This window comes from Ursus americanus, chromosome 1, assembly GCF_024610735.1.
Source record: "Ursus americanus isolate L20-20 chromosome 1, mUrsAme1.1.p, whole genome shotgun sequence".
Taxonomy (NCBI): domain Eukaryota; kingdom Metazoa; phylum Chordata; class Mammalia; order Carnivora; family Ursidae; genus Ursus; species Ursus americanus.
The window spans coordinates 99,355,302-99,641,642 of record NC_142127.1 but is presented as its reverse complement, the minus strand read 5'-3'; the positions used below and the strand labels follow the sequence as shown (position 1 = coordinate 99,641,642).

The 286,341-nt window shown below is 47.8% G+C and overlaps 4 protein-coding genes, 1 long non-coding RNA gene, 3 other non-coding genes and 3 pseudogenes across 12 annotated transcripts; 7 read left to right on the top strand and 4 right to left on the bottom strand.

Moving 5' to 3' along the window:
- Window positions 1–119: 119 nt before the first annotated feature.
- On the bottom strand, window positions 120–2,028 carry LOC123790069 (stromal membrane-associated protein 1-like; annotated as a pseudogene).
- An 11,547-nt stretch (window positions 2,029–13,575) lies between these two features.
- On the top strand, window positions 13,576–22,972 carry NMUR1 (neuromedin U receptor 1). Of its 2 annotated transcripts, none has more exons than XM_087864337.1 (3): window positions 13,576–13,698; window positions 15,929–16,793; window positions 21,949–22,972. In XM_087864337.1, the coding sequence occupies exons 1-3, from the start codon at window positions 13,675–13,677 to the stop codon at window positions 22,047–22,049; spliced, it is 990 nt and encodes a 329-aa protein (XP_087720463.1). In that variant the 5' UTR covers window positions 13,576–13,674; the 3' UTR covers window positions 22,050–22,972. The 2 variants fall into 2 exon arrangements, with proteins under 2 accessions (XP_087720463.1, XP_045650086.2); XM_045794130.2 differs by lacking the exon at window positions 21,949–22,972 and adding an exon at window positions 19,207–20,241.
- A 7,036-nt stretch (window positions 22,973–30,008) lies between these two features.
- LOC123790075 (uncharacterized) lies at window positions 30,009–47,384 on the top strand. Its single transcript, XR_015725601.1, has 4 exons — window positions 30,009–30,305; window positions 30,758–30,862; window positions 36,379–36,460; window positions 46,333–47,384. It is a non-coding gene; the product is annotated as an uncharacterized LOC123790075 (long non-coding RNA).
- On the top strand, window positions 36,539–46,335 carry LOC148110822 (uncharacterized; annotated as a pseudogene).
- A 20,829-nt stretch (window positions 47,385–68,213) lies between the features above and the next one.
- NUCLEOLIN (nucleolin multifunctional protein) lies at window positions 68,214–78,005 on the top strand. The gene is made up of 14 exons (XM_045794132.2): window positions 68,214–68,397; window positions 69,538–69,654; window positions 70,901–71,384; window positions 71,768–71,974; window positions 72,423–72,509; window positions 72,705–72,846; window positions 73,562–73,686; window positions 74,292–74,415; window positions 74,920–75,077; window positions 75,525–75,648; window positions 75,895–76,028; window positions 76,636–76,762; window positions 77,134–77,357; window positions 77,529–78,005. Exons 1-14 carry the CDS (start codon window positions 68,380–68,382, stop codon window positions 77,603–77,605), a joined length of 2,148 nt encoding a protein of 715 aa, XP_045650088.2. The 5' UTR covers window positions 68,214–68,379; the 3' UTR covers window positions 77,606–78,005.
- On the top strand, window positions 72,553–72,621 carry LOC123790135 (small nucleolar RNA SNORD82). Its single transcript, XR_006779019.1, has one exon. It is a non-coding gene; the product is annotated as a small nucleolar RNA SNORD82 (small nucleolar RNA).
- Window positions 76,157–76,237, top strand: LOC123790128 (small nucleolar RNA SNORD20). Its single transcript, XR_006779013.1, has one exon. It is a non-coding gene; the product is annotated as a small nucleolar RNA SNORD20 (small nucleolar RNA).
- On the top strand, window positions 76,819–76,953 carry LOC123790133 (small nucleolar RNA SNORA75). Its single transcript, XR_006779017.1, has one exon. It is a non-coding gene; the product is annotated as a small nucleolar RNA SNORA75 (small nucleolar RNA).
- An 8,085-nt stretch (window positions 78,006–86,090) lies between the features above and the next one.
- On the bottom strand, window positions 86,091–87,200 carry LOC123790102 (protein SET-like; annotated as a pseudogene).
- Window positions 87,201–102,778: 15,578 nt separating this feature from the next.
- On the bottom strand, window positions 102,779–106,163 carry B3GNT7 (UDP-GlcNAc:betaGal beta-1,3-N-acetylglucosaminyltransferase 7). Its single transcript, XM_045794134.2, has 2 exons — window positions 106,068–106,163; window positions 102,779–104,053 (listed from the first exon to the last, which is right to left on the bottom strand). The coding sequence occupies exons 1-2, from the start codon at window positions 106,076–106,078 to the stop codon at window positions 102,868–102,870; spliced, it is 1,197 nt and encodes a 398-aa protein (XP_045650090.2). The 5' UTR covers window positions 106,079–106,163; the 3' UTR covers window positions 102,779–102,867.
- Window positions 106,164–123,188: 17,025 nt separating this feature from the next.
- ARMC9 (armadillo repeat containing 9) lies at window positions 123,189–270,326 on the bottom strand. 4 transcript variants are annotated; one of them, XM_045794135.2, is made up of 26 exons: window positions 270,249–270,326; window positions 261,544–261,631; window positions 259,490–259,615; window positions 255,366–255,536; window positions 253,638–253,793; window positions 247,866–247,958; window positions 246,152–246,176; window positions 243,988–244,149; window positions 239,305–239,462; window positions 234,755–234,853; window positions 224,843–224,877; window positions 221,445–221,556; window positions 218,271–218,363; window positions 213,889–213,979; window positions 212,124–212,247; window positions 208,811–208,950; window positions 207,501–207,577; window positions 204,333–204,407; window positions 200,147–200,237; window positions 194,211–194,266; window positions 155,288–155,392; window positions 144,863–144,978; window positions 139,862–140,007; window positions 135,652–135,763; window positions 128,762–128,934; window positions 123,189–127,162 (listed from the first exon to the last, which is right to left on the bottom strand). In XM_045794135.2, exons 2-26 carry the CDS (start codon window positions 261,592–261,594, stop codon window positions 127,140–127,142), a joined length of 2,610 nt encoding a protein of 869 aa, XP_045650091.1. In that variant the 5' UTR covers window positions 261,595–261,631; window positions 270,249–270,326; the 3' UTR covers window positions 123,189–127,139. The 4 variants fall into 4 exon arrangements, with proteins under 4 accessions (XP_045650091.1, XP_045650092.1, XP_045650093.1 ...); XM_045794136.2 differs by having other exon boundaries at window positions 123,190–127,162; window positions 139,871–140,007; XM_045794137.2 differs by lacking the exon at window positions 243,988–244,149 and having other exon boundaries at window positions 123,191–127,162.
- Between the last annotated feature and the right edge of the window lie 16,015 nt (window positions 270,327–286,341).

Below are 286,341 nucleotides of genomic sequence, written 5' to 3'. Positions count from 1 at the left end.
TTCTTACTATGAACAAATGGGGAAAAAGAAAAAATATATACACGGATAAATGGGGAATTAGACGCATTTTAGCAAGGCGTGTCAGGCGGTAGTTCTGGATGAAACTTGCATTGTGGTTTTCATTTCCACAGCTGTGTGCTGAGAGCCTGACTGGATGAGCTTCCAGACCATCCTGCTGTTGTGTTGGGGGCTGTCCAAAACCCACTGGAGGGTTTGTACTGCTGGTACTCATGTCAGCCATTTGCTGAGACATCTGCAAGAGGTTCTGCTGGGGCTGTGGAGCTTGCGGCAGGCCACCTTACTCTGGGGTGCACCCATCTGCCTTGTCATTACTTGTTGGGGGCCAACCACCTTTGGGCGAAGTAGCATCATACATAAGCGCTCTGGGCATGCGCATGCCCACCATCATGCTTGCCCTCTGTCCCACTGCATCTCCCAGGAGGCCGGGAGCTGCAGGTGTAGGCACGGGCACGCGCACTGTTGGAAAGCCATGAAGCTCAGTCAGTGGTTGTGAGGTAGATGGTGTATTTGTGGGTCCCATAAACACACCAGGAGTCCTCTGCTGCTGGGTGGTTCCTGGGCCATATGGAGATAAGATGGAGTCTTTGGAGAGTTTGTTTCTTCGCCACCTCTTCTGATTTTGTAGCTTGTTCAGTGAACAGATCCAGGGGCACCTGAGTGGCTCGGTCTGTTAGACGTCGGACTCGAGATTTCGGCTCAGGTCATGATCTCAGGGTTGTGGGATCGAGCCCCGTGTCAGGCTCTGCGCTCAGCGGGGAGTCTGCTTGAGATTCTCTCTCTCCCCCTCCACCCCTCCCTCCCCAAAATAAATGAATAAATCTTTTAAAAAAATCATTGGTCCAAAGATGTTCAGATCATCATTCAGGGCTTGCCCCGTGGTTGTGCTCCCATTGGTCACTGGTGCCTCAGCAGGGCCATCAAGTCCTGAAAGATCAACGGTGGGCTCTGCAGCTTTTTTAGGGCTGGTACTTTTTTTAAGCTCCAGCTGCTGATCTTCTGTCTTCTGCAGCTTTTCAGTTGTAAGAGGTTTTGCAGGCTTTTCTGGTTCCTTTTCTTTTTCTCTTCCTCTCTCCCCACTTTATTTGTAATAGCTATTGAATTTTTATCATAGTACTTCTTCTTTTCATATTTGTGTCTTTTTAAAAAGATTTTATTTATTCATTTGAGAGAGAGAGACAGAGAGAGCACAAGCAGGGGGAGAGGCAGAGGGAGAAGCAGATTCCCTGCTGAGCTGGGAACCCAACACAGGGCTCAATCCCAGGACCTGGAGATCATGACCTGAACCAAAGGCAGATGCTAAACTATCTGAGCCACCCAGGTGCCTCCATATTTATGTCTTCTTTTAAGATTTTATTTTTAAAGATTTTATGTATTTATTTTAGAGAGAGAGAGAAAGAGAGAGAGCGTGCGAGCAGGGGAAGGGGCAGAGGGAGAGAGGGAATCTCAAGCATACTCCACGCTCCTGACCCTGAGATCATGACCTGAGCCGAAATCAAGAGTCAGATGCTTAACCAACCGAGCCACCCACACGTGTCTAAAGATTTTATTTTTAAGTAATCTCTACACCCAATGTGGGGCTCAAACTCACAACCCCAAGATCAAGAGTTGCACGGTCCACCCACTGAGCCAGATAGGTGCTCCTCATGTTTACCTCTGATGAAAAATTCCACTGCTTGATCTGTCTGTGGTTTTCAAAAGTTCTCTGGAAGATTGGCTTCATAGAGTACCTTGCTTTAGTATTTCCTATATCTTGCATGCACCGTATCTCTTTTGGTGTCCATTGGTCTAGGTTGACCAACTTGACCCTGCGTATACGAACCCCAAGTTTCTATGGATTCCAGCACATGGAATGCAAGTAAACACACCAATATTCCAGGAAGCCCATCGTGGACCTTTGGCCTCACAAGTTGAATAATACCTGTCCTCCTCCCTCAGCCTCTGGGACAGGACGAGCTGCTGCTGCTCCTTTAGCTTCTGAGCCTTCTCCTGGCAGGAGCACATCACCATCTTGGTAGTGGGACGGGGAGCCCCGGGCAGCTGTGGGGGCAGCGGAGGCAGGCAGGAGCTGGGCAGGGTGAACGCATCTGGAGCCACCAGGCCTGTGGGCAGACTCTGAGCCACTATTCTTTTCCATAAATTTTTAGAGGTAGAGTTGCAGGGCCAAAAGGATACACTTCTATATTTTGGTACCTGCTGCCAAATTTGTCTCCAGGAAAGCTGTAATTCTCATCCGTGGTGAAGGAGTCTGTTCCCCTCCATCTGAGAGGTTGGGTGCAGTGAGGAGGGTGTCCTGCATGCCTCCTGGATAAAGCTCGGGAGAAGCAGGGACCACTAAGTCCTTAGAGAGGACAACCCTTAGAGAGGGTGAGGAGGGGTCTGCAAAGGGGGGTGGTGGCAGCCTGGAAGACGGGTTACACACTCAGGGGGGTCTACTCTACAAATAAATATGCTAAAAATAGCAAAAGGCATGTTTCTCACTCTCAGGAAGGGATAAACGGAAAGGGATGAATGCTGTGGTGTTTGGGTTGGAATTGGAGGTACTGATGTCAGTTTGTGTTTTTCAGTTTTTATAGTTAGATAGACATAAAAATTAATATCATTGTGTGCATGTGGGTGTGTATGTTTATATACATGTATATTTATGTTTATACGTGTATTCCCTGGTTCTGCTCACTGAGAGCGCCTGGGGACAGCAACACCCCAGGTGGAATGAGCACCGTCAGTACCCAGATCTTGGTTTCTACATACCATTCTCCACTAAAAGGAGACAGAGCTCCTTGGAAAATGGCTGATTCCAGGCTGGCCCAGGGAATCACGTGATAAGCCTGGAATATCTTATTGTGCCAGAAGATAACAGAAATATTTAGGATGAAGACATGTGAGGAGGATATAGGAGGCAGCTTGAAGGAGTTCCCACAGGCCAAATCTCAGACAATTTCAACATCATACGTAATGATAATGGAATATTATCCATTGAATAAAATAAGAAACCCCAAGTCCACACAGATATAAATATATCGTGAGAGGAGAAAATGTTTCCTTACAGTACAATGCCAGGTAATCGATGAAAGAATGATAGAATTAGAATCACTCTTTGGCAATCATTATAGCAATAAGTAATTCATCCAAGAATCATAAATGGATGCTAAAATTAGTAAGAGTTTGATAAGAAATGGGATATTTACATAACCTCAAAATGCCTCCTCATAAAATACATATTAATCCCAAAAGGAAAGATAGTAATCACTAAATTCTACTCCTGAAACCAATATTAACTAGGGTTTAAATAAAAATATGGGGGGGGGGAGGAAAGATAGTAACTTTTCAGAAGAGGAACCTGGCAGGTACCACCTTCATCGAGGGAATAAAGTTGCCATCTTCAGTAACGGGGCAAATGGACACTGCATGCTGCCCCTGAGGACACAATGAAGAGAAAACATCCCCGTTTCTATGGTATTCCTGCAAAAACGTGTAACCCAAATCTATCACAAAGAAACATTAGATAGAAACGCCTGGGTGGGACAATTGGTTAAGCATCCAACTCTTTTTTTTTTATTATTATTATTATTATTTTTTATTAATAATGATTTTTTATTATATTATGTTAGTCACCATACAGTACATCCCCGGTTTTCGATGTAAGGCTCGATGATTCATTAGTTGTGTATAACACCCAGTGCACCATGCAATATGTGCCCTCCTTACTACCCATCACCGGTCTATCCCATTCCCCCACCCCCCTCCCCTCTGTAGCCCTCAGTTTGTTTCTCATAGTCCATAGTCTTTCATGTTTCATTCCCCCTTCTGATTACCCCCCCTTTCTTTATCCCTTTCTTCCCCTACTGATCATTCTAGTTCTTATGTTCCATAGATGAGAGAAATCATATGATAGTTGTCTTTCTCTGCTTGACTTATTTCACTAAGCATTATCTCCTCCAGTGCCGTCCATGTTGTAGCAAATGTTGAGAACTCATTCTTTCTGATTGCTGAGTAATATTCCATTGTATATATGGACCACAACTTCTTAATCCAGTCATCTGTTGCAGGGCATCTCGGCTCCTTCCACGATTTAGCTATTGTGGACATTGCTGCTATGAACATTGGGGTGCATATGGCCCTTCTCTTCACTACGTCTGTATCTTTGGGGTAAACACCCAGTAGTGCAATGGCTGGATCATAGGGTAGCTCAATTTTTAACTTTTTAAGGGACCTCCACACGGTTTTCCAGAGTGGCTGTACCAACTTGCATTCCCACCAACAATGTAGGAGGGATCCCCTTTCTCCACATCCTCTCCAACAATTGTTGTTTCTTGCCTTGTCTATTTTTGCCATTCTAACTGGCGTAAGGTGGTATCTCAGTGTGGTTTTGATTTGAATTTCCTTGATGGCTAATGATTTTGAACATTTTTTCATGTGTCTGTTAGCCATTTGTATGTCTTCATTGGAAAAGTATCTGTTCATATCTTCTGCCCATTTTTTGATTTGTTTATTTGTTTCTCGTGTATTGAGTTTGAGAAGTTCTTTGTAGATCTTGGATACCAGTCCTTCATCTGTAGTGTCATTTGCAAATATATTCTCCCATTCCGTGGGCTGCCTCTTAGTTTTTCTGACTGTTTCCTTGGATGTGCAGAAACTTTTAATCTTGATGAAGTCCCATAAATTCATTTTATCTTTTGTTTCTCTTGCCTTTGGGGATGTGTCATGAAAAAGGTTGCTTTGGCTGATGTCGTAGAGGTTGCTGCCTATGTTCTTCTCTAGAATTTTGATGGATTCCTGTCTCACATCGAGGTCTTTCATCCATTTGGAGTTTATTTTTGTGTATGGTGTGAGATAGTGGTCAAGTTTCATTCTTTTGCATAAGCATCCAACTCTTGATCTTGGCTCAGGTCATGATCTCAGGGTCCATGAGATTGAACGCTGTGGGGGGCTCTGCGCTCACCGGGGAGTCTGCTTGTCCCTCCCCCTCCCCCTTTGCCCCTCCCCCTGCTTGCATGTACTCTCTCTCTCAAATGAATAAATAAAATCTTAAAAAAATAAAAAAAGGAAAGAAACATTAGATAAATCCTAATTGAGAGAATCCCACAAAATAACTGGCATGTAACCTTAAAAAAAAAAGTCAAGATCATAAAAGGCAAGAGGAGATTGGGGAACCGTTCAGGACTGAGGATTAGAGGCAGTCACGCCTCAGTCCGCAGTCCCAAGGCGGCTGGCTGTGTTGTGTGTGTAACGGAGGTCTCTGTTCGCAGGAAATGCGCACTAACCGGTTTAGGGAAGCCTGAGCCTTCGGTCAGCAACTCACTGGCAAATGGTCAGGACAAAAAGTTCTTTGCACTATTGTTGCAAAATTTTTCTGGAATATGTTTTGTCATTAAAAATGCCACATGTGGGGGGCACCCGGGGTGGCCCAGTCAGTTGAGTGACCAACTCTTGGTTTTGGCTCCGGTCATGATCTCGAAGTCCTGGGATCGAGCCCCGCATCCCCCACACTCAGCATGCAGTCTGTTGTCCCTCTCCCTCTGCTCCTCCTGGGCCCAGCAGGGGCACACAGGGGCCTGTTCAGTCAGGGCTGTGCTGTCCTTTGAGGTCATTCAAGAGCAGTGCTTTGCATGGAGAGTAAGTGTGAGCTGAAGCAATACTGAAGCCTGCAAGTGCCCCCAGACCCAGGCTGCCAGGGAGGGAGGTCCTCCTTTCACACAGGGACCACAGGGGGGTGTGATCGGGCCTGGCCAGAGGCCCCTGTGTGCCCCTGCTGGGCCCAGACCCCTGTACCAGCACCGGGAGGGGGCACCGTGGGGCTGAAGGCCCAGTGCCTGGCAGTGAGGAGTGGGGTGGAGGGCCGAATGTGTGTGGCCCCTCGCTCCTCACTCTGGGCCTGGCAGAGGGGACATGGTGGAGGGTGTGACAGTCGGGGTGACAAAATGGCAGTGATGTGAAGGTGACCTCAGGTACACAAGGGGGTGTGACTGGCTGGAGGTAATAGCGAGCACATCTGTGTCCAAGTTTTCCCAAGCCTAACTGGGAGGAGGCTCTGACCAGACTGGGCCTGATCCTAATGATGGTCTGAAGAAAGGCCTGCCTGAGACAAGATGCCGGGGGAAAAGCAAGGTACTGCGTTTTGACATGAAAAAAACCCTGCATATATATTGTAATAGGAGGAACCAATGTTGACTTTAAAAAACATTTTAAACTGAAAATAAAAAGAATGACCTCCCCTTCTCCTACCCTAATCTACCCCCCAGAGATAACCAGTTAACTTCCAAACTGGAGGCAGGAGGAGACACAGCCACCCTCCCGCAAACCCTGCTCCGCTCCCCAGCCTGTAAGTCACACGCTGGCTGCCACAGGTGGCCCCTGGATAACCTCAGCTGGTTCCCCTGTCATCAACTCCATGAGGGGGATATGTGTCCCCATTCTGCAGACAAGGAAGCTGAGGTCAGAGGAGGGAAGGGACTTGTCCAAGGTCACACATCCGAGTCCTTGCTCTTGCTGCAGCAGCCCTCTTGCAGAGTGACCTCTGCTCAGGGAAGAGCCGGCCTGGAGCCAGGTGGGGGCTGGGGTCCTCCTGGGTCCCTTTCCTGTGGTAGGGGCTCAGCCTGACCGAACTCGTTCTGCCCTAATAAAGGTCTGCTTGTAGCGGCCTGCTCATTCCATCTCTGTTTACAGTGCCTCCGCACAAACACACTTGAGAACTTCGTGGGAACGTCAGGGGCCGGGGACATGAGGGGCCGGAAGGCAGGATGCTAGCCCGAGGGCAGACGAGGCCTGCCCCTCCACCTACAAGGGGATGGGGCCTGTCTCCCTTCCCTAACTCCTCTGGCCTTCAGTTTCTCTCTCCACACCCCTCCTCACGGGGGATAGAGAAACCTCTATATTATTGTCTCTTGCTGCCTTGGAAGAAAAATATTAAAAATCAGTTCATTTTGGGGGCACCTGGGTGGCTCAGTCCATTGAGCAGTCAACTCTGGGTTTCGGCTCAGGTCATGGTTTCAGGGTCATGGGATTGAGCCCTGCATTGGGCTCCACGCTCCGTGGGGAGTCTGTTTGAGATTCTCTCTCTCCCTCTGCATCTCCTCTGCTCCCACGCACATGCACGCTCTCTCAAATAAATAAATAAGTCTTTAAAAAAACATTTCATTTTTGTTCCGAAAATGTACCAAGCTCCTGAGACATACACCTACTTTCTTTTATTTGAAAAATAGTTATCCAGTGCCCGCTAAGTGCTTTCTGGGCACCCTGTATCCTTTATTTCATTTAATCCTCTCGTGACTTTATGAGTAGGTCTGTTGTCATCTCCACTTTGCAGATAAAGAAACTGAGGCATAGAAAGTCTAAGCAACAAGCCTCCCACCCCAGACCTTGAGAACAGAGATGATCAAACACCATCCTTGCGATCTCACAGCCTCTGAGCTGCAACCACACATTCTGGCCCCTTGAAATGCACTGAGCCCTAACTAGGAAACTCTTGAATTTTTTTCCAAAACTTCCAGAGCCAACTGGGTACCCACATCGCTTCCAGGAAAAGGCACTCAGAAGCTGCACAAGGGCCGGGAGCAGGGAGGGAGCAGGCTAGCCCATGGAAGGCACTGCCCACAACCAGTTCAGGGCCATTAAGAGCAGCAGCTAGGTAGGGCAGTTCTTAGAGAAAACTCATAACCCAGTGAGGGAAGGCAACGGGGGCTTGAGAAGGGGAACCAGGAGAGGCGCGTCTATAAAAATCCAGTCTTTGAAGGGGAAATACACATGTGGACTATTGAAATTTGATTGTCTTTGGAATGGGGGACCCCTAGGGTCAGAACTGTAGAGTAAAAGATGGAAATGTTTTGTTCAGATAAACTTGGTTTCAAACCCCAGCCCCAGCCCTCATTAGCTGTGAGTGACCTTGGACAAGTCACTTGACATCTCAGACTCACTGCTTCCTGGTTTAAGGCTAGTTTGACATAACCTCCGTCTCAAGGCAGATGGCAGGAGTAACGGACATTTTCTACCTGAGAACAGGATGTTTATAAGGCTGCTGTTTTTTTTTTTTTTAAGATTTTATTTATTTATTTGACAGAGAGAGACAGCCAGCGAGAGAGGGAACACAAGCAGGGGGAGTGGGAGAGGAAGAAGCAGGCTCCCAGCCGAGGATCCTGATGTGGTGCTTGATCCCAGGACTCTGGGATCACGCCCTGAGCTGAAGGCAGACGCTTAACGACTGCGCCACCCAGGCGCCCCTAAGTCTGCTGTTTTTTGAGGGCAAATAGATCGGGAAAGGTTTAAACTTCCAGTTCCTGGATGTGGTTCCCCCAAGTACGAGTGTGAGCTGGTCTCTCCGAATTTTTTTTTTTTTTTAAGATTTTTATTTTTTTATTTGACAGAGATAGAGACAGCCAGCGAGAGAGGGAACACAAGCAGGGGGAGTGGGAGAGGAAGAGGCAGGCTTCCAGCGGAGGAGCCTGATGTGGGGCTCGAACCCAGAATGCCGGGATCGCGCCCTGAGCCAAAGGCAGATGCTTAACGACTGAGCCACCCAGGCGCCCCTGGTCTCTCCGAATTTTAAAATCTGGAATCTCGTATCTTCCGTGCATACGTGATCTCCTGGGCGTCTTTTTCCAAAAAGGTTTTGTCAACTTGGTGAGCCTCTTGGGACAAGCCCCGTGTCCCAAACCCCAAAGCCAGGCCCCGCTGTGCCCACATGAGCGGCTGGTCCCGTTCTCCGGTGCTGGTGCATTCGAAGAGGCCTTGAATCCCTGAGTGACAGGGACACGTGTGCTTTGTTCCGGCTGCTTGGCACTCGGTCTGTCTTCCAGGGGCTGCCGATGAGCCTCCGAGTGGGAATCTGCCTTCCTCCACTCCAGAAGGCCTGAAGGCTCACCTGTCCGCAGCAGTGAGAAGGCCAGGGTAGGGTCCAACTTCCTGGCCTCCTGGGCCTCACTCACCCAGGACAGGGAGTCCAGGCAAGTGCTTTTAAGAAGTTGGGACGTGGTCCCAGCCGGGGGCCCTCACCTAGCAGGTGCAGGCCTCACCACCAGGCCTTTTGGCTGCATGTCTGGGGTGGTGGGTCCAGCCACGCAGCCTCCCCAGTCCTCCAGCTACCTGCCAGTCTTCAGGAAGTTCTGCCTAAATCAGCCAGAGCCGGTTTTGATATTTGCAAACCAAGATCCTTACCGGCACATGAGCCCACAATCGCTCGCAACAAGAATTTCGGCAGTGGCATCTCTTGACTCTCTGCCTTCAAGAGCTCAGATTCCTGCCTTTGACTTTGGGCCAGCTGTGCCCACACTGACGCCCAGCCCACCAGCACACGCTCTCAGTGTCCCCGGGTTCCATCCCTTTCCCCACGTCTCATAGTTGCCGGTTGATACGCCCAACATTTTCCACCTACCTCATGATGACCTTAGAAAGACTCATTCCATATACACGAGCAACTGTCCTTTTCCCACTACCTGCAGGTTTTGTCATTTATTTTCTCCAATTTAATGTTATTTCCTTGGGAATCCTGAGCCTCTGTTTACTAGCACTTCAAATATTTACTGCTTTTGTGTCGTTGGCTGTGGAAACAGACTGCCTTGGGAATGGCAATAACCTTGACAAAATGTAAAAGAGTAATCAGACCAAATAACGTCTGCTTTCTATGATCAGAGGTGCCAAGTGAGAAGTTATTACTCTTTCCAGGCTGGCTGCTCCCTCTCCAGTCTACAGCTGACTCTCCAATTATGCTGATACAAAAAACTCAGAGGAAAAACAGAAACGCTAAGATAGACACAGCAAAGCACTGTGGACCGACAAGTCCCCAAGCCCTCTGACACCGGTCACTGGCAGGAGGACAGGGACTTTGGTTCTGAGTGAACCGTGAGCGTTCATAAAGGGGAAGATCCCAAGAGGGGCCTCTCTGATGCATCCGAATGTGGTTTGTTAACCGGGAATGCTGTGTGGACGAACAGGTACCAGGAGCACCAGTAAATGTAGCCCCCCCCCCCCCGGGTGGCATGAAGGACGCACAGACTCAGGACAAGAGAGACCCAGGCATTTTCTGCTCTCTCGATGTGTGACCTGAGCCTGTCCTCCCTTTGGCCACAAGTGGAGTTTGGGTTCTGGGGCACCAGCAAGCCGCTGGGGGAGGAGGCGGCTGACTCTGTTCCCAGGCCCCGCCCGAGAGACTGGGCTGGTTCAGAGCCAGGCTGCATGGCCCTCAGACAGCACGGGGCCAGACAATTGGCCCCAAGAGGTCCTCTCCACGGGCAGGAGAGGCAGAGGTGAGGATCACTGGAGGTCTCCCCGGCCGCTGGTCCCCAAGGTCCAGCCACAGGGCCTGGGTCTCCTACGCTGTGGCCAGGCTCCCCCAAGTTTGTGTTTTCCTTCTTTTCACAGGGGTGTAGCTCTCTTGCCCCGGGTTGTTGGGGGCCGTTGCCCTTCCAAGCCCTGCGGAGCAAGCTCTTCTGAGTCTTCCAGCTTCCACCCCAGCCCTGACCCTGGCAGTTTTCTAGTATCTTCCAGAGAATTCCAAGCATAGATACGGCCACCATTTCTTAAGTGTGTCAAGCCTAGGTGTTTTAACCCACATTATCTCACTTAATTCTCACAGTACCCTGAGGGACAGGTGCTGTCCTTGCTGTTTTACAGACCAGGAAGCTGGGGTCTGGAGTGCAAAGTGACTTGTCTAAGGCCACATGGCCAGCTCGTGGCAGGACAAGCAAGGATTCTCATCCAGGCCTCACTCTCCCTTGCCTTCCTTTGCCTTCTCTCTCCTTGGGAGTGTGCTGGTCTCTGTGAGCAGATCCAGGCCTGGGGGCTCGGGGAGTGTGGATGGCCACACACAAGCTGCATGATTTACTGGGTGGGGTGCAATCCCAGCCCCTGCACTGGGGACCTCTCCCCTTCCAACTCCGAAGGGGCTCAGACCTTTCTTCTCTCTCCTGGCTCTGGTCTGGCCCAGGTCCAGCCAAGCAGAGCCAGGTGAGAGGTGTCTGACCTGGGGAAGTTCTTAGGTAAGCGTGGCAACTCTTTCCCCTCCAGATGTTTGCTGTACCCAGCTCTCCATGTTTGCTGAGCCTGACCACTGGTGGGTCCTGGGCCGTCTCCACTGCCTAGGCTGCAGAGCAGTCCCTCTCTCCCATCCAATGCCTCGGTGTCCCCAGACTGATCTCATCCTCCTTCTTTGGTCTCTGTAGGCAGTAGAGCAGGGGGAGGGGTTGGGGTGGGGACTTCCAGTGAAACGTGAATGTTCCAGGAGCTGCTCAGGCGGTGCTGGTGAAGACCTGGCTCGGGGCAGCTGCCCTTCTGTGGCTCTCAGGAGTCAGCAGGTGAGGAAGGGCTATGGCGCTAATCATATACTTCAGGCCCTGTGAGCCCTGCACAGACTCCAGGACGTGAGATGTCTCCCAACTGGCCCCCGTGGGCCCCAGAGGCACTCCCTTGGCAGATTTGCTGTTGTGCAGAGGTGGGCCCGTAATACCCTGGTCTGGGCAGATGCCTACCAGCCAGGGTCAGGAGACTGAAGTATATACCTAGAAAACCTAGGATGCATTTACTCCAGGCCTCAGCCCTGCAGGTATCCTCAGTGAACATGACTGTCTCAGGATGGAGCAGGGAGGGAGCAGGATGTCCTCAGGTTCTGATGGGACCTGGGACATGCTGCCATGGCAGTCTTAAGCTCAGGCCTGAGGCTGGGGCACCCCGAGCCCTCTGAACAGTGCAGGGGGTGGCCACAGCCATGATAGCCACTGTGCCTCTCCTTTTGGGGGGCTACCCTTTTATTTAGCCTGCCGCGGTCTTTGATTGCTGTTAACGCTGTGAATGATGCAGCCAGCTATAAGAGTTCCTGATTGGCAGGAGCCATTCGGCCTCTTTAAGGCAGAAATGGGTCTTTCCCCTTTCTTTCCTGGGCTCTGAGCACCTCCAAAGGGTCCCCCGTGGGTTTCAGGATGCTCAGAGTGTGTGCATAGGGGTGTGTGTGAGTGGGATGCAGGGATGGGGGCCGGTGTCGGCAATGCTCATCATATGCTAAATGCTGCCTGTGACCCCATGGTGGGCTCTTTCCCAGCGATGCTGCTTACGCCTCACTGTGCCTCTGATACTCGCTATGATAGCAGCCTGGACCTTGAAGGTTCTGGGTGGGGTCGCTCATCTGGAGTTGAGTAGTTAATTCTCCAGGAAACCCCAGAATTCTTTTCCCCAAGGACATGGGGGCCATCTGCCCCTGCACTGCCTGGGCCTGTGTTTACATGTGGAGTTCCTGGGAAGGCAGGCCTGGTGGAGGCTCTGAGAGGGTATGACTCCCAGTCCCCAAGGCCAGACCGTGACTCATGGCAGGGGGTGGGGGCTGGGGAAACTCGGGGGGAAGAAAGTCGCACCTCCAGTTGTCATTACATAGACTTTATTGAGTGCTGGTTGCGTGCCAACCCGGTGCTAAATCTTTGCACTGATGTCTCAAGGCACGTGTGGTTACAGGTGCTACAGGAAGGAGAACCAAGGCACGGAGGGGCCAATCTCTTCCCATTCCTACTGCTGACCAGCAGCCTTCCTGGGTCCTGGGGCTTTGTATTTAACGCCTTCCAGTGCTTCTCAAAGTGTGATTCTGGGGCTTGGGGCTCCCTCCCTATTTGTAAAAAATGAGGGTTGCTGGACCTTGCCCAGACTAAATGAATCAGACTCTGGGAAGAGGCCCAGGAGCCAGCATTTTGGCCTGTAAGATCCATGTGTCTAGGCTCCCTAGAAAGTTCCTGATGAAGTAACTTCCAGCTAAGGAGCTGGTTGGAGGAGGGGTCAGAGCAGGGAAGGGGGTCTCTGCTTGGGTTTACATGTGTACAGCTTGGGGGAGCTGCAGGAGGCTGGGATCCCAGCACTCCAGACTCTTCCCTAAAGTTCCCTCCTTCCCTGTGGAGCACCCTGTGGTGGAGTGGGAGGGATGGAGGAACATTTGAATGGATGAGAGGGAGGGTATTTGGGGGTGAGGAATATAGTGAGGGGACCACGAAGGCACATGGGGCATGGAGGTCCGACACCAGGCTAGACTTTGGTGTGTTCTTTTTCAGAAGGAAGTGGGGAGTCCCTGGGAAGGTATTCCAGGAGAGGAAGGACGTTGCTGGGGGTTCAGGAAGACTGGGCTGTGGGACGACAGACTAGAGGAAGAATGGAGTTTCTTCAGCAGTCCTCAGAGGGGAGGACGACCTGCCCAGGAAACCCTAAGGAGAGGGAGTGGAGAGTGCTGCTCTGGGACTTGGGCGCGGGGGAGGGAGAGGAAACCCCACGTGAAGCCGAAGAGGGGGATGAGACCATTTGGGGCACGTAAACTTTGAGGTGCGTCTGAAATGTGGGGCAGGAGGGGGTGAGGGGCTCTCTGAGGCTCAGTTTTCTCATTTGTAGACGGGTTGTTGTGAGGGTTCCACGAGGACTCCGTATGGCGCTCCTGGGAACGTCGCATCAAACGCTTGGAAACAACAGCCCCCGTTTGGGGGGGGTGGTGTGGGGACCCCGGATGAGGGTGTCTGGGTCCACCGCCACGGCAAAAGCACCGCCCCCTGGTGGCGGTCCCTTTGGGGGCCGCGGGGCCACCGGCAGGCGGGGCGACGGGGAGAGCTACTTGTGGGCCGGCTGCCGTTCGTCCTCCAGCCAGTCTGCTGACTCCTGGCGCCGCGTCTGTTCGTCGGTCTCGGCCACCCGCCCCGCGCCTCGATGTCGCCAGCCGCAGACGGCATGGTAGGGGAACGCGATGCTGCCGTGCGGAGCGCGCGGCCGCTGGACAGGGCCCGTGGCGAGTCTGGGGCTTGGGCGCGGGACTGGGAAGAGCGCACAGAGGGTCTCTCCGGGGCGGTAGGGATCGGAGGGCCCCGTCAAGGCTCCCCACTTCTCGGGGGATTCGCAGCCTCCAAGTTAGTTCTGTCTTTTTGCGGGACGCGGGCGCTGTAACCCTTGCCGGTGGCGCAGGGATTCCTCCTCGAACCCTGGTCCGCGCCTGCGCGGTGCCCGCTCATCCCCCCCCTCATCCCCGCCCCAGGATTCCCGCTGGGCTCCAGCCCCAGCCTTGCAGGAGGGCAGGTGAACCGCCTGGGAGAGTGGAAATGCCCCTCCATCCCAGAATCCGGGGATCAGGTGTGGGATTCGCAAGGAGGTTGGGGGAGACTTCTGGGTGGAGGTTTGGTGAGGAGGAAGATATTCAGAATTAAGAATTCTTGGGATCTGGGAGAGAAAAGGACCTAGAAAGAAAGTTGGATGGTGACTGCGCCGGTACATGGGCACCAAACACCTATTGATAAGAGGAAATGGAGCTGAAGGACTAGGAAGACGGTCCAGGAAGACGGTCCAGGAACGGAGCCTGAAAGTCCGCGGTTGTTCTGAGGGGAGGGATGGTGTTGGCGGTGGGCTTGGCAAAAGGGGTCAGGAGGACAGTCCCCAGCTCCTGGCCTGTCCCACCAAACCACCTGCCCAGCCGAATCCTGTTTCAGCCCTGCCCCACCTTCCTTGGACTGTTCCCTTCCTTCCTTCCTTCCTTCCTTCCTTCCTTCCTTCCTTCCTCCCTCCCTCCCTCCCTCCCTCCCTCCCTCCCTCTCTCTCTCTCTCTCTCTCTCTCTCTCTTTCTTTCTTTCTTTCTTTCTTTCTTTCTGTAAAGATTTTATTTTATTTTAAAGAATTATTTATTTATTTGGGGGGGCAGAGGGAGAGAGAGAGAGAATGCCAAACAGACTCCCTGCTGAGCACGGCGCCTGACATAGGGCTTGATCTCAAGACACTGAGATCATGACCAAAGCCAAAATCAAGAGTCGGTAGATTAACAACCGAGCCACCCAGGTGGCCCTAAGATTTTATTTTTAAGTAATCCCCACACCCAACGTCCGGCTCCAACTCACAACCCCAAGATCAAAAGTCGACCGACTGAGCCAGCCAGGTGCCCCTCCCTCAGACTGTTCTTCCCTTTCCAGGTGGGAAGTAAGGGTAATGTTACTGTGCATTGATATTGCGTACCTGAAATGTACCAGGCACACCCTGAGAACTTTATATGTGTTTTCTCATTTAATCTTCACAGAAATTATGAGGTAAGTTTTGTGGACACTCCCATTTTACAGATGTGAAGACTGAGGCACAGTGAGGCGCCATCACAGCTAGAGTGGAGCAGAGCTGGCATTTGACCCCAGGCTAGTGTGTTTAACTCCATAGCCTGGGTCCTTAACCACTATATCCTATGGACTGGCAGAGACTGCGACCTGACAAAGGAGAGGGAACCCCAGAATTGGCAGAGTCAAGGTTGTCAAATATTTCACCTTTTAACAGTGCGGGTGACAGGAAACAGAAACAAGAGCCAACTTTTGGGTTAGCATTCTGGTTTTTAGCCCTTTTCCCCCTCACTTGATCCCCACAGTGACTTAGTCTTCAATGCCAAGTGGCTGATAACCAGGCCCTCTGTGTGGCAGGCAGGTCCCACTTTAGTACCTTTTATAGATTAAACTGCCTGGATCCTTGCAATAAGGAAACAGAGAAGTCCCCATGCAAGTGGTCACACAGCCCAGAATTGGGGAGGCTGGGTTTGAATCTAGGCAGTTGCTTCCAGAGCCCTTGTTCTTGAAAACCATACTGATAAGATCAGGTAGTGCATGTTGTGCCCATTTTACAGATGCTCAAACTGAGTCCCTCTCCCAAAGTCCAGGGCTGGAAAGGGAACAGACCCAAGGGAAGACTGCTGGCTGCAACACTTATTGTTCCAGAGGATTCATCCTTTATTCAAAGACTCCAGTGGATCATGAAATTTATAACGGAGTCCTGCTTTGTATCGTTTTTAAGATGTACATTTTTACATCTCTGAGATTGTTATACATCTTATTTCTCAGCGGTACCTAAAATAACGTTCCTTTTGGTGTTGCTGGCACTTTGGTTTAACGAGCTACCAGGGATCTTCGCGTGACATTTCTGGGTGTCTCTCTGTTCTGTTCCACAGGCTCCTCTCTGCTTCAATTGCTCTACCCTCCCTGGAGACGTGCCCCCTACGGATGCCAGGAGCCTGGTGCCCTGCAATGGCAGTAGGGACCTGAACCTCACTGATGAGGAACTGAGACTCAAGTACCTGGGGCCCCAGCAGACAGAGCTGTTTGTGCCCATCTGCACCTTGTACCTGCTGATCTTCGTGGTGGGCGCCGTGGGCAACGGGCTGACCTGCACGGTCATCTTGCGCCACAAGGCCATGCGCACCCCCACCAACTACTACCTCTTCAGCCTAGCGGTGTCCGACCTGCTGGTGCTGCTTGTGGGCCTGCCGCTGGAGCTCTATGAGATGTGGTGCAACTACCCCTTCCTGCTGGGCGCCGGGGGCTGCTACTTCCGCACACTGCTCTTCGAGACAGTCTGCCTGGCCTCCGTGCTCAATGTCACCGCCCTGAGTGTGGAGCGCTACGTGGCCGTGGTGCACCCACTGCAGGCCAGGTCCATGATGACTCGGGTGCACGTGCGCCGCGTCCTCGGGGCCATCTGGGGCCTCGCTGTGCTTTGTTCTCTGCCTAACACCAGCCTGCACGGCATCCAGCAGCTGGAAGTGCCCTGCCGGGGCACGGTGCCCCACTCGGCTATGTGCACTTTGGTCCACCCGCGGGCCCTCTACAACCTGGTCGTGCAGATCACCACTCTGTTCTTCTTCTGCCTGCCCATGGCCACCATCAGCGTGCTCTACCTGCTCATCGGGCTCCGGCTGCGGCGTGAGAGACTGCTGCTGCTCAGGCAGGAGGCCAGGGGCGGGGCCAGGTCCAGGGACAGCTGCCGGTTTCAGCGGTCGCAGGATCGGGGCCGGACCCAGGTGACCAAGATGCTGTGTAAGTGTTGCTCCTGGGAAGAGTGGCTGAGCCAGGCCCTGGGTGTGAGGCTTCCAGGACCCGGGGAGTGGGGGGGCTGAGTGTCTGGGTTTATGATGGAGGCTGAGTGTGAGGTTTGGGGTTGCCACCACTGCCCCCCACCCCGCCCCGTGTGTGTGTGTGTGTGTGCACGTGTGCGCGCATGTGCGTGGGCGATTACTCAGTGGGAAACTCATAGCAAAGAGAAATGCAGGATGGGGCACATGATTTGTGAGGCCCAATGCAAAATGCAAATTTGGGGTCCCTTGTTCAAAAATCATTGTGACTGTCCTGACAGCAATAGTCCAGCATTAAATGAAGCCCAGGGTCCTTCTCAGCTTGGAGGCCCGTGCAGCCGCACTGGCAAGGCACCCATGCAGCTGGCGCTGACTCGTGGAATCCAACCACAGACCGGGCAGGGGCACGTGGCTGGGTTCCGGAATGGCAGAGCCGTTTATGGGAGCTGGGCCCTCCAGGTCTCTCATCTTTGCTCCTAAACATGTCTTGGCTCTGTCCTTCCCTAGAGCAACCTGGGAGGCAAGGCCATAGGCACAGAGAGTTCCTCTTTCTAAAGAAACTGCCCTCTTCCCTTAGTGGCTGTTGAAAAGTCCCAGGATTCTGATTGGTAGGCTTAGGTCATAGCCTGCTCCCAGGCCAGAGTGGCAGGATGCTGCTGTTTGCAGCCCCCACAGACTCACATGCTGGGATGGGGGTTTGAGGAACAAGGGGTTGGATGGGCAAGATGATATGTATCCTCCATGTTATATCTGTGGTTCCTAGGGACCCCGGGAATGACCACTGTCTAAAAGAGGCTCGTCAGGAGGTGGGTTTGTGAGGGTCAGCGTGCAGAGCACAGGAGAGTCAGGGCAGATGTGTGGATTGGGTTGGGCTGAGTTGAGGCTCTGGGTCTTACTGTGGTCTCGATCTGGCTCCTTTTTTTTTTTTTTTTTTTTAAGATTTTATTTATTTATTTGGGGCGCCTGGGTAGCGCAGTCGTTAAGCGTCTGCCTTCGGCTCAGGGCGTGATCCCGGCATTCCGGGATCGAGTCCTACATCGGGCTCCTCCGCTGGGAGCCTGCTTCTCCCTCTCCCACTCCCCCTGCTTGTGTTCCCTCTCTCGCTGGCTGTCTCTTTCTCTCTTTATCAAGATTTTATTTATTTATGTGACAGAGAGACAGCCAGTGAGAGAGGGAACACAGCAGGGGAGTGAGAGAGGTAGAAGCAGGCTCCCAGGAGAGGAGCCTGATGTGGGGCTCGATCCCAGGACTCCGGGATCACGCCCTGAGCTGAAGGCAGACACTTAACAACTGAGCCACCCAGGCGCCCCTAGATCTGGCTTTTTTTTCAAAAACAGACAAAATGGGGAAGCCAGACAAAATGATACTAAGCCAATCCTTGATTTCCTCCCCATCCTGCCCCACCCTAGCGGGGCCTGAATTAGGTCGATGGAGTGAGCCAGGGCAAGACAGAGGTAGTGAGACCTTGGTCAGAGCCATGGGATGATAGCCGGCTAACTGGGGGCTGCCCCATTCCCAGAGAGAGACCCATTCCTCTTGTCACCCAGGAACGGTGTCCCAGAGCCCAAGGCCACTTGAGCAGCTCCCTAAAATGGGACTGACCCCAGAGATCCTGGCTTGCCTCTCAGCTGTGCCCTGTGAAGCCTGCACTACAGACCGACCACCCCCTGCCCACTCTGCCTCTGCCCCCTACTCCTTTGCCCTGCAGGGACCAAGTCTGCTCAGCTGGGATGGCTCTTGCCCTGGGAAGCTGGGGTCTTTCCTTAAGGCTGCCTTGCTTGCTGGCCTGGGGCTCTGGCTTTCTTCTCTCCCTGCCTCCCTCCCTCCTTCCCCCAGCTTCACTTTCTGAGGGCCTGGTGTACACCAGGCTGCAGGCTGTAAGCAACATCCTGGTCGAGATCCCAGATGATGAGGGAAAACCGTGCTGGGGTGTGGTGGGGAAGGCACTGCAGGGGAAGATAGGCAGTCAGAGAAGCAGACAGAAGCAATAAGAAACAAAAATCAAGACAACCGATGACAGAGACCCGAGGAAGGGCATGGCTGGTTGATGCCACAGCTGGAGGGAAGCTCTGGGAAGCTAAATGACCTCTTAGCTAAGAGCCACCTAGTTCCAAACTCTGTGATGGGAGAGCCAGACTGGGCCAGCTTGGCTCAGGTGTCCACACCTGGTCCAGTTGACTGTGGCTGGGTGGGCCCAGGCAGTGACCATGGTGGGACCAGCCTCTCCGAAGGGGGTGCTGACGCTAGGGCAGGCAACCTTCCAGAACCTTCCAGATGGATAATGGGCGTGGGTGGCACGGTGAGATTGAGCAGACTACCCCGAAGCCCAGGGAAGGCAGCCTGGCAGGCACCCAAGTCTCCCCTCTGTGCCCCTGCAGTTGTGCTGGTCGTGGTGTTTGGGATCTGCTGGGCCCCTTTCCACGTTGACCGCCTCATGTGGAGCTTTGTGTCCCAGTGGACCGAGGGCCTGGACCTGGCCTTCCAGTACGTGCATGTTATCTCCGGCGTCCTCTTCTACCTCAGCTCGGCCGTTAACCCTGTGCTCTACAACGTCATGTCGAGCCGCTTCAGGGAGACTTTCCAGGAAGCCCTGTGCTTGGGGCCTCAGTGCCGCTACCACAGACCCCACCACAACTCCCACAGCCTCAGCAGGGTGACCATGGGCAGCACCCTGTGTGACCTGGGCTCCCTGGGCATCAGGACCCACCCGCTGACTGAGAATGGTGGCCGAGAGGGGCTGCAAGAGACTGACCCCTTCTGAGTGGAGCCTGGGAGCAGCTTCACCCAGAGAGGCCAGAGCGCCACTCGCAGTTTCGGGAGCCCATACGTGCCCTCCTTATGACCTCTCCCCCTTTGTGTCCCATCCCCACTTCAGCCGATAAACTCTGACTGGCACCTCTGCGTCTCCTACCCCCACCCAAGCTTTTGGAAGGGAGATAAGGTTGCTGTCTGCCCTCCAGAGCCCCAGGCCCACAGGTGAAGTCCTCCCTCTACAGAAACAAGGCAGCTGGTGAACTGGCAGAGCAAGCCTCCCCCTGGGGTCTCCCCCACCCCCACCCCCAGTTTCTGAAATGTGTTCATGGGGCCCTTTGACCCATGACCTTTCCTTCCCATTTCTCGTTGAGATTTTGCAGGTTCTGGCCTGTTCTGGCCCTTTCTAGCTCTTGGCCTGTACCTGGCACCCCTGCCATCCTGACCCTCCGTGGCCCCCACCCAGTCAGCTCATTCTGCTCTGCTCTCCACCTGGTCGAGTGGCTGGGCGGCGGGGGTGCCAGGGATCCAGGGGACCTGGGTCCGATCTCGGCCCTGCTGCCACCGCTTTGCAGCGTGCTGTCACCTTTCCCAGCCTTGGTCCCTTGTTCGTAAAATAAAAGGGGCCCTGACACTTCATAGTGTCACCCTTTGGCACTTTATCTGTGGTTTTCTGTGCGTGTGCATAAATCACTGCTCGTCACAAAACTGCTGGAAAACCTCGACAACAAGGCAGAACTTACTCTCTACTTCCTCACCACCCCCAACTCCTGCTCCCTCCCTGACCTTCATGTCCCCCCCCCAGCCCTGAGAGCCACTCCGGCGTGTTCTTTGCTTGGCACCGACTGAAGCCACGAGGGAGCAGAGCCCCTGCCTGCCTCTGTCCTTGCCTCCATGTGAGCTGGTCTGGGGGCCTGAGGTGAGCAGAACCCTGGGCCTGGCTGACCAGAGGATTCTGGAAGCAAGAGACATGGGCCAACCAAAGGCAAGGAGTGACCCTGTGAGGACAGTTTTGCTTGGGGGCTCAGTGAGGTGAGAAGAGAGACAGGGACAGGTAGGTTGAGTCCTGAAATGAAGCCCCATCCGAAATGCACAGGGGCTGGCGCAGGGCTCGGTCAGGACCCACTCAGTGGAGGAGACAGCGCACTGTGGGTCAGTTGTCCGGGTTCCCCGTACAGACAGACCCTCCTTAGCTCAGGCTTCGGGGCCCCCTGCCCAAGAAGTGGAGAGATTGCACAGGGTGGCATAGAGTGGTCTGGAGTTTCGAAATTCAGTTGTAAAAATATCAAATGCTCTTTGTAGAAAACTTGGGAAGTACAAATAAGCAAAAATGAAAACAATTTAAAATAATTAAAAACCACCCTTGCTGGGGCTGGCGGGAGGGGGAAATGGGGACAGAGTTTGTTTTGCAAGATGCAAAAATTCTGGAGATCGGTTGCACAACTTAATGCTGAACTGGGCATTTCAATGGTTATGATGGTAAGTTTTATATTATATGGATTTTACCATTATTTTTTAAAAGAAAGGATTAAGTCTGAAGGAAAAGAAAAAAGTTGAAAACCACCCATAGATAGCTTCCCTCTCCTGAGACCACCACTGTTTGGAAGACGGACGGAGACGGAGACTCGTGGAAAGCAGGGCAGCAGGTGGTCTCTGCAGTGAGCTCCGGGCGCCCTGGGGTGGTGGTGGGGGGGGGGACAGCCAGACCCCTGACTCCAGGCTGGAGCCTGCAGCTGTCCCCAGAGACTAACAGTGGGCTCCCAGGGGCCTCTCTTAAGTGACTGTGGGAGATGATGTATGGGGCTGAGGAGCTTGGGTCAGTGTGCGCCTATGAGGGGCCTGCTCCGTGCCGGGGAGTGCCGGGCTGAGCGGGGAAGGTGGGGACGTGAGCTGTCAGAAGGCGTGGCTCCCTTAGTGTCCACTGGATGCCCGTCTCCCAAGTGTCTCCCCAGCATGTCAGTGGATGGGTCCCATTTGTCATGGGTCACCAGTTACCAGGGAAGATTGAAACAGTGGCTCTGGGCTCAGCCCTGGGACAAAAGGGATGGAGGTGGAAAGGCCCCCCCCAGCAGGATCCTGCTCTCCCGGAAGCCAAGGCCCCTGCAGCATGTCCTTCAGCACTGGACGGGGGGGGGGGGGGGCAGCTTGCCCCCAGGCGCCCAGTGCTCCTCCCAGGCCAGGGGCATCTGGGGCTCGAGTCACTCCCCCTCCTGGCTGCGGTCACCCACATCCCTCTTCCTCACGGGTTCAAGAGCTGGGGCTTTCTCTGTCTCCCGTCTGTTTTACTCTTGCCGTTCTCCTGGGCGGCATCAGAATTCACACGAGTGTCCCACTGCTGCCCTGGTTTCTGCCCCTGGTCTTTCCTGCAGCGCCGGAGGCCTCTCCTCCACCTGGCCTCTGGGCCCCCTGGTTACATCCTCACTCCCAGGACCTCCAGGAGTTTTTCCATTTCTGGAAGGTGGACTCTTGACCATGACTGCCTCCTTCCTGCTCTGCTGCTCCTACGAGAGATTAATTCTTCAACCTCATCCAGCCTTCCTCATTCTCATCTGCTCGGCTGTCCCCCCACCCAGGCTCACCTCCTTTCTGATGGGTCCTCCATCGCACAGTCCATCACACACTGCCTTCTCGGCCAGTATCTCTGAGGGCCAGGGTGAACATACTGGAATCATCCTTCTCAGAAAAAAAAGATTTATTTTCTCTGGGAATCCAGAGTCCCAAGATTAGTCTCAGCAAACAGAGCTGCATTTGTCCACCCTTCTGTTAAGTGTGTGCTCAGAACACGTAAAGGACACACACAGCACTTCACATCTATTCCGACGTCGTCAGATGGTATTTCTCAACCCGTCCTGACGTCTGGGAGCCTGCCTCAGTTTGGACACTTCCTGGAGTCTTCCTCCCTTCCCCATGCTGCCTTCTCATGGACCCACCAAGTTTTTTTGTCCCAGGTTTTCCTTGTGGAGAGAAGTTGCCTTTGGGCGCCCCCTGGCATTTGCACCCCATTCCGGGTGTGTGCGTGTGGGGGGGGGGGCAGGAATCCCTCAGTGTGGGACTCTCATTGGAGACCAAGCCCAGGCTCCCACTACAGAAGCTGAAAGGCTTCCAGACACTCCACCGCTGACGTCACCATGTGGCCCATGACTTGCACTCAGGCAGCTGGCTGATCTGACGTGGGACTCCTATCCGGAGCGAGTGATCCTGAGACCTATGATGACAGGGACAGATGTGCCCAGGACCACAGCGCTAACGGCAGTGTCCCGTCAGGGCTGTCCCTGGACCTCCTGCCACCCAGCCTCCCTTGGTTTCTGCCCATTTTCTCTGCCAGGTTTTCCAACCTTCCTGTTGATGTTCTGAGCTGCTGAGAGCTTTTCAGTAAATTCCTTTTCTGCTTGAGTTGGCCAGAGTCGTTTGCTGTTGTTTGCAACTGAGAACCTTAATAGACTCATCTGTTCACTGGTTTAAAGGTTATGCATCTGTTTGTTCTACTAGTGGTTATCGTTACACATTTCTAAGATGAGCAGATATTATCACTGATTTGTTGAAACCCCAAATGGCAGTCTGTAGTACTTCATAATCCTTGTCATTCTATCTTGCTGTTTTTAAAACTTATCTTTTGTGGGTTTTTTATTTTTGTTTTTTAAAGATTTTATTTATTTATTTTGGGGAGAGCGCCCATGCAAGAGAGAGAGAGAGTGTGTGAGTAAGAGAGCACAAGCAGGGGGGAGGGGCAGAGGGAGAGGGACAAGCAGACTCCCCACCGAGTGCGGCGCCTGACACGGGGCTCAATCTCACGACCCTGATATCATGCCCGGAGCCGACATCAAGAATCAGATGCTCAACTGACTGAGCCACCCAGACGCCCCTATATATATATTTTTTTTTAAGGCAAGAAAGATGAGGACAGATTGAAGGAACTTGATCCTAGAAACATATTTACATGTTTCTAACAGTCTAAACCGCGTCAGCACAAGAAGAGAATCGGAATGTGCTTCTCCTGACAGAGCAGTAGGGCACAGAGCTGGTGAGCAAGGACTGCAGTCAGGCTGGCCAGGTTTGAATCCGGGCTCAGCTATTAATTACGCTTAATAGTCCGAACGGCCTTGGGCCAAAGTCAGACTGGCCTGAAAGGTACTGACATTTCTAGACAGAGAATGTGCCAGCTGCTTGCACCCAAATAAAACTCCCAGGCCCACACTGACAACAGCATCCTTCCAAACAGTGTCCAGGTTCCTAAATCTACCAGGTTTAGTGTGAGGAAGGTAGCTACTCTCTAACGTAATTGTCCCTTTGTATGGCCTCTTGAAATGCAGTACCCCAACCCATCCTCTTTCAAGCTTCTGCACAGGGCCGGGAAGGACAACAGGGGTGCTGTTTAGGAACAGAGGCCCAAGGCCCAGGTGAGGGATTCATGGAAGGCTGTACTTGGCTGGGTAAGAGTACCCTGATTCAGGAGAAGCGGTCATAGGCTGGGGCGAGACTGGAAGGCCTAGAAACTGCTACCACATTCTCTGGAACATCTACAAGAGTACCTGAGATCTTTCCATCTAATATTCAGGTACCTTCATCAGCATTAAAGCAATGTGGGCATCACGCATTCAGCTAACATCTATTGAGCACCGGGCACCAGGCATCGTCCAGAGGGGGGCAGGGGCACACAAGCGTACTGGCGTGTAAGTGCTCTGACAGCTGAACTCTGGGGGCCCAGAAGACGGGCACCTGCCCCAGTGGAGGGAGGCGTCCAGGAGGAAGTGATGCTGCCCAAGCCTCGAAGTGCTGGGAGAAGGGGTCTGACTGGTCTCTGAGCTTCGGCCAGGGGAGGGTGGAGCACCTCTGAGGGCAATTCTACCAAAACTGAATCCAGAGGAGGAGGGAAGAGACCCTAAAGGGAATGAAGGCTGTCGGGAGGAGGAAGGGACATCGGACAGGCAAAAACAACGCAGAGCAGACTGCGTTCCACATTCGTTGCTGGCATTCTCTATACTTCCCTGGCTGCCCTTTCCGGAAATTGAAATCTTCCCACCAACCTTTTTCCCTGTCTGATTTGCCTTTGTTAGACACGCATAGGCAGGATTTCTTTTGTTTTTATTTTAGTAAATTAAAAAAAAAAAAAGTAATACTTAAAAAAATTTTTTTTAATTTATTTAAGTAATCACTACACCCTTGAACTCGCAACCGTGAGATCAAGAGTTGCATGCTTTTCCGACTGAGCCAGTCAGATATCCCGAAAGTAGTACTTCTATCCCCAACACCTAAATTAACCACTGTTAAGATTTTGGCAATTTGATTTCTATCATTTCCCCACACATATCCCCTGCCCCCATAATGAATAATAGATTGTTTTCAGTCATTTGCTTTACAAAACAAACTGCGTAGAACCACCAGGTAGAAAATCAGTGGTTATAATGGATGATGAAGCCCAGAACACTCCAACTGATCAGTTTTAACATCCCTGAAGTGAGACAACCAGACGTGAAGTGCCTCCTAGAGGGAGGGAAGAGAAGTACCTGCCACCAACCATGACCTCTTCCTGCCAAAAAAACCTGAGCTTTAGTCTAGTGAAGCCTCCAGATCTAACTACCAGTTTACAAGAACACTGAGAATGGACGAATATGTTCACGATACCTTAAAGGTGTCAACCAAATCCAGAATAAGGACAAGTTCTATAGGACAAATTACTCGTTTTTTTTCAGTAAATAGATAGCATTTAAAAGAGGTTCTCTTCTTTGACCTCGGCCGCAGCAACTTCTTGCTAGACACGGCCCCAAAGGCAAGGGAACCAGAAGCAAAAATGAACTATTGGGACTTCATCAAGATAAAAAGCTTTTGCACAGCAAAGGAAACAGTTGACAAAACCAAAAGACAACTGACAGAATGGGAGAAGATATTTGCAAATGTCTTATCAGATAAAGGGCTAGTAGCCAAAATCTATAAAAAGCTCATCAAACTCAACACCTAAAAAACAAATAACCCAATCAAGAAATGGGCAGAACATATGAACAGACACTTCTCCAAAGAAAACATACAAATGGTCAAGAGACGCATGAAAAAATGCTCAACATCACTTGGCATCAGGGAAATACAAATCAAAAACCACACTGAGACACTACCTCACACTGGTCAGAATGGTTAAAATTAACAAGTCAGGAAACAAATGGCAAGAATGCAGAGAAAGGGGAACCCTCTTATGCTGCTGGTGGGAATGCAAGCTGGTACAGCCACTCTGGAAAACAGTATGGTGATTCCTCAAAAAGTTGAAAATAGAGCTACCCTATGACCCAGAAATTGTACTACTACATATTTACCCAAAGGATACAAACATAGTGATCTGAAGGGGCACCTGCACCCCAATATTTATAGCAGCAATGTCCACAATAGCCAAACTATGAAAAGAGCCCAGATGTCCATCAGCAGATGAATGGATAAAGAAAATGTAGTATGTGGATATATATATATATATATATATATATATATATATATATATATATATATATATATATATAGTGGAATATTACTCAGCCATCAAAAAATGAAATCTTACCCTTTACAATGACGTGGATGGAACTAGAGGGCATTATGTTACGTGAGATAAGTCTAAGGAAGACAAATATATGATTTCACTCGTATGTGGAATTTAAGAAACTAAACAGAGGATCATAGGGGAAAGGAGGGAAAAATAAAATAAGACGAAATCAGAGAAGGAGACAAACCATAAGAGACTCTTAACTACGGGAAACAAACTGAGGGTTGCTGGAGGGGAGGTGGGTAGGGGAATGGGGTAACTGGGTGTTGGGCATTAAGAAGGGCATGTGATATAATGAGCACTGGGTGTTATATGCAACTGATGAATCACTGAACTCTACCTTGAAGCTAATAATACATTATAGGTTAATTAATTGAATTTAAATAAAAATTTAATAAAAGAGGTTCTCTATTATATATATGTTTAAAGATTTTATTTATTTATTAGAGAAAGAGGAGAGGGAAAGGGAGAGAAGCAGACTCCCTGCTGAGTGCAGAGCCAGCCATGGGGCTTGATGTGGGGCTGGACAAGGGGCTCAACCCGGGGCTCAACCTCACGACCCTAAGATCATGACCTGAGTCTAAATCAAGAATTGGACACTTAACTGACTGAACCACCCAGGTGTCCCCTATCATATATATTTTAAAGTTTATTTATAATCTCTACACCCAACGTGGGGTTTGAACTCATGACCATGAGATCAAGAGTTGCATGCTCTTCTAACTGAGCCAGCCAGGTGCCCTGAAGTTCTCTATTACAGATTAAAAATGGTTTAAGACATATCAACCAAATGTAGTGTGTGGAAATTTTTGAAAAATTTTTTTGAAATTTCGAATCCTAATGCAAGCAAATCAACAGTAAAAAGACATTATTGAGGGGCGCCTGGGTGGCACAGCGGTTAAGCGTCTGCCTTCGGCTCAGGGCGTGATCCCAGCGTTATGGGATTGAGCCCCACATCAGGCTCCTCTGCTGTGAGCCTGCTTCCTCCTCTCCCACTCCCCCTGCTTGTGTTCCCTCTCTCGCTGGCTGTCTCTATCTCTGTCAAATAAATAAATAAATAAAATCTTTAAATAAATAAATAAATAAATAAATAAATAAATAAATAAATAAATAAAATCTTTAAAAAAATATTGAAGTTTTGAAGCTGGGTGATGGGTGAAAGTGGATTCATTTTTTATTCTGTCTACTTAATGTATGTTTGGAAATGTCCATAATAAAATTCTTTTTAAGTTTGCAATAAAAATTCACATATTTGCCTATCAGCATGACTGCTTCTCCAGGTTAGATACCTATACATGGAATTCCTAAATATAAGGAATGAGAATTTTTACCTTGACTGGAAATTGCCAAATTTCTCTCTGGGTGTTCGTAACAAGGGGGCTCAGGACAAACTACCCCCAAATATGGCACCTCGGCATACTGAATATTTTAAACTAAAGGAATTTGACACAAATCAGGTGCAGGAAGGGCTCTGATTTTCCCTGAGGCAGGTCATAGGTTCTCATGTGAGAGGTGCCCTCCATATAACCAGAGGAAAGGAGCACCGTTTTCTCCAAGACACCAAGAGGAATCTGAACCGACAGGCCTTGCTGTTTCCCCTAGTTTGCTACACTGAGCTCATATTCCTTTGTCCCACCCCATGTTCCATAAGTCTCTACTCTTCATCAAACTCAGGCCTACCTGCTTCTCAGGTCTCCATTTCCTTTTAAAGGCTCCCATGTTACATAAAACTTACAATAAAGAAATTTATATGCTTTTCTCTTGTTAATCTCTTTTGTTACAGGGCCCCAGCCCAGAATTTAGAAGGGTAGAGCAAAAAAATATATATTTCCTCCCCTATAGTAACAATTTGCCAGTTTCCCACAATCTCCACACACTTGTTTGATGTTTTAATTTCTGTTAATCTGATGGATACAAATAGTCTCTTATTATTTTATTTATTTTTTGAAAAAGATCATTTGGGAGAGAGTAGCAGGATAGGGGAAGGCGCAGAGGAAGAGGGGAAGAAAATCTCAAGCAAACTCCCCACCCAGCTGGAGGCCCCAAGTGGGTTCCATCTTCCAACCTGGAGATCATGACCTGAGCGGAAATTGGGAGTCAGATGCTTAACCAACTGGCCACCCAAGCGTCCTGTTATCTTATCATTTTAAAGTGTATTTTCTTGATGGTTATATTTTGAGCATTTTTCAAACCTTTATGTGTTACTTAAATTTCTTTTGAAAATTGCTTTTCGTATTCTTTGCCCATTTTTGTCCTTTTCTTACTGATTTATAGTTCTTTCATATTCTGACACTAAGTTTTTGTTATATATGTTACAAATATTTCTTTCCAATTTATTCCTTATATTTTAAGTTTGTTTGCAGACACTCTAGCATCCAGAAGTTTTAAATTGTAATGTCAAATATGTCTTAATTTCATTTACAGATTTTGCTCTTTGTTTCTTAGGAATGAAATTAAAATCCCAAGCTCTTATTACTGATTTTAAAAAAATTATTTTTTTATTTTAAGTAAACTCTAGGCCACACATGGGGCTGGAACTCACTACCCAGAGACCAAGAACCTCATGCTCTAGGGACTGAGCCAGCCAGGCACCCCTCTTATTACTGATTTTAATAAGAATGCTTCATAATCTGTCATCAAATGTTTCATTTTCACAAATAGGCTTTTTCAAATGACAGGGTTTTTCTTCCTTTAGTCTGTTTGATCTATTTGATCATCCTTGCACTCCAGAGTTAAATCCTGTCAATATATTTTTTTTTTACTACACTGCTTGATTCAATTTGCTCAAATTGCTAATTTTTTATTTGAACCATGCATCTTTATTCATAAGTGAAACGGGCTTCTGCTTTGAGTTGTCATTGATCGGTTTAGTTCGGTAAGTCTTTAGTGAGATACCAAATCTAAAATATGTAAGCCAATTGTTTATCCCACTCTCCTTCCTTCCAGTTTAGGACTTTCTGAAGCTAGGACCAGCCCTCCGCACTCCCAACACACACAAACCCCAAAGCACTCTTTTTCCAATCCCAGTATGGGGATAATTCCTAGGATTTTGATCCTGCTACCGGGTTTACCCGTACTAAGGGTGATTGAAAGAGCACATTAATGACGGTTTTAACTCAAAGAAATATTTAGTAATTGAGGATGCAAGTCAATAGCTGTGGAGTTCCCTGTGTGTGAGCCTCAATTTCCTTACATGTAAAATGAAACTATTAAAACTAAGTCACAAGTTTGTTTAGAGAAGTCCATGATAAAATGTGTGAAAAGCAACAATGCCCAGGACAAAACAGGTACTCATGACTTTGGCTATCACCATCACCGCTGTCGCTGCTTTCCACGGCGGCAGCGCAGACGCAGGCAGGCAGCCAGGGCGCGGTGCCCGGGGTCAACAGGCCGACCCCCAAGCCCTACTGCCGGGTCCCGGTCTCCGCGGGGCCCCACATGAGAAGGCCAGCGCATCTCTCCTGGCGGAAAATGAGGACCCCATTGCGCAGGTGGCATCCTAACCGGGTTAACGGCCGCGAGCGCCTGGAACCTAGCTAGCGTCGCTCACGAGCTCGCGATGAGTGGCTGCTTTTATGACTGTTATTCACTTTCTCCGGCCCCATCAACAAAGGTGTGCCGAGACTTGTGGCCGCCCGCCAAGTTCCCGAATTTAGCGGAGATTGCAACTTCTCGCCCACCAACCTGCGCTAACTGCTGACGTCGCGCGAGAACCGAGACAAACCGACTAAAATGCCCACCCTGTGCGCAGGCGTACACTGGTGCCCCTGGCTCTAGACCCCGCCCCCAGGCTCGCGCTTGGCCACCGCCTCCTTGGGGTCGCGGCTCGGGATTGGCCCAGGGGCGGCGCGGGCTCTGACTGGCCGAGGCGGAGTCACGAGGGCTCAGTCCCTTTCCCGTGTGCGTGTGGCGCCCAGGCCTCAATCCCCGGTCGCCGCTGGGAGGGCGCTCCAGTCCCGTCGGCGCCTGCGGGCTGCGGCGGGCACTTTTGGGGGCTTCGCGCCCGGCTGTGCAGTGGGCGGCGGCTTTGGGTGGGAGGGGCCGTACACCCGCGATCGCCTCTCCAGGAGGGACGAGACAGTGCGGGTTACCTTGAGAGGTGGGGGTTCTGGGTTCTGGTGTGAGACTCCTTATTTGTGCAATACATTTGCTTGGGGGTAGCGATGGACGCTGCTCCACGTGACACTGAGTTCTCAGTCTGGAAAGGTAAAGACATTTGAATTGTAGGTACTGATTTTTTACCCGCGAGGGGGCGTTATTTTGGCCCTGTGTGCTTTCAGTCGAAAGCAGTGGTAGTGGAAATCAATTTTTAAAAACATCGAAATTTGAAAATGCGTGTTGAAGGGAACAGAATGAGAGGGAAGGGAGGAATTCTTGGAAGCTTGCCTGATACCTCGAGGAGTAAACCGTTTCTAGGTTGTGGCAAAAGACAAGGTATGGGACATCTGACTTAAAAATAGATGCCAAAAATTATCTTTTTCTATGTATTTTGATATTCACTACTGTGAATAAGAGATTCAAAATGAAAGTAACTTTAGGATGAGGGCTGACATGTGTTTATTACAAATAGGAACTTATTACAGATAGTAGAGGAAAAGTGTGCATAGCATGGAACGTTGAAGGCCCTGTGATGAGCCTAATGTGTCCATTTTAAGCAGGAAAAAAATCCAGGTGAACTGAAGAAAATGAGTCTTTTTCTGAAGGAGATAGAAGATGGGGAAGATGAGACGTCGGAAGAGAAGGACAGTGAAAGTAGAGATGAGGTAACTGTATATACAGCACAGAGCAGAATGACTTAGTAATGTCAACAACCCAAATCCAGAGGAAAACAGTTGAACTGCCTTGTTTAATCTCAAAAGTGGTATTGTGAACACACTCTGACCACTTTCACAAGCCCACCCTAGACTCAATACCAAAATCTGACCCAGTCATTTTTAGGGGGAAAAAAAAATTGCAGACCACTCCCATGAACATAGATGCGAAGTGAGGTTTGTTTTGGGGGAATGCAGAAGTGTTTTTTGTTTGAAAAGTGATATTGGTTGCCCGGAAATACTGGTTTGAAAGAAAATCTCTTGATTCTTCAGATTGCTTCATTAAATTCCATTAGTTTGTGTGCCTGCCAAACATCTGTGTTTCCATATTTATTTTGACAAATATTTAGGTCCTTACTATGTTCTCTGCTTCTGGCTGGGAGCCTCTGTGTTAGTATTGGAATATGGATAGGTTTAAGTTGAGTCCTAAAAGAATTGAGGTGGATGAGTGGTACACAGCCCATGAACGGTGAATGCTTCATGTGTATGGCCACTGTGCTAGGCTTTATTTATTTATTTTTATTTTTAAAAGATTTTATTTATTTATTTGACAGAGAGGCAGCGAGAGAGAAACACAGCCAAGGGGAGTGGGAGAGAGAGAAGCAGGTTTCCCACTGAGCAGGGAGCCCGATGCGGGGCTCGATCCCAGAACGCTGGGATCATGACCTGAGCCAAAGGCAGATGCTTGACGACTGAGCCACCCAGGCGCCCCCTGTGCTAGACTTTAATGCATCATCTCATTTCATTCTCAAAGCAACCGTATTAGGCAGGCATCATCAGCTCCATTTTATACATGGCGAAACAGATGTAGCCATTAACGTACTTGCTCATGGTTTTGTAATTAATAAGTGACAAAGCAGGGATTATACAGGGTTCTGCTGAATCCAAAGCCCCTACCCCTTCCTGGTTCATTTTTTTGTTCTCCCAAGCAACTCGTTTTGAGAGGCAGCCAACATGTATTTATTGTCCGCTTTGAGCAGCCAGTTGCATAATAAAAACTTTATTCAACCCTATTTTGTGTAGTAGTTTTAATCAATCAAAAGTGAATTATCCATACATACCTTTTGATTTTAATTTAAAACATGTTAAATGTGGGGGCGCCTGGGTGGCTCAGTTGGTTAAGTGTCTGCCTTCAGCTCAGGTCATGATCCTGGGGTCTTGGGAGCCAGCCCCGAGTGGGGCTCCCTGCTCAGCAGAGAATCTGCTCTCTCTCTCTTTGTCAGATAAATAAATAAAAATCTTAAAAAAAAAACAAGCACCAAAAAACCCATGTTAAATGTGTATTCGTTTAGGAATATTTTGATGTGGGAGTAAGGCCTTGTTTTTGACTTCGGGTTCAGTGTGGGAGTAGTTTGTTTTCCCAGTACAAAGTACACCCATAAGTGCAGCTTCTGTAACTCGAAGTTTCTTTTTTTCTTTTTTAAGTTTTTATTTAAGTAGTCTCTGTGTCCAAAGTGGGGCTGAACTCAACAGCCTGAGATCAAGAGGCCTGTGCTCTTCCGACTGAGCCAGGTAGGCATCCCAAATTTGTTTCTTTAAAGTAAAGCAAAGCCTTAAAAAATCCTAGTAAAGCAATTTGAATACTCCTACATTTTTACCATTTTTTCCATCTTTTTATGGTTGCTCACCCATACCTGATTTGACTACAGTTTTTTAAGCTTTATCAAATATGTCCATAGCATTCAACGTGGTTTTCACAGATCCAGTAACTTACTTTTTGCATTGGTTTATATGATTTTATTATGCAATTGAAACCGCAAATATAACGGTCATATGCAAGTTTAGAACAAACACAATTGATGCTTATTAAGGATATACTTTTGCCCATATGGCAATAGAAATCGCCAGGTGTTCTGTAAGTACCACAGAGGAACCTGCTAGCCACACGTGCTTGGCATTTCATGGACATCAAGTTAGTAAGTCCTGTTTGGAGTGGAGACTGTCGTTATTCTAGCCATAGGTATAGGTTAGTATGATGTGGTTAAGTAGACATAGTTAGACACAGTTAAGTGTACATCTGCTGTATGGTGATGTTCACTATACGTTGCATTAGCTTTTGTAGCAATCAGCCAGAAAATTCTTGGTGAATGCAACTTTTTTTTTTTTTTTAAAGATTTTATTTATTTATTTGACAGAGAGAGACAGCCAGCAAGAGAGCAAACACAGGCAGGGGGAGTGGGAGAGGAAGAAGCAGGCTCCCAGCAGAGAAGCCTGATGCGGGGCTCAATCCCAGGACTCCGGGACCACGCCCTGAGGTGAAGGCAGACGCTTAACGACTGAGCCACCCAGGCGCCCCCTAAAGTGTGATTTCTATAATGGTTTCCTCTGATCAGTGCAGCATACAGAAGTATGCTCACAGATAAACTTTTAGGGTAACCAGACCCTAAAGTTGGCTCATCTCTTAGGGCACCTGGCTGGCTCAGTTGGAAGAGCATGCTTACTCTTGATCTAGGGGTTGTGAAGAGATTACTAAAAAAATAAATAATATAAATAAAACCCTCATCTCTTTCACATAACTTCCCTGATCCCACATCATTCCCATGCCAGATGAACGGGTCCCTCATCTGCTTGCCTATAAATTGTGTTCATAACCAGTAATGCTATCACATTGTAGTTACTGATCTCTTCCTGTGATGTGGATTGAGAGCTATATATACCAGTTGTATTCATTTGCTAGGTTCGCCTTTTTTTTTTAAAAGATTTTATTTATTTATTTGAGAGAGAGAGAGCATGAGCGGTGGTGGAGGGGCAGAGGGAGAGGGAGAAGCAGGCTCCCCGCTGAGTAGGGAGCCCTATGTGGGGGCTCAATCCCAGGACCTGAGATCGTGACCTGAGCTGAAGGCAGATGCCTAACCCACTGAGCCACCCAGGCGCCCCTCAGGTTACCTTAATAAAATATCACATACTGGGTGACCGAAACAACAGAAATTTATTTTCTCATAATTCTAAAGGCTAGAAGTTGAAAATCAAGTTGTTGACAGGTTTGGTTTCTTCTGAGGCCTCTCTTCTTGGCTTGTAAATGTCTGCCTTCTCACTATGTCTTCCCATGGTCGTTTGTCTATCTTCTGTAGCCTAATCTCTTACAAGGACAGCAGTCATATTGGATTAGGGCTTACTCAAATGACCCATTTTAACTTAATTTCTTCTTTAAAGACCTGTCTCCAAATACAGTAACATTCTTAGATACTGTGGATTAGGACTTTGACATATGGATTTTCGTGGGATATAGTTCAGCTCCTAACACCAGTCACGCCTTCCCTCCGTTATGACATTGTTCCTAGTTAACACTGGCAAGATGAAGACACTTGTTTTATTTATTGCTCATAGTTCTTCACATTGTCCTTTTGTGTATGGTGAGACTTCATTCAATGTTTTGCTTAAATTTTAATCTATTTTTTTTAAAGATTTTTAAATTTATTTGAGAGAGAGAAAGCGCATGTGCTTGCACGAGAGTGCAGGGAAGGGCAGAGGGAGAGAGAGAGAATCTCAAGCAGATTCCGTGCTGAGCATGGGACCTGATGTGGGGTTCGATCTCACGACCCTGAGATCATGACCTCAGCTGAAACCAAGAGTCGGGTGCTTAACTGACGGTGGCACCCAGGCGCCCCTAACATTTTTGTCTTTAGTTATTTAGTTTTATAGTACCATGCCCAGTTATCAGTGGCTGTGGGATGGAATTGATGGTACAATTAGGAAGCACGAGGCCCAATCTTTGGGGCTTGGCTCTCATTCCTCTGTATGTTCCAGGTGCCTGTTGTGGCCCTTTGTGTTTATTTGTATGTAAAGAGTTGGCACTCTAGGGGTGCCTGGCTGGCTCAGTTGGTGCATGCAGTGTGTGACTCTTGAACTCTGGGTTGTGAATTCAAGCCCCACGGTGGGTGTAGAGATTACTTTAAAATAAAATCTTGAAAAAAAGAAAAAAACACGAAAGAGTTGGCATTCTGATGACATGTGGAGCCACCTAAACAGTAGTTCACTTGGTATATTTTCCTAGGGCAGTAGCTTGGAAACTTCTGGAAACTTAGTTTCTCCCGTGTAAAGGATTTGATAGCTCTAAGTGAAGTCTAGGATTTTTTTTTTTTTTTCTTTCCCTGTTTCTTTAGACAAGCATGCCAGGTGGTGCTGGGAGCTCTCTTACTACACATTGAAAATTTCGTCTTAGAGAGCTCAGCATAGACATTGACACACGTGCCTGACCGAATCTTGTACTTGCTGACCGTACAGTGTGGTTATAGCCTCGTGGGCGCAGGGAAGATGTGCTTTCAGTGTTGCCACTTCTCCTCTCCAGTTTGTCACCCCTCAGAAGAGTGGTAGGAAGATGACTACCGCTCCAGAAAATAAAGGAGAGGAAAAAAAGCCTCTAGCTCCTGTGTTTGCTGAGAAACTAATATCACCACACAGGAAGGCAGCCACATGGGCCCTGTTGCCAAAAGACAGGAGTGCCAAGTTCAATGACCATGAGAGGAGACATGGGAGCTGTGAGGAGGAAGAAGATAAGAACGCTGAGTTGGGCCAGGATAAGGAAGGTGATGAATCCTCTTCTGGGGGCAGCCCTGCCTGCCATTCCACATGGATGCTAGACGGGTTCTGTGAAGATCCCACCCTGCAGAAAGTTGCCTTGGCAATCCCTGGCTGACTTTTCAGGCATGGCCTCGTGCATGAGGAATCTCAGTGGACCTTTGACCTCTGCTGTCCACATGACCAGAATCAGAGTTTTCTGTGAATATTATCCATTAATTGTTTCTGTCATGGTGCATATGAGCCATGCAGGTTAATGGTCCCCCAAACTTAATTGTCAGTGATTTTCTTTTTGTCTTGACGGAGTCTGTGTAACGCTGCAAATGATACTGCTTCCAAAGAAGGAATTATTAATATTTTTATTTAAATACAATGGTAGTACATTTAAAATTATTTCAAAATAAGAGGTTAAAGTGGCATTGAATTTTTTCCTTAGTTTGGTGTATTATAGTCTGATTTACGAGCAGTTTCTCTGAAAGAACCATGTGTTATTCTCATTCTTAACAAGTCTGTGTGGCAGTAATTGACGACGTGGGTTTTCATTTAGATTCTGAAGAAGCCGGGTGTCCTCCATGGGCCAGAGGGAGAACAGTCCTTCCTGTGGGGTTGGGGGGAGATGAGCAGGACCACAACTGTGATGACAAAGGCTGTGAGGAAGAGGAGGAGGAAGGCCAGAATGACCTAAATCAGCTCAGTTGAGGGCTGGCCCATAGCAAGGCATTGGATTTGGAAGGGAAGGGCAAGGCCGTTGGATTTCTTTTGGAACTTGAAGAACGTTCTGATTAATTTATAAATGCTTTTGAAAGTACTCTGTCCAGACCTAAGCCATACGTCTTGTGAAGAGTCGACATTACTGCAGGTGTGACATTTGTGGATAGAGTAAAAGCTCCTAGTTTACTCATGAGTGGTACAGATCATTAAAACTAGAATACTCTGGCTTTTCCCCACAGAGCCTGTCAAAAAAACACCTGATAAATGGAAGAAGGAGATGGCAGAAGACTTCCCCGGAAACCAAAAGATAGAAATTGGAAGGTAACTTCTTCACTGTGTTTTAAAGCACAAGCCAAAGCATGGAGAATTTCATATTAACAGAATAGGTGTCGTGTAGGTATGAGATTTGTGGACACAGTAAAAGCCCAAGCGGTAAGGGGATTTTTACTGTCGTTTGGTGTTACAGTGCGCCAGAATCTTTAGTGGAATTTTCTTCTAGCGTCATTGTTTCTGAACTGTTTATTTGAGTTTCCTCTCCTTCCCTTTCCTTTCCTTTCCTTTCCTTTCCTTTCCTTTCCTTTCCTTTCCTTTCCTTTCCTTCCTCTCCCTCTCTCTCTCTTTCTTTCTTTCTTAAACTTTTGTGTGGCAGTCGAACCACCTGTAACTTTCAAACTGTTGGAAACTTGAATTTCAACAAAACTGCTGCTGAGCAAAAAACGGGTCTCAGTGAATTTTTTGCTAAAAATGATCTCACAGTTGTTGGTGTCAGAGTTGGCTTGTTCAAGTAAATACTGATAATGTATTTAGAGCATTAAGCATTAAGTATTAATAGAGCATTAAGCAATAATGTATTAAATAAAAGCATGAAGATTACCAGCCCAGCATTATTATCCCTGCAGAAATTAGGAGTTCCAGTAGCTTTCTGTTTCATTGTGGGTTCTGCCTTGTCACATCCTTTTGTTACTTGCTCTTCACTCCACGGTGGGGTTTTACCTCAGCCTCTTGCAGTTGACGTTAAGTACAGTAGTCTCATAGCCACAGGGCTACTGGGATACGGGAATAGGTTCTAAGACCCCCATGGATGCCTGAAGCCACAGAACGTACTGAGCCCTGCTTAAGCTACATTGTTTCTTTTACATACATATCAATGATAAAGTTGAATTTATAAATTAGCCACCTCAAGAGATTAACAATAATATAAAATAGGACAATTGTAACAATATCCTGGAATGAAAGTTATATGAATGTGGTTTCTCTCTCTCAAAATATCTTACTGTACTGTACTCGCCCTCCTTGTGATGATGTGAGATGATAAAATGCCTCCAGGATGAGCTCGAGTGAGGCGCCTGCCGTAGGCATTGCCACCTAGCTTGGGAGTACTGTTGGCTTCTTGATGCTAGGTCGGAAGGAGGATCCTCTGCTTCCAGACCACACAGTTGACTGTGGGTAACTGAAGCCATGGATAAGAGGGACTCCTGTATTTAAAAATCCCTCAGTGGCTCTTAGATAATCCATTAGGTTGAAACTCTACTATCCCATTTTTCCAGTTGAAATGTTAAAATAATCCCGAGATTTTCCTTATCGTTACAGAAACATATTTCCATGATTTTCCACTGTGAGCAATGTTATTTGCCTGGAATTATTTTAAACTAAGTCACACCTTTAATCACAACCCCCTAGCAATGGTGGCAAATATAGGTCCTGTATCACTTCTGCTTTTTTGCCAAATTGCATTTTATCTTTCTCACTTCTTTTGCATCAGAAGCGTATTTCCTGGGTGTGAGCGTATTTTATAGTGCTCAGACTGTCTTAGGTAAAAACAAAAAGATAATAATAAGAGTAAACATTCTTTGAGCACTCACTGTTCCAGGCATTGTTCTTCGTTCCTTACTTATATGAACTCGTGGAATCCTTTAGGACAGCCCTCAGTGGTAATTATTGACATCATCCTCATTTCACAAAGGAGAAGATTTAGGCACAGAGAAGTTGAGTAATGTGCCCAATATCACACAGTGAGAAAACAGCAGAGCTGGTATTTGAGGCCACAGAGCCTCTGCCACAGCTTTAGTCAGATTGTGCTGACGGGTTTTGTTAACTGTATTTTGTAACATTGTTGCATTTGTAGTAAACAAGAATTCCTTTTGCATTAAAAACCCTTTTTGTTGGGGCGCCTGGGTGGCACAGTCGTTAAGCGTCCGCCTTCGGCTCAGGGCGTGATCCCAGCGTTCTGGGATTGAGCCCGCATCAGGCTCCTCTGCTAGGAGCCTGCTTCTTCCTCTCCCACTCTCCCTACTTGTGTTCCCTCTCTCGCCGGCTGTCTTTCTCTCTCAAATAAATAAATAAATAAATAAATAAATAAATAAATAAATCTTTAAAAAAAAATCTTTTTGTAAGGGCCCCTGGGTTTGCTAACACGTTCCTCATTAGGAGCGATGTTTTTGTTCCAATTCACAAATGCAGATGGCTTTCTTAAAACGAAAATTCAAAACCTTATAATTTCAAGCTTTATTTTCTATAGTTTTTAGTTAAATTCAGTCAGTTGCTAAACAGAAAAGTAATAAAGATTTCAGTAGGTGAATTTGCACTGACTCCTCTTAGTCCTTGCTCTAGAACAGGGTTTCTCGATTTTGGCACTTTGACATTTTCGGCCAGATAATTCTTTGTTGTGGGGGACTGGCTAGTGGATTGTAGACTGTGTAACAGCAGGCCAGGATTCTACCGACTCATTCTAGAAGCACTCTCTGGTTTTTCTCAAACTTGCCCGGGGTGAGAGCCACTCCTCTCTGGTTACTTGATAGCATTTGTATTGCTAGTTGGTGGAGCCTTGGTTTTAAAATTGTAAATGACTCACTGCTGATTTCCACTTTCACATCCAGTCTGACTAGCCCACCCTAAGTCACGTGCCTTTTGATCTTACCTAGGGGTTTTTTTCTCTTTTCTTTTACATCTCTGTAGGAAATTTGGTTATGTGAATTTTAAGTCTGCTGATGACTAGGGAAAAGCCTTGAAACTTAGTGAGACAAAGGTCCTTGGGTATGAAATTAAATTGAGAAAACCAAAAGGAAAGGAAGTAAAGAAAGGCAGGCAAACAAGGTAATGTGTTTCTAGACACCTGTGTGTCTAGATGACTCTGGGTCAGGAATGGGTCTTGGATTCTTTTTTTTTTTTTTTTAAAGATTTTATTTATTTAGTTGACAGAGACAGCAAGCGAGAGAGGGAACACAAGCAGGGGGAGTGGGAGAGGAAGAAGCAGGCTCCTAGCAGAGGAGCCTGATGTGGGGCTCGATCCCATAATGCTGGGATCAAGCCCTGAGCCGAAGGCAGACGCTCAACGACTGCACCACCCAGGCGCCCCGAGTCTCGGATTCTTAATTCTGTGCAAGTAGTCAGTTACAACCAGGTCACCTCCTTGTGCAGCACAAACTTTGTCTGCATTGCTCGAGCTGCATGGCTCACCTTCCCTGTCATAATGTTCTTTGTCTACCATACTCTCTGTCTTAGGTACCTTACCTTCTCTGCCATAATGTTCTGTCCAGGACTCATTCCCTGGCTACCTGCAACCCATCCACAGAATCTCAGCTTAAAGATCACTTCTTCGGGGGCGCCTGAGTGGCACAGCGGTTAAGCGTCTGCCTTCGGCTCAGGGCGTGATCCCAGCGTTATGGGATCGAGCCCCACATCAGGCTCTTCTGCTATGAGCTTGCTTCTTCCTCTCCCACTCCCCCTGCTTGTGTTCCCTCTCTCGCTGGCTGTCTCTATCTCTGTCAAATAAATAAATAAATAAAATCTTTAAAAAAAAAAATAAATAAAGATCACTTCTTCGGGCACTGGGTGGCTCAGTCATTAAGCATCTGCCTTCGGCTCAGGGCATGATCCCAGAACCCTGGGATGGAGCCCTGCATCAGGCTTCTCCGCTGGGAGCCTGCTTCTTCCTCTCCCACTCCCCCTGCTTGTGTTCCCTCTCTCGCTGGCTGTATCTCTCCCTGTCAAATAAATAAATAAAAATCTTAAAAAAAAAAAAAAAAAAAAGATCACTTGCTCAAGTCAGAAAAAGTTTCCCTTACTTCCACACTAGGTTAAGTCTTTTCGGGGGTGTGGGGGGGTGATTTTCTAAGGGGGGACTTTTTCTTTTTCTTTTCCTTTTTTTTTTTTTGAGAGAGAGAGTGAGAGAGCATGTGTGAGTATGGGGGGCAGAGGCAGAAGGAAAGAGAATCTTTAAGTAGGCTCCACACTGAGCATGGAGCCCAACTTGGAGCTCAGTCCTACAATCCTGAGATCGTGACCTGAGCTAAAATCAACAGTCGGGTACTTAATCAACTGAGCCACCCACATGCCCCTCTTTTTTTTTTTTTTTTAACTTTATTTATTTATTTTGAGTAATCTCTCCATCCAATGTGGGGCTCAAACTCACAACCCGGAGATCAGGAATCATATGCTCCTCTGTCTGAGCCAGCCCAGTACCCCTAGGCTAAGTCTTTACTGGATGTTCTCATTTTCCTTATTACTTTTCCTTCTTGGCACTTACCAGAGTTTGTAATTATGTGACTATTTGCTTACTAGCCTTTTCCCCCAACAAGACCACATTCCTGAGAGTAGAGGCTAAGTCTGTATTTTCACGTAGCATGTAGCATAGGCCCTTGCGCAGATATGTGTCCAAAGCTTTGTTAAATGAAGGAATATGTATTGCTATTAACACTCTCCAACTTCTGGAGAAGTATTTTTTCTCCTTTAGAGAACTTTGGATGCTTATTAGATCTAAACTCGGACTAAAAATACTCGTGTGTTATGTAGATCGGAATGCCAAAACACTTTTGATCAAGAACCTGCCTGACAAAGTGAGTTAAAAGAAGTGTTTAAGGATGCCTTTCAAATCAGATTGGCCATCGAGGATGGGACAAGTAAAGGTGTGTTTTGTACCTATATTGGAAAAGAAAGAATTTCTCCTGGATTCAGACATTAACAGAATTTCATTACTTTCTCCTAAATCACTTACGCCTGATTTTAGAGAAGGGAAAAGTAGTTATCCAACCTTTCTACCAGCTGGCATAAAAAACTGAAGGGGGCATCCATCATAAATGGACAGCCAGAAGCTTCTAGAAAACTGTAGTGGTGTGACTGAGAAATGAAGACTTACTCTGTGAAGTTCAGGATTGAAGATTAGAAGAATTCAGTCATAGGTTATTTCCATTCTTCCCTCCCCAGGGTTGCCTCTAGTAAAGCAACATGCCTGCTGACTTGCCTGGACAGGTACCAAAACAGAGCATTGAATTGGTCCATTAGAACTCTGTTGTGATAATTAATGAAACACTAGCACTATGTAACTAGGCTTTGGTAGAATAAGAGGGAGAATGTGGTAAAATTAGGAAGTATGGAGTGGGATGTATTTTTGAGGAATTTTCTTTTTTTAAAATATTTTATTTTTAGGTAATATCTGCACCCAACGTGGGGCTCAAACTCACAACCCTGAGATCAAGAGTTGCATGCTCCACTGACTGAGCCAGCCAGGTGCCCCTATTTTGAGGGAATTCGTAGTGAGGTGCAGCTTGCATATCAGGATTACAGGTACATTTGAGTGAAAATAGTTGGTGTAGGTGAACTCTAAAATAGTCTCTACCTGTGTATTCTGAGTAACGTAGTCTCTGGAAAAGAATCCTGCCAATTCAGAAAACAAGTCTGAAAGGATAAATCCCATATTGTTAGCAATTTGCTATTGTCAGTGTTTCCTGTGAGGAGATTTGGGGGCTCTCTGTTATGCTTGTAGTCAGCACTGCTGGAAAACGACAAAACAAAAAATTGCTGCCCAAAGACATTGAATTTCTGTAATGTTAATTAAGTTTTGATTACATATACTTAAGACTTTAGAATCATTCCTTTACATGAGAAATTATTACAGAGGGGAGTTAGGAGATGCCAGGGAATCCATGACCATGTTAAATAAAGCATAATACCTATGTCAGAAGTGAGTGTGGTGCGTTCTTCAAGAATATTCTTACTCAGGGGCACCTGGGTGGCTCAGCCGTTAAGCGTCTGCCTTTGGCTCAGGTCATGATCCCAGGGTCCTGGGATCAAGCCCCACATCGGGCTCCCTGCTCGGCAGGAAGCCTGCTTCTCCCTCTCACACTCCCCCTGGTGTGTTCCCCCTCTCGCTGTCTCTCTCTGTCAAATAAATAAATAAAATATTTAAAAAAAAAAAAGAAAAGAAAAAGAATATTCTTACTCAGAAGATCCTTACTTTGTATCTTTCACCAAAGTAAGTTACAGGTTCATGAAGGATTGCAATGAAAATATGAAATCATAAAGTACTGGAGGGAGACATAGAGATTGCTTTGTTTTGTTTGTTTATTTTTAACAATCTGCAAGAGAGGGAGGCCTGTTAAGTATGACACAAATACTGGAAGATAAATTTGACTACATAAGTATAAAACACTTCTACGTGGGGAAAAAAAATCCCATAAACAAAGTCAAAAAGCAAGTGACAAACCAGGAAAAAGAAATTCATAATTTCTATCAAACTGAGGGCTAATTTGCTGATAAATAAAGTGCATTTCACGAATCAGTAAGAAAAAAACCAACAGGGGCGCCTGGGTGGTGCAGTTAGTTGAACGTCTAACTCTTGGTTTTGGCTCAGGTTGTGATCTCGGGGCTGTGGAATTGAGCCCTATGTCTGGCTCCGAGCTCAGCATGGAGTCTGCTAGAGATTCTCTCTCTCTCTCCCTCTGCCGCTCATGTTCTCTCCGTGTCTCTCTCTAAAATACATAAATCTTAAAAAAAAAAAAAGAAAAAGAAAAAGACCAAGAACCTAGTAAAAATATTGGCAAATTATGAACAGGAAGGTCACAGAAAAGAAATTTTCTTTTGGGGCGCCTGGGTGGCACAGCGGTTAAGCGCCTGCCTTCGGCTCAGGGTGTGATCCCGGCGTTATGGGATCGAGCCCCACATCAGGCTCCTCTGCTGTGAGCCTGCTTCTTCCTCTCCCACTCCCCCTGCTTGTGTTCCCTCTCTCGCTGGCTATCTCTGTTAAATAGATAAATAAAATCTTTAAAAAAAAAAAAAAGAAATTTTCTTTTGAACATAAGAAAAGATACTTATCCTCCCTCATACTAAAAGAATTGTAAATTAAAATGCAATTTTAATTAATTTATTTAGATGCAACATTTTACCTATTAGATGTTAACAGATCAAAAAGTGTATTCCACAGTATTGAAGAGGGTTGGAGAAACTGGCATGCTCAGACGTTGTTGGTAGAAGGGAAATTGGTGAAGTCTCTGTGGAGATGAGTTAGTATCTATCAGTTATAGTTGCATGTACCATTTTATCCTGCAGTTCCACTCCTAAGAATGTATCCCACAGATAGACTCAGACAAGTGTGACATAATGTATTACAAAGTTGGTTGGTGCAAAATTAGAATTAATGTGAATAACTATCAATAGAAAACTGCTAAAATTTTCTGGTAGGTTTAAAGGATATTATACCATGCAGTTGTAAAACGAAGTGAAACAGCACTTTGTGTACCCATGGAAAACAATCTCCAATATAAAGGCAAAATATAGAACAGTGTGTATATAATATTCTTTTTATGTAGAAACATGACGGAGGACATACATACACAAAAATTAACTCAAAATACATCAAAGACCTAAATATAAGAGCTGAAACAAAACTATGGTAAAAACACAGGAGTAAATCCTTGTGATCTTAGGTTAGGGTGTTGTGCAGGCGATAAAAGAGAAGATTGACAAGTTGGGCTTTCTCAAAAACGTTTATACTTCAAAGGACACTATACAAAAAGTCAAGAAAACTCTACAGACTGGGAAAAAATACAGCAAATCATGTATCTAATAAGGGCCTTGGATTCGGAATATGTGAACAACTCTCACAACTCAGTAATTAAGACTACCCAATTAAAAAATGGGCAAAGAGCTTGAATGGACATTGCTCCAAACAAAGCATATGAATGGCCAATAAGAACACGAAAAGATGCTCCATATGAGTTGTTAAGGAAATGCAAATCAAACCATGGTGTGATCCCACGTCCCACCCATCAGAGCGGCTGCAATAAGAAAGGCAGGCAATAGCAAGTGTTGGCAAGGCACTGGGGAAATTGGAACCCTCATTCATTGCCGGCGGGAATGTAAGATAAAATAGTGCAGCTGCTTGGGAAAACGGTTTGGCAGTTTCTCAAAATGTTAAACAGAGAGGTGCCATATGGTGCAGCAATTCTGCTACTAGGTGCAAGCGTAATGAAAACGTATAGCCACGCACTTCTACACGTGTTCAGATCACCGTCATTCATAATAGACAAAAAGTGGAAACAACCCCAAATGTCCACCAGCTGATGAATGGATAAACAAAATGTGGTATTTCCATACAAGGTGATATAATCCTGCCGTAAAAAGGAAAGACGTACTGACACATGCTACAACTTGGATGAATCTGGAAAACATTAGGCTAAGTGAAAGAAGCCAGACACAAAGATTGCATATTCATATGATCCCATTTATACAAAATGTCCAGAATAGGCAAGTAGCATGGAAGTTGGGCCAAGGGATGGATTGAGCTGGAGGGATTGAGGAGTGACTGCTGATGGATATTTTGGGAGATGATAAAAATGTTCTAAAATGAGATCATGATGATTCTATAGAATTCTGTAAATATACTAGAAACCATTATACACTTTGTTTTTATTTTTTTTAAAGATTTTATTTTTAAGTAATCTCTAACCCAGTCTGGGACTTGAACTCACAACCCTGAGATCAAGAGTTGTATGCTCCACCGACTGAGCCAGCCAGGCACCCCTCATTGTACACTTTATTTTTTTATTTTTTTAAAAAGATTTTATTTATTTATTTGACAGAGAGACAGCCAGCAAGAGAGGGAACACAAGCAGGGGGAGTGGGAGAGGAAGAAGCAGGTGCCCAGCAGAGCAGGGAGCCCAATGCAGGGCTCGATCCCAGGTCCCTGGGATCATGCCCTGAGCAGAATAAAGACGCTTAACGACTGAGCCACCCAGGCGCCCCTCGTTGTACACTTTAAATAGATGAATTTTAAGATATGTAAATTATATCTCAGTCAAGCTTTGAAAAATAGAGTGTGTATATGTGTACGTTTGCTTTTATATGTATGGCGTGTTGCCTGTAAGGATAGAAATTGGGCAGAAGGCACACTTCACCATATCCTTTTCTACCTTTGCATTTTGAATCCTCTATGTGCATTACTAATTCAGAAGACAAATAAAAGTACTAAATGTTGACTATTCCTCATTCTCTCCCCCACACGATCCCCACAATTGCAGGATTGCGTATGTTGACTGCAAGTCACAGGCTGATGCAGAGAGAGCCTTGGACAAGAAACAAGGAACAAAAGATCAGTGGGCTTGCCACAGTTCTGGACCATGTTAGAGAGAAAAGCCAAGGCCAAGAAGGGAGAGGCGGGAAGCACAGCACATGGAGAAGTAAGGGATGCTAACCAGAGAGGGGCTAGCAGGAGGATAGGGACACTTAATGGGGCGCCTGGGTGGCGCAGTCGTTTAAGCGTCTGCCTTCGGCTCAGGGCGTGATCCCGGCGTTCTGGGATCGAGCCCCACATCAGGCTCCTCCGCTGGGAGCCTGCTTCTTCCTCTCCCACTCCCCCTGCTTGTGTTCCCTCTCTCTCTGGCTATCTCTATCTCTGTCGAATAAATAAAAAAAATCTTTAATAAAAAAAATTTAATGTAGACTGGTCACAATTAGTAAGTGTTAGCACCGATGGCAATACAGCACTGGTTGGGGTTGAATAACTTGTTACAAAACTTCAATCTAAAGTGTCAGGGCTTTGCAAAGACAGAACTGAAGTCTGTCCGTGGCCTCATTCTCCGGGAATCACTTTGTACTAAAAAGTTAAAAATGGATTATGTCATGAACATAGTGATTCATGCCATAACCTGGATCTGTACCCGTGGCTCAGACCGCAGAAAGGTCAGTGCTTTGTTCAGCGAGTTAGATGAATGGTATGGAAGCCTGTTCTGCTTCATGGGATGTAAGTGGCTGAGTTGTGGCGCTCGGGCAGTTTTTCGAACTGTTGGAAGAAATTGATTTTTTCATGTCTTCTAAAGGAAAATTGATTCTTCGGCTTACTAGCAAAGATTGGGTCAAAGACTTAGCCTTTTTGGTTGACGTTATGACTTACTAAACATGTTGGATATTTCTCTGCAAAGGCGCTCACAGGTGGTTACACAGGATGTACGATTCAATTTGCTCCTTCCTAACGACACTGAGTCTTTGGGAAACTTGTTTGGCAAGGAACAATCTGGCCCACTTCCCTACGCTGAAATTAGTTTCTGAAGATGAAAGAGATGGCCTGAACTATATTTCCCGAATTAAAGACTTGAAGACTGAATTCCAAAAATGGTTCTCTGATTTCAAACTTTATGAAACTGAACTGACATTGTTCAGTTCACCTTTCTCGATCAACATTAATAATGTGAGCAAAGAGCTACAAATGGAAGTTCTTGAATTGCAGGGCAACACGCTCCTGAAACTGAAATATGATGGTATTGGGATCCCAGAATTCTACAAGTATCTTGGGAATGGTTACTCTAAATCTAAAAACCACTGTGCAAAGATTCTGTCCATGTTTGGAAGTACCTACGTTTGTGAGCAGCTCTTTTCTGTCATGAAACAACATGAAACTAAATATTGCTCCCGGTTAAAGGACTCAGAGATGAATTCTCTGCAGCGCGTTTCTGCACAAGGTTCCCGGCCTGACCTTGATTGACACCTGGGGGCTTAAGAAGGGAAAGTCTGATGTCGGATTTCAAATCTAAGGAGAAAGAAACTATGAGACTTTAGATAATTATTTCTCCTTCCAAATTATATTTGTTCACCATCAAATTTAAAGTACAGTCTCTAGCATCATATGTTTGTATTTATCACATATGAAATAAAGTTCGATTATACCTTGGCAGTTGTATTTTCCTGTACATGGCTTTTCTGGCTCTTAGAGTGATTCAAGTTGATAAACCTCTGCCCTAAAAGGAGCCACATTTTTCCTAAAGGCACTCGTGAGCCAGGGATGTGAACCAGGAGTCAGCTGGATGAATGGGATGTTTATATGCCTAGCGCAGCTCTGTCCCCAAGGACGACAGACCTGCTACCCTGATCTTGGGACTCAGGCCAGAATAACCCCCCTCCCTGGACAGAGCTTGGACAGCATAGCCAGTACTCGCCTCTGGGCTTCTTTTTTGGTGTTTCCATTTTGGATTTACACATTTCTTTGCAATTTCAACATTGTTGGTTAGCATTAGAATAAGTTGTGGCTGGCCCCAAAGCCGTTCTGCCTCCTACAGGCAGGGGTGGGCATCTTCTTGGCATCAGGGCCACCCCAAGGGGATGCAGAATGAGGCGGCTGTGTGTTTAAGAGTTTATGAGCATTCTTCCAGGGAGAAGGTCCATAGCTACCAACAGCGTCTTAAAGAGTTCTGTGACCCAAAAGGTGCTTCTCCACTGTGAAATTGGGACATGACTCTCACTGTTACAGAAACTGTATCTTTAAAAGTCAGTCCAATTATAAAAGTGATATATACTTATTGTAGAACATTTGGAAACTACAAAGAACTAGAGCAAAAAACCTATACTCTAAACAACGAGAGTTTACCCCTGTAAATATTTAGGTATGTTTATTTCTTTCAATTTTCTGTGTATTATTTTATATGGTTGAGTGCATTAAGTCTGAATCATTTTGTATTCTGCTCCCCTCCCCCCTTCCTCCCCCACTTAACAGTGAAATCCTGGGGCGCCTGGCTGGTACAGCCGGTGGAGCGTGCAACTCTTGATCTCAGGGTTGTAAATTCGAGCCCCACGTTGGTCGTAGAGAGTACTTAAAAATAAAAAATAAAGTCTTAAAAACAAAACAGCAGAATCCTAAATATCTGTCAGTCCGCCAAGCTCAAGTTGAGTTTATTTGATTGCTTCAGGTGTGTACTGATGGGCCTTTGCCAGCCAGGGTGAGTTCTCTTGGCATCATATAAGCCATAGGCTTGACTTCCAGCTGTGGGATTCCTTTTCTGTTCTGCCAGGTTCTGAGAAGACCGGAGAAAAACCCTGCTGTCCAGGGAAGGACAGGCAGAGTGCATCTGACGACACTCAGGACAGTTTTTTTGGGTAGAGGTTCTGGGACCATTAATGAGTGTGAAGAAGCTCCACTTTTTAGATCTGACCTTAATCTCTGCAGCATTTGACAGCACTGCCCACCCCTACCCTGCCCTTGAAATCTCATTCCCATTTTTCTCCTTCCTGTCTGGATGCTTCTCAGGCCCTCTCCTTCCTCTTTCTCTTAATGTTGATTTTCCTCCAATTGACTTTTTCTCCCTATAACTTACCTGCTCAGTGGGGAGCCCTGTCCCAGGACCCTGAGATCAGGACCTGAGCCAAAGGCAGACGCTTAACTGGCTGAGCCACCCAGACGCCCCTACCAGTGACTTTTAAAACCTTTTTGAGGGGAAGAGGACAAGAGAGGTCAGTCAAGGCTCTCTTAAAGCAGCAGTTAAAAGATATCAAACCTCTCCCAAGAATTATGCACATGTGTACCTACACCTGTGTTTGTTTGTTTTCTTAAGATTTTATTTATTTATTTGACAGAGAGACAGCGAGAGAGGGAACACAGGCAGGGGGAGTGGGAGAGGAAGAAGCAGGCTCCTAGCGGAGAAGCCTGATGTGGGGCTCGACCCAGAACGCTGAGATCACACCCTGAGCTGAAGGCAGACGCTTAATGACTGCGCCACCCAGGCATCCCTACACCTGTGTTTTTATTCCACTTTCAGGAAGTCCCCAGACCCTAAAAGCCCATCTTGGGACCATGGTTTCAGTTATGCACAAAGCTTCCATCGTGGAATCTCTAGCCCTGCACTTCCTTCTTCTTCTTTTTTTTAAAGTTTGTTTATTTGAGAGAGAGAGTGAGCATGCAGGAGAGGCAGAGGGAGGAGAGAGAATCTCAAGCAGACTCCATGCTGAGTGCACAACCTGACACGGGGCTCAATCTCACAACCCCAAGATCATGACCTGAGGTGAAACCAAGAGACGCTCAACCGACTGACCCACCCAGGTGTCACAGCACTTCTTCTAAATGCCAGCCTGGAAGCAGCTGGACTTCTCCTTTGGGATGTCCCACAGGGCTTTTCAATGTATGCTGTTGATAATTGAATTCATCATTTCCCTCCTCAACTCCTAAACCAATTCTCCCCTGGTTTTTCTTTATTTTAGTGAATGGTACCATCACCCACCCAGTTCTGGCTCAAGCCGGGACCCTGGCAGGCATCTTAGACTCCTACTTACTCACTTCCCGTTTCTATTTAGTTGCAAAATCTTGTCGATTATACTACTTAACTAAGGTTTCCAGTCTTCCCACTTCTCTACAATCCCATTAGTAGTGAACACCCCTCTAGCTGGGCCACCATCATCCCTTGCTTGAACTTCTGCAAAAGCCCTGGAATGGTCTCCCTGCTTCTAGTGTCTCTGTCTACAACTCTTGGCCTTCAAAGCATTCTCCACCCAACAGAGTGACCAAAAAATAGGGCAAAACAAAAAACTCAAATGAAGTCACATGACTCCCTTGCTTCACATTCTCTGATACTTCCCTTCATCATTTACAATAAAACCCAAACTCCTCCAACTCAACAACAAAAAGCCAAACAACCCAATTTAAAAATGGGCAAAGGACTTAGACATTTCTCCGAAGAGGTACAAAGGGCCAATACGCACGTGGGAAGATGCTCGGCAGCACTGATCAATAGGAATATGCAAATGAGATACCACCTCACACCCATTAGGTGGCTGCTATCTCACAACAACAAACGGAAGACAACTGTCGGAGAGGCTGCAGAGAAATTGGAACCGCTGTGCCCTGTTGCTGGGACTATAAAACATAGCCACTGTGGAGAACAGTATGGTGATTCCTCAAAACTTAAAAATAGAATTAGCGTGCGATCCAGCAATTCCGCTTCTGGGTGTATACGCAGGAGAATTGAACGTAGGGTCTTGAAGAGATATTTGTATACGCTTGTTCACAATAGCTAAGACATGGACACAACCCAAGGGTCTCTCAGCAGATGAATGGATAAGCAATATGTGGTAAATACATACAATGGAGTATTATTCAGCTTTAAAAAAGAAAATTCTGGCACATGCTGAAACATGGATGAACCTTGAGGACGTTATGCTAAGTGAAATAAGCCAGTCACAAAACAAACAAATACAGGATGATTCCACTTATATGAGATACTTAGCGTAGCCAGAATCCTAGAAACAGAAAGTAGAATGGTGGTTGCCACGTCTGTGGGAGGGAGAATGGGAACTTTGTGTTTAATGAGTATAGAGTTTTCGCTTTACAAGATGAAAAGAGTTCTGGAGATGGATGGTGGTAGTAGTTACACAACATTATGAATATATTTCATACCCTTAACTACACACTTAAAAACAATTAAGATGGTCAATGTTGTTATGTGTAGTTTACCCAGTTTAAAAAACAAAACCCAAACTCCTCACCTACCATGGGACTACAAAGCTGTATGTAATAGGGGGTCTCCGGTCTCCCTGATCTCTTATCCACTTTGCTCTTCACTATATACTTGATACTTGCCTTCTTTCTATGTCTTGAGTCCTTGGAGAGCTGTTTCTGGAATATTCCTCTCCAAGCTTTCTGACCACCCAGGTCAGAGCTTCAGTGTTGCCTCCTCAGAGAAGCCTCTCTTGACCCACCTTAGAATGACCACCTCCCCAGTCAGCCCCTCTCTCTCCTCTTTTGTTTCCACTTATGTGATATCGTTACCCCAAAATGTTGTATCCATCTCAGTGTCATATCAGGAGGCATGTGATGTCCATTTGCCCCATTCCTGGTGATGTTAATTTTGATCATTTGCTTAAGATGGTTTCTGTCAGGTTCCTTCACTGTAATGTTACTTGTTTATAAGTTCTTTCATGGAGAGATACTAAGAGACTCTCTAAATATCCTGTTCCTTATCTTACTTTTCCCTAGTAATTTTAGCATCTATTGCTGATTCTTGCCTGAAACAATTATTACTGGGGTATCTGCCAAATGGCAGTTTTCAATTTTCCTTATTCTCCATTGATTGGTTGGAATTTTGTGGGGAAGACTTTTCCTTTCACCCTCATTTATTATTTTTTTTCTTCATTCATGCCTTCAAGTATTTATATCAGTGTGGACTCACAGATTCTTATTTTATTCTATAGCTGCTTCTTCTGTGGGCTATAATCCATTATGATCATTATTTATTTTGTCTGTCAGACTGTCTCACATTTGGCATGGGAGCCCATTCAAGTTGCCTCCCGTGTCCACTGACATGGGTCCACATGTCCCCATTAGTATTTGAACCCTTCCTTACCTTCTAGCACCAGAAGATGTGGGAGGGTCATCTTGTAACTTCCTTGCCACAGCCCTGAAGATATGGCTATTCCCCAGGAAGCCTTGATGCCTTTCACTGCAGAATGGTATGAGACACCAAGACCTGGGTGCTGGGTGAGGTCATTGGTGTTGGGCATTAGGACTTTCAGGCCCTCTCAGTGGGTGGTCAGGAAATGTACGTACATATGCGTGGATACCTACCAAAAGCTATTTGGACACATTTTGTCTGTATTTCAGAAACTGTGAGTTCACAATGATGCCTCTACTTCCAGCCCAACACCACAGCGTTTGTTCTAGCTAACCCCTTTCTGTATTTATAACTGATTTTTCGGATAGTGAGAAATCTGGCTTTCATCACAGTATATTTACTTTAATGCTAGGATACACGCATTTTCTGAATTAATTTTTTAAGATTTTATTTTGTTTTTTAAAGATTTTATTTTATTTTTAAAAGATTTTATTTATCTACGAGAGCAAGAGCGGGGAGGAGCTGAGACAGAGGGAGAGGGAGAAGCAGAGCGTGGAGTGCAGAGCCCGAGGGGGCTCAATCCCAGGACCCTGAGATCATGACCTGAGCCAAAATCAAGAGTCAGACACTTAACCGACCGAGCCACCCAGGTGCCCCTAAACCTTTTATTTTCAAGTAATCTCTACACCCACATGGGGCTTGAATTTATAGCTCCAAGATCAAGAGTTGCATGCTCTCCTGACTGAGCCAGCCAGGCTCCCCCAGTATTTTTTGAATTTCTAACACACACTTCTCAGAAAAATAAGCCTGTTACTTAGAGTACAATATTGTATAGCTTTTCTCCTTTAGTCTTAGAGCGCATGGTCAAAATACTCTTGGCTAAAGTCGCTTAGGTGAGTGAGTGCTCCCGGTGTCCTCGGGGCTAGTATTCACTTGTACACCTGGGTCGTTTGTTCCTGTTTATAGTCCAGGTCATCTCTCCTCCCCCTCTTCCCCAATTCCTTGTTGATTAAAATATGTGTTCAGAAGTATGAAGCATAGTCATGATTGTAAAAGTCAGAGCAATACAGCTGTGTCCGGAGAAGTGTGGCTTCCCCATGCCTTCCACCCTCCTCCCATTCTCTGCTCTTCATACCCCGGTCCCACGAGTAACCCATCTCAGCGTCTGCTTTATCCCTACTGTATTTCTTTTTCCACGTGTATATTTTCTGGCTCCCCTTCTTTGCACTAGAGGGAGCCTATTATAGATCCCTTTTGCACTTTGCTTTTACACCTACCAGTTTCTTGGAAATCACCAGTAGACATTTTGAGCTATTATATTGTGGTGCCGCTTACTCACCAAGGGTGTCATTTCATCAAGTTCACCGTCAGTGTCTGCGAAGTTGTTGAATGGTCTTGCCTCTGGTGCAGGAAAAACAGCCCTGACTGTTTGGGGGAAGTGCAAGGCTCCGAGGAGGGGAGGCAGAGGAAGGTGAGGCCTGGAGAGACAGGCAGAGGCCAGACTGGCCAACTGACCGCCTCCCCCAGCGGCCTGCAATATCGGGGGGTCGGTACCGGCAGATTGGACTGGGGCAGGGCCAAGGCGGGAAAGCAGGAAGACCAGCCCAGAGATTCCTGCAGGGGTGTGGTGGGGAGGGCCTGAATCAAGGCAGTGTCGGAGGGGACGGAGGAGGGTGACATCTGGATATGGACGGATGCCAGACAAAGTCAAGGATGCCTCCCAGACTTCTAGCTTGGTGACCAATGGAGAGAGTGAGGGCAGAGGAGCTGGTTTGAGGGATCCCGAGGGGCCTCAGCGGTAAGCAGTGGGTGTCATCAGCAGAGACTGGTGCTTTCAACTGTGACTGTGCCTGGACCACCAAAAAATAAGATTCAGTAGTGAGAGTGGCCTGATGGTAAGTGAAAGAAGCCAGGCCCCAGAGGCTACCTGCTGTATGGTTCCATTTCTATGACGTTCTGGAAAAGGCAAAACCATAGAGACAGAGTGGATCAGGGGTTGGGAGGGCTGGGAGTAAGGGGGGATGGACTACAAAAGGGCATGAGGGAAACTTTGGGGGGCTGACAGTATTCTGTCTGGATTATACCATGACTGTACTTGTTGACGAAAGCTCATGGAACTTTACACCCAAAAAGATTGAGTTTTACTGTGTGTAAATTATACCTCAGTTGGTGACTTTTTAAAAAAAATGGAAGGAAGCCCAGGGGACACCGATGGCTGTGAAGCAGTGAGGAGGGAGTCAAGAGGAGAATGAGGTTAGTCCTGAGACTCTGTGGAATAGAGGGATTGAGTGTGAGATTCCAAAGGGTCAAGTAAGATAAGACCCAGAAGGTTTCCAGCAGATGTAACAACCAGGAGGCCACTGATGACCTCCCTAGAGACATTTATTTTTTCCCCCATGTAGGGTTCCCATCTCCCCATGTAGAGTCCCTGTCCTCCCCTTGTAGGGTTCTCGTCTAGGCTTCTAGGCTTCCCAATAGACAGTTGCTGGAGACAAGCATGATCAGGAGCCCCAGGAAGGCTGAGGAAAGGCCCAGCAAAGGGAAGGGCCTAGCATGTTTCTAAGAAATAGCAGTGATGGGGATCCCCGAGGCAGTATGAGTTCTGCCACCCAGCACCATAATTTTGGGGCCAAGTGCAAAATGAAAATGCCAGGCTCCTGTTCAACAGTTGTTAAGGTTTCAAGACAGCAACAGCAGAGCATTGAACCAATCCCAGGACCCTTCGAAGTATGGGTCACACACCCATGGAGCTGGCCCTGCTGCCATCCGAAAGTCGGGGTTCCCAAGAAAGCACAGGAGCTATAGGATCCGCCTGGAGAAGCCCGCCGCTGCGTCTTCTGAGAACAGGCTCGCAGGCTTGGCCAGGACCAGGCTGTGCCTTGGCGCTGCCACCTGCTGGCCACATCAGGCCACTGCGCCTCCCTTCCGAGAGTGGGAAGAGCGGCTCTGTGATGAACAGGTGACCTAGCCCTTCCTTTCACTGAAGAGAAGACAGCCAGCCCCAGGGGGCATTCTGCCCTAGGTCACACCAGCCACAGCACCCCAGTGATGATGGTGACATTTAACTCTTATATTTAAACTTCTTGGTTCTTTACAAGATCCCTCAAAGTAGAGATGATAACCCATATAGATTAGCAAACGAAAATACGAATATATGAGTTTTCTGCTACTGTGGTTGCCTCCCATGACCCTTCTCTGTTATCTTAGTTCCATGATCATTTCTGGGGGTACCCACTGGCTCAAGTCCCTGGAAGCCACTAATCTCCTTTCTGTCTTTAAGGATTTTCTGAGGGACGCCTGGGGGGCTCAGTTGGGTAAGCGTCTGCGTTGGCTCAGGTCAGGATCCCAGGCTGCTGGGAGCGAGCCTCGCATCAAAGGGCTCCTAGCTTGGTGGGGAGTCTGCTTCTCTCTCTGCCTGCCGCTTCCCCTGCTTGTGCTGTCTCTCTCTCTGACAAATGAATAAAATCTTAAAAAAAAAATAATAAAGATTTCCTGATTGTGGGGGAACCTGGCTGACTTAGTTGGGGGATTATGCACCTCTTGATCTGAGGGTTGTGAGTTTGAGCCCCATGTTGGGTGTGGAGATTACTTAAATAAATACATGTTTAAAAAAAGATTTGCTGATTTTGGATATTTCATATAAATGGAGTCATAAAATATGTGGTATTTTACATCTGACTTCTTCCCTTAGCATAGTGTTTTCAGAGTTCATCCATGTTGTAGCATAGGTAAATAACTCATTTTTTTTTAAAGTAATCTCTACACCCAACGTGGGACTTGAACTCATGACCCTGAGATCAAGAATCACATGCTCTTCTGACTGAGCCAGCCAGGCGCCCTACTTTTCTTTTTATTGCTGAAAAAATTCCATTGTATGGATGCACCACATTTTGTTTATCCCTTCTTTCGTTGTTAGACATTTAGGTGGTTTTACTTTTGATTATAAATAATGCTACTATGAACATTCGTATACAAGTTTTTACATGGACACAAATTTTCATTTCTCTTGGCTATAAACCTAAAAGTGGATTTGCTGTATTATATGGTAACTCTATGTTTAACCAGATTATTTTCCAAAGCAGCTGCACCATTTCACATTCCCCCCAGTAGTGCCCGAGGGCTCCAGTTTCTCCACATCCTCACCAACACCTGTTCTGATCTGACTTTTTTTTTTTTTTAAAGATTTTATTTACTCATTTGACAGAGGGAGACAGCTAGCGAGAGAGGGAACACGAGCAGGGGGAGTGGAAGAGGAAGAAGCAGGCTCCCAGCGGAGGAGCCTGATGCGGGGCTCGATCCCAGAACGCCGGGATCACGCCCTGAGCCGAAGGCAGACGCTTAACGACTGAGCCACCCAGGCGCCCCACTGATCTGACTTTTTGATGGTAGCTGTCCTAGTGGGTGTGAAATTGTATCTCATTGTGGTTTCAATTTGTGTCTCCCTGGTGGTTAATGATGTGGAGGAACTTTTCACATGCTTATTTGCTATTTGTGTATCTTTGGGGAAATGTCTATTCAGACCCCTTGACATTTTTTAATTGAGTATTTTGTTTTTGTTGCTCTTGTTAAGTTGCAGAAATTCTTTTTATATTCTGGATATTAACCCAGATCAGATACAAGATTAGCAAATATTTTCTCCCATTGTGTGGGTTGTCTTTCAACTTTCTTGATAACATCCTTTGTAACATAAAAGTTTTTTGTTTTTTTTTAATTTTGCTGAAGTCTGGTGTATCTATTTCTTCTTTTGTTGCTTATGCCTTTGGTGTTATATCTAGGAAATCATTGCCTCCTCTAAGATCAGAACGACTTATGCCTGTGCTTTCTTATAAGAGTTTGATGGTTTTAGCTCTTATTTAGGTCATGGATCCATTTTAACTTAATCTTTGTAAATGGTGTGAAATAGGGTCCAGTCTTACTCTTTTTCACGTGGTGTCCGGTTGTCCCCACACCATTGTTGAAGAGAGTGTTTCCCCACCGAGTTGTCATGGCACCTTTGTCAAGATCAATTTGACCATAAATGCATGGGTTGATTTCTGGACTTTCCGATCTGTTCCATTGATCTATATTGTCTGTTGATGCCAGCACCACACAATCTTCATTACCACAGCTTTGGGGTCAGTTCTGAGGTAAGAAAGTGTGTCCTCCAACTTTGTTCTTTTCCCAGACTGTGGCGGCTCTTCTGGGTCTTGCATGGTCACAAGAATTTGGGGATCAGCTTGTCAATTTCTGCAAAAATGGCTAGAATTTTTGTTTTAATAGCTGGAATTTTGATAGGGATCGTGTTGAATCTGTGTATCAATTTGAGAAGTACTGCCATTTAATAAAATTAAGTCTTCCAATTGACAAACCCAGGATTTCTTTTAATGTTGCTTTGTAGTTTTCAGTGTACAATCTTACACTACTTTGGTTAAACTTATTCCTAAGTGTTTTACTTTTGTCAATGCTAGTGTAAAAGAATTGTTTTCTTAACTCCATTTTTGATTGGGGTGCTTGGGTGGCTCAGGCAGTTAAGCATCTAACTCTGGATTTTGGCTTAGGTCATGAGATCTAGCCCTGTGTGGGAATCCTCGCTTAGCACAGAGCCTGCTTAAGATTCTCTCCCTTTCGCTCTGCCCCTCCACCCTGTCTGCCCACGTGCTCTCTCTCTCAAAAAATGGTTAATTCCATTTTTGATTGTTCATTGCTATTTTACAGAAATAAAATTGATTTTTGCACACTTATATCCTACAATTTTGCTGAACTTTTCATTAGCTCTAATAGTTTTGGGGGAATCCTGTTGAATTTCCTATATATCAGATAATCTCATCTGCAAGTGGAGATAGTTTTACCTCTTTCTTTTCAAACCAGATGCCTTCACCACCCCCATTATCCTGGTTAGAACCTCCAATACAATGTTGAATAGAAGTGGTGAGAGTAGATATCCTTGTCTTGTTTATCTTAAGGGGAAAAGCTTTCAGTCTTCCACCATTGAGTGTGATGTTAGCTGTGGAAATTTTGTAGTTGCCCTTTATCAGATTGAGGAACTAACCTTCTATTTCTTTGTTGAGTGTTTTTATCACAAAAGGGTGTTGGATTTTGTAAAATGCTTTTTCTGCGTCTGTTGAGACGAGTATATGGTTTTCGTCCTTTATGGCCGACCCATTTTAAAAAGCGGTTACCTGTGCAGGTAGAGGAATAGGAACCAGGAAATGGGAGACAGGAGTGCAAGAGACGCTTTTTACTGTCTATCCTTTCATATTTTTTGGTTTCTTGAACGTATTTCTTATTTGAAAAATTAAATTATCTTCTTAAAAATGGTGGTAAAATAAACATGAAATAGAATTTACCATCTTAAACTTGAAGTATACTGTTCAGTAGTGTTACGTATATTCACACTGTTGTGCAACCAAGTTCTGGAACTTTTTCATCCTGCAAAACTGAAACTCTATACTCATTAAACAATAACTCTTCATTCCCATCCACCTCCCCAGCGACTGGCAGCTGCCGTCTTGTTTTCTGTTTCTGTGAGTTTACTCTGGATAACTCATGTAGGTGAAAGCATACAGTATTTGTCTTTTTGTGACTTTCCTATTTCACTTAACATAATGTCTCCGACGCTCATCATGTTGTAGCGTGTGTTAGAATTTCCTTTCTTTTTTCCTCAATAACGTTCCATTGTGTGTATATGTGTGTGTGTGTGTGTGTGTTTATACCATATTTTGTTTATCCGTTCACTTAAAACATTTTTTTAACATTTATTTATTTGAGACTGAGAGAGCATGAGCAGGGGGAGGGGCAGAGGGAGAGGGACAGATAGACTCCCCGCTAAGGGGGAACCCGCCCCCCCACCAACTCAAGGCTTGATCCCAGGACCCTGAGATCATGACCTGAGCTGAAATCAGACACTTAACCCATCAGACACTTAACCGACTAAGCCACCCAGGAGCCCCTATCCATTCACTTGTTGATGGACATTTGGCACTTTTGGCTGTTGTGAATAATAGTCAGACACGGCTATTGAACATGAATGTGCAAATGTCTTTGAGACCCTGCTTTCAATTCTTTTGGATATATGCCCAGAAGTGGTATTGCTGGATCATATGGTAATTCTATTTTAATTTTTTAAAAAGATTTTATTTATTTGACAGAGCACGCACCTGCACAAATGGGGAGCAGCAGGCAGAGGAAGAGGGAGAAGCAGGCTCTCCGATGAGCAGGAGCCCAACGTGGGGCTTGATCCCAGGACTCTGGGAGCCTGACCTGAGCCAAAGACAGACGCTTAACCGACTGAGCCACCCAGGTGTCCCTCTATTCTAATTTTTTGAGGAATCATCACACTGTTTTCTCTAGCAGCTGCATCATTTTACATTTCCACCAACAGTGCACAAGGGTTCCAGTTTCTCCATATCCTCACCAACACTTTTTTATTTTTAAGTGTAAGGTATAAATTATCTCTTTAAAGTTCAGGTTTCTGAATCTGCAAAGCTGAGGTCTAGACCCTCATCTACTTTCAACCTCTTTCTCTCTCTCTTTTTAAAAGATTTTATTTATTTATTTATTTATTTATTTATTTATTTATTTATTTAGATATTTATTTATTTATTTGACAGAGAGAGACAGCCAGCGAGAGAGGGAACACAGCAGGGGGAGTGGGAGAGGAAGAAGCAGGCTCCCAGCAGAAGAGTCTGACGTGGGGCTCGATCCCAGGATCCTGGGATCATGACCTGAGCTGAAGGCAGACGCTTAACCAGCTGAGCCACCCAGGCACCCCATCAACCTTACCTTTTAATCCTTTGACAGAGAAGGGCCCTAAAGCCAGGAGGACAACCAGAGGACTGGATGGAGACAGAGGCTGAGGCCAAGTGGGGGACCGTGGAGATTCAGGAGAGAGAGTACCTGGCTGGGAAGGGTGCCCTTGGTCTGACAAGGTGGCCATGGGCTGGGGTTAGACTGTAGGACCTGGAGGCAGCTGCCTGGTTCTCTGGAATATCTGGGATCTTCACAGTCTCTGGAATACTGGTCAGAGTTCTGGGGATCTCCATAGCTAGTCATGAAGTTCCTCCGGTGGCTCTTAAGGCATGTGGGCATCATTCATGGAATCAGTATTTATTGAGCAGCAATAAAAGGGTGAATCTTTTTAGGATAAATTCTGCAAAACCTCAAGAAGCTCACTGCTGAGTAGGGAGACAGACTTGTAAGCATACTCACCCATATGTGTTGTGATCGGTGTTTTAGGGACAAAGAAGAGCCCTCAACCCAGTCTAGGAATAACAGGAGGACTCCTGGAAGAGATGGTTGAGTACTGAGGGTTGACCAGGAGGCCAGGGTTGGGGCCAAGGTTATCTTTGGCAGGGGGCCTACTGGGAAAAGGCCAGTAGTTCAGTTGGCTGAATCCTGGCGGTCATAGCAGGGCACAGGACCGTGAGTTGGATGAGAGCAAATGAGGCAGTTGCGTGCAAAATCTAAGGCCCAAACCTCGGTAGTCAACATGATATTATAATGCAAGATTTAAAAACCAAAATTAATACAAGAAAATACATGAATGGGGCGCCTGGGTGGCTCAGTCCGTTAAACATCTGGCCTTCAGCTCAGATCATGATCCCAGGGACCTGGGATCGAGCCCCACATCGGGCTCCCCACTCAGCGGGAAGCCTGCTTCTCTGTCTTCCACTCCCCCTGCTTGTGTTCCCTCTCTCCCTGTCTCTCTCTCTGACAAGTAAATAAATAAAATCTTTTAAAAATATATTTAAAAAATAGAATAAAAAACCCAGGTGACTACTGTATGGGGAGGGGAGATCAAGATACGGGGCAAGACTGGTGTTGATCCAGGCAGGAAGTGACAGGGTTTGAAGAGAGAGAGAAGCCGTGGGAAGAGTGTGGACTGATTCCAAAGACTCCTGAAGGCCACGTCTTGGGAGGCATCAGCTGCTGGAGCCGAGGGAGAGGGTCTGGTCGGCCACATGTCTGGCTCTTGGCTGGGAAGGTTGGGCAGGCTGCTGGCTGTGTCTCATTTACCGAGATATGAAAGACTGCAGTTCAGCATGAAGAAGCTGAGTTCAGTTGGTGGCTCTCTACATTTGAAGATTTATAGGACACCAAAGGGAGATGTCTGGCAGGCCAAAGGGTTAAGGAGTCTGGAGCCCAGGAGGAAGTTGCTCCTGGAGAGATTCTGCTTTGGGCACCATCCGGTGGCCATCATCCACTGGGAGGTGGAACTGTGATGGCAGAGCTGCCACCAGACAAGGTGCCCCAAGCAGAGAGGCCAGAGGCAGGGCTATCCACAGAAGGGAGTGGAGGCCATGGGGACACGGAGGTGATCCCAGGAGAGGATGGAAGGAGGGGGAAGGAGGCAGGGGAGAAGATGTGGTCAAGGGAAAGAAGCCACTGAGAGGTCCGGAAAAGATCTAAAGTGTCCTTTGGGCTAGCAACCAAGGGGAGAGGGCTGTGGGGTCCCCCCAGAGCAAGGGGTGGGAGCCTCCTGTAGGGCCTGAGGGTCTTTTCTCATGGATTCCAGAAGCTTGCTCCAGTGAAGGGTAATAGAAGAAAGGAGATATTGAAATGGTAGGTGTGCCTGAGGGAGGTCATTCCCGTGGGCCCCCAGGAGGGCAGGGAGGGCTCGGGAGAAAGGGTGTTGTTTTAGAAATGATTCCAGCTTCCCTGGAGCCTTGAAGGGGAGCTAGGGACTTGGCTGGATGTGAATAAGGCTGGGGGAGTGCCCTGGGGAGGTCTGTTTTCCTCTGTGAAGTAGAGGGTAGGGTAACAGTCCACAGGGAGGGGAGGGGGAACAGGAGGAGCCCCTGGAGAGAAGAGGGAGGTCGGTGCTGGGGAGGTGGGAATGAGAGCCCACAACCCCTGAGAGCTCAGGGAAGACCTGTGGGGATCATGGTGGTTGTCACACAGGTTTTCTCTCCTGGGGGGCAGGTCTGGCCACTGGAGCAGCAGGGAGCTGAGGGCTGGCTCCGGGCTGAGAGAAGACAAAGTCTAGGTGGCTTCCACGCTCAGGTTGCTTCACCCATGGGAACACTGGCCTAGACACCAAGCAAGGCCTGGTGGGGGAGCAAGAGTTCTGGACAGCATCTGAAGGCCCCACGGAAGAGAAAAAGACAGAAGCAGGGTTTGGGTTGGTAAAGGGAAGTTGGCTCTGCCCATCTTCACTGCCTCACAGCAGACACCCCAGGCCTTTGGGCACAGGTGAGCTGGGTGCTCTGGAGTTGAGGCTGTGAATTCCTCTCAGTGCCAGTGGGGTGCCCACTGCTGCCTTGCATCCTTCCTTCCAAAGCGCTGACCCCCTGCTTTGGGCAGCTGCCCTGGAAGCAGTCCCCGGTCCCTCGACCTCCACTGTGGCCTTTCAGTGGACTAGCCCTCCACGGAACCCCGGTCTGAGGGTGGCAGCAGCTTTCTACCTGTGCCTTATGCCCCATTTGGCTTCTCAGCAATTCTGTCAACCAACTCCCTGCTTTAAACTCCCTCTGTGTTAAATATCTGAGGTGATTTTTCATTGCTGGTTGGAGCCTTAATTGAGGCATTGGGATCTTGGGGGCCTGGCTCTGGGAATTGGAGTTTACCCTTCTGAGGATGCATAGACTCCCTCCAGTGGGCTGTGGGACCCCCTCAGGCTGTGAGTCCCACTGTGCCCGATGGGTCTAGGGGGTGCAGAGGTTTCCCTGAATGCCCAGAGTGGACCCCCTAGTGCAGACAGGTACTGTCAGTAGTGGGGGCTGGGAACAGGGCTGTGCCGGGCAGCAGGGCGAATTGGTGGCCGGTGGCTGTTCAAGGCACTACCCGAGGCTGTGGGCTGGTGTCAGAGGCTGGTCAGACTCCCAGTATGAAAATTCGAGGAAAAGAATTAGAGCGATACCCCAGTGGATGTGGTGACGTCACACCTCTCCCCCATCTTCCTCCTCTGCCAAAATGTGCATTGCTGTCTCAGCCCTGGAGCTCTGGGGGCAGCAGATAGCCCGGGCCGGCCAGGGCAGGTGTGATCACCCTTGGCTGGAGCTGCCACCAAAAGCCCCAACCAAAGGCCACACTTGGGAGAGCATCTGTGGAAATGTGAGAGACCATACCCTTTGACCCCACTGTTGTACATTTAAGCATTCTACAGGAATAATGGAATATATGCAGAATAAAGTATGTGAAAAGTTTATTTACGATGGCGGTTTGTAGAAGCAACACACAGCAAACAAACCCAAACGTCCAGAAGTAAGGACAAATAGTTACATAAAGGATCCTTCTGCATGAGGCACACTCTGTAGCTATTAAAAGAGCGAGGCAGCTCTGCATGCCCTGATGCAGAGTTCCGGGATAAATCTAGTCAATAAAATAGCAGGGCGCGTTCAGGTGAGTGTATAGCATTTGTGTTCAATGTAAGAAATACACACGGGTCTATTCAGCAGTGGCTGAATCTGGAAGGATACTCAAGAGACTGCTGCTGGTGCTGTCCTGGGACACGGTGGCCAGGGGACAGGGAGGAAGGACACCATTTACTGTGTACCTTTTTGAACTTTTTGAACTTTATACCCTGTGCGTGCTTTGCAATACAACAAATAAGTCATTTTTAGAAAATGTTTAAAAAAAAGGCAGCACTTGGAAACAAAACTCCTATGCTCCTGTCACTCTACCCTGTGTAGACCCTGCCGTCCTAGTTACAGACCCTGCGGTCCTGGTTATCCCTCTACAGGGATAGAGGAGAGCACTGGAATCCTGGCTGTAAGAGAACCACGCTGGAGGGAGCCATACTTAAGTTTCTGGGCATTCGGGTAAGTCACCTATGGTTTCCTTTCCAGAATCTCAGATTTAGAACCCCTGAGGATGCAGATCTGAGCCATCTTTCCTTTACTCTTAATACTTAGCGATATCCTTGGCAAAGGGAAAAATAATTCCTGTCTCCATGTGATAGAGGAAAAACACAGAGGCAGAAGGGCACAGAGTGGAGAGGCAATATCTCCTGTTTGCCACCCCGTTATATGCCAGGGCAGGCTCACACTACACTTTCCCCTCCTCCAAGGTCTAGTGCATTAGGACCTTGCGAGGGATGTCCACCCTGAAGGGCCTCATTCTGTTCAAAGCCATCATCTGCTCTTCCCTGTTCTGGCTATAAGCAATTTATTTCATCTGGTGTTTACTCACCTCTTATTTATTTTTATTTTTATTTATTTATTTTTAAAGATTTTTAAAATTTATTTCTTTGACAGAGACAGCGAGAGAGGGAACACAAGCAAGCGGAGTGTGAGAGGGAGAAGCAGGCTTCCTGCCGAGCAGGGAGCCTGACGTGGGGCTCGATCCCAGGATCCTGGGATCATGACCTGAGCTGAAGGCAGACGTTTAATGACTGAGCCACCCAGGCGCCCCTATTTTTTAATTTTTTGAGAAACCTCTATATCATTTTCCATAGCAGCCGCACCCATTTACATTCCCTTACATACCTTTTATTTTTTTAAAAGATTTTGTTTTTAAGCAGTCTCTACACCCAGCATGGGATTCAAACTCACAACCTTGGGATCAGGAGTTTCATGCTCCACCAACTGAGCCAGCCAGACGCCCCAACCTTTGCATGCCTTTAATTCAATCCTTGGGCATTTAAGAGAGTGTCCCCTTCTTTTCTCCCACCACTCTGTACTCAGTAAACTCTCTGCTCCCTCCCTTTCCTTTCAGAAGACAACCTCCCATTCTCCCAACAGACGGGAGCTACTGTGATTCCGAGGCTCACACTCTGTTCAATGAGTGGATGTTTACTAAGCACCTTTCATGCACCAGGTACCGGCTGGGCACTTAGGAGGCACTTCCTGAGCCGGACTAACAGGTCAGCCTTGCTGCTGCCGCCCCCCAGCCCACATTCTGGCATACTAACTGGTAGCTACACGGTACCACACGGCTACACAGCTACTCCTACCTTCAGTCTCATTGGTCTGGACTCAGGGGTGTCCCCTTTATTCAAGAATCCTTCCTCAATCTTGTCCTCTCGTTTTCTTTCTGACCTTCCAACTCTCTCCCTGCTGGCTGCTTCTCCACAGGCTATCCCAAAGATCATCTTCCTCCTTGAACAGCATCAGTAGAGGGAACATTCCCTCTCCCAAGGGTGCTTCCTATAAGGGCACCTTGCACTTAGCACCACCAGCTCTCCATCCACTGCCAGTGTGGCTTCTGCCCCCACACAATGAAACAGTCTTGCCAAAATCTCCATCATTTCTCAATACCAAGCCTAGCAGACCCTCTCCGACCTCACCTCATTTGACCTTCTTGTGGCAGTGAATACTGTTCTTTCTTCCCTTTTTCTTGAAACCCTCTCTTTCCTTGGCTTCTAAAACTACCCTCTCCGGGGCGCCTGGGTGGCTCAGTCAATTGTCTGACTTTGGCTCAGCTCATGTTCTCAGGGTCCTGGGATCAAACCCTGTGTGGAGCCCTGCCTTAGCTTGGAGTCCGCTTATCCTTCTCCCTCTGCCCCTCCCCCCAGTCTTGTGCTCTCTCAAGTAAATAAATAAAATCTTAAAAAATAAATAAAAAAATAAAACTCCCCTCTCTGGCTCTGCTTCTGCCTCTGGGCCTCCTTCCACTTCCAGATGTCTCCCACCAGGCCTGGGCTGCCTCCTCTCCTCATTCTGGCTGCTGTTCTGGGCAGGTTCCTCATACAACCTGTGCCTGTGGCTATGAGACCATCTCTGCAGGATCAACTGCCTGAAGCAATGGGTATCCCTCATGCACTCAAGATGTCCAACGCTGAGCTCATCAGCTCCCCCCAAAACCTACAGCCCTGCTTGTGTCATTCCACTTACACACTCAACAGATAATGGAAGTAAATTATCCTTTCTCCCTCTCTATCCAAGTCACCAGGTCTGTCAATAGTTACAATGGCTAAAAATTAATTGAGGGGCACCTGGGTGGCTCAGTTGTTAAGCATCTGCCTTCAGCTCCGGGTGTGAGATCCCAGGGTCCTGGGCTCGAGCCCCACATCGGGCTCCCTGCTCTGCTGGGAAGCCTGCTTCTTCCTCTCCCACTCCCCTGCTTGTGTTCCCTCTCTCGCTGGCTGTCTCTCTCTCTCTGTCAAATAAACAAATAAAATCTTAAAAAAAAATTAATTGAGGGCTGGGGCGCCTGGGTGGCTCAGTGGGTTGATCATCCAACTCTTGATTTTGGCTCAGGTCATAATCTCAGGGTCATGGCATCCATCCCCAGGTTGGACTCCCTACTCAGCAGGAAGTCTCTTTGAGGATTCTCTCTCCCGCCCCTCCCCCCATTCGCTTGCCTGCTCTCTCTCTAAAAAATAAATCTTTAAAAAAAATTGAGGGCTTAGGGCTTATTACATGCCCTCAAAAAATACATGAGGCATCTCACTTAATACCCATAATGACCCAAAAGGCTGGTACTATTATGATCCCCCATTTTATAGATGAAGAACCTGGGATGACAGAGTAGGGTCCTAGTTCCTCTACTTACTAGCTATGTGACCCTGGACAAGTTGATTTACCTTTTTATGCCCTAGTTCTGTAAAACAGAGGTAACTTTCTTATAAATGAATCAATATGTAAAGAACTGGAATACTGCTTGGAACATTATATAAATATTAAGCATTACTGTTTTTCTATCCCAGACTGACTCCAAAGCAAGGGACTTGAACACTAAACAATACTGGATTTCCCCACTACTTCTTTTACCTAAATCATTCATTCATTCATTCCCTTAACAAATAATTTTCACCTCTACTTGTGTCTGCCAATGCTTTAGGTGCCAGGAATATAGCAGACAACAAAATCTATGTTCTCATGGGTGGGGAGGGAGGAAACACAATAAACAGTCAAGAAAAATGCCAGGTAGTAATATGTGCCTGTAGATGACTCAATTAGGGTGATGTGATAGGGAGGCCCTGGGTGGCACTTTTCATTAGAGGGTCAAGGAAAACCTCTTAGGAGGTGTTATAAACAGATCTGAACAAGGAGCCAGCCATGCCAATATTTCTAGAACATTTTCACTTGATCATGCCTGCTGCTCATCTCTCCAGCCTCTTCCTATGACTGCCCTAATCTTGCTCTGTGCCAAACTGCTTGAAAATACCAGGGTTTTCGGGCACCTGGGTGGCTTAGTCAGTTAAGCATCTGCTTTCAGCTCAGATCATGATCTAGGGGTCCTGGGATCGAGTCCCTCATCGGGTTCCCTACTTAGCGGGGAGCCAGCTTCTCCCTCTCCCCTTGCTCCTCTCCTCCTGCTCGTGCTCTCGCTGTCAAATAAATAAAATCTTTAAAAACAAAACAAAAACAAAAAAACACCAGGGTCTTATTCCACCATGCCTTGGCCCATGCCATTCTTTCTGTCCCCCATAACCCAGGAAGTGTCCCCTGGTTCCCATCTCTGAGTTCAGAAAATGAATTTCCTCAGGGGATCTCCACAGGTCAGAAAGCAGGGTGCTGACCCCAGGACTGGCTCTGGCCTCCTCTCTGATCAGAGCCCCCATGAGAAGCTGTGGATTTCCTACATACTCAGTCCCAGGAGTATGCTAGCTAAGAATTGCAAAATAACTTGATTGCTCACCAGAAACCCCATGGGCCCTTGTTAAAATACAAAATCCTGGTCCCCAACCCAAACCTCTTTAATTAGAATCTCCAGCGGTGACTCTGAACAGTTCAGTTGTAGAAATATCGTCATAGCTAAAGGTATCAGGCATGGTTTTGCAGAAACATTTAAGGTACCAGATGCCCAGGGTATGTCCTAGGCAGGCTCTCTACTGCAGGAAGTGCTCTGGGTTAAGTTTGGCACCAATGAAACACAATGCAAAGAATCTTCTGTGCCTCCGCCATTGAGGGAACTTTTCCTTTGGCTCTTTTGACCAACTCCTGGACCATTTGGTGGTGCTGAATTCGCAGTCACATTTTAATGTATGCTTTGGTCCCAAATGAACAAAAAGGGAACTTGTGAGTGGTCAAAGGGTTGGCCCTGTGCTTGGTCAGGTTCCTCTCCCCACCCCAGTTACGACACCTGGTGATCACCAGAAAGTTTCTCTCCGGGCCTGTTCCTCATCGGGGGAAAGACCTAGTGCGTGAGGTTACTTGACATTAAATGTGGTATTTGTGCACTGCTCACAGACATACGAGACTGTCTTTATTAACAGCTCTCAGGAGTCAGCTTCGGACACGTGGCCCGAGAACCACCTGCAGACGGGGATTTTCTGGCCCTGGTTCGTTGGCGGGCGGGGCTGAGGTGGGCCTCCAACCAGGGCGCTGTGAACCTTGCGGTCTCTGAGTTTCCGGAGGTCTCCTGCTCATCAGCGAGGAAACGAGTGGGCAAACCACTCTCTGCACGGCCGCCGGGGGGGCTCAGTGTGCAGAGAGGGCCGGAGCCGCGCAACATCTCCAAGGCCTCTCGAATCGACAGGACGTCGACACAATCGGGAACCCGAGACCACCCCTATCCAAACGCCCGCTGCTCGGGAACAAGCGGCGCGAAAAACGTCCGTCCCACGGCGCAGGCGCCCCGAGAGCTGATCACGGAGGGGCACTTCAGGAACCGCGCTCCCACTACCCAATCAGCGCCGGCCTTGCACAAAGCGAGTCCCGCCCCCAGGGCGCCGCCAACGAATCCCCTCCCCCCCTCCCCTGCCCGCCTCGGCCCGCCCACTCCCGCCTTCGCCCCGCCCCGCGCCGTTCTTGGGTAGAGGATCGCGATTGGTCCAGGGGATAGGCGCAACCTCTGATTGGTTGAGACGGAGTCACGAGGGCGCCGTCGTCGTCTTTCCAGAGGCGATTACTGGGCAGGCTCAGTCTTTCGCCTCAGTCTCGAGCTCTAGCTAGCAGCCAAGCGTACGCGCTCCGGGTTCTTCTGTACCAGCGGCCGCCATCGACGTCGCTTGGGTTCCTCTGGGTCGTCTGCGCCACTCGCTCGCCACACACTCCGCCGGCATAAGCCGCCATCATGGTGAAGCTCGCAAAGGTAAGAAGACGGCTTGCGCAAGCAAGGACGTCGAGGCCTGCTTTCTGAGGAGCGCGCGCGCGGCGCCGCGAGGAGGAGGGCCTGCGCGCCGTCCCGGGCGCGTTCGAGGGCGCCATGCTGCGGGAAATCTCGCGCGATTTTTGGGACGGTCTCGCGGCATTTGGCTATTTGGTGGCGAGGTGAAGAGCTTCGGCAGGTTCCGCGGGTGGTTGATGCGGCGCGGAAAGACTTCGAGACTGAGTGGGGAGGGGGCGCTGGGCCCCAGGGTGGAGGGATGATGCCAAACTCCTGCGACGGGCCCAAGCGGGGCCCCGCCTCCTGACGCACGTGCCCCAGCGCGCGGCCCGCCACGTGGGCCGCGCCGCGTGTGTCCCGGCGTCTACGGAGGGGACCTGGCGCTGAGGCGGGGAGCGGCGGGATTGCTTTAGATGGAGGCCCTGCGGCCTACGGGGTGTCTGCTTCGGCCAGACGGGCGGACACGGGTTGGGTTCCGGGAGGCGGCCCTGCCTCGTGCTCTCTCTGCCGTGCTGCGAGCACATGGTGACCTGCGGGGTAACCCCACGTGGCCCCGCCGGGTCTGGAAGGGGCGGGGTTGTTACCACGGGAAAGAACTTAGTGGGAAGACCAGAGGTGGTAAGATGGTCTTATTTTTTTCTTTTTAAGTTGTTTTAAAGATCCTCCCCCGAATTTGGATTCAGGCGACAGTGTAGCATGTGGTGTCAGAATTTACCAAAGGTTTTTTTCCAGTTGTAGTTCCCCGCCCCCGGTGAAGGGCTATGGATTGTTGGCCGTTAAAATTGGCCAGTTGTAGTCTATTAAATTCATGCGTGAGGTAATGGTTGATTTGCAAGTATAGCTTTAAAAGCGGATGTGCTTAACGAAGGCAAGAGGAGGGAGATAATTTCGTTGTAGCTGCCTTTTCATCCTTGGGTTTCTGTAAAACCTGACAGGAATAATGGGGTGGGGGTTGGCACTTTCTCTTTTAACGTTGACCTCAATAATAGTTTTCATGTTAATTTGTATATCTAGCAGTAGGAAAGGATTTTAAGAAAGGGAGATAACTTTTTCACTCTGAAGAATGATGGCAGAATTGAATGGTCTGAGATGTTGTAGATGTAATGTGCTAAATGTCTGTTTTAGGCTGGTAAAAATCAAAGCGACCCCAAGAAAATGGCTCCTCCCCCAAAGGAGGTAGAAGAAGACAGTGAAGATGAGGAAATGTCAGAAGATGAAGATGATGAGAGCAGTGGAGAAGAGGTAATTATATACGTCTTAATGCAGAGATTTAATGCAGACGTGTATTCAGCTATGAAATGGGAGTTAAAACAGGTGGTACTGGATGTTTGAAAGTACTGACAAAAATAAGATTATAATCATTCATCCATGGCCTGCTGAAGTGATTGTTTTCCAAGCTCTTCATTGACATGATGATATAGGTAAGTATTTGAATTTGAGAGAAAAGATTGGGAGTCTCCTTTTCAGGAGCACTGTGTGGGCTTTGTGTTACACGTTGTGTTAAATCATGACATTTTTCTAATTTGAGTATGTTAACATGCTAGATGAATAAACAGTTTGGACTGTTAACTGTTAAGTAAGTGGCATTGCTGCACATTGTATTCAGGTTTGAGGTTAGCTTCACCACAGTAGTAATAATAGTCATTATTGTAATTATTTTCCCAGCCTCCAAGCAGGATTTAGTCTCTATTCCATGGTATACAAGCTTTGTGATACTGGTTACTGTTGGCTCACTGTAAAGACAACTGCTATATTTGTGCTTAGATTTCTTGTGTAGAATTTAATCAGGGTTTTACTGACAGTACGTTACCCAATAAAACTAGCAGTGAGCAAAAAGTAACTTAAATGTAGATAAATGATTTTTATCAAGCTTAAGATGCTCACTCTTTGTATTAATTTTGTAAGGGCTAACCGGTGTATTTGATATTCATTTTATTTTCTGGTTTTAAGAATGAGCCTTCGGTGAATTTTACCACCCTCACTGTAGGACCTCCAAATGATTTAGTAGCACTTAACACATCCAGCCTTTTACATGCAAGACTTCTAATTGCATACCTCAACTCATAATCTCTTACAGTATGTGAGGTTGGTGCTATTATCCTTTACAGAGGAGGAAAAAAGTTGAGGCTTAAAATTTTTTAAAGCCTTGAGTAAGGCTGTCACACAGTGGCAGGTGGGGTCCAAACAGTCCGTTATCAGAGTCCATGTTAAGCTGTGTTGCTTTAAAGATGGGGTTATAATGTATGAGGTATTTTAACTGTTAAGAAGGGTCCTTATGCTTGAGTGTTGTACTTGAAGATGAAGGCTGTGATTTCAGGCACATGGAAGGACCCAAGTCATGGCCCTGTAGTTTAACGTGCTAACATACATGCAGTACATGTGGTCTGGAGCCAGAACCGGTTTCCAGAATTTAGTACTCATTCATGAGACCAAGGCTGTCTTTTTGGGTTTGGAAACAGCCTTATGTTTGGTTTTATTTATTCTTCAGGTTATTATTCCTCAGAAAAAAGGCAAGAAGGCTACCACAACTCCAGCAAAGAAGGTGATGGTTTCCCCAACAAAAAAAGTCACAGTTGCCACACCGGCCAAGAAAGCAGTTGTCACCCCTGGCAAAAAGGCAGCGGCTACACCAGCCAAAAAGACCGTTGCAGCAGCCAAAGCAGTAGCAACACCTGGCAAGAAGGGAGCCACACCAGGCAAGGCATTGGTAGCAACACCTGGTAAGAAAGGAGCAGCCACCCCAGCCAAGGGAGCAAAGAACGGTAAGAATGCTAAGAAGGAAGACAGTGACGAGGAAGAAGATGATGACAGTGAAGAGGAGGACGAGGAGGATGAGGATGAAGATGAGGATGAATTCGAACCAGCAGTGATGAAAGCAGCTGCTGCTGCCCCTGCCTCAGATGATGACGATGATGAGGAGGAGGAGGATGATGAAGATGACGACGAGGAGGATGAAGATGAGGATGAAGATGGTAAGGAGTTCTTGCATAGTTCTTGGGCTACTTTGTAAGATACATTAGGGATGAGGTTTTGGCAGTAATGCTACATATTCCGTCCGTGACAACCTGGGAGTTAAATGAAAACCATTTCAGGCATTTTCTGGGGGTGTTTGTGGCACACTAGACTTAAGTTACCCAAAATGATTGCCTTACCCTGATAAAATGCTTACAATGGCACATTTTGTGAGTATTTTTCATAATGGCGGATTTTGCTTCCAACTGATCTGTTTCTCCCTTCCATAATTTGCTATGCATGATGGTATTGATAGGATTATGTTTCCTTTAGATTTTCCTGGAACTAATAATGGTTTTGGTAGAATCCTCTTGAGTTTTTGACTAAGTCGCATCACTTTCAGACTCTGAAGAAGAAGCTATGGAGACTACGCCAGCCAAAGGGAAGAAAGCCCCTGCAAAAGCTGTTGCTGTGAAGCCCAAGAGCACAGCTGAGGACGAGGATGACGAGGATGATGATGAGGATGAGGATGATGAGGAGGACGAGGAGGAAGATGAGGAGGACGAGGAGGATGATGAGGAGGAGGAGGAGGAGGAGGAAGAAGAGGAAGGTAATCAAGTTAGATTCTGAAATACACTGCCAGAAATTTTATTTAAAGGAGACATTTCAAGGGGCGTTTGGTGGGCTCATTTGGTAGAGCATGCAACTCTTTTTTTTTTTTTTTTAAGGTTTTCTTTATTTATTTATTCGACAGAGATAGAGACAGCCAGCGAGAGAGGGAACACAGGCAGGGGGAGTGGGAGAGGAAGAAGCAGGCTCATAGCGGAGGAGCCTGACGTGGGGCTCGATCCCATAACGCCAGGATCACGCCCTGAGCCGAAGGCAGACGCTTAACCGCTGCGCCACCCAGGCGCCCCGAGCATGCAACTCTTGATCATGGGATCATGAGTTTAAGCCACACGTTGGGCACAGAGGTTACTTTAAAAAAAAGGGGGGGGGAGGCACTTTATTATGTGTGGCTACTCACTGGTAACCAGATTGTTTGACCTCTTGTCCAGAGCCTGTTAAGGAAGCACCTGGAAAACGAAAGAAGGAAATGGCCAAACAGAAGGCAGCGCCTGAAGCCAAGAAACAGAAAGTAGAAGGTGACTTGAGGAATGGGGGATTGGGGAGGGTTAGGAGCCTAATAGCACAAGTGATGAACAACAAAGGGACTTAATACTGAAACCTGATGTGATACTGTGATGTCTGATGTGCTCTGTGTAGAAACGGCATAGGGGAAGTTTAAAGTTCAGGCCATACTTTACAAATAGACTAATTTGCATTTATATTTTGCACAGCTACGGAGCCAACTACATCATTCAATCTTTTTGTTGGAAACCTGAACTTCAGCAAATCTGCTCCTGAATTAAAAACAGGCATCAGTGACCTTTTTGCTAAAAATGATCTCGCTGTTGTGGATGTCAGAATTGGTGTGTCTAGGTGAGTATGAGGAAGTTCTGCACATTCCTTCTGGGTTTGCAAGTCTTCAAATATTAGACATTAATGAATTAAGTTATTATCAAAATATAAAATCCCAAATTGAGGTTTCCAAAATCTCCTTTAGATTTTGTTAATAGTACTAGATTTTTAATAAGTTATGAGATTTGATGCTTATGATTCTAGAAAGATCTAAAAATACTGGATTTGGCTGAGTGGCTCAGTCGGTTAAGCCTCTGCCTTTGGCTCAGGTCATGATCCCAGGGTCCTGGGATCAAGCCCCGCATCAGGCTCCCTCGTCAGTGGGGAGTCTGCTTCTCTCTCTGCCCCTCCCCCCCATGCTTGCTCTCAAATAAATAAAATCTTTTAAAAAATAAAAGTTGGATTTGAGGAGCTGTAATAGTTAATGCATTTAGAGAGGATTTTCTTAGTGCCTACCACAGGTTATTTTGTCAGTTAATATTGTCATGAGCAGTGTGGCTAATAAGACCTCAGAGGTAAACTTGCATCATTTCCCTGTGTTTCCACCTTGCTATGTAGCAGCAGTTTACAGAGCCTTGACTTCGGTAAATACTGTAGGTGCTTTTTTACCTAATCCTTGTTCGCATCCTCACATTAGTGTTATTGCTTGCGCAGTATGTGTTCTGTAGCTCATGCTTTTGTGGGATTTCCCCCCGCTCGTTATTTAACCACCTTTTTCATCTTAATCGCCTTAAAGGAAGTTTGGCTATGTGGATTTTGAATCTGCTGAAGACCTGGAAAAAGCTTTGGAACTCACTGGTTTAAAAGTCTTTGGCAATGAAATTAAACTAGAAAAACCAAAGGGAAAAGACAGTAAGAAAGGTATGTAAGCCTTCAGGTAATTGTGATACTACTCCTTAACTTGTTAATGGATATGTATCTAGTTGGGAGCTAAGTGGCCAGACCTAATAGTTTAGCTTTTTTTCCTTTGGTTTCCTTATAATGTGAGGATTAAATGAGTTTAACTGTTAAATCCACTGCTTGCTGGTGTTACAGATTCCCAAGTCAGGTAAGCAAGAATAGATAGACTTTGTTAAAAAAAGAATTGGTTAATATTAGAGGGGTCTTTTCCTCACTGGAACTAGATTAGATCCCACCTACTCTTTTTCTGTCCTTTACCTTCTCTCTATTCACTTTTCAAAAAGTGAATGTTTCAAAATGTTCGTTCATAATTTTTTAATTCAAAAAATATTGAGCATTTTAATTGCAGTTTGAGCTCTGTTCTAAGTATTTAGCACATAGTTTGATTTCAGTTACGACAGTATCTTGTGTTTTTGCCACTGCTGCCTCTCCATACTAGCAGAGTGCCTTGTATATTGCAGGATCTCAAATTATTTGTTGAACAGAATTTTTCCATTAGTTGATCTTGGTGGGTGAGGGAAGTGTCTTTTAGGCCATACGTTTCCAGTTTTATCTTTTTTATCTAGATCGAGATGCAAGAACACTTTTGGCTAAAAATCTGCCTTACAAAGTTACTCAGGATGAATTAAAAGAAGTATTTGAAGATGCTGTGGAGATCAGATTAGTCAGCAAGGATGGAAAGAGTAAAGGGTATGTTTTGTGTCTGTGGAATGTTGAGTTTTATTAAAATTAATGCATTCCCCTGATTTTGTAAAAGAAATTTTGATCTCACTTTCCAAGGTGTGTGATTTTGGGCAAATTAACCTTTAATCAGTGCCTCTATTTCTTGTTTGTACAGTGGGGATAATATACTTAACCCATAGCATGATTTTAAAAGGCAAGCTAATATGTATAAAGTACTGTGAAATGTGCCTAGCTTTGTAAATAATAGTAGTTATGCAGTGAGGTTGGGGTTACCGTGAGCAGATTTTCTAGGTGTACTTGGCAGTCTTGTGTAGAATGGGAGGAAAGTTTTAATTGAAACGTGGAACATGGCAGAAAACCAGAACATTTCAGCTTGTTTGAAACAGAGAACATTTTTATTGTACTCAGTTTGAAACAAGGTTCTGTTGCTGAGATTAAAACATTTGTGTTAAAAGAATATGATTTTTAAAAACCAGTTTTTCATGTTTTTCCCCCCACTGTTTGTTGCAGGATTGCTTATATTGAATTTAAGACAGAAGCTGATGCAGAAAAAACCTTGGAAGAAAAGCAGGGAACAGAGATAGATGGGCGGTCTATTTCCCTGTACTATACCGGAGAGAAGGGCCAAAGTCAAGACTATAGAGGTGGAAAGAATAGCACTTGGAGTGGTAAGAATTTATAGAATTCCAGGATTGATGGGTTGAAATCTTTGCATCTTTGTACTTTAAGTTAACTAATAAATTACATCACACAAGTTATACTTCTATTTGTAATAACAACTCAGTGTCTTGAGTGAGAGCTATACAAAGTCATTTTGCATTAGAACATAGACAAATTAGCTTCCTTTGTGTGTATGGTTTTTAATTGGTGTGCATTTTTTAATTAGACTGTTTTAGGAAGATGTAGATGGGTAGCTCTTACATCTCTAGGTAACAGGAATGAAACAGTGCATGACAAATAGTGACAGGTAGGAGTCCTCCTGCATCAACGTTGGCATATTAACTTTTCCTGGGTGTTGAAGTTCTTGAGTAAGGTAGCTGTGACTAAACTTGAGGACCATTGCTTCAGAGTCTTCATTTGGCTTTTTCTTCTTCTTCTTTTTTTTTTTTTTGTAGGTGAATCAAAAACACTGGTTTTAAGCAACCTCTCTTACAATGCAACAGAAGAAACCCTTCAGGAAGTATTTGAGAAGGCAACTTTTATTAAAGTGCCCCAGAACCAAAATGGCAAATCGAAAGGGTAAAATAACTAGTATCTTTAGGTTATCAGTTATGGGCTCTAAGAATGTCTTGCATAGATCTAAAAGGGGGGGTAAAATTATTTTTTCCTGATGTTACAGGACGCTGAATCATTGTAGTTCCACAAATGTGTATAAAGAGCATCATTTAAGTATCTCCTTGAGGTAAAAGGCCTGGTGGCATTAGATAACAGCATAGGAACAATGTGCTTGGTAACTTACTTTAAGTATTGGTTGTTCGTCCTCAGGTATGCATTTATAGAATTTGCTTCATTTGAAGATGCTAAGGAAGCTTTAAATTCCTGTAATAAAAGGGAAATTGAGGGCAGAGCAATCAGACTGGAGTTGCAGGGACCCAGAGGATCACCTAATGCAAGAAGCCGTGAGTTACATTAATAGGGTGTGGTGGTGTGGGTCAGCACTCCTCAGTGCATTGCTGCATCAGGGTTTTTTTTATCCAGTTTGGAGATGAACATTTTTGTTTACCTCTTGTTGCTGAGTGAAGGATACTGGATATGATGACTGATTATCTGAGAAAATAATTGATGAAATCGCAAGAAAATTCCTCTAGATAGTCAAGTTCTGATCCAGTTATGTCTTCTCCAAGCAGCACTTCTGCCCCCGGTTACTGCCTGTGCAGTTTTGTGAAAGCTGTGTGCTTAGGGATTGCTGTCTGTCTTGTTTGCCTTGCTTCTGCTTTCCATAAAGGATCTGAGACAGGATCTCAGCTACTCTGGTACAATCAGTGTAAGCTTAAAATGGTGGTTGATCTAAAATGGTGGTTGATCTATACCTTTTGTTTTAATTCAGCACTAGTTTGCTAAGTTGCTTTTACCTGGTTTTTTTCAAACAGCTTTTATGTGACAGGCTAAGCGTCTGCTAAGATGAGCATTTTTGGCCAGTGGTCTAATACTGGACATTATTGAAAGCCAGCATCTGGTTATTATGAATTGTGGCTTTAGGTAAAATGTACAATTTTTCTTTCGTAGAGCCATCCAAAACTTTGTTCGTCAAAGGTCTGTCTGAGGATACCACAGAAGAGACATTAAAGGAGTCGTTCGACGGGTCCGTTCGGGCAAGGATAGTCACTGACCGGGAGACTGGGTCCTCCAAAGGGTAAGATGATCAGGGAATGTTCAGTTTCTGCTGAGTGGAGACCTCCCATCTAGCAAATCTTCTCATTGAGCTCCTTTCTGTCGATTGGTGGCAGTTTATGGATTCGCACGAGAAGAAGAGACAATTCACAGTTAGCATTATTTTACCTTCTGTCTTCACAGAGGTGTATTTTGCTGTTTTGTGAGACATTTCCTGGGCTCATGCAGTCAATAAAACCAGTTTCAACCTTCTATAGGTAGCTACTCGATTACTTGGGTCTTTCTTAGTTGAGCAAGTCTACTTCCTATGGGATCAGTGTCCAGCATGAGAGGTTAATCTGGGCACCTGTTCAGTATGTGTTCTATAATGGGCAATTTCATTTGGCATTTTAGGTTTGGTTTTGTAGACTTCAACAGTGAGGAAGATGCCAAAGCTGCCAAGGAGGCCATGGAAGATGGTGAAATTGATGGAAACAAAGTTACTTTGGACTGGGCCAAGCCTAAGGGTGAAGGTGGCTTTGGAGGCCGTGGTGGAGGCCGAGGTGGCTTTGGAGGTCGAGGTGGTGGCAGAGGAGGCCGAGGCGGATTTGGTGGCAGAGGCCGGGGAGGCTTTGGAGGTAAGGAAGCTGGGGGGCTTCCTTTTGTATGCACTGGACACTGGCACATGCACTCAGAATGTGCCCAGGGTTCCCTGTATCAATCTCTTAAGTCTCACTGATCACTTTGGGGAGGGGAGGATTCCCGGCAGCTTTGCATTCATTATTTAACTGTGTCTTGACTTCCTGTAGGGCGAGGAGGCTTCCGAGGAGGCAGAGGAGGAGGGGGAGACCACAAGCCACAAGGAAAGAAGACGAAGTTTGAATAGTTTCTTCCATCCCTCTGTCTTTCCCTCTTCTGTTTGAAAGAAAAGGACTCTGAGGTTTTTACTCTGTTACCTGATCAATGACAGAGCCTTCTGAGGACATTCCAAGACAGTAAAGTCCTGTGGTCTACTTGGAAATTCGTATAGATAACATTTCAAGGGCGATACCCTGTTGGTTTTGACTGGATATTCATATAAACTTTTTAAAGAGATGAGTGATAGAGCTAATCCTTATCTGTAAGTTTTGAATTTATATTGTTTCTTCCCATGTACAAAACCATTTTTTTCCTACAAATAGTTTTTGTTTTTGTTTTTTGCGTTGGGGGGTGTAAAGGAAAGCAGAATGTTTTATCATGATTTTTGCTTCAGCAACTTTGGGACAAATTAAAAGTCCTAAACTCTGGTGCCAGACTTGTACTTCCTAGAGTGTTTCTCCTGGACTATCATTGAAGGTGGAGCATGGCAAAGCTGGCTCTGCCACTCCAGATCCACCCCGCCACCCCTCCTGGAAATGCTTGATAAATCGGTTTCAGGTATCCTGGCTCCAAGTTTTGATGAAATGGCGGGTAAGGTGACATGAAAGGCTTGTTGGAAATCTGCTGTGTCTTATCCTGCTTGTAGCAGGCCTGAGGATATCAGGTATCCTGAAGAAGTTCTGGAGAGGGGCCAGAAGCACATTGGTCAGGCCTCTTGAGGCATGCAGCTAAGAGCGTGGACCCTGGAATTGGCAATGACTCAGTAGTATTAATTTTTGCCAGATGACTGGACCGGTGGGGGCTTTGGGACTGTGAGCCTGGGGAGGAAACTACCAGTCCAGTAGGTGGACCTCGTATTTTTTGTAAGTTCTCCAATAACCTTAGGTTAAACCAATGAGAAAAGGCTTTGGTATTAGACTATGTTCAGTGCTCCCTCATTTAAGTATTCCTTGTTCCCTCTGCCTCTAATAAAAGTTAAGGACCATATGAAAGGTCTATGCTAAGGGATTAACAAAGATTACCAAACAGTTCACTAGATGATACAGAGTAGTTTTTAAACCTAGCCATCCAAAGCCAAACACCCATGGACTCTAACCACCTGTTTTTTTTTGTTTTTTTTTTTTTAAGATTTTTATTTATTTGACAGAGACAGCCAGCGAGAGAGGGAACACAAGCAGGGGGAGTGGGAGAGGAAGAAGCAGGCTCCTAGCGGAGGAGCCTGATGGGCTCGATCCCAGAACGCCAGGATCACGCCCTGAGCCAAAGGCAGACGCTTAACAACTGCGCCACCCAGGCGCCCTTCTAACCACCTGTTCTAATATGACTAGTCAAAATGTAAAAGGGGCACTTGGCTAGTTAGAGTATGCAACTCTTGGTCTTGGGGTTGTGAGTTTGAGCCCCACATTGGGTGTAGAAATTGCTTAAAAAATCTTAAATACACGTGCGCGCGCACACACACACTGGTAGAATTCATTAGGCTTAGAGGGCAGTATAAAGGAAATGGACAGTTTAGTTTGTCTCTAAGCTCCGTGTCTTATCTGTGACTTAAACCAGTCCTGTTGAAAGTACTGTGTGGAGACAGATGGCGTCCTTGGAGGGTGAGCGTGTCAGTGGGAGTTTGGTGCTGCTGTGGAGAGAGCTCAAGCCAGCAGGGGACTGTTCTTTGACCAGTCGAACCTAAAAAACCTTTTCATCCTGTTCTCTAGATTAAAAAGTTTGAATTGGAGCATATCGGGAATACCGTGGGTTAAGTCCGTTAGCTCTTAAATTACAGCAAAGGTGAATGGTGTTCAAAATTCGTATCAGTGGCAGATGAATGCCCCACCACTGAACATGGAAGAAGGCCTGCGAGGTTCGTGTTAGGATCTCTTGAGACCCAGCAAAGGATGAGTAGGGCTTTCGTGACCCTCCAGCCTTTTTCTTATATAGGTACCTGCCCTCGTTGCCTACTCTATCTGGCAAGCTTGCAGGTTTAAGGAAACCTGATAATAAGGTCTTTGGCCATTAGGAACGTGAATTAGGGTTGCTGTTGGCCCAGCACAGCCAGTGCTCAAGTACTCCTCAAATGATGTTCAATAGGATTTGACCACTCCAGATGTGGGGTGTTTGTGGGTTCCTTGCTGGAGGGAAGGGAAACCTACTTCATTAGAATTGCTCTTAAACGTATACTTCTTAATTTGAGAGAATGCAGCAGAGGGAGAGGGGGAAGCTGACTCCCTGCTGAGCAGAGAGCCCATCTGGGGCTTGATCCCAGGACCCCGAGATCACGACCTGAGCCGAAGTCAGACACTTAACCCACTGAGCCACCTATATATACTCGTAATAAAGGCAAATGCTCCTGGTACTGTGCCTGGGGTGTGCCAGGCATTTACCTCAGCCCCTCTAAACCTGTGGGCAGAAAATTGAGGTTCTTGCTCACTTTCTGCTATGTGGCACATCACCATTAAGGAAGAGTGACCGTCCAGCCCTGTTTTACTGGTTGTTCCAGAGGTGGTGGTCTGACTTGGGTGGAATGGAGAGGAGGTTGCAGGGTTGTTGGTAGCCCTGGAAGGCCAAAGAGGAGCATTCAGGTTTCTATTTAGGGACTGGACTCCTGCAAATAAATGTCTTAATGCTACGCCTTCCTGAAGGCTGTCTGGTTTTGAATTCGGTGGATTGAGTGAAGATTTTGCAGCCATTTTAGAAAAGTGGTTCCCTTTAGCAAATGGTCGTCGCCCTTTCTGCCATTCTTCCAGCAGGTGGCAGCACATTCACAAGGATGTGGAAACCTGAGGCTTCGTTTCAGGCCAATGTGTTTTTAACTTCAAACTTACCCCCTGGGTTAAGTGCTAGGGCTTGAGAATCTGCAAAAAGTCCACTCAGCACACTTTGAGAAATGCTGCAGAATCCACAGACAACTCCATTTTATTGAATGCTTGCCTTGTGCCCTCTCTGAGTTATCCCATTTTTCTGTGCTTGGTTACTAATGATCTCTTTTGTAGCTGTATCTCTGTCTCCCCTCAGCCTAAAAAAGTGCCAAAACTTCTCATTTAAAAAAAAATTGTCCCCTGGGGCGCCTGGGTAGTTTAGTCCATTAAGTGTCTGCCTTTGGCTCAGGTCATGATCTCAGGGTCCTGGGATTGAGTCCCACATAGGGCTCTCTGCTCGGCAGGGAGCCTGCTTCTCCTCCCTCTGTCTACTGCTCCCCCTGCTTGTGCTCTCTCTGTCAAATAAATTTAAAAAGATTGTCCCTTGACCTGACCTCCCCACCCATTTACTCCCACTTCCCTTCATTGTCAGACTGTGAGAAGGACCACACTCGAGCCTCCTGCTCCTTTTCCCCAGGCATTGTGGCTTCTGTCCACCTGCTTCCCTGCAGCCATCTGATAGATGATCCCTCCTTCCATCCTGAAAGTTCCTTCTCCACCCTTAGAAAATGGGCAGACATAGTAGAGAGGTGGCTTTGTGATACTGGGCTGAGGTGGAGAGGGAAAGAAAAGAACAAACAGCCCTGGGATTAGATCCTTTCAACAGACTCATTCTCTCCAATTAATAGATGTGAGTCAGTGGCTGTCCCCCTCAGGTCAGGTAACCCAGCAACTGAGGGTAAAGGCCTGGAGAGTTCCTCTATTACTGGTCCCTCCACATGGAAATGTGAAAAGAATACATATGTCCCTGCCAACCTCTGAGTAGAGGGGCTTGGTTTTGTTCATTGTTCTGTCTTGTGGGTCTAGGGCAGTGCCTGACATATAGTAGGTACTCAGTAAGTGATGAATGAAGGAACTTTGGAGAAACTCCTTCCCCCAACTGCACGGAAACTGTGATAGCAGGAGAGAATATAGGCCAGGAGTTCTTGATATACATTTTTAAAGTTCTTAACGTTTGTGTATAGTGGATTCTGGTAAAGCCTTTGAACCTCTCAGAATAATACTCTCAAGATTATTTAAAAGGTGTACAGGGGCACCAGGCTGGCTCAGTCAGGAGCATGTGACTCAATCTCAGGGTTATGAGTTTGAGCCCCATGTTGGGTGTAGAGATTACTTAATAAAATGTTTTTAAAAATATGGATTACAAGGGAAACCAATTACATTGAGGTAAAATTACTAAAATTTTTAAGCACAACTTTCATGATAGAATTATATGTGTTCACTAATGCATTAGATAGGATGTATTTGCATTTAAAATTCAGTTAAGTCAGGGAGTTTGGTCCTGGTAATGATGGAGTGGCTTAAAACAGACTAACCCTCTTGTTGATAACAGTTATAAACTGTACAAAATATAAATCAACTTTTAAAGATGTTGGACAAATACCAGATAGAAACTGGAGCAGATGTCTGTCATCCTTGAAAGAAGACAGGAGTACTGATCCATCTTAAATCAGCTTTCTTTTCCCCTTGATGGTATCCCCCAGTTAGGGTCAAATCCTCAGAGTTTAAGCAGAAAGGGGTCTTACTGCCCTGAGGAGCCAGTTTGGAGTTTGAGTCTGGAAATTTTCCTGAAAAATACAGGAGACACAACCACTAAATCTGCACACTTAATAGCCTTCGAAGTCTTGGCCAAGTACTTTTTTTTTTTTTTTTTTAAGATTTTATTCATTTATTGGACACAGCCAGCCAGCGAGAGAGGGAACACAAGCAGGGGGAGTAGGAGAGGAAGAAGCAGGCTCCCAGTGGAGCAGGGAGCAGGACTCTGGGATCACACCCTGAGCCGAAGGCAGACGCTTAATGACTGAGCCACTGAGGCGCCCCTGGCCAAGTCCTAAATTGTGTTTGCATGGGGCAAGTATCTCATGAGCCCAGGGGAAAACAACAGTGGAAAGGTGAAAGAGCTGGCTACAGATGCTGGCAGCTGCCTGGTGCTAGGGAGAGAGAGTTTGGAGTTCAAGTTCTGCCCAGTTAAAGGGTTTTGATAAGCCCTTCAAGCTTTTCTTTGAAACTTGGAAGGGCCATACTGTAGAAGTAACAGCCACGTTCCAGGCATAAGGACCGAGCCTAGGACTAAGGGCAAAATGTAAAACCAAAATAGACCCACCGTAACAAAGCCTAAAGCTTGAAACTAAGCTCCCACATTATCAAGGTGATCTGTTAGGAATTTAGTTGCCTAGAACAAAACAGTGTTCAGAGGAGGATAATAGAATTCAGACTCTACAGGACAACATGCTGTGTCCAGTAAGAAAAAAATTACTAGGGGTGCCTGGCTGGCTCTGTAGAGCACATGACTTTTCATCTCAGGGTTACGAGTTTGAGTCCCATGTTGGGCAGAGTTTACTTTAAAAAAAAAATTAGGCATGCAATGAAGTATGAAAATGTAGTCCACCATCAAGACAGTCAATAAACACATAACTCGTGTGTTGATATTTGTAGGTAAGAACTTTAATCATTACAAATAAATGTTAAATAGGAACACCTGGGTGGCTCAGTCAGTTAAGCATCTGCCTTCGGCTCAGGTCATGATCCCAGGTCCTGGGATTGAGTCCAGCATTGGGACTCCCTGCTCAGCAGGGAGTCTGCTTCTCCCTCTTCCTCTGCCCCTCCCCCCTGCTTGTGTGCACGCTTTCTCTCTCAAATAAATGAATAAAATCTTTTAAAAATATGTTAAATAATTTTCAGGAAAAGATGAATATATTTAATAAAGAAATGGGGAAATTCTGGAGAGAGATGGAAACTCCAAGAACAGAACCAAATGGAAAGCCTAGAACTGAAAAACAAAATATCTTAAAAAATTCACTAGAAGGGCTTAAGAGCCAAAGAAAGGATCAGTTAACTAGAAGACAGATCAATAGAAAATATTGATAGAGTTCAGGACATGCTATCCAAAACATAGCATTTTGGCATATTGAATATTTCAAGCTGAAGGAATCTGAGAAACAGCAGATATAGGAAGGACTCTCTGACCTTCCCTGAAGCAGGTCATAGACCCCCAAGTGCAACATGCCCTCCCTATACCCAGAGGAAAGGAGAACCCTTATCTCTGAAGACAGGAACACCGAGAGAAATTTGAAGAACAGGCCTCGCTGTCTCCCCCAGTTTAATGAACTTAGCTCATACCTTCTTAGCTCATACATCCTATCACATGTTCCTACAACTCTCCACTCTTCATCAAAGACACTCAGGTGACACTTTTTTCCCCTATGTTATCCAAACTGAAGCTCAAAGAGAAAAAAGATGGAAGAAAAAATGAAGAGAGCCTCAGTGACAATATCAAATTGCCTAACATATATGTAATTGAGTCCATGAAGGAGAGGAGAGAATGGATGGGGCTGAAAAATATCTTTTTGAAAAATAATCCTTGAAAATTTCTAAATTTGATGAGAAACAACCCACAGAGTCAAGAAGGAAGCCACCTCTCTGCCCATCATAACTGAATTGTTGAAAAACAAAGATAAAGGAAAACTTTAATACAGCCAAACAAAAAAGACCTATTACCTGCAAAGGAACATCTGTAAGAATGATGGCTAAGTTTTCATCAGGAAAAATATAAGCCAATGGATGATATCTTTTTTTTTTTTTTTAAGATTTAGACATTTATTTTAGAAAGTGTGAGTGGGGGGAGGGGCAGAGGGAAAGAATCTTTAGGCAGACTCCCTGCTGAGCATGGAGCCCAGAACCCAACAAGGTCCTTGATCCCTTGACCCATGAGATCATCACCTGAGCCAAAAACAAGCGCTGGAAGCTTAACTGACTGAGCTTCCCAGGCACCCCAACAATGAACAATATCTTTAAAGTGCTAAATGAGATATCAATCTAGAATTCTATATCTACAAAGTATTCTTCAAAAGTGAAGGAGAAATAAGTCACTTTCAAATAAATGGAGGTGAGAGAATTCATTAGCACACTTGCAGTCCAAACCACAGGTGGCTCAGTCAGTTAAGTGTCTACATTCAGCTGAGGTCATGATCCCAGGGTCCTGGGATTGAGTCCTGCATTGGGCTCCTTGTTCGGCGGAGAGTCTGCTTCTCCCTCTGCCTGCTGCTCCCCCTGCTTGTGCTCTCTCTCTCTCTGACAAATAAATAAAATCTAAAAAAAAAAAAAAAAAAAAGAAACCACAGGTGAAATTAGGTAATATTACAAAATGAATGATAAAACATTTTGGGATGCAGCTAAAGCAGTGTTTAGATGGAAATTTATAACTTTAAATGCTCTATAAAAGAATGGGAAAAATGTTTAAAATTAATGATCTAAGTTTTTAGCTTAAGGTAAAAAAGGAAGAGAAAATTATGCTCAAAATATGCAGAAGGAAATAGTAAAATAATGAAAATTGATAACAGAACAATCAAGGTAAACAGTAATCCACAGGAAGAATTAAAAGCATTAGTACAATTGATAGCAAAACTGGTAAGAAAAAATAACTGAAAACACAAATAGCCAATATCAGGAATGAAAGAGGACATATCACTACAGATTTTACAAATATTAAATATAATGTGGGAATATTATGGACAGCTGTATTCCAGTAAGTTTAACAATGTAGCCAAAATGAGCAAATTCTTTGAAAACACAACTTTGCAAAACTGACACGAGAAGAAATGGAAAATCTGAACAGCTAGCCCTGTATCTATGAAGACATTGAACTTATCATTTAAAACACTCCCACAAAGAAAACTCTAGGCTCAGACAGCTTTATAGTTCAATTCTATCAAATGTTTAAGGAAGAAATACCACCAATCTTACACAAACTATTTCAGAAAATAGAGGAGGAGGGAACACTTTCCAATCTGTTTCATGAGCACTGATACCAAAATATGACAAGGACATTACAAGAAAAAAAAAGGCTAATATCCCTAACTAACATAAATAAAAATTGTTTAAAAATATTAGCAAACTAAATCTATCAATGTACAAAAATGATAATATATCATGACTAAGTGGGGTATATCCTCAATTCAAATTTGATTAATATTTGAAAATTGGTGTAATTCACATTACACATTCTAGAATAAAGGAGAAAATACAAATGTTCAAATAAAAGTAGAAAAAGCATCTGTCAACATTCAACAATCAATATTAAAAAAAACTCAACAAACTTAAACAAACTGATGAAGAACATCTATGAAAAACCTACAGTTAGCATCATATTTCATAGTGAAATGTTGAACATTTTTCTTCTGAGATAATGAACACAACAAGGATGTCTGCTCTCACTATTTCTACTTAACACTGTATTAAAAGTCCAGTGCAATAAGCCGAGGAAAAGAAATTAAAAAGCATAAAGATGGGGAAGGAAGAGCTAAAACTTTATTCACACATGGTATGATTTGTCTATGTAGCAAAATCCTAAGGAATCTACCAAAATAACTATGATCACTAATAAGCAGAAAGTGGACAGATACATGTTGGTCAATGTCAAGCATCCATATTCACATGGGGACAGTGTAATCTCTCAGCCCATAGACAGAGATGGGAGGGAAAACGCTAGAATTCTATGCACTACTACATAGAGGCCTAGAACCCTCCAGCTTCCGGCGAGCTAAGGGAGCAGAAGGTGGTTTTGTTTTATTTCTCCTCCTACAGACAACGGTAGTGTTCATTCCATAAAGTTTTTGTTGAGACAGGAAGGGATGAAAATGAATTTGGAACAGAAAGGGTAGAGATTTTTTTCCCAATGTGTTCGGCTCAAGGTTTTTTCCTCCCAAGATAGTTGAGAACCTTTACTGGTGTAAAAGGGTGAAAAGAGACCTCAAAAAACAGGGTGATAGAGCACAAAGGGGGGTGGAGAGAAGGACTGCAACTTGTTCCCAGCAATTAGAGAAAATGTAAAAAGGAAGGCTGGAATCTATGTGGTCCATTACTCAGCTTCTCCTTCAGGCTCCTCTCCTTCCTCCCCCTCCACATCGTCTTCATCTTCTTCACCTTCATCCTCATCCCCTTCTTCATCAGTATCTGCCATTCTTTTTCAACATGGTCACCTTCTCCTCCTTCCTCCTCTTCCTCATCCACGACGGGAGCCATGGAGTGCTGTCATGGATTGGCCAGTTACCATCTCTGCCAGCCTCTCCTCACTCACTTGCGCCTGCCCCTGAGCAGTCCGGAAACCAGGACAAGACGCTCTCTGGCTCCCCACGCTGTCTCCTCCTGCTGGCTTTATTCTGCTCCTGACTTGAACGTTTTGTCAAATCCTTTCCAGATTTCCACTTGACTTCGGGGGGCTTTGAGGGTGGAGCAACACTCAGATGAAATCCTTTGGAAAGAACTTTGTTTTCAAAGTAAGGGTTTTCACCAAAATAAAAATCTATGCTGTAACCAGATTTAATATCTTCAAATTCTGTCAATTCAGTTCTTGGCAACGCAGCGCCTCGTCATCATCCTCCCCAAGCAGTGCAGACACTTGCTGATGGCCGTCAAATGTTGTTACCCCCCAAAATGTGGGATCCGGGCCATCATTTCCGACCTCTGTGGAGAAAATGGTTAGGAGAGTTTGTTATTTTTCTGTTCTCCTTTCAAAATCTCCTCACTGGCTTGTGCATTAAGTCTGTCTATTGCATTTTGTGCTTTATTGATATGTTCAATTGCTTCTTGCTGTTCTTTTTCTGAGGGCTCCTGCGCCCCATCGTGATTGGTATTGGGCAGCCTTTTACTGCTCTGGTTTGGGGCTTGAGGATGGGAAGAGGACAGGCAGAAGGGCACCAACCCAGATCGCTGGCCCATCTCCCGGCCGCCCCACTCTCTGGCGCTGCCCTGGTGGCCACTACTCACTGCTCCCTTTCTGACTGCGCCCGCCAGCTGCTCTCCTCTCCCTCACTGCAAAATAAATTCAGCAAAAATGAGGAAGACATTGTGAGAAGAAATGAAATAACTAAATAACTGGAAAGACACACCAGGTTTGTGGATGAAATGACAAAATATTGTTAAGATGTCATTCTCTTCAAACTTACAGATTCAATTCAATCATCATAATCTCAGCAAACATTTTAGTAGAAATTGACAAGATGGTTTAAAAACTTATACGGAAATGCAAAAGAGTAGAATAGTCAAAACAATCTTGAAAAATAAAAGAAACAAAACCGGAGGACTTACACTAAATGATTTCAAGATTTATCACAACAGTAAGCAAGGCCATGGGCTATTGTTGTAAGGGTAAATACATAGATCAATGAAACAGAAGAGGCATTCCAGAAGTAATTCCTCATATACATAGTTAATTGATTGTCTTATAATGGTACTAAGGCATTTGGTGGGGAAAAGACAGTCTTCTCAAACACAAACAGTGTTTAGAAAACTAGGTATTCATATATTTTTTTAAAGATTCTATTTATTTATTCGACAGAGAGATAGCTAGCGAGAGAGGGAATACAAGCAGGGAAAGTGGGAGAGGAAGAAGCAGGCTCCTAGCGGAGGAGCCTGATGTGGGGCTCGATCCCATAACGCCGGGATCACGCCCTGAGCCGAAGGCAGACGCTTAACCGCTGTGCCACCCAGGCGCCCCTAGGTATTCATATTTTAAAACATGAACCTTAGGGCACCTGGGCAGCTCAGTCGGTGAAGCAAAGTGGTGGACTCTTGGTTTCAGCTCAGGTCATGATCTCAGGGTGATGAGATCCAGCCACTTGGAGGACTCCGTGCTGGGCGTGGAGCCTGCTTAATATTCTCTCTCTCTCCCTCTGCCCCTCCCCTTCCCCTCAAGCATGTTCGCACGCTCTCTCTCTCTCTCAAAAAAATGAACCTCAACTTTTACTTCACACTATATACAAAAATTAATTCAAGATGGATCAGAGACATAAATACAAAATGTAAAACTATAAAGCTTCTAGAAGAAAACAAAGGAGAATGTCTTTATAACTAAAGGGTAGGGAAAGATTTCTTAGGATATAAAAGGCATTAACTATAAATGGGGAAAAAAAAGCTAAATCGGACTTCATCAAAATTAAAATGTCTGGTCATCAGAAGATACTGAAAAGAAAATGAAAAGACAAGCCACAAGTTGGGAGAAAATATTCACAAATGTATTTCTGATAAAGGATTTGCACCCATAAAATATAAAGGATAACAAATTCATAAGAAAAAGACAACCCAATAAAAGGACTAGTCTTAAACAGACACTCTATAAAAGAAGACACCTGGATTCAGAAGAAAAGCACATGAAAAAGTGCTCAACATCATTAGTCATCAGAGAAATACAAATCAAAACCACAAGGAGACACCATTACATACCCACCAGCATGGCTCAAATTAACACGACTGACAGTTGCGAATGTTGTCGAGACTGTAGAGCTAGACCTCTCACTTATTGCCGGTAGAATGTAACATGGTGCAGCCATTTTGGAAAGTGGCTGTTTGTTATAAAGTTCAACATAGAGCTATACCAACTGTTTATAATAGTATATACTCTATCTGTTTATAATAATGTAAAGTCAAACATATACCTACCCTATGACTCCAATTCCACGCCTAAGTATTTACTCAGGAGAAATAATATGAAATAAAACCTAGTATGTCCACACACACACACAAAATTGTATGAAAATGTTTGTAGCAGCTTTCTTTTTTCTGGCATAAGTCCTAAAAAGCTTGATTTGCATAGATATTTATCTAAGCATCCAGGGCTTGCTTTACTAAGTGAAGACATGGCTTTCTCAAAGAATACTAGAATTCTTCAAGGCTCCTTTAGTTAAATTCTACTTGCGAAAACTATTTTTGTCCTAAGAACAATAAGTTCATCCTTCGCTGGGTCACAGCTCAGAAACACATTATCTCAGAGAGGAAAGAATTGTGAATTTATGGTTCAATTTTGATTGAATACTAAAGATTGAAATAACTTTGGAAAGAGATGAAGTATTTACAGGAGTTGGCAAATGGCTCTCTGCAAGGAAATTGCTAGAGGATCTTGTGTCTGTACTCTGTCCTGGTAAAACTTTTCCCCGATCATTTGCAAGGAGATTGTTGGCTCCATTTTCTTCTTCTTGTCCTGGCAGCTCAACCAAGAAAAGTTCTAAATTTTCTAGGAACATCACAAATAGTCATTTCAGGACCTTGGATAGAAAGACATCTCCTTCATATGGTTAAAAATAGTCGCCAAGTAAGATAACCCAAGGATGACATCTTTTCCTTCAAAGGGTTTCCAGAAGTGGGCTTGCTTTCTCATTCAGAAATAGTTAGACTTCTGCGGTTAGTTTGAACAAATGCTTTAGGACTTGTCCTTTGAAAGCCAATGAGAAGCATTTCATATACTGCTTTCCCATTTCCTGGTAAGCTTTTTCAAATGCAGTGATTGAGAGACCTGCTTCTGATAAAGTTGATGACTTTTCTGAATGTTGATAAACATCTTGCAGAGATATGGGGAGCGTGTTTATTGTCTGTGCCTGTCTGTATAAAAAGCATTGAATGATGATGACCATGGAGAGCTTTCTTTATCACTTAAGTTTGCAAAATCAAACAAGAGGTCCATTTGGGCAGAGAATGAAGCGTTTCTTTCCGGGCAAATTTTTTTGTTTTTGTTTTTGTTTTGGCAAAAGCCTTTTTTACCACTTCCAGAATGTGGACAACCTTTGTAGTTTGCACTGGCGACTCACAAAGCGAGAAAGCGTCAGCACGCCCATAGTGACCCCAAGCAACTCCCTGGAGAGGTGTTTTTGGTTTCATCCAGAATGAAAGTCTGCTGTTTCCTCAACGACCTGCTTCCAGTGTTAAAAGAAATGTCATCTACTTTAGAATATATCACACCATTTGACAAGGGAACCGCAACCACTGTTTTCCTCTGATCCAATCCAGAAAGTTGCTGGGTAATTTCTGTGATAATTTCTGTACATCTGCCCTTGCCTCCTAAGGGTCTCTCTAACAGTGTGGGAGAGTCTTCTTTGGCTGAGCAATTTCAGAGTGTGCTTCAATAAAAGCTTATTGTGAAATAGCCAATCCGAGTGTTGGGAGAGTTCCAGCTTTTTTGAATTGAGCTTTCCTTAAACAAAACCCCCTGCATCTTCAAATGCATTTGCAGGAGGGACAGGTGTGCCACGCCCTTTCAGTTTTGCTGGTTTCATTGTTCCATTCACTCGCAAGAATTTTCCTGCACAAAAACGCTGGCTCTTGTGTTGTCATGTTCATTATTAAAAGTGAAACTGGATAATACAGGGATCCCTGGGTGGCTCGGTCGGTTGAGCGTCTGCCTTCAGCTCAGGTCATGATTCTGGGGTCCTGGGATCGAGCCCCCTGTCATACTTCTCTGTCTTCAATATTCCATTGGTAGTGTGATTTTGTCCAGTGACTTTTAATGTGTCAACCTGGCTGAGCGACAGCCCCCCGTTCCTCAAACACTAACCTAGATGTTGCTGGGAAGGTGTTTTGTGAGGCGATGCAAACTCATAGACAATTGATTTTAAGTGAAGGGGCTTATCGTAGATAATCTGAGTGGGCCTAATTCAAACAGTTGAAAGACTTTCAAGAGCAGCCTGGAGGATTCCCAAAAGAAGAGATTCTGCCTGTGTACTTCAGCTCCTGTCAGTAGAGAGTTCCAGCTCGCCCTTCCTGACCGTCCGCCCTTGTGGATTCTGGGCTTGTCAGCTCCCCCCCACAATCAAGAAAGTCATTTACAATACATCTCAATATATTATAGCAATACTCATTATTCTTGGATTTTGTATTTGCAAATTCAGCTACTTGCTAAAATTTAGTCTATCTGTACAATGAATAGGAAATGAAAAGGAGCTATTGAGTGCACCTGGCTGGCTGGGTGGATAGAGCGCGTGACTCTTGATATCCAGGTTGTGAGTTCAAGCCCCACGTTCAGTGGAGAGCTTATTTAGGGGGAAAAAAAAAAAGGATTGAAAAGGAGCTACCGATGATACGAAGCAGATCAGTGGCTGCCTGAAGAGCAGGGAAGGGGAAGAGGGAGGCAGAGAAAGAAGGAAGGAAAGGAGAGATTGGATGGGGTAGGAATGATGGATAAGTCCACTCTCTTGATTGTGGTCATGGTTTGACAGGAGTGTGCATGTCACAGTTACTACATTATACACTTTCAATATGTGAAATTGATCGTATGCCAATATACTTAAAAAAGACCCCCCGCATCTTGGTCGGAATTGTATCAAGGGGTGCCTGGCTGGCCTAGTCGGGGAAGTGTGTGACTCTTGATCAGGGTAGTGGGTTCGAGCTCCACATTGGGTGTGAAGATTACTTAAAAATAAAATCTTAAAAAAAATAAATTGTATTAAAACCTGAACATTAACTTGGAAAGACAGACATGGTTACAATACAGTGCTCCACCCTGGAACACGTGTTTCACACCACTAAGAAAAACATTCACATTTCTTCACACTTCTCTTGCATTCATTATTAAGGCTACTCCCAATAATTTTTTTGTTTTAGTGTTTTTTTCCCTCAAATTTTTATTTAAATTCTAGTTAGTTAGGGGCACCTGGGTGGCTCAGATGGTTGAGCACCCGACCCTTGGTTTTGGCACAGGTCATGATCTCAGGGTTGTGGGATCAAGCCCTGCATCAGGCTCCGCGCTCAGCAGGGAGTCTGCTGGAGATCTCTCTCTCCCTACGTCTCTCTCTCTCGCAAATAAATATATAAATCTTAAAAAAAATAAATTCTAGTTAGTTAACATTTTTTTTTACTCGTAATAATTTTTTTCTGGTTATTTTCATAGGGTCCTTCTCACCATTATATAATCTAATCGATTGTTATTAACATATAAGAAAACATGTCTGTTCTTCCTGTGAGTTCTGGTCTTGCATTCAAGCCCCTTTGCTCCACTGTCATGAATCTGAAATATTGCAGTTGGTTTGGGTTTTTTGGAGTAGCCAACTGTACGATCTGCAAATCATATAACCTCCTTTTCACTAGTCATATTTCTCGTGTCTGTTTTACTGTTTCATGTCTTTTTGCATCTGACCTTCTCGCCCTAGCTAGCTCACGATTGTGGGTGTGCATGTATGTTTTGCCCTTGATCACAGTGGGAACCATCCTAGTGTTTTACCATTACACACGATGCCAACTTTTAAGTTGAAATTGATGTTCCAAAAAAAATCTGGTATTAGGGACATTGTCAAGCATATATTAAAGCAGAAAGACCAGAATAATGAACCTTCTAACCCACGTCCCCCAGCTTTGTCCACCTTTGTTCCATTTGTCCCTCCTCCTTCTCCCAACCTGCAGAAAATTTTGAAACATATTCCCAATATTATATTATTTTGCCCATATCCCCAATTTCCCTAATATTTTGTCCATATATTTCCAACATTATGTTAATTTGTCTGAGATATTTCAATATGTATCTCTGAAAGTTAATAGTTCTTCAGAAAGAAAAGGTAATGCTGTTATCACAAATTAAACATGAATCCCTCGATATCATCAAATATTCAGTGTTCAGATTTCCTTGATTATGACATCTTTTTTTTCCACTTGGCTTATCAAATCTGCATTCAAAGGAGCCACACATGGCTCGGGAGTCTCTTTCAATCTGTGAATTTTCCTTCCCTCTTTTCATTTTTCTTGCTCTTTGTTCATTGAAGACCTCAAGTAATTTGCCCTGCAGAACGAACATCTTCCCTGTTTTGCCGATAACAGCCCAGTGGTGGTGTTTACCATGTCCCTCTGCCCTCTCGTATTTCTAGAGAATAGACCAGATTGAAGTTCAGATTTGGGGGCAAGTGTAGGTGGTGTCATAGGGCAGGTTGCAGGGACCCAGACTCTGAGAGGGAGATTTGAGGAAGGAGGTTTACTGGGCAGGGTTCTCAGGCTCAGAGCCTCTACGGGATGGGGGACGCGGGAGGGGACCGAGGAGCAGCTGGGCAGGGATGCAGCTGAGACAGAGTTCTCAGCGCCCATGGGAGCTCTGGAGCTGGGACAACCCCCAGATTGTTCCGGAGGGAGGCGAAAGGGGGGCTTTTGTACCCTCTCATTGTCCTGTCTCTGGGGCGGGAGTACAAACCCGCGGACACCCCCAGGGAGCGACCCAGGTGTCAGCAGCGGGCCGGGCCACACTGAGCCGCGCTTGGATGGATGCTTCCCAGCGCATCACGCGGGAGACACCCTGTCCGGTTGCCTCTCCTACGACGTTGAGATTGTCAGTGGGGTCCGCTGTTGCTAGCCTGCCGGGTCTCGCCATTGTAGGCTGCCCCATCGGCTTTTCCTTCGTAGTTTAGATAGCCTCTGATGATCATATTAGATCCATTTTTTCATGAGTCACAAAATAATGATATTCTAATTCTACTCTTTGTCCCTTATTTATTATATAAATAATAAATTTAGTCTACTAAATTTATGTCCCTTATTTATTAGCTATAGTCTATAAACTCAACTCTGGTTATCCTGAGGTACAGTTCATACAGAAAAGGCAGAATAAATGCTTGATTCCCTCCCTCGATTTTCCAATTAAACCCTATCTAGCGACTCGGGGGCGCCTGGGTGGCTCAGCCGCCAAAGCGTCTGCCTTCTGCTGAAGTCATGATCCCAGCGTCCTAGGATCGATTCCTGGGGGGCGGGCTCCCTGCTCAGCGGGGAGCCTGCCTCTCCCTCTCCCTCTGCCCCCCCCCCCCCCCCCGCCTCAGTGATGTCCTGCTGAGCTGGCTGCATTCTCCTCTCCATAAACCCTGCTTCTGGCTTAGACCGGTGACACAGACACATGCCAGCCTCGTGAGAATCTCTCCTTGCGTTTTTGCCGGAAATATCAGAAAGACACTCATTCTGTAACTGAACTACTGTGAATTGGCTCCTCGGTGAGTCCAGACGGGCTACACCGGGTGGAGCTGTCACACAGAGAGGAACCTCTATTTGCGGCAAATAGGGAGATGAGGGGGAATACCTTCCCAAGCCAGGACTCCCAGAGCAGGGGTTAGCGCGTTTCTTGTATTTAAGGTTAGGATGTACATCTAGAAAGGGGAGCTTTGTCGTGCGTGGAGGCGGGCACCAGGTCGCGCATGCGTCTTCAGGAAACACCCCTTTACGTTGTATGTTATGTGAACGAGGTTTGTGGGCCTTGTTGGGTGGAGATTTTACATTATAAGGAGGCAGAGATAAGAACAGTCGGACAAGGAGAAGGACCTATGGGCATGATCCGAGAGCCTAGAGCTGGAATAAACTGGACAGGGTCTTGGGGTCCTTATCTTGGGTCAGGAATGCAGGGCCTCGCATACCTTTGAAACAGCACTGGGAGTTTTACCGCTGATTTATTGTCTCTGGTATCTTTAGGCTATTTCCAGGCCTGGTAGAGACTGTTAGTTTTGCATTCCTTTTAAATCCTTCTACTGAGGTTTTTGCCACCACCCCCCTTTTTAAAGGTTTTTGCATTTCTTGCAATTCTAACACCACCTAGGAAGTTCTGCGAGCAGCGTGCTTGGGTGAGGAGAGAATAAATGGAGGAAAATAGCTGCGGGTCTAAAATGACTTCTCTTGCGTCAGGAAAGCTATATCTCCTCTTTCTTTTTCTGGGGACCCTAACTCATTCCGCTTACTTTTTTTTTTTTTTCTCTTTCTTTTGTTAGTGTTATCTGGAGAGACCACCTAAGCCTGAAGCTGCCTGCTAGAGAATCAAATCAACTCAAAGAAAAGAAAAGCTAACAGGTAAAAAAACCCAATCATTTAAGCACGTGGACCCACCCATGCCTGAAGCCCTAGAGATTTGTTACAACCCTGAAAGGTTCTTTTTTTCTTGACCTAGTTTGCAATTGGGTTTCTATCAGTTACCAGTGACTGCAGGACTAGGGGAAATCTTTGGGGCAAAACTGAAAGAACCATATTCTTCCAGGGACTTGAGCAATCTTACTGTGGGACTCACTCCCCCGGTAAGAGAACAAGATATGTGAAGGGGCAATACAGAGGTGCTGGTGGGACAGCTGCGGGGTGGATAGAGAGGTGGTGGTGGGAGAAGCGACAATCTCCGTGAGGGGAAGGATGGACACGGGCTAGTCCGCTCTCTCTAGAAGAGACCTAACAGAGGCAACCCTAGCTTGCAAAGGGTCCCCATGGGGGCCTTCTGGTGTGCAGCTGGTCAGCAATGCCCATGGCTTGCTAGAGAGTCAGAGGCACTCAGTGGGCAGTGTGGGCACAGGGTGGTGGGTGAATAGGTTAACCGTGTCTAAGTCAATAAGAGTGATGAGGAAGACAGCAAGAAAACCCAGCTTTGGTGAGAATGATCCAGAACACAAGCCCCTTGGTGGTCCCAGAAATAAGGTGAAGGCTGGGTCTGCCCTGGACAAGGGGGACTACTGATGAATCGGATTTAGGGACAAATGGGAAAGCAAGTGCCTGGTTGCCCCCTGGATGGGGGTTCTGACCGTCTGCAGCCTGCAGGAGTCCTGGGCCACGCAGGCGTGCTCTCTCTGCTGGGTATGGCACCCAGCTTATACTAGCCTCATACAAGGGGTTGGAGAGTTTGTCCTTCTTCACATCAGCAATGGCTTACATAGGCTGGAGCGAGTGTTTCCTTTGGAGTCTGAAAGAACTTACTGCCCAAGGGATCTCCAGAGACTCTGGGAAGATGATTCTTTGGTAATGCTTTCAAATTCTTCCTCACTTAGGGGAACATAAGGATTTCCATTTTTTGAATCTGTTTCTTTTATTAATTTGAACCATACTTTTCAATAAGATTTTAACATCTATTCACATATTCATATGGGGATTGTAATTCTTATAATGTTACATTATAATCTGCATTAATTACTTCAACTTGCTAATTATATTGGACTTTTCTCTCCTTTTATTACGTTTGGCATAGATCTCATGCTTTCTTTTTTTGTTTAAGAATCTACTTTTGGGGGTGCCTGGCTGGCTCAGTTGGTGAGCGTGCAACTCTTGATCTCGGGGTTATGAGTTCAAGCCCCATGTTGGGTGTAGAGATTACCTAAAAAAAAAAATCTTAAATCTACTTTTGGATTTCTTTATGAATTCTACTGCTTTCACACTCACCAAATTTAACTTTCATCTTTATTATGCCTTTATGATTTCTTTCTTCTGGCTTTGCTTTTGTCTGTTTTACAGTTCTCTCCCTGAAATTTTGAGTTGAAATGTTAGATCAGTTTTTATATTATTTTTTTCTTACAAAAATGAATGCATCTAAAGTTGTTAAATTTTAGTGTTCAACAGTCACCTCTTTAGGGCTAAGGCCTGACACTTAACACTTTGAAGTCATAATGACTAAGTTGGCATTATCCCATGATGATATGGTATTCTTAATTCAAAACAATCAGACATTATAGTTTCTATTTTTTCTTTTTAAAGATTTTATTGATTTATTTGAGAGAGAGCTGAGAGAGAGAGGGAGAGAGAAAGAGAGAGAGAGAGCATGAGCCTGGGGAGGGGTAGAGGGAGAAGCAGACTCCCCACTGAGCAGGGAGCCCGATGCAGGACTCCAGCCCCGCACCCTGGGATCGTGACCAGAGAGGAAGGCAGACGCTTCACCGACTGAGCCACCCAGGCACCGGGCTGGTGATTTCTGTCCACAGGGAGGGGCTGCACTCATCTCCGTGGGTAAAGCAAGAACAAGTCCTCCCTGCCCTGAAAGAGCCTCTGTAAGGTGGCCCAGAAGACTCGAAGCCATCTCGCTCCCTCCGAGGCCACCACGTCCGTCCGGATGTTGGCACACTTCTGCCTCCGAAACTGTGCCTCTCAGCTCCGGGAGTGTGACACGCTCACGGCAGAGAGCCTTACACGGGCGCCTGGGGGCTCGGTGGCTTAAGTCTGATTCTGGATCCCCGCTCGGCGCGGAGTCGGCTGGTCTCCCTCCCCCTCCGCCCCTCGCCCGCTCGCCCGCGCCGCGCTTCCTCTCACTAGAATAAATCAATACGTTTAAAAAAGAGAAAAAAGAAAGCCTGATACAGATAAGCCAAAAGGAAAGAATCACACCCGGGGAATCCCACTACCCGGAAACAATTCCTGGTCAGCAGTTTGGTGTGGAGCTTTCCATACCCTGCGGTAGCGCGGGGGGATGCGGGGTCCAAGTACCGCAAGTTACAGATTTCCACCAAACCCGCTCGAATCCTCCCTCCCCTCCCAGTGTCACGCTCTCCCGCGTGGTCAGTAGGGGGCGCTCCCCGCCTTCTCCCGGGATGGCCCGCGAGCGGGGACTCCTCCCGCCCTCCCGCCGCTGCCCAGCCGGCTCCTAGGGGTCCCCCGCGGGGCCCCGCTCCCGGCCCGCCGCTACCCAGCCGGCTCCGAGGGGTCCGCGCGCCACCCCCCGGGGCCCGCAGGTGCGCCCCGCCAGACCTTCGGGATTCCGCGGATTCCTCCACCACTCACCGCCCCGCCCGACGGCAAATCGCGACTGTCCCCACGAAAGCCCCGGGCGGTTCAGGGATGGCCTCTGGGTCGCAGGGTGGGCCGACCGCCCTCCGACGCCCGCGCCCTCCAGCACCTCCTTTCCGCACCGCGATGACAGCCCCGGGGGGGCAGGTGCCCAGCCTACGGGCGGGGGCAAGAATTCCGGGCATTCCCGTTCGATTGGGCCGCGCCGGATTAAAACAAAGCGCGAGGAGATTCCTAATAGGTCACCTGCTGCACGGCAGGGTCAGTAAGTCCCCGCCCGGGCCGCCGCTTCCCCGCTGGGCGGCTCGTCCGAGTCGCCGGGGGCAGCTGTTGAAAACACCTGGACTCGCGCCCACTCCCCAGGGTCGCAGGTAACCCGCCTGGGCTGGGGCCTGGACGCGAGCATTTTCCGAAGCGCCCTGGGGGGCTTTTCAGACAAGCTGCGGGGCTTCTGGCGTGTCGGAGAGGATTGAGGTCTGTGCCTGGCCTCGACCGGAAGGTGTAAAATTTGTTCCAAGATGCCAGTTTTGTGTTAGAAATACATGCAAAAATTGCATTCCACTCCATTATATGTCTGTTCGTTTTAATATAAAAACAATTGTTAGAGGAATTTTCAGAAGGATTTAAATTTATAATTCGTACGGATATAAAAATGACGAGGTAAAAATTAAATTTTATTCACCTGAGGGCAAGCAGATGCGACAGCTGGTTCACAGGAGACATTAAAAAGCACAAATTTATATGGAGTGAAGGAATTGAATTCCAAACGGAGGCAAAACTGGTTTTTCCACGGGGGTGGGGGGGAGAGAAGCCAGAGCAGCCCTGGGGACACGTGTTTCCCTAGCCATCGGAACCTACAGTTTAAAAAAAGTGCAAAATAGCTCAAGGACAATGAACTGGGCTGGGAGCGGACAGCTCGGGGTTGTGCTTTAAAGCTTAGTGTATTTTTGAAACAAGTTTTTCTTCACAATATTTTAAGTAACTATCTGGGGAAAATTTTTTTTTCTTACAGTGCTAATGCTGCTGGGCTCCCCCGAACACCAAAATATCAGATTTCAAATCACTCATTGGATATAACATTTTTCTACTCTTTGGGCTTTGGGGCAAAATTCACATATGCACCCGGCAGTTACTGAGGGAAAAGGGAGCAGTTGAAGCTCTTGAGAGACAGTAGGTTGAGGGGTTAAGGCGCACAGACGTAAGTTCAAGTCCTGCCCTGTCACACAGTAGCTGTGGGACCCTTCTCCTGGGAGCCTCTGTTTCTTCACTTGACTGTGGTGTATAATGAGGTTCCAGAAGCTTCTGTTCCTGCTCCTTCTCAGCCTGAGTGGACAGAGTAAGTCACCAGGGAACAGGCTTTCTTTGTTCAGGCTAGGTTCTTTGAGTGGTCTCCTATGGATATGTAAACGTGGCCCAGTGGGCCCCCATGGCTACCCCTTCTCAAGCCCCCTTGGAATGCAGAGCGCGTGGCTGGGTATGAGGGGAAGCATGTAGTATTCAAAGCCCAGGGCCTTTGGGGAGGAAAGGGTTTGAGACTCATCTCCCTGTCAGCCTGCTCCCCAGGATCAGGTTGAGGAGGGACTAACATGGTTAAGAGAAGGATTTCTTTGTGTGAATTGTGGGCCCCCCTACAGCGTGTGCCCGGAACGCAGCATCTGAGAACGCGCCGGACGGTGCAGGCCCACGTTCCACAGCGCCACCGTGTGGAGGAGCAGGCAACCGCTGAAGAGGGCGGCTCAGGCTTTCCAGACAGTCGCTAGACTTGTGGACTTGGGACTGCGGAAGCCCTTGAAGTTCTGTACAATTTGGGAGTGAGTGGGCTCCAAGAGGGAGGAAAAACATAATTTTTCTGAGACTTCCCTGGGATAAAAGACAGATAAACAAACAGAAGCTTAGCGACATGCGTACCTCCTGTATGCATGGGAGATACCTAGGAAAACCAAGTCAAACTCTACAAAATGGCCAAAGCCACCACCCTAAATCCCATCTTCAGCTAAAGATTAAAGATGTTGGGGCAGATTGTGTGTGTGTGCGTGTGTGTTGGGTAGGGGTAGTCACTTATGGGAGGTTACCAGGAAAAGGACAGCAAACCCACGTAAAGTTGTTAGGCAGATTTCAGACATGATGATTCTGATACAGAGCCGTCCTCCTCTTCCCGGTGTGGAGAGGGAGACCCAAATGGAGATTTCTTTTACAAGTTTAAATGCCCCCTACAAAAGGGTCACATCTAACCCAGTTTTCAAAGCTTCTCCTGTGTCTGCTGTTTCTTAAAAATAACCAGCTCAAGATAATTCTCATGCCAAGAGGCATATTTTGGAATGACATATTCTACTTCAATTTTCTGCCAATAAGCGTACAGGAGGGACTCGAACTCCCATCAGTCCACAACAAACATTCAAATGTATCTGTGTTTGTACCCTCAGTGAAGGTCATACCCATTATACATGTGAAATGCCAGGCAAATTGAATAAGCTCCATAAAATGGCCTTTGCCATCATTGTTACTGGGAAGCAAGACTCTAAGACCTGAAAGCCATTGGGTCTGTTTCCCAAAATGATCAGCAACAGACTTGGGAAAGGCCAAGCTCATACTCCTTGGAGGCAGCCAGGTTACACTCCCAGGCAGATGGAGGAAACGAGGGCCAGGTGGGTGGAAGGGCCAGAGCCAGGCCAGGAGCTGGCTGAGGGCTGGTCAGCTGGGGTGCCCTCTGGGCTGGGCCATTCTTCTAGACAGCTGGCTTAGGGTGGGCAGGGTCTCAGCAGTTCCCGGTCACCAGCCTCTTCTTTTGTGAAGCCCTGTTCCTGCTGAGGGGACAGAGGAGCCAGGGACAGTGGTGGGGAGGCCTTGGGGCCATGTTCCATGTTCCCAGACTGATGTTCCTGGGTCCTGGGACTGGCTGCCTCCCCTTGCCAAAGGGACAAGGGGGACTGGGGTCAAGGGCATGTTTCTAGGGTTCCCATCTTAATCTTGTTTGTTCTTGGATCTGGAAGCTGTGATGAGTCCTCAGTGCCAGCAGAAAGCATCCTAACTCTTAGCCAGGCGAGGCTTTTTACCAGGACGCCCCACCCCATCCCTCCCAACTCCACACTGTCCACACCAGGCAGCCGGCTGCTCCTCCTGATGTCCCCCTGTTTTGCACTTCTGGGCTGTTGCACATGTCCCCAGCCTGGGAGCCGTCCTTCCCCTTCTACCACAGGAATGCCACTCCTCCTTCGAGACAAAGGTGCAGTGTCACGCCCAGGGCTGAAGCCTGTTCCCCACCCTGTGCTGGGGTGCCTGTTACACTGGTCCCCTTTGGTGGGCTTCCGACCTTCCTCCCTTCCTTCTGCTGTGCTAATGCCGGCGCCCCACTCGTCTGCCAGCTCTGTCAGCCCAGGCCTGGGCCCCTGAGGTCTGAAATGGGATCAGGAGCAAGGCTGCCCATGGGGCCCACGGCCGAGAAGTTCCCATGCTGGGAATGCACAGTCTCCACTGAGAGCTCCCTTTCCCGGGGCCCAGCTGGAGACACCAGTGAGCCCTGAGGAAGGGGGTGCACACCCAGGGCCCCTGCTCCTTGCCTCTTTGCTCTCTTAGGATTAAGTCTGAACACCTTCTTGAAACCCAGAAGGCCTCACAGGCCCTGCCTCCCTCACGGGCTCCTGACTCTTCTCATACTGGGCCTGACCAGCCCCCACCCCCCTCCGTTAGCTGCCATATTTCTCCCCCACACCGCCTCCTCTAGAGGCCAGCTCTCTAGACTCTGGCCCTTGTGCTCTCTGCTTTAATCCTGGCACATGCATCCCTCTAAAGCCCTTCAAGGGGTCCTTGTGCACCCAGCAGCCAAGAGCAAGAACAAGCTGTGTCTTCAGAAATTTCTGGCAACCCCAGCCCCAGATCTTTCTGATGGAAATGGTGACGGAAGTCACACACCAGAAAAAACCAGCCCCCTTTTATTGAGAAAACAGAGTTGATCCCTCAATCTTTTCCCAGGTGTCCCCACCCTGTTATGAGGTGGCACCCTTCTGCGCCCATCCCCAAGGACGCCTGAGGGTTCACTCCATCCCTTCACAGGGGCCCATGCTGCTCTGCTCAGGCCCTGGAGAAGTAGGCAGGCAGGGAGGGCAGGGTTCCGGAGGGGGACTGTAACAGGCATGGGGGTGCCCTGGGTGAGTGGCCGAGGGAGGTGGTATCTTGCTGGAATGAGGGAAGGGAAAGGAAGAACACCACATCTCCCGAGGCCTGGCACTCTCTCCCTCCAAATTCTTCATAAATAAAACTTCACAGTAATAGAGGAATGTCCACCTCCAGGGCCAAACCGGCTGGTTTCCGGCTGGGGAGCCAGGCCTCGGTGGGACCGCACGAGGGCCCTCGGCAGGTTGGGCAGCACCGTGACTGCGGGGGCTGGAGCACTGCTCTCTGGCCCTGTGTCGGGGGTGGGGTGGGGCTGCAGCCCATCCGGAGGTTCTGAGCATTGCTGAGGTAGTCAGGGCGGCCAGCCGCACTTCCAGACAGGGGCGGATGGAGTGTCACAGGACACAGCCAGGAGTGAAGCCACCTGCGAGCAGAGACTGAGCAGCGACTCCAGGCAGGTCTGGGGGCGGGGGTGGTGCTGAGGGCCTTCCGAGCTTCCATCTCCTGGAGACCCATGGGCTGCGGGGTCGGAGGGGAGGGCCTGTGAGCCTGCACAGGGCTGAGCTTCTCCTGAAAGGGCAACTTGGGCCCGCGGGGGAGACCGAGGCATTTCATGGGAGAAGGAGAATCTTCTCTGTGAAGACAAGAGGCTGCCACTGACCCATCCAGGGCCAGGCCTAACCCGGGTACCTGAGCACGGGGTTCCTTCAGAGACCACCAGGTCACAGGGAGCCAGGCAGGGAACCCAGGTCAGGAGGGCTACCAGCGGCCCACGGCCTCGCTCCCAAGACGACCTTCCGCTGGCGGGACAGCTGCAAAGGTTCCCGGGCCTCAGCTCCACTTTATGGGTAACGTCCAGGCAGGGAGGCCCCCTCTGGCTAACTGCGCCCCATCACACCCAGGGGCACACGAAGCCCCAGCCCCCCCACCTACCCGCGGGGCCCCCCCCCCCCCGTCTCTGTCCCGGCATCGCGGCTCTGGGGCTCGGGAACACGCGGCCCCGCCTGTCCCCGCGGTGCGGCCGGGGTCAGAGCACCTGCAGCCTGCGGGCGCACGTCAGGTTGCCGTGCACCAGCCCCCACATGGCCAGCAGCTCGGCGGGCAGCAGCTTGTGCACCACAAGCATGGAGCGGAAGAAGCAGGGCTCCTTGTTCATGCGGCTGTTGCGGTTCCGGGAGATGCCAAATGTCTTGAAGCCCTCGTGGGCGGTGGGCTGCACGCTCAGCACCTCCAGACACATGCCCAGGAAGACGTCGTCGATGGGGTAGAGCTCCAGGGTGTCGCAGGCGCGGTGCAGGCGCCGGGCCAGGCCGCCGGCCATGAGGAAGCCGCCCCCGCCCGCGTACGGCGGGTAGCTGGCCTTGCTGTACAGGACGCCCGGGATGTAGTACTTGTTGTCCTTCCTGCGGATGGGCCGCGCGTGCTGCAGGACGTCGCCCACGAACAGGTCCTCCTGGGGCTGCCGGTCAGCCAGGAACTCGAGCAGGTTGGTGGGGTTGACGAAGACGTCGTCGTCGCCCTTGAAGATGAACTGGACGCGGGGGCAGTAGATGTCGAACCACTTGAGGAAGTGGATCTCCTTGAGGGTCAGGTTGAAGAAGCTGTCCAGGAAGTCCCACTGCAGGATGTCGCCGTAGAGCCGGTCCTCGTAGGCCAGCAGCTGCTGGTAGTGCGCGCGCTCCTCCTGCTTGGAGGCCGTGCCCAGCAGGAAGAGCGTGCGCACGGCGCCGCGGCCCGACTCCTGCTCCCGGCCCCAGGTCTGGCGGATGGCCTCGCGGCGGTCGTGCTGCGTGATGACCGACTTGACCACCACCAGCAGGTAGACGGCGCCGCCGCACTTCTCCGGGTGGTTCAGCAGCATGGGGAAGTAGCGGCAGTGGCGGTAGGTCAGGAACTGCCGGAAGTGGGGCTCCAGGCCCTGGAACCAGGGCTGGTGGGTCAGGTTGATATTGGCTGAGCAGTTAGTGGTGCTGATGTCCCAAGTCTGGGGCCCTGGCGGGGCCGTGGGCGTGGGGGCAGCCGCATCCTTGCTGTTCTTCCAGAAGCTGTTGGGGTTCACCAGGTGTCCGCTTGGGTTCTGGGCCTTTTGTAGCTCTAGGGTGGGTGGCGGGGGCTCTTGCAGAAACTGGTGGGGGGTCAGACTGCGCTGGAATACCGTGACGGCCACAAGCAGGGCCAGGGACAGGCACACACTCTTGTAGACGGTTTTCTTCCTGGGGGGTGGGGATGGAGGGTGGTACAGAGGAGAGAGAGGAAAGGATGAGTCCTCTGTGACTTGTCTGGAGCTGCAGTGGGCTTGGACTCCAGTCCCGAGGCCCCTGAGTGGTCAGAGGAGGGTCCTGCTTCCTCTCCGGCCCTGCCCTGCCTCTGCCGGGACCAGGGGACCCACGCGAGCCATGCAGAGTTGGGTTGCCTGGGTTTACATTTTGACTCTGTCACGTACAAGCAAAATGACTTTGAGTGGGTCACCCTTAACGTCTCCAAACCGTGATTTCTTTTTCCCTCAATGAGGATAACAAGGAACTGGAGCACCATCTGAGGGGCCAGGCTCGCAGTGGGTATGCAGTCAGGGGATGTGCTGAGTCTATAAGGACGACCTCTGGTGGAGGTTTCTGCCTGTTCCCCAACCCCGGCAAGCGGCCCTGTTGGCTTTCATTTCCCCGTGCAAACCTGGTGAACCATTGGGGTGAACCAGGGGGAGGGGCAGGCACAGCGCTTGCTCTACAGCCTGGGAGCTCAATAACCTGTGGGGGACTTGGGGGAGAGGCTCTAACGTGGGAGCTGAAGTCTGTCCCTTCCCCTTCCACCCCATCCATCTGACCTGATGCAAAACTGCCCGCATGGCTGATGGAGGCCTGAGAACGGGGCGGCGTCTCCTAGTATGACCGCCGCCCTCTTACCACTGCCCTCAGTCTGGGCCCCAGTCTCTTAACATCCCGTTAGGAGCTCTACCACCCTGGGAAGGGAACACATTTGGACCCCCACTCTCCAGGGACCCTCCTTGCCCAGAGAGCCCCTACCACACCCATTTCAGAAGCAGAAATTAAAGCCTTTTGCAGGAGGTCCTGGCAGACCCAGGGCAGAGGCCGCGGGGATGTCCCCAGGACCCTGTCTCCTCGGCTTACACTCTGGAGGTGGCCAGGCCTCCTGCCCGGGTCTCTCTTGCGGAGACACAGGGGTTGAGGGCTCTTGGGAAACAGGCAGGCTAGAAGTGTGGCCTCACAGGGCCAGGCCAAGAGGAGGCAGCCCTGACCTCCAGGGGGAAGCTGCAGGGCCAGGGCGAATGGAAGAAACAGACTACAGTGTCCGTCACAGGGACTCTGGAGAAGCCTGGGGTGGCCCTCAGGACTGGCCGGTTGAAGATGCAGGCACGCAGGGCAAGTGACTGTTGAGCCCCCTGGAGCCACATTTTCCCATGGGGTCCCAGGGTTTCCTGTGTATGCGGCAGGAGGAAGACTGGGTCACCCCAAGTGCTGGAGTGGGGGGTGTGAACCCAGACTCAACCCTCCCAAAACGGACAGCAGAATGTTCCAGGTCAGGGTCTCCTGCCCTGGTGGTTTCAGCGAAGCACCCCTTCCCCCCAGTTGGGGAGGTCCCGCGGGGGTCACCCCAGGGGAGGGGGATGCGGCAGGGTTACCCCTCCGCTCCAGGCGGGTCCACCTGCACCGCCCCACTCCATTTGTAGGACAAAAGTCCCGGAGGGGAGGAAGGAGAAGAGGACCGGGGAGAGGTGCGGGACCGGAGGCTCTAGCTCCCCGGAGGAAGGAGAGCCCCTCGGGGGTGGGGGGTAGAGGACGCGGGGGCGGGGTTGCCAAGGACGCAGGAGGCCCTAGGAATGGGGGACAACTTCCAGTTGCCCGGAGAGTCCTTGGGTCCCCAAAGCCCGGGGTCCCCGAGGGGGATCAGGGTGCCTCGGGGCCCGGGCCCAGGGAAGCCGAGGGGCCGCCGGCGAGGGCAGCGCGCACGGGCCCGGATGGTCCCGGCCCCGTCCGGTTGGTTCGGGCGCCGCGCACCGCCGGGCATTCCGAGCGCCGCCGCCGAGCCCGTCCGTTCCGGGAAACTGAGGCCAGCCCCAGGGCACCCAGCGCAGCATTATCCTCCCGTCCCCGGGAGCGGCCCGGCGCCCCCCACGCCCGTGCGTCCCCCGACCTCGGGGGAGGGAGCCGGGGGTCCCCGCGCCCCCCGCCCCGGCCCCCCGCCCGACGGCCCTGCCGGGCTCCCACTCACCAGAGAGACATGGCGGCCCGGGCCGGGGCGGCGGCGGAGCGGGGCGCGCGGGTCGCAGCTCTGGGCGCCGCGGCTCGGGGACGGCGGGCGGGGACGGGGACGAGGCGGGCGGGAGCAAAGGCCCGGCCGCGCCCCCGCCGCGACTTTCCTCTTCCCCGCGGCCGGAGGAGGGGCCGGGAGGGGCCGCGGCCGCCCAGGTGCATTAACCCCTTCGGCGCCCCCGGCCCTCCCGCCCCTCGGCCGCACCGCCAGCGCTCTGCACCGCGGCCAGCGCCAGTGGCCCATTTCGCGGAGGCGGAACCCGAGGCCCGACCCGGAGTGGCCCAGTCGGGACTTCGGAGCCCACGAGGGTCACTCTCGTCCCCGAATACTCGATTCCCCCCCGCGGAGCTTCCCTGGGGTCGTCGGTCCCTCTGGACGCGTGTGAACCGGGACACCACCCACCGCCCACCTTCCATGCGCCCCCAGGTTCCCGCCATCTCCCTCTGGCCCCCATTCGGGACTTTTCGGTGGTAGCGGAGGCAGAGGAGGACAGGGATTCCCTTTCCTTCCTCTGCCTTCTTCCCTTTTCCCCTCCCCAGGCAGACCTCCCTGCACCCTGCTGTTGGGGCCCCTGGGCCAGCTGTCTAGGGCTGGTCTGCAGGGAAGAGGGACTTGGGGGAGCAATGTCCCTGGGGAAAGAGGCCCCGAGGAGGCTGGGCTGCCTGTGTCAGGGGCCAGAGCTCTGGAAGCCTTCTCTGTGCCCCCAAGTGGAGGCCCTCCTCACTACCAAGGGAAGGCCTGCTTGCCTGGCCAGGACCTCCTATCTTCATCCATCAACAAGTATTTCACTCAAACCCTTTTAGTCCCCAGCCTTTATTAACCTGTATGTGTGTGTGCCGGACCCAGCCGTTCCAGGGCAGTGGCCTCAAGCAGACACACCACACAGAGGGCCATTCTTGGCCCAGCAGGCTCTGGGGTGATCCTCTAGCTGGTAAAAACCTCCCCGGGTCTGGCTGTTGTCAGGTCTGGCTGTTGTCACCTATCTGTTGTAGTTTTGTTCCATGTCAAGGTCCCATCGCTGAGCTGACAGTAGGACCTCCAAAATGCCCAGAGAATTGAAGTGGAAGCATTTCACGGTCCAGTAAGTAACAGCTAACATTCATGAAGCAGTTACACTCTGTGAAGCACGATTCTAGGCTCACACATGAATCACTTACTCCTAGGGGCACGTACTATTATTATTTCCACCTTACAGTGGAGGAAATAGAGGTGCCCTGGGGCGGGGGGAAGCCCAGTGGGAGTGGGAGAAGTCTCATAGTAAACAAAGCCGGGAGGCCTGCCTGGCTCCAGAGGCAGGCCCTGAGCCCCTGGAGGACAGCCGTGACAGGGAGGTATTTCCCTGCCAAGGGGTCCCTAGGGAGGTCAGGAGGTCCCTGAGTGCAGAGGCTGGTGGTAGGAAGCCTAACGAGGCTGTTCCTACTGAGCTGGGCCCCAGGACCCTGAGCCTGGGCTGAGGAGCTTCTTCAACTCTTTCTTTAAAGCTCAGGGGCCCCTTGGAAGGGGAGGAAAAACCCAAGATGGACTAAGCGGAATTTGCAGGGATGTTGTAAGCTCTAATCAGGGAAAGTGAAAGTTCTTCCAGGCAGAATTCCAGAGAAGAACCCTGGGGCCAGTCCCCTTTCTTTCTTTCTTTCTTTCTTTCTTTCTTTCTTTCTTTCTTTCTTTCTTTCTTTCTTCTTTCTTTCTTTCTCTTTCTTTCTTTCTTTCTTCCTTTCTTTCTTTCTTTCTTTCTTTCTTTCTTTCTTTCTTTCTTTCTTTCTTTCTTTCTTTCTTTCTTCTTCTTTCTTTTTTAAGATTTTATTTATTTATTTGACAGAGAGACAGCCAGTGAGAGAGGGAACACAGGCTGGGGGAGTGGGAGAGGAAGAAGCAGGCTCCCAGCGGAGGAGCCTGATGCGGGGCTTGATCCCAGAACACTGGGATCACACCCCGAGCCGAAGGTAGACACCTAACGACTGAGCCACCCAGGCGCCCCCAGTGCTCTTTCTACTGGCCCTTCCCAAGTACCAGAACTGGAGGAAGGTCTGACCAGCAGACCAAAGTCCCCCTTGGCTTGGCTGCCTGCCCTTGAGGGTCACCCGCAGCCCCACTGGCCACCTGTCCCACAGGGCATCAACGCTTCACTCCACTGCCCAGGCTTCTGGGTTCTCCCCCTTCACACTGCAAGTGTGGCCTGGAGAGAGGGCCAGGCCCCGCCTGGCTGAGGACATCCCCCTGGGCCTCAGCACTGACTCCTCACCGGGAAGCTGTGGGGTTCCCTCCGGTGCCTGGCAGGGGCAGACACAGCTGCACCCGGGAAAGGGTTGGGAGCCCCGGTTGGAGACTCTAGAGGGCTGGGGGTTGGGTCAGGACTCTGCACTTCCGGGCCGTCAGTAGGGGCGGGTGGCTTATCCCCTTGAGACCTCAATTTCCTGCCAGCACAGGGTGACATGGGATGACGCATGTGAAGCACGTAGTGTCTCCTACGCGGTGGCATTATGACAGGTTGGCTGCTGTTGATATTATGATTGTTAATATTTGACCCAACCCAAAGGTCTCAGAACCCAGCAGGGCTCAAGGAGGGGAAGCTGCTAAAGGTCAACTGAATGTTTGCCAGTGGAAGCGGCTCCATTGAGAGGAACAGTTTGTCATCGTGGATGCATTTGATCCGTGCCTTGGTGGAGCTGGGCCTGGGGAAATGGATGAAAATTAAGTACTCAGTCCCTGGCTGTGGCGTGGGGGTGGGGGACGTGGGCGCCAGGCCGGACCCCGGTCAGGGTTCACTGTCACTCTGACAGGTTCCCCTGCAGGGTGCTTGGGCCCAGTCCCTATCAGGAGCACTCAGGCTCACCCAGTCTGGCTCACTCCACCTATCCCAGCGCCTGCGGGCAGAGCCCCAGCGGATTCCTGCTCATTATCTCCACCGCAGCTGGGGTGGCTGAGCAAGGCCCCTGAGGAGGGGGAGGTCAGTCTGCCGATGGCACCCTGTAGCACCTCAGATCCCAGGAAGTGGGGGTTTGGGGTGGGGCTGGCGGTGGGGAGTGGTCTGTCTGGGGCCTGGAGGGAGGGTGGAGGAATGGGAAGAGTAGTCGGGTAGGCAGCGGGAGTCCCAAGCGGTGGTGGCTTAGAGGTCCCAGTCACTGGTTATCCCCTCTTCCTCTCGGGCTGTCGTGCTGCCCTGGAAGGGGGAGCTCAGCGAGCCCTGAAGTGGGAGACCCACAGAAGCTCCCCTTCCCTCAGTCTCCCCACCTTCCCCACACCTCCTTTGCACCTTCCCTCCCCTTTCCGCCCCTGCTCCCTTGTTCCTCTGCCATGTCCTTCTCTCCATCCCTATTCCCATTGTCTCTTATAGTTGCCCCACCAACCCTCTAGAGTTGGTTGGAATCCAGATCCTGCTGGTTTGATGTTAGCGCAGTGTGGGCTTTCACGAGGAAGGGGTGGGGTGGGGGTGGCTGTGGGGAGACATCTGGAAGGCCAGAGGTTGCCCTGGGTCACCCTTTGACTGGACAAAACGGGACTGACTTGGGCCGCAGAGCACCTGAATGCCGGGTGTGAGAGGGCCGTGGCCACGGGGTGGAGAGTTGCCCTGGCTATTGTCACCTGGCTATTGTCACATAGCACAGCAGCGCCATGCTGGTGAGTGTAGGATGGAATTCTTTTTAGTGTTTAAAGACCCTGAGGAGACGCCTACACTCCAGGGCTGCTACAACCCCGTCCCCCTTCAAGTGTGGCCGTCTACACTCGCAGAGGGCCTGTTCATTGGCAGTGGAGCGTCAGAAGTCCCTCTTTAGTGAAAAGAGTGTCCCTGAAGGCATGTGCTTGGCAAGAAACACTGCACAGTCCCCTCTCCCTGAGCCGGAACAAGTCCAGGAACCCAGGAGAACAGTGCGTTGGGTCCAGAACTTTCTCTAATTGGTCCTGGATGCCCCACGCCATGACGTGCCTGGAGGGTTAGCGAGTCTTTGGCCATCACGTTTCTGAATCCAACCAGAGAGCAGCTTTCCTGCACGGGGTGGAGAGTGGGGCTCCCCAGGCTCCTGGGCAGTGGTGGGGAAGCTGTTTTGTGTTGCTTGGTAGTGGATGCTGTAAGTGGGGTAGCACTGGTCTCATTGTAACAGACCATCTGGTGAGGAGCTGTGGGGGGAGGCCTGCCATCGCCACTTACCTCTGGTCCTTGGTGGCCACCCACATCCCCTGCAGAGAATGACCTACCCTGCAGGGCACGCTGGGAAGAGCTGCTCGGTCAGGAGGCCACAGCACCAAGAAGGAAGGAAAGAGACCAAGAAGACGCTGGCAAGAGGTGGGGAGATGGAGGAAGGGAGAAGGAGTTCGGACGGCAGGGAGGACAAGGGTTTCAAAGCATGGGTGGTCTGATCTGGAGTCCGGGAAGTCCCCTCACCCAAGGGAAGATTGAGCCAAAGAGAAGCTCAGATCACAAGGGGTTCAGAGAAGATGGTGGGAAGTTAAAAGGGACTTCTTGCAGGGTCTCCACATGAGCAATGCAATGAACCACATCCTGTTGTGGGGAACCCCAAATGTCCTTCTGTGGCCAAATGCTGATCAAGCCAAGACTGACCCAACCAAGGTCACCTTGCCGTAACCTGTGAAGATGTTTTTAAATGATAATTTCAGGGTCTGCCTGTAGAGAATCTGATGGAACCTGGGAAATCGTATGTTTCCAGTTTTCCCGATGATTCTGATGTACAGGCAGGTCTGGGGTCCACTGGCGCTGAGCCCTCCAGTTCCAGCTCTCTTGGTCAGCTGCGGGCAAGGGGCAGAGGAGGGACACGGAGGGAAGAAAGGACGGGGAGGCAGCTGTGGAGGAAAGTGGGGGCAGAGTGCGGGGGAGCTGACGAGTTCACTTCTCCCAGCCAAGCAGGTGGCAGTTGAAGAAGCACAAGTGGGTTTGTGAGCTTGACAAGAGTAGGAAAGGGTGGCGCAGCCTCTGTGTGGGGTCTGACGGAGAGACAGTGAGGAGTGTTTAGCGTCAGGCAAGGGTGTTCCTGTGCACCCAGGATACCCAGGCCCATGGCTGAGGCAAGGATTATCCAGGGCTCTTCTGGGTGTGAGTGACAGAAGCCCGACTCACAGCAGCTCAAGCAAAAGGAATGTATGTACTCCTATGACAGGAAATCCCTCTCTCTTACTCTCTCTTGTTCTCTCCCCACAACCCATGTCCCTGGATAGTCTCCCTATCTCTTGGCTCTTTTATATCCACGGGGTTCTTCCATAAGAGGGAGGAGAAGAGCAGGCGTGCAGGTGGCCTCGGGCGTTAATCACTCTATCTTAAGGGTCCCAGAGGAAAGTTTTTTCCTCTGAACCTCTCAAATCCCAGAGAAAGGATTCTCAATGGTCTTGCCTCAGTCACATGGCTGAACCTGGGCCGGTGATCGTGTCTGGGGGCCTGGGTACGATGACTGGCTAGGCCCGGGTGTCCCCTGGGATGGTTGGGGCAGGGCCCTGAGGCCAGCAGCCCCAACGAAACACCCTGGAGGGGGCAGATCCCTCAAAGGAAGCTGCTATTATCGAAAGCAGAGAGGGGATGCCGGGCCAGTCCCCCCACTCATGCCAAATCCCCTTGGCCCTTTAAATCACCCTCCAGAACCAACCCCTAAGACTGAGAGCCCCAGAAGGAAGAAGAAAGAGGGGGGTGGCTGTGTGGGAAATGTTCCCACATGTTTTCCTGACACATCCTTCTCTGCTGGATGGGAGGAGGCCCCAGGCTGGCCAGTGGAGGGGGCATGCAGTTCCTCGGAGGGCTGACCACTCTCTGGCCCTTTTCCTTTGCTTGGGCCCCCGCTGGCCGGTCTGGGGGCAGCCAAGGCCACCCACAGCCTCGGGGGTGTGGGAGCCGGTCAGGAGAGGGCGGAGCTGGGCAGCTGGAAAGAGAAGCCAGAGTTCAAAAAGGCCCAGGAACAGGGATCTGGGCGGGCTTGGGAGAAGTGGGGGTGGGGGGAGGCTAGGCAGGACTGGCAGAAGCGCTCCCCAGGGGCTGCCATGGCTCCGGACCAGCTGGGCCGCACCACAGCAGGGCGTGTGGGGCACAGGTGCACAGACACACACTCTCTCTCACAGACACACACAGAGAGAGAGTGCACGCTCACAGGGGAGCAACACGGGCATACAGATGACACAGGCCCAGACACATACACACACACGACACTCACACACACAGGCCAAACATACACACAGAGACATTCCCTCAGAAGCGTGCACATTCAGAGACACGCACACATCACACTCCCGCCCATACACACACGGGATGTATGTACACCCAGAAAGGATAATAGACACCGCCCCCCAGAGACTCACATTTCTAGAGAGATGCACACACACACACACACACACACTCCCCTAGACACACACACGGTCACACATACACAGATACTCAGCACACACAGAGACACACCTAGAGAGACACACACCTTCACACACCTTCACACACAGGCCCAAGGTTTTCCCCAGGCAGGGGGGCCTCCCCTGACCCCCTCATGTGCTACCAGAGAAGCCCTGGCTGGCAGGCCCCTGGGAACGGGCTCAGGACCAGGCAGGCCCCTACTGCATCCACGAATGGCCTCCCTTGATCTGCCCCCAGGTCCTCAAGTCTGCGCCCATCCCTACCTCCGGGAGCCTCTGGGCACAGCCCACAGGCCCTTAATACCACCTGCGACTACCCCCAACCCCTGTTCCAGCCACCCTGGCCTTCTCCTGTTTACCCAGATCCCAGCCCTCTTCTGCTCAAATGCATCCCCCTCTTCTGAATCGAGTGAATTCCTGTTCATCTTTCAAAACCCAGCTCAAATGTCCCCTCCCTTGGTCCCCCCTCCCTCGGCTGGCATTACATCTGTCTGTCCCACCAAACTGGACACAACTAAGAGCAGGGCACAGGCCTGTTTTCCCGGCAGCTCAGGGGAGGGGAGGGGAGGCACTGACGCCTGTCCTGTCAGTTGAATAGTCCGGGGAAAGAATTGCCAGCATTGGCCACCTGGAGGAAAGCCTGGCCTGGACGTGCCTGGGTCATATTCGGAGGGTGACTGGCTGGGTGTGGCTCCCCCAGCGAGGCTCGGGCGTCCAGACCGCCTTGCAAAGCCCCAGCCCCGCCCCCCCCACGTTCAAACTCACACTGACACACATTCACACGCGGGTGGGCATTGTGCCCCCTTGTCCTGGGCAGCTGGGCTGCCCCTCCCCCCGGCCACCAGTGACTCACATCCCCACCCGCCCGCGGTCCGCTTGGGCACACACAGCCTCCTTTCAGCCCCTGGGCCCCAAACACTAGCTCAGTCTTCCCGCCCCGGCGCCTCCCCTTCCCCAGAGCCGGCCTGGCCTCCCAGCCTGGCAGCTCGGCCCCACGGGGCGGCCACGCAGAGGCCTCCTTCCTCTCCGGAGCACAGGGCTCCCTGTCTCTCGTCACCCGGCTCCTGTCCAAGCCAGCCTTGAATGGCTGCCCTTTCATGGCCCAGAGCCGGGCCAGGTGCGTTCTGGGCGCGCCTGCGGGAAGCTGTAGGGCCCAGCGCCGCTGCCACTGAGGCGCGAGAGCCGGAGGGGCCGCGAGGTGCAGCCTCAGAACTCCCTCCCAGGCTCTGGTCAAAGGCCTCCTCCCAGACGCCTCTTCACCTGCGCTAAATAGCTGGCCGTGTCCAGATTGTTCCATTCCCACTTCACTGAGGGAAGAGCTGAGGCCCAGAGGAAGGGCAGCCTGCTGTGAACGGTGGGGCTGGACCCCAGTCTTGGTGGAAGAGGGGTTAATAACACAATGTACCTGATGGCATGGCACTGGGTGATGGGGTGGCCGAGCCAGGCACCCCGAAGGGTTCCTCAAATCGGCACCACGCGATGCTGGTCGCAAAGTGGTTCTGGGTTTTATACCCAGCACCCTTTCCTTCTTTTGGTAACAGGCGCCCCGCTTAGTTTTGGGGCCGGCTCGCAACCAGGCTGGGCCAGTTACAGTCCCTGATGCCTCCTCCTGCCCCAAGAGTGCGCTCAGTCCCAGGGATGGGCCTGTGACCTGCGCGGGCCAATGAGGGTCCCCCCCCACCCCGGGGAGTTTCACAGTGGAACTAGGAGAGGGCCATCTCTCCTCTGACCTTGGGGATTTTGAGAGTGCGACTCAACATATTGGGCAAATGTGTCACATGCGCCCCATGCCCCTTCGCTCTGCAGTGGGAGAGACAAAACAACCCACAGAGCAAAACAGAAACAGAGTCTGAATGGGGCCAGAGTCATGGTTCTAGAGGCCGGGTAGTCAGCAAAATAGAGTCCCTCCCTCAAAGATATCCACACCCTAATCCCTAGAACCCGCGACTCTGGCGGGTTACAGGCAAAAAGGATGCAGATGTAACTAAGGTTACAGACCTTGAAATAGGGTGGCTAGCCTGGATTACCAGGTGGGCCCAATCTAATCACAAGAGCCCATGGAAGTAGAGAACCTTCTCTGGCAGAAAGCAGAAGGGATGCAGCAGAAAGGAAAGTCGGGGAGATTCCAGGCTTGACAGGAATTTGGCATGCCTTCATTGGCTCTGAAATCTAGGGAGAGCCACTTGGAGCCCAGAGACCAGAACTGGGTCTCTCCCGCTATCCCCAGCTGACAGCCAGGAAGGATATGAGGACCTTGGTCCCGCAACCACAAGGAACTGCGTTCTCCCAGGCTGAGTGAGCTTGGAAGCAGATTTTCCCCAGAGCCTCCCTATAAGAGCCCAGCTGGCCCGACACCTTGATTTCGACCTTGTAAGATTCTGAGCAGAGAAACGAGCTGGGCAGACCCAGGCTTCTGAGCTCCAGAGTGTCAGAGAATAAATCTGAGTTGTTTCAGGACATGGAGTTTGTGGTCATTTTGCTACACAAGCGTTCGGAAGATGATACAGGCCCTAAGAACTAATGCGACACTACCTCCCTTGATGGGGTTACAGGTGCCAACAATTTTCTGTTGGTGTTTTTTGTCACCCACAACTAAAGACTCCTGACTAATGCCATTGCTGTCCTCCCATTCCTTCACTGTTTCCCCCAACAGCCTCCTGCCCTCACAGGCAGGTAGGAGACAGGGCCCTGAGAACTCGAGACAGCTACCACAGCTGTCACACCGGATCCCTTCCTTCCCCACAGCAGGGCTGAGGTCAACGGAGAGAAAGCCAGTGCGTAGGAGCCAGGGAGGAGTGACTTGTCTGAAAACTTTCTAGGTGGCTTGGGCAAAGCTTGTAAAGGCTGACAGGGTCAAAAGCCTTGGGGGATGGGGTTCTGGTCCAAGATGGCGACATAGGAGTCCTGAACTCACCTTCTCCCACAGACACACTGACTCTCCAGCTACATGTGAACAGTTCCCAAGTTCAGAAACCAGCTGAGCAGTAACGACACATCAGGGGACCAACAAAATATCTAGAGTGAAAAGATAGGAAGGTCTGAGACACACTCTCATTATATACCTGACTCCTGGCACGGGGACGATTGAGAAGGAACTCACGACTCCAACTTCTCCCTGAGGAGACAAGTGGTTTGACCCAACATCTAGTACCCCAACTGGTAAGACTTGCACCTGAAGGATGGGCCCCCAAAACACCTAGCTCTGAAAGCCTGCAGGGCTTGTGTCCCTGAGACCCACGAGACTATAGCAAACAAAGAAAGAGTTTTTTTTTTTTTAAAGATTTTATTTATTTATTTGACAGAGAGAGACAGCCAGCGAGAGAGGGAACACAAGCAGGGGGAGTGGGAGAGGAAGAAGCAGGCTCCCAGCGGAGCAGGGAGCCCGATGCAGGGCTCATCCCAGGACTCGAGGATCACGCCCTGAGCTGAAGGCAGACACTTAACGACTGAGCCACCCAGGCACCCCCAAAGAAAGAGTTCTTAACTGGCTTCCCCCCAGGGCTCTACTATCAAAATTCCAATGGCATTTTCCCTAGAAATAGGAAAAACAACACCAAAATTTGTATGGAACTATAAAAGACCCCGAAATGCCAAAACAATCTTGAGAAAGATGAACAAGCTGGAGGCATCACCCTTTCTGATTTCAAACTATACTACAAAGTGATAGGAATCAAAACAGTATGGTTCTGGCATAAAAACAGACACGTAGCTCAATGGAACAGAATAGAGAGCCCAGAAATAAACCCACATACGTATGGTCAATTAATTTACAATAAAAGAACCAAGAATGTACAATGGAGAAAGGATAATCTCTTCAATAAATGGTGTTGGGGAAACTGAATATTCACATGCAAAAGAATAAAACTGGACCCTCATCTTACACTATTACCCAAAGTCAACTCAAAATGGATTAAAGACTTGAATGAATTACAACCTGAAACCACAAAACTTCCAGAAGAAAACATAGGGAGTAAGCTTCTCGACATTAGTCTTGGCAATTTTTTGGATTTTTTTGGATTTAACACCAAAGGAAAGGCAACAAGAGAAAATTAAACAAAGCTGGACTATGTTACCACGAAACGCAACCACACAACAAAGGAAACCATCAAACATTGAAAAGGCAATGTACAGAGTAGGAGAAAATATTTGCAAATTATATATCTGATAAGAAGTTAATATCCAAAATATATGAAGAACTCATACAACTCAATAACAAAAAAATCTGATTAAAAAATGGGCAAAGAAACTGAATAGACATTTCCCCAATGAAGACATCCAGATGTCCAGCAGGTACATGGAAAGGTGGTCATCATCACTAATCATCAGGGAAGGGAAAATCAAAACCACAATGAGATAGCACCTCATACCTGTTAGCATGGCTCTCATCAAAAGACAAGAGATAACAAGTACTGGTGAAGATTTGGAGAAAAGGGAACCCTGTGCAGTTGGGTGGGAATGTAAATTGGCATAGCTACTATAAAAATAACATGGCGGCACCTGGCTGGCTCAGTAGGTGGAGCTTGCGACTCATGATCTTGGGATTGAGAGTTTGAGCCCCATGTTGGGCACAGAGATTACCTAAAAAAAAGGGGGGCGCCTGGGTGGCTCAGTTGGTTAGGCATCTGCCTTTGACTCTGGTCATGATCCCAGGGTCCTGGGTTCGAGCTCCATGTCAGGCTCTCTGTTCAGTGGGGAGCCTGATTCTCCCTCTCCCTCTGCCCCCTCTCCTACTTGTGCTCACTCTCTCTGTCTCTCTCAAATGGATAAATAAAATCTTTTAAAAAAATTAAAAAAAAAAGAAAAGAAAGAAGGAAAGAAAGAAAGAAAAGAAGGAAGGAATTAAGAAAAGGAAAAGGATATGGAGGTTTTAAAAAAATAAAACATGGAACTACCATATGGTTCAGCAGTCCCACTTATGGTCATTTATTCAAAGGAAATGAAAACAGGATATCATAGAGACAGGTGCAGGCCCACGTTCATTACAGCATTTCTCACAATAGCCAAGACATGGAAACAACCTAAGTGTCCATCAACGGATAAGTGGATAAGGAAGAACTTGTATATGTACACAACTGGAATATTATTCAGCCACGAGAAAGAAGGACATCCTGCCATTTGTGACAACATGGATGGCCCTTGAGGGCATTACTTTAGGTGAAATAAGCCAGGCAGAGAAAGACAAACACTGCATGGTATCACTTCATATGTGAATTCTTAAAAAAAAGGTCAAACTCAGAAACAGATAGAAAAGTGGTTGCCAGGGCCTGGGGAGTGGAGGAAACAGGCCGAGGTTGGTAAAGGGGTATCAACTTCCAGCTGTAAGATGAATAGGGTCTGAGAGTCTGATGTGTAACATGGTGATGATAGTAGATAACACTGTATTGTATAATTAAAATTTGCTGAGACAGTAGAAATTAAACGTTCTCACCAAAAAAAGATAAACATGTGAGCTGATGAATGTGTTAATTCACTAGATGGGGGTAAGCCCTTCACAATGTCTACCTATATGAAATCACCATGGTGTACGCGTAATTTTATTTATTTATTTATAAATATTTAATTTATTTATTTTGAGAGAGAGGGAGAGCGCACAAGCAGGGAGGAGGGGCAGAGGGAGAAGCAGGCTCCCTGCTGAGCAGAGAGCCCGACGCGGGGCTTGATCCCAGGACCCCGGATCATGACCTGAGCCAACGGCAGCCGCTTAACTGACTGAGCCACCCAGGCGCCCCTATTTTTTATTTGAAGAGTGTGAGCCAGGGTGGGGCCGGAGGGTCATAGGTAGAGACAGAATCTTAAGCAGGCTCTACGCTCCTCGCAGAGCCCAACGTGGGACTCGATCTCAGGGCCCTGAGATCATGACCTGAGCCGGAACCAAGAGTTGGACGCTTAACCGACTGAGCCACCCAGGTGCCCCAATGATGTACGCTTTAAATATCTTGTAATTTCACATAGTCGATTATACCTCAATAAAGCTGGGGAAAAAAAGACATAGGAAATCATGATTCAGAGGAAGATTTGTAGCAACAGGACAGGAAAGGCTGGTGTTTTACTGCATGCAGACATCACTCAGATAGAAAAACCAGGAAGGCCCAGGGAAAGGAATGAGGCGAAGGCAGTGAGCAAGGAGTTCTGGACGGAGATGTGACGCTAACTCACAGACAAATGCAGAAGACATAAAGAGGGGGTAGAAGGAAAGTAGGAAGGAGCGAGGAAAGGGAGGGAGGGAGAGAAGGAAAGGAAGGAGGGAAGGGGGAAATGCCAGCTTTCGCTGAATGGCGGGAGACCGTGGTGTCTGAGCCCGAAGTTGCCCGCTTCCCTGCCCCAGGCTGCCCTCCTGCAGCTGCAACCTGCTCCCCTTCAGTTCCTTCTGGAAAATCTCAAGGCACCATCAGCATTTTTTGTTGTTGTTTCCAGTGGGTCTTTAGCAGCTCTCTGGAGCCATGTTTTCTGGAATCTACTTCTAGGGCCAAAGCTCCTCAGCCTGCTGTCCTCCCCCTCCCCGGCTCTGCTTTTCACAAGCACTGATTGAGCAACGAGGGCATACAGGCTGACTGCCAGGCGCTGGGATGGGAATGAACGTTTCTTAGCTACGACACCAAAAGCAGGATCCATAAAAGGAAAAATTTGATAAGTTGGACTTCATCAAACGTAACTTCTGCTCTTTGAGAGACATTTGGAGAAGAATGAACAGACCAGCCATAGGCTGGGAGAAACTCTTTGCAAAGCAGGCTTCTGATAAAGACCTTGCATGTCGAGAACAGAAAGAACTCTCAAATGTAATAGAAAACAAAGAACTCAAAATTAAAAAATGAGCAAAAGACTAGAATGGATTTCTCACCAGAGAAGGTCTGCTGATGGCAAGTAATCACATGAAAGGTGTTTAACACCATCAGTCACTGGGAACTATGAATGGAGACCACGGAGAGACACATCTAACAAAACGTCTGAATCAGCAAGACTCCCCATGTCAGGTGTCGTGGAGGACGGGAGCTCCTGGAACTCTCATACAACGGCGGCGGGAGTGGACATGGGTGCGTCCGCTTTGGACAACAGTTGGACAGTTTCTTTTCTTTTCTTTTCCTTTGTTTTGTTTTGTTTTCTTTTTTTTTCTTCTTTTTTTAAATAGGCTCTATGCCCAGTGTAGAGCCCAACGTGGAGCACGATCTGATCCCAATGTGGATCTTTTTAAAAAATTTTTTTTAAATTATTTTTTTAAAGATTTTATTTATTTATTTGACAGAGATAGAGACAGCCAGCGAGAGAGGGAACACAAGCAGGGGGAGTGGGAGAGGAAGAAGCAGGCTCCTAGCAGAGGAGCCCGATGTGGGGCTCGATCCCAGAACGCCGGGATCACGCCCTGAGCCGAAGGCAGACGCTTAACGACTGAACCACCCAGGCGCCCCCCAATGTGGATCTTGAACTCACGACCCTGCGATCGAGACTCGAGCTGAGATCAAGAGTTGGATGCTTAGCCGACTGAGCCACCCAGGTGCCCCCAGTTGGACGGTTTCTTAATAAGTTAAACGTATACCTACACACGACCCAGCCATTCCACTCCTGAGTATTTCCCAAAGAGATCCGTCCATACGAGGACTTACACGTGAGTGCTCACAGCAACTTTATTTGTAGGAGACAAATACACCAATGGTGGTCTATCTGTACAGTGCAGGCCTCCTCAGGAATGAAAAGGGCTGAGTTACTGATAGATGCCACACAGGGATAATCGCACAGTGAAAGAAGTGAAAGAAGTGAAAGAAGCCTGAGAAAAAAGGAACACAAACTGCAGGATTACATTATATATGTAAGATTCTAGAAAATGCAAACACATGTATAATGACAGAAAAGTAAGTTGCCTCACGATGGCAGAGAAGGGGGAGGGGAGGGGGCGATTACATAAGGGGCCACGGAGGTTATCGGGGGTGATGGGTTGCTCACTCCGTTGCTGGTGGTGATGGTTTCATGGGTGCTCCCATCTATCAAAGTTTGTCACGTTGTACCCTTCAGCGGTACCTCAGTCAACAGTGGTACCTCAGGAAAGCTGCTGTTTAGGCTCCGTGCCCAACCTGGGGCTTGAACTCATGACCCTGAGATCCGGAGTCGCATGCTCTACCGGTGAGCCAGCCCGGAGCCCGGAGGGATACCTCAGTAAAGCTGTTAAAGGGAACAAGAAATCAGTTGTGCACAGGCTCCCTGAGGGAATTTGTGGTTTGCGGGGAAGGCCGTGGACGCCCAGCAGCGGCCACAGCCGGGAGTCCGTCCAGAGCGTGGGGCGCTCAGGACGGAGGCCTGAATTGAGACCTAAGGCTCTGGTACCCAGGTGACTCCCACCCCAGGCCCAGACAGGACACTGCCGGGAGCAGCCCTGGCCCCCCTACCCTCTCGGAGCTCACAGGCAAGGACCCCACAGTGTGCCTGCGCTGTGACTGGATGGTGAAGGGTCTTGGGAAGCAGAGACAGAGGGGACAGGAAAATCCTCCGGGGAGTTAATGTCCCAGCAGAGGTCCCAGGAGGAATGGGGATGGGGGTGGGGAAGAGCAGGCAGGGGCCTAGTCAGGGAAGGGCCACTGGGGAGATGGAGGCAGGAGCTGGAGCCAGGAGGAGCCTGACCGTGTGTCTCCCGGGGGCCAACCCCTCCCCAGGGGCCTGCAGTGACACCCAACTTCAAGAGTCATTAGATAAAAAAGGCAGGGATCTATTGGCCCAGATAAGCGGAAAAGGTCAGGGTGTGGGCTAGGGACAGCTGCCACCAGGGGCCCTGCGCCGCCAGCCAGCGCCCCCTGGGCCTCTTCCTGGGTGGCGCCTCATTCTGTCCCCCGCGGAGGGCATGAAGCCACCGGCACCAACATTTCAGCAACCCCAGCGAGAAGGAAAGGGGCCCCCAGCTCGGACTGGAGGCTCGAGTCCACCCCGTGCCCTATAAGCCCCTGGCAACCCGGCGAGGCGGGCGCAGGGAGAGGACCCGGGTTCCTTTACGCACCACGTGGCCAGAGGCTGACTGCCTCCCGCTTGGAGGGAGGTCAGCTCCGGCCTCCCAGGGCAGCACCCATGTCTGACTGCCGTGGAGTTCCAGGCACAGCCCACACGGTCCCCACGGATGGGCCCGCAGGGTGCCATGGCACCTTCAAGCCATCTCCGGGTGTCCGGGGGGGGGTGGTGGTGGTCAGGCATCCTAGGATGCAGCCTCTGCAGCCTCAGGGTCTGGGCCTCGGACCTTTCTTAGTGGTAGATTCTCCCTGAAGTCATTGTGTTGAAAGTGCCACTCTGGCCATCCCCCCCTCCCCCCCAGCCACCAGAACAACGGAAAAACATCCACATCCGGTCATCATCCCGGGTGCTGCTCAGAGGAGGGGCTGGTCCAGCCTGGCTCAGCCTCCTTTGCTGTGATGGGGTACTTGGTTTCCTTGGGGTTCTAGGACAGGCCAGTGATAACCGGGTCCCTGCCTCCCTCACTCTTTCCCTGTGTTCCCTTGGGGGTCCCACAAAAGCTCAGAAATCCTCTCCTCTTCGGCCTGGTTTTTGTGTTTTCCCACCTCCTGGCCACTCCATGCCTTCAGCGGAAGGAGGGCTCTGGCCACGGATTCCCTGCCTAGGGTTTGCACCCCACTGTCCCCTGAGCCCGTTGCTAGTACTCCCCCAGCCTCGGGCCCCTCTGCCTTGGGCCACCTGGCATCCTGTCGGTGATGCCCTGGGCACAGAAATTGTCTTCCCCCAAAGTGACCCACCAGGAGACTCCCAGTGCCGGCTCCAGCTGGGACCCCGTGCTGGGCCATTACTGGATCCTCAAGCCTCAGTGCCCCGGAGCTCCCCTGAGGCTCTGTAAGCCCTAAGATCACATCGCTCCCAAGTGGGCCCCTGAGGACTGGTGCTAGTGTCGCTCACCTCACACCCCAGACACTTCTGCCTCCACTCCTCCTGCCTTTGACTCAGGCATTGGATCCAGGCTCTCTGCCCTGCCTTCTGCCCGCAAGCCCAGTGTCCCCTGCAAACCCAAGGTCTCGCCCTTCTGCACCTATTAAGTCACTGGGGCTGTCCGCCTGGCTTTTCCCTAGAAGATGCTGCTGCCTGAGTTCAAGGCTGACCGAGGGACCCCCTTATCTCTTAGCCCTCTCGGTGCCCCCGCCCTGGGCAGAACACAAAGTCCAGAAGGCTGGCAGGCTACCCGGGGAGCTCTCATTCCCGGGGAGCGGTGACTGCCCCCCATGACTGGCAGGCAGAGCAGCATTGTGTCTTTAAGAAGGTGGGGCCGTTGCATTTCTGGGCAGGATCCCAAGAGGCAAGATCCAAGGCACACTCAGGGTACCCAGATGTCATCCTCACTGATCATCTAATAATCTAGGAGCAAAGGTGCTGGCTGCATCCGGTAGGGCGAGGCCTGCAAGCGAAGTGATGCTGCACTCTGGGCCATGCGAAACAGGTGTGGACCGAGGCTTCTGGAGCGGCTGCCACGGTGGGGGCACACACTACCCCGTTGCTTCTGACCCGCCTGCACAGTCCCAGGTCCACCCAACATTCTGCCTCGGGCCGCACGTGTCTGCACTCTCGGGCCAGTGCTGTGCCGGCAAATGTAACAACCAGCTCTCGGGGGGGGGGGGGGGGGACAGCGCTGCGGGGTAGTGTTTCCCAGTTTCTGGGGTGTACGTATGCCCAGCGCGGCCAATTCCAAGCTATCAACATGAGGTCACCGAAGACAGAGTTGGGAAGATACGCCCGTTTCCCCCGCAAAGACACAACTGATGGAGACAACCTGCGGGACACAGATAATAGTTCGGAAGGGAGGAGTTTTCAGTATTTATTACCTTTGTAAAATAGAATTTATTTAATTGTAAGTTTATATAATTTCACTTTTGTGGATGGTTATGTTTAACAGCAGCTCACGGAACTCAGGAAAATTTGGTGATCAGCTTTTACGAGCGGGCACCAGCTGGGAATTCTCCTTAGTAGATGGGTAGCAACTCGGGGTCAGGGGCATCCGTTTGGTGTGGCTAAGCGGCCTGCAGGGGCCTGGAACGGGCACTGGGCCCTCCTCGAGTGCACGCCGAAGATGACAGCCAGCAGAGGCACAAGCTTATAAGATATGACGTCCCCAAGGCCCCCAGTGACGAACTTCGTCTCCTGCCTCTCAGCTCCTCCCCTGGTGTGGCCCTTAGATAAGACCCCGGCAGAGCTTACCTAACCCTCCCCCCTGCCCCTCGCTCTTTTTGGCCTTAACCCAGGAACCCTAGACACACTCCACCCGCCGGCCCATCAAAGGCAGACGCCCCGGGTGCTGCGGCTCCCACTCCGCCTGCGCCCTGCCACGACCCCCTGGGGTGGCCTCTCGAGGTGTGAGGACCTGTGAGAGACAACCTTCCGTACTTCAGCTGCTCCTGCTGTCGGAGGCCCCACTGAGCAAATGCGAATCTAACAAAATGACCACATCCACATCCCAGCACAGAGCAGCCCCCGGATGTTTGCGGAACGGAATCGAAATGTCAGGCCACGGTGGAAAGACCACCTGGAGCTCTGGTTCTGAGGAGCGAGGGAAGTTCTGAATGCCTTCGACGTGGCGCGTTGTTCGGGTCAGGCCCCGGGTTTGTTCACTGTCCCTGTAGCCCCATCTCTTGCACGGACCGTCGGCCTCGGTTGTGTGACCTGCTTTGGCCAACGGGAGAAGAGCAAATACGATGCAGGTAGAAACCCGAGCAGCCCTGGGGCCTCCTCTCTCTCTCGCTGCAGTTGGAGCCCTGAGACCACCGGGGAGGGGGCCCAGGCTGCAGGGCGAGAGGCCTCACGGAGGAGGACTCAGACCCGAGTGAGGCCCTTGACGGCCCTCTGACCACAGACACACACCCGGGTCCAGCCAAACCCATCAGAGCTGCCCATCTGAGCCCAGCCCCGTCGCGGAGCCACATAACTGTAAAGCTAGTAAGTTGTTGTTTGAAGCCGAGACGTTTTGGGCGTAGTTTGTTACGTGCGAAGCCGAGCCAACCACTCCTCAGCACGATGCGCCACAAGTGGTTTCTGGAGAGATGCAGATGGTCAGGCAGGCGGAAAGGCACACTGGGGGGGCCCAGGAGGATCCCCTAGACCCTGGGCCATGGGAAGGGTAAGGCGAGTGAGGCATTCACCTTGCACACAAAATGGAAGGCGGTATCCCCAAACTGAGGAATCGAGATCAATAATACTGTAGTGCAATATTAATCAAACCAGCAAACTGTAGCTCATGAGCTGGCTGCCCATTTCTGTAAAATAAGTTTTATTGGAATTGGGGCTGGGATTAGGATTTAGCAAGCAAGGTAAGATCATACACGCACAGGGTCAGCTCTTGTTTTTATTAAAATCTTGATTTTTTGCCGTGGCATTTTTGCAGTAATCTTATTTGTGCCTTTGTTTCTTGTTTATCTCTTTTGATTTGGGCTAAATCCTTCCCAAGTGAGTGACTGACCCCTGGTATCTGATTGGAACTCAAACCTCTACCTGTCTATTATATTCCCATAGGAATATGACAAGGGTCATCATTTAAGCTGTTGTCAGGCATTTACACCTTGCTGGGAATGAAGCAAAATGAGATCCAGTTCTACTCAGAAGAAATTAGGGGGCCAGGTAACCAGAGAGCTGGGGTCAGCTTCCAGGGGAAGAAGTCGTCTTCCTGAAGGCCCACCATTCTCAAAATTTCCACAGGCTCTCCAGTGCGGCTCCCTGGGTGGGTTTCACGGGCAAGTCCTAGTAGCCAGCTGTATGACCACATGTCCAGATGACCTTGGAAACCATCTGGGTTTATGCGTGTGCTTGATTCTTGCCCCCGTAGGTCGTGTTCGTGTCCGACCCCAGCCAGCTCAGAGAGGCCGGCAGACAGCTGGGATATTTATGGAGAAGCTCTTGGTGTTTTACCAAAGGCTCGTGCTGGCCATCGGCCTCGGGATGTGGACGTGTGTGTGGGTGAGGGGAGTCTCCCAGGGTGTGGTGCGGAGGCTGGATGGTGTTTACTTACCCCAGAGAAACACCCGCTGTGCCTGGTGACTTCGGTGTAGTCTGACACAGAGTTGGCTACGTCCCAAATCTCTAAAAGACTTCTTCTTTTCCCGAAGTGGCCAGACGTTTACAAATCAGGCTTTAGCCCATCTGTAGGTCTGAGGGAGAAACAGCAGTTGCCTTTATACCATGGAGAAGAGGGGGGAACCCATGACTCTCGCAGTCCCTCTGGATTTCTGCAGACAGGGCTGCTCCCACACCAAGACGGGGGAAAGGCCGTGCCAGTCAGCGGCATCTGAGGAATCCGAAGGGGAGTGGATTTACTGGGGGGAACAGGAGAGATTTTTCCATGACTTTCCCCTGCTGTTCATCTGCAACCACTTTTCAGAGTTTCACTGCGGAGCGGTCCCGTTTCAGGGACCCAGTCTCTGCTTTTCCTGTCTGTCCGTATCAACAGGTGCTTGTGACAAGCCTTGGTGTTTTCTCTTCATGTCTCAAGTCAGGAGGGAGAGAGTGCCTGGAGGTGGGCATTCCCAAGAAGAAGGTAGGGCCTTGTTCTCCACAGCTTTCTTCCCCCGGGACACGGAGGGGCCCACACATTTCCGGAGAATCTGGATGTGGCCTCTCGGCCAGTCACACAACCACAGAGTCCAACGCACCCGGCCTCGTGGCACTGCCGAGATCTCACGAGATTAACCCCGGATCCTAGCTGGTGACGGGTTGACGGACGTCTCGGGGGAACCTGGTGACTTGCCTGCTCTGATGTTCTTCTGTTTACCTCCTCGGCTGGCTCGCTTGAGGAGCGAGGAGGCCCTTGAAAAGTGCAACGCTTATCTGCTAGTCACGTCCAGTTGGACCACGAAGATGTCTTCGCTAAGGGCACAGCCAGGGCAGGCGGAGTGCCAAGGGCATAAGACACGATTTCCTTCCCACACACACACAGAGCCCATACCACACACTAGTACCATCTAAGTGTTGATTATTTTTATTTCAATACTCCTGTTTTAGGAGAGGGCAGATCCTGCTCCTGGCTTGGGTGACATCGCTGGCTCTGCCAGCAAACGTCTTTGCTTTGTCCTCAGACATGGGCTCCGATGTCACCGTCCGCAAGGGGCCAGCACCGTCCTCCCCAGCGGGGACCAGTCGTTTTGCCATTGGAGCTGTTCGTGTTTGCAGTGTTGAAGGAGGAGGGCGGGGGCACGGGGCTACACTGGTCAGCCCCACGTGGCCTGCAAAACACGCGTGTGGAGGATCGGAGCGGCCGTGTCTTCCACGCTGTGCGTGGGGCTAGATGACGCTCCTCCCAGGGACAGCAGACCTGCTGCTCAGGAGGGCGGCTCGAGCACGGGTTTCCCTTCTTCTAACTCCCTTCCGTTTTCTCCTAGCTGGCCGGAGAGAGGAGCGCTGGTGTCCACTGAGGCCGAGGCCCCCGTCCCCGGCTGGGTTTTCAGGCCCCGCTCCTCTGCACGGGCTCCCGAGACGAACAGCTCGCTGGCCGGGCTCGCGCTGCCTACCCAGCCACGTTCCCCCGCGTGTGAGGGGACAACCAGAGAAGGGCAGTGACCGGAGCCCGTGTCGTGGGGCTGCCCGGAGAGCCAGCCTCGCCTCAGCTCCTGAAGCCACCTGGCAGCTCGCAGACAACCGTCTCTCCACATCTGTCACCTGCAGCCGCTGGCTGGCCGAGAAGGGGAAGCTGGCAGGTCCTCGGGCCACGGGCTGGTGACGCCGGGGAAGGAGCCGTCCTCACTTCCTGTAACACTGGCTGCCTGGAGAAGAAAAGCCAGAGCCAGCTGCCAGCATGAGGCAGCATCCTCACAGAGCGCCCTCTGTCCCCTACAAGCCCTTCTTTCAACGGGCTCTGAGCACAGGGAATACAGAGAACCTTCCCTTCCCCCAGGTCACCTGCTCTGTGGCCGGGGCACGACTCACGTGGCCGTGCTCTTTCCTCACAGGAAGCAGGCTGCTTGGTGTGGGGCACTCAGTGAGTTTTGCTGGCAATGGCTGTGCTGTGTGTCGAGGCCACAGGACGTGAATCTGCAGCTAGCGGAGCTATCTAGGCGCAGGCAGGGCCCCGTGGAGCCGGCGGGTGCTGCCTGTTGCTAGTGTGGCTTTTCCTCGCCTGGGCTCTGGCCTGAGGCCAGCAGGGCGAGGGCGGGCCTGTCTACCTCTCTCGGGCCACGCTGTCCCGGCCTCTGCTGGGGCTTCCCTCGGGCCTGTGTGAAGAAGCACCTTGAGCTGCACGGCTGGTGGGGACAGGGACCTGGGGCGTGGCTGTGTTTCCCAGCAGATTCGTGCCGAGAAGAGGGAGGGCCGGGCTGCCCTCCAGCCACGGCCCGTTAACCACACAGCCAGCCCAGCGGGTCTCGGGTTGACCAGAGCGCCCGCGGCTCCGGCAGGAAATGAGTGGGGCAGGGCGGGTGGGGGGCAGCACAGCGGCAGAAATGCATATATCCCGAGTGTGACAGAGTTTCTGTTGCTTGACACCCTTTGGTCCTGTTTCGCTTTTGTTTTCCTTTATTTTGGTTTATTTATTGATTTATGTATTTTTTTTTTTAAGATTTTATTTTTAACTAATCTCTATACCCAGCATGGGCTCTAACCTACAACGCGGAGATCAGGGTCGCGTGCTCCACTGAGCCGGCCAGGTGACCCGCCCTTATTTTTAGTTAAGACTCTTTAGAAAGTGGAGTGGTCAACTGGCCAAGGCTAGGAGGGAATAGAGAGAGAAGTGGTCTCTCCAGTGCCCAAAATGGCAGGAGGCAGGCCCCTTGGGCCCACCCTACCCTCAGTCCCTCCGGTAGCCCCAGCTCCAAGGCGCCTCTTAGTTTGGTTTCCAGGCTGCCTGACTAGCGGCTAGCTGCCTCCCACCAGAAGGCAGGTCCAGGGGCGCCGGGGCAGCTCAGTCGTTAAGCATCTGCCTTCGGCTCAGGTCATGATCCCAGGGGCCGGGGATCGAGCCCCACATCGGGCTCCCTGTTCAGCAGGAAGCCTGCTTTTGCCTCTCCCATGCCCCCTGCTTGTGTTCCCTCTCTTGCTCTGTCTCTCTCTGTCAAATAAATAAAATCTTGAAAAAAGAAAAAAAAAGAAGGCAGGTCCAGGTCTCAGTGCCGACCACACAAGTCCCACAGAGGTGTGGGGATCTTAACTCTGGGTGGCACTGCCCGGACGGTCTCCGTCTGCCAGCTTATGTGTGAGCCCCCGAGGCCAGTGGCAATTGCATAAATAGAAAGATGAGTGAAGAACTGGTCTCTAGGGCAGAGGAAGACACCAGCTGCGGCCCTGGTCCCACAGGGAGAGGAGGTGGCTTTCCCTGCGGCCTTTGGGGCACAGAGAAGCACAGTGCCCTGCCCTCCCGTCTGACTTACTCTGTGGGCCCCTCGTGGAAGACGACATGGAGCCGGGACGGCTGGCCTGCTGGGGGCCGCATGTAGAGAACTGAGGGGCCAGAGTGGATGCCTTGGCCTTGGGTGGGTTCGGGTCCAGGATCGCCGGGGTGCTGGGGGTCCGGGGCTTGCAGGTGAAGGCTGATGTAAAGTCCCTGGAACGAAACAGGCAATCTAGAGTCAGGGCTACTGCACACTTAGGAGTCGCAGGCGGAAGGAAGGACTCCCCCTCTGAGCACCAGGATGCCAGGCAGGCACGGTCCTGGGAAAGGGGTAGGGGTGGGGTGGGGCAGGGCAGCCGGCGGCATACATCCCTGCCCCCACGGAACTCACACTCTTGGGGAGGAGGAAGACAATAAAAACGGAATAAATGCTAAGGAGATGAGCTGAGAAGGGGGACAGGGAGCTTGGGGGATTATTGAAGTGTGAGATAGGGCAGCCCGGGGAGGTGTGGCCGGCAGGAAACGGTCCCCCATTCTGTCCCTGTCCTACTGCCTGGAACCTTTTATGACAAAGGAGAATTAGGCTGCAGTGGGATTGAGGGTGGTAACCTGCTGACTTTACGATAGGGAGATTATCCTAGACTAGCAGGGTGAGCCCGAGGAAACCAGGAGGGTCCTTAAATGTGGGAGAGGGAGGCAGAAGAAGAGAAAGCAGTAGGTATGAACGTGAAAGAGGCACAGAGACGCGAGCCTGCTGGCTTTGAAGATGGTGGAAGGGGCCGCAGCCAAAGAGGGCAGGCGGCCACCAGAAGCCAGAAAAGGCAGGAAAGAGATTCTCCTGTAGAACTTGGGAAAGTCGTGTGTCCCGGGCACAGGGCGATTCCAGCCCCGGGGAGCTGTGTGGGGCTTCTGACCGACTGAGCTGTAAGGAGATCCATTTGTGGGGTTCAGGTCAGTGCATGTGTGGTAGACTGTGACGGCAGCAATAGGAAACCAATTTTAGATGCAGGAAGGCCTCGCTGAGCGGGTGACATTTAGCCCCCAAACACTCCCGGGGGGGCGGCGCAGGCATTACTTCCCTGTTTTTCAGATGTAGAAACTGAGGCCCCAAGTTTGTGAACGTTCCCAAAGTGACACACATAACATGTAGGTTGTGAGGCCAAGATTTGAGCCCAGGGGGATCTTACAGTCAGCCCTTCTCCAGATGCCGCCCCAGGGGGCAGCCTCACAGGGATGCGGGGGGCAAGTCTTGGAGCGGGCACCCTCAGCTCGGCGCCGTTAGATGAGAGGTCCCAGGAGTGGGGAATTTAAGAAAAAAACAGGATCATAGGGGAAGGGAGGGAAAAATAAAATGAGATGAAATCAGAGAGGGAGACAAACCATAAGAGACTCTTAACTACAGGGAACAAACTGAGGGCTGCTGGAGGGGAGGGGGGTGGGGGGATGGGGTCACTGGGCGATGGGCACTGGTGAGGGCACGTGGTGTAATGAGCACTGGGTGTTATAGGCAACTGATGAATCACTGAACTCTACCTTTTTTTTTTTTTTTTTTTTTTAGATTTTATTTATTTTGACAGAGAGAGACAGCCAGCGAGAGAGGGAACACAAGCAGGGGGAGTGGGAGAGGAAGAAGCAGGCTCCCAGCGGAGGAGCCCGATGTGGGACTCGATCCTGGAACGCCAGGATCACGCCCTGAGCCGAAGGCAGCCGCCCAACGACTGCGCCACCCAGGCGCCCCTGAACTCTACCTTTGAAACTAATAATACACCATATATTAATTAATTGAATTTAAATAAAAAAATATAAATAAAATAAAAAAATAAAAGTAATTTATTTCAAGAGAAAAAAAATTACCATCTTGACCATTTTCAAATGTAGCCCTACTGGAGCGCCTGGGAGGCTCAGTCGGTTAAAATGCAGCCCTACTACATTTAACGAAGGAACAACTAAGAGAAACTAGTACAGACGACTCAGTGAGCACTGGCAGCAGCTACTCCTGGCAGAGGGCTAGCCTTGGGTTACCGGACACGTCCGTCACATGGTCATAGGACAGGGAGGCCAGAGTTGAAGGAGCTGGGTAGGCCCAGGATGGCTGGCCAGCTTCCCCGCGTGGGGCCTTATAGCCAATGGGCAGCAAGGTCAGGTTGTGGGGATGGGGATGCTGAGGTGAGCTGGCAAGAAGTGAAGGGAGAAAAGGTCTGGGTCGCAGGGCTAGGAGTCTATAATCTCCCAACCCCAGAGCAACCAGAAAAGGGCCCTGTCCTTCGGGAGAGCAATTGGGCAATGTGTATGAAAACTTTTATGTGTGTGTTCATTTTCTGTATCAACTTTGCTGGGCCATGGTGCCTAAATATCTGGTCAAACATGATTCTGGATATTTCTGTGCAGGTGTGTTTTGGATGAGATTATCATTTAAATAGATGGATTTTGAGCAAAGTAGATTGCCCTCCACAGTGTGGGTGGGCCTCATCCAATCAGTTGATGGCACGCATAGACAAAGGCTGATCTCCTCTGAGCAGGAAGGAATGGTGCCAGCAGACTGCCTCTGGACTCCAACTGCAACTCCTCCCTGGGTCTCTAGCCTGCTGGCTTACCCTGTGGAGTTTGGACTGGCCAAGCCTCTACAATCACGAGAGCCAAATCCTTAAAACAACCCCCTCCTGCCCATCCTCACCCCCATCCTGTTGGTTCTCTTTCTCTGGAGAACCTTGACTAATACACCTTCAAAGTCAGCCTCCTCTTTGCCCTAGGGCACGACCTTGGTTTGGCCATGGTAGCTTGTTGGGGGCGGATGGAGCACCCGCAGACAGGGGCTCCTTCTGGCTCTTGCCCTGGGACTGGAGGGCACCACAGAGCCACTCCCTGGCTTGGCCGAACCCAAGCCACACTGGGGGTGGCTGTGGCAGGTGGTACTGTGGACTGAGGATACTGGCCCCTGTCCCTGACTTCCACAGGGGTGATGGCATCACAGCCCCTAGGGGGGACACAGTGGGAGCTGGAGGTGGGGGGTCAGTGTGGCCTCCAGGCCCCCAGGCCCCCTAAATGGTGAGCTCAGCAGTCTGAGCCCCGGGGAGCCAGAGCCAGGACTTGGTGATCGTTTCGGAGATGAGGCCAGGTTAGGGCAGGGCAGGAAAAGCACGGGGACAGGAGATTCGGGATGGCAGTGACCTATGACTTGGGAAGGTAAGTTGCTGTGGGAACCCTGGTGCTGAGTAGCAGGTGAACTTCACTCGGGTAAACTGGGCGTGGCCTGCAAGAGAGACAATTACTCATTAGAGAGGCTGGCCCACTGAGATGAGCTCGGCTCCTCAAAGGCAGTATTGTGTGCAAGCGAGGGGCAATCAAGGGCTTCTGGAGATACTCAATCTTTCCTGTGGTTTGGAATGCTGCTGAGTCATGATCTCCCAGCTGAGCAGTGTCCCCCCCACCCCACCCCCGGGGCAGACGACCCTGCATCCCTTAGTCCCTTCTGTTCTCCAGAACCACTGTCTGCAGGAAGGTACTAACGACATTTGCTCCGGGGTCCCCTCAGTGGACTCTGCTCCCCAGGGCTCGCCACGGGCTCTCGGTCACTGCCCTGGAGATTTCAGCCACATTAGGCGAGAACCCAGGGAGGGGCGAGGTGTGGGCTGACTCGGAGAGCACACAGCAGATGAAGGTAAATGCACAGACTCGCCAACGGTTTGCACACGTGTATATGTGTGCGTGTGTGTGTGTGTGTGTGTGTGCGCACAGGAACACGCAGGGCCCCTGTCCTCATTCCCCTGATTTGCTTGTCCTTAGTTTCTAGTTTCTTTCAGCCGGAGGCACCGTACATGTCCTCACGAGCTGCCACATGCCCTCTGGGGACAAATGCGTGGGGGATAAATCATCTATGTAGACGTATGTGAAACGTCTCTCCTCGTGAAACCTCTCTCCTCTTCCCGTTCTAGAAGCCATAATACTTGCTCAAGAGCCATTTCCTGTCTGTGGCAGGACGGGAACTCTGACCCTGTTTGCTTCTGAGCCGGGCCGGGGCCTGGGTCCGCATCTGAGCAGGAACGAGTGCTCTGACCTGAGGCGCCCGCTCCCCTGCGGCTCCTTGGGCCACAGGGAGGCAGCGTCCATGCCAATGCCTCCCAGTCGGTCCAGCTGGGCTCCTCTCTGCAGGGCCCGTGTGCCAGCCTGGACAGCACCATGGTTCCCCAGCTACTCGATGCTAAGGACTCTAAGAAGCAGACAGAAAACTCGGGAACAGGAACACTTGGGTGTATGGAGGGGGAGGGAGGCAGTGGGCTCCCGGGGTCTGAGGCTTTTACTGCCTGCTTTCCAGGAAGGCAATTTCCCAGCAAGACCAGTGGCTGGAAGCCGGTGGAGTGGAGCTGGAGCCTCTGTTATCTTTAAACCACCTCCTCTCTGGGGTTAAGCAGTGAGAGTATCGTTCAATCTACCATTTCCCCAACCAGCAGCCTCAGGGCCTTCCATGGGGAACGGCAGTCCGGCAGTCAAGCGGCGCCTACCCAGCGGCAAAGGGGCTGTCCTCACTCTAAGGACAGAGAGACAGGAGCTGGGGAAAGCAGCGGGACAAACATCCCCCACTCAAGCCAGACAGAGGGCCATTCTCTCTCCCTTCCTCCTGATTCATCCACCAGAGATTTTGAGAGCCTGCTCTGGGCCAGGTGGGGACACGGGGACAGACACCCTCACCGTGGCCCCTGTCTTTCAGGACAGCGGGAGACAGGCATGGCCGGGGGTGGGGGGGGGGGAGGGAAGGGGGGTGTGTGGTGGTGGGTGGGTGGGGCGGAACGCAGCTGTGTGACCGGACTTTGGGGTCAGGGAGGAGGAAGGGGTGCTTAGCCGAGACCTGGGGCAGCCGGTGAAGAGGGGACTGGGGGTGGGGACAAAGTGTGGCAGGCGGCAGTCACATAGCCAGAGGGGAAGCGAGGCGGGTGGACCAACTGTCTACTTCTCTCTCTTTCCATCCTCCTCTTCCTCAAACAGAACCCACCCCCACTCCTCCCAGACTTAAAATAAGAGTTGAATTCACATGACAGACATTAGGGCAAGAGCACCCATGGGACTGAACCCCATGGGGGCATTTGTGCCCAACAGGACCTTGGAGGGCCAACTAGGTCACTGTACTCAGTGTCACCAGGGGGAATGTTTCTCAGGAGGGTCTTTGGGGGGGGGGCCCTGCTATGAAAACACTTATTCTGGGGAGAGAAGATTCTCTCCAGTGGTAAGCCTCAGAAATGAATTCTGCCTTTACAGGAAGGAAAAAGACATGGTTCTAGCCCTGGGGGGCTGGTTTGGCCTGGCTGAGGACTGTATCTGGGCCCGGCCCTGGGCACAGGGGGCAAGTACGGCAGGGGCCCAGCCTCAGCTCTGGCCCAGCCCTCTGAGGTCACTCATTTTGAGCCCCCCACTTCAGGAGGGTGCCAAGAGAACCCCTGACCTGGTGTCAGGGAACCCCTGACCTGTGGGCCTCGGGCACTTTCAATCCCAGAGCACACCTTCAGCCATTCTGCCGGGTGGGGGAGGTGGGTCCCTGGGTCCCCAGCTGGTCAGGGGACCTCACCCCCACCCCAGTCCAGGTCCAGGTCCCAAAGTCCTCTGGCTCCACCGCGCACAGCTCTGCTGCCCTGGGCGCTCCGACTTCCTTGTTACCTGGTGCCCGCCCGCAGTGTCTGCCTTGCCGCGCGGGAAAGGCGGGTGCAGGGGTGCTGCCAATAGGAAAGGGGGAGGCGCTGCAGCACCCCGTCGCCTGCCCGCCTCCTCAGACTTTCTGCCCCGTGGGAGCTGGCTCTGCCAGGCCCTTCTGCCTGTCCTGGGTGGCCATGGCAGCTCTGGGGCGGGGAGCCCTGTGGCCTTTAGAACTCAGCAGAAACTCCTGTTTCTGTGGCTTCCATCCCCAGGAGCCAGCAGGGAGGGCAGCCAGGCCTGAGTAAGGGGAAGGTCGGTGGGCTGGTTTCTCTGACCCCTCTACACTGTGAGGGGGAAACATCCGGGCGGGGGGAGCCTTCAGGTCTCAGGGGTCTGGAATGCAGCCCTTCTGCCCCGTCTCATCCAACTCCAAGGCCCTGGTGCTCACAGAGCTCCTGATGGGGCCAAGGTCAGCCTTCACCCCAGCTGCGGTGTGGGCCTGCTCACCGCAGACACACTCATGGAAACACTTCCCAGTTCTAGAGAAATGTGGAAGCACAGGAGGCCTGACTGGTCACCATGGCAAAACTCCTCTATTTCAGGGACTCCGACCCAGCTTGGGTCCAATGGTTTAGTGCAGGAGGTTGGCTTCACCATCTTGAAATGACTCCGGCTGCGGGACGCTGCATGGCCAGGAGGAAGTGGTGGGGGCAGTTGGGGTGCCTCGCCATTGGGTTGGGTCTGACACCAGGGCTAGGCCCCTCTCCCTGAGCAGGCTGCCTCAGATCTGAAAGAAGACCCAGACTTCCTAGATTCTCAAGAACCCCAAGTGACCTCTCAAAGGCCAGGCTGTACTCCCTTGATACAGAGGAAGAGAAAATACCTTTTTTTCTGTGTGGGATCCAGTTTCTATTTTAGGAGGGTGACATCTGAGCCAAACCATTTCACGAATCTTGTTCGACATCTTACTCCCCTCCATCCCACCTTCTCCAAAAGCAAATAGCTGAGACAGGACACTGCTCACAGGTTACTCCAAGTCACGCGTCCCCACAAACGTGCTGAGCCTGCAGTGCTTAAAACGAGTCCCTTGGGCTGGTTTATGAGTTTCTTCTCCTTCTGGGTATGACAACTGACAATTCCCAGGGGGCAGGTCCCTCCCCTTGGGCTCTGAGGTTAACAGGTGTGGTGGCCACGTTCCCCCGGGGTATCTCTATAGGTTGCTTCAGGCCCCAGTGAAATGCTCCTTTGTGACCCAAGTCAGAGGCTGCATCAGAGACGAGCCCTCCCAGGAGACCTCCCCATCCCTACCTGGTGGTCTCCCCACTGCCTGGGGCCTGGCTGGGGACCTCCGTGGAGGGCAGGTGAACCTCTCCCTGATGTCCTGCTGGCAACCGTTCTCCTGGCTTGATGTCCGCGGTGGCTGGGGAAGAAAGAGTTCAGTCAACTCCGGCTCTGGAACCTCTTTGAGGATGCTTCTTACTGGGCTGGCCAAAAAGCTAAGAAAAGCACATGCCCAGGCTAGCCCCTGATAGCTCTCTGGTGCTTACAGATGAGGACTTGCTTACTTGCGCAGGGTGAGAACTTTCTAGGCGGCCACTTGGTGTACTTACAACCTGGGGTTGTGGCGTGAGTGCTCTGGCTAAAACATACACAGCACAGGAAGCACAGACCTGCAGCCCTATGGCTTCTCCAGGCCCCCCTCTGCTCCTCAAACTCCAAGATCAAGACCTGAGCTGAGATCAGGAGTCGGATGCTTAACCAACTGGGCCACGCAGGCGCCTCTGGGGTGTCCTGTATTTTTATTTGCCAAATCTGGCAACCCCAGAGGTGGGGCTCTCTCCCCCCTGAGCTGCCCCAGGCCCCTTCAGGCCTGAATCCCTCAGTCCACCCACAGGGGCAGGAACTGCCTTCGTTCCCAGCAGTGCTCGTGCTGACCTCATGGCCAAGGACCAGGGCACCCGGGTCATCCCGGAGACCTTCACAGAGAAGTGACAGAGAAGTGCCCGATGACACTGCCACGTTGCTCTTCCAAGAGCCTATTTTGGATTTCAAATAACATGCCCCGCTTCTCTCCGGCCCCACTTCTCTTCTTCTTCTGCAGCCAAAGGGGTCCACGCCCCTGTCAGAGCAATTCTGTGACGGAGAAGCAATGCTGCTTCCTTAACCCAAGCTTCTTCCAGCTCTTTCACTTAAAAATCTCCCTGGTACCTTTGCAATGTGGCCTTGGCTTTATCTTAAATACAAACTTTCTTCTTTGCAGGTTTCCTCAAACCCACAGTGAGGGTTGCAGCTTTGATTCCCAGGTAACAGTCTTTTCACCCAACCAGGGAATCTATTTCTGGGATGAAGCCCAATGGATGGCTTTATTTATGGTCCGTACGGAACAGTCTCCACCTAGAGCTGGGACTGGAACAGGAAATGGAGCCTTCTGTCACCTGTCCGCTGGTGGACAAGTGGCCTGCTTCTCTGTGCTCTCTGCTCCGTGGGCTTCTAATCAGGCCCAGGAGACAGCATTTAGGTGTGTGAGGCAATGATCGAGTGGAACCACACGCCCCTGTGTGCTGTGCTACGCACAGAGAAGATCCCATTCGGGGAATGGCGCCCAGGGGCAGGCCGTCCTCCAGGATCAGGAGCTTTCCCAGGTGGGTGTGGGCGGAGGGCCAGGCTGGGGGTGGGTGGGCAAGCCCCCTGGCAGGAGGGAGGAGGATCTATGCTGAGCTCTCTTGAGACCCTCCGAGGTCTTTCGATTCTGTCACCAAATAGCAGTCACCCCCTCTGCCCCTTCCCACCCCCTCCACTGAGTGTCACGGGGCAGGCCTTCAGAGCTCCCAGCACAGAAAGCCGGGGACTGGGGGCAACCAGCCGCTGTGTGCTCCAGAGGCTTCCTGGGATGAAGTACTGTTTCCTCACCTGTGGACCGCTGCGGACAGGGCTGGCCACTTTCACTCCAGGCCACTGACAAAGTATGCGACTTTGATATCCAAGGTAGCCTTGGTTGATGGGAGAAGGAGACTGACTTTCCTGAGGCCAATGTCTTAGAAAATTCGAAGGGGCATTCTTGGCGTTTTCCTTTTGGGAACTATTTCCTTTCGGCTCCATGGGGCTAAGTCCCTCTGCTTAAAAAGAATGTACTTTCTGGCCCTGCGGTCCACTGATCAAGCCGAGGGAGGATCCCACAGGTTCCTCCTCTCGAGATTTCACCTTCAGCATCGACCGGACGCAGAGGTGTGAAGAGCTTCCTGAGCAAACGCGCCGGAGGCCGCTGTGGCGGATGGGGCAGGAGTTCCCCGCATGAGCGCAGGTGGGGAGGCCAGACCTAGCAGCAGGCCGCGTGTGAGGGGCCTCTGAGTAGCAGCTGCGGGAGGCCGGACTGGGATGGGCGGACAGGCAGAGCGAGAGCACAGAAGTGGGAGAGACGGCTGAGAAGCAGGATGTATGGATGGAAGGGTCCACGGGAAGTCAGCTCAGGCTTGTGACAGGGAAGGAATAACACAGAAGACAACGAGGCCACCTGGCCCACCACGGTCCTCTTCCTCTCGGGCCCTCTTATATCTGCTGAGCCTAGAGGCAGCCTCTGAACTAGTCTCAACCCTGGTTATGTGCCTTCTAAGCACATAGGCCCAAGCCTGCTTGCTGCCCATCCTCACGAAGAGGCTGGATCAGAAGGAGGGATGACGACAACAAGACCAGCTGGGGGAGGACATGAGGGGGAAGACACTGGTCCAGGGTGTTGGTCCTGGGGTGGCTGCAGCTGGCCAAGCCAGAAAGAGGGTAGGAGAAAGAACAGAATCTCTACCAGAAATGCTCCCTAAGTGACCGAGGGAGAGCCACTAACCCAGAAGGTGGGCTTCCCTAGTAAAAGGATTGTTGGGGAGAACTAGGAGTGCTGTCCTGAGGCTGAGGGCAGGCAGGGAAGGGTGGGGGAGAGAGGTTAACATAGCTGGTTTCTGGCCGGTGGACTGCGGGCAGCTAGTTCTGGAGCCCACTGAGGAGGGGGGGCAGGGAGTTGATGGATAGGGTATGGGGGGATCCCAGGCAGGCCTAAGCAGAGAGGAGCAGGCAGGAGGAAGGGACATGAGGAATATGGTCTCAACGTTCAAGGCTACACCTGGCAGCGTGACTCGGGCCGAGCGGGCTGCCCTGGCTCCAGGTGGCCCATGTGGAGGACTGTCACGTCCCCAGGGACAGGCACTAGGGCCTGCTGCTGATCACCAAAGCTGCCCACTGTTTTCACGCAAGGAACCAGGATTGGCCAGCGCCTCGACTTTGTCGGGACTACCATCGGTTGTTTTTGAGAATCACAATGACATCACCATCTCCAGGAAAATCAGTTGCCACGCAGCTAGTCCATCGTGGCAACCTCAGATGCCTCCGTCCTATAGGTAATCCATGCTAAATCTTTCCAAAATAAAGGATCATACCGAGAATCAGTGCAAGACAGAGGGCCATCCTGGTGGTCGCTTTGGTAAAGCAAGGACGTACCTGATAAATAAATTACCCTAAATGCAACTTTTGGAAAGTCCAGGTCTATAGATCTTGAAATCATTTTTAACTCAGTGGCATTAGGTTAAATTGGCAAAGGTGGTTAGGCCACCTAAAACCTCCACCCCGGTAGAAGAAATCTCTGGACAAATAGTGGAGCTAATCACCTTTCAGTGAAGGCATAGTAATGTTTACACCTCTAATAACACATGATCCCAGTCGGCAAAGCCTCTAAAACTGTGCATAACCCGGAGACCGTGCCCCAGACGCTCAAACAACCTGGCTCTCCTCTGGCTCTGTGACCAGCCTCCTGCTTTGAACCGGGGCTTGGAAGCATTGGAATCCAATTGCGAGCAGATTATAAAAGTTCTCAGATGTTTCTCATCCTGGAATCTGACCTGCTGCTCTGTTGTTTTTCCTCTTTGAATGGAGATTACAGTCTTATCTGGCCTGCTCATATCCTTTTAATTTCCTCTTGCGAATTAAAAAAAAAATAACTTTGTACATTTCTGATGCAAAGCGTATCTATTTTTTCTGGCATCTAAAAAAATCCTTTTATCTCCCATCCGTTTCTGGTGAACTCGACTAGATGTTTCAAAATGTTTTGGCTCTCGTGGCCATTTCTGCTTCTCCTGGCACATTTCTGTCTCAGACCAGCGTTCGAACAGGTGGCCGACCGCCTCAGCACCAGAGTTTGGGGGGCCAAAGTCTCGGTCATAAATCTACATCATTCTGAGATGACTACTTTGAAATTGCACGTTAAATGCAGCTTTCCCCAAGCAGAAATCTTGCCCAGCTAGTCTGGGGACGTGAGCAGCGCCCACGGTGCTCTGAGAGAAGGGGTTTAGAGGAAAAGCCCGCGGTCAGGCGTGGCTGTGTGGTTGCGGGCCCGGGGGCCTCTGTGACGCAGGGCAGTGGGGGAGCTCAGGTGTGAGGCTGAGGCCTTTCCGTGTCTCTAACTGCTGCTGCTTCCTTGAGTCTAGGCGTCACCAGTCCCCGAGCTGCCTCCCAGCCCCCGGCTGCCTGCAGTTCTTACGGTTCTTACGTGAAGAGGAGAGGCAAGACTCCGGAGCCCTGGGCTCGGCCCCCTTGCAGACGGGACGGTGGGCGCTTGTCAGGGACGGGACGCTGCCGTCTTGGGCATGCTGGGCCACCTGGGGAGAAACGGGCCGGTCTTCCAGCCTGGAGCAAGACAGGAAAACCAGCAATAAATACAGACGGCTCTGCCGACTACCGCGTGGCATCACTAACAGATGCGGGAAGTGCTAGTAACGGAAATTCTTCCATTAAACTAGCAGACATTGAGCTTTATTAAGGTTACAGGCAGAAACTAGAAAGTACCCTGTCAGCTCCCGTAAATTTACAGTGATACATGGCTTCATATCTTCCTAACACAACAAGGGTAGCTTCTGGCTTTGGGGGACACGGGAGCATGACATTCCAACCACACAATTTAAGGCACCCATCTTCTGGTTTTTCCTCAGGGGATGAAGCAGATTAGTGAAGGACAGATGCAATCAGGAAAGACATGGCGGGTCATGTCAGCCATGACAGCAAGAGTTAGACAGGTGTGGGACAGGGAGCTTGGTCTCGGCATCGCCACCTAAATGGTACCTGCCAGCCCCCGGGGCAGTGGAGACCCGTTCACCCAGCAGACATGAACTGGGCGCCCCATTGTGCCAGACCCCCCAGCCGGGTGCCAGAGACAGGGGGCCCTGGGCCAGCAAGGCCCTGAGAGGTGGTGGGACAGAGGCGGGACCCTCATTCAGCCTTGACAGCAGGTCCCGAGGAAGGCTCTCCAGGTGGGCCTGGAAGCACAGCATTTGCTTCTCTTCAACAAGGAGACACTGGCCACCTGCCCGGCGAGGGCCTGGTGGCAGACAGAGCGGGGCGAGGATGTGGCGCTCTGCCCAGGGCTGGGCCCTATGAGACGGCCATTCTTGAATGTCAGTTCCAGTAGCAAAGACCAACAGACGTTAAGCCACCCCGGAGGGCAGGAAGGGCTCTGTGTGTGTGTGTGTGTGGCATTCAGCCAGTCCAGCTAGGGCTGCCTGGGGCCAAAAGAGGGAACATTTTCCAACAGGAGGTAACACCGTGAGGCAGATGCAGAGGCGGAAACAACGACAAAATGTCACACCGTTACAGAAAAGATTTAAGGCACCAGAAACTGCGGGCTGGAGGGGACAGGCGTCCTGGGGCGCTTTGAGGCCCAAGGTCGGGGTGGGGGGATCCAACTGAGAAGGACTTTGTCAGCCAGGGTTTGCTTAGATTTGATCCCTAAGGGAAATAGGAGTCACAGAAACGACAGGCCATTATGATGGGCTGGACACCTCACTCTAGGGTGGTGGGTGGTGGACCGCGGCGGGGGCGCCATTAGGGGAGAAGAGATGGCTCACGAGGGCAGGGGGGAGGGAGGGCCAGGGCTGGGGGAGCAGAGGGAGGAGAGGGCTCGGCAGCCACGGGGTGGGATTCTGGCTCAGGTATTTGGGGGTGTTAACACCATTCCCTGAAGCAGGGGCCTCAGAAGACAGTGGTGTTCACGTAGGAATCGCGGACTTGGGGTGCTGCGGGGACACCCCTCGTGCTTGGGGCAGGTCTGGAACGGAGTGAGAGTTGAGTGGCAGCAGTGCGTAAGGAAACCTGAGGACAAGCAGGATGGGTAGGAACAGGAAATGGGGCATTTTAGGAGGCAGAGGGGTGAGTTAGGGGCCAAGCCCACGCGGCAGCAGCGTGTGGGGGCGGGAGAGTGACCAGGAGGGTGGTTGGCAGTGGCAGCCACGAGAGACGCTGAGTGTCCTCTAGGGCGGGAAGCTGCAGCTGATGAGTTACTGAACTCCACAGCTGAAACGAATGATGTTCTAGATGTTGGCTAATTGAATTTTAATTAAAAAAAAAAAGCAGCTGCAAGGTCACCAGTGGCTGTGGCGGCGGTAACTTGAAGTCACTGCCGGGCCGTGTGGGCCACGAAGGGAGGGGCGGGGGCAGGGAAGCAGGCAGAGGGGGACTGAGCAAGGGGGGGCCGGGGACCTGGGAGCCTGTCGGAAGGCCTGGGGAAGGAAAGCAGGAGGAGGGGAGGGTGAAGCTGGAGCAAGAGGTGTTAAATGATGGTGCCAAGTTTGAACAGTGAATGGGGGGGAGAGATCCAGAACCCACGGAGGGGTGAGGCTGGGGGGGGCGGTTCGAGGAGGAAACAGGCCCACGGAGGGCTGGGGGCACACATCTAGGGGGAGGGAGGGCCCTGAGCTGCACAGGGTGACCATCTTTTTATTTTCAACCTTTCTTTTCTTGATTAAAAAACCACTAAGTGTTTATCATGAAAAATTCGGGAAATACATGGACTATAGAATGTCCTGTCCTCCCAATACCTGGACGTGCCCACTATTAACATCTGCTATCTTTTCACTTTAAAAAAATGCAAACATATACTTGAAACAATTAACTTGGGATCACTGTAAGTGGCCAGCAAGCTGGAGCTACCCTGTTTTATAATTTGCTTTTTCACTTAGCAATGTACTGTGAGGCTCTCCCCATGTATTAAATATTCTTCTAAAACGGCATTTTCATACTGTTTTGTGTGAATATATAATTATGTAAACAGCCTCCTACTTTGGGCATTTAGATTCTTTTTTTTTTTTAATGAATAAGGTTTTCTTTATTTTTTTTAGAGAGGGAGAGGAAGAGAGAGAATCGTAGGCAGGCTCCACGCCCAGTGCAGAGCCCGACATGGGGCTTGATCTCTCGGGGAGAGATCATGACCTGAGTCGAAATCAAGAGTCGGATGTTTAACCGACTGAGCCACCCAGGTGCCCCCATTTGGATTTCTTATGAATACTGCAATAAGTACCCGCGTATATGTATCCATGAGTATCTGATTGCTTCTCAGCATCAAATCCTAGAAGTGGGATTACTGACTGCAGGAGTACTAGTACCTCGAATGTGTGCGGAGTGTACCGTCAGTGTCTCTAAGATCACTGAGATTCTCGGTTCACACTCCTGGCAACACTAGGTGATCAGACCCGGCCGGCTGCGCGGAGTCACAGACGCTTTTTACAGGCTAACTAAAGATCCTGCCGAGCGCAGGGGGCAGCCGGCATCCGCCACCATCTACTGACCACAGGACATTGACCACGGCTCTCCCCTAAGAGGCGGCTGGCTCTGTGTGCTTCTGGGGATGGAAATCACATCTCATTTATTCTTGTTTCCCTAGCCGTTAGCACGCCATCCGGCATGCAGAAGTGGTATAATGTTTGCAGAACTGGCCCAAGGGAGGGAGCTGCTCATGGGCATTTGAGCTAGAGTGGGAAGGTCCAGTTCCAGGAAAATGAGGTCCTCTGTCCTTGCAGGGACCACTTCCACAAGTCAGGGGACAGCCCCATGTGCTCCCCAGGCATGGAAAGATGTCCTCTTCTTCCTCTCCACAAGGGAGAACACTGACCCCAGAATTAACGGTGCCCATTGGTTAGGTCTTATATTATTAGATTCCCTTTATCCTTATTTCTAACTAAATATCCTTATATCATTGTTGCCTTTCTGGGTTTCAAGAACTTTAAAAGATAATCTTGAAATAATTTTTAAAGATGATGATCTGGCATCCTCTATCCCAAATTAAGCAAGATGAATTTTATCAGCTCCTGTTACCACTTCCACTTAAAAAGACATAAACTAGATTTACTAGCAGTTGACATTTGGCGATATTCCAGATCAAACAAGCAAACACAAAACCTGAGATAAATGACATTTTGGGGACAGTGAGGGATGCTGATAGACGATATGATGCTATGTGAATGTTAACTTTCTTAGGTGTGATAATGTGGTTAAGGACAGGATGTTCTTACTCTTGGGGGTGTGTGCTGTAAGTCTGCAACCTCCTTTCAAACCGTTTAGCAAAACAAAGCATACGTGTGTAAAGTATACATTATGCACGTAGAGGAGACCGAGAGAGGATGCAAAGGTGGCAAGATGTTAACAGCTGGAAGCGAAGTTAAAAAATACTGATAGTAAGTTTGAGAGAAAAATTCATATTAGCAATTTAAAATAAGAACCTTGAAATACGAAGCACATGAAGACTAATTTTGAAATCAAATCAAACAGATCACCAATCCATGGAGGCGGCCTGGAAATACTCACAGGGCGAGTCCCACATGGGCAAGAGCCCCTGGCAGGAGCCGGGAGCCGGGGCTTGGCATCCCCAGCAGCCACGCACAGCCTCCGCGAGGGCAGGCACTTCCGTGCTCCGTTTGTGGCTGAATCTCCGGCGCCTGGTTGTTCATGACAAATGTCTATAGAGTAAAACTAGAGACAACCGAACTGCCCAGCTATGGGGGATAACTAAAATAGGTCCTATTCATTGGAACTATTTTATGGCCAATCACTGTAGGTCTTTCTCCTGCTCTCTATACACCCCTGGCTCGTACCCGTTTCTCTCTGCCATTCTCTCTAGACAGCTGGACTGCCTGGCCTGGGGAGCCCACGGGGGTCGAGGCCCCCAGGCCCCCAGGTTGATTCGAGGTTCTGGGTAACCACACTAAAATTTTGTTCACATAAACGGCGTAGGAGCAAGGCTATTTAGAAAGCTAGGCCGCTAAACGTGCATAGAGTTGCTTTAAACAGTGAGTGTGTTTATCTAAAGATACGTGGATTTGGTGTCTTCACCCGCGACGCTCCACCCCAGCAGAAGGCCCGGTGCAGCGGTGGGGGGGCAGCACCAAAGCAACCGAGTGCTGTCTGGGTTGACCCACCACCGCTCCTTCTGGTCCTTTCCTTTGAAATTACATTGGCCGACACGTGGCTTCTGCCTGGCGAAGGCTGCGAGTGCCCGGAGATCCTGAAATCCAACCACTTCATTTTTTGGAAGAAGAAAGCCAGGCGTGAAGCAGACAACCTCTTTCCCTCCAAAATCCCCAAGAGATAAACAATGAAGAGATCAATGCTTTCCAACGCGAATGTTTTATTTTGAGTTTTTCAATACATACATCTTACACTGCAGTTAAAACAAAGCTTAAGAAAAGAAATCCCGCCTCCGCTCGCCCGGACTTACGCTGGGTACCCGGTCCTGTGGCCGCCGGGGGTGACGGGCCGGCGCAGGGGCTCGTCGGCACTCTGCTGCACACTGGCCAGGCCCCTCCGCCTCGCCCTGCCCGTGTTCGTCATAATCTGGTGGAAGGGAAGAGGAGACAGGGCTGGAGACAGCATCTACTTGACAGCTGACCTCGAAGGAGAAGTTCCTACGTGCAATAAATTAATCTATGGTAACAAGAGGCTTTGCAAATAAATGAGGAAGGATCGTGACACAGATTGTTTAAATAAACAGAAACTGGGGGGAGAATTCCTTCAGGTTTGCATATTATACCATTTAGCAATATAAATTAAAAAAGAATCAGACCACGGAAAAGAGGAGAAGAAAACAGTTTGAATACAGTAACAATCACATCTTGGGGAAGACTGAGTTTTGAAAGTGAGAAGAAAAAAAAGATGGGCAGATTTGGTTTCATAAAAATTTTCCACTTATATATTAGAGATAAGCCGAATGAACAGGTAAACAACCAGCTGGGAAGGGATATTTGCTCATATTCGACAGATGAAAGGTTAAGATCGTCATTAGATAAGAAGCTCTTTCAACCGTAAGTAAAACAGTAGACTACTGAGCAAAGAATTCAAAGAGCTAAGTCACAAAATAGAAAAGATCACCAGTAAATACAAGAAAAAAAAGATCAACTTTACAAGTAATTAGAAACTACAACTTCACAAAAAAGATAGCACCCTTCAGTGATGACATGACCATTACAGAAAGGATCCCACGGCTGGCAGGAGGCAAAAATGTTAGCGGCCCAGCAGGCTCAGTCATTTCTAATTACTTTAGGAAGTAATCTGGTGTTTTATATAGGGAGAGTCATAAAAATGTTCACATCCTTGGGTAAATCCTAGTGAAAGAACCCCAAATATGGAAAACGGTAAATAAACCAAGTGTTTGTTATTAACCTGTTTCATAGAGTAAAACTGGAATGATCGAAGTGGCAAAAGGGGAACAAATAAGTGAAAGACGGTGTATTCGTCTGAAATATTAAGTGGCCATTTACAACGATAAAGAAATGTTTCTCCACAACACTTCATAAAAGGTTATAATACTGTGTATAATGATGCTCTCGGTCTGGCTAAAAGCACACAAGACCGGAAGGAGATGAGCACTAGCTGCACACAGTGGTAAGCAGGACGGCAGAACCAAGAGGAATTTTTTCTCCCCTTTATTTTCCAAGCGTTCTGTAATATGGTTAGATTATGTTGACAATGAAGACACATGGTTACAAAAGAAATTACCGTAAAACCGGGGAAATGCGAATAGAGTCTGTGGATTGTGCCAGCGCGACTGCCCGTGGGACACGGCGCTCCAGTCGTACAAGACGGGACCACCAGGGAAACTGCGCGAAGGGGGCCTGGGACCTCTCTACACTACCTTCTCAAATTCCTGTGAATCTAGACTTATTTGAAAATAAAAATAAAAAAAAAATTGGCTTCTACAACAAAACCAAACCAGAAATTTTTTAAAAATTGGAATTACGTCTTTGATTTCTTGATTTTTGCTGAGAGCTTATTTGGGTTAATCTAGTGTTTGAGGTAGGGAAAAGAAAAAGGGGCCTCCCCACGCGGTGGGGACAGCTGCCAGCTAGGGGGGTGGGCAGGGTTGGGGGGTACGAAGAGGAGGCAGTGGAAAGGGGAGCAGGGCTGGAGGACAGAGAAGGTGTGAGGCCTTCAGCCTCTGGGGAGGAGATGGCACATGATTAACCGTCTACAGAAGCCCTAAAACGCAGTTGCACCCCCTTTATATCTCCTGTGTGCTCTGCAGAGGGCTGTTTTAGCTGCAATCACTTCACACTGCGGGCTGCTTGTGCTCAGACTCACGCGGCCCCATCCAGGAGCGAGGCTCAAATTTACAGGCCGCGCTACTCCTCAGGCCAGCAGGCCCCTTACGTCCAGCCTCAAATGCACCCCAGGAACACCGTGCTTTCCTTTCTCCCTCCATTATTCCAGACAGAACACCCGGGTCTTTCCAAAGAAGGCTCAGAAGGTGGGGTCCTAAGGTACTGGAAAAGGGGAGACGGTGACTATATGCCTTCCTTCCTCCTTGTCCTCCACTCCATGGCCCTTCTGAGCTCACCCTCCCAACCTCCCAACTCCTTCCTAGAGGACACGTACACGTGGGAGTGTTTCAGCCTTGCAAAACCCTGTCAGCCATACCATTTCCTTCTTTTTTCTTTTTTTTTTTTTTAATTTTAAGTAATCTCTACAACGAACATGGGGCTTGAACTCACAACCCCGAGATCAAGAGTCGAGTGCTCTACGACTGAGCCAGCCAGGGGCCCCTGCCATACCCCCTCCTTTAAACCTTACAGGCCTAAGAAACAACTTCAGGTGGGTGCTATTTGTCCTCGCCACTGGATGAAGAAACTGAGCCTGGCCTGTGGGCCAGAATTGTCTGGGCTGTTACCCAAAGGCCTGAGGAAAGGTCCCTGGTGAAGAGGGCTAAGTGCGCGGGACCCAGCGCCGTGCGGGGCACACCCCGCATCTCAGAACAGCCGCTTCCCAGACGGCCGCCGGCCTGCTCGCCTTACAACCCGCTGGGCCTGCAGGGTGAGCCACGGTAGCCGCCGGGTCTCTGGGCCCCTCTCTGGGCCCCTCAGTTTCAAAGCAGCCTTTTTGGGCTGGAAAGATCTGAAAGGATTTCTAGTCCAACGACCTGCTGGCTGTACCGAGTTCCGCAGAAATGCCGGAGGGGCTATTGGGAGAGAGAAGAGAAAGGGTTCCTGGCAGTCGCCTTACTCGGCCGGAGGGACTCAGGCTTCATCTGTGTGACACATGGGGGTTTGGTTTGAAAGAACATTTTGCTACTAAAAAAATGCAGCAGATGATTGAGTGAAATGTAATTTATTCAGTAGTAAAAGATGGTCAATACATGGCAATTTAGGTAAAAAATGTTATTCCCCATTGACTAGTTTTCAAGGATTGGTGAATCACATAAAGAAATTGTGACATGTTAACAGAACAGTATGAATTTTTATAATATAGGTACTCTATCACCTATCAGTCCATCCATCCATCCACCCACCCACATAGAAAAGAATATGGGAGCTGGAGCAGACACTGGTTGCTGCCCACCCAATATTCATTCCCTTTTGACCAACAGTACTCTGATTTTGTTGGCAAAGAAATGTTTCTACTTAAAAATACTCCCTTATCCAGACTCCCTTGCAGCTGGGGGTCCTGTGACTCGGTTCTGACCAGTGGGAATGAAGCGGAGTCGCCAGCTGGAGCTTTGGGGACAAGCACTGCAGAGGGGGAGATGTGGCCGGTCTGCCTGTTTGGCCCTCTTCCTGTGTCATGGATCTGTGCCAGGAGCTGCACCGGTCACCTCGAGACCAAGAGGCCACACCGTGGGAAAGAAGGGCTGATAATTATGTTTTTGTAACATTTGTGAAAGTAGGATATTTAAATCGCAAGCACTTACTTCTGCTGTTTCTTCCTACTCTGACTTCCCTTCTGCTGTTTCTTCCTACTCTGACTTCCCTTGTCACACTTCCCTTCGTGTTGATGACATGATGCTAGAATGGCCAAAGGCAACTTAGGACTTAGGGAAGGGGATGCTGAGTCCAGGTGACAGTTCCTGTGGGTTTCCTGGGATATATCCGTATGATTCCCACCCACTTCGGTGCACAGCCAAGCAATCGCTAGCTGTCCTGGGGCAGGAATGGCTTCTAGGAGTTCCCTATGTTGTCAGAGTATTTCTGAATTATCAGCACGCAAGAAAACTTGAAATGCCCCAAATCTTGCAGCGTATTTGTGGAAGAGACTTGAGGATGGTGTTCTCAAATTTAGCGACAATCCTAAAATGTACACAGCATTACCAAAAGCTAAGTATGAGGCCAGAAGATTTTCTAATCTTGATCAACTCTGATCAAATATGTTACAAGAAGGACTAATTTCTTTTTCTCTCTGTAGAAAACACAACGAACTCATTGTCATATATGTAGAGGCAATCAAAGGCATAAAACAAAAATTTAAAAAGCCCCTACGAGGTGTGCAAAGTAGCTAATTAATAAAAACACGATTTTTCTGTCTGTAGTATCTGTCAATTCTTAAAATTTGAATTCACTGTGATTTATTTTCTCATTCTCATTCTAAAGTAGGTGTTCACTTTCATAACTGCTTTGTATTCCTTTATTTAAAGAAGGCCTCCCCAGCTTGGGGCTCCTGGCTGGCTCAGTCGGTTAAGCATCTGCCTTCGGCTCAGGTCAAACCCCACGTGGGGCTCCCTGCTCTCCCTCTTCCCCTCCACACTGCTTGTGCCTTCTCTCTAGCTAGCTCTCTCTCAAATAAATAAATAAAATCTTAAAAAAAAAATAAAGAAGCCCTCTCAAACCCTGTAAGCTGGAGGTCCCACAAACCCTGGGTCTTCCCTTCGTACCGACAGGCAGAATGTAGAAAGACATGGACAGAGCCTGGGGTCTGATGTCTCCTGGTATTATCAGTGGGACTGATAAGGCAGGACTCTGCTATTTGTAGTTGATAAAGGAAAGACGCTAGAGATAAATGGAAAGGAACAGTGGTTTTATGGTTGTTCGTGCTCTTTACTTCTGACTTTTGAGTAATGAGCACGCATTTCTTTTGTAATTAGAAAGAAGAATACATGGGGCACCTGACTCGCTCAGTAGGTAGTGTGCAACTCTTGATCTCAGGGTTGTGATTTTGAGTCCCATGTTTGGTGTAGACATTAAATAAAAATAAATAAATAGGGGTGCCTAAGTGGTTCAGCTGGTTAAGCATCTGCCTTCAGCTCAGGTCATGATGCCAGAGTCCAGGGATCGAGCCCCCTCCTTGGGCTCCCTGCTCAACGGGGAGTCTGCTTCTCCCTCTGCCCCCTTACCCTGCTTGTGCTCTTTCTCGCTCGCTCTCTCTCAAATTAAAAAAAGTCTAAAATAAATAAGAAAATAAACAAACGTAAAAAAAAAGAATACAAGAAATAAACTGAAAAAGAAATGCATTTAGAATATTCGGGGGTTGGGGATTTCCCCCGGCTTGTTCGGTTGTGTTTTCACACACAAGAATGTGGAGTCTCGGTTCTGACTGATCTCCCACTCTGCAAAGGGCACTGAGCTTTCAACCATCAGCCAGGTAGAGCAGGAATAACGGACTGGAAAGAGATTGGAAAAAGCTCCAAAGTGGAGACGTATTTGAAAAAAAAAAAATCTAGAAACAAAAATTGCAAACTGAGGCCCTTCCTTCTCTGGTTTTGGTTTTTGCGGCAAGCAAAACAGGGCCAGCTGCCAGTGCCTCGTGCTCCCACCCAGGGCAGTGGGATGGCGGGGGCCCGGAGCCTGACTTTCTCCGAGGGGTTCAGCCCTGCACCCGGCCAGCTGTGCCCACCGCCCAAGTGGCAAAGTTTCCATGGCCCAGACTCCGGCTTCAGGACCCCTGGGGGCAGGGGGTGTGGTAATAAAGACGCAGATTCCCAGGCCCACCTCCATACACATTCTCTGGAGGCAGGGCTAACCAGTCCTTCAGGCAGTCTCTGGAAAACCGCATGAATTTGGGCCTTCATCTGACAGGGGGAAGAAAGTGTAGAAAGCGAGTAATTAGCTGTTACAATTGGCATTCCCCCCAAACTGAGTCTATGCTTAAAACTGAGACGGTATAGAAACTGTGACTATGCCACTCAGCCGGACTTCTCTCAGTTTTCAAATACAGCATGTAATTCACTGGAACGTGGACAGCTGTCCCAGAAGGTGGCACAGCCTAGTGGGAAAGAGCAAGGGCGAGCAGGCTCAGATCAACTTGAGAATATTCCTTACCCTTCCTCAGCCTCAGCTCTCCTGTCTAGAAAATGCTACACTCACAGTTTCCCCCGTAGCTTGTTGGGAGGACCAAATTAAGTGGAGTCAGATGTGTGAAGCAGTCAGCACAGGGCTTGGCCCGTGACAGGTGCTGAACTAATTTAAGACAAATCTATTACTGTTGTTAAAGGTAACTAGCCATCGGTTTAAACTCTGAAATAAAAACAAAAAACTGAGATGCTATGATAAATATCTATGCCCCTTTAACCAAGGCGACAAAGCTATTTAAATCAGGGCATTCTTTTTAGGAAGAATTAAATGATTATTCAGCATAGTATGGATGACACGAAAAAATTCAGAAATAACCAAGCAAGGAGAAGTTGGCAAATCACCAGTCTTGACCTGCTGACAGCCATGGCCTCAGGAAGAAACAAGGCCTGCTGCTTTCCACCAGAATTATGAGTAAACAACACATCTCATGTGACCACTGCCACTCTCATGCAAGCTTAGGAAAAGGGACTTGTTCTGTCACCAGCTTTCTGAGCTCTCTGTGGTCTGCAGCGCTTGTGGTGGCCCGGGCTCTGGGCTCTGTCGGCTTGCCCTTGGCAGGATGGGGACTGGCAGTGGGGCCTCCAGGGGAAGGGGGAAGGGTGTGGCCACGAATGCCCAGCAGGGGGCGAGCTACGGGGGTCCAGGAATCCTGAGAATGGCTTCCTTCCATCCCCCAACACCCTGGTGGCCGGCGGCCCCGCCCTGATCCTAGACTCTATCTGTGAGCCACAGTCCAGGGCCTGGGGCTGGGAGGAACCCTGTGCTAGCTCGTGTGCGGGACGGTCTCTGCCCAGCCTCTCACCACCCCTCGCTGTTATCTGCATCCCTCGCCAACCGCACAGTTTCATCCGCTCTGTCTTCTTCTGTAAACTTCTCGGAGGTGACAGCTAGGTCTTCAATTTCTCGGCGTTCTGCTATGTGTTAAGGCAAATGCCATGAATTCAAAAAAAACTTTTTGAATGTTCTAGTACGTTTCCAAAGGTCCGCATCTTTCAAGTGATCTTGAAAAACCTATAATCTACACGGTACGTCAGAAGAGGAGGCGAGAACCATGACTTTTGGGCACACAGGCCCCAGTGAAACGTCTTCTATCGTTAGCAGCCTCCCTCGTCTGCCACAAGCCAATACGATGTGAACTTAGAGCCCTCGCCCGCCCTGGGGCCAAAGCACAGCAAGTAAGAGTTGTCATGGAAATTGGTGACCCCCCACCCCAGAGGCCGGCAGGCTGCCCATTCCAAATCAAGACCGGGTGACTGAGGGCGGCTGACATGCCTCACGGACAAAGACGGCAACACTGGGAGTGGACGCAGCCCCTCAGCGACGACTGCTCCACACAGTTTTCTTTCTTTCTTTTTTTTTTAAAGATTTCATTTATTTATTCGACAGAGATAGAGACAGCCAGCGAGAGAGGGAACACAAGCAGGGGGAGTGGGAGAGGAAGAAGCAGGCTCATAGTGGAGGAGCCTGATGTGGGGCTCGATCCCATAACACCGGGATCACGCCCTGAGCCGAAGGCAGACGCTTAACCGCTGTGCCACCCAGGCGCCCCTCCACAGTTTTTTAATGAAACTTTAAAATTGTTTCTACTATGAGATCCAACAGTGACCTGGTGCCGTGGCTGAGGGGTGGCCCCAGACAGAGATGTCCGTGTTCTAACCCCAAGAGCCTATGAATGTGACATTTGGAAAAGCCATCTTTGCAGATGTAATTAAGGATCCTGAGATGAAGAGATCATCCCAGGTTATCCTAGATCCAATGACAAGTGTCCATTTAAGAGAGGAAAGAGAGGGGCGCCTGGGTGGCACAGCGGTTAAGCGTCTGCCTTTGGCTCAGGGCATGATCCCAGGGTCCTGGGATTGAGCCCCACATCAGGCTCCTCTGCTGGGAGCCTACTTCTTCCTCTCCCACTCCCCTTGCTTGTTTTCCCTCTCTCGCTGGCTGTCTCTATCTCTGTCAAATAAATAAATAAAATCTTTAAAAAAAATCTTATAATACTCAAAATATCTGGGTTTATCCATGTCCCCATGGAGACAGAGGCAGAGTTCAGGACAGACACAGCCACAAGTTGAGGGACATCGGAACCACCAGAAGCCGGGGGAGCACAAGAGCTTCTCCCCCAGGACCTTTGCAGGGGGCATGGGTGTGTGGACACCTTGATTTTGGACTTCTGGCCCCCAGAACTGTGAGCGAACACACGTTTTGTGTTCTAAGCCACCGGTTTATGCTCATTTGTTACTCTGGCCCGAGGAAGCGAAGACACTTGGTCTCACGCTTACACATAATGCATTCGTTCTGTAGGCCATTCGTGTCCCTCACATCTCAACTGGAAAGTACTGGACACCAATGAGACAAGCAAACATGCTGGATTCAAAGCCTTTCCTTTGGTGCAAGGATAGCGCATCTCCATTCAGGGGCTTCAGAGCTGCATGCTATGGGAAGATGACACCATTTCCAGATGCCACGACACTGGGTGGCTGGTCCATCTGCAAGCTCTGTCCCTTCGTGCCTCACCGAGGGGTGGGAGTGAGCTGGGAGTCCCAGGTGTTCTGCGTCTTGGTTTTTCTTGTGGTTGTTAAGAATCTCCACCATTAGCAACATAAGATCTCACGCACAGTGCTTCACGGGGTTGAGGTGCCGCAAGCCATTCAGCTGGGGCTGCATTTAGGTTTCTGTTCACCAAGCGATGGGGCGCGCTTGCCGATGACCATCATGTGCCTGTGCGGTTGTGTCTATGGGAAAGTCCCGACGGTGCAGGGCTGTGTGCCCGACGGCTGCGCTCCCACCTCCAAGGAAGCCCTACCGACTCTCACCTCCTGCCCATGAAGCAGGAGAGTCTGGCTTACAAACGCACATCCTATCAAATGGAGCCCAGTCCCTTCCTGACGAAGCCAGTGCGCTTCCAAAGGGAGACAAAGCCTAGTCAGGGCTCCGGACCCCCATCAACAACTCGGAACCCGACTGCCTCACTTCCAACCTTACCTGACCTCATGTAAACAGAGCCTCCACAGTCCAGTAGACTCCTTTGATCCTTGAGATATTCTAAGGACTGTGACAGGCTATAGGGCTTAACATGGCCAGAGGCAAGGCGGGGGGTAATGGTGGCGCCCCGGCCCAGCCTCCTTGGGTTATCTCCCTTCTTTCACTCCTACTCCCTACAGTCCATTCTCCATTATGCAACCAGAGTGAAAAAAGAAGGTCATATATTAAAACACATCAAACAGAGTCACTCCCCTGCTCCAGGACTCTCCCAGCTCATGCAGGATAAAATCCCAAACCCTTGTCTACAAAGCTTCCACAACTGGGCCTCTGCCTGTCCTCTAGCCTCAAGTTCCACCAGCAGATTCTGTACTCCACCCTGGGGCCCTGGAAATTCCTCGAAAGGTGAGGAAGACTGAGGCAGATGAGTGGGGAGACCAGTGCCCAGGGTGAGATGGAGGGCTGGGCTGGGGGCACTTTCTGCTTCCAGTCACTCCTACAAGGCTCAGGCCACCTGCACCCACATCCTTTCCCTTCTCAAGTCACTGTCCCTGCTGGCCGATTGTTGAGACTGGCTCCCGGCCTTCTGCTCCAACAATAACCTAATTTGAAGAGATGTCAGAGTCCATGTGACCCAACTACCAGATTCAAATTCCAGGAGCTCCTTTTAACGCCAAGAGCCTTCGCTCCTGTGTGCTCTGCCATCCGTCATAGGGCTTCAGTCCCAACTGGCCCCCAATCCCTTGCAATTGCTCTTCCCTTCAGAAACCTTACACTCCAACATCCCACCTGCTCACTGATGTGCCTTCTAATCATGGTTTCGTGAGACACCTGTAGGCCCTCGACACCACCACCATCTCCTGGCCAATTGGCAACTCCCTCCCTGACTCATGCCCTTCCCTATTTAGCTAGTGGCTGGTCACTAGGGGCTCCCAGAGCTGGCTGAGCATCAGAGTCAGTGGGGAGCTCTCAGAGCTCACACTATGGCCCCATCTAGGACGTGTGACTCCACAGGCCTCTTGGATGCTCAGACTGACCACTCAATCCATCCTGAAACACTCCTCCCTTCTGTTTTCCAGCACACTGCATTCTCCTGGTTCTCCTCAAGCCTCTCTGACTGTTCAGTTTCTGTCCTCCGAGGCCCCTCTTCTTGCTCCCCCTCCTGACATCTGGTCCACCTCTCTGTCCTCAGCCCCTCACTCTCTCCCCCTCCACCCTTCGCTTCATCGGGCAATCTCACCTGTGTGCTGATGACTTCCAAATACGCTGCATTCTTCCCCTCTGCTAGACAAGGCGCACAAACACTCAGAAGTGGGACAGGCAGAAGATTACTACTAAAGATGGGCACAGCTTTAGAGGTTAGGAAGGCTCCTGGCATGTGCCGTCTAGTTATATTCTAATCTCTTTCTGTTCACCAACAGCTCTGTGGCACGTAGCTAGGACCACGGTGCACTTTGGGGCCACTGCAGGCAAACTGGCCAACACAGCACTTCTCATAAACACAGTATTGTAACAGACCAAACCAAACTGTTATGGGTCATTGCAAGGGCTCCTTGCACCAATGGCCTGTCTCTCCTTTCCACTTCTCCCTCGTCCCCTTATGTGGTACTTACCCCCAAGTACTCCGTGGTCAGAAGTTTCTCGCCTGAGAGCTCTCCAAGCTGGGGCTGGATCAGTTCATCTTTGTCCAGATCAGCTTCCATAGTGTCATGGTCCTCCTGTTTCAAAGGACACATGAGGTGAGTGTTCTGGACCCCGGCCACGCATTCCCAGAGAGGAGGCTCCCCAAGTGGGCCCCCGCCATGGAATGAGAAGACCTTTGCCCAACCCCAGCAACGGATGGCTTTGCATTTCCAAAGGCTTCGGGGGCAGTCTGTCCTCTGCGTATTATGTCTCCATGAAGATGAAAGGGAAAATGCCAGTCCCCCTCTTTCAGAAGCTGGGCACCTAGGGCGCTCTTCCATGATCACAGGTGTGGGAAGGTTCAATAAGATACCTAGCAGTCTCTGCTAGTCACAGTTCTCAGAATTTCCCTCCGTGAGGTCCAGGGACCATATGAACAGCCAAGTCAGTCTACCAATAACTACTATGCACCTTCATACACGCAGGCCGCACAGGGCACACAAAACTTGCTCTTCTCTAGTAGTTTACAGTCAATAAGTAAGACAACTCATCAAAAGAGTAGAGCTGTTTTGCTTTTGGGAAGATGGGAGTGGATATACTTTCCCTTATTCCTCCCACTAAATGCAACCCCCCACACTGGACGTTATCTATAATATAAGCATAAGGGACCCTGAAAGACGGAGAGAAGGAGGCAGGCTGGCTAGGTCCCTGAAGATGCAGGGAACGAAAGGTGCTGAGTTCCCTGGGTTTCCTTTGTTCCTTATAGACTCTACACTTGGAGCTCAAGAAGCCAGCAACCCGGCAACGCGAATGGTGAGGACAAAAAAATCCCCCCCCCGCAAAGCCCACTCCCTCTAGCCAAAGGACCAGGAAAGGGATAGCCTGGCATGACATAAGTTTTAGAAAATAACCAAACACCACAGAAAATATCGTGACCCCATCCCAACCACACCAGCAAGGGCCTCAGGGAGCCCAGATTTCTACCCTCACTAGGCTGTCATCAGGCACCCCCACATCCCCAGCTGGGGTGATATGAGAGAAGAGCAAGTAATGAGGGCAATAATGAGGTCCCCCACCCGAGGTGAGAGTGGCGGCCATATGGAGAGCCTAGTCTTCCACTTGGCGGTAACACGGTATCCCCCTCTCCATGCTCTGACAGTGTCAGAGGAGGCAATGTGGGCAACACTAATGAGGTGCTCCTACCTGTTCTGGTTAGGGAGATACTAGTGGAGGCCTAGAAGGGATCTGGAACTCCCACCCCTGCCCTGCAGTAACAAGGAGTCTCCTTTCATCCCCCACCACCAATGGGTGTCAACAGAGGTTGAGTGTAAATCCTGGACTTCTACTTACACCTGTCAGTAATGAGGAGGAGCCCCTGTTCCCCCTGCCAGAGCAGTGTCAGAGGCAGCCAGCTAACACAAGGTTTTTTTTTTTTTTTTAAGATTTTATTTATGTATTTGACAGAGATAGAGACAGCCAGCGAGAGAGGGAACACAAGCAGGGGGAGTGGGAGAGGAAGAAGCAGGCTCATAGCGGAGAAGCCTGATGTGGGGCTCGATCCCAGAACGCCGGGATCACGCCCTGAGCCAAAGGCAGACGCTTAACCGCTGTGCCACCCAGGCACCCCTAAAATAAGGTTTAAATTAGATCAAAAGTCTTTTTTAAAAAAAAAAGATTTTATTTATTTATTTGTCAGAGAGAGAGTGAGCGAGAGAGTGTGAGAGCACAAGCAGGGAGAGTGGCAGGCAGAGGGAGAAGCAAGGCTCATGGACGGAAGTAGGACTCGATTCCAGGACCCTGGGATCATGACTCGAGCTAAAGGCAGATGCTTAACCGGCAGGAATCCTGGATCAAAAATCTTATAATACTCAAAATATCTGGGCTTAAATAAAAAATCACTCATCATACCAGGAATTAGGGAGCTCTCAAACTGAATAGAAAGAGACAATCAGTAGATGCCAACACCAAGATAACAGAGTTGCTAGAATTATCTGACATAGATTTTAAAGCAGTCATCACAAAAAGGCTTCAATGAGCAATTATAAACATTCTTGAAATAAATGAAAAAAAAAAGAAAGTCTCTAAAACATAGGAAAAGAACAAAATGACCCAAACCAAGCAAAAGAAAGGAAATAATAAAGAGAAGAGCAGATATCAATGAAAAGGAAAGCAGAAAAACTATAGAGAAAATCTGTCAAACAAAAAGCTGATTCTTTGAAAAGACTAATAAAAATGTCAAGTCTCAAGGAAGACCAACAACAACAAGAAAAAAGGTTAGACACAAACTACCAACGTCAGGAATGAAACAGAAGATTTTACTACAGATTAAGCAGATATCAAAGGGATAAGGGATTACTTTGAATGACTCTACACACATAGGTTTGACAACTTAGATCAAAACACAAATTATCACAAGCCTCTCAATATGAAATTGTGATACAGGACTATTCAAGTAATCTTAACACTAGGACTATGAAGGAAATTACTTCATAATTTTAAAGTTCTCTGAAGAAATCTCCAGGCCCACATGGTCTCCCTGGAGATTTCTATCAAGCTTTTAAAAAAGTAAAACCAAATCTGTATGTCTTCAAGAAAACAAAACAGGAAGGAGTACTTCTTAATTCATTTTATAAGGCTTTTATATTACCAAAACCAGATAAAGACAGTGCCATAAAAAGAAAAATACAGACAAATATCTTTCATAAATAAAGATGCAAAAATCTTTAATAATCAAGTTAAAAGAAAAGGGAAAAAATTCTTTAACAAAACCTTAAGAAATAGAATACAGCAACAGATTAATATGGTAAAAGAATTATATGTCATGACCAAGTGGGGTTTGTTCTGTCAATGCAAGTTTGGTTCAATGTCTAAAATTTAAATACTGTAATCCATAAGATTAACAGGTTTGTGAAGAAAAATATCACATGATCACATAAATGGATGAAAAAAAAGACAAAATTCAACAACATTCGTGACAAAAATAGGAACACAGGGGTACTTGATAAAGAGCCTACAGCTAATATTATATTTAATGATGAAAGACTGCATGCTTTCTCCCTAAGACTGGGAACAAGGCAAGGATTCCTGCTTTCACCATTCTTTCAACATAGTGCTAGAAGTTCTAGCCAGAGCAATAAAGCAAGAAAAAAAAAAAAAAAGGAAATAAAAAGCATATAGATCAGAGAGGAAGAAATAGTACTATCTTTATTTGCAGATACTATGATTGTCTATGTAGAAAATCCCAAGGAATTAAACCCTTGAAAGTCCTAGAACTAACTGAGTTCAGCAAGGTCACAGGATACAAGATAAATATACAAAAATCAATTTCTATATACTAGCGATGAACTTAAATTAAGACACTGAAATGAAAAATACAGTATCATTTATAATTGTTCGCAAAAATTAAAAATAAAAAAATACTTAGGTGTCAGTCTAGCAAAACATGTATAGGACTTGTATGCTGAGAACTCTAAAACACTAATGAAAGAAACTGAAGATCTAAAGAAATGGAAAGTCATACCTTGTTCATGAATTGGAAAACTCAACAGAGTTAAGATGTCAGTTCTGTTCAAAGTGATATATGAATTTAACGTAATTTCTATCAAATACCAGCAAGATTTTTCTGTTGATATATACAGGATTATCCTAAAATTTATATGGAAATGGAAAAGGCTCTAGAATAGCTAAGAAAATTTTGAAAAAGAATAAGGTGGGAAGAATCAGTATACCAATTTCAAGACTTATTATGTAGCTGCAGGTTTAAAGACTAAGTGGGACTGGCAGAGGGACAGACATGTAGACCAGTAGAACAGAACAGAGAACCTCAAAACAGATGAACACGAATAAGCCCAACTGATTTTTGACAAAGGTGCAAAAGCAATTCGATGAAGGACTGCCTTTTTGATAAATGGCACTTGAGTAACTGGACATACACAGGAAAAAAAAAATGGACCTCAATCTCATTCTCATGCCATCTAAAAATGAATTCAAAATGGATCATGGACTTAAATGTAATAGTATCCAATTGTTGGAAAAATAGGAGAAAATCTTCAGGATCCATGGGTAGGCAAAGAGTTCTTACACTTCACACCAAAAGCACAATCCATAAAAGGAAAAACTTGATGAATCGGATTTTACTGAAATTTTAAAATCTTTTGCTGAAAGACCCTGTGAAGAGGACAAAAAACTAGTGATTAGGAGAAAATATCTGAAAACCACATATTTGACAAGGGACTAGTATCTAACTATATAGAACACATAGAACAGTTCTCAAAACTCAACATAAAAAGCCCAAACGATCCAATTAGAAAATGGGCAAAAGACACAAAGAGACTGAAGTGGGCCTGTGGGAGGCAAATAAACACAACGAATGTTCAGCAGCACGAGGCGTCAGGAAAACGTGCACTCGAACCCCACGGCGGCGTCGCCCCGCCCCTGGGAGAATGGCTCACGGAACGAACGCTGGTGAGGCTGCGAGAAACTGGAAGGCTCATACGTTGCCGGCGGGAACACAGAAACTCTGGAAAACAGGTTGGCAGTTTCTTCAAAAGCTAAGCCTGCGACTACATACGACCTATCAATTAGATTCTAGGGCATTTATCCCAGAGAAAGGGAAACTTATCGTCATATAAAAATCTGTACATGAATGCGTCCAGCAGCTTTACTTGTAACGACTCAAAACAAGGAACGAGAGATTAAGCAAACCGGGGTGTCTCCGTACCAGGAACAACGGACACACACAAACGGGGAGGAATCTCCAGCGACTTACGTCGTGGGAAACAAGCCATTCCTCATGGTTATAAACTGTATGATTCCATTTACATGACGTTCTTGAAATGACAAAACCGTGGAAATGCAGAACAGATTAGTGGTTGCCAGGGGTTACGGAGGAAACGGGGGTGGGGGGAAGTGGGTGTGGCTATAAAGGGGATCCTGGTGGTAATGGAAATGCTCTGGATCCTGAATGTCTCAATGTTAAACGTCTGGCTGTGGTATTATACTATGGTTTTTGCAAGATGTTACCCCTGGATGGAGCTGGGTAATGGGGGGACCTGCAGTCCTCTTTCCCACTCTCTGCCAGGACTTCAGAGAGGACGCTGTCCTTCGAGGTTAAATTATAAAGATGGATACAAAACGGACCAACCCTTCACCTGACAGGTGCTAACTAAGGAAAGAATGCGTCTATGAGGGGAGCCGCCCCCGCTATGCAAGTGAGAAAGAGGGAGGACGGGGCCCTAAGGAAGCTGGCGGGCCAAGTGCTGGTCCCGCCCTCAGGGTGTAGGGGTGCCGCGGGCCTGGTGCCAATGGTCCCTGAGATCGTCTAACCAATCCTTCCCCTGATTCCTTGCCCACTCATCAACCTGCAGTTTAGCTCCTCTAAACTTGCCAACAGGAACAGAGAGCTCTATTCTGCAAACACGTGTACCCTGTCCCTGTTTTCAAACTAACTTCTTGTCATTCTGGATGCCCCAGTTGTTTGTGAATTTGATTTCTCTGAGTCAGTTTCCAAGGGAGCTGAAGGCTCACACATCTGTGGGGCCTGCCTCTGGGCAGGGCTGCTGCAGGGAGGACAGGCTGTCTCTCCAAGCTCTCTTTAGCACACAGGTGGATAATGCCATCTGCCATCACTAGACACTGTCACCCTGACAGGCCGTCTTAAGAAAAGGGGGTTTGCCTTCTTCTAGGTGGTCCCCAAAGAAGACTAAGAGGTAGGTCCCAGACCAGCACAGAGCCTTCTCTAACCATCAGCACTATCTCACTCAGGGCACGGGCGGCTGAGCAGATGCTCCTTTGTCAGCTTACATACGAGAGCATTGTGGGATGCCCTCCGACCACAGGCCCACTGAGGAACCCGCCTCGCGTTGACTTCCGTGGTACTTTGCATCTTGCTCTCACAATGGCACCGTGGGGATTCCTTTCACTATACCTATTCTGTCTGGTGTGGAGACTAAGCCTGAGAGAAGTGACCAGTCCACAGTGACAGGATGGCCTGAAGGCCAGAAGTCTAGACTTAAAGCTGGGGGCAGCCCCTTTCTACCCAGATCTTTTTCACTCGGCCTCTTGGGACCTGCAGAGAAGCCTGTGTCTGAGGAGGCCATGGCTGAATGGACTGGGTCTTCTGAGGCCCAAAGCAGCATTCTGGAACCCTCGGTCTCATTCGTCTTCTTCCCATCCCGTCTAATTCCAAACAGAGGCTCCACTCTTGTCCTGCTTGAACACCCGGTTCATGGGCAATCTAACGCTCAGTCCTGACTCATTCTCCACCGTCAGGGCTACTGCCTTCTCCTCCCTCTGCTTCACCTGAGCCTGCAGCTCGGCCAAGGGCTAGTGCAGCCGCCATCCTGAAATTTCACTCGGGGCTCCTTCAAGGTAACGCTATCTGTGAGGCCCTACCTGAGGTCAGCTCAGGGACAGCTAGGGACGAGTTATGGTGCCACTGTGGCTTAGTGTTTAGTTTACTAAAATGCCAATGTCTTAGTGATCAAATAGTGTGTGCGTGATAGGATTATTCGAGGAAAATGACCGCGCTCTGTGAACAAAAGCAGCAGGCTCTGTGGTCAGAGTGAGTGGCAGGGAGCTCTGGGCAGCGGGGTAGTATTTCAACCCTTTTCCAGGGGCCGAAGCCTTGGAGGCACCGGTGGGAAATGGGCATACGAATCGCAGTGTCACGGAGGGGCTGGTGATACACCACTTCCCAGCCAGGGTGGAATATGAGACGGCAAGAAATTAAACAAACATCCACATTCCATTTCGATGAAAAAGTAAACGGTCCATGGCTTACCTCAGCCAAAGCTAGCCGGAGTTACTTCTTTACCCTGGGCAACAAGGCCTCTGTAAGACACTCGCTCACAAATCAGCCTATACACACACTAGCAAGTACTTCTCATCGCCAGTTAAAGCCTGATTCATTAACTTGTTCCAAAGCTAGTAAGAGGTTCACTGAACTATTTATTCAATATTCTTTTTTAGTTAAAACAAGTTGAAGCTGGTTTTTTAAATTATTATTATAACTACTTTATAGTTAAATTCGTTGATAATGGATAGGCCCTCCCTAACCTCCAAAAACACAGGCCACTTTCTGCATTTGGTCTCTAATGTATACAACCATTAACAAAAGGGAACTCGAATCCAGTGCAACATGGGAGTGTGGGACCAGAGAAAGTGCCAGGGCACCATTTGCTTCCTCTGCCACCGCTGCTCCACGGGCTGCGTGCGGACAGACACTTGCGGGGCCGGCAGGACGATTACGTTAGTGCGCAATGCACAAAGGCAGGAAAACGGACGTAGCAATCCTTATTTGATTGACAGTTCTTGGTTCAGAAAGTTTTGTACTGATGGGGTGCCTGGGTGGTGCAGTCATTAAGCGTCTGCCTTCGGCTCAGGGCGTGATCCCAGCGTTCTGGGATCGAGCCCCACGTCAGGCTCTTCCGCTGGGAGCCTGCTTCTTCCTCTCCCACTCCCCCTGCTTGTGTTCCCTCTCTCGCTGGCTGTCTCTATCTCTGTCAAATAAATAAAAAAAATCTTAAAAAAAAAAAAGTTTTGTACTGAGGCTGTCATTCGGAATGACGGGGTTCTTGTCAGTGTCTCTCAATTTCTCCATCCAGCAGATGAGATCATCTTGCTGCCTCCGTGAAAATCATGACTTCCTGACAGAGGACATTTCTTAAGTTCTCTGATTTTGAAAAGCCATATACTGCACAGACATAGACAAGTCAGAGTCCTGGTTTTCCTAAGAAATGCTAGCATCAGGGGAAGGGAAACGGAGGCATGTTAGGGCTTCTGAAACGTGAAGAGCAAAAGTAAAATGAGCTGTACTAGCTGAGGTGGAAAATGCAAAGCAACAAAGAGAAACGAGGACTTAATTCAATACCATTCAATCCGCTTCCAGCAGCACTTGGGAAACTATGTGCAGAGGGAGGATTGGGAAGGCAGAGGAAAGCACTAGATGCGGTGGGAAATGTAAGCAGAGAGCCTACCAGAAACGATGCTTGCTGATAGCGGGGCACTCGCTCCACTTTCCTAGTTGGTGCCAAGTGGATTAAAACCACTAAGGATGTAGAACTTTCTGAGACGGACAAACCTATGCCGTCCACCTGGGAGAGAGGCGACCACTTTTCATTCGTTTCCCCCAGGTTAGCTGGGAAGAATTTTATTCGCCCCGCTCAGGGACAAGTGGCTGAGCGTGGTGGCCCCTGGGGCCAGAGGGCACCATGTGAAAACAGCACCAGCCACCCTAACTTTTCCCAGGTGCTTATGAATTCCAAACGAAACATATTTTGAAATCAACTCTGTGAAGCAAGGAGGTGACGGATAAGGAAATGGTTCGAGAAGAAATGCCTCATAAGGGTGGGTTTTAAATACCATTGTTGGGAGGAATTTTACTAACATTACTGGTCTTTATGTACTTGAGCAGAACGTATCAGATTACTGAAGGTGCAGCTCGGCGCTAGCCGATTACTTCCAGAAATTAAGAATGCCTCGTAAAAAAAGGCACTCGAGCTGCGATGAATTTAGATGTTCTAATATGAAGCTTCCCCGCGGCAGCTCGGTGATCTTATGACACGACAAGATTCTTAACTGGAGGCTTTAGATACATAATACTCCAGACAGACCAGATTCTAAGCAATTGGCCTGAAAACAAAACTAAGGTTGACCACTAAATGCATTTGAAAACTCAGATTCTTGCAGATAGAATGCGGAGAGCAGAATGTATTCAAGTAGTTTTACGTACGACGAGTCAAAGTATCGAGTGTGTCTTCCACTTGAAGTAATTACAAGACTTCTACCAGCAGTTTAAATTTGAGACACTTTCTCAGAACACTGAATTGTAAATCTCACTCTTTGTAAAAATAAGGGAAAAATACTCCACATGGGAGAGAAAGGATGGACCGAGGTGACCAGGCAGGCAGTATAACCAACAGACTTCCCCCAGTGGAATGGATCCTTCCCGCTTCTGAAGCTCTGAGTGTGTGCCCAGGACCGCGGAGGTAGGCAGGTCCTGGATCCTGGAGGACTTATCGTGATGCTGAGAAGTTGTTCTAGACAGCAACTTCCTCTTTCACAGGAGGCATCCCGGGGTAATGACAGCTGGTCTAACCATCAGCCCCGTTCACAACTAACCACATGATAGAAACCAGCGAAAACTCCACACCCTTTACTTCCCTGATTCTTTTATTTTTTTAAAAGATTTTATTTATTTATTTGACAGAGAGAGAGAGAGAGAGAGCGCACACAAGCAGGGAGAGCAGCAGAGGGAGAGGGCAAGGGAGAAGCAGGCTGAGCAGGGAGCCCGATGTGGGGCTTGATCCCAGGACTTTGGGACCATGACCTGAGCAGAAGGCAGACACTTAACCAACTGAGCGGCCCAGGAGCCCTTCCCTGATTCTTTTAATTCATTGCTTCAGCTGCTCAATTTGCTTGCTTCAACTTTTTCTGAAGTCTGAGTGAAGATATATGGAGAAGGTAGCACAGCTGCTCTGTCAAAATCAAGCTTACAACGAGGCAGAATACACAGCATCAGAAGAGACCAGGAGGTGTCACAGGACCGGAAGTCAAAGACAGTAGCCAACAGCACAGCAGGGTCCAGAGACCATGCCTTCTACAGACAAGAGGATTCGGGTAACCTGAATGGTAGTTCCTTCTAAACAGGGGCCCTGTGAGTGTGCTCAGGAGCTGGGGGCCTCAGGGGAACAACAGCCCCAGGGGAAGCGTGAGTGTGCCCCCAATCAGGAGTGAGCAGGGGTAGGGCTGGCTGACAAGAAACCACCACCTGAGAAGTGGAAACCATGCCCCTGACATAATGAAGGTATTTTCTTACGTGCCAGGAAGAATGTCGTAAGGGAAAACTATTATTCAATAAGCCACATATGTTCTGGACATTCAGATGCACCTCAAAGTCCTCATAGAATCTACATAAAGGAGCTCTGAAAAGTAAGCCTCTTGTGTTTCTCAAGTCCCCAGGGTGGGGTGGGGCTGGAGGGTAGGAATCTGATTGAATTCACTCAGTTTTTCAGGAAAACCCTCATAGGCCCGCTGTTACTGGAAGTTACTGGAAGTTACTGGCAACTGCCTCCTTCCCTTCCTTCACCTACTGAAGGGACCCAACTTCTCTTCTCCTTGCTCTCTACCCCCAGTTGCACCCTGGCCACCCACTCACTGGCCTCAGTTCCAGCTCTGGCCAGGCAATATGGGCGGAAACTTTACTCTAGAAGACTCTGGATTGCTCCAGTCTAGCCTGGCTCTGGATTACGATGATGTTAAAACCAGCTCACATGCACTGAATCTGCACTAGCATTTTACAGGGATTATGTCATTCGATCCTTGCAAACACCTGATGAAACGGGTATTTATATTCCTACTTCCTAGATGAGGACACTGAGGCCTACCCAGGTTAACCAACTTGCTCAAGGCCACACAGTTGGTGGGTGTGGGGCAAGACTCAAACCCAGGCAGTCTGATTCCTAAACCACTTTCCTGGTAGTTAGATTCAGCCAATTACTGTCCAACAGTCGGCAAGGGTCTGTCATTTCTCAGGGTCTCTGGGGGAGTACAGAAAGGCTTCTGTGCTTGGCCCCACCTGTTCCCCGTCACCCTGGACTTGGAATGAGGATATGAGCAGCACACATGACATGAGACAAGAATTTGACCCAAGACCCCAGTGAGCTGCAACAAGAAACCCACCTGCCAAGGAGATACCGATCAGGGAGTAAGAGAGCGTCCTAGCCTTGGCTTTAACCCCCACCCCGCCCCGCCCCAGCTTTTCTGGATTAGATTTACTCTGCATAGCTCCAGAAGGAGGAGCAAGTGGGTACAAACTGGACAGAAAGGAAGAAAAGGAAACTATAATTTTTGTGTGTGTCCACTATGTGAAATAGATTAACTCCTTAATCTCACAACAGTTCCGTAATGATTATTAACTTCTTTTTTACAGATGAAGAAATAAAGCTAGTAATGAGAAAGGTAAGATATCAGTCAGTTGAGCATCCGACTCTTGGTTTCGGCTCAGGTTGTGATCTCGCTCTTCTGAGATGGAGCCCCAGGTCAGGCTCCAGGCTCAGCACGGAGTCAGTTTCAGATCCTCTCTCCTTCTGCCCCTTCCCTTGCTCACCCTCTCTCTCTAAAATAGATAAGTAAAATCTTAAAAGAAAAAAAAAGATAGAGGTAGATTGAGGTCTCACTGAGTGGGGCTTTGAATGCCACCACTAGCTGTTTACTTTTACGAGGTGATGGGGAGCGCAGAAATGTTTTTTAAAAGGGAAAGTATAAATGGACTCAGCCGCTCTGGAGAGCAGTAGGACAGGAGCTGGTAAGGCCGAGACCCTTCCGTCCACCTGTGAGGCAGCAAGCCCAGGTCTAGGCGTGTCCTTGAGAGAAGCATTTACGTGTGTGTGAGGAAAGCTCCCCACTGCCCCGTGGAAAACACAGGGACAACTTGCCGTCCCTCAGGAAAGAGTGGATACAGGCCACACAGCAGTTAAATGGATAAGATAGGCAGCATGTGCTGGTGTGAAGAAATCTCTTAACATCTACGGCGAAATGGGAAAAGCAAGTTGGTAAATGATTCAGAGTACTATGCCACTGAAGGAAAATTAAAAGCCATAAAACAATAGCATGTTTGTTTATGGAAATATAATGATATTATAAAAGTCCGGCATCTTCTGTGAAATTTTATACGCCAGCTTCGGGGTAGTGGTTGATGCTAGGAAGGAAGGGAGGGGTGGAGGCTGAGGGGACAGAGCCACAGCTGTCTGTCATATTATTTTCTGTACTTTCTGGAAAGATTACAATGTTCCCCAATTTGAAATGAAGTGCTCGTGTCCCTGCATGCCCCAAGTCCTGCTGTGGGAAGACGGTCTGGTGGCCACATGCCGGACGGGCTGGGGAGGAGAGAGACCGGGCAGTCGGGAGGGCGCGGGGATGAGCCTTCGTGAGGGGTGGAGGAGAAAAGGAAATGAACGGGAAGATGAAAGCGACTTCAGAACGATGAGCTCTGGTTTCTGGAAGATGATGACATCGTACGAGCAGTAAGGAGTGATCGCAGGTCCCTTAGCAGCTTGAAGAGTACGTGTGCACTTTGCTGGCCTCACGGTCTGTTAGAAGCACGTACTGAATGTGCGTCACGAGTGAGACGCTGGGTTGAGCACTGCTCTCGTTCAGGGCAGTTAGCACCTGGCCCGTCTAGAGGAACCGACTCTTGTCCATGGCAGAGTCAGGACCCCAACAAGGGTCCCTGGTTCTAAGGTGAGTGATGTTTTTTTTTTTTTAAAAGATTTTATTTATTTATTTGACAGAGATAGAGACAACCAGCGAGAGAGGGAACACAAGCAGGGGGAGTGGGAGAGGAAGAAGCAGGCTCATAGCAGAAGAGCCTGATGTGGGGCTCGATCCCATAATGCCGGGATCATGCCCTGAGCCGAAGGCAGACGCTTAACCGCTGTGCCACCCAGGCGCCCCAGTGAGTGATGTTTTTTTAAGCCCAAATGCCTCGTCAGCCCAGAATTCATGAGGTCCACAGGCTGCCTGGTCTCGGAGCCTCGGAGCTTAGTTTAAGGACAGGAATGTCAAGCCCCGTCAGTGACTGACTGAATTCACCTGGTAGTTTCCTTTCTCGTTGGGAAGCAGCCCTTGCACTTGATGCAAGAGGGGTAATAATGTCACTTCTCACAAAATCCCTTCTAACAGCTTCCTTCCTCTCTCAGAATAAAAGCTCATGTTCTTCTCAAGGCTCTAGGTGATCTGACCATTGCTACCTTCTCTGCCCCCTATCCTATCCCCTCCCCATTTCTCCTTGTTCCTAGAACCCCTGAGTATGCTTCTACCTCAGGTCCTGGACGTCTGCTGTCCCCATTGCCATGGGGCTCGCTCCCTCATGCCCTTCCCACTTGAGTGTTCTTCAAGGCACTCACTATTATCTGACATAACATAGTTCTAGTTGCTTCTTTGTTTAAGGTCTGATTTCTCCTGGCAGAGTATCTATCTTACTGCTCTATCCCTAGGGCCTAGAATAGTGCCTGGTGATGTCTGGTAATAGGAACACGAGTTGCTCAGGCAAGTCCCCTCTACAGAAATCAAGTACAAAATGTGACACATTTATTAAAAACAATCATTTCAGAACACTGGAAAGTGACCAATGACAGGCAGCAACTTGAGAAGTGTTTGCTCCCTGGGGAAGCGCTCTGGCAACTGGGCAAGAATGGTGCATTTATGGTCCACTTGCCTGGGGGAGTTCCCCTCTATTTCAAGCAGTGAACACCCACAGCTTTACCAGCTGAAGGTGTGAACCTGGTAGCAAGTAGAGCAGCTAGAAGCAAGGGAGCCACAAAGACTGAGGTAATAAAATCTCCACACATCCCTGACGGACTGCTAATCTGCGGACACAGGCAGAAAACTCCAGGGGGCCCAGAGAAAATTGAAAGCTTGTGTGTGTGTGGGACTTGCACATTTTCTGCACGTTTAAATGTATTCCTCAACCTACACACGGTTCAAGTGGCAGCAGGTAGAAACCTTCCTGACTTGAGGTATGTAAACATAATCTCTGCCCATATCGCTGGCTGGCTGGCAGGCAAACTGGGCAGGGAGGCCGGGGAGGGGGGGCTACCGAGCAGAGGCCACTGACCACATAGCACAGGGGAGCGAGACTGCCCGGTCAGAGACCAGGCGGGTTAACTGTTTACTAAAACCAACAACAACGCTCAGGAGAACAAAACAAAATCCGGAGTCACCACAACATGCTATCTGAAAGGTGTAGTTTTCAACCAAAGGCATGAGTAGCCATGCTGAAGAAAGAGAAAAGCCTGGCCAGTACTCAGGAAAAATAAAGTCGCCAATAGAACGAACTGTGAGTAGGCTCAGATGTTGGACTTCGCAGACAAAGACTCCAAAGCAGCTATCATAAAAATGTTTAAATGTTTAAATAAATGTTTAGCTCAAGAGCTAAAGGCAAATATGCTAAACATGAGTAAGAAAACCCAGGAAATCTTGACTGGGAAATGGACACTATAAAAAGGAACTAAATGGAATTCCAGAACTGAAAAGCATAGTAACTGAAATGAAAATGCAGTGGGTGGGCTCAACATCAGATATAAGATGGCAGAAGAATCACTGAACTGCAAGATGGCAACAGAAACATCTGGCTCAGAGAATAGAGAGAAAAAAAACCCTGAAGAAAAATGAAGAAAGCCTCAGGGACCTGTCAGATAATATCACAAATTCCAAAATATGTGTAATTGGATTTCGCAGAGATGAGAGAAAGGGGCAGAAAGAATACTTGAATAAATAATGGCTGAACCCTCCCAACAACTTATAGACCCAAGAAGCTCAATGCACCCTAACAAGGAGACACACAAAGAAAACCACACCCAGACACGTCACAATCAAATTGCTGAGAGCCAATATTAAAGAGAAAATCTCAAGGAGCAAGGGAAAAAGAACTCCTCATGTTCAGGGAAACCATGATCAATGACACAAGCACCAGCTGGCTTGTCATCAGAAACCATGGAAGCCAGAAGGCAAAGAATGACACAAAGTGATAGAGAAAAGCCCGTTGGCCAAGACATCTGCATCCAGTGAAAGGAGCCGTCAAAAATGAAGGTGAGATAAACGCAATTCCGGGTATTAGAAACAGAGAGAATTTGTTAACAGACCCGTGTTACCAGAAATGCTAAAGACAGAGCTTTAGGTGAAAGGGAACAGACGTCAGGTGGTAACTTCACCCCGGAAGGAATGAAGAGCTCTGGAAATGGTAAACATGTGGGTGGAGACACAGATAGATTCTTTCCCCGAATTTCTTTAAAAGACGTGTGACTATTTAAAGCAAAGAGTTACGACAGTGGGTTGATAATAAATATAGATGTAGCATATATGGCAACAGAGCACAAAAGAGGAACAGAAATGGAGCCATACTGGTGCAAAGTTCTCCTATTTTACCAGAAACAGGCAGTATTGACCAGAAGTAGATTGTGGTAAGTAAAACACGCATATTGCAATCCCTAGAGCCAACTTTAAAGGAAAAAGGCAAATACAGCTAAAAAGCTAATGGTCATTAAAATGGTATGCCAGAAAATACTTGTTTAATACCAAAGGCAACCCACGTGAAGAAGGTGAGAAGAGAGGAATAAAAAAATGACATAAATAGAAAACAGCAAATAGCAGAATGAAACCCAAGCAGACCCATAATTACATTAAATGTGAATGAATATTAAACAAATTTTAAATTCTGAAAAAGAACAAAGCTGGAGGACTCCTATTTCCAAATCTACTGTAGAGCCACTATAACTAAAATCTGTGGTGTCAGCACACCGACAGATATACGTCACGTGGACAGAAATGAGAGCCCAGAAATAAATGCTTCTGTTTATGCCAACTGATTTTTTTTTTTTTTTTATGGAGGGACAATTTGACAGAGTAATTCAACAGGTCAAAGCATATCTTTTCAACAAATGGTACCGGACCAACTGGATATTCACATGCAAAACAATAAATTGAGATCTTTACCTCACACCAAACATAAAAATGAACTAAGAATGGTCCTAGATCTAAATGTAAGAGCTGAAATCATAGGAACTCTGAAATGAACCACAGGAGAAAATCTTTGCAATGTTGGTTTAGGCCAATGGTTTTCAATTGGGGGTGATTTTGTCCCCTCCTGGGGGACATTGAGCAATGTCTGGAAACATTTCTGGTTGTCACCACTCTGGAATGGGGTAGATAATACTGGCACGTAAGGAGTAGAGGTTAGGGATGCTGTGAAACGCCCTGTAACACACAGGACAGCCCCCACAATGCAGCATTAGCTCTCCCAAAATGTCAACAGTGCCAAAGTCGATAAACTCTGGGTGGGGCCAAGAGTCCTTAGATGCAACAATAAAAAGAGACCATTAAAAAAAAAAAAGGTAAATTTGACTTTATTAAGATAAAAAACTTTTGTGCTTCGAAAGATGCCATTAAGAAAAGGGAAAGACAAGACACGGGAGACTAATGTAATGCTGTATGTTAACGCTGGAATTAAAATAAACAACTTAATAAAAGATAAAGAAAATGAAAAGACAAGCCACACGTTGGGAGAAAATACTTGCAAATCATGTATCAGAAAAAGAACTTGTGGGGCGCCTGGGTGGCTCAGTCGTTAAGCATCTGCCTTTGGCTCAGGGCGTGATCCCGGCGTTATGGGATCGAGCCCCACATCAGGCTCCTCCGCTGGGAGCCTGCTTCTTCCTCTCCCAACTCCCCCTGCTTGTGTTCCGTCTCTCGCTGGCTGTCTCTATCTCTGTCACATAAATAAATAAAATCTTTAAAAAAAAAAAAAGAAAGAAAAAGGACTTGTATCCGGAATATATAAAGAGTTCTCACAACTCAATGAGACAAACAACCCAGTTTTAAAAATGGGCAAAATATTTGAATAGATATCTCACCAAAGATCACATACGAATGGTTAGTGTTATGGGTTGAATTGTGTATCCCCAAAAGATTTATGGCAGTCCTAACCCCCAACACCTCAGTGTGACGAGAAAAATGTTTGTTTTCCCGAGTTGCTGCATCTATATATGATAATATAATAATAGTATAATAACCCTACTCACACCCATAGTCTGGACATTTAGATAAGGACTTGAGTTTAGGATTCCTGCAATAAATTCCTGCTTTGCTTTTCCTAGGGACCTTAAAATAACCCCTTAGAATGAAGTCTGAGAAAAGTTAGTGACCTCTTCTCCAAACACCTTACAAGTAACAGGTGCTTATCACCCTGCTTCTATCCCCTGCCCTCTCGTGACCTGGGACAGAGAACTGCTCTTCCCCGGCTCACTGTCTAACCCAACGCCGCCCCTCAGCCCCCCAATTTCTGGGATCTGTAAGCAGTAAATCTTGTGACTCTACTTCCTTGGTGTGTGTGTATTAAAATGGTGCCTTCAATCAAAACAGCCCTGTGGGTTTCACCTCCCCAAAGTGGGAGCTCGGATGTTGAAGGAGCTGCCTGCGCGTGGCTTGCGTCTCCTCATTCAGCGGGCCGTAGACTATATATCTTCACCCAATACATCAGTTCCAGCTTCTCAACACACTCAGAGAGTGACCTGAATTTGCAATCGGGTGCTTGGAGATGTAATTAGTGAAGAGGAGGGCATACTGGAGTAGGGTGGGCCCTTAATCCAATATGACCCCTGTCCTTTTAAGAAGATGATGTGGAGACAGGGTAGGTGTGCGAGCCACAGGACACGGGAAGCACTAACAGAAAGCCTGGAACAGATTCTCCCCGAGAGCCCTGAGGGAGCACAGCCCTGCTGACACCTTAACTTTGGACTCCTAGCCTCCAGAACTGTGAGACAAGACACTTCTGTTGCTTGAAGCTACCCAGTTTATAGTACTGTGTTACAGCAGCCCTAGCGACTAACACAGCTGGCAAGGACGTGCAAAGATGCTCAACGTCATTACTTATTAGGAAAATACAAATTAAAAACACATTGTCATATCAGTTCACACCCACTAGCGGGGCTATAACTAAGACAATAGACAACAACAAACGCTGGGGAGGATGTGGAGACATGGGACCCTCGACGCTGCTGGTGGGAATGTAACAATGGGTACAACCACTTTGGAAGAACAGTTTGTTCCATCCCATCAAAAGGTAAACATAAGTTTGTGAAATGACCCAGGAATTCCACTCTTGAGTAAATACCCAAGAGAAGTGAAAACATAAGGCTACATAGGGACTTGTACCCAAATGTTCAGAGCAGCATTATTTATAATAGCTAAAAAAGTGGAAACAATGCAAATGTCTATCAACCAGCGAACAGATAAACACAAAGTGGTATTTCCATGCAGTGCGATACTAGTCACTAGCCACAGAAAGGGATGAACGGCCGCTGCATTCCATAATAGGGTAAAACCTCAAAAGCATACGAAATGAAAGCCCCCAGATGCAAAAGACCACATACTATTAGAAATGTCTAGGGGCGCCTGGGTGGCTCAGTCAGTTAAGCGTCTAACTCTTGATTTAGGCTCAGATCATGACCTCAGGGTTGCGAGACTGAGCCCCGTGTAGGGCTCTGCGCTGGGAGTGGAGAGATTCTCTCTCTCCTCTCCCTCTGCTCCTCCCCCCAGTTCTCTCTCTCTAAAAGAGAAAAGAAAAGAAAAAAGACAAAAGAAAAAAGAAAGAAATGTCCAGAAAAGGCAAATTAATACAGACAAAAAGCAGATTGGTAGTTGCTTGGGGCTTGGGGATGGGAAAGGTGGACAGAAATTCCACCTTTGGGGATGATGGAAATGTTCTTATAATTGAATTGTGGGGATAGTGGTGCAACTCAGTAAATGTATTAAAAATCATTGAGTTGTACAGTTAGAAAAGATGAATTTTATGATATGTAAATTATAACTCAATAAAACTGTATGTGTTTATGGATGCACTAAACAATCCAATCACAGGCAGAGATTGTCAGACTGGATAAAAAAGCAGAATCCAGCTACAACTTGTCTACAGAGAAGCAGTTTGTTGTTAAAAAAATTTTCTTAAGTTTATTTAAGTAATCTCTTACACCGAATATGGTGCTTGAACTCCCCACCTCAAGATCAACAGCTGCATGCTCCGCTGACCGAGTCAGCCAGGGGCCCCTAAACAAATATTTTTAATTGAAGTATAGTTGACATATAATATCAAATTAGTTTCAGGTGTAACAGTGATTCAACAATTCTACACATTGCGAAATGCCCACCATGATAACCGTATTACAGGATTATTGACTATATTCCCTATGCTGTACTTTTTATCCCTGTGACTTACGAGAAAGCACTTTATTTTATTTTATTTATTTATTTAATTAATTTATTGGACAGAGATAGAGACAGCCAGCGAGAGAGGGAACACAAGCAGGGGGAGTGGGAGAGGAAGAAGCAGGCTCATAGCGGAGGAGCCTGATGTGGGGCTCGATCCCAGAACGCCGGGATCACACCCTGAGCCGAAGGCAGATGCTTAACGACTGAGCCACCCAGGCGCCCCTAATTTTTTTTTTAAAGATCTTATTTAGTTATTTGACAGAGAGAGAGAGAGAGAGAGACAGCACAAGCAGGAGGAGCAGCAGGCAGAGGGAAAGGGAGAAGCAGGCTCCCTGCGGAGCAGAGACCAATGCGGGGCTTGATCCCAGAATCCTGGGATCATGACCTGAGCTGAAGGCAGACGCTTAACTGACTGAGCCACCCAGGTGCCCCGAGAAAGCACTTCAAATTCAAAGACACAGATAGATGGCAGGTAGAAGAATGGAAAAAGTACTAGACCAGGCAAACAGTGCATATAAGAGAACTGGAGTGGCTATGTTAATATCAGACAGACAAACAGTCTAGGAGCACGAAGAGAGACAGAGGATATTTTCTAACGATAAAGGGGTCAATGCTGTGGGACGACATAACAATTACAAACCTAGAGGCTTAAAACAAAAGAACTCTAAAATAGATGACACAAAACTGATAGAATTGAAAGGAAAAATAGCCAAATCTACAATTATAATCAGAGAATCTATATTCCTCGCTCTGTAACTGGTAGGACAAATGGACAGAAAAATCAGTAAGGATGCCGAATAGGCCCAGACATAGAGCAGGTGCTCGACAAACATATGTTAAGGAGATGAATTCTTGCTTAGTCTGTTTCTGTGAGGTTCTCAAAGCCTGATCAACTCGGATGACGCAGGAGAAAACAGAAGAGCTATGCTCAGTCACCACAGACGGTGTGGGCCAGGCGCTCAGCTGAGGCTACACACAGATACTCATTGACTCCTTATGACACTGCTCTCTGGTTGTTAAAACAAAAATTAAGTTTCTGAAATTAAAAACTGAAGGTGAACCCCAGTAAAGCTGGAAAAGTGTGAGATTCAGACTGTTATGGGAGGTTGGATTTTCCCATGTGGGGTAAGGTTTCGATGGTAAGAAATGTCAGTTTAGATTGCTAAAAACTCTTAACTTCATTTGGAAAGAACTTCTTGGTTTATTGTCTTTTTTGTTTGTTTTGTGAAACCACAAAAGGTTATTTTGTTTAGTACACAAAGGCTACCTTAACATGGTTTGTTCTGAGATGAATCTCACTGCGGTGGACTGTTCAGCACAGCAACTCTCCGCTCCAGCAAGCACGCCTTTGCAATGTGCTTTGCAAACCCTCCCTTGTGGACGTGGAACACGCATCCCTAACCCTGTAGGTGGGGCTAGCCGTGACTCTGACCGGTAGGGTGTGGCAGAAGCGAGGCCCAACGGTTCCAAGGTCTCATGGGGCCTTGGCGACGTCTGCCTTCAGCCTCTGGGAATTTGGCGACACTGTGCTGTAAAGATTCCCAGTGAGATCACTGGAGGAGCGGCCACATGGAGGAGGACTGGCGCTTCTGCCAGCACCAACTGCTAGACCGTGAAACCACCCTGGAACATCCGCCCAGCTGACCTCCAGCCAGATGCAGCCACAGGAGTGAGCCCAGGTGAACTCAGCTGAGGATCTGCCCAGCCAACACTGGATCATGACTGTGGCTTTTTTAGGCCACTAAGGTTTGGGGTGCTTTGTATCAGTTAGCAAACCTAACTGGTGCGCCCACAAACGTAACAGGGAGCACATGAGCCAGACCCAGATGATGTCATGCTGTATGATTCCAGCAACAGAGCCAGAAGCTGAGGGGGCCCGCTGGCATGTGGGTTCTAACGAGCTGGGTGGTTCTAGCAGGCATGTGCACTTTGTGAAAATGCTCCGGGGCCTGGAGCAGGGGCCTCTGCCTGATTAAGTGCCTCTGGAGGATTCTCTGTAGCGAGAAACTATGAGCACTCTTGCACAACCGTCCGCTGTGAACACTTACTCCCTCACTGGATCCCTGTCCAGCCACCTGCATGTGCCATGGATGTGCTAGGTGGTGGGGGTGCCCTGTGAGCCAAGTTGACACTGTCCCTCCCCTGGTAGCACTTATAAATTCATTATTGGAGAATAAAAGGCAGTGTGAATAAACAGTAACTAAAAAAAGATCAATAAAAAAAAGATGAATTAATCATGAAAGATAATATCAAAATAAATGCCAAAGAGTAGCCCACAGGGGCGCCTGGCTGGCTCAGCCGGTGGAGCATGAGACTGCTGATCTCGGGGTTGTGAGTTCGAGCCCCACGTTGATGTAGACATTACTTAAAAATAAAATCTTAGAAAAAAAAAAAGCACACACTTGGCTGCTAAATAAATTGCGTAACTAATTCTCTATAGTGTGGCTCCCACAGAGTGACAATGACTTTCACTTTGCTTCTGTTTTTTTCTATTGCAGGTGAGCTTGCTCAGCTTTTCCCTTTGAAGATCTGACTGACATCCATTTGACTGCTCTTAGCAGCAGATCATTAATACACCAGGCCCAGCAACTGCTTAATGCCTGTCTGTCCGTTCTGCGCTCTTATCATTGCGCAAAACGGAATGGTGCACTGCTCACTTTGCTCACCGTAACAGAAGATTGCCTCTATTTCTGTTTCACATAGCATCATATTCAATATGTTATAGAACAGACGTGGTACAGAGAATTTAGACACAAACTGGCTCACCTGGAGCTAAACCGACCTGAGCCCTTACAGCCAAGCCCCAGTGGTGCAGGCGGGGCCTCAGCTACCACCTGGGGCACAGAAGCCTTGAACTGTGGAGCTGGAAGCTGTGGCAGGTCAGGCACTATTTTTTCCTCCAGTCACACTTCCAGATCTAACACGCGAAGTGTTTCTTGAATGCCGATGATAGTGATTTCATGGGGTAAGTAAAACAAGTTTATTTATTGAATAAAAATTATAAAATGAAATAATAAGGAGCGTATTTCAGCACAAGGATTTATCCAATAGATCAAGATTCGAAATCTACATGCCTCATTATAGGTAGCGCACTATTATTCCAGAACTCTGTGATAATAGGAAAAAGCCACGCACCATTTTGTTATTTGTAAAAAATTAGATAAGAGAGAATAAAAGTCTATTGTGGAGCACTGGTTGACCTTCTCTGCATCCATTTCCATGGAAACAGATGTTGGACAAATAGGGCTTGTGAAAGCCTCAGAATCATGAGGTGTCTCCAAGCCCTCACCTTGTTTTGAGCCTTCTGATGTCTATTTCCATAGAAACCAGAGTGGAAATGAGGGCAGGAGCCATGAGTCAGCCTGTTGCGTGGTTCATCCCAGCCAAGGTCTGAGCGCACAGGAGCCGTGTTATAGAAATAAACGAATTTAGAAGCAGAAAAAAGCAAAAGCCTTAATTGGGAAACACTGGTTTCTTTCTTGACTTGGTTAAATAATGGCAAGGCTCTGCCAGTAACACGGACGCGGACAGACATTTCTCTGCTAATGAGGTAACGGGGAATGAAAAGCATATCTGCACCACGCCCAGCAAGCTGACCGCCGAGGTGATTCGTGACAGCAGCTTGCTGTAGGCTCTTTGGATGCGTACACCTTCCGGGGGGTCAGCCGTCTCGCAGGTCATAGATGAAGGCGGCAGAAGGGACAGGAGGTCACGGCCCAAGCACTTGACAGTACGCCTTTGTCTGTGGACTGCGAGGCCACTTGAGAGATGCCTGCGTAGAAACGGACTGGTTCTAGGCCCCGTCTCCTTCTGTTGCAGCTAGATCATGGTATGTACGGCCCCATTTAGAATCGTTTCACCCTGTGCATGATACGCCCCCCTAAGCCTGTGTGCCCCGTTTTTGTTAAAGGCATCACCACTCTCTCCAAGTTACCCCAGCCTTCAGCTCCTCATGACACACCGTGCGGGTTCAGCCCACAGGAGCTCCCGGCACAGCACCTCCCTGCCCCGGGCCGCTCCCCACGGAAGCCTGCAGCGGAAAGGAGGTCAGGCACACGGGCTGTCCTGCCAGCTTGGCCTCAAGCCTCAGCTCGACTAGCAACTACCCCCGTAACCTTGAGCAAGTTCCTGGGCCTCTTGAAACTTGGCTTTTCTCATCCAGTACATATAGGGCTGATCACAGAACCTTCTTGATGGCAGAGGTATGAAGAATAAATGGAGAAAAGCTTATAAGGCTCTTGGTCCAGCCCGCACATAATAACCACTCAGAAGATACTGCCTGCTAAGTAATTCTAAGCTTTCTGGATCTGCAGTTCACTTGAACACTGAGGCCAGATGAAGCTTCCTGGGGCACAGCGCTGTCCACACCCCTCCCCGGCATAGGACAGTTCATGGTTCTCCATTTCCTGCAGCCTGGCAGCACAGCGCCATGGCAGCTTTGTTCCCCACCCCCTTCTTTGCACAGTCCATGCCGAGGCCAAAGTGAACCATCCTTGGCTGGGGCAGGCCTAGGCTCTGGGCTCACGCCACTCCTCGGCCTGATGCCCGCCGCTCTGCAATGGAGCTCTGGACCCTAAAGGCTCTAATATCTCTCTCATTTGCTAAGTTTCTTCCTCTGATTTTTAAATAAAAGTTCTTTTTGAAAGACTCTGGTCTTTATCGGTTAGGGTGAATATTAAGGGGATCAGTGTGAATCTTATAACCAGATGCGGTAACTGTCCCAGGCCTGGAACCCCAGGTGGCAGCAATGGTGAGCTGATGGAAGTGGGAAACTTGGAGAGGGGCGGATTTGAGATCATGTAATGTCCCTGGAGCTCCTCTGCGCTTGGAGAGTCCATTTCAGGGAGAAGAGGGAGGGGGACTAGAAGTCTAGCACAGCCAGCCTGTGGAGGCCTCGTGTATTAACCACATCTCTTGTTCTCTCTGATGCTCTGACATCTGGGGCCTTACTGGCCCTCGGGGGACTGCCTCTCCCAGGGCTAGCCAATTCCTAAAGACAGTGAACAACTCGCTTGCGAGCACACCTTTCAAATGCAAGCCAGCCAATCCAGAGCCCACACCCCAACCACCTCCTGCCTCAGGCTCTCACACTTGGGGCCATTATCCACCTGCCCTCATCACTCCAGGCCCAAGTGCCAGACAACCAGGGACAGCCACTAGGCCACAAAGCCCAGCGCAACTATTCAAACTAGCCAATCCTAAACCTGCTTACCCTGCCTCACTCGATCCTTCCTGCTGAAACCACAATAAATGCTCTTGGCCACATTTCCCTTTCTTCCCTGTGCCTCCCGACTGACCCTGGTGCTCCCTGTGTAGCCCCCCAGGATGTAGGTGCCCTTGCCTCCTGGGGACTGTAACAAGCTATCTTTTCTTTTTTTTTAAAATTCAGATTCAATTAATTAACATATAGCATATTATTAGTTTCAGAGGTAGAGTTCAGTGATTCATCAGTGTATCACGTGCCCTCCTTAATGCCCATCACAGAGTTACCCCCTTCCCCCACCCCCCTCGTCTCCAGCAACCCTGTTTGTTTCCCAAGATTAAGAGTCTCTTATGGTTTGTCTCCCTCTCTGATTTCGTCTTGTTTTATTTTTCCCTCCCTTCCCCTATGATCCTCTGTTTTTTTTTTTTTTTAAAGATCTTATTTATTTATTTGACAGAGAGAGAGACAGCCAGAGAGAGAGGGAACACAAGCAGGGGGAGTGGGAGAGGAAGAAGTAGGCTCCCAGCGGAGGAGCCTGATGCGGGGCTCGATCCCAGAACGCCGGGATCACGCCCTGAGCCGAAGGCAGACGCTTAATGACTGAGCCACCCGGGCGCCCCTAATACACTATATTTTAAAACACCTGAGACTGTATCCTTATCGAGGCCTTCTCTATGGTATCCATGCTGCCCCCAGAGCCAGAGATGGAACACCGGGTGCAGAAACACCAGTATACAGGGTTCTCTGCAGCCAGGCCTGGTGAGCCTGGAGCTGATACCAGAGGAAATACTCATGATCATGATCATAATCATCATGCCAATAATAATGAGAACGAACGTTCACCAAGGGCTTAGAGTGTTTCAGAAACTGTGAAAAGCGATTTGATGTTAATTATTCCTTAGTGATCATAATATCCAGGGATGTTATAAAAGCTACTGATTCAGTTCTACTGCCTGACACCTTTCTTTGGATACTAATGTTTCTACCCAGGGCCTTGTTTTGGTAAAATGCATCTAAAGAGAGTGTCATATCGAATTCTATGTTGAAAATTATACAAATTTTTATTTTAAAGGAATAAGACCAGTTTTCTGCTTTCTGCATTGATGTTGTAGGAAATATGATTTTAAAAAAAGAAAAAGTCTAGCCCTCCTGTGTCATAGTCAACCACACGAGAGGGTCACTGGGTGTGAGTTGACTGTAGCCACCTGGGGGTGGGGGGGTCAACCGCAGACCCGCCCACCAGCCATCCTCCTTCCTGTACCTGACCAGCTTCATTTCCTCAGGAGAGTATGTGCATGTGTCACTGGGCCATAGGGAACGGGTGAGGGCAGAAGAATTGATAAGACAAAATAAAACAAAACAAAACAAATTCCAGCCCTTAGGAAAAGATGAAAGACCCTCTTATTCATTTTATAAAGTCAGAGTAAACTGTAATACTTAAACTTGTAAAGATTGTACAAAACTGTAAACCAGTGGCTCTCCAAGTGTGGTCTGGGGAAATTTTGGAGGCCTTAAGACCTCAGAGGGTCTATGAAGTGGTTTAGATCATGTTCATAACTACAATATACTTCTACACTGTAATTTATAAAATATAAAATAATATAGAATTATTTTAATAGTAATAATACTTGCCTTTTTTACTCTCATTCTCCTATGATACAGTCAAGTTTTCTAGAGGCTACACGGTATGTGATGGTATCACTCTGATAGCTAATATAATGTATGTTTATATTTTCTAGAAACTTCTAAGGTTTAGTATAAACATATGTTCTCTGTTCTTCTTTTGTGCTTTTATTAGCTATCTTGGTTACATCTACTATAAGCAATATAACTTCATTATCACTCAATATATTATTCTTAATATATTATTATTTTGAAATAAAATCTTTCCTTGCTCTTCTGTGAAAACAGACTATGAGTACACTTATTGTTTTATTTTGGAATAGTATTTTTATGATTTTCCAAGAACTTTTCTAATTTTTAAGGTTTTCTCTAAAACTGTCATTTTAGGGGCGCCTGGGTGGCTCAGTCAGTTAAATGTCTGCCTTCAGCTCAGGTCATGATCCCAGGGTCCTAGGATCGAGACCCACTTTGGGCTCCCTGCTCAGTGCTGAGTCTGCTTCTCCGTCTCCCTCTGCCCCTCTCCCTCGCTCCCGCGTGTGTGAGCACAGGCGTGCACTCTCCCTGTGTTTCAAATAAATAAAACCTTTAAAACCAAAAAAACCCCTGTTATTTTAAAATTTAAGAATCATTTACCCCGGGGGCGCCTGGGTGGCACAGCGGTTGGGCGTCTGCCTTCGGCTCAGGGTGTGATCCCGGCGTTCTGGGATCGAGCCCCGCATCAGGCTCCTCCGCTGGGAGCCTGCTTCTTCCTCTCCCACTCCCCCTGCTTGTGTTCCCTCTCTCGCTGGCTGTCTCTCTCTCTGTCGAATAAATAAATAAATACTTTAAAAAAAAAAAAGAATCATTTACCCTAAAATAAAAGATAACGTGTTTATGGTATTTTTTCTTATATTTGTAAGGATGGATCACTGGCTTAAAAAGGGAGATCAGAGGACCCCTGTTTCTCAACCCAAAGTGTACCATTTATATGAAAAGATGCTGAGAAAAATGAAACTGACTTATCAGGAAGTTCTCCGACTCATGGAAGGGAGGGATGTTTTCCAAAGAAGTTGGGCAAATAAACGGAATTACACGGAAGCTATCTTTCCCTCAGTTTTACAGATGTCAACAATTTGCCTTATTGTGTCTTACGGAATAAAACCTTTGTGGATGACATTTTTATGCCAATTAAGCTGAGGTAAAATTTTGAGACCACTCACTGAGAGCTGAAAGAAAAGAATTTGAACATTTTAAACATAGATGCGACGAGTTCTTTAAAAGTCAGAAACTGAAAATTTGTTTTAACTTTTTTTTCTAACTAGAAATTAAAGAGCCACTGCAGCTGTGTGAGGAGCATATGGGAACTCTGTATTATTTTTTTCTGTCAATCTAAAATTATCCCCTCACCCAAGTTATTAATAAAAACAGAGCCACGGAAGAACCCTGACAGGTAATTATTGACTTGGTTGAAGAAACATACACAATAGCTTTGTAGAGCTTACACTGCTGAATGCCTGCTAAATGGAAAGTTAACAAAAGCAATTACAACATGCTACTTTCCAATGAAACAGTAGCTTGTTGAAGCAAAGATCAAGCTGCAAACGTGAATGCTGAGTTAATTAACATCTGATCCGCAGCAGTATGCCCGGACTTGCTATTTGGCTTGTATTCATCCAGTATCAACAGCAACTAGTCATCAAAGATTGTTTGCATAAAGATCTTTTTTTGTTGCTTGGCGACAAACACAGGAGTTGCTAGATGAAACATTTAATGTATTGACTTTCATGATTTATCCTGGAACAACTGTACTGACATTTACACTGATGGTACAGATGCAACAGACGGTAAAACCACTGATGCCTTAGTGTCAATCAGGCAGTGCTACCAAACCCGAGTAACAGTCACTGCATTCTCCACTGTGACCACAGGTAGACAGATGGATAGATGGATGGATAGACAGATGGATAAGTAGATGCACAGACAGAAAAATGACAGATAGATCAATGATAGAAAGATGCTAGATAGAGTCTCATTTAAGAATGGCTTTGATGGGGCCGCCTGGGTGGCTCAGTTGGTTGAGCATCCGACCCTTGATTTTGGTTCAGCTCATGATCTCAGGGTCAAGCCCCGAATCGGGCTCCGCGTTGAGCATGGAGCCTGCTTAAGATTCTCTCTCGGGGTGCCTGGGTGGCACAGCGGTTGAGCGTCTGCCTTCGGCTCAGGGCGTGATCCTGGCGTTGCGGGATCAAGCCCCACATCAGGCTCCTCTGCTATGAGCCTGCTTCTTCCTCTCCCACTCCCCCTGCTTGTGTTCCCTCTCTTGCTGGCTGTCTCTGTCGAATAAATAAATAAAATCTTTAAAAAAAAAAAGATTCTCTTTCCCTCTGCCCTGCCTCCCAGCTCATGCATGCATGTGCTCTGTCTAAAAAAAACCCAAAAACCAAACCAAAACAAAAACGCCCAAACCAAAACCAGAATGCCCTTGATGAAGTAGCAGGAATTTGATTAAGTCTCGACCCTTGTGGTCTCTTTTTAACATTCTGTGTAACAAAATGGGATGTACATTATGGTTATCTTGAAAAACATCTGTAAGATTATCTGAGTTGCAAGCCTAACTAAGCAATTTTTTTCAAGGAACACTATTTTTACTTGAAAGAATAATAGACAACTACGGTTTTGGGTGTTTAGCAGACACTTTCTCAAAAATTAATGAGATGAGTTTGTCACGTCAAGGAAAACAACTGATAGTACTATTATCAATAAAATTTGAACTCTCAAGAGAAAACAAAATTAAAAAAAAATTTGTTCCTGCCACTGTAAGCTTAATACCTTTTCAACACCTAAAGACTTTTCTGATGAGATCAGTGGCAATATTAAGTAATGCAATATTTGGATGTTTTATAATGAAATATGGCAACATTTGGAACGACTGCAGAACTGAAAAACCTTTATTTCTCAAATGATCAATACATGTAAATACAAAATCATGCGTGGGTAAAAGAGCTCCTGAAAGTATAAAATCGAAAGGATGTTAGCAGGAATTGTGAAGTGAGAACTTGTGAAAATCCATTCCTCCATAAAAGTGAGGAATATTGACAAAAACTGTTCAAATCAAATTTTTCAGAACTCTGGAAATTAACCAATGGTTTGTGACAATCTGAGGGGTGTTTATTCAAGGAAAAAAAAAGCTAATTGTCAGTATAAACAGCAAACGTTGTGGCATTTACACCTCCCTATTCTTCTCTCCCCACAGCTCCTTGAAAACGACCAGCCCTGCCATCAGAGTGAAAACCAGCAGCCAAGCAGTTACTAGAGGGAGCAGATGGGCTTTGAGCTCCCCGGAAGCCCCATTCCAAGAGAAGCGTCATTATTTTACCTATCTGGTAAGCCCCTGGGAACCCCTCTCACAGGGCTTATCTTTATTTGATCTGAGAGCTTGCTCAGTTGTCAACAGCCTTGTCCTCAAAGGCTTGTTGAAAACACACTCATAAATAGCCAATGGGCCAAAGAAGAAATCACAAGGAAAAGTAGAAAATATTTTGAGATAAATGAAAATGAAAACACAATTTCCCAAAACCTATGGGATACAGCAAAATCAGTACTCTGAGGGAAATTTATAGCATTGGTGGAGGGTATGACAAAGATTCCATCTTAGGTGAGCCAGGCACGCACCTCTGTCAGCGCTCTCTCTCTCTCTCTCTCTCTCTCTTTTTTCTTCTGTTTTTGTTTAAATTCCAGTTAGTTAACATACAGTGTAATAAGAGTTTCAGGTGATGCAGTGATTCAACAATTCCATATAGAACCCGGTGCTCATCACAAGTGCCCTCCTTAATTCCCATCACCTATTTCCCCCTCCCTTCCTTCCCCCTCCCTTCTAGTAACCATCAGTTTATTCTCTCCAGTTAAGAGTCTGTTTCTCGGTTTGCTTCTCTTTTTCCCCCTTTGCTCATTTGTTTTGTTTCTTAAATTCCACAAATGAGTGAAATCATAAGGTATTGTCTTTCCCTGACTTACTTCACTTATTAGCATAATACTCTCTAGCTCCATCCATGTCATTGTAAATGGCAAGATTTCATTCTTTTTTATGGCTGAATAATATTTCATTATATATATAAATACACGCCGTATCTTCTTTATCCGTTCATCAACTGATGGACAGTTGGGCTGCTTTCATATCCTGGCTATTGCAAATAATGCTGCAGTAAACATAGGGGTGCATGTATCCCTTCAAACTAGTGTTTTTGTGTATCTTTGGGTAAATACCCAGTAGTGCAATTATTGGATCGTACGGTAGTTCTATTTCTAACTTTTTGAGGACGCTCCGTACTGTTCTCCACAGGGCTGCACCCACCAACAGTGCAAACCCCCCACATCCTCACCCACAATAGCAGTATATATTTAATTTATGTATTTAATGCCTACATTAGAAAAAAGAAGGCTTTCAAGTCCATAACCTAACTTTACACCTTAAGGAACGAGAACAAGAAAAGCAGAAGGAAGGAAATAAAAAAGATTACAGCAGAGAGAAGTACAACAGAGAACAGAAAAACAACAGAAAATCAACAAAATGAAAAGTTGGTTCTTGGAAAGATCAACACAATTGACAAACCTTTAGCTAGACCGACTGTCTTAGTCAGCTCGGGCCGCCATAACAAAACACCACAGACTGAGTGGCTTAACCAACAGCAATGTATTTCTCACGGTTCTGGAGCCTGGGAAGTTCAAGTTCAGAGCGTGGGCTGTTTTGCTTCCTGATGAGAGCAGAGCTCTCTTCTTGACTTGCAGGTACCCACCTTCTCTGCGTCCTCACATGGTGGTGAGAATGTTCTATAGTGTTTTTTCCCATAAGGGAACTAATCCCACCTGATCAGGGTCCCACCCCAATGACTTCTTTTAATCTGAAGTACTTCCTTAGAGGCCTATTTCCAAATACAACCCCACTGGGGGTCAGGGCTTCTGTATAAGAATGTGAGAGGACACCATTCAGTCCATAGTACTGATCAAACAAAAGAGATAAGACTCAAATTACTAAAATCAGGAATGAAAGGTGGGACATTTCTGACCGTAGAGAAAGAAAAAGGATCATAAGGCAATACCGTGAACAACTGTACACAAATCAACATATCGGATGTCCCGGATAGAGTGAACAAATTCCTAGAAAGACATGAATTACAGAAACTGACTCAAGAAGAAATAAAAAAAATCTGGATAGACAGACCTACAACAAGTGGAGAGATGAAATTAGTAATAAAAAAACCTTCCCACAAAGAAAAGCCCAGGTCCAGAAGGCTGCACTGGTGAAGCCTAACATACGTTTAAAGAAGAATTAACATCAGCCCTTCACAAACTCTTCCAAAAAATAGAAGAGGGAACACATTCCAACTCACATTATGAGGCCAGTATTACCCTGATAAAGAACTAGAGCAAGAGGCGTATATAATTGTTGACCACTATGTGGTGCACCTTAAACCAATACGATATTGTATGTCAACTATAATTCAAGTGCAAATTAAAAAAAAACCTAAAAACATCATAGGAGAAGTCAAACTATTGTCCAATATTTATTATGAATAAACACACAAAAATCCTCAACAAAATACTAGCAAACCAAATCCAGCAACATATAAAAGGGATTATAAATCATGATAAAGCAGGATTTTTCTCATAAACTCAAGGGTGGTTTAAAATATGAAAATCAACGTCCTACACCGTGTTAATACAATGAAAGAAAAAAACCCTCGCACGATCGTCTTAATGTGGAAAAAACATTTGGCGAAATCCAACATTTAACAAACTCTGAAAAGAAGGGCAGTGTCTCCGCCTGATAATGAGCCTCTATGAGGAACCCACAGCTAACATCACACTGGACAGTAAAAGACAGAAATCCTTCCCCCTAAGATCAGGAAAATGACAAAGGTGTCCCCTCCAACCACTTGTATTCAACACTGTACCGGAAGTTGTAGCCAGGGCAATTAGGCAAGAAAAGGGTATAAAAGACATCTAGATGGGAAAGGAAGAAGTAAAATTATCTGTATTCACAGATGACATGGCATTGTGTACAGAAAATCCTAAGGAACCCATCACAAAACAAAAGAAACAAAACCTCTTAGAGCCAATAAACGAGTCCAGTAAGGTTTTAGGTCACAAATAAAAATCAATCGTATTTCTATACACTGGCAATGAACAATCAGAAAATAAGATTAACAAAATGCGAAAGAGACTAACAGATTTTAACAAAATAAAAAAGATTTGTTGGTATTGGTGTTTGACTTTATGTTGTAGCTAACCTTTAATAAACTATGACTTGTCCAATTTAAAAGTAGTATCAAAGAAAAAAATCTCTATCCAAAAAGGCTATTAAAAATATTCCACCTGTTTCAACTACAACATGTTTCAGCAGATGGAATCTAGGAGAAGATTTGAGAACCCAGATATTTTCTAATCTAGACATTAAGAGATTTGCAAAAATAAAATACAATGCTATACTCTTAATACATTTTTTGGGAAAGTAATATTTTTTATAAAACTATCTGGGGCACCTGGGTGGCTCAGTCGGTTAAGAGCTGCCTTTGGTTCAGGTCATGATCCCGGGGTCCCACATCAGTCTCCTTGCTCAGCAGGGAGCCTCCTTCTCCTTCTCCCTCTGCCTGCCACTCCCCTTGCTTGTGCTCACTCTCTCACTCTCTGTCAAACAAATGAATAAAATCTTTAAAAAAATTTATTTGTATTAACAGATAATGGGTTGCTTACTGTCACTTAAAAAGTAATAAATACATTTTATCAGTTTTCAATTCTTCCTAATTTAGCACATATCGATAGGCAAAAAACACATAAACAAAAGCTCTTTAGAATCTTCAGTAATCTTTTTAAAGGTTTTATTTATTCTCATGAGAGAGAGGCAGAGAGAGAGGGAGAGAGCATGAGCAGGGGCGGGAGGCAGAGGGAGAAGCAGACTCCCCACTGGGCAGGGAGCCCGATGTGGGGCTTGATCATGACCTGAGCAGAAGGCAGATGCTTAATTGACTGAGCCACCCAGGAGTCCCTTTAGTAATTTTTAGGAGTGTAAAAGTGTTCTGAAACCAAAAATTTGAGAAGTTACTTCAAACTTTATGTAAATATTATATACATTTTTCTATGTATAAAATATTTAATAATTGGGGTGCCTGGCTGGCTCAGTCGGAGGATCATTAGACTCTTGACCTCAGTGTTAGGAGTTCGAGCCCCACATTGGAGGTATAGTTAGTTTACTTAAAAAAAAAAAGACAAAAAAAACAACCGGGGCGCCTGGGTGGCTCAGTTAGTTAAGCGTCTGACCCATGATTTTGGCTCAGGTCATGATCTCAGGATCATGGGGTTGAGCCCTGCATCATTGGGCTCTGCGCTCAGTGGGGAATCTGCTGGAGATTCTCTCTCCCTCTCCCTCTCCCCCTCCCCCTGCTCGTGCTTGCTCGCTCTAAATAAAATCTTAAAAAAACCAAATCAAAACAAAAAATCTATATATAATAATTAAAATTTAAATGAAAAAATAAATTCTTAAGAGAAAATCTAGGAGACTACACGTAAAATCTAGGTTCAGGGAAACCTTAATCAGGACAGAAACCCAGAAGCTGTAAAAGGAAAGTCAATTTATTTAGCTTTTTACAAATTTTAAAAGACTTCTGGCAAAAGATATAAGAATAAGTCAATGAATAAAAGATGCATCTTTCAGTTTTTTCCAATGAAGGTGAAAAAGGGTCTATATCTGTAATGTACAGAGAAGTCACATGAAGTGACGTGGAAAGACAAACACAATTTGAAAAATGGGGAAAGGCCATGAATAGGAAGTTACAGCATGGCCAACCCAAATACCCAATAAAATAAACATAAAAGACATTCATACTACGCAATGGGGATGCAAATTAAGATAACAACGAGATAGCTCTTTATCACCAAGAGATTGGGAAAAATAAGGAGTGACTGCACCTGTCGCTGGTGGAGATGGAAAGAAAAGTCTTCTCCCCTGCTCTGCTAGTGAAATCTGAATTGCTACAGTCCTTTTGAAGAGCAATCTGGAAAAATCTATTATAATTAAAAACACACATAACGGTGCAACCTGGCAACAAAAGCCCATGTCAATTCAAGCACCAGTACATAAGGACATACTTACAAAGATATTGACTGCAGCATTGTCTGACAAAGCAAAAATCTGGAAAACTGTACATCTAGGTATGGCATTAAAAAGAATCAGTTTGCTCCGCTGGCTGACTTAGAGGGATTTCCAGAAAATATTAACAGGAAAGAAAGGCAACGCTGTGTATGTGTGTGTTTGTATCTACATCTATCTCATTTTGTAAAACCACTATTGATGAAAACGTACATGGACACGTGTACATACATGGATACTGTGTGTGTACGTATCTTACAAGAAAAATATGAAAGCACATACACGTACTGATGTGGGTCCCAGGAGCAGCAAAGGGTAAGCTGATGCCCTCTGAGACCCCTGGAAGATGCCTCTCCTGCTTTCCTGACACACTTTTCTCCTCATCAATCCAGTCCTCTTACCTTTCGCCCTAGGCTAGGGAAGGTCAGTCGAGACAGTCATGTTCCAGCACTCCTGCAGTACTCGGAATTTGTACAGTACTTCCCGTTTCTATCACATCCATGAACCTATAATCATATATTCGTTTTCTATCATTTGTTAACTGTTTCTATGTGTTGCCATCTGTCTCACGAGAGACAAAATCGGGCAGTGGTTAACGGCGCGGACTGGCGGGTCGGACCACCTGGGTTTGATTTCAAGCTCCATTGCTAACTTACTAGCTGTGTGAACTCGGTGAGTGACATATTTTCCGCTTCCCCATCTGTGAAATGGGACCAGTAACAGTACCTCTCGCAGGCTTGTCGTGAGCAGACGTGTGAGCACGCGCACCGCGCTGAGTGCGATGCCCGGCACATGGCGGTGCTACAGCCGTGAGCTGCTGCTCTCAGAATCACGATGGTCTCACCTCTCCAAATTTTAAACTCTTGGAGGTATTATAAGCCGCCTATATTCTTTTAGATCCCTTTTGTATCCCTTCCTCATTATTTCCTAGAATAATGCTATTTCAAAGCGCTCAAATATTTGTTGAATAAATAAACGAATGACTCTTATATTTGAGAAATCTCTAGAGAAGGAAATTGCTGGGCATTTGATTGTCACTTACGTGGCAACCAGCAAGTAAATCTCTTTACCAGGTGGTTGATCTCACCTGGCACTTAAACCTGTTTTGTTAAGAGGGAAGAATATTTGTCTTAAAATCTGTCTTCTCAAACAACACAGGAAGACCTTTCTTCTCCACTGACGAGCTGGACACCTCACCTTAAACTGTCATAAGGAAATGAGCCATTGGTGGCAGAAACACAGGCCTCGGGGTTCCTGAGCCCTGTGATTTACCGGCAGCTCTTTGGGAACATACGACATAAGCTTAATACAAAAATAAACTGTATTAGATGATACATTTCTTTAAAGCACCTGGTGAGAGGCGTTCAAACCCTTACACTGTAATGGTCACCTGCCTGTTCTTGTGTCTGTATTGTCCAAGCTTATCTAAGGATAGTTTTGTTTCTCCGGAGGTTTAAATGGGTCTGGGGGCTTGTGGGCCACGAGAGCATAAGAAGCAATTGTGAAAATAATAAAAACATCTGTCCTTTTGATGCCACCCCTTCTCCTCCTCCTGCCTCTCTCTGCCTCTCAGCTGGATCCTTCCCAGCAGCATTTTAACATGCTTAGGTCTCTCCCAAATCAGAACAAGAGCAGAACAAAACTGCCGTGCTTAGCCGCTATCCCACTCTCTGTCTTGCTCACAGCCAGATTTGTGGGAAGCGCTGCATATACGTTCCGGCTCTGTTCTCCCATGTCCCCCCTGGCTCCCCAAACTATTCGGTTTGGCTTTCGCCCCATTAGTCTTCAGGATGGCTTAACACCCACCCTCTGCCCACTAAATACGGCACCCCCTCACTTCTCACTTCACAGGCAACTCTGCAACTCTCTCTGGCTGACCAAGGCTCCCCCCCACCCCATTTCCTCCTCTTGGCCCCCAGGTCGTTTCCAGTGTCAACAAAGAGAGCACGTAACTTTCCATGCCTTTCTGCTACACGTACACAGAAGCACATACGTCATCAGGATGTGTATTTATGGGTTTTTTTCTGAAATTGTAGTGTTCATATCACTTTGTGATTTCCTTTTCCTATTTGACATTATACCCTAGACAGTCCTGAAGCTGAAAAAACATTCCTAACTACAATCTTTTATTTTGGCATTTAAATATAGGTATATCAGACATCACTAAGTGTCAGGGCATCAGGACAAGTCATTACATTTTTAGAAATTAGAGAGAAAAATTGGATTTTGTATCTGGGGGCTCTCTTGAGTTTCCGGGGGAGCAGGACCCATGGCCGCAGTCACAGTGCACAGATGTTAACTCGATGTAAGGCAGAAAGAGCATAATTCCCCATGGCTTCCGGCCACACCCCGACAGAGCCATTTTGTCTTGAGAAGCACTGAGCAGCTCACTGAAAACACTGGCTCCGTTATCTGTGTTTTGGGTTTAATTATCAAATTAAAAAATATTTTACATTGCTAAGCAAAAATGACATGATCGGAGATCTTGAAAATAATTTTGTTTGGGAGACAGCAGCCACATTCTGACAAAAGTGTGACTTGCTCAAATGATCTCTGGAAGTTTCCTTTAGTCTAAGTCTGGGCATCTTTCACTTTCCTTTTTCTTTCCAATTTAAGAAGTCACACCAACCCTCAGTGAAGGCAGAGTAAAACACCGACAGCTCAGCCTTCCTCAGGGCGCCCTTGCTAACCTTCTGCGGTGGGCTGTCAGTGTCACAAGGGAGGGGAAGTCTAGCACCTGCTGACTGGAGTTCAGCACAAAGTGTCATGTTCCGGCTCCAAATGCCGGATCCTTTCCTTACAATTTCCCAACTACACCCCTTCTAGGAATCTTCTGAAAATTCTAGTTATCACAACAAATATTTTCAAACACCACCCTCTTAAAATAAAAATCGGCATAGGATAGCCAAAAGTCCAGAAAATTAAAAGATCTCTATAGGGGCGCCTGGCTGGCTCAGTTGGTGGAACATGCGATCTCAGTGTTGTGAGTTCGAGCCCCACGTTGGGTGTACAGATTACTTAAAAATAAAATAAAAAAAAAATCTCTATATTCCTTCATTTTTAGTAGACTATAATTGCTTCCATAGGGATATTTCCAAAAGTTGAGTTCCCATCATTAACAGAACGGTCGAATCAAATGAATTTTCCCTTGCAACACAAAGGGGTTAATAGCAACAAAACAGAACGAAAAACCAAAGCAAACAAAAAATCCCAAAGAGGTAACACAATAGATCTTGAGGGGAACTTTTGAACATAGTGACAAAAACTTCCTGGAATTAAATAATTAAGACATTCACTCAAAATATAATTTAAAATAACACTGAGGGCCAGGCACAAAGCGGGTGTCATTATCACAGTCCTGAGAAGACTGAGTCAGGGAGCTGGGTTCTCGCTGGTGGCTGGCAAACAATGGCCCCCAGGCCAAGATGCTTTTGGGTTTTTTTTTTTCTAATTTTATTTTATTTAAATTCAATTAATTAACATATAGTGTGTTATTAGTTTCAGGGTAGAGTTCAGTAATTCATCAGTTGCATACAACACCCAGTGCTCATTATATCACGCGCCCTCCGTAATGCCTGCTTTTGAAGGCCAGCAAGCTGAGAATGATTTTTACATCTTTAAACTTCTGAAAAAAATGTTTAGTGACGCATAAAAATCAACTGGAATTCAATTTTAGTGTTCATAAATAAAATTTTATGGGAACACAGCCACATTTGTCCATTTATGTATTGCTGATACCTCCTTTGCATTACAATGGCAGATTTGAGTGGTAGAAACAGAGACCTGGGCAGCCTACGAAGCCTAAAATATTAACTACTTTCCCCTTTACAGAAAAAGTCTGCCAGTCCCTGTTCTAAACCAGATTTTACTGTCATCGACTTTGCGTGACCTTAGGCTGGTCTCCGCCCCTCTCTGGGCCCACCTTCCCAAAGGAAGGGGCCCGAGAAGGTGCTGGCCAGGATCCCCAGCTGAGGTCCAGAGCTGCACTTGTCGGACAAAGGCGGACGGAGCAAGGGCACCCGCTGCTGCCACCTACAGCTCAGGAAGAAGGTGGCAGCTGGGAGGCCGCCTGCGGCAGGGACAGTCACTGGCCGGCTGCTTCGGTGGAGGGCTCATCAGTGAACTATCTCCCCCAGCTGGTGCCATCGATCGACAAAAACCTGACTCTTCCACACCTTTCCAAACCGAGAGACCGAGCTCCAAGTAGACACATATCCTCCACATTCATTTCGGGAGTAACTACTCCCCACCATAGAGAAGGAATGCAAACCGATTATTACTACAGAGAACTGGACAGGGTACTGTGTATGCTTTTTTCTAGGTCTGAAGGGAAATCAAGGAAAGAGCTTGTCATCTGAGAAATCCATCTATAGCGCATGAGTCACCATCCTCTATACCACTTCATGAGACTCACCACATTCGTTCTGAACCTTCACGCTTTAAAAAACCAGGGAAGCGGATTTTTCACAGTTGAGGAAACCCATATGAAAACAACGCAATTAAAGGAGTCCAGTGGTTGGTTCTGCGTGCTCTGAACCAAGCCTCTCTCCCTAGAGATTCTCACAGTGAGCCTCTGGGCCTAACGTTCCCAACCCTGAGAAGGACCAGGGGAGGCCCATGCCCCTTCAAAGCAAAAGATTCACGTTGAAGAACTGTTGTCTTTGAACTTCCCATAAAACTCAAGTGCTGTGGAACGTGGCATCTGGGTGCTGGCTGCAGCAAACCCACCCAAGGTGCGGCTGGTGGTCTTCAGACGTGGCCACGCGCATGTGCTCCCACCTCGAACCCTCCTGTTGGTGGAGTCTAACTGCCGCTCCCCCCTCCACCTTCTGAGCCGGTCTTGTGATGTGCCCTGAGCAGAACCCAGCAGAAGTGATGCTGTGATGCTGCTGAGCCTGGAAGAGGATCGGAAGTTCTGCCGCCGACCGGGAAGGAAGTGCGGGCTAGACCGCTGAGTGATTAGAGGCCACGTGGAGAGGCCGTGGAGGATGCGAGGCCAGCGTGGACACAGAAAGCAGCCACATGACATCCCACATGAGACCAGCAGATACCCACCAGCCGAGCTCTAGCCAACCCCCAGAACTGTGAGAAATAAGCCAGCAGGGATCGAAACTGCCATTTCTAGACTAACTCTTCAAGGCAAGGAAGAGACTCAATAGTTTGGTCCGAGTTTTTTATGCGGCGTCAAGAGCCTCCAACTTACTTCATCATCTTCCTCTTCATCATCGTCAGATTCAAGAACACCATCCGGTAGCTCTTCTATAAAAAAAAAAAAAAATGAATAACTGCAAACATGGTCGGGAGCCTTGGCCAACAAAACCCTCCGGCTGCTGTAGAGACGAGAATGAGGTGGCACGAGAACAACTGGGTTTCTGGTGCCCACACAGCCATAGGCTCAGATCACCCTGAGCAACGTAAATCTCTCTCCCTGTTTGTACAGAATGCATTGGCAGTGCCGCGAGAAAAGTTAAAAGCTTTAGAAGAAAGAAAGTAAATGAGTAGTGCTAGGCACCGTGCTGGATATTGTCCCATGTGTTATTTATTTACTCCTTACAAAGACTTTGTTGACTCTTAACCCCATTCTATAGCAAATAGCAAACAGCAAACAGAGGCATAGAGAGGATAAGGGACCTGTTTCCGGTCACATTCCCATAAGTGACAGAGTTGAGATTCGACTTGAGTCTATTTCTAAATCCCATGATTTTTCCACAGAGGCCGGGGTAGTGGCCATGGTAGGTAGAGCTCCTGAAGGCTCCCGTGGTTCACTGCTAGACTGTAAAAGAGTTCACAAAGGGGATAATAGCACATGGAATCAGAGAAAGAATAAGCCTCTGTTTTTTCATCTATGAAATGGGTATCAGACTACCTACTTCTTAGGGGGGTTGGGGAGATTTTATAACATGTCAGAACTACGCCACCTGGCCCAGGGCCAGGTACACAGAAGGTGTTACATAGACGTTTGGTTACTTTCTCCTCCACGAAGACTTCCCTGATCCCTCACTGAGCAGTCACCTCTCTCTCTGCTGAACACACTCAGCATTTTCTGTAGACAGCACTGGACTAGCGTAGTACTAGTATAGTACTAGATGGTACCGTAGTAGACAGCAGTACTAGCCGGCACTGTGTAGACAGCGGTACTAGCCGGCACTGTAGTAGACAGCGGTACTAGCCGGCACTGTGTAGACAGCGGTACTAGCCGGCACTGTGGTAGATAGCGGTACTAGATGGTACTGTGTAGACAGCGGTACTAGCCAGCACTGTGTAGACAGAAGTACCAGATGGTACTGTGTAGACAGCGGTACTAGCCGGCACTGTAGTAGACAGCGGTACTAGCCGGCACTGTAGTAGACAGCGGTACTAGCCGGCACTGTGGTAGATAGTGGTACTAGATGGTACTGTGTAGACAGCGGTACTAGCCAGCACTGTGTAGACAGAAGTACTAGATGGTACTGTGTAGACAGCGGTACTAGACGGTACTGTGTAGACAGCGGTACTGGTACTGTGTAGACAGTGGTACTAGCCGGCACTGTAGTAGACATCGGTACTAGCTGGTACTCTGTAGACAGCGGTACTAGCCAGCACTGTGTAGACAGAAATACTAGATGGTACTGTGTAGACAGCGGTACTAGCCGGCACTGTAGTAGACAGCGGTACTAGCCGGCACTGTGTAGACAGCGGTACTAGCCGGCACTGTGGTAGATAGCGGTACTAGATGGTACTGTGTAGACAGCGGTACTAGCCAGCACTGTGTAGACAGAAGTACTAGATGGTACTGTGTAGACAGCGGTACTAGACGGTACTGTGTAGACAGCGGTACTGGTACTGTGTAGACAGCGGTACTAGCCGGCACTGTAGTAGACAGTGGTACTAGCTGATACTGTGTAGACAGTGGTACTAGCCAGTACTGTGTAGACAGTGGTACTAGCCGGCACTGTGTAGACAGCGGTACTAGACAGTACTATGTAGACAGTGGTACTAGCCGGCACTGTAGTAGACAGTGGTACCAGCCGGTACTGTGTAGACAGCGGTACTAGCCAGTACTGTAGTAGACAGCGGTACTAGCCGGCACTGTGTAGACAGCGGTACTAGCCGGCACTGTAGTAGACAGCGGTACTAGCCGGCACTGTGGTAGATAGCAGTACTAGATGGTACTGCGTAGACAGCGGTACTAGCCAGCACTGTGTAGACAGAAGTACTAGATGGTACTGTGTAGACAGCGGTACTAGACGGTACTGTGTAGACAGCGGTACTGGTACTGTGTAGACAGCGGTACTAGCCGGCACTGTAGTAGACATCGGTACTAACTGGTACTGTGTAGACAGCGGTACTAGCCGGCACTGTATAGACAGTGGTACTAGCCGGCACTGTAGTAGATAGCACTACTCTGATAGTGCTTGTCACTTTCGGACGATCAGTGTTTCCTAATGTATGAAAGGCTACGGACTGTCTGGGAATTGTGAGTCCCTGGGGAACAAAGCACTGGGCTTACTCGTTCCTTTATTCCTTATGTATCTTCCTTAGGATCACTCATTTCTTGAACAGCTGACATGAAAGTGACCAGAGCCTGAGAGAAGAGGACAGGAAGTCAAAGAGGAAGTAGGAGGAAAGGAGGAGTGAAAGGCGATTCTTGAAGACATTGCTCAGCATACGTAGAAAGGCGGCAGAATCACCCAAATTTAACCCCAAACCATTTCATAGAAGGGAATATGTAGAAACCCCAGGCCACCCACCATCCTCAACATGAGCCTCATTCTGAAGGGAAGGACTCTGCTGACTTGACTGGACCAAGGACAGCAGGACACGGACTTCTGTCCCCACCTCAGAGGGGCTTGCACGCCTCCATGCCCATCATGGCCCCGCCGTTGTCAAGAAAACTACTTTGCAGAGGGAGAAATTAGGTCACCCTGCATTTGGGCTGAGCCTGCGTTACCTAACTTCTACTCCCTCCCAGCTCACGAGGAGCGTGACTACTCCTCCCGCAGTAAATGCCTATCAGGCAGGTGGCTTTCAGAATGGAGTTGCAGCTATAGTCATCAATTATAAATATTTCTTTTTCAAATACGGAAATGCCCTCTCCCACTTTTTTAAAAAGAATCTTTGACATTTTGTGAGGCCGCAGGCTGGTCCAGCCACGCCCTCTCCCCTGAGCCTGCTGGCTCAGAGGCATCCTCCTCCCAGAACAATCCAGTCCTGCGAACTAAAGTACCTTATAAACCTCAGCTCTTGCTCCAGGGCATGACGGGGACATGAGCCCTGTTTCCCACACTGTTCCCTGGGTTCTGGCACAACCAGCTGCCCTCGCTCCGGTAACTAACAGTGCACAGTGCTGGAGCTGCCAGTCTCCTTGCTTTCTGGAGGACCCTGCTGGTGAAGCCGGCTCTGCCCTGCTCCTGTCCTCTCTTCAGGGATGGGCTCGCACTGGCCGGTGCCCCCTTGCTGGGGGCTGGTATTACGGACAAGCCTCCCTGCTGCTGCTGTTGGCGGTCATCTCTGCTTGTCAGGGTCGCCAGCTTTCCCGTAAGCTTCCCCAGAGCCGTCCTCTCCCACCTGTGGGGTGAGGTTCCTAAAATATACTAGAATTTTTGTATTTGGAAACCTTAAAACTTCATAGGAAAAATAGGGCTAGGGAACTGAGATGGGCTTGAATGTATGAAAACCCATTTACATGTTTTAAGTATTTACTAAAATAAAACAAGAAAGTAAAAAAATAAAGATTGTGGCAATGCCATTTCACATATCTTAAACTAGTAAGCTGCTACTAATTCATACTTTCCTGTTACTGTCCACTTGAGGACGAAGCCTGGACTGGGTGGGAACTCCAGCTCTGCCCTCTCTGGTTTTCATCACCATGCTGGTACATTCATCCATTCTGACTCATGACACATATCCTAGGGTATTTGTGTCTGTGTGTCTGGTCCTCCATCCAAGTGTTCAATGACTTTCTAATTTTGTTTCAAAGTAGCAGACTCCTAGGTAACTGTCTCTGGGGACCCTGCCACTGCCCCACAGATACAGAATAACTTAAATGCTTGAGATCAAAAAAGAAATACTTTTGACACTCTATTTAAACTGGAACTTACTGAGAGAGGCAGGTGTATCTCAGGCCTTTCCTGGACACACAAGGCTATAAAGCTTGAGCTCTGTCCATGATAACTTCTTGGCAAAGCACATCTCTCGTGGAAATGTCAACTGACCCTCCCTCTTCACATTCGTCAGCACGCTGGCTCAAGGGCCAGATTTACATAAGACAAAGAGATGGTTTTGGCTAGAGAGCAAGGGGACACCCCCCCCCACCCTGTGTCATGGCTGCCAGGAAGGAGGGAAGACCGACAAAGAAATGGAGGTGGGTATGTCTCGATAGACTGAAACACAGAGTCAGCCTTGAAAAAGATTTGCAGCCCAGATGTGACCCTGAGGCTGCAGAGGACCCCTGGCCTGGGACTGAGGTCTCAGCGTGGCTGATGAGCATGGAGCAGAAAGGGACCGATGTTCCGGGCCTTCCCCCTCTTTCTAAACTGTTGCTTGCCCAAAGGAGGTTATTAGGGAACAAGCTCAGCCCTGACTGAGGTTAAGGTTTTAGTTAGTGTTATTTTGTAAATATGCCTGCCCAGCAGAATTGGGGCTCAAAGTCCAAAATGAAGCTGTTGCAGGGGTGCCTGGGTGGCTCAGTCAATTAAGTATCTGACTCTTGCTTTCGGCTCAGGTCATGATCTCAGGGTCCTGGGATTGAGCCCTGTGTCAGGCTCTGCACCCAGCTGAGTCTGCTTGAGGATTCTCTCTCTCTCCCTCTCCTTCTGCCCCTCCCTCCACTCATGCGCGCACACACTCTCTCTCTCAAATAAAACTTAAAAAAAAAAAAAGAAAGAAAAAAAAGAAATGAAGCTGTTGCAGAAAATAAAGTTCTATTCCTTGCTCACCCAAATTTGGGATGAATCGTATTTGCTCTAGGAGCTGAGGAGGAGGATGTTCAAATGGAAACGGGCCCTAGCTTGAAGGCAACCGAGGTTTCACACCTCACTGGCTGCTCTCCCAGCTGCTTCCTGTTGATCAGGAGCCTCTCATGTCCTCTCTCTGCCTCTCCATCTGTGCACACGTCAGACAGGGATACGCCATCTTGCCTCTCCATCCGTGCGCACGTCAGAGACAGGGACACGCCATCTTGGCTGCCCACGGGGATCACCCGGAGCTTTAAACACTATTCACACCTGGGGTTCCCCCGGAGATTCTGATTTTACCAGCATGGGGTGGGGATTTACAGATCTCCTCAGGTGACTGCCACGTGCAGCCCAGGCTGTTGAACCGAGAGCCTAAAGAGCTGCCTGCGGGCTTCTTCCAGTGAATGGCTTCTGGCAGCTACCTAGCTCAAGCTGCTGACTTGGGAGTAGAGATCAAGAGATTCATTTTTTTACCTTCGCTCATGTGCAGAGCCGGATCTGTGCACATGGACTTTCCATGATGGGAAAGGCACGTAGAAAGGCACACGTGACAAACTCGGCCCCGGAGGCTGGCAGGGCCAGGTGCCTCTGACAGGGTGGGAGTCAGGATCAAGGTGTCTGGGGTTCACAGAAAGAGCTAGAGCTTCCCCTCCATCCTGGTCCCATCCAAGGCCTCCTGCACCTTCCTTTCCTGCTTACTATGGGATGTAGGTTGTCACCGTAATGGAGGAAGCCAGAGAGAAAGAGGATCATATCCTCTCATGGAGCCACCGGCAATATAAATTTTTCGTGAAAGAATGAACGCATATGGGAGAACGATGTTTTCTGTAGTGGTACTAGGGAGACTGGTGTTTGTTTTCCTTATCGGACCCTGGGACCCCAGAGAAGCCTTATGAGGTGGGGGGAACAATTAGGAGGGGGAGGCCCACATAAAGAGAATGTGAGAGCGGGGTGTTTGTGATTGCTTTTGAATTCTTTTTGTTGACTGTAAGCCTGAAGTGTGATGAGAGATCGCTGGTCTTGGGACAGCTTGGCTTTGACTACCTGGCTTTGAACTTTCGTTGGTGGGTTCGCTTGAATCTCCCCACCTCCTTTAAAGCCTCTTAAATGAAATCCAAGACACTGACAAGCCTTCTAAGAAAGCCCATGCATCTTTCTAGCCCATGTGAAAGATGCAAAAGGTAGATTCTTGCATTGAACGGACCTGAATTAAGCTGCTTGATGATGAATTCGATCTGGCGGACCATTTCAGCATTGCCTTCTTTGATGAAGCAGCGAAGGATGTCCTCCATTCCCTAGGGGGCAACGGAGAGAGTAAGAGTTAATATTTCAGGGTTTTTTTTTTAATGGGGTGAAACTAGTTTTCAACGGAATAGTTTCACCTAATAAAAAAAAAAAACACCCTTTATGGGGGGGATGGGATATACACAGTACAAAGTCCTCTGCTCAGTACTAAACATTCTTCTTGTTCTTTTTACAACTCACAGTGAAATTATTTTCCTCTTCGTTGACTATCCAACCTAATTATAAAACATTCAGCCAACAAGAAAACCTATTGTACAGAGAACTGGGGGTTGCCAGAAGGAGGTGGGCGGAGGGAGGGGTGAAATAGGCGAAGAGGATTAAGAGGTACAAACTTCCAGTTAGAGAATAAGTAAGCAGTCACGGAGATTAAGGAAAAAAAAAGTACAGTGTTGGGAGTACAGTCATGATGCTGTAATAACATTGTACGGTGACAGATGGTGACTGTAGTTGGCTTGATGAGCACTGGGCCGCATACAGAACTGTTGAATCACCATATTGTACACCTGAAGCTAATATCACACCGTATGTCAACTACACTCTGATAGTAAGTGAAAAAACAAAAAGCTGTAAAATTTTACTGTGTAAGTAAGTATTCTCTTTAGTTTGGGCAGTATGTTGTTTTGGCAGGTGATTTCTTTCTTGTGATTTCTTTAGATTCTTCCTTCTGGATTTTAGGGACAAAATGAAGAGTAAAACCATATGTGTAGAGAAGTAAATGAACAAGTGGAACCTCTTTTTAAACAGCTATCATTCTTCTTCTATCAAAATTATTACAGTCGCCACCCTGTACCTCATTTACTTTATCACAAAATGCTGACGTCAGAATTTTCAATATTGACTAACAGAATTGCAGGAAAATGTAGAGGTGAGACAAGGACTTGAGCACAGGTGTCTGTCTCCCGTCCTTCCTCTTTCCTTGAGGGATGTGAGTGAGGATGTGTGGCTGGAGCTGGTGAGGCTTCTTGCCCTACAAGGCGAAAGTGTGTCGCATCATGAACCCAAAACAGAGGAAGCAGAGAGAAATGGCTCTACTAATGCATGAACTCTGATCAAACTCTGCCTGAAGCTTATGCCTGCACTTCTCAGTGACATAAGCCAGTATTTTCCCCCTTTTAATGTAGGCCTGTTTGGAATCAATAGCTCTAACTGAATCAAAGAAGTGCCTTGTGCCATTTTGAACATGGTGAGTTCCCATCATCTAGAGCAGAGCATTATCTTCTAGAAGGTTAAAACTGGATTGTGTCCGAGCTCCCTCATGAATTAACTGTGTGACCTTCGTCAAATTGCTTCGTTCCTCTCAGCCTGTGTCCTCAACTATAACATAAGGATGGCAACTCTAGTTAACATGAAATTTTTAAAAGATAAAGAATGTAAATTGCGCATCGGTTATATAGACGTATGTTTGTTAAATGCATTGAACTGTGTATGGAAGGCCTGTGCACTTCACTGTTCATAAATCATACTTAAAGAAACAGCATCTAGTCCAACTGCTGGCACACAACAGATGCTCAGTAAATGGTTAAGACTGTGCTTGCTGTGTTTGGAGGGGTTTTGTGGCTCGGAAGAGAGATCTGGTAGCTGAGGCCAAGGGAATAAGCAAGGTTGCAGGTGACAGAAGAGTGAGAGACTTAGGACAGCATCTTTGAGAACTGTAACATGTAACTGGTAGACAGACATAGGTAAGCACACAGAGAACATGAAGCAGCGGCCCGGAAGGGAAGACCAAGTCTGGATAGTCCTTGTATCAAGGAAGAAGGTGCCAAGAGGGCAATGGTCTGCTCCAGCCCAGGGCAGAATGTTTGGCTGGAGTTTAAATCCCATGGACGAGCTTTGTGGCCGACAACTGCTCCAGCCCTGCATGCGGGAGGCTTTGGAGCAGGCATGAGGGCAGCCCTATTGACCTGAAATGCTCTCCTGCCCCAGACCTTGGCGGTCTCTTCAAGTTCAAATGGGGCTCGGTGCACTTGTTTACCATTTTCTCCACTTTGGGGGGTATTATTTAGAGACCGCCATAGTAGCATTTGGTACTGATACAATTTTTATGTGTTCTATGTCATTTTCCACCAGCACACAAATGTTTTTCACAGTTGCAAAAACAGAGTTCTTATCCTCCTCTCGTCTCTTCTCCTGGGACTCACATAGTGTGAGACCTCTGGGTATCGTCCCCCAGGTCTCTGAGGCACTGTCCGTTTCCTCCACATTTTTTCTCTGTGGCCTGGATGATCTCTAAGGGTCATGCTCTCACATCCTTCAACCGTGAGTCTCTCCTCCCCGCCTGGTCCCTGTCCTCTTACTGCTGTTCCCTCCTGTCTTCTCCGCCCTCACCCTGGATGTCCTTCCTCCACACTGCCTTTCGTGCTGCTTGATGCATATCACCTCTGTTCTTTCTTTTTCTTCAGCCTACATGTCTTCTTCCTTGTTTCTGCCTTGGTTGACAATTCCTGTCACTGGAATGACCATTATGCAGAATTTAATCAAGTTTATTTTCCCTGTTCTGTATTGAGATAGCAGATTTTATTTTATTTTTTTTAAAGCAACAGGCAATGAAGTTCTATTGTTTACTGTAACCACACAGAATGGCTCTTGAGTTTTGTTTGTTTGTTTGTTTGTTTTTTAAAGATTTTATTTATGTGACAGAGAGACAGCCAGCGAGAGAGGGAACACAGCAGGGGGAGTGGAAGAAGAAGAAGCAGGCTCCCAGCGGAGGAGCCTGATGTGGGGCTCGATCCCGGAACGCCAGGACCACGCCCTGAGCCGAAGGCAGACGCTTTAACGACTGTGCTACCCAGGCGCCCCTCTTAATTGAGTTTTTATCTCTGGCATAACTGTTGATGTAATTTTAGATGATTAATTAAGAGACTTAGCAATTCTTCTAAGTAAGCAAAATCAAGTGGAGGAACATGTTTCATTGGTCTCAATCGGAATTTGGCCTGTGTTTTGACTGTGGAAATACATTTAATCTCCTCATCATAGCATTTAATATGCACACTGTTAACCTGGTTTCACATTACAGGGAAAAGGACAAACTCCAGTGCTTTTGCTGATTAGAAACACTTGTCATCTCAAAAGATATTAATCACCCGAAGCTTGTTTTATACTTCCAGTATAAACACTAATGTAAATACATTTAATATTGAATTCACTATTTGCCAACCAAACTAGCTACCAGACAGTTTTATCACCGTGAGCAGGGTTTCTGCCCACTTTGGTTGCTGTCAGAGTGCCCGTAGGTTAAGAGTGTCTGGCTTGCACCAGTTCTCACGGCTGCCCCAGGCCCTCTGGGAATCCTGGGGATGCATGTCAGTGGGGACTTTCTCCATTTCACCACTTTCCTGCTAAGCTTCTCCTACTATGAAATCCATAGGCTTTCTCAAAGCCCCAAATTAAAATGAACCAATAAAAATGTCTATAACTCTCTAAAAATAAGCCTGCTGGGAACTTTCTAACACTGTAGTTTTTGTTGTTGTTGTTGTTGTTAGAGAGAGAGAGAGACAGATGGCGAGCATGAGCAAGGGAGGGGGGCAGAGGGAGAGAGAATCTTAAGCAGGCTCCACACCCAGTGCAGGGAGCCCAACACGGACTCAGGACCCTGAGGTCATGACCTGAGCTGATCAAGAGTCAGACGCGCAACTGACTGAGCCACCCGGCACCCCTCTAACACTGTCCTTCTTCTTCTTCTTCTTTTTTTGAGAGAGAGAGACAGAGAGAGAGAGTACAAGAGGGGGAGGGTCAGAGGGAGAAGCAGACGGAGCAGGGAGCCCGACGTGGGACTCAGTCCTGGACTCCGGGATCGTGACCTGAGCCGAAGGCAGTCGCTTAACCGACTGAGCCACCCAGGCGCTCTAACACTGTAGTTCTTAAGACTCAGAGTTAGGGATCCCCTGAGAATCTGATAAAAGTTACAGATTCTCTCCGCAGAAAACTGCAAATGTGTATCTGGCATACCCCTTCCGGGAGTTCACAAACCGTGTGCAAGCCACGGAGCCCAAGCAGCACGGAGCGTGGTCTAGGAGCTCCCTGCTCTAACAGCTTCCGAACTGCGCCACCGACTGAAGCTTACAAACTGCTCAAGCCCATTTTCTTACCATTGCTCTTGCTTCCTCACGAATGGATGGAATAGAAAGGATGCTGTACAGAGCTCCATTCACATATGGCTGTATCTTTAAGGGGAGAAAAAACAGTCATTTGCAAGTTCTCAAACACTGTACAACTCTGTGATCAAACACCCCACCCCAGAACAATCTGGCTAATGAGGAGCGTGAGCGTTACCATCTTCCTGAGCTCTAGGATGCATGTTTCCAAAAGACCGATATCTCCATTTGCACGTCCCAGTGACAGCTACAACTAAGAGTTTAAAGCCAAGTTCATTATTGGCTCCCAAAGCTCACTCCTGCTGTGTTTTACTGCTTAACTAATGTCATGCTGATTACTCAGGCTTCTAGAACCACTGGAGTCATCATTGATTGCTCTCGCTTTTGCTCTCCAACATTCAGTCTCCAAGCTGCCTTTGACAGGAACCCTTCTTTCCCACACACACTGCCACTGTCCTTGCTCAGACATTGTCTGTGACCTAGGTGATGTCGAATCTCCAAAAGGGTCTCTTTGTGTCTTTGACGTTCGCACTGTAGTCCAACAATCATATCACTGTCAAAATTCTACAACATGGGCCAAATCATCCTTCTTCCTACCTCGGAAACCTTGCGTAGAGCCTACCTGGAAAGTCCTAACTTCTTTTTTTTTTTTTTTAAAGATTTTATTTATTTATTCGACAGAGATAGAGAAAGCCAGCGAGAGAGGGAACACAAGCAGGGGGAGTGGGAGAGGAAGAAGCAGGCTCATAGCGGAGGAGCCTGATGTGGGGCTCGATCCGATAACGCCGGGACCACGCCCTGAGCTGAAGGCAGACGCTTAACCGCTGTGCCACCCAGGCGCCCTGAAAGTCCTAACTTCTTAGTACTGTACACAGGCCCCTTCAAGGTTTGGCGTCAATATCATGTGCCCCTGCCCCTCCCTTCCTGCCACCACGAGGTTTACACTGTACAGATCGATCTCACCCTACTTTCAGGGCCCCCACCATACCACACACTCTGCTCTGCTTCCTGTATATCCCTCCACTGTCGCACTGGATTCAGTCTATTTTTACTATTATACTTATGTCTCCCCTATTGTGAGCTCTTCAAGGACTGGACCCATGCTTTGCTCACATAGGTACCCCCAGCATCAAGCCGCACGGGACACGGTGCTTGATAAACGAGAGCTCCCTTTTGAGGAGATATTGTGCTACCCCCTCCACAGCAATGGAGAAGGACCCATTCCCACCATTCTTTTCCAGCACTGGACTTTCTTATACCTTAATTTTCACCAAACGAATGGATAAAGAGGAGAGAGGCATCTTACAGTTGCTCTTACTTCCTTTTCCTGACTATTGGAGAAAGCAGACATCTTGCCTTTGTCTGTAGGTCATCGAGCTGTACTGTCTGTAAACTGCCTGTGTGGGTACTTTATCCTTTTCTTATGTCTTTTACTTATCAATTTACAGGAGCTCTTCATATATAAGGGATATTAAACTTTTGTCCTAAGTGGTGCAAATTTTTCCTCAGGGTATCATTTGTCCATTGACACTCATTGTGGCCTCTTTTTCCATATAAAAAATTTAATGTTCACAGAGTCAAATATGTGCATCCTTTTCTTTATGGCTCCCGGGTCTCATCTTTCAAGATCACAACTATCTCGCATAGGACGGACGTATGTATGTAGCATTTATTTGTGTAGCGAACATATTTCTAGGCTCTAACATGTGTACAGGTAGATTTTCCAGCTCATCTTCAAAGCAAATATATTTGTAACAATTATGACAAGATTTAAATCCTCTGGTCTAGGGGTGCCTGGGTGGCACAGCGGTTAGGTGTCTGCCTTCGGCTCAGGGCGTGATCCCGGCGTTCTGGGATCGAGCCCCACATCAGGCTCCTCCGCTATGAGCCTGCTTCTTCCTCTCCCACTCCCCCTGCTTGTGTTCCCTCTCTCGCTTGCTGTCTCTCTCTGCCAAATAAATAAATAAAATCTTAAAAAAAAAAAATCCTCTGGTCTATTCTGTCCTCAGAGGTAACATACTGGTTCTAACACTTGAAACCAACATTTACTATTGGAGACTGAATATATTTCCCATTGGCTTCAACTGCCTTAGTTGAATAAAATGGTGAAGAGTCTAGAAGTAGTTAAGAACTCTTGATTTTAAAATATAAAAAGCATGGCACACACTGTAACAACCGCCAACCCTTCACTTGCTGAAGCAGCCCGGGTCACTCAGCGGCTCAGGCTGGGGGGATGGAAGATGCGAGAGAAATGAACAGAAGGGGAGCTGTCTGAAACTAAGTGCCTCACTGTGAGCCAGCGGTACTCAGTCCCGTCCTCCCGCTGAGACACCCCTGCACCTACAGCTAAAGAGGTCAGGGTGTTGTTGAGGCTTTGGCTTCAGGTGCAAAGTGAGGCCTCGGCTTCCGCACAGGCATCTGCAGAAAGCCAGTGGGAGAATACTCATACCATTTCCAAGTTTCTGTTAATTAGTTTATCAAGACCTCTACTTTACTTTAAAAGGGCTTGTGGCCCACAGGCTAGATGACAGAAAATCCCACTGTGTTGGGAAGGACACAGGGGAGAGCAGAAGCCGGTACAGCCGTTCTGCAGGGCCATGTGGCGGGGCTCCGACCTGGGACCGACACACGGGGCGAGCCAGCAGTGATGTGTGTGTCTGCCCCCCGGGGGCCCTTGGGGGGCCGGGACGGTGCTGTCACTGAGGACCGCTGTGGCGGCTGAGGGCTGAGGGCAGCTGAGGTGGACAAGCCTGGGGGACTGGATGGGAGGGCTGCAAACAGGGGCTGTTTTGCAGTAGCGAGATTAAGGAATGGGATGTATACAAAGCAACATACAGTGAAAAAGTAAGACAAGAATGACATCTAGAGCACAACACTATTGACACAATTACACATGCAACATGCAACATCAACTGGATTTTCAGGCCACGCGGCACCACAGGGAGAGTCGACGTGGGGGAGGAATGAAGCAGGGTAGGTGACGAGGAGGAGAATAAGGCCTGGGAGGGAGCTGGCACAGACCAAGTGACGGCAGGGCGATAGGAAATGAGGAGTCGGGAATCAACCTCGGGCTTCCCAGTTCTGGAATTTGGAAGGGGGGGTGCACTGACTAGCCAGGCCAGCCCTCCCCCAAGCCCCGGGCTAGCAGCGCTGGCCCAGTACCTCGTGGTTCTCATGGCCAAGCAGATCCGAAAGAACTTTCAGCACCAGACCTGCTATCTTGGCACACATGTTCTTCCCTTTAGGAAAAAGAGTAAAACAAAACATGACATGTCTAAATGCAGAAGCAGTTTCAAGTCAGGCAGACCTGAATACAAATCTTGGCTCCTCTGCTTATGAACTGTGTGACCCGGGGTGAGTCACTTAGCCAATCTGGGCCCCCGTTTCTTCCTCCTGGGATTCCTCAGGGATTATTAATATCTGTTGCAAAGGGTCATGCAGAAGGAAGTAACTCAGTATAGGCTGGGCATCCCAAGTGCTCAGTAAATGGTGGCGCAGAGAGCACAGAGCCGTCCATGAGCGGCAGTGGAAATGCAATCTATTTCAGAACACCACTCTGTCTCCCAAGGGCACATACCAACATCATAAAAATAACACAGGTGTTTTAGCCAATCCAAACATCATAACAATCACTGTAAATAAATTGGTGATACTAAGAAAAGCTGACTAGAATCTGGCAAATGTTCTAAGGCTAAGATACTTGCATATGCTGTTCATTAAGAGAAGACTGAAATCACATTTACTCAGTCAATAACACATGAGTGGTTCAGATTACAAAGCATCCAAAGGCAAAGAAGCTTCTCACAAATAACCCCGAGCTATTTAACCATGTAACCTTCTTCTCCCCAAACTGGGGCTGCTCAGACCGGGGTTGGCCACAGGCTGGACTTGGCACCTCTTCTAAAGAAGCTTCTTCCATCCCAGGTAACAGATCATTTAAACGGGATGGAACCTGTAGAAAAGCTGCAATCACTACCTTTATTGATCAAATGACCTGAAATGTGCAGTGAGAATCCAATCTCCAGGAGAGAAGTGGGAGAGACGGCTGTGTCAGGAGCAGGGAGCACAGCCTGACATCCTTGCTCTACCACCAACTTACCCCTGGAGCATCTTGGAAACACATTTCTCTGTCTTTGGATAGAATGGAGCGTATTTCTTAACTTCCTACCTAATGTAATGAATAATGTAATGAAGATGAAGAAAAATGTAAGCTATTTTAATTTCCTCTTAATTGAGGCACTGCATACATACAAAATGTTCTTTTCCAAAGCCAGAATGGTATCTGGCTTCAGGGATTCAACAGCTGCATAACTAGTTGGAAATGTTTTACACTTTACTTCTGTTTCTGTTTTCTATGAGGGAGACTAAAGGCAAACCACATCAGGCTGGGTGGTCATCCAGGTTCAAGGGTCAGGCTCTCTTCCCCTCCCCCACACCAAAGCCAGAGGGCCCGGGGCCAGGGGCTGTGAGACCTGCGCTCCTGAGGCAGAGGTTCATGAGCAAAGCCACCGAGTACTCCAGCGTATAATCCGACAGGCAATCGGGGTCCTTCAGAATATCAATCAGCCAGAAGATGAGGCCGTCTCGAATCATCGCTGTCTGCAGCGGGCGCCTAGAATGCAAAAGCCTACAGGTCAGCTGAAGCTGGTGAGAAACTCTCCCTGTAAGAGTGTGTGGTGATGTGCAGGCCGATCAGAAAAGACACACTGATGGGTGCCTGGGTGGCTCAGTCAGTGTCCGGTTTTTGGTTTCGGCTCAGGTCATGATCTCGGGGTCCTGGGATCGAGCCTCCTGCCGGGCTTTGGGCTCAGTGGGGAGTCTGCGTGAGGATTCTCTCTCCCTCTGTCTCTCCCCCTTGCTCTCTTTCTCTTTCAAATAAATAAATAAATCTCAAGGAAAAAAAAAGACAAGACAAACTATGTGAAAGGTATAGACTCTGAAGAATATTTTGTTGTTTGACCCACACAACTGAAACAACAAATTCTTTGCCTTTTGCAGGTATCCCTAAGGATTTAGAGAGAGACAAGGCAGTCAGGAGGCCATCCACTTTGAAAATTTCTTTTTCAATATTTAAAATTAGCAGAGTACGTTTCAAATATTTAATAAATATTTACTGATAGCTTTTGGTCTACTTCACCCAGGAGACAGCCATAGAAATAGTTCATTGACAAAGAGATTTTTAGTAAACTCTAGTCTGGCTAGGCACTTTGAGCTGTGTAAAAACAAAGAAAAGCCAAAAACCAGTTCAATCCCATTTTGATTCAGGTCTCGCTAAAGTAAGGGTTAGTTTAATGACGTGGGCAATACAATTTATACAGAATTATTTTCCGCCCAAAGTCCAGGTGTAAGATCTTACAAAATCCAACCCCTCATCCAAATGTGTTATGGCGAGTGTCCTCCTGCCAGCCTCAGGAACCGATGAGATTGGGGCGCCTCGGTGGCTCAGTGGATTCTGCGTCTGACTCTTCATTTCAGCTTAGGTCATGATCTCAGGGTTGTGAGATCAAGCCCCAAGTCCGGCCACATACTGGGCGTGGAGCCTGCCTAAGAGTCTCTTCCTCTTCCTGTGCCCCTCCCCCTACCAAAGAATTGAAGAGATTAAGCATGATGGTATCATCGTGAGAAATCATGTGAATTCTTTGAAAATCAAAACACCATGGAGGAACCATCATTGCACATCTCCTAATGAACAGTTTATGGTAGAACTCCCACCCAGGACAGTATCTGTTTGTGCTTTTTTTTTTTTTTTAAGATTTTATTTTTTAAGTAATCTCTACACCCAACATGGGACGAATTCACAACCTGAGATCAGGAGTCCCATGCTCCACCCACCAAGCCAGCCAGGCGCCATTTGTGCGATTGTTTTTTTTTTTTTTTTTAAAGATTTTTATTTATTTGACAGAGATAGAGACAGCCAGCGAGAGAGGGAACACAAGCAGGGGGAGTGGGAGAGGAAGAAGCAGGCTCCCAGCGGAGGAGCCTGATGTGGGGCTCGATCCCATAATGCCGGGATCACGCGCTGAGCCGAAGGCAGACGCTTAACCGCTGTGCCACCCAGGCGCCCCTGTTTGTGCGATTGTTAAACACCACACTCACCTCATCAGTGAAATTTATTGGAATTCAATGAAGGCTACACTCTTAGTAATCCTAACTACTTTCTGCATTGATTGTACAGACCTTAAAACATTGCAAAAACATTAAGCATATTTCTAGAACAGAATAGCTTATTACTGTTTGAAGCACAAGAAAAAACTGGCAATAAATACCTATATTACCAGGAGGAAGAATTTCTTCATTATATCTTATCTTTGTTACTGAACTACATTTATTAAGTTTCCAAAAATTTTCCAAATACAGTCAACATCAAGCTAAATTATCTTTATAAACAAACAAAAACCAAGTGTTCATATGATCTGAAGAAATAAAAACTCTGGAGTTTACTACTTACAGTTCTTTTCAATTCACACATAGTTAGAGCAAGACTTTTCATTGGCAGGGACCGGGCAAATAGTAGGAACTGAACACGTACCGCTTTCCCTCACTAAACGTGCACACTTAGAATAACTCACTTTGCAGGCTTTAGGTTCCTAGCGAGAGTCAATCACATGTCAACCACCTCTGACAGGAAGAATGTATGTCCGGGAGAGGACTGACGGTCAGAAAAAGCTGAGGACTCAAGGTGCTAGAATTCTTACAAAGGCGAAGAGAAAGGGAGGTGCTCCTGAGGGAATCCACATGCTGAAGAATTCCGTATGACTCAGCAACTCCACTCCTAGACACTGACTGGCTCAGGGGAAGGGAAAGGATGCGTCCACACAAAGACTTGTAGGCAAATGTTCGGAACACGATTATGCATAATAGCCCAAGAGCAGACATAATCCAGATGTCCATCAACTGATGAACAGATAAACCAAATGTGGTCTAGCCACGAAATGGCGTGTTCTTCAGTGTTACAACGCAACAAAGCATGGACACAGGCTACCACATGGACGAGCCTCAAACACACGACGCTCAGGGAAAGAAGCCAGTCACAACAGAACACGCACTGTATAATTCCATTTGTCTAAAAATGCCCATTATGGGCATTTTAATCAGTGGTTCCGTGGGGCTGGGGGTAGGAATGGGGACTGGAAATGGCCATGAGGTTTCTTTGTGTGGTGATGGAAATGTTCTAAAATTAGCTTGTGGCGATGGCTGTACAACTCTGAACGGTACATGTAAGAGGGGTGAGTTCCGTGCTATGAGAGTACACTTCGATAAAGCCGTTAATGAACAAAAAGCTCTAGGTGGATACAGGGTCCAAGTCACGACAGGGTCCGGATGGAGACGACAGGGTGGGCTGCTGGGACGTACGGACAAGGAAACGAGAGGCTCCAGCCCTGCCCTCCACGGGACTACCCAGCACACCGACTGGGACTGTTCGTTTACGTGCACCTCCCACAACGGGCTGTGCGCAACTCGCAGGCTGCGCCCTATCAGATTTTGTTCACATGCCCATCTCTGCACGTGCACGTGGCCTGAAACACAATCCAGCCCCTGGCCAGCGCCGGCTACCGTTCACGAGGAGACCGCGACAGAGCCTTTCCCTCCACAGCAGCTTGAGCAGGAGGGTTCGAGGATTCAAGATAACCTTTCCAGCTCTATCTTGGAAAGTCACCCAACCTCTCTGAAATGTTAACTGAAAATATCATCTGCCTCTTGGGCTGCCCCTGGGATTAAACAGAGGCTCACATAAGCCCTGTTTGATTTCACGGGAGCCACCATGACCTACTGCACGGTCAGCACCTGAGGCTGAACTTCTGCAAGGCCCCGAGAACGTTCTCGCGGGTGACGATGTCCTCATCCTCCTCCTTCAGCCTTTCCTCCAGCATCCGCAGCACCTTTGTGTTCTGGGCCAGGTAGAGGCGACCTAATAATATAATCAGAGATGCACAGGTAAGAGACTTTATCTTGTGTTAAGTTCATGCCCCGAAACCACTTTCTATGAACACTTTGCATGTAATACATGTAGAGTTTAGGTAATTTTAGGTTCTAAAAAAAACTTAAAACCTATTTCTTCTGCAAAATTGGTTTTATCCAATCAACTATCTAATGAAGAGAAAACCACTCTTCTTATAATCGAAACATAATTCATCATGGGGTGCCTGGGTGCCTCAGTTGGTTAAGCCTCCAACTCTTGATTTCAGCTCAGGTTGTGATCTCAGAGTTGTGAGACCAAGCCCCGTGTCGGGCTCCACACTCATTGGAGAACCTGCTTCTCTGTCTCTGTCTCTCTCTCAAATAAATAAATAAATAATCTTTAAACATAATTCATCACTATGTTTTTGTGGGAGAACTGCCAGATCTACAGGGAGAAAGAAGGTGAGGGATCTGTATGGACTCCTTAGTCTTTATAATAGAGGCAACCAAACAATAATGCTTTCTGGGCGCACTCCTTGCTCCTTCTAGAAGATGTACCTGTGGCCTGGAGAAGGAGTCAGGAACCATACCTGGGACCCCCCAGTAAGCCCGGTTATCACTAGCCCATTGTGGACTTGTGTCCTGATGCAGATGATGTTAATGTCTGTATTCTCGTTCATAATAAAGGTCTGCTAAATGGTTGGAAGAACAAGCAAATGAATGAGTGAACCAACCAACTTTTGGGAGTATCATATATTCATAATTTGAAAACTCCCTTTATTCACATTTAAAAAGCTGAAACAAAGCAGAACCCATGAAAGATAAAAATACTTTGTAAAATCATTTTGGATTCAGCTTTGGTATGTATTATCTTTGGAATTTTCAAACCCCCTTGGTTTAAGAGGTTATCTGCTTCTTTTTTTTAAGATTTTATTTTTAAGGGGCACCTGGGTGGCGCAGTCGTTAAGCATCTGCCTTTGGCTCAGGGCGTGATCCCGGCGTGATGGGATCGAGCCCCACATCAGGCTCCTCCGCTGGGAGCCTGCTTCTTCCTCTCCCACTCCCCGTGCTTGTGTTCCCTCTCTCGCTGGCTGTCTCTATCTCTGTCACATAAATAAATAAAATCTTAAAAAAAAAAAAAAAGATTTTATTTTTAAGTAATCTCTACGCCCAATGTGGGGCTCGAACCCACAACCCCGAGAGGTCAAGAGTCACACGCTCCAACGACTGAGCCAGCCAGGCACCCCGAGAGGTTGTACCCTCTTGAAGGAAATGATGCAGTACTTATTGGGATCAGCTTTGATTATTTCACTAACCTTATTTTGCCTTAAGCAGAAAATTATAGAAAATGCATTTCCTATTATATACTTGAAAAAATCTAAATAGTACCATTACTAAACCAGAAAGCCTATAAAACAAAACCAGAAGGCTTATAAAATAGACTCCAAAGCCATTAAAATTTGCTCTGACATAAACTAAGCGATACGACAACCACCAGTTTTCATGAGACGCCTTCGACGCACTAAACGCGAAGATACTAGGAAACGCACAGCGCCTTTAAGAGACTTAAAGAAGAACGTCCACTTTCAAAGGAACGAAATGCATTAAGTAAGACCTAGCTGCTCTCTTTGAAGAAACGCTGATGACTCACCTTCTGCCAGGGACGCGAAAGCATTGATGAGCCGGGCCATGTACTGCCGCACCACCTCGCTCTTGGAGTGCAGCAGCTGAAGCACGCGTCTCTGCGGGGACAGTCACCCAGAGAGGGAAATGATGGCGTTAAAGAACACAGAGCTGAACACACGCCTCCTCTACGGGTCTGCTGTTCGCTGCCTCTGCGCGGATTTATTACAGGTGAAATAGACTAAAGTCAACACTTCATCTGAAATCTCAACTTCCAACCGATCTTTTATGAGAGTTGACAAAAACAAGCTATTCAGACTTCTAAGCTGAAAGACTGAGTTATACAGAGCGCTTAGCCAGGGACTGGCACGCGGGAGGCTATGCCGTTTGCAATGATTGCTGCTCATGTGTTTCCAGGTTAATGATGGATCCAATACACGCATCTAATTTTGCTCCCTGCAAACCACAGTAAAATCTCAGTGCATGGATTTCTTTTTTAAAAAGATATAAATTCTAAAGGACAGAGAGACAGCGCAAGAAATTTTAACAACACAATTTCAGAATCAGGAATGCAGGGTGGTGACAGACTTAGCAAACCCAAGAATGCCAAGTCTTGAAGGCAGCAACGGGCAATGAGGAATTACCCAATTAACAGCACTTAATCCTCAAAAGGAAAAAAAAATAAAGAAGAATGGGGGCGCCTGGGTGGCACAGCGGTTAAGCGTCTGTCTTCGGCTCAGGGCGTGATCCTGGCGTTATAGGATCGAGCCCCACATCAGGCTCCTCCGCTATGAGTCTGCTTCTTCCTCTCCCACTCCCCCTGCTTGTGTTCCCTCTCTCACTGGCTGTCTCTATCGCTGTCGAATAAATAAATAAAATCTTTAAAAAAAAAAATAAAGAAGAATGAATGAAAGCTGTTAAAGCAGCAGCTGGATCCCACTCTTGTTGCTCCGGGACTACTGTCTTCCCGCATACTTCCCACCATCGGTCTGGGGGTGTTCCTTTGCGAGAGTTACAAGAAGTGTGAGGACTTAGTTGCACAGGTAGGTAGTCAGGGCCAGGGTCCCCAGCAAGAAAGTATGGAGTCAGGACACCTAAAATAAAATAGCACCGACATCCTGTTTTGCAGCTTAGAAAGGACCACACTCGCATTCTGTTTTGCAGTCTTTGCAGAAATGACTTCTGCAAAATGTCCTAAAATAAGACAATTAACCACAAAGCATTTGTCAATATCATGGGCAAGGGGCAGTTAAGACCTAAGCCCCCAGATGTCAGCAAAAAAAGACCATCAGCACAGAGACATTAACCTAATAGGTAGACAGATACGTGCCCAGAGCCCTGATTGGCACGACTCAGCACACCCTGACTGCTTAAGATAGTTTGGCAAAAGAGATCCTAAAACCCCCTAAACTTAGATACTCTGGGGGCAATCCACTCGGGCCCCCCTCCCTCTCCAGGAGCTTTATACTCTTGCTCAATAAACTTTGATTTGCTGCCCACCACTCTTTGTCTGGTCTACCCTTCATTCTTCAAAACGACGTGACCAAGAACTGTGGGCACTACGGGAGACAAAAATCCTATAACAGAGGGGGCACGTGGCACAGGTGAGCAGGGCTTCTACACCCAAATGGGGAGAAGGGACATGCCTTAATGCAGAATGAATGCTGAACAGAGAGCAACCCATCCTCTTCTACCTGGCTCCCAGAATGCTGCACTCAGATCCTCACCCTCTAGGTAGGAGATCAGAAGACTCTTTCGGAGGAAAATGACCAGCCCAAGAGAAAAGAGTCAGAGGTCCTAAAATCAGAGGTTCCTACTAGAGAGCCCGCCTGGATCACCCTCAGTGGGGTTCTGCGTCTCCAGGCCCTACTGTCACACAGAATTTCCAAACGGCTTTCGTTCCCTGCACCCCACCCCAGGAAAACATTATGAGATAACCAATGTCTACCAGAAGCCCAAGGCCAAGTTTCCAATATGGGAGATAGGGTCAAAACAAATGCGCGGGGGAGGTAACCTGAAGGAAACGGGACTGTGCAGGGAGAAGAAAACCAGAGATAAGCAAACGTGTCACTCAGAGTAAGCTCTGAGACACAAGAGGCTGTACTCTATCCATGAAAAAGATTGCCATAAAAAGGGGGAGTGAAAAACTCGACAGAAGGGTTGGAAAATAAAGATGAGGAGATCTCCCAGAAAGTAGAGCAAGAAGAAAAATTTGGAAAATATGAAAGAAAAGACAGAATTAGAGAACCAGTTCAAGAGGTCCAACATTCAGAGAGAAAGAACTGAGAAAACAGAGAGGAAATCATCAACAAAATAAACTCAAGAAAAGTTCCCAGAACTACACTTTTCAGAGGGAAAGAGCTCACAAACCACTCAAAACAATGAATCAGAATACACCTCATGAAAGACATCAGTGGGACATTTATTAACAATGGTGATAGAAGACTCAACAGGCTGCTAGGGAGAAATAACCAGGCCACATACGAAGGATCGGGAATCAGAATGGCTTTGGACTTCTCAACAGCAACACTGGAACCTAAAGGACAATGGAGCAAGATCTTCCAAATAATGAAGAAAAATTATTTAGAACCCAGAATTCCATACAAAGAATAAAGACATTTTCTGACATATATCATCTCAAAAAAATCTACTTCTCACCCATCCTTTCTCCAAAAGTTATTAACTATAAGACGTGCTCCACCAACCTAGAGAATAAGAAAGAATAGTGATTCTCGAAAGCGTGGTCCTGGACCAGCAGCAGCAGCATCACCTGAAAACTTGGTGGGGACGTAAATTCTCAGGCCCCATCCCAGACTTGCTCACTGGAAACCGCAGCGGCCCAGTAATGTGTGTTTTAATGAACTTTCCAGGTGATAAGACTGCACGCTAAACTCTGAGAACCGCTCAGCTATTAGAACTCGCTAAACAACCGGTCCAATTTCTTTGGTGTCATGGTGACACGGCATCCATTCTGCTCGAGTTTTCCTGCTCTGCAGATTCTTGGACATCTTAAGATGGCTCCAGCTCATTCCTTGCTTAAACTAAACCATGGCAATTAAAAATAATGACTCGGGGAAGAAATGCCATTTCTTTGATGGCTACAGAGATCATGGCATTGTGACAAATATCACAAAACCTAAGACGTCTTTCATTATAGAATACATTTTTTTTAATAAATACAACCAAAAAAGAAAAGAAGCCAATTAAACTACAACAGGACATCAACTACTAGATATGCTCCAATTTCCCAGAATCCTAAAATGGGGGAAAAAACGCACAGATTCAATGAAATAAGATAGTTTTAGAAAGACTCAAAATTGAATTTATTCTTTGAATCTGAGTTTGTAAAGTCACAATAACATATTTTTCTGTTGCTTCATGCCTGATAAGTTGGTTTCAATTCCATAACAAAAATAAGCAGAAATAAAAGTAAAAGGAAATAAGTCAAAAATTTGAGAGACTATTTTTCAAACTTAACTCTTTCATGGGAGCAGTAAGACTACATTCAAAGAATAAACTGGCAACTCAAAGTTCTCGAACGCCTGTGCACAGGATAGTCTAACGTGTGATTAGCCTCTGCAGGGTGCTTTTTCATCGGCGATCTAAGGGGTGCTGATATGCCACCCAGTGCACACCCTGCGAAGCTTCAGAATAGGAAGGTAAGGTACTTAGATCATTTTGGATAACACTGAATGGAGACACTGAAATGCAGTGTCTTTATATAGTGTTGATAACAGGTAACGGGGTGAGGAGTGGGGAGGGAACCGCCACGCATTGGCTACTCCTGCTGGGCACTGGGTTAGATACTTCCCACATGTGACCAAATGCAATCATCCCTACGACTTCACGAGGCAGGTGATGGCTCCTTCTCCGAGATGGGAGGCGCCCTGAGACCCAGTAACTTACATAAGGTTATCTGGCTCCTGGGCGGTAGGGCAGAGGTTTGAAACCAGTTAATCTCACTCCGGATCCCATACTTTTCCCACTGCATCGTCAGACCTGCCTGGTCCGAAACTATATACAAATATAGTGTTAACATATTTTAAGTCGGGCCCAGATGAAAAACAAATGAATTGGCTTACCTGCCCTGCCCGCCGTAAGTCACGCTGCGCTTGCAGGACTCATGGTTAAGCAGCAGAGTGAGGGAAAGAGCTGGGATTTTGGGAAAAGGAAAAATGACAGGAAAGAGCCCCAGAGTTGAATTAAGCAGTTCTAACCTGTGTAGGATTCTATTAGAGGTGAAAAGTAGGCCAATGTCTGGGGTGAACAGCAGACCTCACCAGCTAACAGGAGGTTGACATACAATCATTAGGCTGAAAATATCCTATAAAGTCAAGTCTCCACCCACTGCTAAGATCATCCCCCTCGAAATGAAGGCCCTGGCTGGGCTCTGGCCCATCTCTCACGGACCTGGCTGTGGCTGTGACAATCCAGGAGGTCATTGCCGATGTAGGCTTCCAGAACGGTCTCCCTCTGCTCTCCAGGATGGGATGTGGTCAAGCGCTAGAATAAAGAAAAAGAAAAGTAGCAGACCCAAGTCTTAATATGGAGAAAAATATTCATATAGCGGGTGCCTTTTAAATGGCAGAAGCAGTAACTACACGTTTAACCAAAGGAAATAATAACCTGGTGGGGGAGTGGCTACCCAGGCAACCAGTCAACTAACAAGAAGTTAGGATGTTCTACTTCCTAAAGGGTGATGAAGGAGTCAACTTACACACATGAACTCTCCAGAGAAGGGAAGTGATAAAATGCCCAGACAGTAAGTGTACCGATAAGGGGCAACCCACAAACACGTAGAGGTTTTCTCACAGGAAGGGGCTCTAGAGTTGGCCCCTGAAGGACGAGCAGACTATTAGCCAGCACAGGGGAAGGTGAGCATGATGGCGAGTGGGCGCGGGCAGGGGAGGAAGTGTGGTACCGGTCGGGGAGGGGTGAAAATGCAGGGCGCAGGCAGGGGAGAGCTCAGTGCCGGGTGGGCACGGCAGGTTGTGGAGGGCTTAGAGCCAATGCATCACCAACAAATGAGACTTTATACTATAGGGACCGATGCAGCGATTGCGTGCGTGTGTGTGTAAGGGGTAGGTGGGTAGAATTTTGTAGATTTTGAAAGTCATAAGTCTCTTGCATTTAACACAATGAATTCACTCACTGTCCAGAGGGCTAGAAAAAAAAATGTTGTATGGGGAGTGTGTGAAATGTGTGTGTTTGTGTATATATGAGTGTGTACAGGCATGAATTATATGAGAAAGTCACATAACTAAAGTAAGCAAATGTCCTTGCTTTTCCGGGAAAATCCTACTAAAGACCCCTGAGACTGTGGGCCCTGCCTCTGGCCGAGGAGGAGCTGGACATGTAAAGAACCACATAGCGAGAAGACAAGAGCAGCAGACCCCCTCAAGACTGAAGGGTGGAGGCCTCCAGAGGCGCGTGTCGAGGACAGACTGGATCCACGCGGCCAAAGAGGAAGGCCCTGAGGGGGGAGAGGGCTATATTAAAGGAGGGTGTGCCAAGAGTCTCACACGTGGGGGCTGGAATGGAGTGGAAGGGTGAGAAGCTAGAGGGGAACACAAAGATAAGATCTTAAGACACCTGTTTATTTTTCCTGGTTATTCTGTGACAATGTCATTCACTCGGCAAAGGAATAGCCTGTCTCAGCAAGAGGCTCGGTAGCACGGACTGAGAGGAGGTGCTGGGTGGACAAACTGGGAGCCAGAGAATGAGTCTGGTAACTTGAGCAGACAGACGCAATGTGCGTGTCAGGAAGGGCCCCCGGAGATGACTTGTGCTGCCCACCCACCCTATCAACTGAGGCAGACTTCACCAGCTGACCACAGGACTCCTTCTGTGATCCTGGATGCACCTCAGAGTTCCCTCAAGACCATATTCAGGAAGCACAACCATCCATCAGAAGTGCAAGGGAGGAGACCTTTTTCTACAGAGATGGGGAAATTACTCAAAGCCATTTTGATGCCAACACACCCTGAAATTCAGGGATCTGTGAGGGGCCTGACACTATTACAGCCTAAGTTAGAATGGATCATTCAGTTAGAGCCAACCAGTGTTGGCCTAGACCTGCAGTTTTCCAAGTGTTGTCTGGGGAATCCTAGAGGTCTCCAAAGACCTTCCAAGGAGTCTACAAGGTCATGATTATTGTCATAATAATACTAAGATGTGATTTATCTTTTTTTCTTAAGATTTTATTTTATTTCTTTTTAAGAGTTTATTTGAGAGAGAGAGAGAGAGAGAAAGTGCCACAAGCAGGCGGAGGGGCAGAGGGGAAGGGAGAAACAGACTCACTGCTGAGCAGGGAGCCTGATGCGGGGCTCGATCCCAGGACCTCGGAATCATGACCTAAGCTGAAGGCAAATGCTTAACTAACTGAGGTGCCCAGGCACCCCTAAAGATTTGATCTTTTTAAGTAATCTCTACACCCAGGGTGGGGCTTGAACTCACGAACTCGAGATCAAGAGTCGCATGCTCTACTGACTGAGCCAGCCAGGAGCCCCTGATTTATCTTTTTCGTGGTCAATCTCTCAGAGGCTATATGAAGTGTGACACTGTGATGACTCAATTGGGGAAGCAGATGTGAGAATCCAGCTGTCCCTCCATCGGGCCAGACATTAAAGAACTTTGCCAAAATGTAAAACAATGCCACTTTCCTTACTCATTTTTTTTGTTTGTTTGGAAAATAGTTATTTTTTCTATTTAAAAAATATGTTATTTATGTTATGTTCTGGGTTCATTATTATAGTTCATCTTAAATGAATTAATATTTAAAATGTTCTGTTTTAATTTTTTTTTTTAAAGATTTTATTTATTTATTCGACAGAGATAGAGACAACCAGCGAGAGAGGGAACACAAGCAGGGGGAGTGGGAGAGGAAGAAGCACGCTCATAGCAGAAGAGCCTGATGTGGGGCTCGATCCCAGATCGCCGGGATCACACCCTGAGCTGAAGGCAGACGCTTAACTGCTGTGCCACCCAGGCGCCCCTCAGTTTTAATTTCTAATACTGTAAATATTGGTAGATAAAATTCACATAAACTAAAGCCTTTGGGGTCCTCAGTAATTTGAGTGTCGACGGGTCTGAGACTAAAAATCTTGAGAACCACTGGCTTCACTGGGACCAATCTGAAGAGTGGGAAGAAAAGCAACAATTCAGAGGAGGCCTGGCTTCCCTTACAGACTGGTTCAGCAGTGTCCTCCCCTGCAGTCCGCAGGAGTGGGAACGCCTGGAGGCAGAGGTCTTTGTGAAGCTGTCACGACAGAATGACTCTGGGCTCTCACGCACCGACCTGCTGGCTGGGAGGGTGGCTCACGACTGAGGACGGGGACAGGCTTGAAACTGCGCACAGCAAAAGGCCGAGGGAGGGCAAAGGCAACTGCGAGGTCAACACCCGGATTTTGCCAGGAGGCCAAGGCCGTCTTCAGAGGCTGTTTTTACCTTTAGCTCTTGGCGTTGGCAGGCAGCACGAAGAAGGATTTGTAGTAGCTGGGTTGCAAGATACGAGCAAGGTAGCCAGCCAAGAAAACCAGCATGGTCTTTTTTTTTTCCCCTTGACTTCAAGGGAAAGGTACATACCCAGCGCAGAGCCTGCAACAAGAAGGCTTTCAAGCGGTCGCTCCCCAAAATCAAATCCTTCTTCAGCTTCTCATAATCCAAGGAGGGCAGCAGTGGGACATCCTTTAGTTTCCTACTCAGCAACACAAGTTCAAAGAGAGAGAAAAGGGCAAAAGGGCACATTCATGAGACCTTCTGAGTATCGGGACACCACGGGCGGCCCAGCTGTTTTCTCTGCTCCTGGAACGAAGTCCAGGCTCCCCGCCCTCAGCTTCATTAAGCGCCGCTCTGCCTTTCCTGTGGCTGTACTGGGGCTTTGCTGAACATCTTTCCCCAAACGAGGAGTAGGGCCCTGCCTGACCAGACTGAGAAATCGCTGCATTCGCACTGGGCCAGGGCTCCGTCCAGCAGGGATGGAGTCACCCCAGAGGCGCCAGAACTTGCTGACGGCTCAAGTCCTATTTAGAATCTGGAGCAAAGCCCAAATCGGCAGCGGCAGCAGCAGCCCGCCAGAGTTCTCCCCAAAACCTGCAGCCACTGCCCGCTCAAGCCCGAGGGACCGAACCGGGGGGATGTGAAGGACAGAGCAGGTTAGGAAAGAACGGTGCAGAGCAGGTGCAAGTAGACCCCATGGTGCTAAAGGGTGTGTCAGGAGGTAGCGCGGGTTCGAATCTGGGAAAGGAGCAAGCAGGCCGGTGTGCACGCCCTCCTCGAGAGGACTCTGGGGGAGCCCTCGGGGGAAGCCAGGTTTCCCCTGCGTCTCCGCAGTTTGTTCTGTTCCACAGGAGGAGACTGGAGTGCGCACCCGCACCTGGAGAACCAGTGAAAAGGGAGTGAGGCCTGTGGTCTAGTTAACAACACCACCTCTGTTAACGTCCTTGCTTTGATGTTGTACTCAGCACCGAAGATGTCACGGGGCGGGGGGACACTGCGCAGGGAATATTAATATTAAGATCAATACTCCCGGCACAATACTAAATGGGGGCTCAGGAGGACTTGGTGAAAAGATGCATGATGAAAGGTTCTTGGGGTGCCCAGCTGGCTCATTCGGTAGAGCGTGCCAACTCTTTATCTCGGGGTCGTGAGTTCGAGCCCCATGTTGGGGGTAGAGATTACTTAAAAAAATAAAATCTTAAAAAAATAGGATTAACGGTTCTGCTGCTTTTCATTGACATGTAACTGAGATGCATTCGTTGCAACATTCGACATCGTGATCTGCCACTTGTACGGGGTGCGAAGTGGTCACGCACTGAGTCTTTTACCCTCTGTCACCATACGTGTTTCCTTTCCTGGGATGAGAATTTTTAAGATTTACTTTCTCAGCAACTTTGAAGTTTGCACTACGATATTATTCACTACAGCTCCCATGCCGTCCACTGCTCCCAGGAGTTTCTGTTTTACAAGTGGAAGTTTGTACCTCTTGGTCTTCACCCATTTCACTCGTTTCATTAGCTTTAAAGGGTGGAATAGAGGTAAGGGTGGGTGGAAGGGTGGAAAGGAGGTAAGACTCCGGGGGGGCAGCATTTAGGGTACTGTAAATTTTCTTCATATGTGCCTAGAGCATTCAACTTTTCTATAATGAGCATGTATTACGTTATAAAAAAAATATCACATGCTGATTTTCTTAACGTTAGTTTTTAAAAGACAAAGTGAGATCCTCTCATAGGGCCCTGGAGAAAAGGCCAGAGAACGGGGCAACAAGTGAGATCTCAGTACACACTCCTGGGAGGAGGTTCGATTCCGTACCTCACACCGCAGAGCCACGCACAAGCGCACACTGATTATTCTGACACTTATTTTCCTGAGGCAGATACTACTGTGCTTAAAAATGAACACAGATACTTTAGAAATTCCAATTACAAACAACTGGCCAGTATTCTTCAGAAGCGTCAAGGCCACAAAAGACAGAAACTGAAGAATGACTTCAAATGAAAGGAAACACAGACACGATAACCACATCAACATGTGATCCTGGACTGAATGCTGGACCAGACAAAGGACGTATGGAACAGCTGGTAAAATGTGAGAAAGGCCTGTAGATTAGATGATACGGCATCAGCATTAATTACTGACTTTGACAACTGTACTGGGCTTACGCAAAATACCAACATGGGGAATCTGGGTGAAGGGCGTAGGGGAATTCTTTGTACAATATTTGCAGCTCTGAAATCATTTCAACATGAAAAAAAAGATTTTTTAATTTAAAATTTTAACAAGGTCTTATTCTAGACAAAAAAGTTCCATTTGTAAAGCCAAGTCTAAAACTGTTCTACAGCTGGGGTGCTTCACCTAGAGGGAAGAGAAGTCAAACGCGGGCCATAGTTACTTGCCCATAATGGGCCCATAATGGCAATATTAGCCACTGAATTTATCACCAGCTAAGTTGCTCAGCAGCCCCACATTTCTGTGGTCCAGGCACTCTCCCATTGTCTTCTTGGACATACCTTCTCCTTTGTCCTCTTTAGCCCCTCCACCGACTACCCCCTTTACTCTCTGCAGGTGACCTTGCCTCTTACACCACTGGGAGTAACACTACCAAACAAAGAGTTTAAGTGCCCAGCATCGTACTAAGTGCTTTATACACATGAACTCATTTTTATCCTCACAAGAAACCTATAAGAAAGTTATCATTATTGTCTTCTTATAAGTGAAGAAACTGAGACACAGAGAAGTTACGTAAGTGGTCCAAGGTCACGGAGGGGCGGCAGAGGTGGGATTTTAACCCTGGCGGTCAGCCTCATAAGCACCGCATTATACAGCTGCCGTCTGAAGAGAACGAAGTGCAGGGTCAGTGTCAGACTCAGGACTGAGGGAGGAGGCAAGCTGTGTCCCTCTCAGGTGTCCGAGTAATCTGACAGCATCCCCTGAACCCCCACAACAAGGAGGGGGTGCTCAGAGGGTCACCAGAACCCACCCTGGTCCTCATGCCTCCACCAAAGGTTCTCAGCTTCCTTGTTACTGCAACATACACGCCGGATGAAGTTCCCGAACATCAGACACCCACACAGGTGACAACCTAATCGATTTGGATAGGAATGCTCAGGCATCCACAAAGCTATCCTGTGGCCCTGGTCACATGTGAGCCAACAAAGAACGTAAAATTTAGACGTTGCAACACTCTGTTGACTGCCCTATGATAGAAGATTAATCTCTATAGAATATCATAGGAACAATTCAACAATTTTTTTCCATTTGATGCTCTCTCTTCAAAATAAATAGAATTATATTAAAAGATATTTTAGTTTAACAGTATTACTTACAATTACTGGTATTTCCTTTATGGCCACATGAGCTCCAGCTAATCAAAGACACCCCTCTAAGCTAGGCTGTTAAGATGAATGTTTATTAAAGTTACTTTGAATTCCAGTTTTACCTAGAGCTGTTCTCCATCATAACAACTCCTAAGGTCAATTACTTACCCGGGTGCCAAGGAGGCTCTTAACATGGTTGAAGCCTGGGGGTGGGGGTTGGAAACAGAAGGAGAAAGACCGTGTTAAACAGTGAGAGCAATGCATTAATCCTAAATCACTGTACTCACACAAAATCAACAGATTTCAAAGTTTTTGATCCATCAGGATTCTCCTATCATAATCATATGCGATTTAAAAATTAGCCCAAACAGGGTGCCTGCGTGGTTCAGTCAGTTAAGTGTGGGACTCCTCTGTTTTCAGCTCAGGTCATGATCTCTGGGTCATGAGATGAGCCCTGCGTTGGGTTCTGCGGGGAGTCTGCTTGTCCCTCCCCTCTGCTCCACCCCCGCCCCCCAGGCTCGCAGGCACGCTCGCTAGCACACACTCTCTCTAAAACAAACAAATAAATAAAATAAAATAAAAATAAAAATAAAGAAGATAAAAAAAATTAGCCCGAACTGAAGTTAAGCAACACATTGCTCAAGCAGTTCCCAAGCTTCCTACCACCCTTGGTTTGTTCCGACTTTGCTCCAAGGAGTACTCTGTAAAAAAACAAGTGGGTTCTCTGCAGCCGAACTCCCAGAGGTGCTTAAAGCTGCCTAGTCAGATGTCACAGAGAACAAGGCAACGGAAATCACTATTATCCTGATTTATTAAGATTTTCTCTTTGAGTATAAAAATAACATGCACTTTGTACCAAGTCAAACCCTACAGGGGTGTTCATAGGTGTTTATAGAAAAATCCCCCTCCCACCCTACTCCCTTTTAATCCTACTTATAGGACAAATCACCACCCACTTTACGGATAGTCCGTGTCCCACTTATTGTTTGCTTTGTTTTGTTTTTGCCACTACAAACAATACTGACTTAAACATGTACTAAAACAGACTTGAGAAACAAAAAACCAAATGCTGTGTGTGGTGCTTGGTTGGACCAACTCAAACCAACTGTAAACGATATTCTGAGACAAGAAAGGAAATCTAAGTATGGGCTGCACGGTGCTGGATGATACTGAGGAATTCGTGCCAACTGTGTTTGGCATTGCAGTTATATGTGGTTTTTGTTTTGTCCTTATCTGTTAGATAAATAGATTGGGATAGGTTTTAAGGAACTCCGGGGAAAAAAAGTAAGTAAAGAAGAGAAGAGATCTCGGCCCCCTGGGGAGTCCTTCCTGAAGCAGCAGGCAGTGGTTCTCGGTCCCCTCTGTGTCACCACAGCTCTCAAATGGTCATTATTCACACTTATCGCATTGAACCGTGATTATTTTGCAATGATTTCTGTGCCCTTCTCCTTCAGCAGACATTGAGTTCCGTAACGGGTGGAAACATATTACCCTCAATATGTGTATCCAGCACCTGGTACAGTGCCTGGGCATACAGAGGCACGTGATCAACATTTGTTGAATGAATGAATGAACGAATGAATGAAGACCGACTCCCCAAGATGGGCTCTCTGGAATCCTTGACTGATTTAATAATAAACTGGCCTTAGGTGATGACTCCATTCTCTGTTGCTTCCATCTGCAGTATTTATAAGGCACACAGATTCCCACCGTGGAGACAGCAAACCTCACTTTTAAATGGCTCATGACCATGTATATTTTTATATTTTAACCCTTGACTTTTTTTTTTTAAATTAAAGGAAATGCCTATTCCTGTTATTGGCTTAAGTAGCAAGGAATTGAGAAAATAAATTTGAAATGTATCTAAATTACTCATTTAACACATTCAAAAGACCAAGAAGACAAGATATTAAGTCAAATGAGTCAAATAAGGGCACAGACATATTAAAATATTAGCCTAATATAAATACAAAATAAAAATATTTTTAGGGGCGCCTGGGTAGACTCAGTCAGTTAAGCATCTGCCTTCAGCTCAGGTCATGATCCCGGGGTCCTGGGATCAAGCCCCACATCGGGCTCCTTGCTCAGCGGGGAGCCTGCTTCTCCCTCTCCCACTCCCCCTGCTTGTGCTCGCTCGCTCTCTCTGTGTCAAATAAGTAAAATCTTTAAAAAATATATTTTTAAAATTAGTGTTATTGGCTAATTCATACATCCACAAATAAAATTCATCACATAGTTAAGAAAATGTTTCCTGGGGCTCCTGGGTGGCTCAGTCGTTAAGCGTCTGCCTTTGGCTCAGGGCATGATCCCGGTGTTCTGGGATCAAGCCCCACATCAAGTTCCCTGCTCTGCTGGGAAGCCTGCTTCTTCCTCTCCCACTCCCCCTGCTTGTGTTCCCTCTCTCGCTGGCTGTCTCTCTCTCTGTCAAATAAATAAATAAAATCTTAAAAAAAAAAAAAAGAAAGAAAATGTTTCCTAACACTTATTTATTTTTAAAAGATCTTATTTATTTTTTTAATATTATATCTTTTTTAAAAAAAGATTTATTTAGGGACGCCTGGGTGGCTCAGTCGGTTAAGTGTCTACCTTCAGCTCAGGTCATGATCCCAGGGTCCTGGGATCGAGCTCCACACTGGGCTCGTTGCGCAGAATCTCTCCCTGAGCAGAGAGTGAAATGGAAGCATTATGCTTCCAGCGCTGCTCAGCTGCAGGCAAGGAACCTGAGCCTGGTGTTCAGCCGTTACTGCTCCCGGAGGCCAGCGGTCATGGGGTGGGGACAAGGATGGACGGGGGCCACATGAGCAGGTCAACATTGAGAAGGGGAGCTTTGCCCATGCTCTGTGACGTCAGAGTGTTCTGAGAGATCGGTCTAAGCTGTAACATGACGGAGTGTCTGCAGATTTACCAGGTGGGACTCTTGAAGAGTCTTTAGGGTGCGGCTGAGTGCTGTGACTCTCAGAATATGGCACGTTCCGAACTTCATGCATCAGCGGCTGGCTTTGGGGAAACCCTCTAGGGTTAGTGTCTGTAGGCACTTGCTTTGGAAGAAGCTGCTCTATAGGATGGTAGGAGGTGTGTGCGGCCCGGGAGGGTCAGAGAGAAGGAGCCACGACTTGAGGGCAGCAGCGGCTGCTGAGCCCTGAGGTCGTGGAAAGCACTGTTTGGGGCTGGGAACATAAGTCCAGGCCCACTTGTCACCAGCCTCCCCGCTCCGGCCTCGGGACTCACGCTGAACGTCTGTGGCCGCCTGTGCTGCGTAGGAGAGCAGGTGAACAGGGGAGGCAGGCTCCCTTGGTGGGTGATCTCAAGGGCAGACATAACCTAGAAGAGGTTAAATAACCACAGTGGGAGGAAACACGCCTTAGCCGTGGGTCAGAAGAGGCCACAAAAGCCGGGGACCCAAACAGCAGCCCCACCGCACGGAGAAGGGACGTTGCTACCGCCAACTCTGCAACAGGAAGGGGCACTTGCACAACATGGGCTGCAGGGCTACGTGTAGGAGGGGAGGGCTGAAATGGAACACTGTACACGTGGCGTTTAAAAATGAAGCTCAGTCAGTGAGGTAGGAGTGCCGAGTTCCTGAATGTGCTTGCTGGGCAGGTGGCTCTCTGGCTTACTGGTCACCGAGGGCACCACCCTGGGCCCTGCCTCCACCCTGTAGGCTGCGGGCATCTGAGAGCCTGGGGCTAGGCAAAGTACGTGGCAACATGCTCACTTGGGGAAGTGATAGGGGCCGGGGTGCTGAGGCCCCTTGGGCTTTCTGTGACCAGAACTGAGTGTGGAGAGACAGGTGGGCATTAGATCACAGAAGGCTGTGGACTCCACGCTGAGCACTTTGGACCTGGAGCAATGATAGGTATTAAACAAGACAGTAACATGATCAATGCCTGCATGTACCCACATCCCTCCCAAAACTTCAGGGCCTAAATAAATAAGACACAACCGCAAAGGTCACCCCCGCTCCCACGTGCATGAGTAATCACACAGGTGAGAGCTTTGAGACTGAGACCGGTTAGGAAATGTTGCTTTAGCCAGGACAGAAAGAGGAAGAGCCTGAACAAACACAAAGCAACAAAGACGTGGGGCAGGAGGGAGGAAGCCGCTCAGATCCCTAGGACTGCCTGAACATAGGGCCCAAAAGAGGGAAGAGGCTTGGATGATTCTCAGGTGTTCTGTGGAGTGTCATTGCCAAGACAGAATGTACAGGAGGGGAGACCACCTGTTTGGAGGAAAAGATGAGCTTGTTTTTGGATGCAGAAATGGTGTGCCTATCAGACAGTCACAGGGAGAAGGCTTGTGAGTCTGGGTCTGGAAGACAGAAGAGAAATCTGAGCTAGTGGTACAGTCACTCTCTTGCCCCATCACAGTCCCACCCACTGGCCGAGATCAAAGGTGGTCAATCCTCACACACCAGGGTCAGTTCAGGTACGTGATGGGCACTGGGGTAGGAGGTGTGGCAGGGAGGGGCAAGCTAGGTGTGCAACTCATCCTCAGTGCACGGCGTACGAGACCCAAAGAGGCTGCCTTGAGACGCAGTGGCGAGGCAGACACACTGCAGGCATCTTGCCGAGACTTAAGAAAGCAACGTAACAGACAACGTAAGGTCTGAAGGTGTTGAACTTCAAGCCAGAGCCACCGTCCACACAACAGCAAGCTTTAGGAAGACTCCCCCTCGGCAGAGCAGCGCCAAGCAGTGTTTCCTGAGCAACTGCACGAGGCCGTCCCAAGAAAGGGTCACCACCACTGCTACCGCCACCAGCCCCAGCCCCCTGCAGGTTTTTATTGCTAAGAAGAATGGCTGATTTTGAAGTGAATGCCTTCTAAGATTCGCATGTCCTGAGCCTTGAATATAATATAAATACCATATAAAAAAATATATGCATATAATGCAATCACACCTGGCAGTATTTTAACTTATATTCCCAATGGGGTCTACTTGGGAGTTGCTGAAAATGAGTTAATTCCGCAATGGGCCATTTTTCCAAATAAGGATGCATTTAAATGGAAACTTCTCCAGCCAATGAACCCTAAACCCACAGGTACCACTAGATGGGACTTGGGATTCACACATGGAGCTATGCTTGGGTTTCCACCTTTGGAGTCAGCACTGGACTCTGTATCATGGTCGGCCCTGCCCCTCCCCTCTACATGGGTAAAGACGGTCACTCTCCTCCATCAGGCACTCCTTCTCGGGGTGCCTCTGCATTTATGCTTGCCCAGTACAAACAGAGGGCTAAGAAGAGAGACATCCATGGTGCTTTCCCATGCTATCTGCAGGATACAAAGATGTGTGCTGCATCATTATTAGAAAAAGCAAAAACTGAAAAGCCACCTAAAGGTTTGCAAGAGAATGGTTAAATGGACCATACGGCTTTTAATTAAAACTCTAAAAGATAACGAAAATAGAAATAAATCCAAAAGGACACAGAAAACTCTTTAAAATGTACTAAGTTCAAAGACATAGTTGCAGAGTGATGTGTATAATAAAAACCTTAATTCTATACAATTTTTAAAGTCTGGAAAGATGAATGTGAAACAGTCACCAGGGTCACCTATGGAGGAAGAGGAGATGGGGAAAGTGTGAGGGAGAGAAGGGATTTGTATTCACTTTACTATTAGATTGTTATGTATTTTCCAGTGAGCACATTTGCGTATTACTTGTACAATCTTAGAAAACAAAAAAATCCCTGCCTCTTGTGCCCCAGGGGAGAAGCTTCCCTTCTTACAATGATCCGATTACTGAAAACATAAACTCAAAGTTATCTTGTCTCCCAGGAGATACTAAGTCACGGTCTGGAGCCTGAGCTGGTAAGGACTGCAGAATGACAAACCAGGTGGTGGGGTGGCAACAGGCAATCACACTGGAAGGGGCCACCTGAGAGAGTTCTCTTTTTAAGAAATCAATCCCGGCATTATTAGTCTTTCTGGGAACATCGGAATTTGACCACCAGCTCTGCTCATGTGAGTGGAGTTCTGAACACAGTTACCTGGGCATGAACTAGGCCCCACTCATGGCGTCTCCTCTGCAGGGCCCTGCACCAGTATAATCCCCCTGCTCCAGGGGTGAATTCCTGGCTTTGTGGGTTTGGGAGAGAACTGGGCACGCATCACCCTGCTCCCTGCTTCCCGGGTGGGGGAAGATGAGCACTCCCAGGGAGCAGTGGTCAGTCCTGCAGCCCTCCGGCCCTCGCTGCCAGCAGTGCTGGGGGAGGGGAGGGGCTTGGCCGGAGCTGGCCGTGACTGAGTAGCCACGTTTCTTGGATGCCAGGATTTAAATATAGGAAACCCACCTGTCTACAAAGAAAATCCACATTCTCCAATATAAGCGTCATCGGAGTTGATGGCAATATTGTCAGCTTCTTTTTCCTTTACTCTTTTGTCCTAGTTTCCAAATGGCTCAGAACTCAGGGTTTAGAAGGGTGCTATTTACTGAGTCCTTCTGAAGTTTCAACACTGAGTGAGGCTGCAGAAGGCCAGATTCTTAACAGCCAGTTTTAAAAACCAGTATCAAACGTACTAAACTTTATGGATACCAGCAGTGCTCTGATGGGCCTGGCCCAGCTCCTTTATAGGGTACAATGAATTGGAACACTCAAGGTCAACAGAACAGAGGGGAGCTGATGGAGAACCACACTAGAGGGCAAGCTGGGCTGTGTCCACCTCTTTATCTTGAAACTCATGGCCTTGTGTTTGGACCTAGAGTAGAACTTAAACCCCTGGCAAATAAAAGCAGCCCTCCTCTCCTTCTAAATCCTCAATCCGACAATTCAACCACTACACTTCCTATCTAAATTGTACCCCAATTTCCTCTTCACACATTATAAATCCGATATCATACATTGACTCTAGGCATGCCCAGTCAACTATGTTCTATTATACTTTTACAAGGACATTCTTTTACAATGACTCATATCTACTTTTTATCATCTTAGAGAGAAATCTACAGGAATAATAAAAGACTATTTGCAGCTTTTATTGCCTGTTCCTAAGTCAGTGACTCAGGAGAAGAAAATGGTTAGGAACTAAGATAAACAGAGCTCATCTTGTCTCCTCTAGCTTCTAAGGCCTAGAATCTGTACCTTAATGCGACTGTAACAGGGAAGGATGATAGCGCTCATCTCTTGACAAAAAACATTAATGTCTAATGGGGTAAAATAAAAGATATGTTGTGTTCTCCTCCTTTTTAAACTGCTCCTTATTGACATGATATTCATTTTAAACAAGCTGGATGCATCACTCCACCAACAGTGAAAATATAAGGATGCTTCCATATGCAAGACAGGATGGGACTTTCTAACACAGACCTGAAAAACACTTAAGTATTTGCTGAACTAATAAAAAAGTGGAAGGGAAGGAAGAAAGGAGTAGTCCTATTAGCAGACACAGATCCTGCTATGCTAATTACTGCTAGAAAGCCATCATTTTTGGTAAACACTCTCCTTAACTGACTTACAGCTAAACGTACAGTACACAGAGGGTCAACTCAGCCAGTCCTCGGGGATGTGGCTCGAAGCCCCTCATCCTGGAAGGCCCACAAGGAAGTTATTTTTCTGAAACTCGATGTCTCTGTGTGCTTCCCTGACATTTAAGAATGGCCGATTCCCTAAGATTTCTGCACACTAAAAGCGCTGTGGCCACATTCTAAATATAATAGAGACCCTGCAGCTTCTATTTTTTTTTTTAAAGATTTTATTTATTTATTTGACAGAGAGAGAGCGAGCACAAGCAGCGGGAGCGGCAGGCAGAGGGAAAAGCAGGCTCCCTGCTCGGGGCTCAATCCCAGGACCCGGGGATCACGACCTGAGCCAAAGGCAGACGCTTTACCGACTGAGCCACCCAGGCACTCCCCTGCAGCTTCTATTATCCACATGTCCATGCGTGGCGTGGCCACCACCACCCATGGCTCTACAATGCTTCTGTGAGCAGCCGAGTGACGGGGTCAAGGACATTTGCTCTCTGCCATGTTACTCAGTCCTTTCTGTGAAGATCCACAAAAGAAACCGGCCATCTAAAGGGCCCAGAGAGGGCGGCAGTGGCCTGGGAATGGTCTATCTGGGGAATGTATGGTGGGCTCGGGGGCATTCAGCTCACTGCTGTGCCTCCCAGGCTGTGTGTGTGTAGCACGTATGTTGTTTCCGATGGAGTGAAACGTAGATAATAAACATTATGCAACCGTCTCTCTTCCCTTGGGAGTAAGTCATGTACCTGCTTGCGGGCCCTGCGGCCCGGGCTGCGAGGCGTCCGGCAGCTCTGACACGCACGCTTTGTACTGGCCCCAGCCAGGCTAACTTGTACTGTCCTACACTCATTTTCCTTTAACCACAATTTCTTCCCCCCGATCCCTCCAGCATTACTGAGACGTAGGTGACAGAGGACACTGTGTAAGTGTAAGGTGTCCGAAGTGCTGCACTGACACACATATATATCGTGTAGTGATCGCTGCAATAAGGTTAGTTAACACGCCCGTCACCTCACCTCAGTTACTTTGGGGGGGGGGGTGAGGACATTTAAGATCTACTCTCTTAGTAACCTTCAAGTATATAATAGAGTATTGTTAACATTAGCCACCACACTATGAAGTCCCAGAACTTACTCATAACCAGAAGTTACACTCTTTGACCAGCATCTCCCACTTCCCCTACCTCCCAGCCCCAGGCAACCACCACTCTACTTTCTGTTTCTATGAATTCTAACCACGTTTCGTTCTTTCCATCTTCAATTTTTTAATTTCTCTTATTTGCATTTTCTCATAATAAGCTGCTTCAGACCTGCTTGAGAATGCGGTAGAGTATACATTTTTTCTTAATACTAAAAAAGGCCTCTGCCTGTGAAGAGCCTAATATTAACGTGCAGACCCTTTCCCTTAGTTAAAAGCCGTAGCTCCGTCCCACGGGGGAGCCTCGGGATCCCTCGGCATCTCCTTCCGAACTGAGTATGTCTGGCTCCACCATTTAGCCTGTGGCCCAGGCAGCAGGTTGGGGTGAGCTCCAGGGACATGGGTTCAGAACTTGGAAAACGTCTGCAGGAGACACTGGGGTACTCGCTCCCTGGGTTAAGAACCCCAGCTCAATACCACATGCCTCCAGATGAGCTATCCTAAGAAGGACGCAATATCACCTAAGTAATATTTTGCCCTGGGAGGCAAACCCTGAATCTAATCACAAGGAAATACAAACACACGAAGAGAAGTGCTCTATTTTTTAAATGAGGGAACAACTATAAAGGACATGGCTCAAGTGACAAAGTGGAAAATGCCCAGATTAGATAAGAATATCATAAAGACATTAAATTTACTGAAGTGGATCATTGTATGGTTACATAAGAGAATACTCCTATTAAAAAACGAACTCTACACTGGAGTAAAATGCCGTCATATATGTGATTTATTCTCAAATGGCTCAGAAAACAGACTGTGTGTGTGTGTGTGAGTGTAGACAAAGTAAACAAATGGGCAAAATGCCAAGACTCGCTGAATCTGGATAAAGGGTATACAAGTGTCCCTTGTGCTATTTTTGTGACTTTTTAAAAAAAATTATGCTATGTTAGTCACCATACAGTACATCCTTAGTTTTTGATGTAGTGTTCCATGATTCACTGTTTGCATATAACACCCAGTGCTCCATGCAATATGTGCCCCCCTTAATACCCATCACCGGGCTAGCCCATCCCCCCACCCCATTTTTGCGACTTCTTTGTAAGTTTGCAATTATTCCAAGTAAAAAGTGAAGAAAAGAAAAAAGAGAGCACCTGTCTTTGACTGTACAGCCTCCAATGTGGCAGTTATTTTAAAAAAGAGAATGAAGTTTCCTTCCTCTCTTATTGATTTGCTAATTGTTACCAGGACTTGGCACCGAACAGCTCCAACGGGAAGAACAGCCCCAGCGCCTCTCCCACCACCCCCGGGACGCCAGCCCCCAGCTGCTCACTCCTCAAACACAGCTTTCTTTTCCTTCTGGGACTTTACAGACCTCCGAAGCCAGCTGAAATGCAGACCCCTGCATGTTATTTGCCCTTGCTCTTTCACTGTTTTAGTTAGGCTATGTTTAAATTTGGGGGCAGCCACGGGGCACGGAGACTCACCGTCCCAGGCCTCGTGAAGTCCACGCTGTGGGCCAGGCTCTGCCGCATCTGGTCGCTGAAGAGGCGGACACACACACTCTGGAGGTACTCCGGGGTGATCTGCAGAGAGGATGCCAGGACGGCTGGTGAGAGGCCCAAAACTCCTCCAGGGACTTCATGGGCCCCAGAGGTTAGCAGAGCTCTCACCACTCTTCCTGTAAGGTTGGCAGATGGGATTCTGCTTTAACACAGGAGCTCTGGGAGCTAGAGCACTGGGCCTGACATAAAAAAAACCACTAACATACTACAGGTATGATCGTGGGCTATCATATTTTAAGTTCTGTAATTCCACGAGATGTACTCTCACCGTCACGTAAAATGAACTGATTTAAAACCATTTCTGTGTGTGTGTGAATTCAAGCAAGAAAGTCAATTGGGTGGCCAACGTGTGGTGGAAAGAATGGTGGGCTGAACATCGGAAAATCTGGGCCCAAGCCCTGGACTCGAGAAAACCAACAGCTCTGCCCCTTGCCTTCTGACCTGTCGGGTGAAATGAACAATGTCCGCCTCCGTGGGTCACGGTGACAGGGTGAATGAGATCACGCATATGCCTGGCACAGGCCAGGTCGTTCTCGACGTGCTTGCAGGTTGAATGACGGAGACATTTTTTATCGAGTGCCGGCCAGTGTGAGGCCGCGCTGCTGTCCCTGTCAATGGCACTCGATTTTGGCCTTTCTTTAGCGCCTCTCCCACCCTCTCGTTAGCTACTGTAATTCAGGACTGGTATACAGCATCTCAGGTGGTGATCTCTGAATTTTTCTTTTTCATTTTACATCTTTTCTGTTTATAAAAAGAATGCACATTTAAATTGCACGAGTGCCCCAACCTCTCCCCAGTTGCATTCTTCGCCATATGCCAATCCCTGGAGGTAACTATTAACCATTTTGCACACTTCCCGCCTTTTTTTAAATGCCTGATTGCTGGAGAGGAGGCTCCTTCTCCCCGGGCTCATGATTCCATGTGGTGAACTCCCACATGGTCACGTCACCGGCCCCTCTCTGCACCCTCACTCAGTTGTCCCCATGCGAGGACTATGCAACCGATTCACAAGTTAGAAAGAGCTGCAATGAGGAGCTGCACCCACTCCTCTCCTTGGAGGACCCCATCGACCCACTGGAAACTTCTGGTCTGCTTCAGATGCAGGAAGGCTCTGTGCATCCGTGGCAGACGTCCGTGCTCATCCCCTGACCCTCAGCTCCTTATGAAGCGACTCAGACAATGCAGCGCCCCAGCCCATCTCAGGCCTGGGCTTGCCACATTATCCCACATCCACTTCCTCTGAATTTCGATAGTATCAAAATGTAAACATTCCTTTCTCATCCTGCATTTTTAACCTTTCCTTTTATATCTTCTCATTGTCTATAACCTAAAAACACATCCAAATATAGTTCATATTTAAAAAGCACCTTCCCCTTCCTCTATCCTAGGTCTTCATCTATCGACCCCCGGCTCAGTATTCTTCCTTCACGGCCAAGGTCCTTGAGAGAACAGCCCATGTTTGCTGTCTCAGTTCCCCGGGACCTCCCAACACACTACAATTAGGCTTCCAGCTGCATCACTGCATGGAGACTCACGTGGCAAAGGCCACCACCACTGACCTTCTAAACATCAAAATCACTGGACACTTTTCAGTTCTAGTCTTTTAAAGTTTTCTGTGGCCTCTGAGACTTTGCATCAATGCCTTACTCCTGAAACTGTTTCCTCCTTTGACTTCTGAAACTGCTACCAGAACCATTTCTTTAACAAGTAAATTTGATTGTGTCACTTTCTTGCTTAAAACAGGTGAATGAGGAAAGGACACAAATAATCAGTAGACTAAAAAGCAAAGTAAAAATGGCCAACAAATATATTCAGCCTCATACATAATTAAAGAAATGTAAATCGAAACATTCAGAACATCAAGTTTTACTTACCAAACTGGGAAAGAATTCGAAGTATAATCAAAGTATAATAGTGTCTAGTGTTGGCAAGTGTGGGGAGAAATAAATTCTGATACAGATAAACTCCCGGGAGGGTTTGGTAGACATCTCTGAAATCTCAGGAGAAATAATTTGGCAACATCTATAAAAATGTTAATGCCCATAACCTTTGACCTAACAATTCCACTCTTAGGATCTTACCTTACCTGTTTTCGAAGGTACACAGTACATACAAGAATGTTCACTGCAACTTTTTTTTGTTCTAGCAAACAAAAAATCTAAACGTTCACCCTCAGAGAGCTCATGAATTATGGTTCACCCTTACAACGGCATAATGCGCAAGCCTAGAAAAGAATGAGGGTAGTGTGGTCATGTGGAAAGATCTCCAAGATATACTGAAAGTAAAAGAGCAAGTTTCAGAAAAATAATGGGTCATAGGATCCCAAGTATGTGTAGGCCGCATGCACACACATGCATATGCATAGAAATGTTTGGAGATAACACACAAGAAAATGTTCATCTCGAGTACCAATAAAGAAGGGACACCAAAAAACTTAGTATAGACTACTCAGACTTTTCCAATTTGTTACCACAAACATGTATACTTTTTTACATTAAAAACAAAAGCCAGTTAAAAGCCTGGTCCCGGGCCCTACTGTCATGTCCCCTCCCTCCCCGTGTGGTGGCAGCAGGGGCTCACGTGCCCATCCCTGGTCAGTGTGTCACACCTGATGCCACATCGACTCTGGCTCTTTGGGCAGAGGAAGGCATATGCTTTTCTTTTTATTTATTTCTGTATTGTTTGAACCTTCTAACTGTGTGCCTGTATTTGGTACCAGAGGTCACAGAAGCCATGTTTGGTTTCTTTCTGATACTTTTCTGTTCTAAAGAGAAGTCAACACATGCTATTTTTAAAACTAGAAAAAAGCTAATTTGAAAAGTCCAATTTTTAAGGTATACATTTCAAAAGCTCCTCACTCACTACAGGACAAAGCAAAATTCCTAAGCATGGTCTACAGGTCTCCGCACGATCTTTGCTGATCCGTCTTCCCCACATCATCTGCCAGCCTGTGGCCACCTCCCCAGCTCCTGCCGCTCTGGCCGCACCAAGCCATTTCCAGCAGTTTGTGGGCTAGGTTTTTCCAGGAGCAAAGAGGCTTTCAGTACAGGCTACTAAAACATATTAAAAAGCTACTACAGTAAAAAACACAATGCATTACTAGCTTAAGAATAGTCAGATCAGGACCGCCTGGGTGGCTCAGTTGTTAAGCATCTGCCTTCGGGGCAGAGCTTTACAGAACTTAATACATGCCCATGAGTACGAAACTGGGAAATCAGAATAAGATCAATAAACTGGATCAATGTCAGTGTTCTGGTTGTTGTATATTGTACTATAGTTCTGCAAAATGTTACTATTGGAGGAAACTGGGCAGAGTGTGCCAAGACTCTCTTTGCATTATTTCTTAAAATTGCATATGAACCTACAATTATTCCATTTTTAAAGCAAATGTATATTTCCACAAAGAAATTTTATTATACTTTCTAATTTTTTTAAAAAGATTTTATTTATTTATTCAACAGAGAAAGAGACAGCCAGCGAGAGAGGGAACACAAGCAGGGGGAGTGGGAGAGGAAGAAGCAGGCTCATAGCAGAAGAGCCTGATGTGGGGCTCGATCCCATAACGCCGGGATCACGCCCTGAGCCGAAGGCAGATGCTTAACCACTGTGCCACCCAGGCGCCCCTACTTTCTAATTTTTTAGTAAGTGAAACACTAGAGTCCTTCCCATTAAAGTCAGGAATAAGACAAGGAGGTCCATGAGCACATTATTTGACAATATTCCACAGTCTTAGCCAGTATGCTAAGAAAAAAGAAAAATCATTATAAATAATGAAACAAAACAAAACAAAAATATCATTATTTGAAGATGATATGACTGTCAACCTAGAATACAGGAGAATCGATCAAAAGAATCTACCAGATTAATAGAGTTCAGAAGGGTAGCTGGATATAAAATCAATATGTGAAAATCTGTCACTTTCCTTCACATCAGCAGCATATTTCCCCCATTTTTATGCCACTCCATATTATTTTTTCTGTTGCCAGACAATTTGTTCTTTGCTAATGTTAAGAATAAGGTAGAAGAGGGGCGCCTGGGTGGCACAGCAGTTAAGCGTCTGCCTTCGGCTCAGGGCGTGATCCCGGCGTTGTGGGATCGAGCCCCACATCAGGCTCCTCCGCTATGAGCCTGCTTCTTCCTCTCCCACTCCCCCTGCTTGTGTTCCCTCTCTCGCTAGCTGTCTCTATCTCTGTCAAATAAATAAATAAAATCTTAAAAAAAAAAAAAAGAATAAGGTAGAAGAATAAAGATGTGGTCGACGTGTGTCAGGAAAAATGGATAAAATACTGCAAGCAGCACAGTAACTGGTGTGGAATGTCAGCGTGGGCTCCTTCCTGTACTTGGCTTTGTGAGGCACAGGGGCAGCTGTCACTGGCTGGGAGTGGCCAGGAATCCCAACATCAACACGGCCGATGCTCTTGACACTTCTTTAGCTCCAAACAGACACACGAGCAACCAGGGATCTTCCTTACCATCTTGCCACTGACCGTGGCCTCCAGAGAATCCACCAGCTCTGCTGTGACCCCTATGAGATTGTGGTAGTCCGCCTGGATCTTGTTGTACCGCTTCAGGTATGTCATTGACCTTCGCTCGGCTTCCACCAGCTGCTGGCGGAGCTGCTGCGACATTTCTAGGAAGACAATATATATTAAAATGAAACAACAGCAAGAAAACCCCACAGACTAAAAAAAAATAATCATATTCTTCTCAAGGGAGTATCATGCCTACTTTCAGAATATTTTGCTATCACAACGAACTTGACATGACTCGTGTTTCACACTTTGCTGCTATTTCTCAACATGTTTAATTATAAAGTGCTTTTGTAACCACTGATTTTCAATTTTTTGTTTCTGGTAGTTCAACCGAACCATCACTGGTTTTCCTCACACAATCTATTCCCTTGACTGAGCTCCATGCAATTTCTTTTAGTTGTTTTCTCTATGTACAAGAAACAAACTCAGTGTTTCTACAATCAGCTCAAGAACTGGATGAGCCAAACCTGCGTCTTTTTCTGTTCTTGCCCCGTGAGGCTGTCTGGGGGACGATAAGTGTCTGCAGGACAGTTCTTCATTTTAAGTAAAGGTTAGGCTACTTGACTAATGCTGAGAAAGCTAGAATCCAGAATTAGGTAAGGTGCCGGGTGCTCACTCTGCCAGCTTGATAAAGCACAAACCACCCCACTGGGCCTTAGAACAGGCAGCCTTGGAAGGTGCTAGGGCTCTCGTCTTGGACTCCCCACCGGGGGCAGCACTTGATGGCCAAGCCACCCAGGACACAGCTGGAATAGCAAATCTTCATCAACGTCAATTTTGCCCTATCCTACTTTCCCCCCTTCCAGAAAGCTAAGTTTGGATAGAAGGAAATGACGCTGCCCCCAGACCCAAGTTAACTCCCTCTTGTCCCAATCCAGGTACTGTGTAATACTTGAAGTCATCATTTTAGAACACATTTCATCTATACAGGGAGAGATTTAAAATAATAAAGACCTGGGCTCAAGTCCCTACTCTACCACTTTCTTGCTGGATATCTTGGGCAAGATACTTCACTTCTCTAATACTCATTTTTTTTCTACTTTATTTTTTAGAGAGAGAGAGAGGATGCGCACACACGTGTGTGTGCAAGGAGGAGGCGGGGCAGAGGGAGAAAGAGAATCCTAAGCAGGCTCCATGCCCAACACGGAGCCCAACAGGGGGCTCCATCTCATGACCTTGAGACCATGACCTGAGCCGAAATCAACCGACTGAGCCACCCAGGCGCCCCAGATTCTCATGTCTTAACCTATGAAATGGGGATGGTGATAATGACCTTGAAGAGTTACTGTGAGATTGTACAGCACACAGTATACAGTCGATAATACTGTAATAACACTGCGTGGTGACAGATGGGGATCACACTTACCCAGGCGAGCACTGAGTGTTGTACACCTGAAACTAATGTAACACTGTATGTCAACTACCATTTTAAAAAAAGCACACATACAAAACCAAGTCATTGTGAGGATTAAATGAATAGATACATCCAAGCGCCTAGCTCACCGATGGCCCATAGGAGGTAGTCAATAAGTGGCCGCTCTTACTACTATCTCCTCAATGGGAAGGGCCAAAGATTTTCTGAATGTATTTCTATGCAAGAAGAGAACTTGAGAAAAACAGAGGTTACACTGTAAAACAGCAAGACGCAAAGTCTGAAATACATTAGAAGCATCCAAAAATAAAGACGATCAAGCCTCACTTGCAGAGACTCTGATTTTGTGGGTGCGGGCTGGGGGCTGAGAAACTATAGTGTTGACAAAGTCCCCAGGTGGCTCTGACACACACCGCAAGTTCAAGAACGGCTGTCCTAACTCATCCATTCCTCTTAGTGTTCTAAATAGCCGAGAAGATCGTGCACAAACTGTATTTCAAAAACTTTGTTTCATGATTATGTGTAGAAGTAAAATATCTTAACTATTAAACCCCCAAATGTCACATAATAATGAACCCATATTATTATTGTTTAGCACCCTTCTAATCTCAGTACTGAAAGAGAACTTCAAAAACTCTTCTGGCATGAACTTACATCCAGTATTGAATCTTTGGAGAACATCTTTGGAAACCATTTACCAAGTTTTTACTTAAATATTATTAGGGAAGAAGTCACTATCATCTTCCTATGCTAAATATTATTAAAGCTTTTTATATGTACAAAATTCTCAATTACATAAACTAGAACTTCTGACGATGAAAATTCTACAGAATGGTTCAAAATTGCATTTCATCGCAGTGACTATTAGCATCTGTATGAACTTTCTCAACGTGCACCAAGTGGCAGATGATGAATGAAGTACCAAAACCCATTAACCGGGGCAAATGACCTCACAAATCATCAATGTAAAAGTCAATACAAATCATCAATATAAAAAAAGTAGTCCCTCTTGAAAGGGGACCGAGCAAAGGACCACTCCCCCTCGGAAACTCACTGTGCAATTAACTAAATATAAGGGACTACCTGTGGCCCTTCTGCCTCAGGAACCCAGAATTGGAATTTATGACAATTTCAAAGTATGGTACACCTGAGGGAAGAGAGACCTAACCGCCAGCAGCCACAGGAAGTGGGCAGTTGGGCTGAAATATCTGTGACCAGTTCAAATACACCATTTAGCAGAACAGCCTACTGTAAGAGACATCACCTTAGCTGGCTACAAACAGGATCTGACCATTTCTGGAAGCGATTGGGGTCACAACTCCAAGATCTCAACTTTATTTCTGAGGAGTAAAAAGAACTTTGACTCTTTTTTCTGTCTCAAAAATTTTATGAGACAAGAACAACTGAGCCAAGATCCCTTGCCGTGCAAGAACTCAACTGCTAGTGGAGAGGTCTTATTACAAATTCCATGTTATATTAATGAAACTGTTTTAGTCATGCCAGTGACATTTACTGAGACTCTTCATATTTCAAAACTACCGACATAATTTGTGCTAAAATCAAAAGAACTACATCCCAAGTTTTAAACAAAGAGATATATACAACTAAAAGAATGTGGGTTAAGGTCACAAAAAGTTTCCCGACCATTCCAGCATGCATTGAAACAGAAACAAAAGTGATGAAGATCTCCCCGTGGCCAAACCTCAAGCTTTCGCCTAACATTTCCACTTTAAGTACATTGCTTTTTTTTTAAAGAGTAGATGAGATTTAATTTTAGAAATCCCTCTGTTGCTCAAAACAAAACGATACATTTTAAAATATGGAACTATTTTTCCAACATCTAAAAATCTAAAATCAATCACTCTAACTTTACAATACGATACACTCTCTCTTCTTTGTATTCGGATATTAATCGGTTCTTGGCTATTTTGCTAATCTACACGTACTGGAAGAAGAAAGTTATGATGTATAACTATGAATATAGGTAATCATTTAAAAAATACCATTTAGGGCTCTACACTCTAGAAAAATGATCAGTTGCTCATTTTCTGAAGGGGTCAAATCAATTAATGCCGAAAATGCCAAAAGATACTATTTCTACACCCTTTTTTAGATGGCTAGGTAAAATAATAACACAATATGCTGTATTTCCAACCTGAATTTTTCTTCTAAACTCCATATTAAAATATAATTCCTTCTGAGAGAATTTTCCACTCCAAGCACTTTTCTTGCCTTTTTCAAAAGCTTATGGAAATCTCAGCTGATCCATGAAACCTTCCTATCAAGACACACAGAATAATGACTTGCCCAACCTTTCAATGTAAAAAACAACACCTAAGTCTAGAGTCAAATTAAATCAGGGGCAGTCTGGGCTTTGTGATCACTGCAGCCCTAAGTGTGGGAGGAGGGGACAAAGTGCGGACAACCGGCTGTCATGACACTGGGCCGGCCCGAGCCCCCGGTACCAGTGCCCTGCGGCGCTAATCTCTGGTCTCCATGGCAATACTGCATTGCAGGGCTTATTCAGCCACAGACACACGCTGGGCCTGCCAGTCTCAACGCCACAGACATTCTGCTTGGCTTCCTCAGAAAACTCAATTAAAATCAAACCTAAAGAAGGCTCAAACACCCTGGTCTCCTTGCTGAAATCCAAAGGAAAGATCTGTAGAAAAACACAGGCTCTTCCCCTCCCAGATTTTGCACCTCCCCTCCCAGATTTATTTAATCTGTAAAATTGGGCCACTTCTCAGAGACATGACTGCTTCCTGGCAGAGAGCTAACCTCCAAAGCCGCTGGGTATGTTGGGGTGACAAGGGCTGGCTGAGACGCAGGAATCAGGGAGGTTTCTCACCACTTTCCCTCCATCAGTACCTAGGAGTTCAAAGACCGAATCTGAACAGGGACCAAACAGATTCAGTCAAGAACTAAGGCGATTTTCTGAACTCAAAGGATGCAGGTGGGGTAGTGGTTTTAAAACGACTGCCCTGTCTTTGACACTCCTTCCTATCAAGAGATGGAATGTCATTCTCCTTCCTTTGAATGTAGGTTGGCCTTAGGAATTGTTGCTAATGAAGAGAATGTAGCAGAAATGACACTGAGTTATTTGAGAAGCTGGTTTAGAAAAGGTGACATAGCTTCCACTGGCTCTGTCTGGGGACATTCGCCCTTGGAACCCAGCCACCACGCCACGAGGAAGCCCAGGCAACAGAGGTGTCCCAGTCTAGGGCTTCTGCACCGGCCACCAGACTTACGCAGGTGGGTGAGGAAGCCTTGAAGATGGCTCCGCCAGGCTCCCTCTGCATCCACGAGCCACCGAGGGAGAACTGCCCGAGCACAGGATTCCCAGACCGCGCGAGATGACAAGAATATAAATGGACATTGTTGTTTTATGCCACCAAGCCTGAGATGGTGCACTACATTGGAACAGAAATAGAAATAGTGGGGCAAAGGCGCATTTCCAGGAGTTGCAAGGCAGGACCCAAATGCCCAGAGCAATTTCTGAATTCCCACTGTTCTGGGGGCACCTGGGTGGCTCAGTCGGTTAAGCGTCGACTCTTGGTTTCAGCTCAGGTCCTGGGACTGAGCCCCATGTTGGGTTCTGTGCTCACCGCAGGGTCTGCTCGAGGACTGGAAAGGGTATATGATGTGTTTCACACTTTTGGTAAGTTCTGGTGGCATAATCCTCAGTCCCTCTCCCTCTGCCCTCCCCCCCCCCGCTCATGCTCTCTCTCTGTCTCTTTCTAAAAATGGATAAATAAGTCATTAAAAAGAAAGAATTCCCACTGTTCTTAATATGAGAAAACTGGCGCGGGACCCACCCCAGCCAAGGCTCGGGAACTGTACTAACTCAGGGAGAACACCTGAGGAGCTGAAGAAATCGGATCGGACTCATCCTGGGGCATAACTACACTGGGGGCACAGCAGCCTCCGTGAGCTACAAGGCTACAGCCTGGTGACCCTTGGAGCAACCCGTGTTGACCCTGTAAGGCCACATCTGCGGTCCAGCTCTTCTGTGTTCTGGCACAGACTGATGCTCCTCCATGAAGGATGGGTGGGGACCTGTCCCTCTGAGCTAAGGCGGGGGTAGGTCAGAGCCATTCACACGCGGAGAAGCGCCGGGCTGGGCAGACGCAAGGCTGCACGTGGCGGCAACAGCCATTCAGACCTCCCGCATCTGAAGCGACTACCTCCCTCCTTGGGCGTCTAAAGCTCGTCTGTCCACTCCCTGGAGAGCAAAGAGCTAAATAATTTACTAACGCTTCCTTTCTTTACAAAACTTTAACTCTCTAAAACAAAAACAAAAGAAATATGGAGAAACAAGGGCAGAAGTTCTGAGATGGTCTCTAACTACCCTGCCGGGGGAAGGGCAAATGTGCGATTTCATGTGGTAAAACTCCACCTGCTGGGGACTGAGGATTATGCCACCAGAACTCACCGCAGGCGTGAAACACTTCATACACCCTTTCCAACATTTCAGCGGTTTCCTAATGGAGCATCGAAGCCAAAACTCAGGCAAAAAGCCACAATTGTGGCCACTGATTTCATTTGTTTTGTTGTTGTTCTTTTTTTTTTTTTTTATAAACCCTTGTGTCGAGAGCTGACTGGTCACTGACTTCATATTAACTCAAGTTTCTCTCACCTTACCGAAAAATGAACAGTTTTGGTAAAAAATGGCTAATAATGGAAAACCATCATTTTATTCTAAAAACTTAATGTTGGAATTCCCACTTGGGATGCAAAAAATGGAAATGCTTCTAAAATGGGTGCTCCATATTGCTACGGAAATAAGACCCCTCCCAGACTAGTTCAAGGTAAAAGTGAAAGATACTAAAATGATCCCCCCGCCCTGGGCTGCACTGTCTTCTGGCTGTGCTGCTGCTGTTACGTCCCTTTGGGACAGGGCCTGGATTCCCTTCATCTCTCCACATCTGGGTTACCTGATCCGCCAGCCCTCCTGCAGAGGGAGCCTCAAGGAGCCACAGATAAACTCAACTGCAAAGCACTTCATAAATATTTACACTTTTTTTTAATTAAAAAAAATATATTTAGATTTTTAAAGCCCTTGTTCACGAGGTGCACGAACTTTCTCCATCTCTGTGCCTATCTCACTACTCAAAAGTGAGTCAAAACTTTTGACTTGGCAAAACCGTTCTTTAAAAAATGTTAATCTTAGGGGTGCCTGGGTGGCTCAGTTGGTTAAACGACTGACTCTTGGTTTCAGCTCAGGTCGTGATCTTAGTGTCATGAGATCGAGCCCCGCATTGGGCTCTGTGCTTAGCGTGGAATCTGCTTGGGATTCTCTCTCCCTCGCCTTCTGCCCCTCCCCCCTGCTTGCTTGCACGCTCTCTCTCTTTCCCCTCTAAAATAAATAAATAAATCTTTAAAAAAATAAAAAATGTTAATCCAGATGATTACCTTTGTTACTTTGTCCGTTCTCCTTCTGGGATGAGAAAGAAAGTTGAGGAAAATAGGCACTGAGGATAAAGTCCTCAGGGTCTCTCACATTGTGTGGCCAATCTGAGAAAGAGCCTTAGCAAGATGCAAGAGAGAATTCTCAGGACAGTAAAGGCCGCTTCTTAATGTAGCTATAAGGAGCTGAGACAGCTACTGACTTCTCAGCACTCACCCTCAAGTGAATCCTGTTCTCTCCGGCTCAATTACTGCTGCGTGCGTGCAAGTCACGCTGTTTCAACAGCCCCCGAAGCAGCCTCCTTGCCCCCTTCCAAAGACCTTTCCCACTGGTACCAAACATTCTGCTAACAATGCAAACTGAACTCATACCCTTCAACTCTGTCACTTCAATTTTAAAGCTATACCCTAAGGAAATTGATACTGGGATGACAACAGCAGGACGCAGTGGCTAAGATCACAGACTCTGGAGCCAGACTGCCTGCGTTTAAATCTCAGCTCCGACACAGCGGGCCACATGACTAAGGTGAAGTACTTAACTGGTTTGCTTTGGGTTTTCTTAATTTTGGTAACAGCTTTACTGAGATATAATTCACATATAACTCATTCATTTCAAGTGTACATTTCATTGGATTTCAGTATATTCATAGAGTTGTGCAACCATCACTACAATCAATTCTAGAACATTCTTATCACTCCAAAAAAGAAATCCTGTACCCATTAGGAGTCATCCCCATTTTCCCTACCCTCCCTGTTTCTAGGGAGCCACTAACCTACTGTCTCTACTGATTTGACCCTTCTGGACCTTCCATACAAATGGAATCATATAATGGAAATCCTGTCATGTCTGGCTTCTTTCACTCAGCATGATGTTTTCAAAGTTCATCCACATCGTAGCACATGTCAGGACTTCATCCCTTTACGTGACCGAGTAATATTCCATTATATGGGTACGCTGCACCTTACCCACCCATTCATCCCTTGATGGACATTTGGGTTGTTTTTGCTTTTTGGCTGTTTTGAATAATGCTGCTATGAACATTCGTGTACAAGTTGTCATGTGGAAATACGTTTTCAGTTCCCTCGGGTATATAGCTAGGAGAGGAACTGCTGGGTCATATATTAACTCTACGTTTAAACTTTTGAGGAAACAACCTGTTTTTGAAGAGTATTTAATGATATGGGGAAACGCTCTCTTCATTTGATAAAAATATTTAAAAATACACACATGTACAGGTATCTAGGTTTATTTAAACATTACATACTTTTGGGTGTATTTATGCATACGAATGCATTTCTATGCTTTCCAAATTTTCTCTGAGGAATATGGTCAATTTTATAATCAGGAATAAAAAGGAGTGATTTTTTAAAATGTAAATATGAGCATGGTATTCTCCTACTTAAAATGCTTCAAAGGCTCCTCTTGACTTACAAGACCTCACACAAACCTTCGTGCCCTGGTCCTGCCTAGTCTCTGACTTGCTCTCTATTCTTCTGTTCCAGCAATACTGAATTTCCAAAGATACTGTCTCAGTCCTTTTGCATGAGCTGTTCCCTCTACCTGGAATTCTCTTCATGGGCCTCGACACACTCTCCCATGAACACTTCATTCACTTCGCAGATATGAAAGCAACACGCACAGTTACCCCATCTAGGAGGCAGCCTAAGCCAGGTGCCACTCCAGCACCACAGGTGGTCTCCATCTGCTTTGAAAGGATACGTATAAGGTTAAAAGCTTTGGCGTGTTACTGGCTTTAAAAATTAAGGCCAGAAACTTTTCCAACTTCAACTTTAATTCTGGAGTCCAAGAATCCTGAAATTAAAAAAAGAATAATAATAAAAGCCTTAGATCATTAAATGCCAACAGCACTGTCAAATTGTGGCCTTTGGTTTAAATAACCCCATCCAACACAGTTACTGAAATCAAAAGCAAGATGCCTTGCCTGTGGTGTGATGCTGTGAAAAATAGGTTTTTGGACATCTGACCAATTCGTTTATAAAAGATCAAAAACCCACAACAGGAGGAAAGAACGGAGTTCTTTCACAAACAAGGAAAAAGAACCCTGTACAGGATTTGAATATTTCATGTGATTTAAACACAAGCGTGACAAAGAAGCTTATTTGGTTGAATGCCAAACAGAACTGAGTATTGTTGAAGCATACAGGGTGCTGGCGGCCATACACATTTATCACTCAGCTCCTGAAAGTTTCCCAAAGAGAAAGACTTATTTCCATAAACCTCATCCAGGTAAGAAAAAAAAAAAAGCTGTTATCTGCTTCAAATAACCCATCATGTCAAGAATTATTATATATTTTTAGTTTGATTTGTCCCTTAATAATAAATTACTTATTTCAAATAATGCTCATTGAGAAGGAAAAAATAATGACTTAAGTAGTGAAAGAAAAAGTGTGACAAGCAATTATCTTTCTCAGGACAATTTTCCTTATAGTCTTTATATAAAAATATCTACCACCCAAACCAAGAAGTTCCACAAAAAAGCAGCAAGATCTCTACAAATTCCTACCCACTTACCTTTTAGGCCCTGCCCCACCCCCTCATACCCCCATCCTTCCCTGCTTCCCCTCCCCACTCTGTGTCCTTATCCACGCCCCCACCCCACCCTTTCTACCCAGGGCATCATCTGGCTTTTTGAAAAAATAGTGTCTTATATTTTTTTAAAATTGTGTAATTCCCTGACATGGCATGATAGCTTTAGTTACAATGCGTGTATTATGGGTTGAATTGCATCCCCTAAAAAGATATGCTGAAGTCCTAGCCTCCTCAGAATGTGAGGTCATTGGAACAGGGTTGCTGCAGATGTAATTAGTTAAGATGAGGTCATACTGGAGTAGGGTGGGCCCTTAATGCAACAGGACTGGTGCCCTTCTAAGAAGGAAAATTTAGATACAGATAGAGAGAAAATGGGCCTGTAAAGACGGGGGATTGGAGTTATGCTGCCACAAGCCAAGGGACACCTGAGGCTACCAGAAGCCGGAAGAGGCAAGGAAGGATCCCTCTCTGGGGGCTTTGCAGGGAGCACGGCCCTGCCAACACCTTGATTTCAGACCTCTGGCCTCATGAACTGTGAGACAGAAAGTTTCTGTTGCTGAAGCCACCCGGTCTGTGGCCCTTTGTTACAGCAGCGCTGGGAGACTAACACAGCACGGTACTGCTCAAGGCCTTTGCGCTCAACCACACAGAAAAGAATTGCAGGGAAGGACTACGATGTTGGCCAACGTACATGAAGACATCTTAAAACACAAGCAAAACAAAATGCTTGGGACACGCAGACTTCCAGTTAGATTGCTCTGTGGCTGATTACTATTTTGTACAACCAACAAGTATATATTTTCAATTTAACTGTTTACCTTCTGACGCTCTGCTAATGACAAGGATGAGATTGGGATAAAACCTCTCTGGGCAATGAATCCTTTTTTTTTTTTTTTTTCTTGACTGCTCTTATTTTTCTGTGCTTTAAGCTCTGAGAACAAGAACATTTCCCAAGCCTGCTCGCCACCTGACTGCCCCGCCCCCGCGGGATGGGGGACACTGGGTTGGTTCCTCTGTACTCGCTGCACGAGGTGGCTCACCCTCCTCACATCACAGTCTCTTCACTTGCAGAACGTAGGCTTTACACTAGCTGAGTGATCGTCTGACTTTCTTTCCAACAGCAAACCCTTCTGATCATTCAAAATCTTGCTCAGAATCCTAATATATGAAATGAATAAAAGCAGGGTATTCCTGTGGAGGGGAGGGGAGAGCTCCAGGCTTGACTCCCTTGGCCTACCCACTGCCTCCTCTCTCCCTCGCAGAGCCTACAGAATTCCTTCCACTTCTTTCCATTTTCACTAATTAAGCTTGCCTTGGTCCCTGGCACCTAAGCGCTCAAGAGTTTTTCTGGAAGTAATCAATTAGAGGAATACCTAAATATTTCTGCAAGGAGATGCTCACTGACAATTTGCTGAAAAGAGCTCATTACAATTTCTGCAGAGGAATTTCCTTTCCTGACACCTCAGCAGAAAAGATAACCTGAAAAAGCAATGAAAACAACTGGATAAATAAACCATCCTTTAAAATGCGTCCCCGAGTGGCAAGAGAGGAAACACAAAGGCCAAAAATGACGGTTTTCACTCTAAGGATATAACTCACAGTCTAGAAGATCTCACGCCTGAGTTCTAAGAGCGGTCATGGTACAGAAGACGGAAGACAACAGGATCCACTCATAGTAAACAATCTAAAAGGAGACCCTAGAGTAGAACTGGGATCCCGGAGCACCTGGGCGGCTCAGTCGGTTAAGTGTCTGCTTTCGGCTCCGGTCATGATTCCAGGGTCCTGGGATCGGGTCTGGCATTGGGCTCCCTGCTCAGGGGTGGGAGTCTGCTTCTCCCTCTACCCCTCCCCACTTTTCGTGTATGTTTTCTCTCTCTCAAAAATAAATAAATACAATTCTTAAAAAACAAAAACAAAAAACTGGGATCCCAAAGGGCTATACCATCAGGAGAAAGTCAAGGACAAAACAATCCACTGCCTAGAAGGCGACAGCAAGGAAATCTACCCATCTTGACCTTGACATTAGGTGGAAGAGAGGAAAAACCTCATTTGAAACTTCATAACCCAAACTAATCTCATTAAAGACTGTAGCCTAAACTGAAACTATCTATGTGGTTTCCAAAGGCTTGAGCAAAGAAATTTAATTTGAAACGATCCTGGGCTGGTAATGCCCTAGATGACTGAGAGATGCAAATGCAGATCTTCTCTGAAAGAACCAAACTCCACTCAGGCCTCAAAAAACCCCCACAAGTCCCAGGTAAAATAAACTCATTGTCAAAACTCAAAATAACTAATTTTTTTTCAAAAAAGGTAGAAGGCACCGTGAGTGAGAACCAGCAGAAATTAAACATAGCCGGATCAAATCTACAAAGGCTCCTGATGGTAAAATTAACAGATAAAGAATATAACACAAATGTATAATATGGTAAAGAAATAAAAAGAAAGGCTTGAAAATATGAGCAAAGAATAAGAGACTATAAAAAATAACCTAGTAAATTTGAATTAAAAAACAAAAAGAACTTCCATTAACAAAAGTTAGTAACTGAAATTACGAATTCAATGAAGAGATTAAAGAACAGATTAGACAGTTTGATGGGTGAACTTGGGAACTAGAAGACAGGTGTGAATATATCACCCAGAATACAGTCCCGACAGAGATCACGACAAGGAAAATACAAGATGTTAAGAGACATGGAGGGCACAACACTGTGAACATCCTTAACTCTACTGAACTGTACACTTCATAACGGCTGAGATGGTAAATCTTATTTTATGTGTATTTTGTCACAAATTTTTTAAATGAAAAAAAAGGATAGAAGGAACAAGTCTAATGCAGATTTAATCAGATACGTAGTTAAATAGTAGATTTAATCAGATATCCAGAAAAAGGTAATAAAGAGAATGGGGGCGAGGCAATATACGAAGAGAAAAGAGAATTTTCCAGATCGTTGAAAGACACAAAACGTCACATCCAGGAAGCCCAACAAATCCCAAGTAAAAATAGAAATCTATCCCTAGACACGTCACAGTAAAATCACACAGCCTCAAAGGTCAGAGGAACAAGACAGATCACCTACATGGGAAGAACGATTAGAATGATGGCCGACCTCCAACAGCAACAATGGGAGCGAGGTGATAACATCACCTTTAATGTCATAAAAGAAAATAGCTGTCTGGGGCGCCTGGGTGGCACAGTGTGCGGAGCGTCTGACTCTTGTTTTTGGCTCAGGTCCTGATCTCAGGATTGTGAGATCCAGCCCTCATTGGGCTCTGAGCTCAGCACCGAGTTTGCTTGAGATTCTTTCTCTCTCCCTCTCCTCCTGCCCCTCCCCACACACATGCGCATGCTCTCTCTCTCTCAATAAGTAAATAAATCTTTAAAGAAAGAAAGAAAGAAAGAAAATAGCTGTAAACCTACCATTCTGGACCCTGCCTGAGAAATCAACAGAGACATTTCAGGCAGGTGAGGATGGAAAGAAGAGATCTCCAGCTAAAGGAGACTCTGAAGGGATGTCCGTGAGGCAGAGATGATTACAGATGGAAGGTCCTCGATGCAAGACAGAACAGCTAGCACAACCATGGGCGAATAGAAGGGTAAATCCGTACACACACAGCTTGCATAGAATAGTAAGAATCTGCAACACGGGGGTTGAAGCATGTAACTGAAACACAGGACGGTACCAGCACACGAGCTGGGAAGGGGTTGAGGGAGGTGAGCGCATCCTAGAGTCCTTGTAATGCTCTGGAAGAGGGGCAAGTATGAGCTTTAGATTTTATTACGTTTACATACTCAAGTATCTGTGATGGCCCCTGAAAGAACATATGTAGAAAGGAGTAAAAGGAAAAAAAATGGAATAAAATGACTCCCCATGAACAGTGAAGTCTGCGGACTTGACATGCCAAGCCAGAGCGGGCCAGCCTCCTGCTGCAGCCCAGGCTGGATGTCGCTGGCGGCCGCACCCCCCCCCCCCCCCGGACCTCACTGCGGCCACACTGCTGCACCATCATACAGAAGTCTTCACGGTGAAGAAATCCAACATTTCAAGTTTCACCGCCTTCCTTAGCCGTTACATATTTTCAACCTTCTCAGAGAGGAAGGGGGCGAAACTAAATTTGGATGGACAAAGAAAACCAAGCGCAGAATTCCACGCTGGTGACTCCATGACAAGCCTGCTTTGATGAAATCGGTCAGCGCCCTGGCCTTCGATTTAGTGGCTGCTGTTCAGGAACGCGGACAGGTGTGTGACTAGGTATAACGGATCAGGAGACGGAGAGGTACTGGGTCTGCAAAGGGAAGCGCTCCCGCTGTCCAGTGGCACAGGAGCGCTCTCCAAAGAGCTGCCCGGAAACACTGTGAGATCTTTCTTTAGAAAAGGCAACCACATCAGTCTCTTAAACACATTTTCATAAACCTCCCAGGAGACATCTTAATTTTATTAAGTCAAAAAGAATTACTACAACGGATAAACACTGACAATAAATAGTATGCTGAAATGTCAATTACGGTGAAATACAACAATTAAAAGAGCTCCAGGCAAGTAGTCTGAAGGAGGTAATAGTACACAACCAGGTCCTCAGACATGCGCCAAGTAAGTGAGACTCTGAATACAAATTAAAACATATACGGCCAGCAATTACATTAAAAAACCTAGTTCTTTTCAGGCTACCAATTTTCAATGTAATTGAATAAAAATTATCCTTTTGATACTGAAAAGGTATGCCGGAATGCTTTAAGAAGTACATTTAAAAATAGTTATGTTAGTCTGGTTAACAAGTCTTAATACAACCCAAAAAATCACATTTAATGGCACAAGAAAAGTTCATCAAAGAAAATTATCTGAAAACAAGCCAATTTTTCGTTTTTTCACAGCATCATTCAGAAACCACTAGCATTGACAAGGTGAAACCACAATGCCGCCCAGGATCCGATGCGTCACTCACCTGGAAGAGCTCTTTAAACGAGGGGTGCACCATGGGGTTGGGAACAAAAGGCAGAGCATAGAAAGGGAGAAACTCCGTGGTCTGGCTCAGTGCTGCCCCTTTGGTCTCCAGGTAGGTTTTGAAATAAAAAATCCTCTCACCCAGGTCCTCTTTGTCCTGCAAAGAAGGAAAGATGCTCACTTGGGGTCTCCTGCTGGACGACCAGTCCCTCTGTCCATCCCGCCCTCTCTCCGCGGCTCCTCTAGCTCTAGCCATGTTGCTGGCATCCTCTCTGCCCGGTCTAGCAAGCACGCTGTCGCCGGTCATGCTAACACCACCCCCACCTCCCCCTTGACCCTACTTTGTCAGCAATTTCAGAGAACTAGATATACAGTTCGATCTGCTGCCCTTTTACTTTATAATTATCATGTGCTCATATCTTTAAAATTCTTCATAAACATCGTTCCTACCGGCAGGACAAAACCTTATCTCGTGGGTCTAACACAATTTACTTAGCCAATTCCCCTACTATTAGACATGTGGATTGTTTCCACTTGTCAGAGATCATAAACATGTGGTTGCATTTCCAGGATTCCCTCAGGAGAGGTGTCTACAGGTGAACAGGTGGACCTTCATGGTTTTCTGAAACAGAAGCTTCCATACCATTCGTCCTTCCCTTTGCAAAGCTAACTAAGGACTGATCTTGCGGGCTTCACTGGTTCTACATGTGATCCAAGGGAACTTGATCCCTTGTATTGATTTCTTCCTGTGCCTCAGTGAGGTCGGAGAACTTGAGCTGCTTCGCCTGGAATCGATCACTCTCCTTCCCTGACCACCTGGCCACAGCAGTTACGTACACCCTGTGTATGTGTGCTCCTCCAATCAATGCAACTCACTCCATCTATACTGTGAAGCCTTCTTCTGGCCACCAGGCTTAAAAAAATATATGTTTATTGGTTTTTTTAATCTTACATCAAAATAAAAAAGTTAGAAAACAGAAATAAATATAAAGAAAGTGAAAATCTCCCATGATCTCACCCCCCATGAGCACTGTCTTGAGGAACAGGAATGGCTACCACGACTTACTGTACAGCTGCTCCCTCCACCCCCGGCCCCGCCTCTGGCCCCCCTGACATTTAAATAAGTGAACACAGGTGCTTGGAGGCAGTAGCTAATGCAAGGAGAAGCCACTAAAGAAAGGCATGTGGTCGAATGTCAACATGGCCCTGCTCCCTTCGGTCATTTGCTCTGCACTGGGAGGCTCGGCGGCCACAGCAGCGGCCGCTGTCAGCCGTGCCCTCTGCACCCCTGCGGAAAGACTGCAGAGGCCACATTCAGCCAACTGCTCCGACAGACCTTCGCAAACAGGCATCTTTCCGCGGCTTAAGCTTAAACTTCTCTTCTAACATAGTCTAATCTGTGGTATCAGCACGTGTTCTCTTAGACATACGTGTATTTACGTTAAGTTGCCAAATAAGGAAACTTTATTTTGCCGGGTTTACAAAATTTGAGGCATTGAGGAAAACCATGTAGCTTTCAGTACAGAAATTATTAACTCTCCGTATAAACTAGAAAATAAACTGCTGGGAACGAGCCAGAAAATCATGCACAGGACACAGGACACCCACTCCTTGAAAGCAGTTTGATAAAATGGCCACAAAACTAAACTAATGCTCACATACAAAATGAACAGCTAGCGTTCCCCTGGCACACGCCACTCAGACCACCCAAATCACAAAGGGAACCTACAGGTCTCCCTACGGAGTATTTCAGCAGATAGATGGCAAAATGGATGTGAAGATAGAATTCCAACTTCTGGGCGAGGGAGTCACGATCTCGGATGGAACTGGGAACGTGCTCCTCCCACAAGTCAAAGAACACCTTCTGGTCTCCATTGTCAAATGCAGCAACGAGGTCCTTCTGTGGAGAAGACATCAGACTGAACCCCAGTCATAAGGGATGCCCGTTCTCCCAACACCCCAAATTCTCACAATTACCCGATACCCTGCATACCCCATACACTCCGTGGTTCCAGTGTGATGAAAACTCAGTCTCGTTCTCGAGATAAGGGACAGAAAAATAGAGAGCTAGAAGGCTTCAAGCATCTTAGGCTGACATTCCCACAAACCAACCCTGGTTCCAATATCAGTCTCAGCTTTGCAAGGAACAGATGAAACATTTAAGTCTCTGAAGTGGAAGGAGCCAGCCACAGGCCCAGGACTTGAGGCCAGAAAACTCACGGGAACATAAATACACTGAAGTCATCCTGTGGACTTGCTGACCCACAGCATGTGATCGGTAAAAACCAGGCCAGACCCAAAGCCCAGCCAGGCCTCAGCGGAACTCACCTCGCGTTTGGAAGCTTACCGACAGCCCAAGTAAGTCCTGGAGTGGCAGCTCATACACTGCCCCAGTCAATCCCAGGCCTGGGCGGGGGTGCTGCCATCTGCTCCCTGTTGCTAAAGCATGTCCCATCGAGATGGCACCTGGGGAGTGACTACAGATCCCAACACACCCATACAGTGACTGTCTATGTCCACTAATTACAGAAACAGGGACGCACAGGCTGGAGATGGAGAAAGGAGCACAGGCCTGGCTCCCTTCCAACCTCGGGGCTGTGTGAGTCTGACTATGCAGGGCAGACAGTTTCCCAACCTACCACGCAAAAGCTGAAATAGAGAATTCTAGGGAAAGGAGATGGCAACTATCATGCCACCAGCCTCACAAGAAGAATGATGACTGACTCACTGCAAATACCTGCTGCATAATTTTGCGGATTTCGGTATAAGGCAGAATGGACAGAACTTCCTAACGGTCCCAAACCATGGGATTCATATCGTTGTCCTTACTATATGAAATGCCCAAGATACTCTGACCTACAGTTTGTGCTCATTTGCAAAAGCTTTTCTTGGATTGGATTTTCTGTAGAACCTCCAGCTCCCCCACCCAACACCATTATTCATTACCGTTAATTGATCGTTGTTCTTTTATACTTTTTTTAAATGGCTTTATAGTTTTCCTCTTTTTTTTAGGTTGTTTAGAAATAAGTTTGTTAATATTATAAAATGGGAATGTACTGCACAATGTTGCACTGTCTGGTTATACTTAAAGACATTCACTAATAAAGAATCTTCAAGGGGTACCTGGGTGACTCAGTCAGTTAAGTGTCTGCCTTCAGCTCAGGTCATATTCTTGGGGTCCTGGAATCAAGCCCGGCATCAGGCTCCCTGCTCAGGGGCAGTTTGCTTCTCCCTCTCCCTCTGCCTCTCCTGTAGCTTGTGTTCCTTCTCTCTCTCTCACTCTCTCTCAAATAAATAAATAAATAAAATCTTAAAAAAAAAAAAGAATCTTTGGGGTGCCTGGGTGGCAACCAACTCTTGGTTTCAGCTTGGGTCGTGATCTTGGAGTCTTGAGATGAGCCCCGCACTGGGTTCCACACTCAGTGTGGCGTCTGCTTGGAGTTTCTCTCTCCCTCTCCCCTCCCAGCTGCACTCTTTCTCACTCTCTCTCAAATAAATAAAAAATTAAAAAAAAAAAAAAGAATCTTCAGCTGTGCTTATTACAGAAACGTTCTCTATGTCATGTGATCCAGAACAACTGACTATTACCTTACTCTGGAAGGTCTTGGCTCCTCAGCCTTGGAAACAGCGAAAGACAGCCTGTCAGCAACCATGGGAAGGGAGGTGCCCAAACAAAGTGCAAACGGTCCAGCACTACCACGTCTGGAAGAACTAGGAGGAACCCCGTTACTGACTGACACAAAGGTGCGGGGGATCTTCCCAAGCGGCAGTGCTGCTGGAGTCTGACGCCACTCCAGGCTCGCCGCTGCTGAGCTCTAAGCCAACCCTGCCATCCGTGCGAGCCACTCTGGGGGGAGGCACGCTCCCGTGAGAGGGCTGCTGACCAAGAGCTCTTTGTGTGAACGAGTTGAGTACAGACTCTGGTGCGTATTTAAGGCTTCGAGTCGAGGTATTTTCTTACGTGGCTTGGCAGAGTCCACATGTTCAAACGGGCCACGTACAGTTTGTTCTAAATTCTTCATTTGTAGACCTGGGACCACAAACCTTTCCTGTATCATTATAATCACATCTAAAATCTATCCTAATTTATGATTCATATTCTGTACCTGGAAATACTCTGTGCATTTAAAATAATATCGACATACAAAGCAGTCCAGTGTTATAACTCATATAGTCACAAATATTAATGATCTTCTCTAATATAAACCACGATCCCAGCCAGAATCGCCAAGCACAGAATATTTACACAACACCAACAATAACTCATAAACACACGCACACACACTCTTCTTACAGAACTGTGCTTCGGGAAATTCTCCATTTGCTGAGTGCCACTGACGCTGAAGATATTTGGCTAAGCTGCTGTTCCAGGGATTTGGTTTGGAATAGCTGTCACGGGGGCACGACTGTTTACTGGATGAGTAGAAAAAATATGCTTGTGGCAATCAGAAAGTTTCAAAATCTTTCAAGTTATAGAAAAATGGACCTGAATACATCTGAGAAATGTGAACCCAAACCACAAGACATCACTTCACATCCAGTAGGATGACTATCAACACCAAACCAAACCAAAACCAACAAGTGTTGGCAAGGCTGTGGAGAACTTACAACCCCTGTGCACTGCTGATGGGAATAGAAAATGCAATCACTATGGAAAACAGGACGGAGGTTCCTCAAAAAATTAAAAATAGAACTACCTATGATGCAGTAATGCACTTCTGGGTATATATCCAAAATAAGCGCAAGCAGGATCTCAAAGAGTTATTTGTACACCTACGTTCACAGCAGCACTCTCCGCAACAGCCAAGAGGTGGGAGCAACTCGAGTGCCCACTGCTGGACAAACGGGTGAACAGAATGGGGGACAGACCCGAAATGGCACATCCTTCAGCTTTAAAAAGGAAGCGAATTCTGTCACATGCAACAACATGGACAAACCTTGCTCCCTGCCCCTCCAGCCTCCCTGAACTAGAACTCCAGCGCCTGGAGGGGTGAGCTTTGGTTTGGTTCACTGGGTCCGCAGTGCCTAAAATGCATAACCTAAAACCCCTCAGGATGGGGATCACATTTGTCTCAGTTCCTAAGCATTGCACAGTTTCCTCTTTTTCTTCTTCCCAAGGAACGTACATTAAGGAGGGCACACGATGTAATAAGCACTGGGTGTTACATACGACTGATGAATCACTAAATTCTACCCCTGAAACTAATAATACATTATATGTTAACTAAATTAAATTTAAATAAAAAATTAAACAAAATAAACAAATAAAATAAACAGAAACGTATTTACATGGAAGATATTATGTCATAACCCATTTCCTAGGGAAGGTACACAGATTTAAAGATGACATTACTGGGGGTCTGGGGGGCTCAGTCAGCTGAGCACCTGACTCCTGATTTTGGCTCAGGTCATGGTCTCAGGGTCGTGAGATAGAGCCTCGTGGTGGCAAGGAGTCTGTTTCTCGCCCTCTTCCTCTCCCTCTGCCCCTCCCCCTACTTGCACGCTCTCCCTCTCTCTAAAGTAAATAAATAAACCTTAAAAAAAGAAAAAAAGATGACACTATTAATTCATACAAAAACACCTGAGCATCTAGAAGTCACTCTTGGGGTGCCTGGGGGCACCTGGCTGGCTCCGTCATCGGTGGAGCATGTGACTCTTGATCTCAGAGTTGTGACTTCCAGCCCCATGCTGGGCATAGAGCTTACTTAAAAAAATCAGTCAATTAGTTAATAAAATAACAGCCACTCTGACCAGGTTCCCAGAAACAATTCCAATAGTCTCTAATAACAGCAGTTTTTACAAGTTGGGAGCATCTTGATTATTGACACATTTCAAAAAAAAGCAAAATGTTACCTGGATGATCAATGATTTGGAGTCCCTCAAGGAGCCACCTGCTGTTTTAGATAATGGCTTTCCTTTTAGTTTGCATTCTTTTGAAAATGTTTTCAAGGTGTCTTCAAATTCGGCAAAATCTAAATACTATAAAAAAAGAACATAAACGTATATACATTTCTCTATTTTAACGTCAACAAAGCACTGTCCTTGATGTAACTGTACCAGCTCAAAGTTACCACTGACTTATGATGGGGTTAACGAACTGTCATCCGTGGGAGAATTCAGGATCCAGCTTAGAATCTACTTACTCGACACACATACCAAAAGCCTAGAAAGACAGTGTCATAGAAAACGCTTGTCTACAGGAAATAAATGTGCTTTCAAGAAAGAAAATGTGAGGGGCGCCTGGGTGGCACAGCGGTTAAGCGTCTGCCTTCGGCTCAGGGCGTGATCCCAGCGTTGTGGGATCGAGCCCCACATCAGGTTCCTCCGCTATGAGCCTGCTTCTTCCTCTCCCACTCCCCCTGCTTGTGTTCCCTCTCTCGCTGGCTATCTCTATCTCTGTCAAATAAATAAATAAATAAATCTTTAAAAAAAAAAGAAAGAAAATGTGAGCTGCATGATTCATGATCATTGTTAACGGAAGCAAAATGATGTGTGCAACAGTCTGAAAAAGGCAGAAGTGATCTCAGAAGGCCTGACGGCTTTGGGTTGGTAGGTCTCTGGGAATCTGCCACCTGAAGTTGGCACTGGAAAGGATGCCTGTCCTTAAGAACAGAAGACCAGCCGTTAAAAGATGGGCAACGTCATCAGTGACCCTGGAGCACAGCAGTCCTGCTCAGCGCCCGTGCAGGGACGCTGCTCTCCTGGCCTCCCGACCACGTACTTCACGGCCGTTCTCCCCTCCTTCTCAGTTTGTGGTAGTCACGTCTTTTGGTTTCCACCAAAGTGGAAAGAGTGGGCTCTTTCTCCAGGCCCTGTCCACAACCTTTGCCCATAACCCCAGAGGAATGAGAAAGTCTGGGCACTAACACTACCTGGGCCATTCCCTGGCACCTGATCTGGGGCCTCTTTCATCTGTAAAACCAAGTGGAGAATCGATCAGATCTCCTGGAACACATGATTCTGTACCATTACATTTTGATCTGCCGATCACAGTGTATTTGACTTGAATTATTTGAGCACAAGTCAGGAAGGTTAAATGTAGTCATTTCCCCCTTTTCCTTCTCTTCTCTGTCTCACCATCATTTTGTGGCTTCATCTCTCCTGAGGTACCAGTGACTCAATCTCTCTTCTCTCGTATGTAACACCCAGTGCTCGAATGTATTCGTGATCACACCAGTGAATTTCAAAGCTGCGTTTCCGGGGCAGACGCCTTGCTCCACGGCCGTGGCCCGCGCCGCCTGACGAACGGTCTCACCACAGACTGAAACAGCGGCAGTTTCTTGAGCACCAGCTATGTGCTTGCCCCACGCTAAAAGCAGTCGAGAATATAAAAAAGCCTAGGGGGTGGGGCCTGTCCCTCAAAAGCTTTCAGTGTGGGAAACCTAAATGTCCATTAACAGCAAGGTAAGGAGATACAGCCACTCAGTGAAATATTCTACAGCAGAAAAAGTATGGGGCAGATCACAGGAAGATATTCACGCCGTAGTACTGTTGACAGAGAAAAGCCAAGCTTCAGAACAATGTGTATGGCGTCATCCCATTTTGTAAAACCCTCTATAGACATGTAAATATATTTTGAATATTCATAGGGGAAAAGTCCAGAAAAATAGACTAACCCATGAACAGTGGTCCCTGCAGGCGTGGAACAGGGAAATGAACTTTTTATGCTTCCATTGTTTGAATCTTTACTGTGAGCATAGATTACTAGTATAACTTCCTTTAAAGAAATTTGTTCAAGTGCCTTTCAGATTTCCATTTAGTTATGAAAGCAAAAAATCATATAATGGAAAACAGGTAACTCTAACGTAAGGATAGAAAACACACTGTAAGGCACTGTAAAATTTGCTGCATTGTAAAATACAAGTTTTCAAGATCTCTTTCTGCGCCCCGTGTTTTCTAGAACATACCTCTTTCACGAGTCCAAGTAATTCTGACTCATGAGCGAGAACATCCCCCATGGTGAACAGTTGCTGTCAACTCTCACAGCAAAAGTCTCTACAAGGCAAAAATAGAAGATAAAAGCTTTCATTTCAACCATCTGTGAAATCATAAAAAGGTCGCTGTGGCGGGAGAATCACGGTCCCCATCCTAACCCCCAGGACCTGCGAATATGCTAGGTTCCTGGCAAGAGGGAATTAAAGTTGCACATGGGATAAAGGCTGCTAATCAGCTGACCTTAAAAGACGGAGCGTATGTACGAGTAGTCTGGTGGCCCTTATAAGGAGGCAAGAGGGTCAATGTCAGAGTGATGCATCGCTTGCCCTGAACGTGGAGGAAGGGCCCCAGGCCAAGGAATGAACGCAGGCAGCCTCTAGAAGCTCAAAAAGGCAAGGAACAGATTCTCCTCTGGAGCCTTCGGAAATGAACAAGCCCTGTGAACACCCTGATTTCAGCTCAGTGAGACCCATTTTGGACTTCTGAGCCCCAGAACTCTAAGATAATAACCTGTGTTGTTTTAGGTCACCGATTGTACGGTAATTTATCATAGCAGCGCTAGGAAACACGGAGGCTAACGTCCAAAGTAATTCCCTCTTCTGTGACAACCACTAAATGAATATGAACACGGGCTAGAAGGTGGTATAAGTGAGACTCGAGGATTGCTAGTGAGACTGGGGAAGAGTCTTCTTATTTGGTTTTCTCATGTGCCATAATGTGGTATGTGTAATTCAAACAGTCAAGACCACAAAGTGCATTTTAGAACAAAACAATCTGATACGGTTCATTGGTTTACTTTAAAAAAGGATATGCATCAAAATTAATCTGATATAAAGGAACAGAGTCACCAACTCCTCCCTCTGCCTCCAAGTAAAAAACAGTAATCATTCACAAAAAGATATGGGATACTACTTATTTGCAAGAAGTCTTTCATGTTTCCCGAAGAGCGTGATCATTTAACGTACAGTAATGAGGGAGGAAGCAGTGTGCATTTACACAAGTGTTAACACAAGGTCATGCTCCAGAGAACATATTAGGTAGTTTTTATTCTGTTTAGTTTAGAGACAGAGAGCAAGCGGGGGCACGGGGGGGGGGGAGGGGTGTACAGAGAGAGAGCGAGAGAGAGAATCTTAAGCAGGCTCCATGCCCAGTGTGGAGCCCAACACGGGGCTTGATCTCATGACCCTGAGAATGTGACCTGAGCTGAAATCAAGAGTCGGACGCTTAACCGACTGAGCCACCCAGGCGCCCCATGGTCAGGTTTTTAATTACATTTAAGGAGGCACAATATCTATGTACATTTCCAAAGATTTAAATAAATTAAACATTGCAAACCTTTTTAAAAAGTACTTTCTACTTTTTCTGTCTCCAGGTGTGCCCAAAGCAGCCACTCCCTGTGCCCCACTCCTGGGCTCTTCAATTGCAAATGGAATCAACTCCGTAATTACTCTTTCTTCTGTCTTATTGTTAGTGTATAGAATGAGAAAGTCTGGGCACTAACACTACCTGGGCCATTCCCTGGCACCTGATCTGGGGCCTCTTTCACCTGTAAAACCAAGTGGAGAATCGATCAGATCTCCTGGAACACATGATTCTGTACCATTACATTTTGATCTGCTGATCAGTGTATTTGATTTGAATTATTTGAGCACAAGTCAGGAAGGTTAAATGTAGTCATTTCCCCCTTTTCCTTCTCTTCTCGTCTCACCATCATTTTGTGGCTTCATCTCTCCTGAGGTACCAGTGACTCAATTTCTCGTCTCTTCTCTCTCCAGTTCAATTTCTATCCTATTAACAAGTGATCTTTCCCTTCCTGCTTAGGACCCTCCTGTGGCTCCACCATCCTCCAGACGAAGGCCACCCTGCTTAGGCCCAACTCTCAAAGGCTACACAACGTGGCCTCCCATACTCTCTCCTTTGTTCTGTTAACTTGAGCCATGATGTGTGGCTGCACCCACTGGACCCCCACATCGCATGCCTGCTCTCTCTCGAGGACTTGGCACTTACTGCAGACACTCTGCAGACATCCCTGCCTCCTTCAGGGTGCTTAAATGTCACCTCCTCAGCGAGGCTTGCCCTGACGACCCTTTGTAAGGGGTCGGCCCCATCACTGCTTAGTCTTTTGTCCTGCTTTATTTTTCTCAACAGCACTAACCACTACCTGACTTGCACATCCCTACATTTAAGTCCTGCTCACTGTGGATTCAGGAGAACACCTGTTCCCCTGGCATCCCCAGTGCCTAGGCCAGGGCCTGACATGCTGTCATTGTTCAAAAATAAATGGAAGTAATTTCAGGTGTGAGGAAAATAAAGCAAGGAAGGGGACAGAGCTTGGAGAAGAGAGGTATGGGGTTATTTTAGATAGTGGGGGCAGAGAAGGCCTCCCTGAGAACATTTGGGCAGAGATGTGAGGACATGAGCACTTCTAGATCTGGGGGAGAGAGATTTGCAAGTGCAGGGGCTGCAGAGTGCTGAGGTCTGGGGGTGTGGCAAGAGAAGGCAGACCCTGGAGGCCATGAGGTGCCGGGCCAGGTCAAATAGGCCTTGAGTAAGCTAGCGGCTTGAGTATAATGGTAAGCCCAGAGAGGGACTGAGAGGGGATTCCACCACCCAATTTACAGTACCTAACAGCAGGGTCTGCTGTGTGGGGGAGAGACTGAGGGGACGGAGTGGTAAGGAGGACACAGCAAACCCCAAGCTGGTGACAAGGGAAGTCTGGATGAGGAACAGGAACCTTGTGAAGGGTTCAGCTTCCACATGTGAAAGGGAGAGGTGGCACGACCTGCTGATGGACTGGAGGTGGGATGTGAGGGCAAAAAGTGAAGGGTGACACTGGGGCCTAGGCAGATGCCATTTGTTGAGGTGGGGGAAACTGGGGGGGGTGTGTCTGAGAGGCCAGCTCAAGAGTGCTATTCCAGCCATAAGTGTCACAGGCCCACAAGGCATCCAAGTAGGGTGCTGAGAAGGTCGGTGCACGTGAGTCTAGAGTGAAGGGAAATGTGGTTTTCTTTTTCAACATTCCTTTGGTTATTCAGGGTCTTTTCTTGTTCCATATAAATTTTAGGATTATTTGTTCCAGCTCTGTGGAAAAAGCTGATGGTATTTTAATACGGTTTGTATTCAATGTATAGATTGCTCTAGGTAGCACAGACATTTTAATAATATTTGTTCTTCCGATCCATGAGCATGGAACATTTTTCCATTTCTTCCTCAATTTCTTTCATGAGTGTTCTACAGATCCTTTGCCTCTTTGGTTAGGTTTATTCCTAGGTATCTTATGGTTTTTGATGCAATTGCAAATGGAATCAACTCCGTAATTACTCTTTCTTCTGTCTTATTGTTAGTGTATAGAAATGCAACTGATTTCTGTGCATTGATTTTATATCCCGCCACTCTGCTGAATTCCTGTATGAGTTCTAGCAATTCTGGGGTGGAGTCTTTTGGGTTTTCCACATAAAGTATCATGTCATCTGCAAAGAGTGAGAGTTTGACTACTTCTTTGACAATTTGGATGCCTTTTATTTCTTTTTCTTGTCTGATTGCTGAGGCTAGGACTTCTAGTACTACGTTGAACAACAGTGGTGATAGTGGACATCCCTGCCCTGTTCCTGACCTTAGGCGAAAAGCTCCCCATTTTTCCCCATTGAGAATGATATTCGTTAATGTTAAAAAAGAAAACCAAAGTTGGTGGCATCACAATTCCGGATGTCAAGCTCTATTACAAAGCTGTAATCATCAAGACAGTACAGTACTGGCACAAAAACAGACACATAGATCAGTGGAACAAAAGAGAGAACCCAGAAATGGACCCTCAACTCTATGGTCAACTAATCTTCAACAAAGCAGGAAAGAATATCCAATGGAAAAAAGACAGTCTCTTCAACAAATGGTGTTGGGAAAATTGGACAGCCATATGCAAAAGAATGAAACTGAACCATTTCTTTACACCATACACAAAAATAGACTCAAAATGGATGAAAGACCTAAATATGAGAGAGAAATCCACCAAAATCCTAGAGATCACAGGGAGCAATGTCTGTGACCTCAGCCACAGCAACTTCTTGCTAGACACGTCTCCAAAGGCAAGGGAAACAAAAGCAAAAATGAACTATTGGGACTTCATCAAGATAAAAAACTTTTGCACAGCAAAGGAAACAGTGGACAAAACCAAAAGACAAAAACAAAAAGGAGAAGATATTTGCAAATGACATATCAGATAAAGGGCTAGTAGACAAGATCTATAAAGAACTTATCAAACTAACACCCAAAGAACAAATAATTCAATCAAGAAATGGGCAGAAGACACAAACAGATATTTCTGCAAAGAAGACATCCACATGGCCAACAGACACATGAAAAATTGCTCAACATCACTCGGCATCAGGGAAATACAAATCAAAGCCACAATGAGATACCACCTCACACCGGTCAGAATGGCTAACATTAACAAGTCAGGAAACGACAGATTTTGCCAAGGATGCAGAGAAAGGGGAACCCCCTTACGCTCTTAGTGGGAAACACTCTGGGAAACAGTATGGAGGTTCCTCAAAAAGCTAAAAATAGAGCTACCCTACTACCCAGCAATTCCACTACGAGGTATTTACCTAAAAGATACAAATGTAGTGATCCGAAGGGGTACCTGCACCCCAATGTTCATAGCAGCAATGTCCACAATAGCCAAATTATGGAAAGAGCCCAGATGTCCATTGACAGATGAATGGATAAAGAAGATATGGTATATATATACAATGGAATACTACTCGGCCATCAAAAAAAATGAAATCTTGCCATTTGCGATGACATGGATGGAACTAGAGGGTATTATGCTAAGCGAAATAAGTCAATCAGATAAAAACAATTATCATATGCTCTCAAAATATGTGGAATTTGAGAAACAAAACAGGATCATAGGGGAAGGGAGGGAAAACTAAAACAAGACGAAATGAGAGAGGGAGACAAACCATAAGAGACTCTTAATCATAGGAAACAAACTGAGGGTTGCTGGAGGGGAGGTGGCTGGAGGGATGGGGTAACTGAGTGTTGGACATTAAGGAGGGCACGTGATATAATGAGCACTGGGTATTCTATACGACTGATGAATCACTGAACTCTACCTCTGAAATTAATAATACATTATTGTATTAATTATTTGTGTTATTGTGTTAATTAACTGAATTTAAAATTTTTTAAAGGGGAAAAAAAAAAAAGGAAAGGCGGGAGCTGAAGGTAAGCATTTGGAAATTGTCCGCATAAAGATGTCATTTCAGGAGACAAGGGTCCCACACAGACAGGACTCCTAAGGAGAAGGCGTAGCAGAGAAGAGCTCAGGCCTGTGCCTGAACCCTGGAGCACTCGGAGACCAAGGGCTCGGGAAGAAGAGAAGCAGCCAGCAAGAGACGAAGCCAAGAGTGGTGACTTGTCAGTGGGACACAACCGGGAGACTGTGGCACCTGGAAGCCAGGGAAGGTGTTCCCCACATCTACTGGGACTACACACGCTCCAGTAACATGCGGGCAGAAGACTTGAGCCCTGGATTTGATAACACGGAGTTTGACGGTGACATGGACAAGAGCAGTGACGAGAGGCGCCTGACTGGAAAGGGTTAAAGAGAGGATGAGACGTAACAAAGGAGGGACAGGGAGATCTGTCACAAAAAGGAGAGAGCGAGCAAGTGGTGGCTAGAAAGATATGGGAGGTCTTTCAAGGAGGAGGATATTACAAACAGCAGGTTTGTAAGTTGATGGGAAGGATCCAGTTAGAAAAAGACAAATTGAGGCAGAAGAGATGGTTAAGGAAGCAAGGTCCCTGCCGCATCCGGTGTCCAACTGGAGGACCGGGCCTTAGACAGGGCGGGGACAGTCCACCCTGACATGGAGGGAGGACAGAGGAGATGGGTGCTGACCAAAGAAACGGACAGATTCAGCGATGAGTAAAACAAGAAACAAGGTCATCGGCTGACAGTAAGAAGCGTGTTGACAGCTGGAAGAGAAGAGCAGGCAGGAACCACGCTGACTACGGACCCGGACCGGTGGCACCATCTTCAATATCGAGAGTCTGCTTAAGACACATGGGCTCGAATCCGAAATGGAACCAGTCTGCAAATTCTGCAGTTTCTCCAGCCATTTTCAGCTGTCTGACTTGGGTTAGCCAAGGGAGGTTTTTCCAGAAGGCAGGGGAAAGAGAAGTGTAACAGTGATGGAGCAATAGGGCTGGAGGAAGGGAGGTACATGGGAGGTTGTAGGGCAGTGAAAAAGCAACAGCGTCAAACACCTGCTTAAGGGGGCATGGGGCCCAAGATCTGCTTCGGAGGCCCATTCACGGGAGCTTGAAAGATAAAAAGTGTGATCAGAGCGGAACGGGTGCTTGATTTTGGAGGTGACGCAGTAGTCAAACATTCACGACCATGGGAGCAGTGGATAAAGAGAACGGACAAAAGAGATGCCTAAAAGATGAAGAAACTGGAGCGAGCCGCCAGGACGGTGAAATCTCCAAAACAGAAAGTAGAGGGGGTAGAGGGGTAGACAGCGAGCCAGGCGCTACAGCCTTCACAGGGTAACAACTGCACCCCTGCTAAGTGATGGCCTCAAGGAGGGGCGGCGAGTGGTAAAGGCTGGGCCACGCGCTTCGAAGGAGCTGGGGATTCTGAGGAAGGGAGGCAGGGATCTGGAAGTAGCGGGGAGCCTACCCTTCCTGGCACCTGCAGACCTGCCAGATACATAAAGAGAAGAGAAAGACCGGCTACTGTTGAGGACCAGCATCTCTGCAGCCCTCCTCTGCGCCCACACCAGCCCTGCCCCTCTCCCTCTTCCCCACATCAGGCCCACCAGTGGTAAACCCCTGGCGTTCCCCTGTACCACCCGCTCTTTCACAACTCCAAGACTTCTGTTTGATGTACTCGCCCCACCACAAACTTGACTCATCATGCTCTCTTAACCCAGAACTGACCTCCCTCAGGAGTTCTCCCATGAACGCCTCCCCCTCCTTTCCTATCAAGGCAATTCTCCCTCCTCTGCGGTACCTCTGAACTCTACATTTACTTCCACTGCTACACTTATTAACCCTGTTCACAAAGGCAGTGAGGTGGGTTTAAATGTGATCCCTCCGGGGCACCTGGGTGGCTTGGTTGGTTAAGCATCCAACTCTTGATTTCGGCACAGGTCACATTGGGGTCATGAAATGGGGCCCCAAGTTGGGCTCCGCACTGGGTGTGGAGCCTGCTTAAGATTCTTTCTCTGCCTCTCCCCCTTGCCGCTCCCCAAGCTTCCCACCACTCAGGCACTCTCTCTCTCTATAAAATAAAATAAAATAAAATAAAAAAAATAAAATAAAATAAAATAAAATAAAATAAAATAAAATAAAATAAAATAAATAAATAAATAAATGTGATCCCTCCAGAACTTAACAAAGTCTGGTAGGCATGATAGATACCCAAGATATTTATAAATAAATAGAGTCCAAGCAGAGAGAACAGCATTTTTTGAAGGTCCTAGAACAGGAAAACTTTGTTGTTTTTGAGAACTCAAGCTCCTTCCTACTTCAGGGCCTTTGCACATACTCTTCTCTCTGCTTGCAACATTCTCCTCCTCTTTCTTCACCTGGCTAACCCCTGCTTCCTCGGAGAAGTTCTCCAAGACCATCACTTGAATAAGATTCTACTGTGATGGTCTCTCAGTGAATGTGAGCCACTGTTGGGTAGTCTATTACTCTGACGTTCTTAGAAATTAGGATTTTCTCAAAACCTTTATATCATAAAAGTTCATTTACTAAGAATTTATTGTATTCCAGACAATTTGCAAAATGCTTCACATTTAATTTTCACAATAAACCTGAGAAGGAACTGAGGCTCAAGAAGACTGAGGTGCTCCCAAAAATCCAGCCAGTAAGCGACAAAAATCAGAATTTAAATCCAGACTGACATTAACCACTACACAGCATTACCCCAAATGCTGGGACCACCTCAATCAGAATCACCCAGGGTGCTTGTGCAAATAAAATTCCTAGAACCACCCTGACCTTACTGAACACCACGGCAGGCACGATGCCCAGAAATTGCTTTAAACAAGCTCTCCAGATGACTTCTATGCACACTCAAGTTTGAGAACCGCTGCTCTACTTTACGCAAAAACTAGGGAAAACTTCTTCAGTCACTCTTGGGGCTTGCAGTGTGGCAGCTTCTTAATTTCTATATAAAGGGCTTTAGGACCTCCAAGCTGGCTGAGTAAGGGGAGGTTGATGGGATTTGTCTGCAAGACGATTTTGCATGGCTAGCATCCTAGTTTTGCTTAGATTGTATGAAGTCTGGGGAGGTTAGCTGACGCAGATAACGGAGGGTCTGGATCGAAAAGCCCCCAAGCTACCCGCTCGCGCCGTCACTACCCAGCCGGACGACTTGCGCCCCCCTCCAAGTTTGGCCCACTGAGGCACTGATCAGGGACTACTTGCAGGAAGCAGCTGGGCCTGCCCTCGGCTTGCCCAGGAGGCCGCCTGGGGCCCACGCCAGAGGCAGAGCCGAGGGCGGCAGACCAGAAGTGCGGGTGTTGGGCAGCGGCTGCCAAGCTGGCTTTCCTCCGGGCCAAGGGCTCCGCAGATCTTCGGCCCTCCGTCCCCACCACAGCTCCCTCCCGCCCGGGGGCTGCGGATTCCGGGACAGCCCAGCCGCGTCGGGGGACGCGCTTACCTGCTGCACCGCCGCGGACACCCTCTCCTAACCCGCTCAGCCTCCACTTCTCCGGTTGTCGCCCCGGCAACCGCCGCCGCCAGCCCAGCGTCACGTGGGGCGGTGCAGCCAATCACGGGACGCGCCGGCGCGGAGCATCCTGGGAAGAAAGGCGTGCTTCTTGGGAGCTGGGGCTGCGAGGCTTCCTGGCGGCGGAAATGAAGGGAAGGTTTGCGATGCAGTGGGCGCTGCGGGTCGCATCCTGCGGAGAGGCTTCCCTGTCTTCCTCTCCACGACTCCCCGTTCATTCATTCCACAGACGGTGTGCCCGGCGCTGTGCTCGGCTCTGAGGATGAGCCGGCCGGGCTCAACCCCTAACCTCATGGAGCTCGTTGTATCCCAGGGAAAACAATAGCGACAAGAGATTACAGTACTTGGTGCTGTTGGTGGAAAAACACGTAGGCGTTGTTATTCCCGTTTTACAGGAGCGACCCAGAGCTACCTTAGAACCAAAAATGTCGCCTCAAATGTGCCTGAAGGCTTCAGACTTCCACCCCACTGCAGCAGTTCCCCAGAATTTTAGAGAAACTTTTTTTTCCCCCATACGTGAAATTTGGTTTTCAAAAATAAAACGAACACAAATCCTCTCCTTGCACGTGGTGCTTTGGAGCTCAAATTAAACAGCACTGAAAGCGCACCTACCAGTTCCCAACTCAGCTGGAGGTTGGGGAGGTGGCTAGAGACAACACCTTCCTTCCAGGCATTGAGGCTGTATAGTGGGAGTCCCTGTGTTTCCACGTCATGCTTCCAAAAACGTGACCAAGGCCAGAGTCAGGGAAGAGGGCATGGAGAAAGTAGGTGAGCTTTACTTTGGAGAAGCCCTGAGGTGGTCTGTGGCCACCATCTCCCTGGCCCCCAGCCCTGCCAGTACTCTTATGGGACTTGAGATTGTCTTCAAAGAAAAGCTGTATTTAGCAGGAAGAGAAATCCTGTCTTTGGATATGTATTAAAAATAGATCTCCCTGTTCCCAATAATAAGTTAACATTTGTCACCTCTCTGTGGGCCAAAGGTTGCCAGACAAAATATAGAACACTTAAATTTGAATTTCAGATAAGTTTTTAATAATAAGTATATCCCAAATATTGCCTTATTTTATACCACATACAGGACATTATATTGTCCTGTATTTTTATTGGCTGAATATGGCAACCCTGTGTGTGCCCAGCATTGTGCTAAGTGATTACATAGAATATTTAATTCACAACACGTCTATGAGATGGATAGTATTTTCTGCATTTTATAGATTAACAATGTTGTACTTTACCTGAGGTAATGTACATGTTGATGTCTGATCTGGGGTGCTCTCCCTCTTGCCATAACCTGAGTAAAATCAATCTCCTTACTTGTCCAGGTTTGGTCTTTGAGAAGATAAATAACAGGAGGTACAGAGAAGTTAAGAACTCGGAGTTCACCCAGCTGAGGAGTCGTGGTGGAACCAGGATTGAATCTAAGTCCTTGTGCCTTTGAACCCTGGACTCTTAGCTACAATAAAAACCACTCCCGGGGCACCTGGGTGGCGAGGTGGATTAAGTGTCTGCCTTTGGCTCGGGTCGTGATCTGAAGGAAGTGAAACTGAGCCCCACATGGGGCTCTGCTCAGCACAGTGTCTGCTCGAGATTCTCTCTCCCTCTCCCTCTGCCCCTCCCACTCATTCCCTCTCTCTCTCTCTCAAAAACAAAACAAAACACTACTCCTGCTTTGCTTTGCCTTCTGAGTGCATTTGCCTGACTGCTAGGATTATGGTCATTGTGGTGGCTATTATCTTCGTCTGCCCATCGCCTCTCTCCCTCCTGGTACCACACCTGACCACAGGGATGGGCACACAGCCCAGAATGGACTAATCTGACCCTATCCTTCTGGCTGCAGGATGAGCATGTGATTCAAGCTGAGCCAATGAGAATCTTACCCTGGGATGTTTCTGTTGAAGTATGTTCAGGTCATTGTAAAATGAGACTCCAGGGCAGCCTTGTAACCATGTCCTTTATCACATAAAAAAGCCTGAGAAAATGAAGCTGTCACCCAGAGAGATGCAAAGAGAGCATGTTGGGGGCATCCAATCCCTGGGCCCAGACCCTGAGTTCCACAGAGCTGCTTTCATTCCTGCAGCAGCTCTGTCCTTTGTGTAAGCGATACCGCCCTCCCCAGCATCCCTCCAATTAACCCTCTTTTTTATTTACATTGATTCAAGTTGGGTTTCTCTCACTTGCAACCCAAAGAATCTTATTGCAGACATAATTTCTATATATGTCATACCAACTAAAAGTGGCTTCAACAATGGTGTTTATTATTAATTAAAAATGTTATGTTAATTTTCCTATAATAAATCCAGAGGTGTCTTCTTACTGGTAGCTCAAGTTGTCAAAGACCTGGTTTAGGACTTGTAACATCTTTGGGGATTATGGGTGACACTAGAACAAGTAGATACGACTTGATAAAGTTAGTAAATAAACTGCTATCATTCTCTAGTTATAGTTTAAGAATTTCTCCAAGTCCGTGAACATATGTGTGATAGCAGCATTAAATTGGAAAAAACATCTCTAAATCATACAGTATATTTAACCCATTTGATATATCCTGGTGTAGGTACAAAGAATACTTTTGTCACAAAGGCAAACTGCTTCCATCCGAAGCTTCCTGCGGGCTCTGCTCTGTATCCATAAGCTCGCCTTCCCAGTTCTTAGGCTTACCAAAGCACCCCGTTGGGTTTTGCTTGACAACTCCAGTTTTCCCAAAGTGCCAATGGACCCAAAATGACTTTCTAAAATGTTTAAGTATGAAAATTTCAAACATTTGCAAAAGTAACTTATTTAATAAATCCCCGTAAACCCATCACTCAGATTCTAGGGTTATCAAAATCTTGCTGCGTGGAAAAACTCAACCCCAAATTTAATTCTTGGAATATGCACAACACTTCCAGGGACCTAACCAGGTTTTCCCCGGAAGTGAAAGGGACTGACTGGGCTCTGCATTCAAGGGACAAATCCGGATCTTATGCAGTTGACAGCCCTCTATGGGCCTTAGCCCTTGAGCACCTTGGGGGTGGGAGGCCATCCATCTCTGTGGCATGCTATATAGTTCTTTTTTTTTTTTTCAGTTCTAAACATTTTAATTTTTTACTGATTTATAATTGACATACAAGATAGTGATTTGATATTTTTATACATTATAAAATGCTCACCACAATAGGTCTAGTTTCCATCTGTCCTCATACAAAGCTATTACAATATTTAAAAAAAATTTTTTTAAAGTGATCTCTACACTCAATGTGGGGCTTGAACTCACGACCCTGAGATCAAGAGTTGCATGCTCTACTGATGGGCCAGCCAGGAGCCCCAAAGTTACTACAATATTATTGACTATATTCTCTATGCTGTAGAGAATGTGCTGACATCCCTCTTACTTACTTGTTTTATAACTGGAACTTTGTACCTCTTAATCACCTTCACCTGTTTGACCCATCCCCCCACCTCCCTCCTGTCTGGCCACCACCAGTTCGTTCTCTGTATTAATGAGTCTGTTTCTGTTTTGTTCTGTTTCTTCTCCATTTGTTTTGTTTTTTAGGCTCCACATATAAGTGAAATCATATGGTATTTGTCTTTCTCTATCTGACTTATTTTTTTTGCGTAATACCCTCCAGGTCCATCCATGATGTCACAGATTGCAAGATTCCGTTCTTTTTTATGGCTGAGTAATATTTCATTGTGTATATATACACAAACACACCACCTCTTTAGCCTTTCATCTGTTGATGAAAATTTAAGTTGCTTCTATATTTTGGCTATTGTAAATAATGCTGCAATAAACATAGGGGTGCATGTATCTTTTCAAATCAGTGTTTTCATTTTCTTCAGATAAATACCCAGAAGTAGAATTGCTGGGTCATATAATAGTTCTAGTTTCAATTTTTTGAGGAACCTCCAACATACAGTTTTCCATGGAGACCGCACTAACTTAAATTCCCACCAACGGTGGACTTGGGTTCCCTTCTCTCCCTACCAACACTTGTTATTTCTTGTCTTTTTGATAATAACCATTCTGACATAAGAGGTGATGTCTCATTGTGGTTTGGATTTGCATTTCCCCGATGCTGAGTGATGTCGAGCATCTTTTCATGTGCCGTTGACCATCTGTATGTCTTCTTTGGAAAAATACCTATTCAGGACCTCTGCTCATTTTTTTAGGGATTTTATTTATTTATTCATTTATTTATTTGAGAGAGAGAGAGCATGAGTGGGGGGGAGGGGCAGAGGGAGACAGAGAAAGAGAATCTCAAGCAGACTCTGTGCTGATGCAGGCTTGATCTCACCACCCTGAGATCATGACCTGAGTCGAAATCAAAAGTCGGATACTTAACCGGCTGAGCCAACCAGGCGCCCCTCTGCCAATTTTTTAATAGGGTTGTTTGCCTTCTTATTATCGAGTTGAAAGAGTTCTTTATATATTTATGATATCCACCCCTTGTCAAGTTTGTAAGTATCTTGTCCCATTCCGTAGGTTGCCTTTTTGTTTTGTTAATGGTTTCCTTTGCTGTGCAGAAGCTTTTTAGTTTGACGTAGTCCCATCTGTTTATTTTTGCTTTTGTTGCCCTTGCCTGGGAAAACTGACCCAAAAGTGACACAGCTCTCAAATGAAGTCATCCTTGCAGCTGTAGCAGGCAGCTGCCTGGCCACCGTCTCTACTGAGGGGCAAAGAGCTGAGACCACACACAAGGAACAGTGTGAAAACACCGTAAAAGAATGAGTTGGATGAGAGGGTGAGGCCCTTATGGCTGACCCACTCAGACAAAGCTGGCGGCCAGCTGCACTGGGCTTATCTCGAAGCTCCTACAGGGGGAGTTCAGACCAAGAGCATGTCTCTGAGTGAGCACAGGGCCTGGATCTAATCAGCAGGTTGGAAGAGGAACATACTGAAATGCCAGGCACAAATCAAAAGAGGGACTGCTGCAAGAGGCTGCCTACACACACACACACACACACACACACACACACACACACACACGACGTCCTTCCAGGAAAGCTGGGTTTTGGTCACTGTCCAAATCTCATGATGTGTGGGGGATTCAGATCCGTCTGTCTTCCTCGCTCCGAGTCCATGCAGAGGTGGAGGGACTGGGCTGCTTGATTTCGTGGAAAGAGAATATACCCGGGTGGGAATACACATCCGCCAAGGGAGCTGTCATTGAGCAGGAAAGCAGGGGAAGCCTGAAGGTGGGGGGAGACCAGAGTCTTGGAGCCCATCTTGGCCTCCAGTGCCATCCTTCCTTGCCCTATTCCGGAGATGTGAGTCACATCACAGCCCCCAATTGTTCTGTGGCCTGGATGAAGTTGGCAAAGAGACCCCAAAATCAATCAATCAATCTCTCTCTTTCTCTCTCTTTGCAGGGGGCTACATGGGCTTGAACTCACAACCCCAAGAGCAAGAGTCAGGTGCTCTGCCAACTGAGCCAGCCAGTGCTCCTTGGAACCAAGACCTTTCCAAAGCAAGTATACTTCTGCAAGAGACTGGTGGGAATCTCCAGGGTCGTGTTCATAGATACACTTAAGGTTTTTAGTGAGGAATATCACTAGCTGCTAAGCAGGCTTAAAAATACCCATTGCAGGGGCGCCTGGGTGGCTTGGTCGTTGAGCATCTGCCTTCAGCTCAGGGCGTGATCCACACGTTCTGGGATTGAGCCCCGCTTTGGGCTCCTCTGCTGGGAGCCTGCTTCTTCCTCTCCCACTCGCCCTGCTTGTGTTCCTCTGTCGCTGGCTGTCTCTCTCTCTGTCAAATAAAATCTAAAAAAAAAAAAAAAAAAAAAAAAAATACCCATTGCGTAGCATGTGATGTGAGCCCAGAGTGGCCACAATTGAGGGGTTTCCTGGCCGGTGGACACATCTTGAGGACCAGCGAGACAAGGCACACACAGAATGTCTGTAGGGATGTGGCTGTCCCTGGCTTGGGGACACGATGCTGCCGAAGGAATTCCTGGGAGCCACTAAGCAGGTCCTGGCCTCATGTCTTAGCCTAAGCACCAGTGCTCGCCCCAAACCAGCTTTACCTTGTGATTGTTGCTCTCCGGGTAAGACCTCCAGCAGACTAGAAAGGAGTATGAGACCACCATACCTGGGTTAATATATAAACAGTTGATTCACCTTAATAAAACGAGTAATTCCTGGTGATGGAAAGTGCACATAGTAACATTAAATCTCCCTTTTTACCCTTCTTCTCATCATCATTAGTGAGTGAGACCATGAGGTCAAGGGCAGGATGTAGAACTTCTTTCTGGCCCCGGGAGGAAGCCTTTCACTGCTAACAGACCTATGAAACCCAAAGTGAAACTATGGGCAGTGAGGGGAGTATCTGGAAGGACTGGCCACTGGCTTTCCAAGTGTGGTCCCCAGGGTGACCTCCGCAGCGTCACCCGGGAACTCGTTAGAAATGCACTTTCTCAGGCCCCACCCAGACCTGCTGAATCAGCTGGGGGCGGGGGGGGGGCGGGCGCGGGGCCCCGAGGGGGCCAGCGGGGAGCGCAGGGGCTGGGCAAGAGAGCCCAAGGCCGGCCGGCGCACGGAGGGCCCGGCTCCCGCCCACGGCCCGCTCAGGGAAGCAGGGGCTCAGCCGGCGGAAAGTTGGCTCCTGCCGGGCCGCAGGCACCCCGCCCCCCCCCCAGGCACCCCGCCCCCGCCCCCAGGCGGTCACTTCCAGGAACCGGGACTCGGGCTGTGCCAGCGCGGCGGTCAGTGCGCGCAGAGGTTCCCAGAAGTTGCGCCGCCCGGGCACCGCTGCCTTCCTCCCATCACCGGCCTGGGTCACCCTCCCGACGCGGCCCGCGGCCCCCGCCCCTGGCCCGGGGAGAAGTGGGGCAAAGCCTGGAACTGTCTGGGCACAGCGCCTGGCCGGCCTCGGTGCCAGCTCCCCCCCCTCCGCCCCCCGTCACTGCAAGCTCTCTCCCTTTCCCTCCTGCCCCAACTCCCTAAAAAGTTAGACAGGGACTCCTTCAAGTCCAGTGACAGCAGCACCTCTCAAAACAGCGTGGGGAAGGGGCGCCTGGCTGGCTCAGTCGGTAGAGCATGTGACTCTTGGGGTCCTGAGTTTGAGCCCCAGGTTGGGTGTTGAGCTAACTTAAAAAAAAAAAAAAGTAAAATAGTAAAACCAACAGCTTAAGCTAAAGGGCCATTGTGGGTCACATCACAGGTAGGCCAGAGGAGGAGCTGGCCTGCGGGAAGCTGGAAGGACTCCGGTAAGGAGTACCGTGAGCCCTGCACTTGCGCTCTTCTCTGGGCTCTGCCTTTGGCTCCGTGTGGGAGCGACCAGAAGTCAGTTCTCTCTGTGGCTAGGCCCGAAACGGGTGGCCTGCGTAGAGCTAAACCTGAGGGGGAGGGTTCTCCCTGGACTCAGGGGGCCCTGAGTGTCTGATTCCGGTCCTCCCAGGGTGGCTCATGCTGCCCTTGGCTTTGTGAAATACCTCTGCGTGTAGAGGGTAAAGGCTGTTTGTTTGCTGAGCACGTTCACGCTGACCACCTGACTTGCAAGGAGAGTCTGGGCTCACACAGGCTCCCGGGGCAGTGGTGGCTGAACCCCAGGCCTCCCGGCCTGCCCAGGAGGGGGAACTCTCCAGCAAGGAGGAGGAGTGGAGGGGCACGGACACATGCCCCAGCTTCCAGCTCTGTGACCCCCTCCTCCTTACTGCCAGTCAGGGGAGTGGCCTGGTTCTCTGACTCCAGGCCTGGACCAGGTGCCAGGAGGGCCTGTCAAGATCCTGGGTGGGGGAGGGCGGTCCGAGTAGGCGGAGCGTTGGAGTATCGTGCAGTATAGCAGCATCTTGTCTGGGCTCAGAAGTTTCTGGTGAATAGAATTAAGTCACCCCTTCCCCCTGAGTATTTGCAGCCCCTGGGGGCTGAAAAGCTGCCCGGGAAAAGTGATATGAACCTTGTCCATCCCTTGGGCTCAGGTAAGTACGGCGTACCCGAGGGCCCAGGGCAGAGCTGACAGAGGGAGCTCCAGGAAGCTGACCCCAGAGCACGGGGTGCAAACAGAAGGGGCAGCATTGTCAAATTACAGCTGCTCTCTGCGCCCCTCAGCAGCCCAGCAGTCGAGACTAACACGTCAAGACTGTGCTGTCCACTTTGTAGGTGACACTTGGCAGCCACCTTCCAGTTCCGCCAGCTACGGGGTACAGCAGGCCCCGGCTCCGAGACGCTCTTTTAACACCAGAGTCCCGGAGTCTCGGAGCCCGAGCTCTCTGGGACTGCTGAGCAGGGGCTCTGGAGCCAACAGGACCACATGAAAAACACAGGAAGAGTGAGAGAAGTCCATGGGAGGGGGACCGCCTGCTGTCAAGGGACGCTTCGGTCCACCCCCTCCGAACACCCGGGTGGGCTGGGGAAGAGTGAGTCGCTTGGGTCCAGCTGCTTCCTTACCCCGGCCTGTTGGCTGACGGCTGGGAGGGGAGATGCTTTGAATTTGGAGGTTGCATGGCCGGGCTGGGACCACAGCCAGGCTAGAAAGATGACACAGTCCCATTTGTATGGAGATGAAGGAAATTTCTTTCTCCAGATTTTCTGGTAGGCTGAGCACTGGACTCATTTGGAAGAAATACTTGGATAAGTCCTTCAGGGTGCCTGTGGGGTAAGGAGAAGACAGGAGCCCCGGTCTCAGTGTTTTGCCTTCCCAGGAATCTAGTGCTGGCCCCAGGGCCTTTGCCTCTGAGTCCTGCGGTGGATGTGGACTGTGCTGTTCAAGGGGAAGCTGGGGCTCACCTGAAGTGCCCTGGCAGCATAGGGGATTTGGAGCTGGGGAGGAAGAGAGCCAGCAGGGTGGGGTGCCGGTCTGGGAAAGGACGGTGCTGCTGGCTCCATCAGCAGGACATCTGGGGACCGGAAACATCTAATGGAGGCAAATGCAGGCAGGTTGTTTTTTTTGTGGAATGAGCAATACTGTGCCCCATGATCCTTCCCCCTTTTTCCACAGTAATAAAAGCGAGCATTTTTAGCTGGCCACGTGCTGCTTGGTGTTTCAACTATGGCCAACGGGATGAGAGCAGAAATGATGTGTCCAACATCTGGGATGTGTCAGTCAGGGGAAAGTTGTGTCTTCTTTGTTTCCTTCTTCCTTTCTCCTTCCTGATGGCTGGAATGCAGATGGATTGTTTGAAGCACAGACACCACGTGGGACCTTAAGGTGACCTTGGAAAAGGAATCCATACATCGTAGCCATATTAGTTTGGTGGGACCACCATAACAAATTATTACAAACTGGGCAGCTGAAAACAATGGAAACCTATTCTGTCTCTCAGAAGTATATTCTCTCACAGTTCAGGATGCCAGAAGTCTGAAATCAAGGTGTTGGCAGGGCTGGTTCCTTCTGGAAAATTTTTGCCTAGCTTCTGGTTGTGGCCGGCCATCCTTGGCACTCCTCAGCTTGTAGATGCATCCCTCACTCGTCTCTGCCTCCGTCATCATGTGATCTTCCCTCTGTGGCTCTGTGTGCCCTCTTCTCGTCTTATAAGGACACCATTGGGTTGAAGGCCTCCCCTTTCTCCAGTTTGACCTCATCTTAACTAGTTACCTCTGCAAGGATCCTATTTCCAAATAAGGTTACATTCTGAGGTTCGGGGGGGCATGAATTTTGTGGGGGAGGCTATCCAGCCCAGGACACAGCACAGCAAGAGAGAAGGAAGATGGGGCCCTGACACTGAGGTGCCCCAGGCCGGCCCTGCACTACCTACCTACAGACGCGATGAACAGAGGGAAAGAAGCACCTCTCTTGTTGGAGCTACTGTCACCTCGATTGTTCCGAGATGGGTGGTCAAATCTAATATGGCCCCTCAGAACCCTCGTGCCATCTGCACATTTCTGTGGGGAGACTCAAGGATGGGGCACTTGAAGGGAAGCTGAGCTCTCTTTAGAGTTGGGCACAGGGAGAAACGCCCAGAGAGTCGGGGTGCGGGAGCCCGAGGGGGAGGAGCCGCTGGCGTGCGGATGTGGGTGTCGTGCCTTCCGAGCAGTGCCTTCTGCGCTGAGTGCTGGGCTGTGGGAGGACTGGCGAAGGAGTCAGGCATCCAGGGGGCGGGTCCCAGGGGTGGCGTCCGGGGAGGGGTTGTCCTGGGAGCTGGGAGCATCAGGAGGCTGGCACTGCTCAAGGACCCGGCTGCCCTGGAGGTGCGGCAGCTCTGGAGTCTCTTAGTTCCGTCTCTGCTGCCCACCCCGGTCCACATGACCCCACACCGTTCTTGGACCTTCTCCACGCATGACCCTGGGGCACACAGAGATTCAAGGCCCCTGGCCTCATCCCAGGCTCTCAGGGGGCCAGCGGGCAGCAGTGTGCGCCCTGCCCGTCCAGTCACACAGACCAGCTTAGCGAGAGGGGAGCGGGCCCACACCGCCCGTCCACTGCACTCTGCGTGGACAGTGCCCAGCACTGTCCGGGGCAGCTCTGCATGAGCTGCAAGCATGGAACTGGCAGTCGGACTCTGCCGGTCATGTCTGTCCTGCTGTCTTGACCCAAGGTCAAGGCATACCTCGAGGTGGTCCAGCGAAGACCCGCGGATCCCTATTTCTCTGGTGGCTGCAGGGCTAGGCTCAGGGCCGCATCTTTGGGAGCACTTAGCCGGGGGCGGAGGGTGAGGGTGGCCCCGGTGACTGCTGGAACCAAGGGTCACTTTGACATGATCCGGACCTGGGCTTCCACATGCAGTAGGGCTGGGCAAGGAGGTGCAAGCTGTCCCGTGCCTCCATTTCCCCCTTCCACCTGGCTGTGAAATCCCTCCCTGGAGGAACTACCATATGGCTGGGAAATAAGCATTTTTGCTTCCAAGAACAGCTGGGGAAGGAGGTGCAGGGGCAGCTTCTTCTCAGCCTTCTGCCTGGAGCTAGCCCAGAAGTGCGGATGGAGTGCTGGGGTCTGGGGAGTGGGCCTCCCTCTGGGAAGGTGGGGGTACTGGCTGACCCACCACTGAATCCAGGGTACTCCTGGGTGGTGGTGCACTGTGGCAGCCCTGCCCTGAAGTGTGCCTTGGTCTGGATCCCAAAGCCCCTCGAGTCTCAGCTGTCCAGGTCTTTGGAAGGCCAGGTCTCAGGCCAGGCCAGCTGTGGCTACACAACTTCCTAAGCAAGCCTTTTGCCATGACCACCCACGGCACCAAACCCAGAACACAGGTCTGGGGAAGGAGCTAAGACAGGGACAGATTTCCCTCCTTGCCCCAACCCCCTACCCCACCCCACCATCTCGGCTCCAAGAGCCCTCAGGACTCTGGTCTGTCCTGACTCACATTTTCTAGAACCATCTATGTCATGGAAATGTGTTTGTACCTATTTGGAGGTAAGTAACAGGGGTTGTAGACAGCCAATGTCCTTTACTTGCACTTGGAAGTCTGGCTGGCTCTGGATCCTCCAACCAGGGGCTCCCAGGGCGGGGGCACAGTGGAGCCCAAGCTCTGGGAGGAGCCCTCCCCTGGGAGGCCGCCTGGCCCCCCTCCCTCCATAGCCCCCACTCACTTGCTCCGGGAAGCTGTGAGAGCTGCAGGCGCCAGCCAGAAGAGCCCATTCATTTTCTCTGCCTGCTCAGCCCTCACATGTCCTTGTAGGGTAGAGGTTGCAGACGAGGGAGGAACAGACAGGGAGGCCTCCGAGGGGCTCCCCGCTGAGGATGCCCAGCTGCCCTGGCTGGTGAGTGTCTTCCCAGACTCCCTCTTGACTCACAGGTTCTGTAATATCCTCCTTCCTGCCCTAAAATGAAATTTCCAGATAATAAAACCTACTTACCACATGATTTTAAAATAATCATTATAATGCCCTAACTGTAATAAAAAGAAGAAATCAAAGGAATGCCATTTATAAAAAAATATATCTATTTCCACATGTAAGCACTTGGGCTGGCTACACCAGCAGACATTAGAAGAATTCTGATGAGTGTGGCCTGAGGGTGGCCACCGCCATGCGACGGGCCCAGGCGCGCACCTTAGTATTGCTGCCGGTGTGGCCATCTTTGACATGAGTTTGCAAAATGAAGAACAGCTCTTGGTAAAGTTCTGAACTGGACCAAGACCAGTCTTCTCCCCGCCACACTCGTCGGGTGTTGTAGGCTCCCACCAGGAATGCCTCTGGGGTTCCCCGATTGTGGTGCAAGATTGTGCTGTCTTCCCACTTGGGTTCCCTGATTGTGGTGGAAACAAAAGTGGCCCCACCAACGTGTGAAATGCCTCCCTCCTCCGGGTAGTTGTACTCCTACTCTGAACCCCACTGCTCCAGGCCCTGGGAGTGGACGGCATAGGAATGTGAATTGACCGAGTCCAGCCCCCGGGGCTAAAACCTGGTGTGGCAAGAACATTGCTCCTCTTCAAGTACTGTTTTGGTAGCAAATGCCCAAAATTCAACTCCAAGTGGCTTGCTTTTTGCTTACGCACAAGAAGAGAACTTGTTGCTCGTGGAGCTTTGAAGTCTGGAAGGAGAGGCACAGCCAGATTCAGGAATCACCCAGTGCCACCTGGAGCCGTCTCTCAGCCCGGCTTCCTCGGGGTGGGCGTCATACTCAGGCCACAGCAGAAGTGGAAGAGAGAGTGGTTCCCAGTTCTGGAACAGGCTTGAGTCTTCTTGGCTGGGATTGGCCTGACGTGAGTCATGGCTTCTTCCCTTAGTCACCATGGCCTGTGGATGGAGGGTGCTGACTCTCGTCTGGGCTGAGCCCTAGCCTCAAGGAGGAATGAAGATACAGGCATCAGTTACCAGAAGGAATGCAAATGGTGGCTGGGCTGCAAAGCTTAGAGAAGTTCCCTAGAGGATGGGCAATAAATGAGGGAATGAGCTTCTCCGATCTTCTCTAATGTGGTGTAGAAGTGTGAGCTAAATCCAGTCATTTCCAGGTAGAATTTCCACAGCTGGATTTGGGCACTGGCTTCCTCCCCGTGTAGCGCTTTTCCAGATCCCTTATTAGTGTCACCTCCACCACCAGAGCACGGCTGTTGTGCAGCAGAGGCTGGAGAACATGAAGGGACCAAGCACAGACTACAGGTCCCCGTTTGTGCCTGGATTAGACCTTTACAGACTTTAGGCACTAAAAAGATTGTCATGCTTTCACTCACCCCCTTCTTTGCCCCTGTTAAAAATAAAAACATTTCTAAGCCACAAAATAAATGGAAGGAAGTCTAACAATGTATGAATTTTTCCCATAAAGACTATTTCAACTACATGTTGATCAAATTATTTTAAGAAAAATGGAATTATTTTGTCCTGGGCCTTGGCTATGCCGGCTCCAGCCTGAGATGGGAAATCTGGTGCTGCTGTCCTTCCCTGACCCTGGAACTCCTCTTGCTTTCCCCTGGCCGCTGGCTGAGGTGTTAGAGCACTGACTGATCGCAGAGCCCTGGAAAGCACTCGAGAGAGGAGACGCTGGGGTACCTGTGTTCAGGCCACTGTGGGGCCGACGCACGGCCTGGAGAATCCAGGGCCAGGACCGCCCGGATGGCGTCTACTCATAGGCACTGTCAGGTCACCACAAGCCGCTCTCTCAGGCCAGGGGGCCGCAGTGGGGTACTTCCCAGGATAAGTGGTACATCGTGGCCTCTGGGCTCCTCAATATGGCCGTCTCAAAGGCTCTAGGAAAGAGAGAAAGCATCTCATAAAATGGGCTGCTGCCAGAGTTCGACAAACCCCAAGTCCTTTTTGATGAATAGCCATGACAATGGTGTGTATAGGAGAGCCTGGAGATAGGGAAGCCAGTGGGCCTGGGGCCACATAGCACTTGTACTACAAAGAGCAACCCAAAAGGACATGTTTCTTAGTGTGGTCCCAGGTCCGTTGGCATCACAATCATCTGAGCCTGAGCCAGACTTGCCGAATTCTGAGTCGGACTCCAGATCTTCTGAATCACTGCCACAGTGACTAAAATATAAGCAAAAGCAGAAGCAACAACAAAAGAGACAGATCTGTGTTTGAATTCTAGTCTCTCAGCTTATGACGTGCCTGACCCCCTCTAAGCCCCATTTCCTGGGGAGAGTAATATAGTTACCGCATAATAGAATTGTGAGGATTAAAAAATGGCAAGGTGAATGAAGTGCTAAATATAGTGCCTGGCACATGGGCGTAAAATACGGCTTTGCCGCTGTCTGCCCCTCTGTCTATCCACACATCCATCTACTACTTACTGAGCGCCTGCGGGGAACCAGGAACTGTTCGAGGCACCAAGAACACAGCGATCAGCAAAAACAAGCTCCCTGTCCTCACGAAGTTTACATGCGAATCATGTGTAAGTGCCATGGAGAAAAAGTAGTCAGAATCACCAGACTCCCCAAGCTAAAGCAATTATAATTAAAGAACTATTCAATAGGAAGCCAATAAGCGTTATTTATCAAACACTGTGACAGGGACTTTGGGACATACTTTGCTGCTTGCTGTTAAGGAGCTTATTTATGGACTGGCTGAGAAACGAACATCCTACAAACACAGGAAACCACGGGAGAACGACGAATCGCCTTGCTAACCTTGTGCTGGACGTGCCTGAGAGCTGCTTGGAGGAGCCTGATTGCTGGTGCTGGCAGGGAGGTGTCCATGAATAACCCCTCCTCCCACCCCACAGGCTTCTAATCCAAGAACTGAGGAAGGAATTTTCTTGGGGACCCATCACCAGCCCTTATTTCGGACAGCCTAATTTATACCCATCATAAGCAGAAAGCCTTTGATGCTTGTAAACCTCTTACATCTTTAGAACATGAATCAGGGTTTCTGAGAGATCATGGCACAAGAGTCAGAGGCTGCTCACACCAGGTCATGGGAATATGACTTGTTGGGAAACTCTTTATCTCTGTCCCACTCTACGTAATGCCCGAGATCTTTGAAGCTAATTATCTCCCGGATGCAATTTTATTATCAATAAATAACCCACTGATTTGGAAAACACTGAGTGCGTGCACCAAAGGAGCTGCCCAGATTCCAGCAAACAGATGGGAAGTGCCCATCAACAGTGGGCTGTGTCGTAGAGGCTCTGGGTATTAGAAAATACTACTTTTGGAAGACATCCAGATGGCCAACAGACAGATGAAAAGATGTTTGACATCACTCATCATCAGGGAAATATGAATCAGAACTATAATGAGATATCACCTCCCACTTATCAGAATGGCTAAAATTAACAGCACAGGAAACAATAGATGTTGGTGAGGATGCGGAGAAAGGGGAACCCTCTTGCACTGTTGATGGGAATGAAAACTGGGGCAGCCACTCTGGAAAACAGTATGGAGTGTCCTCAAAAATTAAAAATAGAGCTACCCTATGACCCAGCAATTGCACTACTAGGTATTTGACCAAAGAAACAAAAATACTAATTCAAAGGGATCCATTCGCCCTGATGTTTACAGCAGCATTATCTACAACAGCCAAATTATGGAAGCAGCCCAAGTGTTCATCAGTTGATGAGTGGACAAAGAAGATGTGGTGTCTATATACAATAGAATATTACTCAGCCATAAATGATAATGAAATCTTGCCATTTGCAACGACATGGGTAGAACTGGAGGGTATTATGCTAAGTAAAATAAGTCAGTCAGAGAAAGACAATTATATGATTTCACCCATATGTGGACTTTAAGAAACAAAACAAATGAACAAAGGGAGGAAAAAAAGAGAGGCAAACCAATAAACAGACTCTTAATTATAGAGAACAATCTGATGGTTACCAGGGGGAAGTTGGGTGGGAAAAAGGGGTGAAATAGGTAATGGGGATTAAGGATATCTTGTGATGATCACCAGGAGTTGTATGGAAATGTTGAAGCGCTATATTATACATTTAAAACTAATATTACACTGTATGGTAACTGGAATTTAAATAAAAACTTAAAAAAAAAGTACTGCTTTTGTTGACAATCCCTTTCTGAAAAGGTGTAATGGCTTAAAAATATAGAGGAGGACATAAACTAGGGGCAGAGTCTGGATTTAGGATAGGCCAAGAAACGGCTATTTGCCATTTGTCTGTTGACCCTTTGGATCACATAAGGCCAGAAAATTAATAGGCCAGAGACCAGCTAATGGAAAAGGTGAACTGGAGACACGACTGTACAAATGGCTCTTGATGTTGAACGGGTCA

What these genes read in the sequence shown, in the direction of transcription:
- NMUR1 (XM_045794130.2), top strand. Translation starts at nt 13,675, where the DNA reads ATGTCGCCAGCCGCAGACGGCATG. An exon ending in CGCCAGCCGCAGACGGCATG is followed by an intron (nt 13,699 to 15,928) that starts GTAGGGGAACGC and finishes TCTGTTCCACAG; the next exon opens with GCTCCTCTCTGCTTCAATTG. An exon ending in CCAGGTGACCAAGATGCTGT is followed by an intron (nt 16,794 to 19,206) that starts GTAAGTGTTGCT and finishes GTGCCCCTGCAG; the next exon opens with TTGTGCTGGTCGTGGTGTTT.
- NUCLEOLIN (XM_045794132.2), top strand. An exon ending in GGAGGAGGAAGAAGAGGAAG is followed by an intron (nt 71,975 to 72,422) that starts GTAATCAAGTTA and finishes CCTCTTGTCCAG; the next exon opens with AGCCTGTTAAGGAAGCACCT. An exon ending in AAAGAATAGCACTTGGAGTG is followed by an intron (nt 75,078 to 75,524) that starts GTAAGAATTTAT and finishes TTTTTTTTGTAG; the next exon opens with GTGAATCAAAAACACTGGTT.
- ARMC9 (XM_045794135.2), bottom strand. Translation starts at nt 261,594, where the DNA reads ATGGGGGATGTTCTCGCTCATGAGTCAGAATTACTTGGACTCGTGAAA. An exon ending in ATGAAGAGGAAGATGATGAA is followed by an intron (nt 155,393 to 194,210) that starts GTAAGTTGGAGG and finishes CCTTTGAAACAG; the next exon opens with GAGGACCATGACACTATGGA. An exon ending in TGACCACGGAGTACTTGGGG is followed by an intron (nt 144,979 to 155,287) that starts GTAAGTACCACA and finishes CCCTTCCACCAG; the next exon opens with ATTATGACGAACACGGGCAG.